At 42.0% G+C, this 221,592-nt stretch overlaps 1 protein-coding gene across 1 annotated transcript; it reads right to left on the bottom strand.

Moving 5' to 3' along the window:
• Positions 1-11,377: 11,377 nt before the first annotated feature.
• On the bottom strand, positions 11,378-188,109 carry EBF2 (EBF transcription factor 2). Its single transcript, XM_032795353.2, has 16 exons — positions 187,538-188,109; positions 184,935-185,091; positions 183,830-183,893; positions 183,416-183,471; positions 183,018-183,091; positions 176,756-176,824; positions 62,724-62,805; positions 47,139-47,256; positions 45,256-45,386; positions 44,504-44,630; positions 36,344-36,432; positions 35,047-35,112; positions 34,760-34,937; positions 32,352-32,537; positions 28,979-29,146; positions 11,378-15,946 (listed from the first exon to the last, which is right to left on the bottom strand). The coding sequence occupies exons 1-16, from the start codon at positions 187,666-187,668 to the stop codon at positions 15,915-15,917; spliced, it is 1,728 nt and encodes a 575-aa protein (XP_032651244.1). The 5' UTR covers positions 187,669-188,109; the 3' UTR covers positions 11,378-15,914.
• Positions 188,110-221,592: the final 33,483 nt, after the last annotated feature.

The following is a 221,592-nucleotide window of genomic DNA, read 5'->3' as shown; positions in this document are numbered from 1 at the left end:
GGTTTTGGGAGACCAGAGAGGGAGTCAGGCCCTGGAAATTCCTGGCTGGTGGCAGCGATATCAGATCTAAGCTGGTAATTAAGCTTAGAGGGTTCATGCTAGCTTCTCAGTTTATGAACGCTAAGGTTCAAATCTGAGTAGGAAGCTACGACAGCTGGTGGGTACTGGGGCCTGTCACTGCCCCCTCTGTTCTGGCTGAGCCTGGGAATGGTGGGTACCAGGGCCTGGGAGGCCTTGTCTGTGCCAGCTGAGCCCAGAGCTGGTGAGTACTGGGGCCTGGCACTGCCCCTTCTGTGCCAGTGGTGCCTGGGGCTGGTGAGTACCAGGGCCTGGCATGTCCCTTCAGTGCCAGCTGAGCCTGGGGCTGGTGGGGACCCCGGGACCTGGCATGCTCGCTTGCTGCTGGCTGAGCCTGGGCAACAGCAGGGCGTTAGTCAAACCACCTCAGAAGGAACCCTGCTATTAGGAGGATGGGGTTCATGGCCCAGGAGCAGTTACTCTGCCAGCTGGGAGGGTGGACGCGTGGCCCTGGGGACTGCACTGAGACCTGCCAGCCTGTGTGCCAGTGACCACTGAATGCCCGCCCATGGCTTCAGGCCCAGATGTCTGGGGGCTGGAGATAAGTGGCTCCGAATGCCAGGCTCCTGGAGCGGTGCCACCAGCTCAGCTGGCATTCCCCAGGGCGGTGGGGACTAGCCTGGTCCTCCTCCCACTCTGCCCCCAGCCCTGTCTGTGCCTTGCAGGTTGGACCAGACGTTCACAGTGAAGGTGGCGGATTTCGGCCTGGCCCGGGATGTCTTTGATAGGGAATATTACAGTATCCGGCATCACCGCCAGGCCAAGCTGCCCGTCAAGTGGATGGCGCTCGAGAGCCTGCAGATCCAGAAATTCACCACCAAGTCGGACGTGGTGAGTGCAGGGTGGGCTGTGTGTGGGGCTAGTGCATTGCCTGTGCCCATGCTACGCCCACCAGGGGGCGCCCAGGAGCTGGGTGGCTATGGCAAGTGACTGCAGAATGGCCCTATGTGGCTCCCAGCTGCTCCAAGTCAAGGAAAGTGCTTTGCTCTTCTCTTCATACCAGCTCCCACCCCGGCTGGACCCTGCCCCCTACCAGGCACCCTGGGCACATGGCTGACGGAGCCAGGGTTAGTGGCTGGTCTGCACACAGTGTTACATGCCCCCCTTGGCACATGGGGCTTTGGAAGTTTAGACCCATTACGTGTGGCTTGCCCTTTCCCAGCAGCCTGCCACCTGCGCTAGCTGTGCTGTGGCAGTGGGCAGAGCCCTGCCAGCCAGCGTGACTGGCACAGAGCAGCACTCGCTGAGCACTTGGCCTCCAGTTGAACTTCCTTGGCTGCACAACGGTGGTCTGGGTATCTCCTACCACTTGGCATTCCCATCGCTGTGCAAGGGAAGGGAGAGCGCAGCCCAGGCAGAGCCCATCTCCAGGGGTCAGAGACCAGCATGGGGAGAGCACGGCCTGGGGTCAGTGTGGCCCAGGGAGAGTGCTGGCCAGGGGTCAGAACGCGGCCCAGGGGTCAGAGCTCAGTGCCAGCAGACACCACTCCTGACGTCGCTGACCCAGGCAGGTCCGTGTCCTTGCTGGCCCATGTTGGGCCTACGTGGGGCCTCAAAATGTGGCTCTCCGGCAGGTGGGCAGGTCAGGTAGCCGGAGGTAAAGAGTTGAGGGAGGAACGGGGATTAAGCTATCCCCTCCCTGGTGGAGACCAGAGACCTGATGGGGCAGATTCTCCCATGCCTGCCGCTGCGGGCACTGCCCAGACCAGGCCTCCAGGCTGGGTCCCCTCAGGCAGTGCCCACATGTGCAGTGGGAGACTCCCGGGGGCTGCACGCATGGTGCTGCTGGAATAACCCCCGTTCTCTCCGGCACAGTGGTCCTTCGGAGTCCTCCTGTGGGAGCTGCTGACACGTGGGGCCCCACCATACCCCGAGGTGGATCCCTACGACATAACGCACTACCTTCTGAGTGGCCGGCGCCTGCCGCAGCCTGAGTACTGCCCGGACTCACTGTGAGTGCTGTGCCCTCTTCATCATGGGGAGCGGGGGTGGCTCAGGGCCCCTTGGGGACTTTCTGCCCCCACAACCCTGCTCCCTCCTGTGTCCCCCACCTCACCCCAGTAGGTTTTTTTGACCATATTCTGTCTTTTGTTCTCACTGGTGCCATTTCATCTGAATATATTGAAGTACCCCTTACAAACTTACAGTGCTCTGTGAACAGAGGTCGGTATCTACATAGAATCATAGAATATCAAGGTTGGAAGGGACCGCAAGAGGTCATCTAGTCCAACCCCCTGCTCAAAGCTCTACACTTCTACTCAGTTTGTTTGATGGGAAGTTTACCTGAACATCATCCAACTATTGGTAAGATAATAAAGCCTTTTGGGTTTGGATCTATCCTAGAACCAAAACCTCAAGAAGCCAGTTGGGCTCTGGGAATTCTCCCTCCCCTGAAATTCAAAGGGGCTTGGATTGAGGTCCCATATATAACTTATCTTTTTAAAATCTCAAGTTCAAAAACTTTTCTGTTAATAAGCAAAACGGGGAAAAATACAACTCTTTCTTTATTGGTATTCCTCAATGGCAAAGCAACTGAATGTTTAAGTGACTGACATCAAAGATTTGGTTTCTCTGAAGCTAAAGAGCCTATTTAATCAAAATTTTAAAGTGTTCTTTAATTACCCTGTAATAAAATGACACACACAGAGGCAGGGAGGAAACCTAGTATACGTTTCAAGGAGTTTGTGTCTGTGTTTCAAAACTCACCGGAAAGTCTCTCAGATCCCCCTGGCCTCTACTGCCTAATTCCATCTCCCTCAGCTATTGATTATCATTTAACTACATTACCAGTGTGTGACGTGATTCTTCAAAAAGGTGTTTTGGGAGAGCAAGCTGGCTCCTAAGCTGGTTTCTGACAGGTTCAAATGCAATGGGAAGACTGCATTGCCAGTGCACTGGGAGAGTACGAAATGGGAGAACTTCTGCAGGAGGATTTACACTTTGAATTCAGCAAGAGACTTAAGGACGTGCTTAAATTTAAGCCAGAGGGACGACTCCGATACATAATGTTACACATGTACCTTGCTGGATCAGGGCCTTATGGGTTATGGAGAAGGTGGTCTCAAAGCTGTCCCAGGAGTGCTCTGCATATATGTAAATAGCCAGTTAATAGATAAAGTGCCAGTAGATGGCAATCAAGAATATCTAGTGAAGTCCCTGGATTATGTAGGAACAATAAAAGGACACTGTGACTTCCTCTGGCAGCCTTCAACAACAGCTGCTTCTCGCCTCCTCTCCTTGGTGCTGTGCTTTGGAAACACTTTTACCGATGGAATGATGCTACGTTTAGCAAGAAGGGAGGAGGCAGGTTGGATCTTTTGATTAAAACCTCACATAGAGAGTGGTAATTGCTGAGGCTGGGAGAGAATTTTTTTAAAAGCAGCATCAGAGAGGCCACTAGTTTTGTTGTATTGAATTTAAAATAACTTTACCGGGGGATAGGGCAGGTGGTGGTTGAAGGTGGGAGAGATGACGTTGCTGGCCCGTGACCAGCCGTTACTTTCGGTATTCAGTTACCCTGGCTGTCCAAGGCCTGAACAGCCCTTCCTATCCTGTGTTGCCATCTCTTTTATGATTTTTATCTTGTCTGATGATTTTTGGTGTATTGCTTCAAGCCCCAACTCTTGGAATCGAGAAATTGCAGGAGAACATCAGCTTCCTTTTATTTCAATAAGTTTCTAGCACTCAGGGTTGTGGAGAAAATCTTGAAAATGTGAAGCAAGTGTACCATAAAGTTTCCTAAATCAGAAGACAAATGAAAAGAACCCAACATTTTTTTTTAACCTTATCATTTTTTAAAGCCAATCTCGTAACATTTTGGGGCCTGGCTTATGATTTCTGAATGCTTGGGATTAGCAGTTGTCATGCCAACTGTAAACTCCAGGTTATCAGTGTGTGAGGCAGATAAGAAGAGGCCTTGAAGGAGCACCATGAACCAATCCTGCTGCTTGAAGGAGCAAATTGACCAATGTTAGTTCTCCTAATGAGTCAGGGTGTGTCTTTGGCTGGGGGGTGCTGTAACTCTGCATTGTGGTTCAGGGTGATCCTGAACCCCGACTCCTGCAATCATGGCCAGGGTACTTTTGGTCTGAATTTGCTGCTAATGCAGAGCAGCAGGGGGAAGAACTCGGCTGAGTAGGTAACATTGTGGGCTGATCTATTTTCAGATTCAGACAGTTGTTAATGAAACAGTTGCTGTTTTGTTGACAGAACATTAATTACTTGATCTTAGGACTTGGTAATTGCACAGGCCCCCTCTGTATACATCACTAATTACATTAGCAATTATATGGTATTTTAAAGACAAAGAAATGACTGCCGCAACTGGAGTGTCATAGGGACCCTGCTGGTAAATTTCAATCAAGTTCCTAATATTTTCATAAAGTGTTGAGATAGGATCCCTCTGCAGCTGAATCATGCAGAACTGCTGGATTGCGATAGGTGGTATGGCTATATTCACTTCCCCTCCCCCTCTTCCCTGGAACGCATTGGGAAATACGAGGTGTAGCTAGAACCTCTAATTAAAGATGAGCTGCTCTCTCCCTTATTAACTTGGTGCAGTCTTTGCCACTTATTGGAAATATTTCTTTATATTGAGTTAGAAAATCATTAGATTTGCTTAAAATCATGAGATCTTTTTTAAAAAAGTATTTGCCTTGTGGGTTTTGAAACTTTAGAATGCACTTGACTAATATTTTCAAGCTTTTCTTTGCAACCAAGTGAGCTAGAAAGCTACTTATTTATGTATTTATTTGTAAATGAAAGCTGAGAATCACATGCCTCCAGGAGCTGGGGCTTTATAAAATCCATCAATCATGGTGAAACTTGCTTTAAGACTGAGAGAGTTGGCTACACTGCAGATGCATACATTACACTGCCCTGGAACATAAAAGATGCTTCATGCTGCCAGAACGTTGTAAAAGAGCCTTAGTTTAAATGAGAAACAGGACCATTGTGTGCAAAACTAGTCAGTATGAAAACATGCTTCTGTTACTGCTGTCTTCCCCTTCCTATCCACTTGTTTGTTAAATCCCTCTGTTATCTTATCAGTAACTGTGACTGTACACTCTTTGGGGCAGGTACCATCTCTAATACTTGTTTGTATATTGCCTAACAGAATGCGTTCTTGATCCTGGTTGAGGTCGCTAGGTGCCATTGTATTCTAAGTACTAATGAGGGTGAGCTCTGTGCTCCTGGGCAATGTGCTGGCTTGAACAGGACATAAAAGAAATAGCTAAAATCACTCTCGCGCTCTCTCTCACACACACACACACACCCACACCATTTCATAGCTGTACTTTTAGCTTGCAGGCCAAAGGGGTAATTATGTGGTCAGATCTTCTGCTGGTGTAAATCAGTGTTGCTCCACTGACTTAGATTGACACCTGCCAAGGATCTGGCCCATGTCTTGTAGAAGTTTTCAGCTTGTAACCAAAACCAGGGATACTATTATTAGCCAGAGGCAATCTCTCTTACTTCCATTTACTCATCCCCATTCCCTTTGTTCCACCACCTCTCAAATACTGTTGGTAGAGATTTTAAGGTAAATAAGGATGTGTAGTAAACTCTGCATACAGCAACAAAGGTTGCTTAGCAGGGATCAGACTTGGACTCTTCACTATGGAAAGCCCCAGCCACTGCCACTTGAGTTAAAGGAAGTAGCACATCTTCAGCTGGGAGTGAATGAGGAAGGATACTTCACTTCACTGTAGAAATGAATGGGTGAAATTCTATGTCCTATGTTGTACAGGTCAAACCAGATGAATACAGTAGTCCCTTTTGGACTTACAAATGTATGAAAGAGCAGGTGCTGGCAGCCACTAGAAAAACACATGACTAGAGCTGGATGAAAAAATTGACAGGTTTTTGAAAAGGAATTTCATAGAAACAGACCTGTTCCATGGGAATGTGTCTATTGTTTTGATTCTAGAAAGTAAAAATATTTTATTTGTTCTGTCTTTTGGATTAATTTAATTATGACTCTATTCTAGTCAAATACAATCTACATAAATGTAACATTAAAAGTCAAAATGGACAGAATCAAAATCATAAAGCTGAAATGAAGTATGTTACCTTATCAAAACAACAACAGTTCACCATGTTCAAAACAAAATGGGTCAACGGATCCAGACTGGAAATGTTTGGAAGTTTCATTCTGTGGGAAATTTTAACATTCCAGCTTTTCATTCTGATTTGAATTAATCTTTTTTAAATGCCGGTCTTTCTCGGAGAACAGAAATTCCACTTCTCAGCTTTCCACATGACTACATGCACTAAGGTTTGATCATATATTCACTGAAGTCAAAGACAAAGTTCCTATTGACTTTAATGGAGCAGGACCAGAGCCAATGCCAGTGTGTTACAGATGCATGTCTGTTAATTTTATTCCTGCCTAATTAGTGTCACCTTTTGCCATTGTGTAGCCCAATTAAGGAAAATTGTTTGGTTTTAAAGTTTGAACTTTGAGGTGATTGGATATTTGATTCTCTCTGAAGTTCCCAACTCCCTACAGCCTTCAGAATGGCACTGACCTCATCCAACTCTATTGTGGGTTTTTGCCTTTTGCCAGCAATCAACTTTTGGAACTCTGCCTACTCCAGCTAATCTGGTTGCTGTACATTTTCCTCCCAGCCACATAATGTACATAGCTGCATGTTTCTGTCCCACAACTGTGGATCATGCACAAGTTATTGGTTAGGTTGGAACAGCTTCCAAAAATAATCCAGCTGTTTGTGTCCAGACGGGGTTGCAGTGATCATCGATGATAATTATAAAAATAAGAGAAGTGATGAGTGCGCCTACTTCCTGTGCTATAAAAAATTAGAACAGATTACTAAGTAAGTGCATTAAATGGAAATAATATGAAGTAGCCAACTCATGTATTGACATCAGGAATGAACAATGGATCATGATTAATACTGGCAATAAGTTAGGTTGATTTCTGTGTTATGCATGTGACTGCATTTTATTGTGAAGGATAGATCGTTTAGCAGAAACACAGAGAAAACCAAGAAACTTGATAAGACAGACACCATCCTTGGATTGCCTCTGTGGGACAGTATTTTGGTGCAGTCTCTTTTGGAGGAGGAAGTGTAGGGTTACCCACTTCCCCTTGTCTACGTTGATGTTTGCTAGACATTGTCTATGTTTCATGGCTGCTCTGTCTGCACCCTCTTGTATGGCCACCAGCTGTCTGTTTAATCCAGTCCTGCAAGCAGAGTTAATGAGACATTCCTACTTATGTAACCTGGTGTGATTAAAGCCTCAGATCTTTGCACCTCAGCAGCTGCGCGTTGTCATTGAGATAAATATTTTAACTGCTCTGTCAATTCCCTAGTTGCCCCACGTAAGTGGCTGGAAGAGAGGCTACTGTTTCACTAAGTATTAAAGCGGAATTCAAATTCTGACAAAACAAATGTCTAAAAACAACCTATAAAGAGGTGCAGAGGGCCGGGGAGGGAGATTGTTGTGGCTGGTCAGTGGTTGATAAAATTTAGTTTTCCGAAGGGCATTTCTTGTGCAAGGTATTCAGAGATTTACAATGAAAAGAGCCGGATCCTGGTTGTCTGGACATGGACCAAGTAGCAGCTGATTGTGTTCTCAACAATATCTCGTGCACAACCTTTGGCATTACAATCACAATCATCAATGAAGCGTCAGTGTGCTTGGTGCCGTACAAAATGCAAAAATGACAGTGTTCTTGAGCTCACGTGTGAAATAGGACCCCAGCTTATTTTTCACAGAGAAAATATTAGTCAGCTGGGAGAGCTGGCTAGTGATTGGAATTCATGAGGACTCCTGGTTGTCTTCCTGCCACTGTCCCTCTTAACTAATGTGGACCAGTCACTTAATCTCTGTGTATGCCTCAGTTTTCCCTAGAGGTAACAACTGAGAACAGAGCCCTGCTGTATTAGATGCTGTACAGGCGTGTACTGAGACACCCTGCCCTGAATAGATAAGACAGACAAAGGGTGGAAGGGCAGAGAGAGACCCAGAGTGGCAAAGTGACTTACCTAAGGTCATACAGCAGGCCAGGAGCAGGACAGGGTATAGAACTCAGGGGCACTGGACTGGGATTCAGGAGGCCTACCCATTAAATCATGCTTCCTTGGAGTGTCTTCCAGATTGATTAATGAGTTTGTAAAGTGCTTTGAGATCCCTTTAATGATGCTCTGTAGAGAACCTCAGGATATTATGTGATTTGAAAAAAATTGCCTAACAGCTACTTTAAGTACCTACTGTGGTGATGGGTTAATATTTTCAAAAATGTTAAGGACTCTGACGTTAACCAGTGAGAGGCAGAAGGGAATTCTGTTTGTTTAGCCAAAGGCTGGTTAATCTTGTCCCCCATTTATGCGAGGGAAAAGGTTACAGACAGGACCAGCCCCTATGCATGGTGCTGCAGTCATTCAAGAAGCCCAGGTCCCCGGTGCAAACAGCTTAATACAAAACTCAGACAAAGGATAGGGGAGAAAGATGTTACTGGGAAAGCAACATGACTGACCAGGCTGCCTGTATGTTCCAAGGCTTTGATTTAACATTGAACATGAGCTAAATTTTAAGGGTTATGAGGCAAAGCATGATAGAATTGGGGAAGAAAGGCTTGAATTCTCAAAAGGGTAAGGGAGTTAGGAGTCTGGGTGTTGAGGCACCTAACTCCGTTAGGCACCTTTGAAAATTCCAGCAAGGATGCGTAATGGAGGAAGTGCATTTAGAGGACAGATTTGGAAGAGCTTGATCAGGTAGCCATTTATAGGCATAGGGAATCATTGCTAAATCTAGCACTGAGTTGGGTGAGAGGGGCAAAGGTAAAGGGCACTGGAAGACAGATTGACTTGGCATAACATAGATTTAGACCTCAATGGGGTGGAGCAAAATCCTTAAGGGATCGTGCACGGCCGCAAAAGTGAGAATGAGTTGTTTGACTTGGTGCACCTTGTGGTGGACTCCAGAAGGTCATGGGATCGGGGAAGATTGTGTAGTGTGTGGCAGGCAGAGGGATCTGTCTGAGCTGGTCCTGTTTTTGAAGGCAGTTTTGCCTTCTGCAGTATGGGTCAAAAAACGCTTGTCAATCCTGTTTCTGAGATAAGGCAAACTTGTTATAACTGTTGTTCTGAACCCACTTAAGAAACAATAAAAACCAAATCAAGATCAGTTAACAGATTATTTTCTAGTGTAGACTGGGCTTTATAACACAGAGCGCACACACATACCTTCCACTGCGTAGCTATGGTAGAATGTGGTTGACCCAACATGCATTTTCTGTGTGTGTGTGTAACGCTGAAGTCAGGAGTTAATCATTTTTCTAAAACCGACTAGCTGTGAGATTTCCATGCATTTCTCCCCCGCCCTGGAGCATTTTATTTGGAATTTGCTCTGACTCAGATGGGTGGTTTCTAAAGGTCAGTCGGATAACATATCACAAGCGCACAGTGTGCTTGTACATCAGAAATTTCTCAAAAGAGATTACACATTGGTAGCACAGCATAGCGAATCTCCTGGCTTCTGCACCATCACAATGAGCTCTCCCCTCCTTTGCATATAAAAACTAGGTCATTGCTGTAGACCAGGAATCCCTTTCAAACTAAATGTGTAATTTATATCCCTAGAAGTCTTTGCTTACTGTCAAATTCCAGCAGCCTATTTAAAAAAAAAAAAAGCATCAAGCCTAATCTTAAATATTCTGGGCCAGATCTTCTGCTGGTGTAAATGGTGTAGCTTGACTCAAGACAAGTTGATGGGTTCTTCGCTTTGACAGTTGGGGATGTGTGGTTTGTTAACAAGGACGCATGGCTATTGTTTCTGCTCCTTGAACCAATGACTGAAAAATGCATTTCCCACTGTCAGTTTTTGGATGACACTTTCATATCTAGATGTCTGAACACCCACCAGTGCCAGATTCTGTCTTGAACTAAGCACTAGAGCTTGTCAACAAACTTCTGCCAAAACTCTGTCTGAGGGGAAATGGCTTTTTCCTCCCCTAAGTGAAAATGTTTGCAAAAAAGAAAACACTCATTCGAAACTTTCTGATTTTGTTTTGACAAAAGCACTGAAAAATGTTCTGTTTTTGTAAGCTGAATTCCCCCCCCCCCCCAAAAAAAAACACATGATGTGCTGTCCTCAGATTTTGGTTTTTTGATTGGGTGGGGGGAGGGGGAATTGAACAGGTGTCAAAACACCCTCCTTTCACATTTCTCTCTCCAAACTTTCTCATAAGAAACTACTAGCTTTTCATTTCTTTCTTTTTTTTTTTACTAGCTACCTACACGGGTTACCCAGACCTTGGATTTAGAGGCATAAGGGTAAGAAAGTGCTGCATGCCTCTCTATTCCCTTCTAGAAGCAGGTGGGTGGGAGTGGTTAGAGCCAAGATTCTTCTTTTCAACCCACTTGCTGGTCATCACAGCTGAGCTGGTGCAGAGAGTCTGGTCATTTATTACTGATCGAGGCCAGCAGCAGCAAATTAATTTGCACATAATGAAGCAAGAGGGAATAGTGACTCAAAGTCTGAGTCACAATGTCTCCTGGGCTACTGCAGCTGAGGGTAGAACCCTTGCTCGGGGTTCTACCTAAAGACACAGGCTAGCCCATGTAACCATGGGTCATATAAAAAAATATGACTCAGGAGTCATATTAAACCAGACTCAGCACTTTTATTTGTAATGGGAAAATGTTCATGGTGTTTTTTTTCCTATTTGATCAGCTCTAGTCAATGACTTGCTGCTTGCCAGCTCAAAAGAACAAGCAGAGAAAACAAACAAAAACCCTCTATGCCTCTAATTGAAATCTGGCCTTTAGTAGATAATCATTAAGACCCGGCCACTTGGAAAACGAGTTTTCATTTGTAGATTTCTAGGGCTAGTCCAATATTTGAATGTTTTGAAGTTTGACCTCTCTCCCAATAAAAGAAAATATAATCTCATTTCTAAGACAGCACTAATAAATGTGAAGGCTAGAAGTGGTCAATACGGTCATGTAGTCTGCCAAAGATTTCTGCATCTAGCTCCAAAACTTGGGGTTGAACCTTTCTTTTAGAAAAACATCTAGTATTGATTTAAAGACTTCACATGATGGCAAATTTCCCACCTCCCTTGGTAACCTGTTGTTGTTATTGTCAATTACATGTGCTGTTTAAAAATTAGCATTTTTCAGCCCCAGAAGTACCTAGATAGAGCCACAAAGATACGAAGAAATACATAATGAAGGCTATTTGACCTTCAGAAACTTTCAGACCATTCTTTTTTTACAGTACAAAAATTTTATTTTTTTTTGTTAGGATAATTTAAAGTTTAAAACTGAAGTAGACATATTCATTTTACAAACAAGATATTCTTCAATAAGTAGGACCATTAAAAACAGTAAACAAAAAAAGCTATCTTTACAAAAAGCTCTGTGCATAGCAACTTCATACCGTATATAATAACTGACAAAGCGAAAAAAAAATACAAAATAAATGAACTATACAATTGGGAGAAATTATTTTACAAAAGGGAGCGAACGGTCTTTTAAAACCATGCATATTGAAAATGTGCAAAGAAATAGGGAGAATAAAGATGCTATAACAAGATAAATAATGAAATAAAACATACTCTTTCAAAGTTATGATAAAATTTGTAACTACCTATCGCAACACTTGTCTTTCTAGTGTCAAAAAGGAAACTTGGTCGAGAATTCTTAAACAGCAATGACTAAAAAAAGGACTGATTAGTTTACTCCTTTTTTCAAAAAAAAAAATCCTTACACACCAATTTACACATTATTTTTTTTATTTTTTGTCACTGCCAAAATCCTTGTTTTGTGATCAAGGATTTCTGGTTGTTTTTATTTACACATGTTTTTCCACATAAAGCTGCCAACAAGTTGAACAAGATGCTTTCCACGCATGAGCAAAATTTATATTCTAAATCATGGCTATGTTAATTTCATTACTTGTGGTCAGCTCAAATCAAGCTAAGACATCTTTTTTGTTCACTTTGTCGGCAGCTACATTCATATTTCTCTTTCTCCAGGTACTTGACAGAGTCTTCTAGGGAGGTTTTCTTTAGGTCTAAATTGTACTCCTGACTTTCTAAGTAGTGCGTGACTAGCAAATAGAGACCATCAAAATAACTTTTTTTTAAAATGCCACAGGAATTTTGAAAATTTTAGAAGCATTTGTTTAAATGGTCTGATTTTCTTTTTCTCTTTTCAAAAATTGGCAGGATTTTTTTCAATCTGTCGAAGACAACCAATCAAAAAAACACATTTTGAACAATTAGCAGGCTAGTATTTTCAAGAAATATTTCCAATGAAAAGTTTTGAGCAACAGATGAAATTATTTAATTAAAAATATGGTCTAGAAATCCATATCCAGGATTTTCTTTGTGCACAGAAGTTTTAAGACTGGCTCCGTCTCCTTTTGATAGCAGAGATGCCAATATTTGAAGGTAACCAATAGGAATTGTTGGAGAGGCGAAAACAGGGACACGCATCTTTATGCACTTTATAGAGCAAATGGACTGCTTCAGTGGCAAAGAATGGAAAAAATGAGACACTTCAGCATTTATGGGAGAGGCCCAGAATGACAGGTGGACAGTGAGGGGTGAAAAATACCCTAGTGAGTTTCGTCCATCTCTTGGCAATGTAAGGCCTGATTCACTGAAGTCAATAGGAGTCTTGACTCCAGTTCTTATAGCCCGTCATGCAAATTTTCTGTATATACAAGGGAGCCTGAAACATCAATCTGTAGCCTTCTAGTTTCATTATGATACTGATACTCTGAGTATATAAACATTATTAGATTATTTGTGTTATATAACAGTCAGCAGGCTAGTCAGACTGAGGGTGAATCTCAGTGAATTTATAAGAGTACAGACTTTCACTCAAGACTCCTTACCACATAAGGTCCTTTCACCTTCTTCTGCAGATCATTTGGTTTCAAGAAGAGCCACATGTTAACTCCCAGATGTTGCTAAGGGCACACAAAGGATCTGCAGAGGCATTAATTCTCACAACCACCATTAATGGTAAGTTATCTTATTTCATCTTTTCTGGAATTCAGACATTTTATCTAGTCTAACTACAAGACTTTGGTTAACTCCATACTCAGGATTTTGCTCCTGGAACATCAAATATCCCCAACCAGTTCTCTCCTGGAGGGTACACTTAATTGCCACTTACGCTGCTCTTTAAATGGGGGCGTTGAATTTAAAAGTAAATAAATCCCTTTTCAAAGTGGATTTCATGCTACATAATTGATCATCTATCAAACAGCCACAGCATGGTCAGCTGTAACACAAGCCTCTCCCTCCCCTGCCTCCCAGTTCTGTCCCACAGGGATCATTTGAGTTTCCTTGGCCTCTCTGCTGAGCTGGGAGTTAATTAAGAGCCAGATCCTGCAAACACTTAAGCACATTCAGTAAAATTTCTCACATAAGCCCTGATCCTGCACTACACCCCATGAAGATGTAGCCTCACGCAGGTTCAACTCTGGTGCACTGCAGTGCAGGATCAGAGCTGTAACTAATCCATCTCATTGTCTCCATTGGGATTATTTACATGAGCAAAGTTATCCAGGTGTCTGCTTTAAGGATATGGTCCTATGATGCTGGTTCTTGAGATGGAAACACCTGTCCACTAGAGACTAGACTAAGATCTATGAAGTCAGGGGATACAAGCAGCTTTCAGTCACAAATAACCTGGTCTAGATTTGAGGCTTTATACCCTATTACTAATCCATTCCCAAAATAGAAATACACATTAGTGTATACACTGCCAAAGTGTCATGAACGTTGACCCACTCCCCTTCTACCATATTAAATGATCACAGAATAAACTAATAATTTACTCACCCATCAAACACAATGATTCTCCTTGGCGAATGGGCAAATCAAATTTTGGGTGTTGCTTTATCTTAAGGGTGCATTTATAAATAGTTAAATTACTTCTTAATAGACGTTATAAGAATGTTACCACCATATGTAGCGTGTGTGTTAGAGACACTCATTATAAGAGCTGGTTGAAAACCTTTCTATGAAAAATGGCTCTTCAACTAAATGGAAATTTTCATGACCATTTTTTCATTTTTCATCAGGAAACCAAAACACACTCATTGGTGTGGCTTTTCCCCCTCCCCTTGTGCTTCCTTTCTTCTTTTTTTCCATTTTGAAATGGAAAATGAAACAAGTAAAATTTTTCTTTTTTGATTCGTTGTTGAAATGCTGAAAATTTTGAACCAAACAAATATGGCGGGGTTTTTTTTCCATTAAAAAACTTAGTATTGTTTGACTACGACTAGTTCTAGCTCTAAGAACATCAGTGGAAGATGGCAAAAATAATGTATTGGATTGCACAACCACTGCATGACCATTTAATGAAATGTATTAATCATTAAATACATTAAAGACTATGAAGCATTTTCCGATTTACTGATGAAAAGTGCTATATCAGAATTAGGTGGTATTATTAATTATTGTTATTACATAACCCTTTATGACTGCACCCTTAATATAAAATGTAATCCTATTTTGTAAGTCTGCCATAACTTCATGAAAAACTATCTTTTAGAGAACCTTTCTGATCCCGCCTCTCGTCCGTGTGAGAATTTGAAAAATAAACTCATCATCACATGAAAACCTGATTTGTTCAAACACAGAGGCCTGGTCTAAACTGGAAGGGGGGTCAATCTAAGTTACACAACTTCAGCTACGTGAATAACACTCCCCTGTCAACTCCACCTATGCATCTCGCTCCGGTGAAGTACCGGAGTCGATGGGAGAGCGCTCGGTGGCCAATTTATCATGTCTTCACTAGACATGATAAATCGACCCCTGCTGGATCGATCGCTCCAGAGGTAAGTGTAGATATGCCCTTAGAAGCCATTCATGTTCCAATAGGGTCTTTGAAACTAACCACCTTATCCTAGTACCTGAAAATCTTAAGTGAAGCACAAGATGGAGAAGGAGGGAAAAGATGTGGATAAAATTCTTACATTAACTACTGGTTTATATATATACTGTAATGTGTATAAAAGTTTGTGATGAGTTAATTGGAAAGAATCCTATACATCCTTGCACATAGTTCAACAGAGGGAGAGAAGGAGCAATGGCAGCAATAACAGTACGTCTCTTAAACTTGTCACTACATTTTTGCATCTTTTTTCTTCATTGTACAACAGGAGGAAAAAAGTCCAAAAAAGGTCTTAATTGCTACCTCTACATACAATAAGTTACAAGTTTATTTAAATAATTGTAAAACATCTTACATTTTTTAAAGAGGTTAAACTATAAGTAAACACACACATACATCAAAAGTTCCATCATTCATGACAATTTGTCCTAGAAATTCTTCCATGCTGGTACCCTGTTTTGTTTGTTTGTTTGTTTTTTTCTGCATAAACTAAATTGGTATCTGAAAGGCTCCATAGAAAATAGAAACTTCAACTTTTTTCCCCTACAAAGTAAAACAAATAGTATCCAAAATATCAAGCTTGAATCATTTGCCAATTTTTTTCCTTTTCATATTTTACAAACGTTAGGAAGGTTTCATGTCCATCAAAAAAGACCTTGTGTTTCTGACCCCATCATGCTAACCACTGTCCATCCTGGCTCTTGGCTGATTCTTTGTTTGCAGTGTTTTAGGAGTTGACATGGCTACATAAGAAACATGGAACACACAAAAGATCCAGACTCCTATCTTGTCCAATTTGTAGCAGTTGTTTTTTTTATTTTTTCCGGGCGTGGCTTTCCCCCCCAAAAGAGCTTGTAGTGCTTTTTTCTTTTTAGTGGTCCATCACAATAAGTAGTTTTGTGCTGTAAAAGAAAAATGAAAAACAAAACAAAAGCAAAATGTCCTCTTCTTTTACATCGGGGGAACGACAAGACCGGTCATGGCTGAAAATAAAGATTGACAAGGTTGAAACTTTGGCACCTCCTTTATGAATGCAAAATAGTGAGCTGCTTCCTCTCCCACCTTTGATCAAATATCCTCATGGCAACTATCTGTGGAAAAGTAATACTAGGCAAGTTTATTAGTCATAGAGTTTAAGGCCAGGAGGGATCACCAGATCATCTCATCTGACCTCCTGTGTATCACAGGCCACCAACCCCACCCAGCATCCACACACTAAACCCAACAACTGAAATTAGACCAAAGTATTACAGCCCACAGGAGACTAAACTAGTATATGTCACAGGCAGAAAACAGGAGAGATTGAGGTGCACCAGTGCCCAAGGCTGGCACTGATCTTTCAGCTTCTTTTAGTGCCAGTTAGCAGCTTAAAAAGAGGAGCTAGCATCATGTGACCCAACCAGCTTGCCGCAAGTGATGAACGAACTGCTCGTTTAGAATAAACTCCTCCAAAATGTCTTGCCTTCTGATGTTGCTTGTTGGCTAAATGGAGTGAGCTGGTGGCCTCAGCACCGTGCCCAGCTTGAGATGCCTTCAAATGGCCTGATTTTCATAGGGTGGGTGCTCAGCACTCCCTGAAAATCAGCCCCCTTTCGGGTGTCTGAAGTTGAGTCCCCGAAATCACTAATCACTTCTCAAAATGTAGGCTCAAGTGTCAAAACATACCACGACCACCAGATCCCTGGGTGAGCAGTCACAGCAGAGTGGCTGAAGATGAACTACATATGAAAACAACTCCACTTCCAGCCAGTGAATAGGGGTCACACTTCATATTAGGGAAACTTGGAGGAAGCTTGCATTACCACTTCCCACCCTGTTTTCCTTCTGTGCATGAGTTACAAGGTTTTATCTCCCGGGCTGTCAATCCCGCTCCTTTCCTCTGCACTACATTAAAGATAACTCCCCATCTCCCACCTAAACCCTAGTGAGGCAAAGAATGAGTTCTCAGGCCTTGACTGTATAAACTGCTTACTTTTTAAAAAAAAACAACCCAGATTTCCTTTTAAGGATGCCTAGTCAGATGATGATGCTTAGGAATGAATATTAGCTTATTGAGAGGGAGGTCATCCATCTATGTTAGTGCTATACTGCTGCCCATCACTGTAGTATCTGCTACTGGTTTTACACAAAAAGTGCTCAATGTCCTTAGTAGAATTCAGTAATATCTGGCACTTCTCCCTTTTGGGGGGTCAAAACTCAGCTTGGGTCCTCCATTCTCCTTCCCCCACTCTCCAGCTTTAAATTTCTCACTTGCACAAATGGTTAGGCTATGACTGGGCAGTGGTAACATGGAATCAAATGGGAGCTGTACATCTGAAGCATTTACAAGATCTGGGCCAAGGGTTACATTTCCCAATTCATCTGGGAGTGACCAGAATTGGATTTTGTTCATTTAGCTTCCGTAGAAATTACACACCAACCTCTCTTTCGCTTGGTTTACCCCCTTTCTCTGAATCGCTGTAATTTACCGGGCATGTTCCCAGAACACTGGACACATGTAAATTATTTACTAGTCACTCTGACGGGCTTTAATTGCAGCTGTATCTTTCCTAACAGACAAGTGGAGGATTTTAAGCTGCCCGAAATGTTCCCAAAGGCTTTGTTGGGTAAGTTTTTTTTGTTTGTTTGTTTTTATTTTATATATATATATATATATATAAAACAAAAGCTAGTAGGTCATGTTTTCAAAGGGGCCTTGTTTCAGTGTAAAGCCCTAATCCTACAAAGATTGATGCCCATTGAATTCAGTCAGATTATTCATGTCCTTAAAGTCCTGTCTTTGCAAAGCCTTGAATTTCACCCTTATGTTTGTGTTAAAGTAAATTGCAGCAACAGAGTAAGATCTTCAGCTGGCATAACTCCATGTTTTTTTTGTTTTTTTTTTAGTGGAGCTACATTGATTTTAAGCAGCTGGAGATCTGGCCCACAATTGGGATCATTTAGCATTATATGTAAATAAATGTTTTTGTGTTCAGAAATGATGATGAGGAATAAAGCTACCCTGCCATTTTAGGGCACAGAGCCAGAAAGAGAGAGTAAAACTGACCAGTCTAGATTAAATGCCGCTGCTGAGTGAAATCTTTCTTTAAAAAAAACAATGCCTAAGACTTCCTTGATTGCAGTGCTGTTGTAGCCATCTTGGTCCCAGGATATTAATGAGACAAGCTGGGTGAGGTAATCTCTTTTTACTGGACCAACTTTTGTTGATGAGAGAGACAAGCTTTCTAGCTACACAGAAGTCTTCTTCAGGTCTGGGAAAGGTACTCTGGGTATGTCTACGCTTAAACCACTACAGCGGTGCTACACCTGCACTGCTGTGGCACTTAAGGGCTTGTCTAGGTAGCACAGCTCCATCACTGCAGCTGTAGCACTTCAGTGTAGACCCTACTTAGGTCAATGGAAGGGGATCTCCTGTCAGTGCAGGTAATCCACCTCACTGACCTAGCGCTGGCTATGCTGGGGGTTAGGTCAGCTTAACTACATCGGTCAGGCATGTGAATTTGTCACATCCTTGATCATGGTAGCTATGCTGCTGTAAGTTTTTGGTGTGTCACAGCTAAATACAAGGTGGAACAGTTTGGTTAGCATAAGCAATTAACAAATGTTCTAAAAGACCATTCAAGGTGAAATGGCCCATTCACTGCAGAGGCATTACAGGACCAAAAAAATTGGGGGATAGTGGGTTATAGATTGTTGTTATAAGCCATAAATGCAGTGTTTTTGCAAGACACTAAAAATCATCTGAATAAAGTTATGAATTTAAGCTCTCCGGCTTTTTTTTTTGGCAGGTATTGTGCAGGTTTCCTTTGAGGATGAGGACTGAGAGGTCACATATGGAGTGATCATTTTGTGAAAAATGTTCACTCATGGGCGATAGGGTGTTTTCATCATTTTTCTGCATGACTTCATTTGAGAGTGTTGTGATTGTCTGGTTTCACCCACATAGCTTTGACTGGGGCATTTAGTGCAATAGTTGTGGTGGTCCACATATTGCGATAGGCATCTGTAAGGCCTATGAATCCACCAGTTGGTCCAATAAAAGACATGATCTCCCCTACCTTGCGTCTCTAAGAATTCCTTAGCATTTTTCATGCAAGGATCTTAAAAGCAATTTACAAAAACGCAAGTCATGTAGGTATGTATTTTTATTCCTACATTACAGTGAGGGAGACCAAGCCACTAAGAGGTGAAGTGACCATTTCTGTTAACGCCCATGATGTGTTAAGGTACTTCCCACCCCAAAAAAGGTGGTGTGATCCTTGTTCTATGGGCTGCCAAAGGATGGTTAGTACCACAGCTTGAAACAGACTCCAGACAGTGTGCTTCCCTGTGCATAAACAAGTCCCTTCTCCTCCTCCCATATAGAAAAGAAACACAGCTGGGGCATGTCTGCGCACACAAGTGGCACTGGCTAAACTAATGTAAGAGGGGCTCTAGACAAAGCTTTGCTGGTTTAGTTAAATCAGTTTATCATCGGACCTTTAGTTAAACTGATGCAACTTTGGGTGGGAACCAGGCCCTGGATTCTTTTTAAGGTGGGAAAGTTGTCCGAATGATGATGTTGGCTAAATTCATGTTTTAATTTTTAAAAGAGACGCCTACAATCCAGTTGATTGGGCTAATATTTTTACAGATTAAAAAAGGCAGCGATACCTGTTAGACTCATTTCTCCTAGTGCTCGGCAGAGCTCTAATCACCCCTGACACTGCCATCTGAATACCACATCTCCAGCTGTTCCTGTGGCAATGAGTAAGTAGACTGAAGAATATTTTCTACACACACCCCAGGTGCACACACTTCTTTCCACAGCTCGGATCTGCTGCTCTTTCCTCTGCTCCACCCTCTTCCCCCCGCCCCACTTCCCTTTGGGGCTGTGCTGTCAAAAGCCTATTTCCCAGCCTGTACCACTTTTTATTGAATGTTTGTGAGGTTTGGATTAAGGTCTTACACTGCTAGCAAAGCTGTAATTATTTTTGCCTGTATTACTATATATTGAATCGATGTAACTTTTCAATAAAGGTAGTTCAACGCAGGACACTCCCTGATGGGTTGGGAATATAGAAAGCACAGTCATTATCCCAGAGGGATTTTATTATTTCTTGGAGGGAAATGGAAAAAGAATTAGAGATGAGCCTTATTGTATTAGCCTTGACAGCTTGCAATTATCAACTGAAACACTTGATTAAAATTGTCACAAGGTTGTAGAATTTTTATATATATCTATATATCAAACACAAATAACACCCAGATGCTATGGTGATAGGCTTCTTCGGTGTGTGTAATTAATAATAATAATAGACACTACACAGCAATGGACCCTTTAAATTTCTTCCTGCTTGGAGGGAAAAGAATTCAGTTTTACTCATGGAATTCACCTAGCTGGCTTGGAAGAATTTTAAAGAGGCAGGGTGTTATAGTAATGTAACCTCACATGCAGCGAACCAGATTTTCAAAAACAACTGGTGATTTTTAGGTGGCCACCTTGAAATCCCTTTAAAGGGGCAGGTGCTCAGCCCTTTCTGAAAAACCCGTAAGGTATATCAAGTTAAGCATCCATAATCTCTAGACATCTGAAAGTGTGTGTGTAGCCATGTGTACAGAGACCCATTTCATGGGCATGGTATTTCAGAAATGCTAAGCACTCAGTTATCTCAATGAGAGTTATCAGTGCTCATCACATATAAAAATCAGAGACTAGGGAGACAAGACCTGAGGGGTGTGGGGGATGCTGCTGGGTAGCAGCAAGTGGGTGGAGGACAGGTTCCCCAGGCAACTTTAATTCTGGCACGTCTTTATTTTTGGGTGCTTGATTTTGCAACTTCAGTGTTCTTCCAACATAGTTTTTGGGATGTAATATATACATTTACTCTTATTTAAATATGAAACACTTCTTTTTACACCCCTGCCCCAGCTTTTTTTTTTCTTCTTTTTTTTACAGTTACCGTGGTAATTTTTTGACAAGGCTGCCTGGCCAATGTAAGAAGATTCACCACAGCCTGACCTAAGCAGTCCAAGGTCTAACAAGTTCTTAGATATCTCCCCTATCCCTTTACTAACTCCCTACACAACCACCTCTTTGTTTGTTTCCCTTTAGCAAAGGCCTTGACTTTCACTTATAATATAAACCTCAAGTTTGGGGATATTTTCTTTTGCATCCTAGTGATGAAACAACAAAAAGCTGTAATTTAAATATGATTAGGGTTGATATTTTTCAGAGATCTCTTGAATTAGCATTAAACAAATGTGGTGACAATGCAATCACCGCTTTGGGATAAGAAGTCAAACATGTTTGTCAAATTAAAATGGGTCTGGCTTAATCATTGAAAAAAATGGAATTGATTTTTTGCAATTACACTTTGCTTTGTCTGGAACAAGTAGACATGCATCATCAGTTGCCTCTTCCATCGTGTTGCTTCATGGAAGTGAGAGGACGGTAGCTTCCATTTCAACAGCGGATGGCTATTCAGAGTGGCAAGCTACAGCACTTCCAACCCCCAAGGAATTCAAGTAAATTGTTGGCTTACATGCTGATAAGAGGGTTTAATCCTAAAACTATTGGGCCTTGTTTGTTTTTGTGGGCAGACGACAATTCAAGCTGATGTCAATGGGAGCTGCAGCATCTCTGAAAATGAGGCCTATTAGCTCTTAATAGACTTAGCTGAAATTTTTAATTCAAAACTTTTGTTAAGGCAATTTTCGGGGTTGTGTGTAAGATTTTTTCCGTTTTTCATCACAACCAAATATTTTGAGGGGTTTTGTTTTTTCCTCCTTTTGTCATAGAATGAAAGCTGTGTAGGGTTTTACATTTTCAAAACACCTGCAACTTTGCCAAAGAAAATGAAATGCTGTTGCTTTGTAACTGGCATTAGGATGCAGTTTCTAATCTTCTGCTGTAACAAAAGGACCAACATGCCTCTCACTTGCATATGGTAAAAGTTGTGTGGGAATTAAGCCCCAACCGGGCAAATTGTTTAAGCACTTGATGGCAGCGCTGGGGGCTGAGTGAAGAATGCGCTATGATCTGAGGGAAGGATGTTGACTAGAATGCGGGTAATGCAAGATGTGGCCCTGTTGGCTTCTGTTTGTCCAGCATGTGTCAGAGATATGTGGCACCGCCTTCTAGCAAAACACAGCATTCACTCCTGCATATGTGAGTGAGCTTATGGTAGTTTCACATGGACAGAAAATTGCTTTCCCCACCAAATCAGAATGTGGGGGTTGGGGAGAGTGGAAATAACATTTCTTTGTATATTGGCAGAGTCCAGACTCTACTCCAGAGGGCCTGCATGGCTGAATGTAGCCCAGAACGCCTGCACTTGATCAGCTGTGGCCTCACTAATGGGTTTCAGAATTAAAAACAGAGAGCTTGCTATGGCTGCCAGGAATACAGATGGGATGATGGATGGTGAATGCTAAGTTTAAGTCTCAGTGTTACAACCATGAAGATGTTTGTATTAAATTGAAATGTGGGTTTATTTGTTTTTGCTTTTTTATAAAAACAATTGTGCCAATTAAATTTTCTCCCTCTTAATTGCTGCAGGCTGCTTTGTGTAACTAATCAAGTGATAAGGCTAGAAGAAGGGGACCACACGGAACACCAATGAGTTATACCAGCTGCCGCTCTGTAATAGGCATTAGACTGCAGAGGTTATGGTAGGAAAGCGTTATGGATTACAGTGTACACAGACTTCCAGCCAGTTGAGGCAGCCTGGGAGATGTAGTTCAGCTGGGGAGTCTGGCCCATAGAAGTGATAGGGGGGCGTAAGGCACTATGATGGCATTTCCAAAGGGAAAATGGCCAAAACCTTTACGTTGTAAGGTGTTTTGGTTTTTCAAAATGAAGCTGAAATTTTCCCTGGAAAGCAGACACTGAGGTTTTGACATTTTTCCAAAACAATTTTCCACGAAAGCAGTTTTGATGGCAAAGTTTTGACCTGCTCTAGCTAGGAGGGTGTGGTCAACCCTGAGGATCTCACCCTGACCAGCTAACACATTTGTGAACAGCTGTCTTTGTCTACGCTAGCTCCTAAGTAGTGTTTTAAATCACCTCAAGTTTTTCCAGATTAGACAAGCCCCTGGAATCCTAAGGGAAGAAGGAGAAATAGGTTAACTTGTCTTGTCTACATAGAAATCTGCACCAGATTAATAAAGGTGTGGGTTTTTTAAAAAAAACAACCAAGTTTGTTAAACTAGTGCAAAAAGCTTTGTGGACACTTACTGCTGTTGAAGAAAAGCTAAACTGCAATAAGCCTAAATCAATTAGGAATGACCTTCTACTAAACCAAAATAAATCACTTTTAAGAGTGTCCACACCAGGATTTGCATGTTTAACTAAACCGCTGCAAAGGTGTGTGTAGATGAGGTCTCTGTTCTTTATCTTTCCTCTTCTGCAGCCATTCAGGCCTCAACCCTAGAGCTTGTCCTCTTGAGACCTATCATTCTCCTGACCAGGTCAGGCATTGAGGGGAGAATTTAAGGTTGGTAAAGACTAGCTTTTGTTCATGAACCCCAAGTAGCCTCCCATCCTTCCTGCAAAGTACACTAAGAAATTGACTGGTCTTTTAGGGTATGTCTACATTGCAAATGGGAGGTGTGACGGTAGCACATATAGGCACACTTCACCTAGCTTTGACAAAAATAGCAGTGAAGCCACAGCAGCATGGTCTAGCCCCCTGAGTATGCAGCCAGGCTTCAGATGGGCTTGTACTTGGGCTATGGCTTCAGTGCTGTTACCACCCCTCCTGACTGTTGTGTAGACATACCTTAACAGCTGAGCATCAAAGAAAAGTTGGACACTGAGCCCTTCCAGCCCTCCCTCTCTTTATGGTGTGTGAATAGGGCCTGAAATATGTTTTCCAATTAAAAATAGATAAAAAAAAGAACCTGTTGGTATTTTACACTAGAAATGGAGGTCTGGCTGATTATCAGGCACCTGGCGAACTAGTGAAATTGACCATCTCAGAGAGTGAAGCTGAGCAACAGTAAAGGGAGGAGGAATCTTTTTATGAAAACTGTTTACAACTTTTAAGTTTTATTTAATCATTTCAATGACTAAACAGCCCTTGGGGAAAAAAGACCCCTTTAAGATCCCCTCTTCTGAAATGTGATTTCCCAATACTTCTCTCTACAACCAAGAAACTGGGGAAAAATACTGACAGCCCTCTATATTTCAAATGTAAATAACATGCAGAAAATAGAATTTTTGACATACAATCTTTTCTTGTGATGTTTAGACAGCCTGAAATGAGAACAAACCCAATTTAAAAAATAATAATCCTTTGCAGGTAACTTGTAACATGCTTAAGGCATTGTCTATGCTCAGGGATAAGTCAGCCAGAGGTGTATTATTGATGTGTGTATTGTGGTGGTGTCTAGAAGCCTTTGCCAAGTCGCCCATGTGTTAGACACTGTGCAAACAATCTCGGTAGCTGCATCACTGCTGAGCCCCCAGGGCAAATCTGGAAAACGATAGGGCACGGGATGGGGAATTAGGGGACTTGAGTTTGTTCCCAGCTCTGCAACCCTGAACAAGTCACTTCATCTTCAAGCTGGGGTCAACACCAATGGGTGCCACCCCCCCAAAGCCTTTCTGTGGCCTTAGGGACTCTCTGCAGCTATGCTGATGACTGAGTTGGAGATATTCCAAAGTGTAGACAAGACTTTGATGCCCTTTGGATTGGCTAGGGTCATGCGGGGTAACTGAACCACTGACCTTCTGAGGGTTGCCTCCTGTTCCTTGCATTATTTTTCTATTGAAATGACCTGAGCTGGTCAATAGTAATCTAGGCAGTCAGCGTTCCAGCAGTTTCCAATTTGCTTGCTTTCCTATCAGCTGCCTTACATCTGCGATGAGATGATTAGGCATAGTGCACTCATCATGCCATCTCATGTCGCGTCATGTTATATCTTCCCTATGCCGTTTTTAAACGGGCTTGATGTATGACATGAAATCAGCATGCAATTGTTTGGCGCGGGCTCGCCTGCTATCAATTTGGAGTGTGTATAGAATTGGATGGTGTTCACGATGGACTGCTGCTTGTTCCACCCCATAGTGTCCTGTTATATAATGGGAATGTGTAGCAGATGGAAAGATGTAAGCAGGAACACATGGCACAGGATGAGGTTATCTGAGGGTATCCCCACATGGCTTGAGTGGGTTGGCTCTCAGCTTTGTGTTGTCCAAGAGGCATGTGGGATTGCTATCTAGCCTCACTCTTTAAGGTCGGGCATGCTTTCTACATCTGCCTTATAAAACAATACTTTGTCCTCTCTAGCAGCTTCCATCTGCGGATCGCAAGGGAATTTTGGCAAAAATTTCCCACTGCTGTAAACTCCACCAATGGCAAGATTCTCAAAGGTATTTAGCTGAAAGGTAGGGTGGATCTGCACTACTGGGTGCATTACAAACACTAAGGCTTTGTCTACACAGAGAAGTTAATTGCGATTAAAGCAGGGTGTGAATTTAAAGCGCAGTAGCTATTCCTGACGTGGACACTCTAACTCTCGGTGTGCATGTTATTCCAGAATTAATCAGGAATAGCTCCTGTCTAGACAAGCCCTAAATTAACACTCACAAAAAACCTTGTGAGGGATGTAAGTATTATGCCTATTTTACAGATGGGGAAACTGAGATGGATACAAGGTCAAATAATTTGCCCCATATCAGAGCTGGGAATAGAAGCTACATCTAACTCTTTGGCCTGTGCTTTCATTGTTAGGCTATATACTTCATTTCCATGAGCCTGATCCAAAATCCCCTGAAGTTGCTCATGGAAAGAATGCCACTGATTACGAAGTGGGTTAGATCAGGGTTTACTAAGAGCACTGCCATGCTCCAATAAAATGTACATTTTTAGAACATGTGTTAACTGGTGGATGTGAACCCACCATCTTAGAGTCCAACTTGCCCTGTCTACACTAGGGTTTTAGAATGCACTAAACATTTTAGCGAATGTGTTTTTAAAAAGATAGCTTTTAGCCTAGGCTAGGCCAGCCCTAAAGTAATGTTGACAAAGGAGCCCTGGCAACTTGTGTTTCGGACAGGATCTGGACCCATGGCCTAATTTCCAAATTAACATTCTCACAGTGTTTACAGCCCCTAAATGGTATTACTGTGCGCAGAAGTAGGGGATTAGAAATCTGAATTGCAGCATAGCCAGTGTCTTCTAAGGGCTGGTCTATAAGCAATTTTTAGTACTAGTTTCATTGTAGTGATGTGAAACCAGTATAGTATCAATTTAAGTAGACTAAAGATATATAGGGGTAGACAGGCACCTTTATAAAACTGATCCACACTAAAAACTGTGTCTAGACCAGGCCTAAGGATCCTAGGTGCGAGCCACTAACATTGCAGGGAGGTAGCTTTTCTACCCTTCTCTGAAAACTAAAATGCTTCTTGAGGTTAGTATTTACAGTATTGCCTAGGGACCCCTTGTGCCAGGCACTGTATATACACAGAGTGAGGGCTTGTCCAAATGTAAAAGTTGTACTGCTTTAACTGTAGCTACACTCCCTTGGTGTGGACCCAGTTGGATTGGTATAAAGATTTGTTTTTTCCCCTTAGAGTTATTACCATATGGAAAGGGAACACGCAATGCCAGGTTAAAGGTGCCTTTTATTGCTATAACTGCATCCACACTGGGACCTGTACAAAAAGCGCATGGAAAGCACTCATGAGAGAGAGCGAGTTCCAACCCAAAGAGCTGCTGGTCGCACATTCCAGTAAGGTTTCACTGATGAAGGGCTGATAGATGGAATAGACACTGAGCAACATGAGTTATGGATGGATATAAGCAACCTGGTGACTGAACAATTGATTTACCCTTTGTAAGCTATTTAAAAATGGACCCTTGATATAAAGTGTAGCTGAGCATCCAATCTAAATAGACAAGACAAACTGGATATGCCTAGACTAGGGAAAAATGTGTTGTAAAAATTGAGTTAGCTACTTTGAGGCAGCCTGGGGTGGACCTCTACTAGCTTAACACAGCTGTAAGATGTCAGAACCTAGTGTAGATGCAGAGTGGTGTTTCCAAGTGAGGTTGGCTATCTTGAGGTGGTTGATTTCTTTTATATACTTTTCTTTCCTTTGGCTAGTGTAGCGTAACTACAAAGAGTGAGTGGGACTATCAGGGGACTTCCTAAAATAAGGCCTTGTCTCTACACCAGTTGGAGCAGTTTACCAAAAGGCTTATGTAGTTCCCTTTCAATTCTACATGGAGCTGCTTGGGTGCAACATGTTAGCACAATCTATAATTCACGCCTCTGTAGTGTGCACTGCACTATGGTGTAGACAAGCCCTAAGGCTTTTTAAAATCAGATTTTGCTAAAACTGGTGCAAACGTGTGTTGTTTCAGTTAAGCACTAGTCTATGGGGAACAGGTTCAAAGTAAACTAAAATAAAAATTTCTACATAAAGGTTTGCACCAATTTAACTAGATCCATTTAAATTCACATCCTAAATTAAGCAGCTTAGGGCTTCTCTACTGGTTTATGTAGATATTGCTAAATCAATTTAAGAGTGACTTACTTAAACCAGTTTGAGTGCCTCGTATCAATTTAAGAGTGTCCACACACTGATTTTAAAGGGGTACAATGTCTATGTAGACAAAGCCTTATTTACCTACAGTTCAAGTATTTTCTTCAAATCCTTTCACTCCCTTTTTAGCAGATTGGGACAGAAGTAACTTAAGACACAGACAACATTCAGGAAATCTCACTGAAACTAACTTGCTTCATATGGACCTGTATTAAAGGCATGAAATCTCTCAGGTAACTGGCAATTTTTTTTTTTGAACAGCTACAGGATACTTCTATAAGTTGGCTTTTAAAAATATAATTATTTTTGTCTGACGCACATATGGGGTGTGATTCTTTAATAAAAGAAGAAAATTTATGTGCAGTCCCTGTGGCCTAGGTAGGGATTAATAATGTACCCAAACAGGTGTGTTTTGTATGGCTCATTTTGGAATTACCACTGACTCTTGGCATGGCTGAAGTCCCAGAGCCGTTTTCTAGGGTATCTCTAATGAACCCTGAAAGAGCCAGATCGCTTCACAGGATATATATATTTATGACAAGTTGGAATGTATGTGTGTGCCTCATGCCTCCCCCACGGCCTGTTGAGAAAGGAATGTAGGACAGCCCTCCATTCTTATCTCAATGTTCACATTTGTTTTGCAGATCACCTTTAAAAAGGCTGTAAATGCACTGTAGGACTCAATTCCCTCTAGGAGCCTAAATCCTGCAGCAAGTTTTAAGAAACTGGTTGCTTCCTATAGAGCTGTGGATTAACACTGTGGGCAGATTTAAATGTCCTTGAAGGTCAGAGAGAAGCCCTTGTTTTCAAAAGAACTGGTTTTTAAATACAATTAGGGCATATCTACACTTGCAATGCATGTGGTGAAGATGTTCTGTGCTGATGGGAGACACTCTCCTGTCGCCATAGCGCTGTGCACACCCTCGAGGGACGTAAATTTTGCCAACATAGGCGAGGTCTAAGCTGCTGCTTAAGTGAGCCAGATCCTCACCTGGTGTGAGTCAAGCACAGCTCCCTTGAAATCAAGGTCATTCTCTTGAAGTCTATGGGGCTATGCTGATTTATAGCATTTGGCCCAATATTTGGATCTAGCTACATGTTCTATTTAGATTTAGAAAAAATGGTAAAAAGGGTGGGGAGAGAAGAGAAATCCCCTCCATAAACTCTAGGTACCCTCCACCTAGTTTAAAAATGCAGCAACTTAAGATACCGCTTACATATCCCCCTTCCCTTCCCATGTAGGGGGGGAAAAGGGTTAGTGAATCATACAACAGAGAAGGCTTTAGGTGCCACATGCTGAGTTTATCTGCAGCACTTTCATTCTGAGATGTTTAGAATCTTTTTTGGACATAAACACACATCAGATCCTGAGTTACTGTAAATCTGCATAACTCAGTGCTCACAAGATCATTCCAGCCTTATCAGTACAGGGGCTGCTACATATGTGCAGGCTGAAAATCAATTGTAAATCTCTTACCTCTAAACCCATTTCCATTGCCACTAGAGCAGGCAGGGGAGGGAGACCCTTGGGGTCTGATGACAGGGGCAAAGGCACTCTTCTGTTTGACAGCAGGAAAGACGGAGGAGGAGAATGGAAGTATGGAAGAAGCGCTGGAAGAGCCAACTGTTGGACTTGAAGACATTACTGCAACATGAAAAAAAGAGATCATCATCTTCAGCAATGGAATTGATAAGAGGCAAGGTAAAATTGCCTGAAATATTGTTTTCCCACCTTGATTCAGTTATGTGTGTATAAAAATACTATTAATAAGAAGCTGTTCCCATCACAGAATAGCTAAACATGGTCAGCTGGTAGGTATGTCTCAAGTGGATGCAGTTTTATTTAATATTTCTTCTTTCATACAAATCATATCCCAAAATGCTTTAAACACAGTTTTCCTATGGTAAAATTAAATATAAGCTTGGGGAATAATAATTTCAGGCTGAGTGCTGAAAAATGGCAGAGTAATAGCCCAGAACTGTTAATATGAAGGCGCTACAGAGGATAATGCTCTTTTGCTCATGGGTTGTATGAAACAAAAGAGGATCTGCTACTAGATAAGTTGAAGGGCGGTGGGGGAGGGGTTAGGGCTGGTTAAATAATGGTAACAATATCCCTTCCCCAAAATGGAAAGTTTTAAAATCTAAATGCAATTTTTAGCAACCAAAAGGAAATGAAACATATTTAGGTTTTTAGTTTTCCCCAGTGGAAGAGGAGGGCAAAAATACATACATCTGAAAAATGTTCATTTAACAAAATAGCTGGTATGTCTAGAAACCCCTCTCCCCCTGCAACATTATGTTAACCTTGGAAGTGTGAAACAGCTGTATGTTTGCCATTAAGAAATAAACAATATGCACAATAAAGCAACCTGTTAATCCGAACTGCATCTCAAAGTGGGAGGCCAGGGATGAACTCAGGCTTGAACAGAGTGCTAGTCTAAACTAATTGCAGTGAAATGGTGTGGGGCCCAATCCTGTTCCACTGAAGTCACTGGCAAAACTTCCCCTTAACTAAACAGGGAGCAGGCCCTGTATCCACTTGAACGTTGTACATATTACTTTTAAACTTAAATCACTGTTCTAACACCAATGACAATTATTTTCAAGTGCCCCAAAACTGAGGGATTCAAAGATTACAGGGCCTGAATGGATCACCTAGTCTGACCTGCATGACACAGGCCATAGAATTTCACCCATTGTGCTATATTTTAACAAAAGAGAAAATAATTTGCACTTATAGCTACTTTCAGCCAGGATGTTTTTTAAAGCACTTTACAGGATCCTGTTGAGCCTCAGTCCATCAGTGTGGTGTAGTACACATTGTCTTCATTTTTACAGATGCGGAAATTGAAGCACAGAGAAAGTCAGTAGTAGAGCCAGAAGTGGGGTCTAACTCCCAGACCTCTCCTCTCTAACCCTTTGTCACTCATTCATAGCTCAAGATTAAAGTGAAACTCTGCAGGAACACTGTCTCAATTTAGGTCTCAGTTACTGCGAATTCTATTCATTTATTGTTTTCATGGGGATTAAGTGACTTTAAATGTATCTTTTACAAGTAATTCAGCATGGATTATGTGATGATATCAGTGGAGCTGCAGCTTGGCAGAGACCAAAATGAAGCAACCACCCTCTTCCCTTCACACAAGGCCATGCTCACGAATTCACAGCTGGAATTTACTCTGCATGTATTCTTCTTAGAGAAGAGAACATTTGCTTAGTTAAGGGGTCTGTCAGCATTTCATTATAAAAGCCTATTGTCAGGGGTTTATAATTCAGCCGTAAAATTCTCTCCCTGAGCTGAAACTTGGCACGGAGCGTGCAGCCAGGAAGTGAAGGCTGTATGTAAAAATTTGAAGAACATCTGTTTGGCCATTTTGAAACTCTCCCAGCACAAAAACAATAGAAAAGGCAAGTTTCAGATTTGGGTGTGTGCATGGGGGAGAGGTTCACTGGTGTAATTCAAAAGTAGTTTTAATTAAACCAAGAACCGTTCCATCTAAAACACAGCCAAATTCCATTTGATATTGCAAACCATTAGCAAGTGCAGACGCGTGCTTTTTTTTTTTTTTTACCGGGTCATACTGTGTACATGAAGTATGTTAACCCTACTTTCATTGCATTCGTGTATTAGCACATGCAATTATTAGTTCCCAGTTGTGCAGCCCCTTACACATAGGAACCCATAGATAGGTGATAAAGCCTTAGCTGAGTGTCTGGAATAGTCTCAGGTTGTGGCCATCATGTGCAATAGATTTATTTTTTTCCCCCCAAAAAATCAAATTTCAGGCTCCAGGTATGTTAAGCCAGACATCATCCTTTTAGAGAGGAATGTTTATTACAGAAACTGTGGCAATGGTAATATAAGCTCCATCTGCCACTCTCCCAATCCCGTTTGGAGGAAACCTCTAGGGGCAGGAGGGGTAGTTTAGCTTTCACAGCCCATTCAACTCTAATGGCGGTGGGGGAGGCTTGGATTGTCAAAGTTCCCTAAGGGAGTTAGGTGCTTAGCTTCAATCTGTGTCTACACTGCAATCATGGAGTGTGAGTCGAGCTCAAGGAAACACATCCAAGCTCACTTGGGTATTGGAGTAGCAAAGCTGCCAAACTGTGCACTTCAGAACTGTACAAGTCCACCTGGGACGCTGGATATTTACTCAGATGGCTGAAGTGCTCAGGGCTTGTGCTATGGGCTGTCGCCCTGGACACCAACTTCTAGGGGGCACCATACTGCTGTGGCATTTGCCTTTCAGGTTTTTAAACTCTGCTGATTGACCAGCATGGGTGGGTGGGGACACACCAAAAATGTGTTCTGCCTTGGAGGGTAAAAAAGCTAGGGCCATTCCTGTTACAGCTAGCTTGGATATGTCCACATGAACTGCAATGACACCCTGCAGTGAAGACATAACCTGAGTGTGATTTGGGTGAAGAACTCCCTATAGACTCCTTTCAGAGTCCCAGGTGAAATACCTAAAGGGTCTAGAAATGACTCCAAAAACCTAACCCATCTAATAAAAATGATAACAGATGTTTTACAACCATCTTGTTATGGAGCAGGGATAAAACCATTGACATGTGATCCTTTTCTATTACAATATATCAGATATATTTATAAGTGAGCATTTGGCCTCTGCTGAGACCACCAGCAAGGGGGGCAGTTCTGATGGTAACTTTGAGATGGGAAGGATATAAAAAAATTATTAAGTCTTGACAGGCCTGACAGATGCCTCTGTCATAAAGGCTTGTAAAAGGTTTTGAGATCCTCAGCTGAAAAACACCCTAAATGCAAAGTTTGATCCACATATGGCTTAAACAAAAAAAAGTCTGCTACCAAAGAGGTGGGCACTTACTTCCATAGGGAGATCCTGTTGGAGAGCCATTAATGAATCCAGGTGAGCTGGGAACTCCCAGGTTAGACATCGGGACATTGCTGTAGCCATTCATGCTATTACTGGAGGTGCTATAATTAGACTGCTGAGGTGTTGAACTGGAAGAGTAACCTCGAGGGGAGATGCTGCTTGTATTACGAATGTAACCTGAAATAAATTAAACATTTCACAGTGAGTCAATGAATATGGCCTGAAACTTTCTTCTCTATTTTCCCAGTCTCAACAAAATCTTTTGAGATTGCTCTTTTAGACCCAGATTCAACACAACACTTCAGCAAGTTTCATTGATTTAATGGGACTGAAGCTTGTCTTTAAATGCTTTGCTGAAACAGAGCTTAAAACACTCACAGAAATTTGCGTTTTTTGAAGTTGTGTCTGTATTTTCCTAATCAGATTTGATTGTTTCAAACTTGAAATTGGAGTCTAAGATTTGAAAAAATAGTAAGCTCATCTTTTAATGGTTTTGCTACAACCTGTGGGCTGAGGTTATACTTTCCAAATAATTAATGGATTACCACTTAAAAATAAAGTACCAAAAGGTATTAGTAATATTCATGCAGTCACTTATAGAATCAACTTTGAATATACCATCCTCTTCTTGTCTCGCTCGGTGTGGGAAAAAATTAGCCCAACTTGACCAGTAGGGACAATGATTGCAAATACTGTAGGAGCAGGATTTGGGCCATTTTTCCCCCCATCAAACATAATTTCAGTTTGATGGGGGGGAAAAAAGAGGAATGAAGTAAAAAAAAAAAAAAAGTTTTTTCATAATTTCCATTTTAGGATCAAAGTTATTTTTCAGTGAAGAAATGTTATTAGAAAAATTTCATCCAGCAATAGTTTAATGTAAGTTAGTTACCATTGAGGAAAACAGTGGATTCTACTAGTTGAGTTAGTCCAGGTAAATTAATAAAGGCAATGCAAATCAACATGAACAATTGTTTTTCTGCATATTACATTCTGGAGATTAATACTTCATGATATCCTGGTTAAGTCAGTGCTGAGACCTTACTGCCAATCTGTGTAAAATTACCTTTCTAATTACGTTTGGCAGGATATACCCTGGACATACGTTCATATGACATGACTTTCACCTCTTGAGAGGACATTGTGTCCAACTAACTGTGCATTCAGACAACCCAGATTGTATATTACAGAAATCTAGTGTTAAACTGAGAAATCAAGCACTCCATTCAGGACATTCCAAAAGTTTAAATTGCTCCCCTGATGTTAGTTCTGCTGAGCTGCATGTATTTTATGGCACACATTACTAACAATGGTACATTAAGGTTCACATTCAACAAGGAAAACAGCATTAGTAAATACATGCAATTTGGCAAAGTTAACATTGTAGAAGAAACAATTCACTTTTAAAAATTCTCAGCCTCACTCCTTAATGGTAGTGGATGCATTTACTGACTTCGTGTTTTCTGAGGGCATAGAAGTTGGAATTCAGCCTTAAGTTTGCCAGAAAAGAGACTCTGGGTAAAAATTTCACATGCACCTAAGTCCTAATGACTTCAATGAAAGTTAGAAGCTGAAGTCCCATTTTCAAAAAGTGACTTAAGCCCTTGAACCTAACTCATGTAGGTGCATTAAAAATGTTCCCTTCTTAGAATCTGCTCCAAAACTCACTGAAGTCAAAGGACTTTGGATCAAGCATTTATTCATTAGATCTGCTCCTTGTATTTGTTCTGAGGAAAGTGGGCCAGAAATTTTGTCAAAACTTTTTCAATGAAAAGTGCCATTTTCATCAATTTAGAAAAGCAGATAATTTTTTCAGAATGAAATTTTATTGAAATCTAAATGATACACCTTTTTTGAAACAACATTGTTTATCTAGAAAAAGCAGTTTTAAAACAAGTCTGAAGAGGTCAAAATCAGAATAAAAATCAGCCAAAATGAATTTTTGAAATTTGCTGTTCAGGAAATTTCACAATTTTGTTTTTGGTCCAGGATGGAATGGAAAAAATTCAGAATTATGGCATTTCCTGAAAAATGGAAAACCAGGTTCCTGCCCAGTGCTAATTTTGAGTCGCCTCTTTCTTTAGTGACAAAAATAAGGAGTTTGTACCATTTACTCCACCCCACAGAGCCACTATTCTGTCTCCTGTGTCACCAAAAAAGTTGTTAGCTAAATTCCAATTGCAGAACTTCATTGTTGAAGACACATGAGCTAGAAAGAAACTAGCTTGTCCAGTTTGCCAGCAACACATTAGCAATAAAAAAGGTCATGTATATACTTTGAAACTGAGTAAATACTGAAGTTGAGAGATCAACATGGAATCTGATGTCCCCTGACACTATTTTTACAATCACATTTTAGGGTAGAGCTTCACACTTTGTGCAAATATTATAACAGACATTACCTTGGTTGTTCCCCTGTGTCGACTCTGAGATGCTGACTCCTAATTGGCTCCCATAGGAGTTGATTCCCATCATGCTGCTATGCGCTGGAGAACTAGACAAAGCAGGGATCTGGCCGGGATTCCTTGGGACACTGTACAAAGCTTCTGCTATGTCCGCAGCTCGCTTCAGAATAATATCCTATAAGACAGCAACAGCCTACAGTCAATTTAACTTCAGGACATTTTTACAAAATCTTGAAAAAGGGTTTTGTTTTTTTTTCCCCTCCCACAAAAGCAGCCACTCTAACCTGGTTATTATGTGGCGTTCCATACAGTGCTTCAACTAGGTCAGCGGCTCTTTTCAACAGCATCTCCTGGAGGAGGAAGAGAGATATGAAAATGGCAAACCTTCAGAGACCTCGCCTCTCCCCTCGCAAAAAAGAAAAAAAAAAGTCAGTTTTCTGCCCTGATTTGTTATCTGAAATAAAAAGCAGGGCCAAGATTTTCTAGTGCGATTGGTGTTTTGGGGGGCTCAACCTGGTACACTTTGAAGGAGTCTCATTTTCAAAAAGTGTTGACCTCCAGCCCCCACCCCCCCCCCTTTCAGGTTGGACACCTAACATCACCAGTCACTTTGGGAAGTTTTTACCTACACATAAGAGCATCAATAAATCACAATTTTATACTTCAACTGATAAGTGTTCCATCCTCCTGTCTAGGAGCTCTCCATAGTCCTGAAATTGCTCTTCAGAACATTGATGAGAAGATTTACAGTGGAGTTTTCAAAAACACCTAGATGAATTAAGAGCATGAGTCCCCATTGACTTTCAAGGGGACTTTTGTTCCGTCCTCAGGCACTTTTCCTGCCCTGAAAATTCCTACCCTTATTCTTTAAATTACACACGTTTTTTTTTCTCAGTAATTGTAACAAACAATTAAGATTCCTCAAAGCCATCTTCAGTGTTTCTGTCACCTGCTGTTCATGATCTCTGGTTATAGGGCTTTTTTAAAAATTACCATTATCTTCTTTCATCATACAAATTATACAAAATTATTATTACTTTTAAATATCATCAGAAATTAGGCTTGGATTCTGCAATGGAAGGCTCAAGCATGGCTATTACTATTATTATTGGTATTACAATAGTGCCTAGGAGCCCCAGTCACGGATCAGAACCCCATGTGCTAGGTGCTGTATAAACTTGGGTCTTTATACATTATAAATGTATCTGTTCCATGTGCTTTCAAAGCAGGTAACCTTAAAACTCACCTCTTTCCTGCTGTGATTCTGCTGACAAACCCCCTAAAACTGGATCTGTGCAGGCAGATCCATGGATCCTTATAGAATTCAATGGGGTGCCATTTGAGTGCAAAGGTCTGCTGCTGCGGATAAGGGCAGTAGACTATAGATATGTCCTGGGAGGGTGTCTGCAATGGTGGGTTCCCAGCTATGGAACAGATTCTCACACTGGCAATAAAAGAAATTCCGCATGCAACACATGGAATGTAACGGTAAGATCCGACTTACTACTCTGTGCTTTATTACATATCAGCGGAAAAAGCTGCAATTTAAAAGGCTTAGTGAAATGCTAGCAAATCTTTTACCTTGGCTAGTCTCTCTGGGTCACCGGGATGCCTCGGGATGACCTTCTGCAGTCTCTGGAAACCATAATCGATGGTGGGTTCATTTAAAGCTGGAAACGAAGAGTAGCCAGACATGAGTGTGAGCCTTAGGCAATTGCTGTTTTTAAAAAGCCCACAAAACAAAACACGAAGCCTTAAGGTGTATTCCGCAGAAGCCTGATACAAAGCCTGCTGATGTCAGAGGAAAAACTCTCGTTGATTGGAACACCAAACCCCGTAGTGTCCTTAACATAATAACCTTAATGAAAAATTGGCCCCAATTAAGGGACAGTCTTAGATCCCAGCTCCAGCCTAAGCCTGAATGTCTACGCTGCTATGTAGACAAAGCCTGAGTGCAAAAACCCGAGTCAATTGACCCAGGCTCAGACTCGGTGTTGCCATTTTTTCTTTGCAGTGTAGACTTACCCTTGGCCTAACCTTGATGATCCAAAATTGACTTTTCTAACTCTCAGAGTACCCAAAGTCTTTGGCTGTCCTCAGACACAAGTTTACTATAAAATCAAGGATCTAGCTTTTGAAAACCCTACTTGTAAGTGGTGATGGGATTTAAATAAGAAATTAACTCAACCAAGTGCTGAGAATCTTGCTAAAAATTCTTTGTACTATTCAATGATTAACATGTGCTTAACTCATTTGGCAGAGTCCCCATTCAATAGCAGCATCTTCCATCTTCTTGTGCCACTTTGTCCCTGTAAAAATGGTCACTTAAAAGAAGTGGTGCCAATAGCTGAGAGTGTCCCATCCTATCCAGCACTTAGTTCCTTTCCTAACAGTACTCAGCACATTTCAGAATCAAAGAGTCAGGCACTAGAAGAATGAAACCATCAAGTGACACAGAATATTACTCTCATCCAGATTTTCTGTTTATCTATGTCTGTCTTTGGTATAACACCATGAAGCTAAAAGGTCAGATTCCCCACTGAGATACATTTTATATTTACTTTTTATTAAATAATTACAGTATGGCATGAAGTTTAAATATTACAGGAGCTAATAAATAGGGAATTGAGTAGAGAAAACCCAGACCACAGAATTTAGACTTGGCTATACTTAGAATGTCTTCGCTCTCCACTGGGAACCATTCAGGTTTGCTTAAGGAGTTTAATAATACACATTTCAACTGCCACAGAATCTAAATCCCATTTGAGAAAGGGAGAATTTTTTATTTTTTTTTGCCAATCATGAGAATTCATGACAATTCTCTGGAGGGCCTATACATCATTATGTGCCATTTCTCTTCTTGCTTAGAGTCTACTCATTTAGGTTATATATCTTGGACTAAGCACAAAAATATGTATATGTTTAAATAAAAATATCAGATGAGGAATATCCAAATCTATTACTCAAGGAAAGGAACTGCCTATTGCCCAACATTATTTTTTCCCCAAGGGATTGGCATGTATATATTTGTATTGTGCTCTGACATCTTAAGAGCAGAAGGTTCTTAGATCATATAAAACTGTTCTGAGAACAATCCAACCATTTTACACACATTATATATATAGCGGCTTTGATCACAAAGGACATGCCCAAAATATCCAAGCTGATCACTTTGTACACCAATGAAATGCAACCCCCTTCAGAGGGAAACATTTCCAATTGAAGCTGAAGGGTGTGGCAGGGATTTATGTTCAGTTCCCAGGTTGAAATGTGGCCATGACATTGTTACCACCCCAACCCATAAAAAAAAAAAGTGCTATGGGATGCTCAGGTTATAGAAGGCATATATGTGCTCATTCCAAAGGCTTATAGGCCAAGATTTTGAAAAACGACTAGTATTTTGGGGTGCATAGCTGGAACCTCCTTAAGGGGGGCTGATTTTCAGAGGATGGATGCTGAGCACTTCTGGTGTCTCAAATTTGGTATCTAAATAGTACGACATCCAGAATCACTAGTCACTTTTGAAAATTTTGGCTAGAAGTCTTTAGAAATCTTCCTGTTTCAGATCACCATAGTTGTGACAAGCCACTTTGGCAGGTCAAGTTTCACACACTAAACATCTGTTGAATTTTCAAGAACAGAAAAAAAATTGTGTATTGACATCAAGTAACGGGGTAGAAAGAGTGTTGACATCAAATAACAGGGTAAAAAGAGTGAACAGCTAGTTAGCAAATCCAATTGTCACCTAAACTATTCACATCACTAACATAACGGGTTTGATAACAGAACATTTACAGTCAATAACAGAGCTAGGTCTAAATGCACTGGAACCCTCCTTAGTTTCTCTTATGCATGGGCATGGATTTAGTTGGTATGCCATACCCAGTACCTCTTTTACGCTGCCTCTTATTCTCCTCAATCTAAGCTTTCATTTATGACACAAATAAGGGCTTGTCTACACTTGGAAATTTATCAGAATAGGCATTCTGCAGCTGCCCCTCATGTGCACACTTGTATTCCAGAATACGAGTGACTTTTCCCTTGTTTCACTTAACCGATTTTGGATTACTCTCATTCTGGAATAAGAGTGTCCACATTTGTAGATAATCAGGAACAACTTCATGTGCAGCCACACCCTAAGTCTCTAGCTGTAACGGTTGTTGAGATCACCTCAAAAGCAGAAACTCACTCCTCAGAGAACTGATGTAGTGCCATTTCCCATTCTTCTCAATGAAAGCTAACGCCGTCTCTAGCTGTAACGGTTGTTGAGATCACCTCAAAAGCAGAAACTCACTCCTCAGAGAACTAACTAATGCTTTAAATGGCAGCATTGTTATTTCTCTGTCCAATCAAATAACATAGACAGGAGACGGAGGATGACATGCACAATCTACTGTGAGTGACAGCTCATTCTGACTCCAGCAGCCAATGGTCTTAGGAGATACCACTTCTTTCCCTCCCCTCCTATCAAGAAGGGACCAATCCAAGGAATTTAGGAGAGCCCAGCAGGGCAGCTGAGAAACTTCCGCAAAGGGCAAGCAAGCACAAGATGCCCACTGGACCAGGTGTGACTGAAGGGAAACCAAGCAGAGCCCAGGAGTGTGTTCTGACCCCACCACAGGAAAGCTGAGTGACTGGAGCCCATGAAGTATATGTTGAGCATCTGCACAATCTACTGTTCATGGTGAATCATGTGCATGGGGCTTATTTTGTGGTGAAGCTTGAAAAAGTACCACCACCTTTCTTTTTTCCCCAGTCTGATCTCTGTCTCCCACACTCAAAGCACCCTTTAATTTATGACAATGTCATTGAGTCCTCTGCTGTATTTGCTGAGCCTTTACAAGCAACTCCCTACAGCTATTTCAATGCCCGTTTCTGGAATGTGCCCTTCATAAGCTCCAGCAGGACAGCAGCTGCCCCCAAGCAAATCACATGCTCTTCTCAAGGTTAGTTTCCAGTGCTAGCTCCATCCTTGTAAGTACTGTTTCCCTTCCAAGAGGAGGATAACAAGGCATTCTCAATTCCAATTTATAAAACTTACAAAAACAGCACCTCCTACAATGTGCAGCGGGCATACATCCCAACCCAAGGCAGTCCCTTGGGAGTGTGGTATATCCCATGGATCAGAGAAATGTAGGGCTGGAAGGGATCTCAAGAAGTCATCAAAGTCCAGCTCCCTGCACTGAGACAGGCCCAAATAAACCCAGACTATTCCTGACAGGTGTTTGTCCAACCTGTTCTTATACTGCGTTGATCAGACTAGTTTAACCCATCAAGCCTTTCTGTACATGGATGAAAAACTATGTTCAAAATCTTCCTGCCACACTATGTTTGAGATGAGTTTCCCTACAACAAACTACGTGCAGAGCTGGGGTCAAGTATAAGATCCAAGAGATTACAATGAGCCAGATCTTGACCTGAGCGACATTAAAATCAATAACTTGGGCTTATATATTATTAGAGGCAGAATATAAGGCAACTGCTACATTAGCTGTGGAGAACAAGTGCCTTCCTGTACCAAGAATCCGGAAATGGGTGTGTCACTTTTATTCACAGCTGTCACCTTTTTATACTGCAAGATATTAGAGGACAATGTTTTGTCCTAAGGATGACATTTTACATTTAGATTTGATTAAAACGAAAAGACACACTTTTTGTTTCTCTCTCTCTCACTGTATATAGAATTATATCTGCACTATCAAATTCAACAAGGCTGTTCAACAAACTCCATAAAGAAGCTAGCAATGTCAGTCCATTTTTCAAGACTTTTCCATAGACCTCTAAATTCTGTACACGTTTTCCATAATGGAATCCTTATGGAAAAAGCCACACATCAAATTCCAGTGATGAGAGGAATGTGATGGCTGACTTGCAGCACCCTGAGTGATAGCACTTAAGAGTGAGGATGCTGACAGAACCTCAACTGCAGCATTGCTAGCACAGCGCACTTTCCTCAGAGCCTATTCTGAATACACATTACAGGGAGCATATGCACTCCTGTAACAGCACCATTGTGGCATTCAAACTTACCCTTGAAATTTCTCTCTGATTCTTATACTTAACAGTTTATGTCACCCTCTTCTTCAACTTGTCAATGCTGCTCTTTTATAAAAAGCTAAAGCTTCATCAGGTTGAACATTCCTATTTGATTGTATATTAAATATTGAAAGCTTTACTCAAATCATGGGGAATCATGTACTTCAAACTACCAAAATCATTTCTGTTCCACCTCCACCTTTTTATAATAGATCTGGATGATCTTGTGGTTCAAACTCTGGGCTGGGAATCAAGACACCTGGGTTCAATTCCCAGACTTGCTACAGACTCCGTGTGTGACCCCGGGCAAATTGCTTAATTTCTGTCTGTCCCAATTCCCCAGCTGTAAAACCAGAGTAATAACACTTCCTTTCATCTGTTTCAATTGCACACTCTTCAGGGTACAGCCTGTCATTTACTTTGTCTATATACAGTGTCTGGTACAATGAAATCCTGAGATTAGTTGGGGTCCTCTAGATTTGCATGTAGTAAGAAAGTATAAATAGTCATAGAAATCATAGAACTGGAAGGGACCTCGAGAAGTCATCTAGTCCAATTCCCTGCACTCATGGCAGGACTAAATATCTAATTATGCCCATGATCTGCCTTTAGCCAACTATTCAGTGCTTCTAACACCACATGACCCTTAATTAGTACCTTTCACTTGAGGATCTCACAGCACTTTATAAACAGTAAGGCCCAGATTTTTAAAAGCATTTAAACACCCAACTCCTACTGAAATCAAGAGATCAGGTACCTACATATCTTTAAAAATCTGGGCCTAAGGACCTAGTACAATGGGATTCTGGATTCTATTTGGGCCTTCTAAGTTCTACCATAATACAAATAATAATACTAATAAGATGAGGTGTCCCTCACTCTTTGATCTTCTGGAGATGGTGTTACAGGCTATGTTTCTCTGAGGAATATTGCCTGATGGAGGTTGAATGTAAAGAGTATTTTTGTAAAGAAAGGGTTCTCCACTTTTTCGTACTGTGGACACAATTTAATAGAAAGGACCAACTTTTCCTCCCATCTGCCACCACACAGACCACCTCCCCCACAACATAAATTGGAGCAACTACAGCCAATGCTTATAAAGAACTCATCAAGGAAGTATTTAAGACACTTGTAGCTGTTTTACTCTCCACGAGAGAGGCTTTTCTGTGCTTTGCTATATTTCCCTTCCCTCACTATTGTTGTATGTGTCCGTTGGTTGCCATCCTCCACTCAAGAAGTGGCTGCATTTTACTGGTGCAGTAGGTAAAGTTTGTAAAGCACTATAGACACAAAAAGAGCTATAGAAATTTTTTTAAAAAACCTTTGTGTTTCTTCACAGCACGGTCAAAACAGACTCATGATATCACAGCCATGGAGAGAGAAAAATAAACACGTTATTTTCATAGCTTGGAAGTTGTTTTTGCTGCTATTATCAGCAGCAATGACCTGGGGGAATTGATTACACTATACTTAATAGCTGTGTTTATCATTTTGCCAAACACGATGGGAGAACTACAAGTCCTTGGATAGATAGATTGAAAAGTTGTCTAATTTTACACCAGCTTATGTACCTCTGCATCTTCTGCTAACGTGCTATTTTGTAACATATGGCAGTAAGCACCCACTTGCTCCTCAGTGAAGCTAAACAGATATCTCCACGCTGATAACAAGAGCAAAATAGGCAGATAATATTATCCTCTCTCTTTCTCTTCTGCTATTTGTCATGTACATCTTCATGTCCTCTTTGGTGGAAATACACTAATTAACATATCAGAGAGCAACACTACATTTTGACTTCAACTCTCTATAGATAGCACAGATAAGCCCTGCACATAAAACACAGACCTACAAAAAGAGGAATAATTTCCCCATAATAGAAATACATTGCTCTGTTTTATGCAGTTCTCCATCATCATTGATCCTGTACAGAAGCATGTGAGCAGTCCAAGTCCATTGCATGCACTTATATCTTTGCAGGATCAGGGCCTAAATAAGTAAGAAGTGCGACAGACAAACTTAAATTTTCAGTCTCTGATTCACGATATACTCAAGAATTAACAGACCCTCCCCTGGTAAATTTCATACCAGACCCAACCCTGGTCCTGCAGCCTGTTAGTAAGTGAAATCAATGAGAAAGCTTATTTGCATAAGCCTGATAGGACTGGGTCCCTTATGGGTTTTTTCAGTCTTGTTTCTGTACAATACAATTACGTTTTCATGCAGATTTGAGATCACAGTCACTTGCGTTTCAGTTAGTTATCTGCTAGTTAAAGAAGCTGTGCTCTATATATTGACGGCCACAAATCAAAGCTGTCTCTTTAAAAGGAATTTGTTTACAAAAAATTATGGCTAAAGTCTTACCTCACAAAACACAGATATAAATCCAGAGCAGCTCCTTGCGCTTTAGTGAGGTTATTCTGGGGCAAGATCAGTTTCAGGCCCTAATCATCTGGGGCCCAGTCCAAAGTCCACTGCCGTCGCTAGAAGTCTTTCCATTGACTTCAATGGGCTTTGGATCAGGGCCCTACAGTATAAACTCACTGGGTCAAGGATTGTTTTGTTATTTGTCTGCACAGCACGTAGCGTAACAGGGTCCTGGTCCTAGGTTGGATTTCCTACCTGCTACTATAATACAAATGAATAAACACATTCTTAAGTAATAATAATCATGAAAGCTTGTAAAAACACATCACAAATTAAAATAAGAATTATTGCTTTTTAAAAAATTATACGTTTCACAAATTTATAAAAATATCAACACTTCATTGAAAATTTTCCCATTTTGGAAACGTTTTCATTGGCTCTCCAGGTAGTCAAAAAACCACAAAATTATGAATGAAAAATTTCTGGGGGTTTTCAGTTTGAAAATTAAATTTTTTTGCTGCAAAATGTGTCTGAAATTTGATGTTCTAGAAATATCAATATTTACCAGAGCTAATAGTAATAATAGTTTTTTTAAAACAAAAATCATTGCTTAAATTCTCAGCCACCTAAATAAAATATGACTACTAAGAAGTTATTAGTCATCATATATATTTAAAATCCTCTAAAACATGCTCCCATTTTCCATCCACATATATTAGCAGATAAAACTTTCTTGTGTATACTGACAACAAATGAAGATTCTTCTTTAGTTGCACTGGTTTCTCTTTCTAGAGCTATAAGTCTCTCTCTCTCTGTGTATATATATAAATATAATTATTCTCCTGCTGCCGGAGGTAAATGTGGGGCATGAAACAAGTTGACAATATCCATTTAAAAATAAAAAAGCAATCAAGATTTGTTTTGCACTCAGCTCATTGGCTTCTTTAGACATAAGACATTCTGCCTGGCCCTGGGGGCCATCCTGAAAATGAGAGGTTAACCCCAGTGAGAGAGAAATGTAAAATAAATACTGTTATAAATAAAACATCTTCTAGTATGCAGAGCAATGCTATCAAGTTACTGTACACTTAATATATCTAGAGAGAGCGCCATACTGTATCAGCATGAACTTTAATCTGGAAAATATATTAACATGTGGCGTAATATTCCCTTAGATTCCTTATTGCATGGAGGTTTTATCTCCTTACACTTCCAAACACCTCAAATAGCAGAACAGTTTTCAAACGGCATGTGGCAAGTATTTAAAAAAGAGTAATCTATATTACTGAGAGGAAGAGACATTTGTGTTCCAGCCCTCCACAGTAAATCACATTCACCTACCGGTGTAAATAAACCTGCCCGGGGCTCCTTTGCAGAACTGTTTGGATTTATACGATAATGTGACTTCGACTACACCAGGAATGTGACGAGGAGGGGTCTGGACTCGAATAGCGTGAGGTGTGATCAGCTGGGAAACAACAACAAGAGAGAAGCATGTCATGTATGGGATGTTTGCGTTTTTTCCCACTGGCCCCGGTTGTGTTTCTCAAGCAAATGAAACTGTTTACTACTTGGATCAGACCAGTGGTCCATCTACTCCAGCATCTTGTATCCAATCATGCAAAGCACCAGCTGCTTCAGAAGAAGGTACAAGAAATCCTGCATAAGGCAACTTACAGGATAAGTTGCCTACAGGGAAAGTTTCTTCCTGTCCCCCATTAATTAATTGTTGATTTATGCCCTGAAACTTGAAGGTTTGTTTCCTTTCCCAAACTCTTGGCTTTTTCTTTTAATCCTCCCTGTAACTCTGGATATTCTTCTTATCCATGTAAACATCCAGTCCTTTTTAGAATCCCACTAAAAGTTCATGGACACAATGATATAATGTGGCAAAGTATTCCACGGAGTAAGCAAGCACTGGTCGAAAAAGCATTTCCTTTCCTCAGTTTTAAAGTAACTGTCTTTCAATGTCATGGACCGTCCCCTTGTTCTTGTATTATGATGAGAATGAGTGAATAGTTGTTCCCCATCGACCTTCTCTATACCAGCAATATCTATCTTCGGCTATGCAATCGCAAGTTACTTTTGCCTACCTCGCTCCATACAAGCATGGTCCCAAATACCACTTGTAGCCCATCGAAGAAATTGTCTCCTATAATGATCACCATTGCGCCCCCTGTAGTCCAGCCTTCACTTGGGCTAATAGCTTTGATGCATGGTGTGGCTAAACAAAAAAGGGATAAAAAAAGAGTGGTAGGTTAGTTTTCTTGCAACTGGTCTTGGAGGCTAGGTTTTCGGATAGGTTGGGGCCAGTTAAACCCTCTGAGTGGATAGGCAATGCTGTTATTTGCACAAATTGCACTGGTGCAAATCATGGCTTATTGCACTTTTGCCAGTCCACTCTAGAGGGTTTACACTGCTGCAGCTATATTGCTGGCTTGTATCCCTAGTGCCACCACAGCCTTTAATTCATTCACCCACCAAGGCTGCTTACCATTCCAAGGAACGAAAAATAAAATAATTTTGTTCTCTGCCTTGCTAGTGTTCATTACTCGCCTATTCATTACTGACACTTAACATTATGTCATTAAAGCCTAATAGGACAACTGTAGTAGTGGGTGTAAAAGTGAAACACTTACGTGTTTGTGCAGAGGCTGTTTTAAAAACACTTATTAGCATACGATCACACAAGAGCAAAAAAAGCAGGCAGTAGGAGGGATGTGTTACAATTTACTGTGTTTATCAATGGGATAGAGAGATATGGAAATATCTTGTGTTTCCTCCAGTTCCTATCAAGAGACAATTTCTAATAATTTTTGTGACTTTATGGAATAGATTTTTTTTTCTGCTCTTTTCCATATGTTCAAGGCCTCTGGACTATACATCCCATCAGGAACCCAATATGGTTTCCAGGCCATAACCAAAGTCAATCCATCACTCCATTCCCAATGTTGACAGGGTCAAAGGTGGAGGGGAACTTTGGCAGGGCTCCAAAAACATGAGACTTCTTTGAACAGCCAGTCAATCACATCCAATCAGTCAAGGAAAAACTGGATGGCTTCCTAGGCTTGGAATCCTGGGATTTTCCTTCTACCATTTCACTGCCCGCTGGGGGGGAATTAACACTGCTCCAAATTCTTTACTGATTCAATCATTTTCTTCCAGTTCATTAATTCTTCTTTAGGTTGATACAGGGCACATTTAAGAAGGGAGGGGGGCAACAAAACAGTGTAATGAAATAATAGCCGTGCTTGTCTCTTCTACTAACATCACAAACTCTTCTCACTTTCACAGGCTTCAGGGAGATTGGAGAAGGGGGGGAAGAGACATAGATATGATTGTTAAGTTACTGTAAGTGGTGCCTGGATTAAAGAAGTGGAGTTTGTGAGAGGGGCAGGGACAGAGAGAGGGGGGTTTACCCAATTTGAAGCTTAACAGATACAGGTATTGGTAATTGCTTTAATATACCCCAAGAATAGTCCCATGGACGATGGCAATTCCTGCTTAGCCAAACAAACTAAAATCAATTAGTGTCAGTTTCCTTCTGCACATTGTTATGCTTTGCACACAGTTTGTTTAAGGGAACCACTGACACTTTTTCATACACATCTTGCACTGTAATATTTCTGTTTAAGTAAGATGTCATGTTGCTTAATTTGCCTGAAATCAAGTCTAGGCCAGCTGAGCAGTAAGTCTGAAATTCTTAGCTAATTGTTGATGCTTTTACCGAGTTTTTCATCTTCACAGCTCTGTACAAGCTAACTAATTAATAGATGGGGGGGAGTCTCTCTCTTAGATGTAGAAGGATCAGATTCTGCATGCCGTGGAGTTTTTTTTTTTTTGGTTCATCTTCCTTCTCTAAAGCCCCTGAGGTTCTGCAGCTCTCTTCACACCCACCAAAACAAACAAAAATTCAAGTGCAGAGTGCATGTATTTGTTTTCATTGGTGTACCGTATTCCAGACAAAGTTCCATACCTTCTGAGGGGTCAAGTCTCCTTGCTCTCCGTCCATGTTTAGAGTTGTTATGAACAAACATGTTGTCAGACACTGCCAATACATGTCCATCAACATTCACTGTTGTTGATAACACAACCTAGGGAAAAAAGCAGGTTAATTACTTGTTTCAATATTCAGCTTTTGATGTATTTATTATTATATTGAATTAAAATCCTATTCTATTTGTAAAATAGAATCGTTTATTTCCCACTGGGGAAGAAGTATTTTCAGTGTCTGTTCTGTGCCTTCATTCCATTTAACATAGCATCCGAAGGCCCATATGCTATCCTCAATGTACATGACTTAATGAACCAGTGACAAGACTATCCTAAGTTTAGTTTTCTGTGATGCATTGTAGCATAGAGGTCTATATGTACAGATAATGAGGGCAGACTGCAGAGGACCAGAATAATGTGCCCTCTGCTATGTATATATAGAAGCACAGCCATCTGCTATCCTACACACACGTGCATCATAGGAAATCAAACTTACAACCATCTGCTCCTAAAACATAGGTTTCTATCCACTGAGATAAACAGAAACTGCCATTAGCTGCAAGGGGTAGAAAGGCCTGGTTTTCAGAAGGTGGGCAGTCAGTATTTTGTGCAAATCAGGTCCCTTTAAGGGTGTCTCAGGTTGGGCACCCAAAAATTGTGGCTCTCAGAATCACGGATTTTGAAAATCTTGCCCTTTTTGTCCAATCTCGCTGGGTTCTAACAGGACAAAAGTAAACTCTTAGAGGAAATAATTGTATTTGTTACTGAGTCTCATTGAGATCTCTCTTTAAAACAAAATGTCCTAAGCTATAAATCCATTAAACCCAGAGATACGTGCATCTTTAAACCACATATGTTAAAAAAAAAAAACCCATCATTTGAACCAGTCTGAATAACATGCATCTCGTTAGAACTTTGAAGCCCAGATCCTCAGCTGGTCCACATTGGTGTAGCTCCATTGGCTTCAACAGAGCTACCCTCATTTGCAGCAAGCTGTTAAGGATCTGACCCTGAGTGTGTGCATGAATTTTCAAAGATGCAATTGTCATGCTTTAAGTAAGAGAATTTCAGGCTTTAATTGTTGATAAACTGTATTCAGCACACAGCAGGGAAACCCTGCCCTCCTGTAGGATTTTGTTGGTTTGAAGAATGCTCTCTCTCTCTCTTTTTTTACGACAAGGTTAATTCATTCCAAAAGGCTCTTGTCATACTGTACATTAATATTTCTCATGCATTCCTGTCACAAAATGTGTTGCTTTTGTGTGTGCCAACTGATTTCATCATTGCACATTTGGGTGGAGTGAGACTCTGTTCCAAAGTGAACATTTCCCGCATGACATAGCTGAACCCAGTCAGATGCACCTCATTATTTTCCCTTAAACAATGGAAATAAATTTTAAGCTTTCACTGGCCAGCACAGACCACGCTATGGCAACGGGGGAATAGACCTGAATCATTCCAGTGTCTGAAATATTTACGACAAGATTTTAAATTGTAACCAAATGTAAATCAAAAATATATATATATACACACATACACACAAAATATACAAATACCCAGCCACACAGAGACAATGTTATATATGCACACACAATACACACACACACAAAATATATAGTAATATACTAATACACACAAATAAAACCGTACACATTACAGGTATGTGACTATATAGGTATCTGCATTATACACAATAGTGAGAGAATATAGATGATCTACATTCCATTCACAATGTTCTACTGGCCCCTGAAACATGAGTGATAACTTCTGGTCAGAAGTCGCATTCTTCCTAAGTGCTGAGCACCCTCAAATCTCATGGTGAGCGAGGATTGCTGAAACCCCCATAAGACCCCTCTCATGTGTGGTTTCATTTTGTCACCTCCCAGGTTCACCACTGGGTGGGCGAAGACACCACCTCATGAGATGAAGCCTGGAGTAAATAAATAAAGCCACCTTCAGATATGGGCCCAACTCTGAACTCACTCAGTGTTTTGGAGGTTGTTGGAGCTTGGGTTTTCGTTTGGGCCCATCTCTTGGCATTACTGCAATTCAGCAAAAGAGAGCTCGTGTTGTCTTGACTATGATTCTTCTGGTTCACTTTTTTATCTATGCTACAGAGTAAGAATGTTTTAGATTATGAAGGTAAAGTTACCGGAGCTCCAGATTTAGCTCCACTCACTTCCCCCTTGCTGGGCAAGGACAATCAAATTGTTTAATATTGAAGATTAAGACTCAACATTTTAAGAATAAAAGGAAGCAGAATGTGCATTCCACCATAGTCTCTAGCTCCCAGGCCCTCCCCTTTCACAAGCCAACAACTGCTTTCCCCCAGTGAGTATTTCCTGGGTCATGGAGGGTGACCCTTTCCATCTGGAATCAATCAGTCAACTCCTGACAACTTCCTGAAACACCTCACTCCATTTCCTGTTCTCTCCCCCTTCTCTCTTTCCCCCTGGTTTGCTTCACTCTTCAAAACTACAGGCCACAGCAGCTTAATGTTAGAGGGTCAGACACAGTTAGACTCCAAAACACTACACAAGGACACCTTTGACCTTCAAAAATCTTTACATCTTAGCTAAACAAATCAAGGTCAACATTTCTTACCAATACCTTGTTAACCATTTATAGGCATTTTTGCCAATGCCCTTCTGAATGCATAACCATCAATACCACTTGTTCTCCCAAGATCGTAAAACATGGCAAGCTTTGTTTTCTTTATGTGCATTAAGTGCTGGTGAAAGGTGCTGGCCTAACTTCCCTGGAGATTTAAGTCCTCAAATTTATCCACAGCACAGGCAAGTTACCTCGGGTACTACTACGCCAATGTGTCTGATTCCTGATCTGATGAGACCACCTTTACAGGTGAGATTTGGCCACTATGCTTATTCAGTTTATGGCTGCTCCACTAAGATCACCAATTGGTGTCAAACATTGTGGTGGCTTTGGTAGACTCTTGCCTATGGGAAATAGTCTGAGAACACCAAATTATTTACATAGGGCATCAAACACCTTTTCGGGTCACAGGTGGCCTGGGGTCAATTTTAACCGATTATGTAGAAGCAAAAGATTCTGCATCCCAGTTACTTGAGTCATCCAGTTCCCAAAATTGTAGTTTTAGAGAAAATGAAGAGTGCAGTGACCTGAACAGTTAGAATAAAAAAGGACAAGGCAACACATTCACAGATCCGAATCTGGATTCCAGCAAGCACAATGGAGAGATGTTTGTGGTCTTGTAAGTGGGGTATCCAGCAGTTCTTAAGATTTGCTTTGCTAGTCTGGATGGTTCCTCTTTACCAGCCTCAGATATTAGTTAATTATTCCCCTTCCATATTAGAAACCTGCATGCTTCTTTGAGTGCTTGTTCATGTTCATTGCAATCCAATCAGGTGTGGGCACACACACATGTACAGTAGCCAGAAGATTTTTCCCCTAGCAGCATCCACGGGGTTGGCCTAGGTGCCCCCTGGAGTGGCACCTTCATGGTGCCCACTAACGGACCCTGCTGACCCACCACCACCTCAGTTCCTTCTTACCACTAGTGACGGTAGCTAGAACTTCCCCTTGCTCTTGCTTCAGCAAGCAGCTTAGCAGTACTTTTAGTTTTCGTTGTAGATAGTTCATTCTAGTGTGCTGGTATAGCATAGTTAGTTCACTTATAAGTTTCAGGTATGCGGGGTTCCTCCCTCCCCTCTCCCCCGTTTTTCTCCTCTCCTTATTTGTTACTAGGACATGCCGCAATCCCTGGGGTTCAAGACTTGCCAGGACTGCATGAAATGCATGCCTAAAAGTGACCCCACACACCTCCTGTTTACGGTGTCTGGCCAAGGGTCACCAAAAAGACCGCTACAAGATCTGTCGGGAGTTTCAACTGAGAACTCTTAAAGAGAGGGAGCAGCAGCTTAAAATCCTCCTCATGGAGGCAGCTCTCCAACCTCAGTTGGACCCAGGCACCAGGAATCCCACTCCCAGTATGTTTTCTTCGGTGCAGAGCACTCCAGTGCTATCTTTGAGAGAGCCGACGTCAAAGAAAGACACTGCCAAGGAGGCTCAGCACCGTGGTGGAGCCTCTGGGGAGCACTCCAGCCTTCGGCACCAGTCCCAATCGCTGGTGCAGAAGACGATGATGAGGAAAAGAAACCGATCCCTCTTGGCAAGATCCAGAGACCAGCCATCAGTGGCACCTCAGTCAGGCCACGGCTCTGAGGCTCGAAGTGGGGCCACGTTGACTCCTGCCCAAGTTAGGCAGTCAAGTCTGGGCCCGTCATGCTCACCAAACCCCTCAGAGCACCTGCCACTCCCATCCACCACGGAGGCTTTTGAGACAGCACAGGACCTGCTGAGACTCATGGCGCCAGTCTTGCTCCCAAGGCAGGAGGATGTGCTGGCACCACAGGCGCCATCCCAGCACCCATTCAGTCAAAGGGAAAGCCGGTGATGATGTCATGCCGATCCCCATCACCTCGGCACCTCCCGATGCCAGCACCTTCATCCAGGGAGTGCAATCAGTCCCCAGGCTCCCGATGCTCTATGTCATATCAGAGTTGGAGTCAGACTTGTACCGCTTGGACTATAGCAGGAGCAGAAGGTCCAGCACAAGGCACCATAGAGGGTCCCACCCGATGCAGTGGCCCTCAATGACAGAACCTGGCTCAGTGGCCCTTTTTGACTCCATGGGCTTTCCATCAGGGCGAGAGTCGGAGCCAAGGATCCCACTCGGGAGCTGCATCAGTGGCGTCCGCAACGTTTGTTCCGCCACAACCAGCAACTGAGCTGGTACCTCTGGCATCAACGCCATTGGCTGCGGTACTGTCACCGACATCAGCACTGAGCACAGTGCTGCCTTCACCACAGGGGGCATTAGCAGCTCAGACTGCTCCTATAGTGCCAGCTGCGCCTTCGGCACTGACAACAGCACCAACATCATCATCAACGCTGACTGCAACGGCGTCGATGAAGACCCCAGTATAGATGCTACACCAAGTGTCTACACCAACACCGACGTGGGACCAGACGTCAGCACCAATACTACCGTCCCCCTGGGGTCTCAAGATCGCTCGGATAGGGATGGTAGAGGGCAACCACCACCTCTGGTGGCCTCCTCCTCCTCTTCACCATATGAGGTGCTCGTGGGCACTTCCATAATCCCAGCTCTGGAAGACTCCAGGGTGTTGCAGCAGTTGCGGCACCAGGTCACCCAGGCTCTGGGCATTAAGGTAGAGGAAGTGGTGGATGATGCAGACTGTATGGTTGACATCCTGGCCCTCTCTGGTGCTTACCATATCGCCTTACCATTTATAAAGACAATTAACGGACATGACTAAGACCCTGTGGCAGACTCTGGCCTCGCTGCTTTGTGCCCTCCAGGGATTATGAACACCTATATTCCCACCCTCCGCCTGACTCTCTGGTGGTGGATGTTGCTAACCACTGGGAGAGGCAAGGCTTTCAAGGCCCTTTCCCCAAGAATAAGGACGCTGAAAAACTAGACCTATTTGGGCAAAAGGTGTACTCAACAGCGGGACAGCTCCTCCAAATATCTAACCAGCAGGCCATCAGCAGCAGGTACTCCTACAATACTTGCTTGGCAATAGCTAAATTCCCCTTGGACTCCCCACAGAAAGTACCTCAGGTCTGTGATGAACAATACCCACTAACAATTTACAGTCCTTCTGTTCAACCTGTCAGCAGCACCTTGAGTCTTCACCAAGAGCATGGCAGTCGTTGTCCAACTGCTCCAGTCATGGTTAGCATCCGTGTATCGACCAGCCTGGGACAGCTTGGACAGGATTGTGACTCTGTCTCGCCCAGTCCTTGACTCTCTCCTGTGGTGGCTCAACCCTCAGGAGGTATGTTCAGGGATCTCCTTCATCAGTCCACAGCCGTCTCTTTCACTAGTGACAGATGCATCAGACTTGGGCTGGGGAGCACACCTAGGAGACTGCAGGACTCAGGGTCTCTGGTCTCAGGTGGACCTAGGTCTCCACATCAACGTCAGAGAGCTGAGAGTGGTGCTCCTAGCATGCCAGACCTTCTGGGCACACTTAACGGAACAATGTGTATCAGTCACGACGGACAACACCACGGCAATATTTATATCAACAAACAGGGCAGCACACTCCTCTCCCCTGTGCCAGGAAGCCCTCATGCTGTGGGACTTCTATGTAGAACATTCAATACACCTGCAAGTGTCGTACCTTCCCAGGGTACAGAACGAGCTGGTGGAGCACCTCAGCAGGTCCTTTCGTGGCCACAAGTCGTCCCTTCACCCAGATGTTGCAATTTTGATCGTCCAGAGGCAGGGCTTTCCCCAGATAAACCTATTCACCACAGGAAGTGCCAGCAGTTCTGCTCGTTCCAGAACCACAGCCTGCACTCCAGAGTGGACGTGTTCCTCCTCCCATGGGAAAGTTGTCTCCTGTACACCTTTCCGCCCATACCGCTCATTCACAAGGTTCTCTTCAAGATCCGGAGGGAATGAGCTCAAGTCATATTGATAGCTCCAGCCTGCACTGGTACACATCTCTCCTAGACATGTCCTTGGAAGCTCCAGTAGGCCTGCTGCTCTTCTCGGACCTTCTGACATAAGATCATGGTCGTCGCCAACATCTGAACTTCGGGTCACTGCACCTCAGAGCGTGGAAACTCCGTGGTTGAACCCAGTGGAGCTTTCCTGTTCAGACCAGGTTAGACAGGTCCTCCTTGGCAGCAGAAAACCCTCTACGAGAGCTACCTACCTTGCCAAGTGAAAGAGATTTTCAATCTGGTCGGTTCAGTGCCATTCGTCCCCAGTGCTAGCCTCAGTGCCGCTTATTCTGGACTACCTCCTCCATCAGAAGCAGCAGGGGCTTTCATCATTGTCAATAAGGGCTCACTTGGCCCCCATCTCAGCCTTCCACCCAGGCGCGGAGGGCTGCTCTGTCGTTGCTAACCCAGTGGTTTCTAAAAGGTCTCAACAGGCTATACCCTAAGGTTCATCAGCCTGTCCCAGTCTCGGACCTCAATCTGGTCCTTTCTAGACTCATGGGACCACCCTTTGAAACCTTGGCATCGTGCTTCCTGCTCTACCTATCTCACAAGGTCACGTTCCTTGTAGCAATAACCTCAGCTAGGAGAGTGTTTAAACTCAGGGCCCTAACCTCAGAGCCCCATTACACTGTGTTCTATAAGGACAAGGTTCAGCTCAGACCTCACCCTCCTTTCTTACTGAAGGTTGTGTTGCAGTTTCACATTAACTAGGACATCTCTCTCCTGGTATTCTACCGTAAGCTGCATTCCAGCTGCAGGGAGCAGAGACTCCACTCTCTAGATGTCCACAGGGCGCTTGCCTTTTATATCAAGAGAACAAACCTGTTCAGAAAATTGGTCCAGTTACTTGTGTCAGTGGTGGACAGAATGAAAGGTCAGCCTGTGTCATCACAAGGCATCTTGTCATGGATAGCATCCTGTATTCATGAGTGCTATAACCTGGCAGATGTCCCTGCACCTTCAATCACTGTGCACTCCACCAGGGCGTAGGCTTCACCAACAGCATTCTTGGCGCAGGTTCCCACTCAGGAAATCTGCAGGGCGGCAATGTGGTCCTCCATCCATACTTTCGCCACACACTTTGCGATTACCCAGCAGGCCAGAGACAATGTGGCCTTTGGGTGAGCAGTGCTCCAATCAGTGGGCAACTCCGACTCCACCACCTGAACTTGGGCTTGTGAGTCACTTGATTGGAATTGACATGAACAAGCACTTGAAGAAAAAACAGTTACCTTCTCATAATTGTTCTTCCAGATGTGCTGGAATGGACATGAACAATACCCACCCTTCTGTCTGAGTAGCCGGCAAGAAGGCACTGAGAGGGTGGTGGGTCGGCAGGCCCTTTATTGGACACTATGAAGGCGTGACTCAAGGGGGTGCCCAGGCCGACTCAACAGACGCTGCTAGGGGAAAAATCTTCCGGCGACTGTGCACTTGTGCGCACACACCCCGATTGGAATGGATGTGAATAACACATCTCAAAGAACAACGGTTATGAGAAGGCAAGTAACAGTTTTTTTACTAGATCCCTGTGCTCTTCTCATTTCCCAGCTGGATTACTGTAATGCACTCTGCTTGAAGTCCAAGCTAAGGCTTCAACTACTGCAGAGAACAGAAGTGCTCTCCATGTTTGATACATTAAACCTGGGCTCTGTAGGCTGCACTGGGCTCCCTTTTGCTTCCAAACACAATTCAAAGTGCTAGTTTTAATTTACAATTCCTTACCTGGCTAACTGAGTGAGAGGCCACCTATCCTCCACACCCCTTCTGACAGCGAAGATCTGTCTAGAAGGCTGTGATTAACAGTCTCAAGATTTAAACCTTGGACACTAGCAGCTGGACATTCGCAATAGAGAATCCTTGCTAATTGAGTCTCCTTGTCAGCAGGGTGCATATTTCAATGTTCGCGGGGCTGGCGAGAAAGGAGGATTCCTTACCTATCCTGAAGATGGGTTAGGAATTGTAAATGCTTCAAGATCCTCTGATGAAAAGGTAAGGCAGAAGCAAAGCAAACTCTCCATCATATACACACTATCTCTGTCTCTACACACACACACACACACACACACATACACATATGCTCCACCCCAAGTTATATATATGCATATAAATACACACACTGTTTTACATGGACAATACATATTGCTTTTGTATCCCTAAATACACACATTTACATATGCATGAATACACATCAGGCATACATACATGCATTTACATACATGCAACACATCTCATCACTGGAAATGATCTCTAAAAAAAACAATCCCTGATACCATTCCAAATGAGGAAAAAATTATTTGTGACACTTAACATCTGGAAACAATATTAAATTCCTGATATACTTTCCCTTTTTATTGTGCAGTCACAGTACCGTGTTATTTTAATTTTTCCAGAAGAATAACCACTATGTGGATTTTTTTATTATTATTATTTTCCACCTGGGTGGAAGCTACACATGTACACCTACGTACACAGACTCATCCTGCTATCTTCACTCAGGTAAGATTTCCACTGATGTCAATGGGAGTTTTGTTTAAATGATGACTTCAGGATTAGATGCTTAGTATACTGTGTTTGCTGTAGAGTTGAACTAGGGATGGGCTTAACAGAAAAATGCCAGCAACTTCTCTCTGCACCAAACATCCATTGATTTCAGTTGGAGTTCCACATCTAGATCCCGATCCTACAATGCAGGCACAGAGGACTATCTGCACTGACCTCATTTCAGGGACCCTAGAGTGCCCATGGATTTTAGTATGTTAGAATTTGTGGATTAATTCTTAGCCAAGGTGAGCTTTTTCTCACATGCTCAGGGATGAACTGAGGTAACCAATCTGGGGTCAGGAAAAAATATCCCCAGGGATATACCTTGGTTTTTTCCCCTTTCTACGTCCCTCTGGAGCACTGAGAAGGGGAAAACCCATAAGGGTATATCCCATGTTTCTTTTCAATGCAGTGAGTAGACAGGTCTGTGGTTAGAGCTAATATTTTCCTCCTCATCCACTTTCTGAACCACAATGGTGCTCTAGGATCTGCTCAATCAGGATGATCCCGGATCAAGGAGAATTCCCAGTTTACAGGAGGCTAATGCTTTAGCGCTGAATCTCAGCTAAGCATCTTAGCTGAAGTGCCTCATCACAGGTCAACAGAAATACCGTCCCCCATTACACAGCGATCATTACCATTAAGTATCATTGGACTTCAATCAAGTTCCCTGGGAGAAGTCCTCATTAAGTGGAATGGAGTGCATCATGTGTTTTTATGCTGTTCTTGGGGGAATTGCCCTCTGAAAATATAGTGATGATGGATATGGTGGTATTACGAAGGCTTAGATTTCCAGTTCAGATGAACTCCAATTGCCAATATTAAAAAAGGGGGCCAGGTCCTCAGCAAGTGTAAACTGGCCTAGCTCCATTGAGGGTCTCACCTCAAACGACAAATATTTTCCTTAATAAATGTACTGATGAGTTGAGCTGGCTAGAACTTGTGGGACCAATATATGGACAGCCACTAGATACCTGGGAAAATATTCGCCAATCCCAAAAGTTGTGTGAGTTTTAGCACCTATGGCAAGTGATTTCAAACATCTGAGGAGGATAACTGGATGTAAGTGAGCATCACAGCGTGCATCATTGTTGTCATAATAAAAATAGTTTGGGTTGTATTTTATGACAATTCACTGAGTTTCAACCTCTGTTGCCACAACCCACTGGTGAGCGTGTGGTTACAGGTCCCCACATCTGTGCCCAGTCCACAGAGGATGTGAATCTGTTCAACCCCACTTACAAAGCCTTGGCTCTTTTGTGTAAAATGGAGCAATTTATCCTTTTAGTTCTCCAAATCCCCAGTCTAATCCCTGGAACGTTAGCCAAGAGGCCTCTCTCTCTCTCTCTCTCTCACACACATACACGCACACACAGAATCTAAGCATTTCCTACAATCAGATTCCTCCCCACTCCAGAAATTCTGGTTTTGTAAATAGTGCATGTCACTTCTAAAGCCTCAGCCAAGTATTTCCAAGCACTTTACTAACATTAATTAAACCTCACAACATCCCCATGAAAGATAATTACTCTCAATTTGCATATGAATAAAAGAGTGTACTAGATGTGCTGACTTGCTCAAGGACAAAACATGAGTCAAGGACAGAGTCAGAAACTGAACCCAGGAGTCCTTGTTTCCATCTCCTGCTTAGCCATTAGGATGCATGTAAGAAAGATGTGCGCATGTTGTAAATAATTTGAAATAAAATAATCGCAAAACATTTCACTTTTGAAATAGATGGTTTCTCCCCACAGTAGAAAATTGACTCCAGGATTGGTCAAAAAGTCCATAAGTTAAGTGATTTTCATTGTGTCTTTGAAGCTCCTGCTCAGTAGCAAAGCACATTTCAAACAGTTGATGAGATCACAAACCATCTGGTGTTGCTTTCAAAACTGAAGAACTACTCTTAAAAAACAAGAAACAAAAAAACAACCCTCCAAAGAAAAAAACGCCCTACACTCTGTAGGCATCTGGAGATGCATTAAATTTACAATTCAGTGTTAGTTTAACCGGTTTGTTTTTCTATTTTTTTAAACAGGTGCGACATCAATGAAATGAACTTTTACTTTTTTTTCAAGTCTCTCCTAGCAGTACAGTATAGCTAAGACTTAGACCTCTCCTATAAATAAGCTGGAGCCGATGCTCTGGATCCCACCACCCTAAAGCTTTGGTTGTGATCCAATTAAAGCCTGAACTCTGTGGTTCACACTCATCTCTAATCATAACTATTACCTTGAGACTATTCCAAGTTATGAGTAACCCAGCCTCTTGGGCTTGAAGAATTCAGTAAAACATATCATACAGTGCAACTTCAATCTACATCATACATGTTGTGTGTTAACAGCAAAGCTTGAGTGTGCTTCATGCTTTTTAATGCACCTAAAATTCATAAGAAGACTGTTTGGGTGAAATCAACTCAATTTCAATTGATGAAACCACGTCAAATCATAACCATGTCAGTGTAGGGCAGGGGACTGTTTGTGTCGTGGTTTTACAGTGTTTCGTAAAATGGGTCTCCAATCCCTGCGTGGGGGCCAGTAGGTGCTACCACAATAGAAATAAATAAATAAGGTCTTCATCCAGCAAATATTCATGCACAGTGTATTACAGGAGTGACACCACTGAAGTCAATCTACTTATGTGAGTAAAAGTTAAGCACCTGTGTAAGTTTTCACAGGACTAGCGCTTTAATAATCCTCAAAAGCTCTACTAAGAATATATTAAGGAAACCCACTGAAATTCTTTAGATCTGGTCCACAAATAAAACCTAATGAATTAAATCAGGAAAATCAATAAAATATCCCTATGTTTCCTATTTTTGCCTAGAAGTCAGACTCTGCTTTACTCAGTTATGATGGGCTTGCATTTCTAGGATTGACAGCTGCCTCTTCTAACCTCATAAAAAAAAATCTGTCACATTCATTACCTTTGTTGATGTAAAGCTTGCTGAGTGGAATTAAAATGAATGTATGTTTGGAGTGAGAGAGCACAACCAATATTTTGGGATGACTTGCATGTTTAAACTTTTGACACCACGTGGGCGTGCCGGCAGCATCCGTCTGACACCAAGGCAGATAAAACAGGTGTTTGCACAAAATAAAACGAGAAAAGAACTAGGTAGAGCTAGAAGATGAGAATTCCCATCCAACTGCTCTTTGCACCCTACCCACTGCACTGCTCTTAAGAAAATCATTGCCCATATTCATTTTCTATCTTTACCTAACCAAAATCTGCACAGAACTTATTCACAATGGGCCTGGGCTATTCACATTTCCCTTGTCCTTGAAGTCCCCTAAATTTCAGGCTCTGTTACAAATTGGGAACTAAGACCTAAGCTCACCTGAAAGCTCGTGAACCTAGATACACCGTTCTGAGCAAACCTGGACTAAGATCCTGCTCTCACTGAAATAAATAAGATTTTGCCATTGCAGTGGAAGCAGCTTTATTATTTTGGATCAGAGTCAGGCTAGCATCATAATTTTGAGACAGAACTAGAGAAACCTAGGGGCAGTGACTGAGTCTCTTGATGAGGTTTTGGGTTTGACCCTCAAGGTCGAAGTGAAACTCCGAGGATATAAACCCACATGGGCTAGAGACCAGAGGGAGTTTAGATAAGCCCTGTGAAACAAAACCAGAGAATTTCATTTGGCTCCAATTTTCAGGCTTGGCGTGCAGGAAGGTAGAAAACCCAGAAGGAGAAAGAGTTTATCCCAGCTCATTTTCTTCTCCAATAAGCTGCTGATTTTGGTATAAAGTTCAAAGCAATGGAGAGGCATGTGAGAGAGGCATGCCAGGCGGATGGGCTCAAGGCATTCCATTGGTAACCACGTGAATGACTAAGGGTGATTTCAGCCTCCTTGTTCCATGTTCAACTGGAAATTTAAATTCATTCAGGCTCCATATCACCACCACCTTAGGATCAGAGTCAAGAGAGCCAAACTGGGAGTAAGACTGATGGCTAAAGATTGACCTCAGCCAGAAAATCTGGATCCAGATCCAAACTCTTCCATAGTTTAGGGCATGGTGTGAACCCAGGGGTTCGGTTTCACCTACTGTAGAGACGGGGCACAGGGTAAAAAACTGAAACTAGATTTAAACTAGATCTAAAGTTCTTGGATCCAGAGTTTGGCTCTGGGGCAGCCTCTAACCAATACTATTATTTATTTATTTGTTTCTATTGCAATTGTGTCTAGCAGCCCTAGTCACTTACCAAGACCATCCCATTGTTCTAAGCACTGTAGAAACACAGAACAAAAAGACAGTCCCTAACAGTTTCGTTTCACTACATTCCAAAATCAGTCTCTCTTGATCAGTCTCCGTATGTGCTGGCTCCCATTTATGAGTCATAAGATGATTTTTCTTCCTGTTTCAGATTTTTTTTTCTCAAATCTTGGCAGGCAACATCTGGGATCAAAATAATAATCTACGCTCCTTTGCTGATAGGGGTTGCCATTAAAAAGTCAAGGTTTATTCGCTGACAGTTAACAATGTTGTATCCAAGATATCACTAGCCATTCCCTAAACTTAGACTAGGAGATAACTATGGAGTATCTGATCTAAAAATTCAACAAACCCCACTAAAAATTCAACAAAAGAGAACAGGTGTTTTGGTCTTGACATTTTTCTATGACATTTTTGAGCTTTGCAAATTGAAAACTTTTGTTGTGTTTGTTTTCAGCAATCAGAATGTTCAGTTTTCAGTGGAACTCTGACAATTTTTGACAACAATTCTTTTGGGGGAACATTTCTATTTTGTCAAACAAAGCCATTTTCTGTCCAAAAAACATTTTGATGAAAAATTTTCGACCAGCCCTAGCAATAACTTTCAGTGCAAGAAGAGCCTTTAATGATGATGGCCGTTGTATATGGAAATATTTAGTGCTCATGTGGCTCTCATTTTGGGCACTTAACTAGCAGTTCCCCCTCTTTTCAACCTGCGCCTTCATCTTTAAAGCACTTTACAAACACTGAGTGTCCAGTCCTACAGCCCTTCCTCACACAAGTAGTCCCCCTCCCCCCCAACATCAGTAGAATTATTCATGTGAGTAAGAACTGCAGGATAGAACCCAGTAACTGATCCTTACAATGTATCTTGTAAGTAGGCATGTTTAATTTATATTTTATAGATGGAGAAACTGAGGCACCAAACTGTTATTGGGACCTGGCCGAGGCCACACAGCAACTCAAATACAGAGTTAGGAGTCTAACGCATGAGTGCAGGTCTTGCCGTGCCATCCTTAATCTTCCAGACATTGTTGCCTTTCCCAACTAGACCATGCTGTCTTTGCAGTAGAGCAGCTTGTCTGAGAATTTTGTTGCTGATACATGAGAAAGAATCCTGCTCATTCTCCCCTAGCTGTACTGGCTTTCTATGCATTTCTCTTATGCCCATCACTGCAATATCTAGATACCAAAGTTAATGAACTAGGCCTCAGAAAACTCCCATGAAATATGATCCCCATTATACAAATGGGGAAACTGAGGCACGGAGCAGTGGCATGATTTTCTCAAAGGGCTTCACAGGAAGTCTGTGGCAGAGTAGAAATTATCCCCATATAACAGGTGGAAAATCTGAGGCACAGAGACGTGGAATGACTTGCTCAGAGTCGCACAGCGTGTCAGTGGCAGAGTCAGGGATAGAACCAAGATCTCCTGACTTGCAATTCAGTAACCTAGACACTAGACCATGTTGTCTCTCTGTACATGGTCCTCTACTACAGTGATCTCTAGAATGTCACTTTTCTAACCCATGGAGAGTGCTCTGCAGTGCTTTCAGGCAGCATTAGAAATGGTTATAATTTGTGCGCGGGATGAATTACAGGTGCAATACTTATTTATTAAATCTAGTTGCTTAAATGATTGGGGTGAGAGAGGAGAGACTGTATCTGCCTTTCTCCTCACCAGTGTTTGGAACTTGACACACTTCACCTCCCTCTGTGTTTTTATTAGCTGGTATTCTCAATACATCAGCGACAGCTATGATGAAACCAGTGGCAGATTTCTCTGCAAAGCTGCTGGGCTGCTGTCCCATGGGTCTTGTTGCTTTGCCGTGCGAGATCTTAAAGTGACCATGACTATTTTGGCTGCTGTTTTTAAAGAGGCTGAAAGGGAGGGTATGCAAGAGTTAAAAAGCAGGGGAGAGTGGGGAATAGAAGGGAGGAGTGTTTGTGTACCATGTACAGAGCTACTTTGAAAAATTCTGAGGCATCTAAGTATCACAAACATGATCCCTGCTGTGAGTGTGAGTGCTTTGCCCGAGGGTATCAAATCAAATATCCACCGCTGGTTGGTACAGTACATTGAATACCCAAGGGGGGGCAAAAAGGGGGGGGTTGAAGAAAAAAAGGTTTAAATGGAGCAAATGAAGAAAATCTTTTAACAATATCTGAAGCGGTTTATCATCTACTGTCACCTTGTTTATTATGAACAATATAGGCGAAAAAAAGGAAGAGAAAGGAAAGCAGACAACTTACTTAATGTCAAGTCTCCTAATACTTACCTGGAAACGTCTCATGTCTCTGGGGTTCCCTGCTGTTTTCAAACAATTCTGATTGCACTTGAGGAAAAATTTCAAGAAGAATCTGCAAAGAGAAAGGACTGGGTCACTTCTATTAACGAGAAACTAACATCTAGTATTATTTATCTGCTTTGCATTGATGCAAGTGTGCATCATAACGATGTACGTGAGGGTATATAAATAGACTGTCTGAAAAACTTAAAAATAAATCACATTTCTCTCTGAAATTTGTTTCTTATAAGTAACATCTAATGTGATTATGAATGAAATAGGAAATTAAATATCCTCTTTGGACAAGGTCCTTAGCTGATATAAGTCAGCCTAGCTCCATACAGCTACACCGGTTCATACCCGCTAAGAATCCGGCATTCTATTTTTTACAGTGTCCTTACTTTGTGTATTTGACTGCCTTTTGTGTTTAGCCAGTTTCTCTTATTTCTTCTGTTGTCTGTGTAGGTCTTTAGTGCAACATCATCAGAGGATAATACTATTGTAAAAACCAGAAAAATTGGCAGGGTAACTCTGGGGCAGGTGAAAGACCTGAAACTACTTTAAGCTCATTAAAAAAAAGCTGACCAGATTTCATGTTGACAGTTAGTTACTACGTTTTTATTAAAGATAAACAGAACTGTTGACAGTCCAAATTACAATCTTACATAATCGTAAGAGAGAGGGTGACAAAAACAGAAGTTAAAGGAATATAGCAGACCCAATGCAGAATATAGGCGATGATTTAGAGTAGGTATACATACTGATGTTGTAAAAAGTTATCAATGATTTTTTTTTCCTATCAAATACACCGATCCTTTATGCTTTACAGTTCTGCATGGTCGTGGTTTGTCATTTATGTAAGTTCCATCTCCAGCACTCTAGGCAGAAACTGCCAAACGTTATGAACCACAGTGCTTGGATTTTGCACAGTCTTGACATGCTATCACTAGAGAGCCGTTCTCAACAGGCCCTTGAGTACAAAATTCTTCCATGTGAATAAGCAAATCCATCTTTCTAATGATGGCTGCACTGATAAGACTCACGAATTTCAGGAGTGTAAGGGGTTAATAGAACCGATTGCAAACATTTGCACTTTTTGGATACAAAATACTCCCCAACCATGCTATCACGATCCCAGTGTAACGGACAAGCAATATTTAAAGTGTCCTCCATTGTGAACGTGAACAACTTCTGTGCTTCTGTTCTAGTAGCATATTTACATTTGGGGAACAAAACACCTTTAACTGGGACAAGCAAATTTGTGTAGGCTCTGAGAGGGAGGGAGGAGGCATTAGTATAGGAGAGAGATTTTAAATAGTTGAAGAACTGGCATGGAATACAGTGAACAATTTATTTATTTATTTCGCTTGCTGAGTGCTTTTCTTAAAAAAAAAAAAAAAAAAAAAAATCAGCTTTCGCAGTAAGTTAAAGTCCCAGGTGAGCTAGGCCTACTTCCCTTTCTGTTACTATGACAACGATTTTTTACCGCAGTCCCAAAGTCCCTTCAGAACTCACACATTCATGCCTTGAATTAGAACTTTAAAGGAGAAAGATGTATATTTTCCAGGGCTTACCAACAAAATAATAATAATAAACCAGAAATCAACTTTGCTTCCTCACCTCAGTTTTTATTTACACCTCTCAAAAGTCCACTCACCCCAGCACATAAAATAAATACTTAGGAATCTGATTCCTTTCTATGTGTCTCAAAAAACAACTGCAATCCTCCCCATAAGCCCCCCCTAAAGAAATTAGAAACATGGGCCCACAAAAGAAATACCCTCCTATGGGGTTCTGCTGCACTAAAGGTTTCCATTATTTTTAAACCAATCTGAACCTTTTCTGACCATTTTTCTCATAAGTTTTCCTTTGTGAAATAATCATTTTATCCCTATCATTTGCTGCTAGCTTTCCCCTGGCTCACAATTATAGAACCTTCTTGGTTCTTTGTGTGATGCAGATAAAGGTAAAAGCACAGTGTCCATACTGCAGTCTCTTTTCACTTTGGGATTCAAGTTCAGCAGCAGAAGATGGATCAATGCTCCATTGTCAGAGGGCAACTTCTATAAAAAAAGCCCTAGTCACTTGGTTATACATAGAACCAAATAATCATACAAAACTTCATGTTTTACGAACAGAGCTAAGTGAATGCAGCAAAACATATTCACTAATATTCTTGCAAATAAGTCCTGTTGATTCCATTTGGTGTGGAATTCGTGGCCCCTTTTATTTGATTTTTTTGGTGAGAAAAATTTTATTTGCAAATATGTTTCCAGAAAGAAAAAACATTGCGCATACTGGCACATGTGAATATTTGCCAGTTCAAGCCAGAAACGCTCTCAGTTGCAAACACTCTTTTTGCTCCATTCCAACAATTACAAATGCTCGCAGATTATCTGCAAAAAGACAACGGGACCTCTCCTGTTCAGGAACCTTAGGTCATCCAAGCAGGGAAAACAAATAATGCCATGTGACCAAAGCAAGCAGCTATCCCGAACCTATATTGGAGACCATTTGCCAAGAAATCTGAGCTAACTATTCATAGAATAATTGCAAACAAAGTCTTAAGAATCATGACCTGTTTGTGGGTAACACACAAACAGAAATAAGGGCTAAATTAATCCGAAAAATTATTTCCAACTTCATTTTTTTTTCTCTCTCTCCACCGAGGTCTAAATAGACAGAAATTCAACCCAAGTAGAGCCTCCTATAACCCAGGAAGGGAACCAAACCCAAAATATTTGGAGCCAGATCCTCAGATGGTGTAAATCAGCAAAACTCCATTGAAGTCTGAGCAACCAACTAAAGATCTAGGCCATAACTTTCTTTTTTTTAATTAAAGAAAACCATTCATTGCTCCTTATGGGCCTGATCACCCCCTATGAGATGCCAAGAGCTCTCATCTCTCATTGACCTAATTGGAATGGAGACCACTCAGCACTCCAGCACACTGAGGCTTCGGGGATCTGCCCAAGATACTCAACAACAAGTAGTGGTTTGCAGAGCTCCACCCAAGACATTTTAAGGGGCCTGACTTTCAGGAAGTGCTGAGCCTCCACCCTCTGAAAATCATAGTGTAAAGTGTCTTAAGCTGGGCCCCCAAAATCATTAGAGTCACTGTTGAAAATCTTGGCCTGGGTATTTAATATTTTAGCATTCTAGTATCATTCTGCCATTGCTTTCATTGTGGCTTATGGCATTTATATTTTCTTTAGAGCCCAGTGGATATACTAATGTGCTCAATATTTTCCCCCTGGTTTTAGACTTAAACAGATGCACAGAGGAATTTTCATCTTTCCTCCAGTTGAATCAGGTCACTCTCTCCCTTCAGATATTTTCCAGTCAATTTTAACTGCAACTGGGCACCTGTATAAAGTATTCGGCCTGTCATTATATATATATCCATATATATTTTAAATGGTTGCATCTGGGAAAGGCATTAATATTTATTGAGGCATTACAATAAAAATGAATTTTTTTGGTGGGGGAAAGCAAAGAGGAGACAAGGCATAACATTGAATGAAGTTGATTTAGGGGTGACCGGAGCATTACAGAGGGGCTTTATTAATTTTTTTAAATTAGAACCTTTAGCAACTTTTTGAACTTAACCTACACATGCATCAAGAAAAGAAAAAATTGACCCTGTTTCTTAGCTGGCCTTTGTTCCTCCATAAGGACCATGCTAGCTATGGGTTTAGCAGACTGTTGAGTTTCCAGCCAAGAAGTGAGAGATATGGCTCATTCATACTGTATATCAGCATTGGAGGCACTGAGGGACTAGTAAGCTAACTTTGAATGACTACCACTAAATATCTGGCAGGGCTATGGAAGACTAATGTATTTTAATGCACGTACATCAAAAATAATTAAGAGAGGTTTGGGGCCATTTTTTTAAAAAAAATTCTTTTTTCTTCCTCCTCCTATTTTGTTCCTCTGTCCACAACCATAGAGGGCCTTGGAGGTGTCATGTAGGAAGACCCTGCGCATACTACCGAAAATCTGTTTTAGTATCCCGCTGTCACCAATGATTGATGAAGTATTGTACGTCTATGAAGCTCCATATGTGGAAACAAAGAATGGTCTAGTGGATAGGACACTGGGCTGGCACTCAGGAGACCTGGATTCAGTTCTCAACTCAGCCACAGACTTCTTGTGTGACTTTGGGCAAGTTGCTTAATGGCCCGTGCAGTATAGGAGAAGGTCAGACTGGGTGATCACAGTGGTCCCTTCTGGCTTTAGACTCTATTAATCTACCCAGACCTCCATTTCCTAGCTGTAAACTGGGGGCAGAGACTGCCTCTTAGTGGGAGTACGTAGACCTCAGCACAGATTTCAGATAGCATATCTAAGCACTAATAAAATACTAACTATTTAAAAAAACCCAGTGAAATCAGCTCTCCTCTACCAAATGCTTATATTCTAAAGACTTTGTCCTTTGAGGTGTTGATATCCCTCAGTTATCATTCACCTCGGAGCTAAGGACAGTCAGCACCTCACAGCACTACAGTTTGATGGCACAAGTACATACAGCAGCGGAAATAATGAAGTGCAACGTATAGACGTTACAGCTTGTGGCACTGAAGACCAGGCAGGATTTTAGCAGCCAGTGGAAGCAGAGGGAGGGCACTTAGCAATGATTAATTGGGAGGCCATTCTGACCCATAAAGGTAGGCATGGAGGAAAGGATGCCGTTGGGAGAGGGAGAAAGAGATGAAGGGCCAGAAGACAGAGCAAGAAGTGTGGGCAGAGAAATGAGCTCAGAGAAGGAGGTTGGGCAGAATTGTGCAGAGATCTGGAGGTGACCAGAAACCAGAGCTGAATGCAGATGCAAGCGCAGAGGGTAATGCTGGTGTTAGGACCTGATCCCAAGCTCATTGTCAAAGACTCACAACGATGTCGACAGGATTCTGGTCAGGCTAAGAGAGGCCACTTTCTTGGTTTCCCTGTCCCACTCCCTTTTAAGTTTCAGGGCCCAAATATCCTGCAGTTACCTTTTATCTGGGACACTGTCCAGCAGACACATCATCATGCAAGGATTGCCTCTGCCACTCCCTGAAAAACCGAACGGCTACAGACAGGGCCTCCTGTCTGGCACTTGCAAGGGTGGGACTCAGTCTAACAGGTCTTTTCCATCACTCACTCTCCTAATCCCATAGGAACATGATCTAACATTTCAGTGGGAATGCTTCCATGCAACATGGCGATGGGGTGTGTGTCTGTGGAAGGCTGTGGCAGTGCCTATCCTTCCTTAATCTCCATTCGCCAGTGATTGAGGAGAGTCTGGTTCAAAGCCCACTGAAGTCAATGGCAGTCTTTCCATGACTCCAGCAAGTTTTGGATTGGGGCACTAAAGAGCAATCCAACAGGCAGCAGAAGGGTGTTAATTTTTTTAATCAATTAAAAGAAAATAACCCACAAGATTTGGGACTTGTCCATCTTCCCATTTGGAGCTACAGAAAGAGGTAATGACACTTCATGTTTTGACAGCCCCATCCTGTGGCTCCTAATGTATTTTATAAACTTCAGTTAATTTAGCTTCATTAAGCCCTTTTGAGGTGCAGCAGATGTGGGTGACTGTCACCTTTTTAGCGGTGAAGAAAGTGGGGGTCAGAAAGGGGGGAGAAATTGCTCCCCACCACCTGGGATTAGAGCTGGGTTTAGAACTCAGCTCCCTCAGTCCTCTGTCTTAACCACCCTTCCTCTCACCATTTGATAGCCTGCTCACATTAGTGCTGCTGTTTTAGAGGTGAAATATCAGGAGAACTCCAGATTCATGATCTCATCCTTGTAAGTGGCTCTCCTGGGCATTAAAAAGAGAAAGCACTTGAAAAGCAAATCCAGAGACAAATTGGGTTTATTTGGCTTGCCATGGAACTCGGACTCACAGCCCTAGTAACCTTCTCGCATGAGAATGTACCTACTTTATGTTTTCCAGCAAATCCTATGATGCTGTCATGTAACTGGAGATAGTGAGATGACAACATCCTGCCTCCAGAAACTGAAGGGTTACCAAAAAGGCAGAGAATGAATTTAAAAGAAAAAAGGTGTGCTGCTATTTTGAATAGCCTTGTTTTAATATAACTATATTAATTTTAAACACCCCAAGAACCACATCAGAAGTATCATAACATGAATGATTTGACATCAACTTCACCAAAGCAAGGAAATTCTGAGCTCAGGGTCTCAGTCGTCTCTTAAGTCACCCATGTGTGTCTTGGAATGGCAGGCTCTGAGATCAGTGTGACACGTAACCTTACCCGATGCTACAACACAAAAGGAACAACAGGACAAACTGGAAGGGTTTATTCTGAATTTCCTGCTTTGGTGTGAACTTGGGTCTTGCACATTTTAAGTAGGTGTTTAAAATTGGTTAATTGCATTTATCTGATATCATCAGCATCATCTTGATGAATATCTCAAGATCTTCTGTATAATCTGCACATTATTCACTGGAGTCATTCTGCTCTATGTCAGCAGAGATTATTAGGGAGTCAATCAGAGGACCACCCACTCTTTCAAGAGTTACAGACATAGGACATTTCACTACAGCAATCTAGGTCATACGTGCACTGTACTGGTGTAAGTATTGACAGATGCTACAATAATACCCCTTTGCATTTGTACAATACTTCACACACAACAGTTAATTTATCTTCACAACACTCCTCTGCACTAGCTGCTAGCTGCTACCCCCTACCCCTGGTTTACAGATGTGGAAACCAACACATGTAGGTCAAGTAACTTGCCCAGGTTTGTAGAGGGAGCCACTGCTGGCCTCGGAAATAGAAGCCAAACCCAGATCTACACTCAGGGTACTAGACCATGCAGAGATTTCAGCTGCACAACAGAGGCTTTTTAAGCATGCACATTGTGGCTCCATTCTAGGGTCCCTCCAACATTGCTTTAGAAAAATCAGGGAACACTTGCTCCAATCCACAGGGATTGAGCTACAGGGGCATCGAACGGCAGCCCCACTTCTCTCCAACCAGTCATTGGTTACAGTCTGAGCAAGTGCCGAGCACAGGGCTCCTGCTGATGTCAGTGGAAGCCAGACCTGCAGGCGGGAGGAGCACAGAGATACAACAGGGGTGTCAGAGAGTCTGATCCAGTGTCCTCATTCAATTCTAATATGTACCGTAACCATCCTCCACATTCTTGAATCCCTGGTTCTGCCTGCCTGTATTTTCCCAGTTTAGACAAAGGATATGTCCACACTATAAGGGTTACAGCACTCGGGCCTAGACACTTGCTACAGTGACGGAAGGGATTTTTCTGTCCATCTCCTCGCAGGGTCTATCCCAGGTCAGCTTTATGACGTTTCACACCCCTGAGCGACATAGCTTGGTTTCAGTTCAGGCCTCAGATTCCTTCTGCCCAGGTCTCAGGCTCTTCCTCTTCCCAAACCTCTACTTTATTTCCCTATGAGTTTCATGAATCCATCCTTACCAATTATGATAGACACAGTCACCTACATCTCTGCCAAGTTACCTCTCTCTCCTCCATGTCCTTCCTTGTCCTTTAGCCTTCCAGTACTGATCTCCGCTGATACCCCCATTTTACAGATAGGTTATGTAATCTCCTCCAAGGGTTCTGTGGAGCACTGGGAACTGAACGCAGTTCTGCTGAGTCCCAGTCCAGTGCCTTACCCACAAAACTATCCCTCTTCACACAACCTCTCTCTCTCTAGAACACGTTCTGGCCAAACTGGAGCTTGTGAGCTGCATGCAGCCCTTTCACTGTTAAAGTGCGGCCTGAGTATGCTCCCATTCTCCGCCTACCAGACGGGGCTGGGAGAGGTCAGGGCTTCTGCCCCGTGGTGGGTGATGGGGCTAGGGGTTTCTGCCCTGCAGGGATGCAGGTCTAAGGGATTTCACCCCACGGAGGGTCATGGGGCAGAAACCCCATGCCTAGCAGGCACTGCCCCATGGGGCAGGCTGTGTGTGTCTTGTAGCTCTCAAACTTCTGAAGATTATTGTATGTGGGTCAGTAAATTTGGCCACTTCTGCTGTAGAATAAAATGCAACATTCCTTGTTGTGCTGTGGCAGGGGGTGTTTTTAAGAGCTTATTTAAGTTCTAAACTAGCAATAATCAAATGTAAAGGTACAGCACATCACCCAAACCCAGCCACGTACATATCAGTAAATGCGATGTTTATAGGCACATATTTTGCACGTTCTTTGCTTTATACACTAATTTCTTCTCTGAAATAGATGATAGTCCGCTGTTAGCGGACAGCAACAGACCTATACATCCAAGGCTTCAATTCTTGCCCATTTGGTAAACAATTCACTTATGAGGTCTTGCAAAATGATCCCGTCTTCAAGGAACTGGGATTGTACGAGCGTGCATTACCTGTGACATACACAGGCACTTCTCAGTGCTGCATGCAGTTATTTGGCATGGCACCACTCACTGGGAAAGAGAATCTCCAAGGAAAACCTCCTTGTTTTCTTGCACTCTGATGAAAATCTGACACCATTAATGAAAATAATAATTGAACTCTATGGGCTCGAACTGAAAATAAAACACAACACTAACAGCATGTTTGTAATTGCAATTGTTCTCCAAAAAAGCCTTTTCAGGGCTTTTTGCAAAATTAGCAGTTCCCCTTTTTCCTTCGGGTTTTCCTTCTGCTCCAAAACTTTCCAGTAACTTACAAGACAATGGCTGGGAGCTTATTTATACAGTAAAATTCAGATTATTCACACCATTTGGCCCATAACCAAATGTGTTAGCATAATCTGAAGTCAGTACACGGGAAGTCAATAAAAACAGGGGATTGGACTGGCTGCTTGTTGGAAAGGAATGTTCAAATATTATTCTTATTTGTACAGTAGTACTTACAGGCACTAGGTGATGGGTAGTCACATCGTAAGAGAATTTATAGTCTAAAGAGACAAAGCAGACAAAGCAGGAAAGAGTCCTATAGCACCTTATAAATTAACAGAAGTTTTGGAGCATGAGCTTTTGTGGCTGAATACCCACTTTGTCGGATGCGAAGTGGGTATTCACCCATGAAAGCTCATGCTCCAAAACTTCTGTTAGCCTATAAGGTGCCACAGGACTCTTTCCTGCTTTTACAGATCCAGACTAACACGGCTACTCCTCTGATACAAAGCAGACAAAGTGAGGGAGGGAGGAGGGATTATCATCCCCATTTTACAGATGGGAATTGAGGCACAGAAAAGTGAAGGTGGCTTGCCCAAGATCATAGAGCAACTCTGCGATCAAGCTGTGAATTAAATGAATGTCTTTCACATCTCAATCTGTGCCTTTACCACTTTTTCAACAGAAAAACAGTGGTGACTTTACTGTCTCTCAAAAACTAACTTTGAGTGGGATTTCAGATGAAATTCTCCTCCATTACATCTACGCTTTGTGCTACACAATCTCAGTTATAGCCCTGCCAACTTTTATAGTGCTCTGTATTTTTGGTTACACCTATACCTTCTTCTGCGGTGCCTTACCCTAGTAGCTACCCAGTACAGATATCTGTAGTGCTATTGTCTCTGAGTTACACTTTGCAAACCCCATTGGCTACAAAGAGATTTGCATGAGGTGCGAGTGAGAACAGAATTTGACCCCCGTTCATTTTCTCCAGTGCAGTGATGATTGTTTGAAAAGTACAACATTAAGTTATTTGACACCTATCTAACCCAGTGAATTTATCTTTGGATTCTTCCCCCACTCCCTTCATAAAAACAATCCATGCTAGGCTGAACTGTGAACACCAATTACAACAATAGTCTTTTTGCTGCTGATTGGTCCACTGGTTTTTACTATTGCTGCCAGATGGTAGAGGCCAGACCATAAAAACTCTCTACCCTGCCATTAATTCAGCACTTGGTAATAACTTTCCCGTGACTCCAGGAGATCGGAACGTTGGTCAGACATAAATGTTCAGAGACAGAATCAAGGTTAGGCACCTATTTTACACCTGCCAGAGTGGATATCACTCAGACGAATGCTCTCACTCATCTATGAAGTCAAGAGCATTGCGTGCCCCTAAACTGTTGTTGTATGGAATAAATATGCATTCATTTGCTGAGAAAGCAGACTGACATCCAAGCACCTTGGATCCATATACATCTTTCCCCTTCCTCCTCCAAGGTCTATTCAGTTTGTAGTTTTACACCTATTGTACTTATGGGTCTACTCACTGATGACCTTGAATCTGAGCACTGATGTAATATTATATTCCTATGACAGATTTATAGATTGGCAGATAAGGGTGCATTCCTTCCCTAAGACAGGACAGCATCCAATGTTTGTTAGCATCATTAAACTAAAACTGACTTTTCACCTGCTCCCATACCATATGCAGCTGCAAATTTTTAAATTAAACTATGAAGCCATGCATAAATTTACATATATTACAGACTAGCCTCTCCATTTAACATGCAAATGTACTCCAATGTTTCAGAACACCTTCTGTCGCTAATTAATTTGCTGAATTATAATTAGACTAATCCTGCATAATTAATAAGCACAGATTTTTTTTTTAATTTCTAAGCAGCTTGATGAGATCATTCACTTCCTTCTATAAACTGCTAAGTAACTGTTAAAAAAAATCTGGAAAGAACATATGTGAAAAGGTATGTTTGATGTCTCATACAAATTCAAACTAGCGGACAAGATACAAGAAAGTCAGGATTAATATAGGTATATGGATGAAACAAATGTTCAGACCATTATTTGCAGGGGCAGAGACTAATGTGCTCTTTGTCTCTGCGTTTTCTTCCTTGGGTTTTTACCTTCTGAGATCATAGACTGAGACGGGAAAGGATTACAGAACTGTATGTAGCATTAGGAGATGATATGATATTAACACGCCCCTGTATATCAAAACACTCTCCCTGTACATGCTGTGTGAGGATAAGCTCCTTTGATGGTATTTGGAATTGTTTTCATTTCAGCTGCCAAAACCAAGGGAAATCATTCTAGTGAAACGATTAAGTGTCATTAGTACTGGATCTATTCAGTAATGATTAAAACAAAGGGTCTCGCTTTAATGCAGAAGAGCTTAGTCTCAAACAAACATGTGCGCCAAAGTGTTCCCCCGCCCCCAAAAAAGTGCCACTGTATAGCACAGCAACATAACTCGGTGTCTATTCCTGACTTGAAAGACTACCCGAATGCATAAAGGAGACCAAGTATTGAGATCTCAACAAGTGATTTAATTGTGCAGAAAAGTGGGAGCCACACACACACACACAAAAAAATGTGCGGACTGAACAGATAGAGTTTTGTGACATATTTAGCAAGCGATCATGCAAACTAGAAATAATACAGGTTCAGCTTGTAAGGTTCTTATTTGGTTTTCACTTAGCCCTTAACTCAATTAGCACCCCCGCTGAGCCAGGAATTCAGGATTTGACCCACACAGAAGAGATCAGGGGAAATGCATTCCCTTTCTGAGAAGTCATTGAACCATTTAGAATTAGCAGAGAGGTAGTTTGGGAAGAGGGATGGATTTCAGTTAGTACCACCCCAAAACACATAAACATACAAATAACTGAGATCAACCAATCTCACACCAACAAATACATTGGTTTGGAAAGGGGCCTGTACCACCAAGATGTTGAAAAACGACTAGTGATTTTGGCTAGCCAACTGGAGACACAGTAAAGGGGCCTGATTTTCAGAGGGCAGGTGCTCAGCATTTTCTGTCAATCAGGCCTCCTCAGCCATTTTAAGTCACCTCGTAGAAGACTGATGTGTACAAACCTTAGATGCTTAAATTATATTTAGCCTCAGACTCAAGGCCAAGTTAGTTAAGGAGAAAAAAAGTTATCCACAATTCTAAACTGCACCTACCACCCACACTGAATCCTAACCATCTGACTGACAGAGTGATGGCATCAAACGAACACATGGCTCCGTGTCACCTTGGAGCTAGACAATACGACTAGAGGAACAGCTCCTGTAACAATTCTCTGGTGTATTAGCTTTAGGTGGCCTGCATATACAGAACTTTTCCATAGCCACGTAATGCACCCATTGGATGCAAACAGAAGTCCAAGACAATGAAAATAAATAGAAAGGTGCTTTTTTATTTCTTTTATATGAGATCTCTCTCTTAATCCATCTTTAACATATCTAGCTCAATAGGTAAGAGAGATGCTGAGTAAGGAATTCAAACCAAAACAAACTAATGGAACATGGACTCAATCCTGGTTTTTTACACTGGGCCGAGTTGGGCCAGAGAGATTAGCCCTTGGTCCCACAGGGAGTCTGAGGCAGAAACATGAACAGAACTCAGATCTCCAGTGTACCAATTCAGTCCAGTGTACACAACCAAGCCGACTGATATTCCGATAGTCTTTTGACTCAATTCTTGCAGCAAAGTAATGAACATTTCCTGGTGCATTTTCCAGTTCTAGCATGTGGCCACCAACAAATTTCAACATCCACCCCTCTTGAGGATTATTGATTTTCAGAGTTTCCTACCATCTCACAATTCCCTGACTGTGGAAATGGTCATTAGTGATGTTAAATAACATGGGGTCCAGGAAAGATTTCAGCATTTCATTTCAGAATTCTGGTGCCCCCTCAAAACCTGCTGCTCTGTGGAAGCAGAAAAAATGACCAGCCTTAACTTCTGTTTGCTTTAAAAAATATTCTGAAGCCATCTTCAGCTATGCTTTAACATTTTGTGCAGAAATCAGTTAATTTTCACTAGCAAAACAGCAGATTTTTGAAGAAATTCATAAAAGTTTCATAGTTGGGGCAATAAATAATTTCTAATACTGTATGTACCGATTTTTTTTAAATCACAAATTTAAAGTGATTCCAACTTTTATTGCAAACATTTCATCCATCTCTTCTTGCTAGCTTGCACATGTAATTAACCTTTTCAGTACCCTTTGATATAGTGTATGCATGCCAGAGGCTTGGAAAGATGCAGCATTTCAGGCGGGAAAATAACCACACATTAGAGCCCTGCATGGGACTATTCTTAATCCTGCTCCCGCTATTATGGCAGTAGGTCATGCAGGATCCTAGTCCTGCTGCAGGGCTCTACTGCACATCAGATGAGAAAATATAAACATGAACTGTATCTATTGGCAACGGGTGAGTGTCAAAAAATGCAGCAGTTTGATTTGGACAAGTTTCCTGAAGTTCAGATGCTTTTCAGTCTGAGTAAAAAAATTCTCTTCTCTTTAATTTTGCATCTTTGTTTGGCTCAGTTAACTTGCTGACAGTGCTCAAGAACATTTTACTTTGCTTGTTTCTGGCCTGTCACTGATTTCAGGGCACATGCCCTGCCCTGAAATGTTATAAAGATACACAGGACATAAGCCAACATGTTCAGAAACAACTAATGATTTTGGAATCATTAGCTTCATGAGAGCTCATTTTCAGAGGGCAGGGGCTCAGCACTGCCTGAAAATCCAGGCCTCTATAAAGTGTCTCCATTTGAGCACCCCAAAATTGAAGCATTCAAAAATCACCAGTCAATGTTGACATCTTGGTCTTAACGTTTGCCATAAAACCATGGCCCCAGTAAGTCTGGTATTCTTCCTCTGGATAAATAGCTGGTGCTACAGACGTCATTGTTCTCCTCACCACACACACAACGTACCTAGCCAATTGTGCTGCGCTGTTAATGAAGAAAGAAAACTGCTTTCTGACCCTTAAAGTGACTGATCTATACCCTAAGGTAGGAGACTAATCTCATTTTAGCAAGTATATGTAATACACTGGCCTAGGGCCTGATCCTACACCACTTGAGTCAACAGAAGCTCTGCCATTGAGTTTAATGGGTACAGGATTGGGTCTGCTGTGCGTGGGATCACATTTTGTTTTAGTGGCTGCCTCCAGTGAAATTAGGAGCCTGCTACTTACAGGCAGCAAGCAGATCTACTTCTTTAACAGAGTAGTGGCGGCTTGTGCCTTTGCTAGGGAAGGCCAGAGGTTTGATCCCTTGTAATATCACAGTGTCCATCCATATGTGACCATGAGTTCATTGCACATAATTTTGTCGTCAGTCGCACAATTACTCAACTTTTGTTTAGACCCAACCGCTGTACTGGAGTCTATGACTGCTTCCACCAGGGAATTCTGCACTGCGGGAGGAAGCATTTTTTTGTGCTGGTCCGAAGTTTACAGCTTATTAATTTCAGCAACTGACTCATCTATTGTGGGAATCAGACGCATCTCGTGAAACACACCAAATCCCAAACCAAGCATCTGATTCCTGGGTCTCCTCGTCTGGAGGATAAGGGCCTGATCCTGGAACATATTGTTTGATGAGAATTCCAGACGACTGAAGAATGCAAACAATCTGGGACCAGATCCTTCTTGGCCAAACTTTCTTTCCATTGGCCACACAAGGCAGCCCTGTGGTTAATGCTCTTTTTATCATGTAAGGAGCATTACACGACTAATAGCCTCCTATGTCCCAGTCAGAACCTAAAGTGGTCGTTCTGGCTTTTTTTTAAAAAAACCTCATTAAGGTAAGGCTTTAGCAGTGCTTCGCTTTATGGTTGGCCTAATGAGACTGTGTGCGGTCTCCAGATGTTTCCAAGCGCAGCAACTGTGGTCTACATTCCTCACTCACCTCAAACTCCCCTAATAGACTTCCCCAATTTGAGATCATAGAGCCAGATACAACTCAATGTATATAAGCCTGTGTTTCAGAAGCCAAGATATTCGACTTTTCAAGGGTTTGGCAAGGTGGGAGTTGGATATATTTCTGGAGCAAAATCTATGCTTTGTTGGCCTTGAAAGGCTTTGTAGCAGCTTAGTCCAATCCACTTTACCTCTTGGAGATGTATGGCATATTGTATGTTATATATATATAAAATGTAGACAGTTGCGTCTGCATGCACAGCTTTTTAAGCTTTCCGTTGGCTTACTGATTAAAAAATATCCATGTTCCAAGGCTTTAAATAATATGTTGTTATGCTCCATGCGCATTATCACAATTTGTTCTCTAGCAAAAAAAGGTCTCTTGGCTGTTCCTGACTTAGATCCTACATGCCTAGTGCATTGAATAGTCAATGCATAAAATGAATTTAGCATGCTTTCCTCTTCAAATTTCTGCCCCAATCATAAATCTAAAGGTAAAGTTTTGGAGCAAAGTTTTGGAGTGCTTGCAACATTTGCAGGATGTTTTCTTCATTTATTGAAGCCAGATGTTTGCATTTTAAATAATTTAGAAGCTGTTACAGTAAATAGACATCAAGGGAAGCTAATGGGAGTAGCATTGTCATTAGGAAGAACTTGTATGATGAGACATTAGACTAAGGAGCCAGTGCCTTCAATGCCATGGTGGGTTAAGGGAATGAATACATGTAGCCTGTTGGAACGCACGACATATCAACTGACAGATTGGGGAACAGGGTTTGAACTGGAATTGGATAGAACTCCTCATGAGAAGAGGTTGCATTGTGTGTGTGTTTTTATCATAAACATTTATGGTTCTTTCATCCAAGTATGAAACAATTAAAAAGAAGAGCGATCTCCAAGTTACAATTTGCTTATTTACTAGTTTTTAAACGCAGTTTATTACGCCGATATAGCTTTGACAGGATTTTCTAAAGCTCCCAAATGAAAGATCAAAGTTGCTGTACAAGCTTATTTTGCGTTGGGTTGTGCTGCAATTTGGGAAGCCAGGACAGCTGGTAGCATGGACGCAGACTCAAGAGACCAGTCTTCTATTTCCAACTCTGCCACTGACCTACTCCATGAGCTGGGGCAAGACACTTCACCTCTTTGGGCTTCCCTTCTCAACCTTTGTCTGTCTTGTCTATTTAGATTGCAAGCTCTTCAGGTAAGGGACCCTATCGTACTGTGGATATGTACAGCGCCTGGCACAATGACGCCCTGATCTTGGTTGGCGCCTACCGTAATACAAACGGCAGCAACAACATGGCTCCACATCATCCCCTTCACTGTGCAGCGTGAATAGGCTGAAAACTGAAGGAAATACATACAACTGGAGTCAAATCCGATGAGAGAACACTTTATATCCTTGCCCTTTCACCTTTGAGCATACACGCCTCTCACTAGCTATGATGATTCAAAAGCAGGAATACTAGTTGTTGCGCTTCTTGGTATGTTTCTGTAAGGAAATTCTTTTCAACACATATTTTAACCTGTCATTTGTATCATATAGCCATACAGCATATCTGATCCCGGAAGATCTCAAAAGCAGGAAATAATTCACCACTAAAATGCAAGCAAGTCAGGGGTAAAGAGCAGCTATCCAGTGGCACCCTCCAGACAAAGTGGGTGGGGTCAGAGGGAGATATTTCAGCTAAGGACATTGGTGCAAACCCATATGGGCTTATGAGAAGAGGGAGATCGTTAGCTGGTGCAAAGTGACAAAATGCTATGAATTTCAAAATCAAACTATCCAATTTGCATGCGGTGCATCAAATCGATCTCTAGGCTAGATTTCAATGGAGCTATGCCAGTTCACAATAGCCAAGGATCTCACCCAGCCCTTTAACATACACAATGAGCAGATAGGCTCTTGATTTTTAAGGTCTTGCTTGAAAGATGCTCTGTGTAGTAAACTGTAATGTGTTCAAGTTATCGACCAAAAAAGATGTTGGGAACCTGCAGTACTAAGCAGTCTATGTTTTTCAAAGCTTGGTCCTGATCCTGCAGTCTCTCTCTCAGGCAAAATTTCCATTGGTTTTAATGAAAGGACTACAGGATCGAAGATGTGATCATTAGGCCTCACCAATACACTAATGCAAATTAGCGTAGTTAAATCAGTTTAGTTCAACAGGTGCAACCTGCTGTGTGGATGCTCTTATTGTAGATTAACAGCATCTTATTTCAATTTAATAAATGTTTTCCCAATCAATTTAAGCTTAAGTCAAGTAAACCTGGTTTAATGGAAATAAAATAGCTTTCACACAGCCATTTGCACCAGTTTAACTAAAATTGATTGTAAAAGCACACCTTAAACTGGCACAATTCTGCATGTAGAATAAGCCCTTAGATCTAGGAACTCTCCAGTATCTTTGAGTATTATTTTTTCTTGAAACAGTTTATACAATTGCAGCCAAATGCTCAGTTGGTGTAAACTGACACTAATGTCAATCAAGCTATAATGATTTATACCAGCTGAGGATCAGGTCCTTGGAAATCAGCTACTGTGTATTTTTTCTCCCTTCCCATAAAGTTTTTTCCCCTCTCAATATGCAAAAATGTCTGATAATCCTAATGGCTCCAGATCATGAATTGATGCAATCCCCTGTAATGGTTCCTTTGGAGCTGTTATGAAGTATTAATTCAAAGCGCTGTGTAACAGCTGCTTCAGAGCCGTTATGGTCCATTGGGTCCAAAATCCACTTTTTAGAAGGAAGGGAGGACAGGATGGGGAAAAAAGGTGCTAAAATATAGATTTCTACAGCAGACCAGAACAACTCCAACAAAACCAGTACAGCCTGTCAAGATAACAATTACAAGAGTTGTTGTTTTTTTTTAATTTCTAAATATCTGTGCTACACATGACAAATGGGAACATGTCTGATCAATTGTTCAGCTGGGTTTTGTTTTTAAACTCTCATTGACTGCGTGAACTTTGAAAGTGGTCTAAATACGAAAACTATCATCATTGTTCCAGTATAGCCATTACAATAGGCCTCCTCCTGCTATGTGCATTCATAGACATCATAGGAGTCTTGCTCTGGCCAGAAAACTAAGCTCAGTGCTGGGACTGAGAGTCAATAGGTTCCGGACACCTAACTTCCTTAGACAGTTTTGAAAAACTCAGTCAAAAATGCGCACACATCCCCTTCCGGTAGCTGGTTCAGTTTGAAGATAATAGCCTACTAGGGCGACCTCCTAGATGAGTTAACTCAATTGGTGGAGGTCATGCTGTGGATCTGAAGCTCTCGGGTTCAAATGCTGAGCGTGAGTCTCTGCAACTTGAAACATGAAGGCAGAAACTCTGTCCTTTGTCCCGTGCACAGGCCATTTTAATGGTCTCTGGAAGACGAGCAGTTTTATCTACGTTTATGTCCTGAAAAAGCTAGATTCAACAGGCTGAGTGTTTCAGTCTTAACTCCATGTTTCTGAGATATTTCAGGGTATTTGAACAGTCTTTTGTGGTTTAATTAAACTATCAGTTTGTGGTACAGCTTAGGAAAACACTTAAATAGAATTCCAGGTATTAATTATTAGGAACCATTTCATTTGGTTTAAATAATTACTTTGGACATATCATCATCCAATAAGAATTTGTGGGAAAGAAGACAACAGACTAGTCTATCATAACACACATCTTCATTCTAAATACACTTACTACTGATCTAGACGTATTTGTGTGTGTGCATGCGCACTTTCTAGCAACTGCTTTTGGCATTTTGTTTAGTCTCCACATAGAAAATTAAAAACACAACTTTCATTTGTTAAGTAATTTTTAAGGATATTTCTCTCTACCATTAAATGGCAAGGAGGATGCCTCACAACCATGAATGTCATCACTATAGCTTCAGGCCTACTGAAGGTTTGGAAAAGCATACTAGGATTGCTAAGATTTGGGGATTTATAGAGCACTTTCCGGCCTATTAGAGAGATCATTTATAATGTGGCATCACCCAAAAACCTTAATCAAGGTCAGGGCCTTGTTATGTTAGGAGCTGTAAAAACACAGAGGAAGACATAGTCTATGTCCCAAAAGTTTAAAAACCTAAAGATGGGTTGAAATGGTTTCTTAACTTTCCCCGATCCCCTAGTCCAAAGATGGGTATCTGTTTTACAAACATCCCCCTTGAAACATTTGGCACCCACACATTGCAGCATTGTTCTGAATCAGAAGCAGAAAGTGAAATTGACTAGAAATTGGTTATTAAAAACAAAAATCACCCACTTCCTGTCTACCAAGTTCTCTCCCGCTTTCCCCTTAAAACTCACTCCTTTCCAATAATCCTTCCATCCTTGATTTCTACACCCAGCCCTCCCTGAACTATCAGCATGTCTGGTCTAAACTTGGGTCCATATACTACAAATGCTAGCAGGCACAGGACTTGACTTAAAAAGTGGTTGATTTAAGATTACATGGTAGTGAGTGTTATACTTGCTTGTAGTAAGTGTTTACAAGAGCATGTCCAACCCCTACAAACACTACTGCACATGTTGAAATGGGACCACACTTTCTCAAACATGAGTCAATGAGATTTCTTACATGGTTAAAGCAAGGCTTAATATTCTATTGTGAGGGTGAATTTTGGCTTCTCTCTATGAGCAGAGTTATCTCAGTAACATAAACCCAAACACCATGGTCCTATAAACAATACTCTGTACACTGGCACTCCTATATAGTCACATGAAAATAACAGACCTGGCTCTGAAAGGGTTGCATGAGAGCTTAGAAAGGGGAATGAAGTGGATATCTGGGATTCCAAATCTTTGTGAAAGGTGTTTAGTTGATAATGCTGGAGACAAACACTGGACAAATTGTGGCAGTGCAAACTTCCCAGACTGTCTCTGGGAGTGATGGGTTACTTTAGTTTAAATGTTCATTTACGGTCATATCAAAAAGCCCAGTGAAGTCAGTGAAATTCTTTCCATTGACTTCAGTGGGCTTTGGATCAGGTCCTCAAGTTTTGACCTACCTGAACTACCAACCGAAGTTACAGCTGACAATCATGATGAATATTTGCAATGTTGTCGCTCTGTTGGTCCCAGGATATGAGAAAGACAAGGTAGTTGAGGTAATATCTTTTATTGGGGCAACTTCTGTGGATGGAAGAGGTATGGAAGAGACAAGTTTTCAAGCTTCACAGAGCTCTTCTTCAAGTCAGGTCAAGACCTGAAGAAGAGCTCTGTGAAGCTCAAAAGCATGTCTCTTCCACCAACAGAAGTTGCCCCAATAAAAGATATTACCTCACCAGTCATGATGTAGGTAGTTTGAGGTATGGATGCTAACCTAAAGAAAAGGCAACTGAAAATCCACCACACAGCAACAACCTCATCCACTGCTGATCTAGGCATCTAGAGAGCAAATGATCTGAGTTTGAGAATATCCTGGGGTTGCTTAGAGTCTGAATGTTTATCCGTGTGGGAAAGTGGTTTACAATTGCTCATTCAAGGGAATGAGATTCCTCTTGTAACTGCTCATCATCTGTGTAAGAGGTTCATAAACTCCCCCTTAATTACAAGCTAATTAGAGTTTCAAATTTTCCACTTCTGAGCTTGCACTGGGAAAACCTGGCTGAAACCAAAGGGAAAGGGCCAGATTTCTAAGCGAGCTCAGCACCCAACACCTCCCACCCACACAACTACTTACATGGCCTGATTTTCAAAAGTGCTCAAGCTCACATTTAGACACCTAAATCCAGGCAAGCTGCATTTCAGATGCACTCAGCACCGACCAACACCTATTGCCCTCAAGGGTGGGTGCTGAGTGCTTTTGAATATCTGACCCACTTTTGGCTAACCCTAACATGTCACCAATCAGTTCCTCACCAATTGCCTATGCTATGAACACGTCAGTCAAGATTTTTTCAGAACAACCTAATGATTTTGGAAGCCCAACTTTAGTGGACCCAATTTTCACAAAGTGCTAAGCAACAGCCTCTGGAAATTCAGGAATCTCAAGCCTGGCATCCAAAATCACAAGCCGCTTTTGAAAATCTTCACCATCAGCTTTTTTTTAAAAAATCCTTTGATCTTACCCACGGTTTGTGAAGCTGCTACCAGAAGAGTGTCTTTTATTACTAAAGGACCCTGAATAAACATGTACTTTAAAAAAAAAAATGCTATAGGGCAGGGGAGACAAGGGGAATAATTCACTCCAAATTGCTACTTTGATGAATGTGGACAAAAGAACAAAATTTGTCACCAGCCTAATATTACCATCAAGGTTTTGTCTAGTTACATTCCTTCCAATTTAAAAACAGTTCAATACCCCTCTTACGTTCAAGTAGCAGCACTTAATAAACAGTGATGGATGTTTTTTATTCCTCCCTGCTCCCTGTGTTTCAGACTTCCCTATGTCTGTTACATGGGGATTGTTTAGCTTGGGGGAGATGTAGATCCTCCATCTTTCTTGCATTGACATGCATCCCTCAAGGAAGGACGACCATATTTAATTCATAACCCCCGTTGGCTACACAAACATACAACTTCCCATCAATTAGGCAACACTGAGATGCTGTTAAAAATCAATGAGTTTATTATTAAATATATTTTCTTTTCATGTAACAATAATAGTTATTGCTGCTCTATTGTTATGGCTGCAATATCAGCTGTTTAAGCAGCTTTTAAAAAGGGACTGATTACTTTTGATCAGACAGTATAATATCAAAGGACATCAGAACAACAATGTCCTTGCTGTGCTGCTTGACGCTATTCGGTATTAGGGAAAGTGGTGGTAAAAAGGGGCCAATGAATGTTTCCTAAAGAAAAACATATTGTACAAGTAGGAAACAAGGAGTTGCTGGATATTTAGCTGTGTGTGTGTGTGTGTGTGCGCGCGTGCGTGTATACACATGCACACATATACACACACACAATCAAACTGAATGTTCATCACACACAATATCAATCAAAGAACTGTCTGTACATATTTGTGTTTTCATTGTGGTGTGTTTATTAGAAATTATTTGGCTATTTTGACACATGCCACTAGCAAGGGAGCTCCCTGCCTACAAACAGAGATGTTAAAACTGTGCCAGCTCAAGCAAAGGTTAAAAAAAAACAAAACAAAAAAACCCCCCAACACTGCACAAGGTTTGGCAAGTATATCATATGCTGTCTGGCCACAGCTGATCTGAAACGAGTCCCCTGTAATTATGGGAGAAGGTGGAACAGGTTTCCTGCTAATTGGAAAATTCTGCAAATGGCACCAGTGAAGTAAATTGACAGTCGTTAGAATATTAGCAAAATGAGAGAACTGATTAGGAAAAAGCTCAGATGTGGACTTTTTTTTTTAAACTACCTGAATCTACCAGCAAATTGATAATAAAAGCTGACCTTAATAACAACAGCTGTTATTTGACCTGGATACAAATGTATATACACACATATGTACATATGTGTATAATACACATTATACACACAGAGAGATATAGAGATAATTATAGACACACTCTACATACATGTTATAGATATAATTATGCACATCCATGCTATATGTATATTAATCTGTTGCTGTTCCCAGACCAAGAATGCATAAAAAAGGTCTGTCTGCCTCTCAGTTTTCGAAAAATTCTTTTCCAGTGCCAAAAGATTCTGTGAAATAAATCAGTATTTAAGGATGATACTGTCAATAAGCACATTCTGACAAAATTATATTCATTTGAAACCCTTTAATACTTGAAACAAATCTTGCTAGATATTTGTTTACCTATTTAAATAATTAAGTTGTTCTTTCCTAGGAGAAAGCTGGATTTCTATGGTAAATTTAGTCTTGATATGCCATTGTTGGGAATTCTAGAAGCAACTTCACTTTGTATTTTAATTTAAAATGTACAGGAAGTAAAGTGGGATTTGGCCAAGATTCTGGCCATCCATCAACACTTAGGTATTTGTACTTGGTATTTTTCAGCTACTAAGGGCAAAGGAAAAAGCAAACGCGAGAGGAAAAAAATAAGACATTTTAATTAGAGTCACTATTCACATACCAGCAAATCTACCTCCCTGTGATCACTTCATTCAGAGTCTCATTTCTTTTTCCTAGGAACCCTGCGAAATAATCTCTAAGGACCTGATCTTATTCCCATTGACTTTCCTGGGAGCTGGATCAAGCCCTAATCTGTAGGATGCTAACAACTGGTTTTCACACAATGATCTCCCTAGCTGCCAAGACCCCTCAACTCCCATCAGCTTCACTGGCACCTCACAGGATAGGACCTGTGATTAGCTATTACTTCACCCCTCCCTCATGGAAAAGTCCTATAGAACATAATGGGAATTAAACCAAGGGATTCTAACAGAAATTATTTTCAAAACCCTATAGGGGAATTTACAGAGAATGAGATCCTTTACTTTTTTGAAAAAGAAAAAAAAACCATCCAGCAGAAATCTAGAGTAGAGATATGACTGCATGTGAAATTCTATAGAGGGTCTGATAAAAACTCAAGTTATTTCAATAAGACTTTTCCCTAACAGCTCCTACAGCAATTTATATTGCATCTAAACAATGCAGACTGTGAATGTTCAGTCTAGAATCAAGATTACTTTAGCCATCCTACATTCAATAAACTTAATAAAACTCTAGCCTGGTGATTATATATTGCTCTTAAACAAAAATTCCCACCTAGCGTTCTCCATATCAACGTATAGACCACGTTTTTGTGGGTAACATTTTAGGATCTAGGAGAGGTTAGTATATTGTAACTCTTCTTCCTCTTACATGTACTTTTGTAACTCCTCCTCCTGGCCCCAAAAATCACATGTAAAAGCCTAGATCTGGTCTCTCTTTTGTTGTACCTTTTTTTTTTTTAAATGGAGAAATCCTACTGAATTTAACACGAATTTTCATTCTCCCTATAAAATTCTATCGGTTGGTTTAAAAAATAAAAGCCACAGCAGGAATTTCGTAGAGAATGAGAGCCGATGGGCCAGAACCTCAGCTAATGTAAGTCAGCATGTGTGTGCTGGAGCTACATTGATGAGGCTCTCTGGTTTGTAGAATAATTTCTGTGGAAGTATGTTGGTTTCACTCTTATTAAATTCAATAGGAATTTTGCATAAGGGAATTTTCTGTTGGAGAGGTTTGAGTTCAAGTCTAGTGTTTGCATTTTATGTATTGGTGTTTATATAATTTCCTCAGGGTTATTTAAGTGGCTCAGGGAGTCAAAATAATGCAAGATCTGGTCTTTGCCTGATAGCTCCTGGGTGGCAGGAATATACAACCATGGATAGCCCTCATGCTATTTTGACCATTTCACTGCCTACAGTCTTGGTCCACAAGCCATTAAAAATCAATGGAAAGATTTCCATTAACTTCAGTGGGTTTTGGATCAAACCCTGAAGATGCCAGATGCTGCTAACTAGTCCACCCAGGAAGATCCGGGCCTATGTGGAGTCCTGCTGGAATTGATCAGGATGTGGAGTAACTTACAGTATCGGGACCAAGTCATTAAAAACAAAAAGCCCACCAATGCAGCGATAGGTCAGTTTACCAGGAGAATGCTGTTTCCTGCTTCCTCACCCCAGTTCCTGTACAATCAGAGTGCACTGTCCTGATTGGTTTCAAAATCCCAACAGGGAGCGCCAGGTGGTTTCATCGATCAAGAGAGCAAGTGGCCATAGGCAGGCCTTAAAAGGGGCAACCAAACTCAATTAACTCTAATCCTGATCCTCTCTTTTTTTCTAATCCTTCCAGCCCCCTTTCGGTGATGGATTTTTTGTTTTGTGTTTGTGTGTAGTCCATTTACCTATCCCTCATTCTTCCTGACAGTTCTGCTTCTCACACACACACACACGAATAGGGCCGGGGGAAGACAACCACCAAACCAACACAGACAGTTTGTGCCAAATACAGTTAAGGGGTATGGGGGAAAGGAAGGGGAGGGGGGAAACCAAGTCACTTTCAATCAAGTGTCACACCTTTAAATAGTGGTTAAATCTTTGCATTATGCAGCTCATCCCTTTTACAACATGGGGTTCCCGTAGAGAATTCCCTGTTTACACTGGGAATTCCTCCAGGAGCGCATCAATAAAGCTGAACAGATGTCAGGGTGGAATGCCAGCGGCAGTGGCTGTTGTCAGGGGTGGTGGGGAGTGAGTCAGGGAACAATAAGAGGCGGCATCTGCTGCATAAAGCCCTTGCGTGTGGGTCAGGTTTTGCCAGTGTGTTGAGATTCCTCCCTTTTCTTTGTCTGGGCACATTGCCTCTCTTGTTCCTGGATGACAGGGGTTGACACATGTCACCCAATCCTATCAGAAAGACTATTTGTTTGGCTCTTGCATATGCACTAGTGTTTTTGACCTCCTCTGCTCGGAATATATTGAACAACACTGAAGGGGGTGGGGGGGACTCCCAGGTCCTCCCCGATATACAATTTCATTATGCACTGTGTGTCCAACGTGAGGATGTAGATGACCTGCTTTTTAATTAAAAGCATGATTGGTGAGACTTTACTGACAGGAGGACCTGGGATTTAAAATACTAACTAAGAGGAACTGGTCCCTGTTGGTTTGTGAAGTTTAGGTTTGTAACAACAATAATAATAATGTATAAAAATTCAATTAGCCACTAAAGAGCATTTGTAAACAAACAGCAGTATTTGAGCTATGTCACTGATGGAGTTTTGTCCTGCTTTAACTGCAAATCTCAACATCAGCCACAGAGCTGCAATCATGTACATTTTTTAAAGTCCATTCCAAAAGGAATAGAAATTTGCTAAGATTGTGCACCAGCTGCATCTTACGGAGACTTTATTCACATTGCCGAAGTCTGCTTAAAATCTAATGTGGAGAAAAAGCTCCAGGGTATGGGTTTAAATAGCAATGTAAAAGGCAAACAAAATGCATAGATTGTGGTAGCTCTTATTGTCTTCAACCAGGGATCAGGACCATATTGTGAAAAGTACTATACACATATAATGAACAGGTCCTTGCCCCAATAACTTGCTCAAGATCATCAGTGTAATTTTCAAGACTACGGATTAAGCAAATCTTCTCATCCTCTGGAACAGAAATAATATGGAGGCTAAACAGCTGATAACCTGGTAAAGTAACCCCTTGGATGAAGAGCTTTTCTTTGTTATTCTCCAATACTTGCTGTTCCCAGTGATTTTAGATCTTAAAAATAGGTTGGGTGTGTTTGGGGTTTTTTTATTTAAAATGTATTTTTTTAAAAAGTAATACTCTGTCCAAAGTGACACTTACTAAGTAGGTCTCATTTTGAGTATATAACTTAAGCTGCAATTTTCTTGTCAATAACAAAACAACTCCCAAATAAAAATGTATTATTCTAAAACGGCCACAAATATCTGCTGAAAAGTGACTCTTCCAAGTATTTATAGTTAGTGTTAGTTTTGTTTTTGAACTGTTAAGTTAGAATCAGCAAACAAAGCCTATATATTGGAAGCTAAAAAACAGCTGCTATTCCATGTATGTTGCACTAAATAAGTGAGTCCAATGTCAATATTAAGTATTCAGGGCCAGATTCCCAGCTGATGTAAATTAAAATGTTATCCACTATGAGTATGACTGTGAACCTAAAGACTGAAGCTGAGTATTACAGTCCATGAAACTAGTTGCAGTAAGTTGAACAACAATAGATAAGTGAAAGATATTCAAGTTTTTCATTTAAAAATTTTAAATATGGTTTGTTCTTAATTTCTTAAACTGATTTTTCCCATTATTATCCTTACTGTGAAAGCGCTAATTTTCTATAAAACACGAATACTCAGTTACAGGAGAGAGGGGAGGAACCTTATCTTTCAGTTAAAAGGACTTAGAAGTACACGCAGGCTTGCACTATACGGTTGTGCAGAAAGTTAAAAACCTTTGAACTTTCTTCATCTATCCAGATTTCACCATCACTTTTCAAGCCCAGAAAAAGAAATGCATGAGTGCATGTTTTAAAATTCCTTTTTGATTAAATGCTTGTAAAACAAAAGCACAAAAACCCTCTGCTTTTCTTACATACATCAGAGGGGTTTTTTTTCCTTTCAGTTTGACAATTAGAAATTATTTTTGGCTGCTATGTAGCTAGCAAAGGTTAATTGGTCTTGCTGCTGCTAAATACTGAATTCTGATCATTTGATTAATGAGGTGTCAGAAGCCACAAGTAACCAACCCTTTTTGGAGAAAAAGCAACAGAAATCAAATGTATTTTTAAAGATTTAATGTTCTTCCCCACACCCTCCACCATCCTAACGGCAGCTGTTTTGAATACAGTATAGTTTTCAACCCGGTCAGGAAAAACCCTGGTAAGAGAGATAACAAAAATTGTTTTGTGACGTGTAACCCCTTCAGTCTCGGAGAAGTTAGAAATTTCTCTGGGCCAGATCCTTAGATGGCAGAGATTAGCATTGCAGAGTAAATCTACACAGATTTACACCATCTGCTGATCTGATCTTTCACATGTAAGTAGATATATTCTAAATTTTTTACCTTTTTGCTCCTCCTCCTCTATATCTATATCATCAATAACTGTAGGATCTGTACATTAAAGAGGCTCCCAGTTTGTCAGTCTTACATTGGGAATTTAAATAGATGCTCTGCAGTTTTAGGGAACATACATGTCCTGTACATTTCTCTTATGCCTACAATGGAAAAAAATGGTAAATATTATTACACTTCCATTTGACTCCACTCACTGAGAGCACTGATCTCCTCCTATTAGTGGTATAAATGCACTTTGTCACAATAAACCACTGTATATTATCTTTATATATGTCCTTCAGGCATGTCACAACAGTTTGGCATTCGGAGTTGCTCTACCACTGTGTACATTAAATAGTCATGTAGTTACATTAAACAGTGGGGAGTTCACACTTCGCAACCACTCAGTGTTTTAAAACAGATGTGGGCTGTCTGTTGTCAGGTTGTAATAGAAAGACTTAGGAGGATCTTGGTGGAATTTAATCTCCAGTTGATTGAGCGCTCCCCAATCTCTCCTTACTACATTCTTTCCCAGAGCACCCCAATATTACAAGGAGAGGGAAGACGGGGGGGACATCCCCACAACAACAACTTTTGTATCACTGAGTGCAGAGATCTGAAAGGAAAAGAAATAAAAGATTCCGAATTCGGAATACTTTGTGGCTCGGAATATTTTTGAGTGAGGTGGGCTGGAAGGGGTGCCCTGGGACTTACTGACAGGAGAATTTTTGACAGTTGATGGACAGATGAATTCCGTCATGGAAGCGTTAGTCAAAAGCGGCAAGGCCAGATGGAAACTCACAGCTTGTCTTTAATATTAATTTTCTTTCCCTTTCCTCCCCCCCCCCCTTCAGGAGAGCAGAATTCCCTAATTCCCTAAAATGTTGCAATGCATCTTGAGGTATTATTTTTCCAATGCCTTTCCCCACCTACTTCTAGTAAGAAGTGCTCCTTTGTGTTAATGCTATTTTTTTTCCTCCCTCTCATTTTGAAATAAAAAGAAATCAGAAAAATAAAATACATTTTAAAAAAAATCAATGAAGCTACACAGCTGTCAAAAATTCTGACTGGCTTAAAATACATATAGATGAGTAATATCTTAACCTTCTACTAGATTTTCTTTAAGATACATATGAATCCATTACAGATAGCAAGTTTTAGCTTACAGAAAGAGCACTTAATAAGCACCTCACTGAAATGAATGGGTATGGAAGGAAAAGCAAGACATCTGCTATTTTTTATAGGGAGAAACGTCCTTATCTTTACAGAAGCATGAAGGTGACAGTAGGCTTGATTCCAAGGAAGAATCTTAGACAGTCACTCAGAGAGTTCCTTTTGAGTTTTTTTTAAAATGGGCATTTGAGAGAGTCAAAAACGAGCCAATATGAAAGTCATGTACCTCTGCTATTTCCCCTATATTTATTGATCTACTTGAACTCCAACACCTCTCTGATGAGAGCATTCCTCCTTTTAGACCTAAATTTACTTCAAACATCCCACACAATGGACTCTCACTTTTTTTTTTAAATCTGTTGTCAACTGGTTCACATGGCTAATGCAGACATGAAACTGATGTAACAGGCAGTGATAGTTATAGCTGAAGAAATTAATACTACAATTCTTTTGTGGAAAAGTCCTATAGAATTTAATAGGGAGTAAGTCAGTCTGGCTCTATATTAATTTAATATGTGAGATGCTATAGAAATTTACTCTTAAAAACTTATAGAATTTAATGGTGAGTGAGATTTTTTTCATAGGCTTTTTTGAACTATCTATTGAATTCTACAGCAGGGAAACAGAATTCAATAGTAAATTATATCTAGGCAGCAGAATGTGTCAAAAGTCCTATAGAAATGATCTTATTCTCCTTTAAATTGTATGTGACTGTCCATCAGGGTCTCATAAGTTTCCTGTGCTAGTAAGATTTCCTTGAGCCCCTCCATTCTAGGTTCTTATTCCACCTTAGCATGTTCAAAGCTATTCTCCAGTAACACAGCATTGCTCTATTCTTGATGCATATTAGCTGGTTTCCAGATTATTATTTCACATTTAAATTAGAACATATGCATATTTTTGGTATTTATTTTTTCTCTATCTTTGTTACGTGTAAATATTTGTAATCAAAGACAACTGATATGCAGTCAGACAATCTTTAGCAATTACAGTAATTAAAATGTTTGGCTAAACTGCTAAAATCAGAAAGACACAATGGATTTGCAGTTTTGTGATAAAACAAAATAGCACTTTCTTGCTACAGGCACACACATCCAGAGTGCTGTTTGAAATGGTCCTAGGCAGAAGTAATTGCTTGCAGAGAACATCAGTTTAAGCAGAGGTTCCCTGTACCAGCATTGCAATTTGCACTTTGCATTAAAACACCGGAGAAAGTTCAAGAATTACGCACAGATGCTGCAAAGAATAATTATCCAAAGTCTGATGTAAGAACCATGCCTAGTTAAGACCATTTGTGCACATTTTACATATGACCATTTCATCATGCATGCCTGATCCTTGTGTTTTTGCTGGAATGAGATTCGTCATAAGTAGAGTTGTGCATATCAGCAGTTTCACTTCATTGTGGTTTGTGCACGCACACCACATGAGCATTTTAATCCACACGCTTTGCACCCTTGCTGAATTTTGCTTTGAATTTTGGGTTCACACAAACCATTCAAGTACAAAAATCACCCCAGACAACTCAGTTTCATCTAATTCTGGTTCCAAACTGGGGATGAGCTCAAACCAAATTTTGGATCTACAAATTTTGGGGCTTGAACTCAATCTGCAGTTTGTGGCTCAGCCTGTCTTTAGTCAACACTGTGACTTTCACATAATTTTACGATGAAACAACAACGCTAGCCTGCACAGGTCATGAGGTCCACTCAACCCTCTTGGTGAACCTGGTCCTAGTTTTGAATCTGCAACGAAACCCCCCAAAACCAAAAGAGTCTCACTCAGTTTGGGGGAAGAAGTCACACAATTTTTGCCCAGTTCAAACTTTCACAGTACAGGACTCTGATTTGGCTCCACTGTTAGCAGGGAGCTACCGTATTCAGCTTCAACTAGAGAGAAGTTCCACTGGGTTACACAAACTAACTGGAGAGAGCACTGTTGGGGGCAATCTCATGTACATACCTGGGCTAGAACAACTCTGGAAATAAAGCACCCACTGTAAAGCAATGATTGGAAAGAAGAAGTTGCATGGAGATAATCACAAGTGTTCAAATTCAGGTGACGAGGGCCATATAAAATACCCAGATAGAAGGATTTACTTCTCACAGGCCAAATTCGGCTATCTAGGCATACAAATGCAGCTCAGCAGGAAACGTGTGCGCCTTTGAAAGCAGAGCTTGGATTTCAGCTGTGGAAACGTTTCTGATCCTGATCAATGCTATAATCTGGTAGTCACTGGTATAGACAGAGCTCAGCATTAATGTATCATCAAAGATCAGGGCACTTTTCTTGTACACAAAAGTCTCCTCATTAGCCATTGATCCCTTTGTGGGGGGAAGACGATTGGAAGGGGGGGGGCATCAGCTGGATGCTTCTAAAAATTGGTAATGCTGCCCTTGAGAAATTAAGGGGACAAATCTGCCCCTACATGCTGCTCCAGTAGCATACAGAGCCTGTAAAGGAGCTATAATAGGACGGGGAGGATTCCTCTGATGCAGGAGTAGCGTAGAGCCAATATAACCAGTCCTTCCTTCTTGTAGGCATACAAAAGGGGTTGGGGGCCAGAGGGGGAGAGCATACCACTGAGTGCTATGGGGGATTCCCAGGAGGCATTGCACAGAATCTGTCCCTAAATAGAATATCTGATCATTTGCCAGGATAGAGATTGGGCCAGTACCACAAATTACTGAGTTTGGTTCAGATTTAAGGTTGAACCAGCTAAAGTTAATTGAGATACAGCTGGATAGCTTCAGGGACTTAGCATCTAACTAGCAATACCTAGGCCCTCCATCGTCGGACCACAGTGTCAACTCTGTGCTCAGTAAAGACAAATCAGAGGAACGCTCTCCACTGTGGGGACTTTTGATGAGACCTTTAAGATTTCCTGTGCTTTGCATGGACATCCTGCTGGCACTTTTTGTTTTAAGGGATGAGGTTTACCTGGGCATGTTTGTGCCAAAATGTCCAGTGTTGTGCAGGATGATGTATGTCCCATGACTTGCTGCATTCCACCCCAGAAGTGACTGCATTTCAGTACTGCTGTAGGTATAGGATTTGGGATTAAAGGCGCTACCTAAGATGCTAATTATGCTTTTTAATATTACATTGCTCTGCACTTTTCATCTACTTCACTTTACAAACTTTGATGAAGTAAATCTCACACCCTCCCATTGGACAGAGAAAGTATTTTTTCCCATGAGGAAAAAATGAAGCAGAGAGTCTGTCACATCATCTAGCTACAGGACTTAATCTTTCACTTCTTCAAGAGTTGGAAGTCCACAGAAAAATCCCTGATCACAGATGGTGGTTATCACATTCCCACCACTCCTCTCTTTCTACAATGTACAAAACTAAGCTTGTCTACTCTCCATTGTTCCAGACGGCAGCCTTAATGCTACCAGATCTCAAAAGGAATCCAGGCAATGCAGTTAAACCCTTCTCTTACCCACGTATTACTGAAAATCTTCCACGTAGCAACACAGATCAGTGGGCAGATTTTAAATCTTGTTCTCGCTTCTATTTTTAAAAGGCTCACACCTTTCTTTATTCCCATTTCTATTTCAGTTTGACCCATTGTCATAAACAGATAAGAAAAGTTAATAGCACAGAAGTACTTTATATCTCTTTGACTATAAAGGGGGTAACAAGTTCAGTAAACCTGGCTGTTACCTGACCAGAGGACCAATCAGGAGACAGGATACTTTCAAATCTTGAGGGAGGGAAGTTTCTGTGTGTGCTGTTAGTTTTTGGTTGTTGTTCACTCTGGGGGCTCAGAGGGACCAGACGTGCAACCAGTTTCTCTCCAATCTCCCTAATACGATATCATATATAGATAATACACATTAGTGAGCTACTAGATAGATAAAGCGGTTAGGCTTATGTTTGTTTTTCTTTATTTTGCAAATGTGCATTTGGTCTGGAGGAGTTTTAATTGTGTATTTTTGCTGAAAAGATTTTAATTTGTACTTGTATACTTAGCTGGAGGGTATCCAGTGCCATAGCTAAAAAAAAAAAAAAAAAAAAAAAAAAAAAAAAAAAAAAAAAAAAAAAAAAAAAAAAAAAAAAAAAAAAAAAAAAATACCCTGTTACCTTCCATCTTAAATTTACAAAGATAATTTTTTTCTCCTCTTAATTAAACGTTTTTCTTGTTTAAGAACCTGATTTTTTTTTATTCTGGTGTGAGACCCAGGGACGGGTCTGGATTCACCAGGGAATTGGTGGGGAGAAAGGAGGGAGGAGGAGAGAGAAAGGCTAATTTCTCTTTGTTGCAGGATTACTCTCTCTCTCAGTGAAGAGTCTGCGGAAGGGGAAAGAGAAGGAGGGAGGAAGGTTGAATTGTCCTCTCTGTTTTGAGATCAGGAGTCTGTATCAAGTGATCTTCCAGGGAACCCAGGGAGGGAAGCCCTGGGAGAGGCATGGTGGGAAAGAGTTTACTTTCCTTTGTGTTAAGATCGCAGAGGATCTGGGTCTTGGGGTTCCCCGTGGGCAAGGTTTTGGGGGGGAACCAAACTGAGCTGTACGCCAGGCAACTGGAACTCGCTACCCGAGGATCTGGTCGCGTACCAGGCGCGTACACGAAGGTTCTCTAATGCCGGGTAATTACAGCTTAGAGGAATTCATGCTGGTAACCCAATTTGTTGGACGCTAAGGTTCAGAGTGGGAATTGTACCATGACACACATATATGGTATTCCTTTGCATAAAGGAGGTTGCGTGTTTTGGCATATGGTAATGCTTCTGGGAGGCTAAGAGATGGGGCCTGTTAAACAAAATAGAAGGATAAACTCTGCTTTGGCGTCTGCTTTTAAAAAAAAAAAAAAAAAAAATGGTGGTGGGCATGAAACCAGATTTAATGGAAAGCAAGGGTCTATATACACTCTCATACAGACACACCAAAATCTATAATCATTTCCTGGACCAGCTTCAGCAGGTTCCAGGAGGATATGAAGCACAACTAACAACTGAGAATCACAGACACACCCCCAAACAACCACCTGAGGACGTTCAATTAAGCCGTCGCCCATATCATTAAGTTTAAAATGTCCCAGTTAAGCTGTCTCATTTAAACTATGGGTCCAGTCCCTAGGACTACAAATTCAAGTCCAGCCATTCATCCTTTAGAGGCAAATAAAGTACATGCCACACAGTTTATTGTGTGGGGCTTTACAAGGAGGATTTTTAAAAACAGATTTCTGTCTGGGCTGCATGGACATCAAATATTCCATGAGTACCTTTTGGGGGTGGGGGGCAGCAAGGGAAAGGGTCTGCTGTTCTTTCTGGACACATTCTTGCCCTCTTCTGAGTGCCATGAGACATCTGTTGTCTGCTCAATAGCTGTCCTCCACCCCAGAGCAGGCTACGTTTCAGCAGGTTTGCATGCATATGACACTTGTAGAGTGCTTGCAGGATGAAATGAGCCCAATACAGTGATCCTAAAATAGTACCGGATGTGGTTGTGTATTACTGGTAACAGGCCTGCACACACACGCAGTACCCATCAAAGCCCTTTAGAAACAATCACAACACCCCTGGGAAGTATGCAAGTATTCTCCCAATCTCACAGATGGGGAAACTGAGACAGAGAGCGATAGGGGACTTGCCATAGGTTCAACAGTAGGTCAGTGGCAGAGCTGAGAGTAGAACCCAGGTCTCCTGACTCCCACTCAATCAATGGCCCGCACTCGCACACTGACTAGTGTATGCGTAATAGTGAATAAGACCTTCATGCTGCAAGCCGCTATGCATCCTAGACTCCTACTGAAGTCAAGGGTATTCCACACTGTGAAGAATGGGTCCCTAATGGCATAGTTCATCAAAGCCATGGCCTTGCAAAGCTCAGGTAAGTGGGTTGCATATTCAGTGTGGTGCAGGCCGGGAGTCTACGGAACACATGTTGAAGCAGGCAGACACATGGTGATTTTCCATGGCCAAACTACCAACCAAAGTGTAATAAAAAACAATTTTTTTTTTCCAGGAGGAGGGCAGGGGAAGAGGAAAGTGACTAACCTTGGGTCATAAAAGTCATCTCAATTGTGCAATAATGTGCTCAGCTTTTTGGCTTCGGGCGCTGTAATACAATCTTGCTAACTTTTGTAGCCCTGAGGCAATATTTTAATGCATCTGCCCCCAAAACCTACATGAAAATGTGTTATTACAATGGTGACGTTTATGCCACTGTAGCTAGCAATATGAGGTCAGTCAGTGTTTCCAGTAGAGGCTTAGCGTTATCCAATGAACCCTGCTTTACAGTGAAATCTGGCATAAATGAACCACCCAGCAGCAACTCCGATTTACCAATTTTTCACTAGCTGTCTGGCATTTAAAAAAAAAAAATTAAACAAGTTCCACAAATTAAAAATCTAGTTTCGTTTCTCCATGGTTTTTAAAAATTATTATTCTCACCAGCGACATCATTTATAGTTAATTTTAAAACTTTTTCAAGTGATTAGACCAGAACCTGACATCACTAAAATAGGCACCCGAAACTGCCAGGATTTGCACATATGCTTAAGTGCATGTATCTGACTAGTTCTCATTGACCAGCGAGAACTCTTCATGGGCTTAAAATTCATCATGTGCATAAGTCTGTACATGACTGAGAGCTTATTTCATTCTATAGAACATCTGCTGAAACACTACAAATAAATCTGTGTATATACACACACAAAATACTATTTCATATATTTACACACACGTACATACAGATGTGTGAATTCAGAACTAAATTGACAGCTCTGGGGACTGAAAGCCTCAGTGAATTAGGATGTTCTTCAAGCACACCTGTAAAGGTCCAATTGTATCTCTCAATTTAGGTGTTTTGACAGAAGCTGAGAATGGGCGATGGAATGGATCACTTGATGATTATCTGCTCTGTTCTGTTCATTCCCTCTGGGGCACCTGGCATGGGCCATTGTCGGAAGACAGGACACTGGGCTAGATGGACCTTTGGTCTGACCCAGTATGGCCGTTCTTTGTGTATTGCTTGGTGTCTTTGGACTTTAATCTTGCAAACACTTAGGCACGTGCCTAACTTGGATTAATCAAATGTGTAAAGTTAAGCAAGTGCGTAAATGTTTGGAGGGTCAGGGCCCATATTTTTATGTAATAATAATAATAATAATAATAATATGCTCTCGGGCTGATCTAAACATTTCCATCAAAACTTTGATGGAAAATTGGGTTTTTGACTAAACAGAAAGTTGAATTTTTTTCATCTAAAAACCTTAAAACTTTTATTTTGCACTAAAAACTGCTGAAAACCAAAATATTTAGGCTGGAAAAGATTTACATGTTGGATTTCCTTCCTCCTCACCCCACCCCACCCCACCCTCCAAATAAATCAACGTTTGCTGACAGTTCTACTTCATACTTACATAAGGCCACAGATCATCCATAGATCTCTAAGTCAGTTTCAAAGGTGGAAGGGGATCATAATTCCCATTTTACAGGTGAGGAACTTGAGGCACAGAATAGTGAAGTGACTATAGCCACAGGTCACATCCATGGCAGAACTGGAACTAGTACCCATGTCTCCTGGTTCCCAGTTCCATGCTCTAACTTCTAGATCATGCTACCTCATACCTAGTATGTAGGAACAGCCCAGAACAGATGTCTTTGATCCAAACACCTCCAAACTTTGGGGGAGTTCAGATAAGGAATTCTGTCCCTTTGCCCTATGTTTCCTGAAGGCTGAAGTAAATAGCCAAATCATGCCGGCGAAAGTGTTGTAAAAATATATACATTGTATGCACAAAAGGCTAAGGGTAGGGAGCTAAAGTTCACAAAGGTTATGCAAAAGGAACATGAGTACTTGTGGCACCTTAGAGACTAACAAATTCATTTGAGCATAAGCTTTCGTGGGCTACAGCCCACTTCATCGGATGCATAGAATGGAACGGAACATATAGTAAGGAGATATATATACATACAGAGAACATGAAAAGGTGAGAGTTGTTCAACCAACTGTAAGAGACTGCTACTCTGAAACCTGTCATTATACAAAGGTTATGGTTAGCCACCTGCACATCCTAAGTGGACTGTTAGACCAGGGGGATCCCCTCTAGCTGAAGCCCACTCTGCTTCATGCCTTGATTGAGCAGCTCTGTTCCAGGACTGTTCTATATCTGTATATATGTAAATAGTTAACAGATAAGGTCCCAGTACATAGCACTGAATAATATGTAGCACAGTTCCTGGGTTTTGTAAGACCTGTAAAAACCTGTGTGCCACAAATGGCTTCCTCTAACGGCACTGTAAATCAGCTGTTAACACCTGTCAGTTTCACTTTGTTGCTCTGTTCCAGGCAGGGAACAGAAAAGTGAAAACAGATCTTGTTAGTTTCATGACGGTGCTCAGCTACCCCCAGGAAAGGCTTGAGGGGAGGGAGAATTGAAGCAAACACGAAGAGCTGGGGAAAGAATGGGGAAGAAAGGAGATGGCAAACCTGAAAATAAAAGGGGTGTTGAAAAAAGCAAGAACAAACAAGGAAAAAAAGAAAGGAAAAGTAGTGAAGATGAATGGGGGAAACAACAAAAAAGAAGAAAAAAAAAGGAGAATACATGCATGTACCTATTTGACTATTTAAAATGGCAGCTAGAAACAGTTTTGCTGGCACGTCAATGACTCCAAAATATTTTCACACCCTATATGCATTAGAGAATAGTTACCATGTCTGCATTCCGTAGTTACTACATGACCCCTCATTTAGACACACTGTGCCAGTATCAGCCCTGGTTCTGCAAAATGCTCAGTATGAGCTTAAGGCCCCTGGATTCAAAGACATACTTAAAGTTGTGCATAACTGTCCGTGTCTTAAGACCTGGAATGTAATGCAGGGTTTAATGATTGAGGCTTACTCTGATTATTCAACTGATTTAGGAGCACCAGCATAAGCCTTGCTTTGGATGAGTGCATGGGTGTGAATTTTTCCAATGTAGACAGACCTCTATTTTGTATTTGTGGTGTGAGACCAAGAGAGCTGAGCCCTGCTTTAGATGGTCCAGGAAGTAAAGGCTGTGGAAGGGGTGAAGAGCCCATAACAATTACAACCTAGCCAGACCTTCAGTGATGACAGTGCTGTCTGTATGCCTCTCTCACCATCCTGCATCTGTTACCCATTTACAGAGGGTTTGCATTAGTAGTTTTACAGCGGTTTAGGCATGTAAGTAGTGTCTATACTTAAAAGACCATGTAAAAGAGGGAAAGATAAAGCAAGAATGGGGGGAGGGGGGGACAAAGGTGGCCAGATGCTATTTTAAAAGCAGGGATTGTGATCCTTTTATTGACCAGTCTCAGTATCTCATCAAACTGCATTTGGTTTTGCTGTTTTATTAGCTTCTTTATTAACACCATCCAGGAGCTTATCTGGTGAGAGGCTGAGAGACCTCAATTTAATGTGTCAGTCTCTAAAAGTGGGATTTTCAAAGGAGCCTAAAATTATTCTATTTTGAACTGTGAGGGGCATAGCTCCTTCTGTTCGGCATTCGTACAGCCCTAGTGCAATGAGTCCTGGGTCCATAACTCGGAGCTCCTAGACACTACCGCAATACAAACGTTAAAATAAATAAATAAATAAATAGGCACTCGGCGCCAACTGAAATTAAGTGGGAGGTAGATACCTAATTCCTGTAGGTCCCTTTAAAAATCCCAGCCTCCAAATTCAGTGCACTCAGCACTTTCCAGGATTGGGCCCTCGGAAATTAAAATGAATTGAAAGCAACAGGGAGTTTAGAGAAGTTAGTCTCTCACAGGATGGGGATGCTGTAGATCAGATCACCACATAGGATAGCGTGCCACAAATACTGGTTGTTTCAGTTCTTATGAATGTACTGGCATGAAGAAACTCATCTTAGATTATCAAGGGTCTGATCATGCAATCTGAGAACAGGCAGAAGTCCCAGAGAAATCAGTGAGAATGGACGACTACAGGGCCAGATCCTGCAAGGTGCTGAGTGCCCTTGAAGTCACACAGACTTCAACACAGCAAAATGCAGCAGATGCTCAGCATCTCTATATTAATTATGTAATATGCTTTCATTCAGAGTCGGATGCATCAATTGCTAATTTTTTTTTTCAGGGAGAGGGGAGAGAAGAGAAGGGGAGTTCCAGGGATACAAACAGGGGCAAATGTTAAAATAGATAATCACACAGGAAATCAATATAGATTTAATTTAAAAGAAACAAACACTGAAACATAAAGAAATGATATGCAACAACTGTTCACAGTTTAGAACAAACATATCAGCTGTGACAAAGCATCACAAGTTCTTAATAGGGTTCAAAGGACGAAAAGGGCTTTCTGTATTTGAGGTGTGTGTTTTAAACACGGGATATCTTGATAGCTGGACGTCACCTAATATTTTGCCTATTTCCTGTCTTAAAAAGACAAAACATATCCCGTGAGTCATACAAAAACAATGTTTCTCTGTATGAGTCATAATAAAAGGTGTGTTTCTTTACAGCTTTATCTTTCATGACAAAACCTCAATGGCCAGATTGTCAAAAGATCTAAGCAATGCTTCTTTACTGCTGATTGAATGCCCAGTTCAGGAAAGCACTTAAGTGCATGCTTAACTTCAACACTGAAGTGAAGTGCTTTTCTGAATCTTTAGGGCCTCAGACGGGTGTGAGTGGAGAATCAGCCCTGAGGAGCTGAACTTCCACAAATACTGAGCACTCACAACTCCAGAGGAACTCCGTGGGAGCTGTCACATGCGCCTCACCTTTCAAAATATGTCTCTAGCTCAAAGTGCTGGATGTTGAGCATTTAAAAAATCTAGCTGCTTAATTTAGGTGCCTAAACGAGATGTGAGCTCTGTTGAAAATCCAGCTGCAGATTCACTGGAATACTCTACTGAGAAACTCCATTAGAAAGTTTAAACATTCCTTGGGGTGATCAGAGATAGATATCTATGTTCAGAAATAACAACAACAAAGCGTTCCTTGTTCTGACTTCAGCGAACCCGTTCCAGACCTCGGATGCTGACAGCATTTATTGTATGTTTTTTATGGGTTCCCAAACTATTCCATCCCCTTGTTATTCAAACAAGAAATGGCATTTGCAATATCTTGCCCCAGCCATTTAAACTGTAATATAAACTAGAAAATTTGGACTGATTTCACCAAGTGCTAGTAAAATACAGTAAAACAATTTTTCCAAACAAGGGGATGCTGTCTAGTGGCTCAAGGATGACACTGGTAATCAAGAAGACAGGAACTGCCAGCCCAGATCCGGCCAGTATCCTGTCTCCAACAATGGCCAGTTCAAAACCTTTGAAAGAAGGTATAAGAAACCCCTTAGTGGACAATTACGGCACATCCTGCCCAGAGGGTAAATTTCGACTTACCCCTAGGCTCTTAGTGGTTGGTTTATGCCCTGAACCATGCAGATTTGTATCTCTTTAAAAAAAAAAGTTATCCTGTGAATAGTCTCATTATGCACATAAATGTTCTGTGTTCTAAGACAGGAATTTCCAAACTGTATCAGACCAGCCCAGTATGATGTCTCTGACAATGACCAGCAACAGATGCTTCAGAGCAAGGTACTAAAACCCATAGTTATGACATAATATGTCCTAACTCCTAAGCAAAATTGGCTTATGCCTTGAAATATGAGGTTTAATATCCCTTCTGAAACTTTTTTTCCCAGAATTTACTTAACAACTCTAGATTACCCTTGGTACCCATATAAGCATTTACTCCATATTTGAATCTTGCTAAGTTATCCTATTTTAGACTCTGCCACTGAGTCACTGTCACCTTGGTCAAGTTACTTCACCTCTCTGTGCCTTGATTTCCCCATCAAATAGGTCTAATGATGATACTTAAATAACTCACAGGGTGGTCTGTGAGGCTTATATCATGCATACAACTTGCCTTGAAATCCTCATGTGACAGATCCTTTTGTAAGAAAACAAATAACATGTGCACACGTGTGTATACACATAAATCCTTAAAATATCAGTGACCATGGCTCTTTGCACTTAGCATTAATTAAGGCCCCAGTGCTGCAATATGATCCTCCTAGGTTGACTTTTGCACCTATGTGGAGTCTTATGAAAGTCAATGAGGCATTGCACAGATCAAAATGCAGGATCGGGGCCCAATGTCAACCAGGGGTATTTAATTGTTGTATGATTACCCTTCGTCTTTGTGAAAAATGGGGATAAACAGTACTTTCCGACCTCACAGGGGATGTTGTAAAGATAAATGCATTAAAGATTGTGAGCTGTGCAGATAAAATGGTGATGGAGGCCATAGATAAATTACTGTACTCTGACTACAGCCACATTAGACTGGGTATAATTAATGCGGTGCAGTTAGTGTGTGTAGACAAGCCCTTAGTATCCAACTCCCTTTATAACAATTTCAAAAGCCCAAATTCGCAAAATAACATCACCTCCACTCCTTAAAGAGATACAGGCAGGTGATAAAATGGCAAATCCCTAAACCTCACCTTGTGCCTGGATGCAGAACACCACACAATTCAAAATACGCAGGGTAGAAACATGCGAGGGGGAAGGCCCAAGGTAAAGGGCAAATACAAGCTCCCTGTAAATTGCAAAAACCTGAAAGAGATCCACATCTGTAATTTTATCCAGACCCACAAAGAGAATCATTTCAAAAAATGCTAAACATAAATGCACCTACACTCAACATTAGTTCCCCTGGATTTTCTCTGGGGTTTTTTTTTCCTTCTTTTTCTTTTTTTTAAATCTCCCTCCCCCCTTTCACTTTCTACATCTGTACTTTATTCAATGAACACATCTGCATTCTTTCGCTCTGTTTTTGGCCAGAAACTCTATCCAACCCTTATCACTGACACCTCTCTGCAGTTTCAAATTCCAACCTTGTGCCAAATCCCCATTTCCTGCTGCTTAATTTCCATTCATTTACTCTTGTTTTTGCTTCTTCTGCCATTCTCAGCATGGACCAGCTCCAACCCAGCTTCTTCTAATTTTTTAAGGAAGGCTCCCTATTGAGTGCTATTGGAACTTGATCCTCTGCTCCAAGCCAATGGCTGGCTATTGTTTATACTACCTAACAACAGTTGCCAATATTACTGCTTTTCCCCTTTTCTTTGTTTCACTCTTTAAGTGTATATCTTAAGACCCAAGAGAACCCTCTCCACATATGGTGACCCATTAGGTCTGGTTTTATTATTACTTCTGCAGAATCTGAAGTAGCCTCTTTATAAAAAAATAAAATAAAGAAAATATAGAGAAGAATGTCTGGGGTGTCTTGTTGACACAGGTCTGTTGATCTGGCTCTGTTCCTACTTTTGGAATAAACTGATAGAAGGATAGAGGCCTTAAAAACATCTTTTTCAATAAAAAGATATGCTTCATAAAGGTAAACCCCCCCACGCCAAGGCGCCTTCAACCTTCAGTCACAGCTGTGAACGCCAGGAGTGAGGAAACCTGCGTTTCTAAGTTCTAAAGCACTTTTTAAAATCTCTCTCTCTCATATCTGTTCTTTCGTTTGCAAATTTCTCTCCAATTTTTTTGCGTTGGAAAAATACTCAGAACTCATCAATAAAATAAATAAAATAAACACGAACCAGACTCTGATGCCCTTACTTCTGTTGAGTCAGTGCCTTAGATCAAACTTAGATATTAACAAGGTAAGTTAATATCTGGGCCTAAGGAAACGGTGGCATGAAAAGATAAAGAACATTTTCTGTAAGTCACAGATTCACGGGATTGCGTCTCTCACCGATATGCATTGGCATTGTTGTTCTGATCAGTGCTCATTAGCTCTTATCTTCTATGTTGACCAACCAGTCACGGTGGATAGAACACATATTACAATCTCTCCCAGCTTAAATTGTAATATGTGTTTTATCCACCTTGACTGGTTGGTCAACATAGAAGATAAGGGCCTACTACTCCTGCCAGCTAAACAAGTCACTTCTTTACCTCAAGTAGTGGAGGTCTGTGTTTGGGTCAAAGATCCAGGATTCCTACCCTGCTGGTGTCCTCTGTGTGGGTTATTACACAAGCTTCTCCTTACTTCAGATGATTCTCTGAGGGCCTAACACTCAAAGTTCACAACTCCCATTAGATTTCTGTGGGAGATGAAGGTGCTTGGCCCTACACAAGATTGGTCCCCAAATCACCATTAGGCTTCTTCTTGATCCATTGTTCAGACCCTGCTATATTCTCTCACTGAAGCTGCATTTTTTTTAAAAAGCCCAAATCCAAGAGGAAATTTCAGTCCCTCAAAGTTTGAGTGGATTTGTAATGTGCTCCAACACATTCTCCTGTTCCTGGCTTGTGTAGCAATGATGTCACATCTCAGAGTGTCAAAGGAAATGTGCCTCCTTGTAAGGTTTTATGACACAAATGTCTTGCTCACGCCGCAGAGCCACATTCTTCTGTTATTTATTTATGCGACTGGAAATAGCAGCAGCAGCAACAAGGTTCGTCACCGTTTTTTGCTCTCTGTTCCCACATTTACTGGCAGCCTGGCTGCATGCCCTGTTGGCTAACATACTGTAGTGCAGATCTCCTTCACACACCAACCCAAAGACAACAAACAATCTGCTACTAAACCTTACGAACAATTCCACCTGCCACACTCAGAGGATGGGTTTAGAGCTGGTGAGGAAAATGAGGCAAATTCTAGATTTTTGAGAAGGCAATGCTGTCTAGTGGATAGGGAATTAGACTGACCTGGGCTCTCTTTGCAGTGCTGCTGCTGCCACTGCCCTGTTGTGTGACCTTGGCAAGTTACTTCCCCCAGCGTGTGTTTTTCCCCTCCTAACATTTGCTGGTCTTGTCTATTTAGATTGTAAAACTCATTGCAACATGTGCTGTCTTGTACTATTGTCTGTACAATGCTGAACACAATGGGACCTCCTAGGCACTGTAACACAACCTAATACTGGAGTCAAAGCTCCCTGAACTCAGAAGAAAGACCATCATTGACTTCAGTGGACGTTGGGTGACATACACAGGACAACACTTACCCAGGCCAAGTAGTACCTTGTAGCGAACAATTACTTAGTGTAAAGGGATGAAAATCTAGCCTTTAGCAATGAGGATTTAGAAACAGGTCTGGAGACCAACATCCTTCACTCTGCTCTTCAGCACTGACCTACTGGAACGCACCATACAGTAGGGGGAAATCCCTCTCTCGCTGTCAAATTACTGCATTCAGGACATTTGCTTTTGTACTGGACGGAAGCCAAGAATCTAAGCATCAATTCCCTTGCTCCATTGACCCCTGCTCAGACTCGGCCAGGGCCGCCCAGAGAATTCAGGGGGGCTGGGGCAAAGCAGGGGAGCTGCAGCGCTTGTACTCACCTGGCAGCGGTCCAGGTCTTCAGCAGCATTTCAGCGACAGGGGGCCCTTCAGTCGCTCTGCATCTTCGGCAGCACTGAAGGGCCCCCCGCCGCCAAAATGCCGCCGAAGACCCGGACTGCTGCAGGCCCAGGGCTCATGGGGCCCGGGGCAAATTGCCCCCCACCAGGGGGCCCTGGATTCAGCGAATTTCAAGAGGTGTTTGACACCCGCTGAGGCAATGATTTGGGATATTAACTATTCTAAATGGGTTGGTATTATTTTCACCCAGGTTTCCTCCCCTCAAGCTATTTCCTTCCTCCATTTCCCCTCTTAATAATGTCCTTGTGGAGGAGTCTGCTATGTTCGGGGAGAGGCATCCTTTTCCACGATGGCAGTGCCTCTCCACAAATGGCCACCAGCCCGTGACAAACTGCAAAACAGAAAATAACTCCAGAGATCTGGGTAATCATTTGCAAGCAATGGGGCAGTGAAGAAACCAGCCTGCAGGAGGAGATGGCTTTAGGTAGGGATCTGAGAACAGAAAGGGAGAGTCAGTAGAACCTAAGAAGCAAGAGGCTCTTACTTTCAGGTGTAGGAAACAAGGGTGAAAGATGACACAAAACGAAGTGTGGGAGAAGGAGACAAAATCTCTGGTCCGGCAGTGGAAAACAACAGAACTGCTTGGAACCACTGCAGTTTGGAAGAATTATGGGCCCGATCCTCCACGGGTGTAAACAGCTGTAGCTCCAATTAAGTCATTGTGCCTGTGAGGATCTAGCTGAGGATCCAACCCTTCTGCTTTTTCTTTGAGTATCATATCAGATTTAAAGATGGGCCCATCCCAAAATCCCAGATCCAAACACCAGGAAGTTCTGAACTGATCCAGGTCCACATTTACCTACTACCTCTCTCTCTATAATTTGCCACACCAAAACCCCTGATCCAAACACACCAAGAATAGAGCAATTCCCACACTGGAACAAACCATTGATCCATCTAATCCAGTATCCTGTCTCTTAAAGGCACTTGTGAGCTAGCATGCCCCTAGGAGAAGTTTAATTTTAACTCCTGTTAGATATTTGTTGGCTTAAACCCTAAAAAACAAGTGTTTGCCAAAGCTTTTTTAGAAAAATATTTACTATAACAACAATTCTGGATATTGTCAGTCATAAAAATGTCTAATCCTTTTGCGAATCCAGGTGAACTCTTCATCTGTATGATATCATGTGGCAAGGAGTTTCACAGGCTAATTTTGCATTATGTTAAATAGAAGTGTTTGAAAATGTATATTTATATGAAGTGTGTGCCTGGATCTATCCCTAGTCATATTGTTCCTGGGAGCGTGCTATGTGCAAAACCAGTTCAGATAAAACAGGATCCAGCATTTGTCCGCACCCAAAACCTAAACTCAAACTCTGAGATGGGAACACGTTAGCATAAATTCCTTCTGTTGCCAATGATGCTGTCTGTTGGGAGCAGCTGCAGTTCCTGATTTTGGCCATGACAGTAAGAACGGAGTGAACTAAAGCTGCTGTACATGAAATCAGGATCTATCAGAATTCCTTTGTCACTAAAACAAACCTATGGACAGACAGTCCAACCTCCACTTCCTGGAATAGATTCTTCCTCCTAATGCATGGGAAGACCTACCCTTTCTTCCACTTCTAAATCCTTGATATTTAGTGGTGATTGAAAATGTTCAAATGAAAGTGCTTGGGGGCTTTTTGTGGAAAATTGGATTCTTTACACAAACAAAAACATCACAAACATTTTTCATAATTTTCAATTTTGCCCCCTTACTGGAAATAAAAACAAAAAAATTATCTTTTTTTACGTTTAGTCCACTCTGTCCCCTCCATTGTTTCCCTCCTTTTCACTGGCAAAACGGAGTAGGTGGAAGGGGCAGGGGAGAGAAAGGATGGGGAAGAAAAGGCTGAGGGGAAAAATGAAAAATTTCAGAATACATTTCTTGAAAGTTAAATCAGCTCTTTGCAAACGTCCAAAAAGAAGCATTTTCAAATGTTTGGAAATTTTTCTTTTTCCATTTTCTGACCAGCTTTACTGCTCTTCCTACATGAGTTGGGTCTAACAGCAAGTAGCTGTGCATTAGTACTTCAATTTGTGCTCTCTGCCATCTGCCACTGTCACCTCAGCGCCTCTCCCTCATGATGTTTCCAACCTTAACCGCACAGCCCAGAGGTCTCAGCCAAACCTTGTGAGAATCACCAATCTCCACCTACTGGTCAACAATTCATGTTGGAATTGATGAGGCTCTGAGGCTGGCATTCTAGGCATCAGCCCTTTGTCCTTGAGAGGTCAATGAACTGAGTGCAGTTTTATTTCTTGGGGTGGGGTGAGATTTTTTTTGGCACAAACAACACTAGGAAAAAAGGTATGTTCTTAACCCCGTGTTAATCAATATGGGATAACAAAAAGAAGGTAAAATCCTAGTGTAAACAAGGTAATTGTAGTATGAACACGCAGCAGGTTGAGATAAATAGAGTTAGATAAAAAATGGAGTTTTTGGTTAGCTGGCAATTGAAAAAAAATCAAAATAAAAGCTTAATTTTGAGTCAAACCAATTTTTGTTTTCATTTCAGTGAATCAGAGTCACCCCCTTGCCCCCAAAAATTATTTCAGGGGGTACAAAGCCTGAAACTAAAATGGTTTCTTTTCAATTTCAAGCATTTTGGCAACATTTTATATTTTTAAAAAAATAATTAAAGGACATTTCTAAGCAAAAATGGTTTCAAATAAAAAACTGAAACTTTTTTTAAAATGGGATTTGAGCGAGGGGGACAAACAATTTGGCTAAAATCAACACAAATTCACAAAACGTTTCAGCATCACCAAATCTGCATTTTTTGCCAGTTAAAAAAAAAAAGTTTCACTCGAAAAAAGTTGCCCAGCTCTACAAGGAAATCCTTGTTTCCCCTTTGTGTTTTTCTCAGGCTGCTAACGTGTGAAAACTACAAGCAGCCTTGTCAGCCTGGGATTTTACCTTGTGTCTGCTGAAAGCCATGGGAAGTAGTGAACCTATCTCCACTTTGGAAACATTCTTCTCTCTGTTGAGATTAAAGGTCCCATTGAACACTCTCCCCTAATGGCAGGGGTATGTCCCTGTATCCAAACTGAAAATCTCCTTTCCTCTCCAGAGTGCAGCTTGCCCTGAATCTGACGGCTAGCACCCCACCCCCAAAGCAGTCGCATTTCAGAGGTGCGGTATGCACACCATCTTTCAAGCACTTTGGTATGAACACAAACTTTTTTTTTTCGCTTTCGCTCTTCATTGTCTGCCAACATTTAAGTGGCCCAGGCAGGCCAACAGGGCTCATGACGGATGTCAAACCAGAACAATAGTTTGGTTATGTGAACAAATATATATCTACGTGACCCAAGTTAAAATGAATTACAGACACTGATCGGGATCATATGTAAACTAGTGTCTTTCTGGAGGCTAGCCAGCATCCTTCAACATAAATCCCTTGCAACAAGTTATATCATTAGCCAGAATCTGTACATTACCAAGACACTTCTCTGTACATGGTCAAATAAGTACTATGATGGAGTCAATACATATTAAGGAGCCCCAATAAGAATTATAGTCCAGTGTAACAGAAAGAAATCAAAATGCAATAACTCTTCATTGATTAATAATAATAAAAATAAATAGAGCACCTTTCATATGAATTGCTCAACACATTTTAAAACTGCTGATTAACTAAAGCCTCATAATACCCCTAAAAGGGATGGAAGCTGTCCCACTCCCGCCCCCTTTTTTTTTTTTACAAGTGGGTAAACTGAGGCACAGAAAAGAGAAGTAGCTTGTCTAAGGCCACACAAAGATTCTGTAGTAGAGCCAAGAATTTACTCAAATCTTCTGACTCCCAGTCTTGTGAGCCTTTGCCACAAGACCAACCCTCAGTCACTTGACTGCTTCATTTATGCCTCAGTTTCCACATCTTTAAAATGGGGATAATAAAGCTAATTCACTCACATGAGGCAGTGTGGTCTAGGGTAGGGTGCTAGAGAGGGTTCAGGAGAGCCTGGCTCTATTCCATCATGGCTGCCAACCTGCTGTTGGACTGTTTGCAAGTCACTTCTCTGTGGCACGTCTTACCCCATCCACCCTTTGTTTGCCTTGCCTATTTAGAATGCAAGCTCTTTTGGGCATGGACCATCTTGTTATGTGTATGTACAGGGCTGAGCATAATGGGGCCCGACTATCAGATGGGGCCTGTAGGTGCTACTGTTGTATAAATAATAAATAATGGAAGTGTGAACTTTGGCTGCATGCTTGCAAGTTGCTAGGGGTCCTCTGATAAAAGGTACACAGAAATATTGGCTATGTCTACACTGCCCCACAGTTTGGACTCTGGGGATGTAAATAGCAGCACGTATCGCAGTGCTGCGCTGTAACACCCCCGTGTGGACAATGCAGGTGTGAACTAAAAGGTTCCTACTTTGTATGAATGTAATCCTGTTTGACGCGGACTATATTAACGTAAACTATATTAACGTGAACCAGGAGCCTTTTCATTTGTGCCTGCAGCGTCCACATGGGGGAATTTCAGCGCAGCCCTGTGGTGCGTGCTGCTATTCACAACCCTATCATCTGAACTGCGGGGCAGTGTAGACAAGCCCAAAGTGTAGGAAAAAGAATCAGATAACAGATGTCAAGTATTTTGCCAATGACCTATTCATCAGTGTGAATTCCATTTTGCAAGAACATCCTAACTTGAATCAGAGGGGTAGCCGTGTTAGTCTGGATCTGTATCCTAACTTGAGACAATCATTTTTAAGTAATGCTGAGTCTTGTCCCTTCCCTGGTCACACAGCAAGTCTGTTTTGAGTGTCTCTTGGTAGCTTTACGCCAGTGGTGACTTGCAAATTTTTGGACTGGTTCCTCAGTTTTTACCTTGAGAAAGACATATGTTCCCTCAGTGCATTTAAGCTCTTCCTAAACCTCAGAGAGGAAACAGCTTTCTGCTCACTACAACACGCAAATGCAACACAGGATATTTTTCCAGCTCACTGATATTTCGTAAATATCATTTGTTGTCATGTGGTTAAATTAAAAACTCGGGATATCAAACATCAAACAGTATGTTAATGTCAAGTATGCTTGAATAAATACTAAAGAGTTCAACTGACTGAAGTATGTGGACTACTAGCTAATTAAGAAAGAAGCAGGTGTGGAAAAAAGCCCTAATTTAAGCAATTTTTTATAATTAATAATGTTTACTTGTAGTTCCCCTTATAATAAGGCTCCAGTTTAACCTCTTGTGGATTGCCAGTTGTAATCCAAATTTTAACAATATTAATTGAACAGAGCATTTTTAATAGGAGATCAGTTTTCAGACCCGGGTAATCTCCTGGTATATATTCAGAGCGAATTTTTATTATGGCACTTGATATCAATTGGATCAATTACCAAATAATTCCAGTATATTAAAAAACAACCTACTTTAGTGGCCATGGTGCTGATACCTACGGGGACTACAGATACAAGAACGAGGAGGAAAATATTCAGTGTGATTGCTTCAAAAATTATCCACACAAAAAAAAAATTAAAAAAAAAATTACGCAGGTTATTTGGATGCTGACTTTGCTGGTGGGTCTTAAACTTCTCAGAGGAATAGTGTTCCTGTAACACTACACTCTAGTTTTACATAGACAAAAAATTTAAAAAACAACAAGATCATTATTTGAACTGTTTTGGCAGCACACATATAGCCAATCAACTAATCCAAGGTTGTATTTAATGTGGACTTTGTTTCCAAGAAGCCAAATGGAAGTAAAGGAGGAGAAAATGGCCACAGATGTAAAAACAGACCTGGAATATTTCATTGATATGACATATCTACTGCATTTAATTAAAAGAAGAATGTATGGGAACAATGCATCCTACTCAATCCGGTTGAGGGAACAAAATAAGACTGGATTAGATAGGACAACTCCAATCCCCAGAGAGATTCCCATATTTAATGCAAGCTCCACATGTTTGATATGTAGGGAAGCAAGTGGGTGTTCCTGGACTTGATCCACTATTCATCATAATACCGCAGCCTTGTTCATTCCCAGTGAGGAGGCTTAAAACCATGAAACCATATGTAGAATATTAAAAATCATTTAAAGTTAAAATGAACATTATGAAACCATGCACTCCGCTCGAGGCTTCAGTCCAAAGCCCTTAGTGGGCTCACTGTTCCTGTTGATAACGGTTGGGAACTAAACGACACACACAACCATTCATGGCTGCACTGCTTCAGTGTATATTATGGGTTCTAACTTATACAAGAGTGGGCTCGGTATCAATAACTGATGTGAATGACACCTACAGCAGCAATGATCTAATTTATAATTAAAGATCAGAAACTCCAGCTTTATTTCTTCACCCTCTTAATATTTGGTGGGTTTTTTGGTTGTTTTTTTTTTTCTTTTTGCTGACATTAAATTGTTTCTCAGATACAGTCAATAACTTTACTATATTTTCCTTGCCGCTGAATTAATCATAGCTCTGCCCTAACCACATGGAATTTAATTTCCCATAAGAGAAATGTTTACTTTGGTTTACTTTGTTGGACCTCAGCATACTTATACAGTCTATAAAGATTTACTGTAACATATTTTGCTAAGCAACATTAAAGCCCTTGCTGACAGATCTTGTCTTACATTACTTCACTTAAATTCATATCCTTTAATGCCTTTGCTATACATTGTTGCACCAACTGGAGCAGCTCTGATATACATGTTGCAATATTACAAGCACTGCAAGAAGGTTACGGCCAGATTCTGTCCCTAGCTTATTCATGTGAAGCAGTCAATGGAGCTACTCACAAAATAAGGTCTGAGTAGAGAGGCAGAATATGATTCTTTATTTAATTCATTTTTATGCGTTAATTTTATCTATGGGTGGAGGTGCTTAAGTAAATTTAAACTAAAGCTAAGGCAACAAAAGACAATGTAATCCAATCGATAGGATGCTGGCCCAGAACTCAGGACACATGGCTTTTATTCCCCTCACTAACATCGATCTGCTGTGACACTTTGGGCAAATCACATTGCCTCTCTGTGTCTCGGTTTCCCCATCCTCCTGTGTCTTGTTTAGTTCAATTCAATGGATTTGTCTCTCACTATGTGTTTTGTGCAGTGCCTAGCACAGTGTGTTCCCAATTTCAGTAGGATCCTGTTGATGCTAACACTACAAACAACAACATACAGTGATTCTGAGGCTGCATATTACAGACAACGTTGTTCCCTACTATGTCACACAGACATGGCCTAAGACAGAAGAAAACCTAGAACCTTGGTGTTTTCCAAAAACACTGGCTCTGCTACTCCAGTTAGAGATGAATTTGGCCTGATGTTCAGAAATAGTAAACACCTGCAGCTGTTAATGAAGCCAGTGGGAATCACAACAGTTCAGCACCTCTGAAAATCAGGTCCTTTGGTGTTCACTCTCGGTAGTAGAAAGGCTATTATGTCCTGTAAATACCCAGGCACTAAAGGACTGTGCTACACACATACAGTAGGCTAGTACCATTACAGAAATTGCATTGAAACTTCATAATCTTGGATGTAAAGCATCAGCAAGGAATTCAATACTCTTTGTATGGCTTTGAGCAACCCTGGCTAGAAAGAATTTTTAGTGGAGACAGGTCTTTGCCATTTTATAAAGTATTCAGCCTAGATTACCTGGTGGAGGTAGAACAGCACCCGGCTTAGATGCTGTGTTCCTGCAATTCCCCAGCGTATGCATTGTCCTTACAGCTCTTTTATGTGCCTATCACATGGGCAACTGTTAACCAAGGTTCAGCAGCAGCCCAATGGCAACTGGTGAGGAAATAATGACAAAGGAGCTAATGAAAAAAAAATCATGACATGCTTAAGCACTGGTGATATCAGACCTACCCTCGACTGTGTATGTGAATGCACCACGCACACACACACACACATCAGGGGTGGGAGCCTGCAGCTGGGTGGAGAACAGCAGAGGAAAAAGTGATTTTTAAATATATTTATTAAATCATTGCTGAGGATGAAGAGGAAAAGAGGAGCCTAGGAATCTGCAGCTGAGACTCGGAGGCGGGAGGGCAAAGGGAGAACACAATGTATTCTTTATGGAAAGGTTGGGTTGATTTTTGTTTGTTTTTTTCCCTCCAGAATCTCACCCTCCCCAAAGAAATAGCAATGTTTGCCTTAAAGGGGAAGTGCAGCAATTAGCTATACAGTATTACTCCAGGGCCTGATCCTAAAAACTCTAACAATCCACATGTGACTAGTCCCATTGATTGTAATGGGACTGCTTGCCAGAGTAAAGCAGGGGCGGCTCCAGGCACCAGCGCTCCAAGCGCGTGCCTGGGGCGGCAAGCCACAGGGGGCGCTTTGCCGGTCGCCGCTCGGGCGGCAGGCAGGGTGCCTTCAGCGGCTTGCCTGTGGAGGGTCCACTGGTCCCGGGCTTCAGTGGACCTCCCGCAGGCGTGCCTGCGGAGGGTCCGCCGGTCCCGGGGCTTCTGTGCTTGAGGCAGCAAAATGTCTAGAGTTGCCCCTGGAGTAAAGCCTTCAGCTGCATAGTGTTTGATAATCTGTGGGCACCATCTTGCACACATTTGCTACCAACACTAAGGGGCTTATGATGGCGAGCAGTCCCATTCAAGTCAATGGGATTAGTCATGCAGGACCAGACTGGTGGCTTATCATCTGCCCTCAGTAAGGCTCATAACTGCACTGCCCAACGAGTGGTGCAGGGACCGAACTGTGCCTAATAATCTAGTCCCTGCTTCCCCCTTGTTCCACAAGAGAGGTGATCTATGCAAGCCCTTTTCCTGGTGCAGCGTATTCCCTCTCAGTGCCAGTCAGCTCACCCAGAAGTGTTCCCTATCCAACCCACCTACCCATGGAAGAAAGAAGGGGAGTAGCAGACCCACAGCAGCTCCTCTCTCCCTGACATTGTGGCCCACAGTAAAAGTGGCTTATGCCCCTTTACCTCCATTGGACAGGTGTAGTAGGCAATTCACAATGGAGCTCACAGTAAAACCCTGGGTGTGGTAATTAGCAGTTTATGTCCAGACCTTTATATGATTGAAGAAATATTTAAATCTAGAAACCCATGATCTTCCTGCTCTGGCACATGTTCATTTGGGATACAGCCAAACAACATACTGGGGTCCGAATCTATACAAGACTTTTCAGTTATTATTGCAGCACAGGTGCAACATGACCTTGTACCACTAGGTGGCTTCATTAACATGCCTGCTCACTCATTGGACATGATTCTCCACTGCTTTGCACCTTGTTCAGTTGTCTTAGGGTGACCAGATGTTATAGGGCCAGTCCCGATTTTTGGGACTTTTTCTTATATAGGTTCCTATTTCCTGCCACCCCCATCCCTATTTTTCACACTTGCTGTCTGGTCACCCTAAGTTGTTCACATGTGTGTAAAGTAGGTGTAAAGATTCTAATCACACCAGATAGGTAGCATTTTACACTCAGCTTGAATCCTTGTAAATGGCAGAAGGTACAAGGCACTGGCGACTCAGATCCTCTGCCTCTTGCACCGGGCTGACACCTAGCACTGGTCAGAAAATTACTGTTGGAATTTTTTTCCATCAGAAAATGTGTTTTGTCTACATTGAAATGTTTTGTAGGAAAGTATTGAGCTGAACAACATTTGTGATGGAAAAAGTCTATGAAATTATTTGTTTTGATGTTCTCATTTCATTTTGTTTTTATTTTTACATAATATTTTTATATATTTTGTATTAAGTACGAAATATTATAATGTTGCAACATTTCTATAAGGTCATTTTGATGTTTCCCAAGCAAAATATTTCTAAATTGCCAAACTGCAAAAATGATTTTTTTAAATAAACCAATTTCCTTGTTTGTCAAAGAAATTGTTTTCTACACCCCAAAGTTTTCCATTTTTCAAATCCAAAAATCAAAATGTATCAGTTTTCATTTTTGTTCCCCATTCTTCCCCTTTCCCACCTCCTTTTTCAGTAGCAAAATAGAAAAATGGAGTAAAAAGGAAAACCAAGAGAAAGAAACCACCCCAAAAATCAAGAAAAAACAAAATCCCAAACATTTTCTATTAAAACTTCCTACAGAATTCAGGAACAAAACAAAAATAATTCCTTTCCCAAACCATGAGAATGAAAAATTACTTAGAAGTGTTCAAATTTTCATCCAACTCTTTTGTAAATTAAGTTGTACTGATTTTTTTTTTAGCCACCTTGCAAAGATTCAAATTCAGAGGAACAAGCTCAAAACACATAGATGTGGATGAAACAAAACAAACAAGCAATGTTACTCTCCCGTCCCATCACCTCCTCCCCCTTCCCTGGCCTCCTGGGACTGGAGCCTCTCAAAACACCAGAGAAGCAGGTGTGGGTGTATTTTAGGCAACAGCAAATCAGTTTAATTAAGCTCTCCACAGACTTGCAAACCTGGGGGGTTGCTTTCCCTTCCCCTAACAAAATAACCCACAATAAGCAGAGCTGCTCTTGGGTGAGTTTGTCCAAGATCTTGCACGTCGGATGGAAGAGACCCAATGCCACAAATATCACAGAGTTCTCAAGTGTATTTATTCTTGGGACAGTCTTACAGTCAGCAGTGAATGTGACTGAAGTGTAGAGAGACAATTATGTATTTGTATTACAATAGCCCCAAGACCCCACAGTGAAGAACTAGCAACCCATTGTGCTAGGTGCTGGACAAACACAGAACAAAGCAGTGGCCCTTGCCCTGAAGAGTGTCACCTTTGCGGGTTGTTGCTACAGAACAGAATTGGGCAGTGGCTGGACACCAGTTGTCCGAATCCCACTGACCATTTCAATCAGGTCCTCTCTCTTTCTCCCTCTCTCTCTCTCTCACACACACACACACACACACACTGCCCTCAAAAGTACATCACAATCCTTTAATGTCTTTACCTTCACAACACCCCTCTGACATAGGGCAGCGCTGCCATTCGCACTGGGCAGATGAGGAACTGAGGCAGAGAGAGAGTAAGGGATAAAATTTCAAAGGTATTTAAGCACCTCACCTTGTAGGTGCTTTTGAAAGTCTCAATAGGCACCTGTCTGCATCTTTGAACCTCAAAGGGGTTAGGTGACTAATATCACAGAGGAAGCTAGTGGCAGAGCAGGAAAGTGAACCCAGATTTCCCAACTCCCAGCCTAACCACTGGACTTCTCTCTGTATTCACAACATTTCTACAGCACAGGAATCAAGGCAAACTTTTCACCCATCACGTGTCCCTCAACCCTGGTCTTCAAGGACAATTTTTGGTGGTGGAAGGGCGGTTTCACTCCCAAGGCCCATTCAGTTCTTGGGATCTGTGTTGAAACTGCCAATTTGCATTTTTAATCGATGCAATCAATAGCATAGAGACTCAAAAAACACACTTCGCCTAAGCCAATGAGCTGCCATCAGAAGGTAACAACATACACTGGAATTGGAAGCAGAGACTTATGGGCCTCATCCAGTTACAGTCTTTGTCAATCTGGAAGAGAACACACACACTAACAGCCGTTTCCAGACACAAACCATCCTGGGGGAAGATACAAGCAATACACTCTGCTTTCTGATTTATGAGCCCTGAATGATATGGTAGGAAGGAGTAGTTTACAACAGAAATTATTGCAAGCAAATGTTGGTTGATATTTTAAATCACTCACTAATATGAATAGGTTAATGTATGTCACACTTGCTTAAGGTTCATGAACAGAAAAAAAAATCCCTACATCTTCTACTTGTTACTGGCTCTTTAAGCCCAGCAATAGATACTCTTCTCTCTAGCGAAGTTTGGTATACTATTTACTCTTCTCTGAGTCATTGACTTTAATCATGCATCTGGATTTTTAAAAGTATATTTGCTAAGTCAAAATCAGGGACCAACCTCTTCTTCCCCCCTCCACTCTCTCTGGGGAGGAAAAAACCCAGCATTTTTTAACTCCATTTTGTTTTAAGAAACTTCAAAACATAACTTTGGGCTTCAAAATTGTTTGAGCCAAATGTTGGCGTGGGTTCGTTTTTCAATTTTTCATAACAGTTCTGCTTCGATCTAAAAGAAAAAAAAATTAAAGAAAGAAAAATACTTTCAAATAAGGTTATGTGTCTGGCTTAAGCTGACCAAAAAGACCCCACGGAAATTCAAAGTTAAGACTGATACTGACAAACTCCGGCTCTCATGAAAATAAAGGCAAAAGCAGAATGGTATGAATTAAGAAAAACATCTGCCAGAACTTTACATTTCTAGGATAAAGTCCATTTACAGGAGGGGGAAAAAGTAAATAAATAAAACATCCCCCTTCCCCTCTTATGTTATTTAAATGTTGTTGTGTGTATACTATTTTTTACAAGTTCATAAAACACATAATTTACTCAAGGGACAAACTCTATATCTAGGGTAATGACATAATTAGGTGGTTTTGTAAAATGTTCATTATTTACCTGCCAGCCCAGAAAACCCCCAATAGTGATGGTTGGTCTCTCAGGTAAATATGAAGTAAGGCAAGTTTTGGTTTTTGTTTGTTTTTATTTGGGGGGGCAGGGCAGAAACCCCAAACATTTGACTCTTCATTTAAGGTTTTTTGTGAAAAAAGTATATATGTACAGTGTGATCATTCCTGTAATTAAACATAATGGGCTTGATTCTTATTTACACTAAGGCTCTTTTGCACTACATTGGTTATTCAAATGCGGGAATAATTCTAATATATACTAGCAAAGTGGGGTAAATGAGAACCAGGCCCGATTTCTTCTTTAAAAAACAAACAAAAAAAATATGCATTCTATGGAAACATGGCTCCTTTGGAGCCATTCTGATATTTACATGTTAGAGATGCAGACACTGTATAATGAAAATTGTGCCTAATTCAAGGAGAAATGACTGTAAATGAACAAAGCCTTTTTTCTCCTACATGTTCTAATTATCTTGGCTATTTTGCAAATTTGTATAGTTACTTTATTTTGATATACCTAAAAGACTGCACCTACTTTATGGAATATCAGCTTTGGATTTTTTAAAAATCATTCATGTTTGAGTTATACAAGTGAAAATTAGGTCCCCAGTAATTATTATTTGCATTACAATAAACAGTAGTATCTAAAGACCCCAGCTGAGATCAGTGCCCTATTGTGCAAGGCACTGTACACACACACACTACTATTTTTCACTCATATGTGACATTCTCAGAATGTTTTACAATTTTTAAATCAACTTTCCATGTCCCTTTGAGCTACATTATCCCCTTTTCACAGATGGGGTGACTGAGGCATAGGGAAAGGAAAAAACTTGCTCGAGGAACTACAGCAAGTCAGCAGAAGAGAATCTTGGATTCTTGACTATTAGTGTGTGTGTGTGTGTGTGTGTGTGTGTGTAAAAAACCAGACACACCAGATAAGCTTTAAATCGAATACATCCTTCTACCCTCAGAGGAAATAAGCTGGCCCACCAAACAAATCTGATAGGAAGCTTAATTCACAATTCTAGCTTTATGTTCACTGTGCATACCTCTGGACACTGGCATGCTGGAATAAACTAAAAATGCTTATAAATCCTTAATTGCAACATCGGTCACAAACAGCCAGCCTGTAATCAGAGTTGTTATTGTATATCTTCCTACTGAGCTCTGCCCACTACAGTAAACAATGTTTGGGAGATCAGACAAGCAAGTGCATGATCCATAGCCTTGTTTGTCTCCATATGGAAAATGTTGCCAAGGAAACACCCTAATATGAAAACTGAAATACAGTTTTTGATCCTTAATTCCAAAAGAAGCTGTAGGGAGTTTACTAAAGTTCAGCAGTGATTTTGGCTAAATGTGAGAAAGGCGTTTATAAAGGAGATCCTAGCATCAGGGTGGAAATTTAAGAGACACAATGCGACTTGCAGGGCAACTGTGTTTTTTAATAGCTTTGATTACCCCTTTTGTACTCTCAGACCAAGTGACAACACCCTAAAAGCAACACAAACAGACATTATCCAAGGGGAAAACAGGAAAACATACATTTGGGGACAAAACAAGAATGAAAACTTGGTAATGTTAGCATAACCCTCCCCCCTTTTTTAAAAAGGTACAATTTTCTAAGAACTGCATTTTTCTGACATCTTGTGCATACTGAGGTCCATGGAGACTTCACATTTTCCACAGTCAGCACTTTGAGAGTCAGAGAGGTCAAAGTACCAGTATTCCCAATGGACCGCTGATAGTTCATCCAGAACAATCAAGCTACCGGCTGCTCCTCCCGCCTTGTTACTAAGCTGACATGGGTAGAGAACAAGCCAATTCCCCTTTAAAACAGAAAACCAGAGGCAAAAGATTAATTAGGTATATTAAGTTGCTCCAATAATTCAGTGTTTTAGCTCTTTTAAACTGGGTCCCTCTCCGCTCATCAAAAGATAAAAGTTTGCATCAATTTCCAATTAAACATAACTGCAGCCTAAGCTGTTCATTAGCTCCAATAAACTAATTATGATTATAGTTTCAAAATTTGCTGCAGTTGGATGTCATGCAAAACTGGCAACCTTGGAAACTCTTTGGGGCAGGGACTGGCTTTTTACACCATGTCTACATAATGTCTAGCAGAATGGGGCTTTTATCTGCCATCAGTATCCCTAACTAAAAACAACAAATACTAATAATATCAATAATTATTATGATATCATGCGTGTTTGGTCATTTATATCTAGCTAAATTGGTCATTAAGCTTGAAAAATATTTGCTACAAAAATCAAGGCCAATTTAGACAAATACACATAAGAATAGTCATATTTTCTGATTATTTTACATCGGTTACTACAGTACCTTAACTAAGAATCCACAGTATAATTGCTGCATCCATATGCCTACATGTGTATTGATGGAGTCATAGCACTCAAACACTTTCAAATTCTACCCTGTTATTTGTAAATACTCTATGCAACTCATCTCTATCAGGTTTTGTTCTTTAAGTTGTATGAATTGTAAACTTTTAATAAAAATAAAATATTTGGCTGAGAACTGGAGTTGAGAGCATGTGGATGTCCTTATGGTTACGTAAATATTAAGCTGAAGCTTTGTGGTTAGGGTAAATGTAGTTCCCACAGAATTTAAGGAAAATGCTTCTCCAGCTTTCTACATAAAAGTTATTCTTCAAAATTAAAAATTGGCATCACACAAAGGGTGATTAGGAAGATATTTTTTAAAAAATCAGAGTACAAGAGAATTCTGTTTAAGCAACTTGGGTTTCTGGTTATATTAGTTCAGAGCTTACACAGCTGCCAATGAAAAGTTAAAAATTACAACCCAGAAGATGAACAGATGTGGTTAGATTTACACTGCTATGTTAATCTTTCTGAGCTTCTTCGATAGGATTCAAACCAACATCCAGTTTTGCCAATGAAATAAATATTTCTATTACGTAGATGTTTTCCCATGTTCATTTTTAATCTAAAAAAAATATTTCTCACATAATAAACTGCATTGCATCACGTATTTTATGAAAATAAACTACAACTTTTTTTTGTTAAATAGGATGTGGTTAAAAATTGTTAAATCATCATTGACTATAGTTTTAAAAAACTACATGCAATTTTTTCCAAGTTCTTCCCCCACTTTAGAATTGAAATCCTTATAATTTAGCCAATTTGGCAGTCTCCACCACAGACAGCTATTAAACACTGCTCAAACTTTCTAACTTCCAGAATCGTTTGTAGGCCCCTATAGAAGCTGAATGGCTATTTGACAGCTTTAGAATCACTCATAATATTCTGGGCAAAAGCCTTAGGAAAATGACAAAGTAGGAGCTAGCTGCCAAAAATACAGTACATTTCAACCAAAGACTGGTAATATTTGGATATGATTTCCTGTATTTCTCTCCTATTTATTTGTTGAACTGATCCATGTCCCAAGGTTTAGAATTTCCATTCCTTGTGTACGGCACAAAAGAGCCCAGAGGTTTACATGAAAATTAACTGACCTCAGCTGGGAAGAGTCCTTGTTAAAAAATTGTGGCTCAATTTTCAGCACCCACAACTCAAATCAAATTCAATGAGAGTCACGATCAGCGGTGGGCGAGGGGCGGATATCAGGCCTTTAAATTATTTGCAGCCGTTGCGAGTAAATATTTTTATGAATGGACATCTCAGGGTGAAGTACAGAGATGTAAATTCCTTAAAATTATTTGCCTGATGGTATAAAATAAAGGGTTTGGACTTTGCCACAACTGGGGTTAATGAGATGAACTTGTCAACATCAGACTGTTGAGACATTAAGAGGATTTCATTGTGTGCCACCTTTAAACTCCAGCGTTAACTCAAATTGCAGCTTCTAGTGAATTTTCCCTGTGCTAAGTGATTCCAGATGAAGCCTAGTGACAGGCTTCAGTCTCAGGATACTTATTCATTTCACATTAAAATCTCGTGTTCCCAGGTCTGGGCCGTTATCTGGCCAAGATCTGATGAGGGAATACAGAAAGAGAAGCATTTCCAAAGTTAGGGTCTAACCGAAATAACCCAGAGCCTGTAACTGACTGATAACCACTTACAGTATTTGTTGAGATTTCAGTTTACTGGGAGTTGAGGCAGTCTGGAAATGGATTAAGATTTTTGTTTTTTTAAAGTCACAAAAAACACTTGAGGACTCATAAAATATCACCTAAGCAGGGAAAGACAAATCTGAGCCTTTTAGCTGTATTATCAGCTTTAAAACGAAGTATTCAAAATGTTGCATAAACTGCAGATCCATCTTTCAGTCAGCTTAGAATTCACTTGCATATATTATTAATAATTTTCTCTTTTTTTTCCCAGTTCATTCAAAAAACCCTCAGTAAAATATTGCAATACAGCTTTTTTACCTACTTATTTATAAACCTTCTCTCCCCACTATAACTATGGAATTGGAGCACTTATGACTGATTAATTTAGCTTCGTGACAATCCCCATTTTACAAATGAGGCAACAGAGTGGCAAAGTGACTAACCCAAGGTCACACAGGAAGTCTGTGGCAGAGCTGAGAATTGAAGCCAGGTCCCCTGAGTCCTAATCCTTTGCTTTAACTACACAACCATCCGTCCATTTCTCTCCCAAACTGGATTAGACCACTGGCCCCTCAAGAATGATATCTTGCTTCCAGCAGTGGCCAATACACAATGCTTCAGAGAAGGCAAGAAATTCAGAATCAAATACAGCCAGCTGTGCAATGCTGTACTTGACCATTTCTTCCTGACCTCTGTTCCAATCATTTTATGTCCTGAAAGATGGGAGTTGATTACCCTCAGCTTAGCTGCCATGTCTACCAGTGTCATCATGAGGGAGCAGAGTCTCATGGACTAAACTTGCCCTTAGAAACATCAGTGAAATTCACCCCAGTGCAGAAAGCTCTGTGTGCCACTAGGCCCCATGCTAATGGCTTAAGCAGTGTAGCTCCCTGCACTGGAGGGATAGTTCCCATTCCCGGGCTTTTTCCCACTCAAGCCAATGGAAATTGTATATGGGTCCCAGAGTTTGACTCCAAGAGGATAGGGTCCCATCCTGTTTGTGTTGAAGTTGATGGGAAGTTGGCTACCATCTTCAGTCAATAGTAGGCCCTTGAGATGGAGTTTTCACAGTTGCCCAAAGAGGATTTGGAAGCTCAGTCCACATCAATTTCTAATGACAATTGGGCATCCAAATCCCTCAGGCAGCTTTCAAACTCCCAGCATTCCACACAATACATCTTGGGGGCCAGAAGGGTGAGGGAGAGAAGGTGACACTCTTAACATCACTCAAAGGAAATAACTAAGAGTTAATCTCACCCCACTCCACACACATTTATCAGTCCCTTTTACTGACACTTCACAAAAATAAAAGTGACCCCCTTGTCACTTTGAAGTGGTAGTAAAGCACCATGAATCCGTCCAGAAGAAAGTCAGTCGTCACAGGCCGGTGGGCAGGTTGGCCTCAGCCCCAGAGCCCATCAGAGGTGTCTGTCACTGAACTCTTGACACATTGTGAAAAGTGGAGCGAATGTTACGCATGCACGGATCTTTCCCCCTCGCTCTGAGAGAGAGAGACCAGTTAGATAAAGAGACAGACCAACAAGCCAGAGAAAACCCCCATTGCCTGAAACTAGAGTCAGGACTCTGGGCCTCTTGCAGGAGCATTAAAATAAGATTTAGAAAACGTTCAGGGAAAAGCAGCCATTGTTTCAAGCAGCAGCAGGCAGCATTTCTTTTTATGACTGCTAGAGTGCTGGCTCTCTCCCTAAGCAATTTACAGTGCAGCCGCACGTCAAGATGGCTGGTGGGAGCTGAGATGCTCTAAGTTACTTAAAATAGATCAGGGACTCGGCTGGCAGATGCCTGTGGTACATGCCTGGCTAATTTGCTTTTATTATGGGGAATAAGGTTTCTATAGAACATCAGCTTTGCTTTCGTTATGGTGGTGCAGCTTATGGAAGCATCTGTAGAGTCTACTGTACTTTTATTTTGGTGGGATGGTCCAACAATGTTTTGTAATAGCCTAGCTGACTTTTATTATGGTGGGGAATTTACATTTTAAATAGACAACTTTACTTTCATTGTGGTGGGTGTACATAATAGCCTACTGGGGAGATTTATACAAGCATTCAATAGTCAACTCCTTTTACTGGGGGGAGATGTATATAAGCATTTGTGTAGTGTGCTTTACTTTTATTACTGCGGGAGTGTTCATAAAAGTATTTAATATTTGCCTGCTTTTATTACAATGGAGAGATTTTTCATTATTATTGTCATAAATGTGTACAGAAACTTTGCACTTTTAAAGCACCTTTCATCTAAGGATCTTGAAGCCCTTTCCAAATGTTTACAAAACATTGTTTATGTAGGGTTGTAAGTGTGCATGGCAATGTGTCACACCAATCAGGTTGCTTGAAGGGTTTACTATCCAAAAGTATGAGCTAGAACACTGGAAAAACAAAATTGACAAACATAATACATACATGAGGGGAAAGATCATTATGGGCCACACATCATGGAACAGGTGAACTTTAAGGTAATTTTGTAAGAGGAGAGAGCGACAGAGCTTTCCTTGCGTTAGCAAAGTGGTGGGGATGGAGGGAACTCATGAAGATAGGAATGGGAAAGGAGACAAAAAGGGAGAGGTCAGAAATGGTTCTGAATGGAGCAAACAGGGATGATGAGATGGAGGAAGAAATATGGTAGCTAGAAGCCAAGCTCTGCAACCTGAAAAAGAATAGTTTAAACGCTGTGAGGAAGACTATAAGAAGTCAGTGACACATCTCTAGGCTGGAGGGGCAGTAGAGGAAAATTATTTTGGAGAAATGTTTTTGGATTCATTGGAACAGGGATGGAGGGGAGGTCAGAGGAAAGGAGGCTGGAGTAATCCAAGTGTGAGATAACTAGGGCACGTAGTAGAGTCTTGGCAGGCAGACCTGAGGGGCTGGGACAAATCTGTAGAGCAATGACAGGGAAAGATTTGGGGATGGTGCAGACAATGGGAAGAGAAAGGGAGAGAGAAAGAGGAATCAAAGAGGACTTCACATTTCTGGGCTTGAGTAACAAGGAAGAGCATGGTGTCCACAGTAATTGGGAGAGGTAGGAACAGTGCTTAAAGTGAGTGTTTTCAAAGTGCTTTACATTAGAGTTTGTAGGGAAATTTTAAGTACTTGCAGCCATTTTTTCTTCTTTTTAAAACTCTGTTTTTTCTTCAGGTTTTGGTTAAAAAGGGACTTTTTGAACATCACAAAAATGTTTAATTTAGGGGAAAAGGCCATTTTTCGCTAAAAAAGAATTCAATGGAAACATTTTGCTTAGCTCTACTTTACATAGGCTGCCACATACATGATTAATCACAATACACATCGCTTAGGTGTTACCGCCACAATTATTGCCAGAGAATACAAGTGCTGATTTAGGCTACGTCTATGCGTAAAACTCTACAGCGGCAGAGCTGCAGCTGCAGACACTCACTTCAGCGACAGGAGGGGTTCTTCCATCGACCTAGTGTGGTCTATACCAGGCGTTGGGGCACCTTAACTATGTCGCTCAAGGGAGTGGATTTTTCATCCCTCTGAGTGACATAGCTGGTTAGACTAGCCCTTAGTTACAAGTCATGTTGGTGCTTTTGAAAATCTCACCCTAAGATAATTAGGCACCTAACTCTCATTGACTTTCCAGGAAGATTTGTTGCCTACTTCCCTGATGCACTTTTGAAAATCCTACCCTTAGTCTAAGTAATAACTATTCCACGCTAGAAAGAAAAAAAGTTTCCTACAGTCTTTGGATTCCAATCGTCCCGCCTATTTGAATGAAATATATAAGAAGAGATTGCTGAAGCACTTTGAATAGTGAAATTTCTGACAATATGCCAAACTAATTTGGAAATGCCATGTACATATCCCCTATTATCAATGCTGCAACATGTTGTTGGTTTGTGTGTTTGTTTGTTGGGGGGGGCATTTTCTCAGTCTCCTGGTTTCTGAGTAGGAGCAATATTGCCTCCCGACATTAGAGGGGAGTGGATCTAATTGTTTGAGCTGGAATTGGGCTGAGACAGAAGTAATTCCTGTAGTCACTCAATACTGAAAGCGTGGCCCAGCTCCTCACGCTGAATGGAGCTTTGTCCTGTTACGGGAGACATCATCTTAGATGCAGCATGGCTTCAACTGAAAAAGCCCCTTTTGCCTCTGGAGTGGGAAGAAGGTGATCAGATTTTTTGTGGCTGGACCCAAATGTAGTCCCCAAAAAGGGACTATAGACCAAGTTTATGGCTCACACTTAAAACTGGCCTCCTGCTGAGACTGGATTTAATTAAAATTAAATTAAAAATTTAAGGAAATTTAAAATAGGCACTAGCAACGTTAAAATAGACACACAGGAATTGCTATCCTGAATCAGACCAGCTAACCATCTAGACCAGTATCCCTGTCTCAGGGACACTCGATGTTTCAGAGGAAAGTGCAAGAAAACCTGTAGTGGACAATTATAGGACAACCTTCCCATAGCAGAAGTTTCTTCGTAACTCTAGAAAGTCAGCAGTTGATTTATACCCTGAAGCATAATAGTTTACATCCCTTATAATATTTTTATCCAGTTTAATGGAATGGTGAATTTTCTTAAAAATCAATAAGCTCTTACCCTCAACACATTTATGTAGCAGTGAGTTCCGCAAGTTAATTATGCCATTCCATTTTTTTTCAAATGGCCAGTTTTAAATGTGTCGTCTTTTAAGTTCAGTGCTTGTCACTTCTCCATACCATTCATTATTTATACTCCTGTATCATTATTGTTATTAGCAGTAGTACAGTATGGGGAAATGTATCAGAATCCAGCCTTATAGACCTGAGCCAAAGCTCACTGAAGTCAAGATGGGTCTTTCCACTGACACCAATGAGCTCTGAGTCAGGTATTCTGTATTATTATTCCTGTTTGTATTGCACTAGTACTGGGAGGACCCAGCCAAGACTGAAAAACTCACTGTGCTAGGCATATAGTGAGAGACTCCTTTCACTGAAAATCTAAACGGATATGTCAGACAAACAATGGGAGAGAACACAGAGGCACCAATTCCCAAACTCCCAATTCCTAGTCCAATTCTCTATCCACCAGACAATAGTGCCTCTTAATAGCCTCCCTAATGCATTTCTCTATATCATGCCCCCTTTTCTTCAAGTGAAAATCTGACAGAAACCTGTTTTCTCAGGCTACATGGGCACTTCCCACTGCATCGCCTACTCTGGCCTTTCTTACAGATGAAAGCTCAAGTACTTTTGTCCTTTGCAATTGCTGGCTGATGTTCTTGGATGCGCAGATTTAACCTGAATGGTTCATCTCACTTTATGACAGGATGGCCCATATGTTATCCAAAATTATAAACAAAAGAAAGAAAAAAGCCAGATTCAAATGGCAGAGCAGAGAAAGGGCACAAAAGAGTTGCCCTTCCACAAGACCCTGCTCAAACCTAACTGAAAATAAAAGATGCTTCAGAAAGGAAGCTGTGGTTAGATCCTCTCATCGTTTGGTGAAAATTTCACCTCTTAAAGGAACAGGCGGTGGAGGGGAGAAATACACAGCACCACACAGGACTCACACATAACTAACTAAAAGCAGGATCCTGGTTTCCTCCTCTGCATTGAGATAAAGCCAGACTCTCCCAGTCCCAGGAGCGCCACCCCCGCAGACCACCAAAATAAGGCAAAACAAAGAGGATTCATTTACCCCTTGCTCAAGGAGAGCATCTTGTTTTATGAGCATTTCAATTTTTGGTAGAAGACAGCAGTATAAAGCTCAGAGAGTTTGTGGGGGGTTTTTTGGCTCTGCACAGGAGAACAGGGGCGGGGGAGGAGAGGGAAGGCTCAGACAACTTTATCCCGGTAAAGGCAATCAGAGAGGCTGCTCACAACATTACTTAAAAGAAAAAAATATTAACGCTTCACCAGTTCCCCATGCGGCCTCCAATGCTCCTCCTCACCCATCAAAAATTCATAAAGGGAATCAGCATTCTTTACCGAATGGGTCCCTGAGGTGCCATACACCTTGTTGGAGAGAAAGGCTATAAATATCGAATTATACACCTCATGGGAAGAAAGGGCTGAAGACTCAGCTTCAAACCCACTGCACAATCCCCCTGGGGACCTCACGTCAGACTCAAGGTCCAACGTGGCAAGGAAATGGGTCAAGTGTGTCATTTCTAGACCGCCGACCTTTGACACCTGTAATGATGCCCAGAGTCCACCTTGGAAACGTTCACGCATCACAAACTTTCCAAAGTCCCATTAAAGTCAAAATAAACAAAGAAAATAACCAAGCCAAACACCATCCTGATGATGCCGTAAATACTGTTTGGGAAACATCTCTGAGCCATGAATGAGAGGTCCTTGGATCATGCCCATGTTCTCAATACCTGTATGTGATCATTACACAACAGTATTTTAAGACTACAGCATTTTCATTATGAGCACCTATATCCAGGATTTAGCTGCTCCCAGCTATTATACGAAGTGCTCTATAATCAAATTAGATATACAGGTTCTCAACCCAGACACAAATATCTGCTGCATTTTTTTTAGTTGTTTCCACTTTAAGTTGCAATAAAAGATGTTAAAAAGCTAATCAAGCTTATTTTTTTTAGTAATAAAATCCAGTCCATAGGCCCAATCCAGCAAACACTTACTTCCAAGCACAGTGATTTTATAGCGGTACAGCTCAGTAGTAAGTGCCTCCAGGATCAGGCCCCTAAAGATTCTTCTCTTGTGATTTGTAGCTTTGCAACTGCTAACCCACATCTCATAGCGCCTGGAATTGGAATGCAAAATAGCCTGATTTACCCCCAACCACAAGCCAAATCTCAGTGCATATGGTACTGAAGATCTTTTTAGTGCAATAGGGACACAGAGACTTATTGTAATTCCCATTGCAATAGCATATTTCATCCTAGAGGACTCCCAGGAAAGACAAGGCACATGGGGAAAACAGTACAAACGACTAGCTCTGAAATGCAGCCACCTCTGGGGAAGAACGCATTTCATCAGCAACCCTAAACAACTGCTTAGTACAGGGCATGAGGGACAGCTGTATCCAACAAACCCATCCAGACTTCTAGGTAGGCAAAATGAAATGACCCAATTTTTAAATTGGGATCTGGCTGGGGCCCCAGTGCTAACAACCCTCTTACAAAAAAGCACCATGGGAACCTTAATGATATTAGATATATTTTGCAGCATTCCCCCTTTACAAAAAAGGTAAAATGAAAAGGATTTAACCAGTGTAGTCTGCTTATGATATACAAAAACAATTCTGTTGGGACATCCCTTCTCTTCACTGATAAAATTTAGCAAGTGACTGGTGCAGACACACTCATCCTGGAAGAGTCCCAGGCATAGCTGTGTCTGGTCCCTGATCTTGGAATGTATTGAGGGAGGGATGCGGAATTCAGCCTCGCTGGCTATGTGCTCACATTGTACTAAAAAATTGTCTTGTGATTCACCTCCAGGATGGCTCTATCACGGGCAGTAAGGAGTGAAGCTGTAGCATACACCAGTCTCCGCGGGCATACATAGAATCACAGAATATCAGGGTTGGAAGGGACCTCAGGAGCGGGAGGTCATCTAGTCCAACCGCCTGCTCAAAGCAGGACCAATTCCCAGACAGATCTTTGCCCCAAACCCTAAATGGCCCCCTCAAGGATTGAACTCGCAACCCTGGGTTTAGCAGGCCAATACATGACATGGTTGTAACAAGCACCTAAGCCTCATCTAAACTACAGCTTCTACTATTGATACCGCTGGTGTTGAATTATAAGAGAAAGAACAGCAAGGTGTGGTGTGGTCAAGACACCATATCAGAGATCTATGTTCAGTTCCCAGCTCTGCAACAGACTCCCAGTGTGACCTTGAGCAAGTCATTTCATCTCTCTGTGCCTCAGAATCCTCATTTCTAAAATGGGATTAATAATCCTTCCTTTGTGTGTCTTGATTTATTTATATGAAAAGCTCTTTGGGGCAAGGGCTTCCTAGGCGAATGTACAGCACCTAGCACAATCTCAGTTAGGGTCTCTTGATGTTACCATAATATAAATTAATAAACAGTAAATTTCATTTTTGCAAGGGCAGTGATTCCTGGGGCTGCCTCCCCTACGCACTCTCAATGATGTCTGCTCCTCCCTCCTGTGTATCTATCTGTCCCTCGGGCCAACAATGTTCTTCATCTCAGCCCCCCAATGGATGTCTTTCTCTGCTGAAAGAGGGGAACTCGCCTCTCTTCTTCTGATGGATCACAGGAGAACAGATGTGGCTTTTGGTGAGCAAACCACATGTCACCATCTTTGAGGTAAAAATCATTTTAAAATCCAAGAAATATGTTAAACTATGGACAATTTCCTCCCTTTCGACAGACTCTCATTATATTTCTCTGAAAACTCTCTGCCATCCAGCAGCAAAGAGTCCTGTGGCACCTTACAAACTAACGGATGTATTGGAGCATGAGCTTTCATGGATGAATACCCACTTTGTTGGATGCAACCCACGAAAGCTCATGCTCCAATATGTCTGTTAGTCTATAAGGTGCCACAGGACTCTTTGCTGCTTTTACAGATCCAGACTAACATGGCTACCCCTCTGATATTCTGGCATTCAGGTGCTCATACAAAGTATAAACCCTGTTTATCCACCATTTCAGAGGAAACCAGGTTCCTTTGGATAAGCGGGTTATGGATAATGGGGGCTGTCATCCCAGCATAGAAGAGGTCAGGTTCTTGTGTCTCAGAGATGGAGACACAATGAAGAGATGACCAAAAGACTTTGCTGACTGGTCAGATCTAGTGGGCATACATATGTGTTTATAAACACACACATACACACACAGCCCTATACGAAACCCCCAAAACTATATTACACCCATTCATCTACTGCTATAATGTATACACACATAATACAACCCCAGAGATATAATCAAATTTAAGTTAATCCTTAACTCCCAACCCTGCTTAAATCAATTTGGTGCTTAAGTAAATCACACAGGTTTATTCATTTACATTTAGAAAGCACATATCCAGTGAGGATACAAGTAGTTCCTTAATACCATCAATAGCATGAGTAAAGTAGACTGAAGTTACAATCTGCTAGATATGTGCATTCACACTTGCCTCTCCAAATTTGTGTGTGTGCGTGTGTGTGTGTACACACACACGCACACACACACTGTGAATGCTACTTAGATCACTGAGAAACTATTTAAATTTTGACTACTATAATATGAATCATTATTATTCTGAATAATTAATAATAATGTTATTATGATTTCTATTTGAATTATTACTATACTATACTAGATGTGCATAAGACCCTGCTAAAGTATTAATAATGGTGCAACATGAAAGTAACAATAAAAGCAAAAAAATTCAGAGCTGTGGCTGATCATATGATAGCTAGTGTGTTCCTTCTCTCTCTCTCTCATATAGTGTGCTAGAGTAAACAAAACTACACAATCTGTAGTCTCCGGAAACAAATTTTCCTAAATAAAGGAAAATGCAGTTGACAGGACACAAGCAGTAGAGAGCCATACACCAAACATACAAGAGATACCAAATCTAGTCAGCTGTATTTGATTAAAAAATTAGCAAATCTTGGTTTACAAAATTGAGCTAACCAGCATCAGGCTCCAGCATAAAACTTTCCCTGAGTTGTTCCTGTAGCTTCTATATGCTAGAAGATCGGGTTGGTGCCAACTCTGTACCTTATAAGCACGCTTCTCTCAGCTTCTCTGTGATCTCTTCCCGTGCATAATGGAAGTTAAAATTAGCACTACACATATGGAAAGCCTGCCAAACGTGCGATAGCAGAAACAGGGTAAATAAAGCTGGACCAAAATTAAATAAATAGAAGAACATGAGCCTGAACCAGACTCCTGGCTCCAAAGCCCTCAAATTCAGAGATGTTATAATCAGATCAGAACTCGATGGCTTGGGCCCATGTTTGCAGTTAAAGTCCTAGATTTTTCAAGCTTGAATAAAAAATGGATACAAGGTGAGGATATTTCATTAGCCATCTGATTAATAGTTGGTACTTACCCTCCACTGTCTGCCTTCAAAGGACTTTACAGACAGTTCATTAAGATTCATAATAACCCCCTGTACAGTAGGTATGATTTGCACCATATATGGGCCCCGTTTTACACAGGGAAAACTGAGGCACAGAAATCTAGACATTAAGTTAGTCAGTGGCAGATTTTGGGTTCTAGAACGGTCAAACCCTAACTCCTAGTCTAATCCAAATCAACAGATCATAGTGTAGACCAGTGACAGAGCTCAAAAGTCCTGATTCCTAGTTCACTGTTCTGATCACTAGATTATACTCCCTCCTGGCCAGTGGTAGAACCCAGAAGCCCTGATGCTCTAGACACTTGACACTACTTCTTCATGCAATTTTAAGTCTTTCATCTTCATAAATTTGGAGGAAGGGGTGGCTAGAGAAAAGGAACAGAAGTTGGGAGGGAGCATATAAGTAATGCCATGAAGGGTACATACTGATGCATGAAATAATGGACCTAATTCAAAAGGTTCGGGTTCTTATCTGACTCCAATTCAGATCATTTACATCTACCAAACTTTTAACAGTAGTTTATTTTATATTATTTTAAGATATATATAATCTGCTCCTGGTCCCAGCATGAAGGAGGAAAGCTCAAAAATTTTGAAACTACGCCACCTTTTCCAAACCTCGGGGCTAAATAGTGCTGGAAAGCATTGCCCAAAGATTTAGGTCATTACTTCTTTTGTATAAACATGTTCTTCTGAAATCCCTAAGACCTGTAGGTGTAACTCGTCCCATGCCAAGACCCAAATGCAAGACATAATAAACGACAAAGGCCCAAAATGAAGGACATAATAAAAAATTAATAATCCTGGAAACTTAAATCGGTGTGGGGTCCCCCTTCCTTCAACATACATAATTCTTTCTATAACTCCTGTGCCAGGATTCTTCATTTCTGAGGCAAATAATTTTCAGTGATAAAAGCAAGGGGATAGCAAATTTGTGTGCAACGTCAGTAAATTTTGGAACCAAAATCCCTTGAAAGGAGGTCCACTTGAGAAAGGCATGGGCACAGGAGGAGACATGAGCAAAATATTCCCAACAAGCAATGCTGCTCAGCATTTCGGTTCACTCATATCGTGTTAACTCACGTGAAAATGCAGGCACATTTTGCTGAAAACATCAGCCAACTTCCATTCATTTTTCCACTCAACTATGAGTCCCTTTGCAAGTGGAAATGAATGCATTACTGGGCACTAATTAAACCTTGCTGTGTTTTGGGGTGGGGAGAAGGCAACGTGATGTCGATGAAAAATATTTTTTTTTCTAAATGGTTTGCCCATTTTTACCAAGCTCTAGCAATGAGGTGCGTAGGCACCAACTCCGTGGGTGCTCTGGGGCTGGCGCATCCATGGGGAGAAATTAGTGGGTGCTCTGCACCCACCAGCAGCCAAGCTCCCTGCCCCACCCCACCTCACCTCTGCCTCCTCCCCTGAGCGTGCCGCGTCCAGGCTTCTCCGCCTCCCTCCCAGCGCTTGCTGCCGCCAAACAGTTGTAGCAAGCTCCAGGAGGGAGGAGCAGGAACGTGGCACACTCAGGGGAGGAGGCAGGGCCAGGGCGGGGATTTTGGGAAGGTGTGGGGCAGGGGTGGAGTCAGGGCAGGGCTAGACACAGAGGGAGATTGAGCACCCACTGGCACCATTAAAAGTCGGCGCCTATGATGAGGAGTCCATTTGGGGCAAAAGAGGGCTTCAGAAACGCGGGACCACATCTTCAGAAAATGTAAGTTGGCAAGACTCCATTGAAATCAATGAAGCTACTTCAATTTATACCAGCTGAGAACTTGCCTGCTAATTCATGCATGGAAATATAACTGTATTATTGGATTTAATCGAAAAACTAAATTTCACTAGGAGAGAGTGCACCTGAAACAAAATGGGGATAATTTTCATGAAAACTTTGTGGTTTCTTTCTCCCACTAATGTTACGTAATTATTATTTATTGTTGGTCTTACTAAAGCACCTAGTGGCCCTAGTTATAGACCAGCACCTTACTGTGCCAGGTGCTGTACAAACACAGAACAAAAAGACAGTTCTGGCCATGATACTTGCCCTCAACTCACAAACTAAGGCTTTCACCCGTTTCCCCTGCTCTTTTACCAGTTATAAATGATTATTGTTTTAAAATGAATCTATAAACTCATCTTTGCAATGGATAATTCATAATTGCCCTGTTTTCTTCTCCGATGCTTACAGCGCTTCCTGCGTTGTGTTTCAGAGCATCATTAAATGTGATTTTATTGCTCCCTCATTGAAAGTGCCCGAGTATTACCAGGGCCTGGAGATTTACAGCCTATTTTAAACTCAGATAATGATGTTTAATTTGTTATTGGCTGCGTAAAGGTTAACAAAGAAATAACTCAAACTATTAGCGCAGGGATAACACATTACAATAGGGCAATTAAGAGCTATACCTGGCACTGCACAAAAGATTGATCTCTTGTTAGGAGAGGAGTCTGGCTGGCTTTGTACTTCACAACACATTAAGCACAAGTGCAGCACTTGAGTCCCTATCTTCCTTTGGACAAACAAAATGCCTTTGGGCTTGTTCTCGTTAGGAAAGCTGCACAAGAATGAGTGAATTAATTTAAAATTGATCTAGTTATACCCAGGACTGCCCAGAGGATTCAGGGGGTCTGGGGCAAAGCAGAGGAGCTGCGGCACTTGTACTAACCTGGTGGCGGTCGGGGTCTTTGGCGGCATTTCAGCGGCAGGGGACCCTTCAGTCGCTCTGCGTCTTCGGCAGTACTGAAGGGCCCCCTGCTGCCGAAATGCTGCTGAAGACCCGGACCACTGCCAGGCGAGGGCTCACAGGGCTCCTGTGGGGCCCAGGGCAAATTGCCCCACTTCCCCCTCCCTTGTTATAGCAGTGCAACCCTGGTGTGGAGGCACTTAAGTTGGTTTAAGCTTCACTTGTGTAAATTTCACTTACATTGGTAAATTACCAGATTTTTTTTTTTTTTTTAACTGATTTTGTTACACTGGTACAATGCGTTTAATGCAGATCAGCCCCTTTCTCATCCTCATCCAGCCTGCTGGGTAATTGAAAGAGGAGTTGGGAGATAAGTCATTAAATACAGGCCCACTGCTGGTGGAAAGCCAGAGAAGATATGCAGAATTCATGGAGGAAAGAGAGCCAGATGCTCCCGGAAAAGACAATTGTGTCCTCCCATCAAGAAATGAGTTCCTGGGGAGGGAAAGAAGTCTACCCAGAAACAATATGCAAGCATGTCCTTCAGACATTCATGGGAAGTACACAACCTCTCTCCATAGGATCTATCGTGGCAATTGTCCCACTAGGACATTATATAAATGAGATGGTAGAGCCAGAATTGCACAGACTTTGGATTGGAGATCCTAGATCAGCTGTGAGAGGCACAGTTTCCCAAAATGCCTGTTCCACGGTCTACCGCTATATCCCATCAGCCCCGGGGGCTGGCAGCAGCACAGCTGCATCCATAAACAGCAGCCCTGCCAAGAGGCAGAAAATTGAAGACCAACAAGAAACTCATAAAAGCCATATGAAAACTGTGGAATTCACTATTTTATTGCCTAGTAAATTTCTAGTGGGTCAACAGCTCCTAAATGACAATCAGCTGAGGGGCTTGGTACATGCCTTGGCATGCTCTCGGATCAATGCCGCAAATGGAGACAGAGAACAGAATAAACCTTGTGAACCATGTCACACTTTAATAACTAAAACAAGGTGTATTCTGTAAGGTTCACAGCTGCAAGTTGCTTTTCTCTTTATTTTTGCTGCTCATATTGCATTTGTTCAACTATCCTGTTGCTAAGGGGATACTTATTCAGCAGCTCTGCAAACTTACAAGGGCCTTGATCATGGGTATTGCCATATCAGATCAGTACTGTGCTAATCCAGTAACCTACATTACAATGGGAAGTTCTAGATGTTTCAGGTGGTGCCAATACAGGAAGCCTTGTATGGACTACTCTGGAATAACCTGCCACTAAGAGAAGTTTCTACCTCACTCCTGCCGCTTCTTGTTATCCATATACATTTTTCATCTTTTTTTAATCCTGCTATCCTCCTGGCTTCAGCAGTATCTTGTGGCAATGAGTTCCATGGGTTAATTATGCATCATGTAGAAAAGTATTTCTTTGTATCAGTTTTTGGCATATTTCAAATTCCTTGAATGTCCTTTGGTTCTTGAATTGTGGGAAATTATTTCCCATTTTTAAACCTTACATTATTATATATACTTCTATCATGCCATCTCCTCTCTCAATCTAACACATTCAGGGTAAAATCCTGGCCCCATGGAAATCAAATGGGAGTTTTGCCATTGACTTCAATAGGCCCAAGATTTCACCCTCAATCTTTTCAGTTGCTTTCTCCTCATGGGAAAATTTCTTCCTGCCTCTAATAATTTTCTCCTCTCGTTTCTGAACCCATTCTACTCTCGCTTTCTGCAGGTAGACAGTTTCTAGTCTAGTGCATGGCTCCCACTGACATAAATGGGAATTACACATCTGCACGGAAAACTGCAGACAAAATGATTTTAGAATCACAGGTGGCACGCAGATACCATGGTGAGGAGCTCGATATGAGAACGCATATAGAATAAAAGAGTCCAGATGGAGCCCAAAAGCAATGTACAGGTTTTGAGTGGGATTTTCAAAGGGCCCAAGTGAGAAGCACAACTCCCCACGAAAGCCAAGGGGACCTGGCTCCTAAGTCACTTAAAGTCCTTCTGAGAATCCCACCCTTCATTACCCGGTAATTGCACGTGTGGAGCAAATCCTTACAAGTGTTCATCTGCAAGTACAATGGCAGTTGCAGCTACTCAGGGTTTAGCCTCTTGGGCGTAAATCACTTCACCCCCCCCCCCATGCGTTTGCATCCACTCCTAGGGTGAAACAGTTTGACAGCAGACAGCAACAGGACACAACATTCAGTTTAAACTGGAAGGTGATTCACACCAGCAGATTGGATGACCCACATCAGAATTTGGTCAAGACTAGACAATCTTCCAATCCACACACAAGACAATGGGGGCTTTAGGGGCAAGCGGTCTGGGTTTATGTCTCAGAGACCTGCACAGCAACTCTACCACCATGCTAGGGCCTAAGGATTTAGAGAGAAGGAGCTACTTATTGAAATACCAGTGACCACTTTCTTTAGCACCAAGCCTGTTGACTGAGAGGTCTCCCATTTGCACACTGAGCTGCCCTGCCTCTGCTTAGCTTCTGAGAGCAGCCAAGATCCCAGCTTGAGGTGACATGGCTGCAGCAGATACCTTATAGGAAGTGACAATTTTTCATATTTCTTGACTAAATGAGGCCGTGGTTACACTGCAAAGCAGGAGCAGCTGCCCAAAGGACTAGATCCACCACCTGTGTTTCTCCCTTTTGCTGCTGAGCCCGCAGCCTTCTCCTCTACCAGCAGAGAAACTGCACATGCAAAATCGTTGCTGCTTCTAGGATATTGGTGTTAAATATATATATATTGATGAACTACTTTGTCATTGTTAACAGCACTGCTGACAAACTCACAGCAGGCCCACTGAGAGAAAGACAGCGGCGTGTCTACTGAATGCCTGTTGTAGCTGAGACATGTGCTCTGAATTAGGCAAGGTGTGTAAATTATGACAGCCACAGCTCTTCATAGAATGCCCAGGTCTAAAGGATTCTGGTTCCACTTTTGTTGCTGCTGCTGCTGCTGCTGCAGCAGCAGCATTTCCCTATAGTTCTCCTCTCAGAAGAAACTCAGTTCCTTGGAGAGAACATTAACAGCCGTCAGCTCTTGAAATGTCATTTGACAGAAATAGAATTGAAATGCTAAAAGAAACTGCAGTTTCCCTTCCTGGTATTGTTTTATTCTCAATAACCTCAGAGACAGCCCAACAAAATGGCACTGGAAAAACATGGGCCCCTCACAGCAGAAAATCAGGCATGAAAACTTACAACCTGATGCGTATATGGCGAGAGCTCACATGCAGCACAAAAACAACAAGGACTCCGGTGGCACCTTAGAGACTAAGGAATTTATTTGGGCATAAGCTTTCATGGGTAAAAAAACCACTTCTTCAGATGCACGGAGTCATGCAACACAGATTGCCGTGGCCGCATCGGAATGCAGGTTCAAAGCATGGCCTGGGTTCGTGGATGCCTCCCTTCCAATAGCAAAGCAATTTCAATTAATAGGAGCGTTATTATTAGTGTTAAATCTTTGTATTGCACTAGCTCCTCAAGGTCTCAAATGGGGATGAGGGCTGCACCGTGCTAGGTGCAGTGTGCTCAAGCCTACAGGGCAGTGAGTTTTTGGAAAGGCAGGCAGCGGGTGTGGAGTTGGAGCTGCAGCAGCAGCAGCTGGGCAGATAGGCAACAGAGTAGCTGGTTGTGTAAGACACCTGCAGTAGGTGTAAGGCAGAGCCTAGAGGAAGAGCTACAGTCGCATGTTGGCAATGTGCAGCAGTAGAGAGGTGGGCCAGCCTGCGCGAGGCCAGGAAAGTGGAGAGGCAAGCTAGGGCTTAGGAAGAAAGGCAGCCAGCTCTGTGAAAGGAAGGGGGACACCACAATTGCACCACTTCATTCTCTAGGCTACTTACTCTATACAGTTCAGGGCACCAGGGCTGGCTTTAGGCCGATTCCCATGACTTACCCAGCGGCGGTCCAGGTCTTCAGTGGCACAGGGTCCTTCACTCGCTCCGGGTCTTCGGCGGCATTTCGGCAGTGGGAGGTCCAGAGCAAGTGAAGGACCCCTCGGTGCCGACGTGCCACTGAAGACCCGGACCACCTCCGGGTATTCGAATTGGGCCCCACAGTTCCTAAAGCTGGCCCTGCAGGGCACGACAAGTTTGGAATAAAGGGTCAAAAATGTGATGTGGTAGAAGCACAAAATTACAGAGCCTATAAGCTGATCTGGCCCAGCCACTGGACTGCCTGCATTTCCTATTACAGTGACAATGTTGGCAGCTTTGAGGAGTATCTACTTGCACCATAGCTATAAGAGACCAGGTCTAATGACCAGTTCACCATCACCAATAAATAGTAGCACGTCCCATATGTGCCTTAGGCTCCCATGGCTCTCTGTCCATTACACTATAGCCCAGTGGAAGTGGAGGGGCCAGTACCTCTCTGTTTGGTGATCCATTAGAAGGGTCCCCCTTAAAAACAACAGACTATTTGGTTGCACTTTTGCTTCTAGTTAACAGTCCTTTCAGGATCTCGTGCACTAGCTCAACATTGCGATGTCAGACAAGGAACCTCTCCAAGGGTATGAGAGATGGTGGGCCTGTTTTGAAAGACATTTGGTTGGAATGAAAAAATAAATAAATTATTGGGGGAGTCGTATTGGGTTAGATTTTTTTTTTTTTTTAAAGTGGGACTAAATCACACCAAGCAGTGCCTCTGTAAAATTCTTGTCCTTTAAAAACAAAAACACTGACACTACATAGAACTAAAATCAATGCCAGTAGCGTCTTTCTTCTTCTTCCATAAAAGAGCTTAGAAGTTCACACTCATCATGAATTTAGACAAAGGTGCAGGGTGATTCATAAACTGCTTTTATATATAAGGGAAGGGATGCCACTTCAGAAACTCATCAGTATTATTAGCACTGGAACATTGTTCCCATAACTGACACGGTCCTGCTGCTGGGGTGCATGTGTTGTCTATTACATGCAAATGTTCTCTCCAGAACTGAACTATTGGGAGTAACATGGCAGTAATAGGCAGGCAGCAGCACTGGAAAATTAAGGCCCTGACTCAGCAAAGCATATAAGCACAAGGGCAAGTCCGTGCCTGTTCAGTAAAGCAGTAAACCAGTGCCTAACACATATATATGCTTAGTATCGATTGACTTCAATGGGATTTAAGCACATGCTTAAGTGTTTTGATGAATAGGGATGGCTCTTCAAGACTGTTTAAGTGCTTTGCACAATGCAGGGCTGAAAGCACCTGGATCCTACAGAACCTGGTGTTCATGATTCAGTGAGTGGCTCCTTCCAAGTCAGTTCCGAGCCTAGCATGGCACGAGGGGGTGCTGTGCCATGTTGCTGGAGCTGCCATCAGAAAAACGCTGTAATCAGGACAACTGGCAGGGTACCAATCAGGAGGCAGGGTCACCCAGATGTGGGAGGACAAAAAGTGCAGTTTGCTCTGAGCCCCCCAGTTGAGAGGGCCCCCCAAACCAAGTCAGGTTGTGACTTGGTGCATGGGGTCGCAGCGCCACTTGATGGAGGGGCCACTGGGCCAAATCTGTGGTGTGGAGACCCCAACACATAAGATCGCAATACCCAGACCAAAAAGCCAGAACCAGGATAGGAATTGCCAGTATTCTTCCAGGGTCGGGCACGGTAAGTGCCCACTGAAAGTTTCATTTATATTTTAATTTTATCACTATCTAAAACAGAGAATACATTTTCCTGATGGTTACCATTAAATTACAAGTTGGGTTATTACAGTTGCCTGTTTTGACACTGTCAGATAAAATGTCCGTGTAAACAGCCTGCTAAATTACAGGGAGAGTGGCTCAGTTGTGCAGACTGAGCGGAAACATTCTGGTCTGGGGGCGTCCCTGGTTGTCACGACCATTTGGAGCACGACGTGAAGAAGAATGCAGTAACCCCTTGAAACTTCAGCTGAAAACTGAATGGAAAAGGGTGGGAAAGATGTGTGAAGGAGGGGAGAAGAAACATCCTAGCAAAAGACACAAAGTGTGAAATTAATTAACCCATTTACATCTTGCACCCAGTGGCCAAAGCCTGAAAAAGTGTCATCAGCATCTTATGAGTGGAGCGTTTTCTCTTCTCAAGGATTGTCCCATAGTTCAGGCACTAGCTAAGAACTTGTAAGACTGGGTTCATGTCCCCTGCTCTTCCATAGACTTCCTGTGTAACCTTGGGAGAGTAATTTTGCTACTCCGGACCTCAGTTCTCCAGCTGGAAAATGGGGATAACAATATTTCCCTATCTCACAAAGGTGTTGTGAGGATAAACCAAACAACAATTGTGAGGGGCTCAGATACTACAGTAATGAGGGTCATAAGTACCTAAAATAGATGTAGGCTGATTTAGGAATAAACATATGAGCCTACAGGAGCTTGGCATGTTATACTGATGGTTAACATCCACAGGGCCTCCACTGTGAAATTTCTCTGGTTAGCAGGCTGAGGGAGTTGGATACTCTTTTGAAAACCATGAAGGACAAAGGCAGGAGGCAACAGAGGGCAAACATCCAGGCAAGGCAATTACAGCATGTTACACAGGCTTGGCCTAATGTCTTATAGTACCACTGGTGCCTCTTCCAATCACTGCCAAATCATTTGAACAACCAGTGCCTAACACAGAGCCTATTGTCAAACTAATACAGCTAGGGTCACTGGATTTGCCATATGGGCTCAGCCAGCTGGACTAGCATCCTAGCATTGGAAGTGGCCAACAACCCATAATAGATGCTAGTTGCATCCCTTGATGTGATGCTGGAAAGTGCTCACATACCATGGTGATGGGCAGAGTGTAAGAACCTAAAGAGCAAAGAAATGTCCACAATTTCAGAGAAACTGTGAGAGCCCACCCATACTGCATTTGTGCCAGACTCTTCATGGAGGAAATAAATCTTTCCTGATATTTAAGGTGATGAGTAGTACATTTCCATTGTGCTAGAGGAGAGACAGGACTTGGGGTAAGGAATATAAAGGGAATTCTTTACTGAGGCTGGTGGACGCTGACACACCTGATGGTTCTCGCTGTCTGTCAAGCTCTCTGAATGGTTGTGCAGCCTAGGGTAATCAAACAGGGTGTCCTCTAAATCCTCGCCTGGACTCAGCAATCATGAAACGAACTGTGGATTATACTACAGTGGTTTAGTCCAATCCTTAACATGCAGTTTAAGGGTCACTAATATTTGTCGTTATCTAAATCCAACTGCAGCATCAATCTATGAGCTCCTGTGAGAATTCCACAGGCTGGCTACATGCCACACTTCCTTAACATTTCACCAAAAACTATGTTTTTAGAGATCAGATTATTTATCCTGTCTCACACACTTAGAACATGAATCACACACGTACTGAAGAGGTTCGTTAATGCCTCAATTTTCAAAAGAATACTTTACACTTTCACTTCATTCCCCTCTTGCATTACCTTCAAGTAACTATGGGATAGTTTAAAGGGAATCGCCCCTCCTTCTCCTCCTTCCAAGGCTCAATAATTCTAACCTTTGCAACCTCATCATATAGGATGAATGCCCAGACCTCAAACCATGACCACTGCTCTTGCAAACCTCAACTATAGCTTTTGGATGCAGTGACCAAATCCATAAAAGCTGCTTGCAAAAAAGAGAAACCACTGCAGTACTGCTAACCAAAAGTTGTGAATGAGGATCTCACTCCCAAAAAAAATAACAAAGCTGGGTAAAAATAAAGAGATTTTTAAAAATAATATAATTTGGGTTCTTTTCATCTGCCTTCCAGTTTATGAGCCTTGATAGTTCCCATTTTCAAAGTTTTCTGAGCAAACATGAGGGCCGGAAATGTACTTATTAAAAAACAGCAACAACATGAACTCTGGGACTCTCAGGTAAACACATGACTCCAGGAGCTGGGACTTTAAGAAAAACACATCAATTATCTCAAGACTGGCAATAAAATCCCAAGATTTGGGCACACTGCCATTAAGCCATCTCAGCTAGAGTGACAAGATGTCCAAATTTTATAGGGACAGTCCTGATTTTGGACTTTTTCTTATATAGGTTCCTATTACCCGCCTCCTCCCACCCACTGTCCCAATTTTTCACACTTGCTGTCTGGTCACCAGAGATGGGCTTAAACCACATCCAAACCTGATCAGAATTGGGATCTTGATTTGCGCGGGGTGGGGTCCTTTAAAAAGAAAGCGGAAGCAGTCGTAATTCTAGGAGAAATACACTAATGAGCTTGCAAAACTCTCAGTTGGGTAAATCTTTATTTGGGTAAGGTCTCTTTTAACACATTGTTTTCTTTGTAGTTTCTCCAGTCTGACAATTCAATACACATTAATGCCATTTTAAATATTCAATATTTACCCAAGAGACCCAGAAGGTGTCTATTATGTAAATACACATTTGGGCAGCTTGTTAAGACAATTATCTATTCAGTAGGCCACAACTCCTCCATCAAGCACAGGGGTTTCTCTAGCACAGGGGTAGGCAACCTATGGCACGCGTGCCGAAGGCAGCACGCAAGCTGATTTTCAGTGGCACTCACGCTGCCCAGGTCCTGGCCACTGGTCCGAGGGGCTCTGCATTTTAATTTAGTTTTAAATGAAGCTTCTTAAACATTTTAAAAACATTATTTACTTTACATACAACAGTTTAGTTATATATTATAGACTTAGAGAAATACACCTTCTAAAAACACTAAAATGTATTACTGGCACGCAAAACCTTAAATTAGCGTGAATAAATGAAGATTCGGCACATCACTTCTGAAAGGCTGCCGTCCCCTGCTCTAGCAGTTAACTATGCATATATAACCCAGATACCTCCTGAGTGTGGTTTTCTGTCCCATGTAGTGGGACAGAACACCATTAAATGCCTTACTGAATTCACATAGAATTAAGCATATGCCTAAAGTTAAGCACATGCTTAAGTGCTGAGCCTACAGAAGGACTTAAGTCAAACAAAAGCTATCATCTATTCTTCCATTCCAAATTTCTAAACATGAGAATTTTTTTTTTAAAAAAAGCTCTTAATTTAGAGCTCAATGCGATTGTGGTCATTTCAATTCCACACTGCCGCAATGCTCAGAAATTTTCTCACTTTAGTATAATTAGGGCTTTATTGCAGGGAAAATAAACCAAATGAAAGTTTATCAGCTGTTTAATTAATATACCGGTTGCCAGTGCTTCCAGCCAGACATCGCCAAGTGGGAATCTCTTGTTTGTCTCTTACTAAAAGGAATGGGATTAAAATACCAACTAACCACCGGTGCCCACAATTAAAGTATCCATTTACCCACACCTCTGCCAATCAGTGATGATTCTCCTCCAGGAAGAGGACTTACAAGGTAAAACATAATATCTGTGAAAAGGATACTAACAGATCCCTCTGTTATTATTTACATTATTGCAGCCTTGTTGTGCTAGGTGCTGCCCTGGAAAGCTTACAATCTAAACAGGCAAGTCAGACAAAGGATAAGAGGGGAAACTGAGGCACCAAATGGTGAAGTGACTTGCCCAAGGTCACACAGTAAGTCAGAGGCAGAGCAGAGATTCAAGAACCAAGATCACCTGACACTCGATCCTGTGCCTATCTACTAGACCACATTATTTCTACTAGCTTTTCTGACTGGCCATTGCTAAGAAGCTACTGTAGGAAGAAGATGTGGAGGGGAAGCATGATAATAATAATATAGCCGTAATACCTCACTCTTATACAGTGCTTTGATCCATAGATCTTAAGCCACTTTACAAAGAAGTCAATCATCATCCCCATTTGATAGATGGGGAAACTGAGGCATAAATAGAATCCCTAGCCTTCGTTTGCCAGAAGCTGGGAATGGGCGACAGACCTCTTGATGATTATCTGTTCTGTTCATTCCCTGTGAAGCACTTGGCATTGGCCACTGTTGGAAGACAAGATATTGAGCTAGATGGACCTTTGGTCTGACCCAGTATCGCTGTTCTTATGTTCTTAAGCAAGGAAGTGACTTGCCCAAGGTCACCCAGCCAGCCAATGGCAGAGCCAGGAACAGATCCCAAGTCTCCTGCATCGTAACCGAATGTTGTCTAGCCACTCAGCCACATTACCTCCAGATCCTCTGAACTCAATGGAATGACTCCCATTCACTTCAGTGGGAGTTGGCTCAGGCATCAGACCCTCTGGAGATGTAGACAGGTCTCAATTAGCCACCTTACCCAGGTCCTGTGAACAAGTTTAACTTTGTATTGGAAAATTTTAAACTCATTTCCAACTATTTTACTCTCATCTGGAGACTAGAAGCTCAAGCACCCTTCCAGAACTAACAGGAATGTTATCCCTTTCTGTTAGAGATAGATCAGATAGTTCACATTTTACATATCTGCAGACAGGCCTTTTACCCTGAATTGGGTGTAACCATAGGTAGTGACTCCATGGGTGCTCTGAGAGTGGAACACCCACAGGGAAAAATTAGTGGGTGCTCTGCACCCATCAGCAGCCCCATGGATCAGCACCTCCCTCTCCCCCCTCCCGCCCACTGTGATCAACCGTTCAGCGACATGCAGGAGGCACTGGGGGAGAGGGAGGGGGCAGAAAGAGGCAGAGCAGGAAGAGGCAGGGTGGGGATTTGGGAGAAGGGGTGGAATGCGGGCAGGGCCTGGGGCAGGAATCAAGCACCCTCCGGGAACTGAGGAAGTCGGCGCCTATGGGTGTAACACTGTTTGATGCAACAGGCTGATGTACCATCTCCAGAGGAAGATCAACGTATGTTATAGTCACACATGGAGTTTTCTATCACTAGTAACAAGTGCCGCATGAGAACGTAAGGCACCCGGAAAGCTGCATGAACTGAGGTATTATACACAGAATTACAAGGGGAGGGGAGGGGAGGGGGTTAAAAAGAAATGTCCTTTTTCACACAGTGTTCCACACAAACACTTTACGGGCCAAATCACGCTCCACATTTAAGTCACTCTCAAGACTCCCATCCCCCCTGAAGTGGATCAAGATTTGGCCATTAGTGGCTTCCCTGCTTTCTATCACTGTGTGTGATCACCCCATGCCCAAGACATTGAGAAGCATCACTGATTTTGCACCATAGGATCCATCTGTTGTAGCTATTTGCCTGGCCCCATCACCATTGTGTCTGAGCACCTCACAGCCATCAATATAGTCATCCTCTCAACACCCCTGGTGAGGTAAGGAAGGGTTCTTATTGCATAGATGGGGAACTGAGATCTAGAGAGACTAAGTGATTTGCCCAAGGTCACCCAGGAAGTTGGTGGTGGAACAGAGACTTGAACCTAGCTCCCAGGCTAGTACATCCTTCCAGTATATGACACTGGGTTTTTTCAGCTTTCTCCCGGGTCCTTTTTAAATGGATCAAGGGTCACAGTCTAGAAACAATGGGTCATTTCTCCTTTCCTGGGTGGGTATAGAAGGTTGAGATCTAAGAGTTCAGAGCAAGTGCAGATGAAGTACATGCACCAGGCTAGCACTGATTCACCTCCCAGCTTCCAGGTTACAACATGGGTCTCGGTGATGATGAAACTTTACAACAGGAGGTCACAATGCATTCAGATCCTTCCCACCTATACGATTTCTTCCCAATTACAAAAAAAGTTGCTCATATTATTGCACCACAGTAAGATGAGGTAGCGCGGTTCCATGGAACATTCTTTGCTGTTCATTCAAACTTTTAGCACCGATATTGCTGAGTGGTCTTCTCTTCCTGACCCTCACTCAAAAGTCAGAGGGGATCACATCCTAACAAATCTCTGTCTCTCTAGGAACTCCCAGCTGGCTACAAGAGCAGGTCAAAATGTTTCAAATCTCAGCTTTCCAGCAAAAATTCAAATTGTGATTTTCAAAACCAAAACCTCCCAAAAGTTTGTGTTGAATATTTGAACTGACTTTTTTTTTTGCCAGCGAGCTGAATTTTTTCAAATTAAAAAAGAAAAATAGTTGAAATTTCAAATTAAAAAGAAGGTAAAAAGGTCAAATAATCTTCATGTAAGCTTGAAAGCTTGTCTCTTCCATCAACAGAAGTTGGTCCAACAGAAGACATTACCTCACTCACCTTGTCTTTCTGCTACCCTGGGACCAACAAGATACAACAACACTGCACACTAAGAATCTGCATGATTTCCCCCCCCTGGTGTTTCAGCCAGCTCTGGGTGTTACTATGCTACACACCACTAGCCACTTGGCATGTTGGAACGGCAGCAGGAGTAGAACTGAAGCCCTCTTTCTCCAGCAAGAACATCCTGTCATTTAAAAGGAGAATCCCTTTCAGTGGCTGGAAGTACAAAGCCTATGACACAATTAACAGTATAGGGCAAAACTTGGGACTAACATCATATTATTATTTTAGATCTGAGCACATCCAATTCACCTTCCCCATTGTATGCGCCTGGATAGGTAGATGGGAAGGCTTGTGTGTTCCCTGACAGCTATGCTAGCAGGACTCAGGAGGCCTGGGTCCAATAGCCAATTCAACCAAAGACCTCGTGGGCAAGTCATTGCACTGTGCCTCAGTTCCCCATCTGTAAAATGGGACAAATACGTCTCTCCTTCACACAGCTATTATGAGGATAAAAACCTATTACGCACAGATATTACAGTGGTAAGGGCCATAAAAGCACATAGACAAAGCTGGTATTCTGATAAAGCCAGGATGTTTTCATACAAGGAGTATGATCATGAGTCGGGAAGATGGCTATATTCTGACCCGAACAAAAAGCATACCTTTAACACAAATGAACCTATGGTGCAAATAGCATTATTACTGCCATTCTGGCAAATTTCTCCTCCCAGATCCTCACAAGTCAAGAAGACTCATTTTCTGTTCTCCCTCCATTGGCAAAACTCTTCACCAGCTTCCAGGGAAAATCCACATGCGCAGCAACAGCAGAACACTGGGAGTCCCCTTCTGCCTGCAAGTGTCAAGGGGGATTTTAGCCTTCTCCACATTTCTTCCCTATTTCTGTCAGTCAGATACGCTGCTCCTAATTCGTAAGTGTTCCTTCTCTAGCCTGTTGAGACAGGCTCTGTCAAAGCACAGAACTGAGAGCCAGGAGAACAGGAGTTCTAACCCCAGCCATATCACCAGTGTCTTCTGCACCCTTGGGCAAGTAACCTCCTTTTCTGAGTCTCACATTCCTGGAGGATGGGGATAATATCTATCCAGTCACAGCACTAAAGTATGTTGAAGATGAAAAACTCAAGGTGCTCTACTTATTTATAAAACCTCTTTTGATTCTACATATGAAGAGAGCTGTAGACAAACCAAGTTTTCTTATGGTACAAACACTATTAAATGAGAGCCTTCACCCTGGGAACTAAGGGTTTTCTCCCACTTTACAGATGGGGAAACTGATACAGAGAAGTTAATTGACTTGGTATTGCTGTCAGTGCTAGGACTAGAACTCTGGAATTCCTGGCTCTCAGTCCACACCACAACAGCTGCCATAATTGCCTTATCCACCCAGAGACACGGGCCAGTACCCCATCTCACAAAATAGATTTTTATCATGATTGGATCTGAGTGACAATGTAACATTTCCCCAGACTGATTTCCATAAACGATATTTATATCCTTGCAACCACGCCAGTGCCAATAGCAGAGGGCAAGAGCTGACACGAGGAAGATTTTTAAGTAGAATAAACTACTTAAAAGTCAAGTAAACTTGTGCAAAAGAGGCCAAACTGCAGCTTTACAGAGGCCAATAAAAAAGCTCAGCTCAGCAGTTCTTATTGGCACCGTTTCATGAATCACAAGAAGGCTGCTGAGAACTAACCCAGTATATTATTGGCATTACACAACTGGGAAATGAGGGGTGGGGAGGGGCAAGGGGTTAGAGAGAATGAGAAATGGAAATGAGAAAGACTTATAACATTCAGCATATCCAGTCTCAAATGCAAAAATCAGCCAGGGCTCCCCTGTTAGAGAGTGATCAAGATGGAAGGTACCAAACCCCTACTCTGCAAAGAGGTACGGAGCCTGGTGATTCTAAACAAACTCACGGTAAGATAGGCAGAGCAGCAGGAAGAAAAGAAAAAAAGAAAGGAATAAAAACTAAACGTGAAAGCTCGCCTCGGTGAAAGAACCGTGCCTGTCCAAGTCACTAGGCCATCATTATTGTCTGGCCATAACTTTATCCATATAGAATCTGACTTTGCAAATACCTTTTTCCTCCCCTTTCTCCCCCCTTCTTTTTTTATTTTAAAAGAAATAAGAAGGTGTCTGCTGTTATTGGTCTAATGAGCTAACTCTGAAATCTGAGCTGAAGACAGCTCCCTAGTGGCTGCTGACTGTTCCACAGACAGAGAGGAAATCTCTTTCAGAGGCCATCAGCACAAACCATTGCTGACAGCTTGGGACTATACAACACAGATTTATTTCACAGACAGCCACAGACAGGAATTTAGCACCCTGCGCTGGCCTCCTGCTTAGCAGAGAAGGTGTTAAAATGCAACCACACAGAGCTCGCTCTCTCTTCTCCCCACATCTTTGAACAAAACACAGTAGCATATTAATCAAGTGGTCACCTGTTCCAAGCAGAACCCCCGTTCACCCCACTAGCCCCCCAAAAACTGTATGCATATACTGCAATGGAGAACCAGTGGGAGAGATTAGACAAGCCCAACAGTTGCTCCTGGTGCCGACTGAGTTCGACTCCAGCGCCTTCAAAATTTCCAAATATTTTGCACAACCTTTCATCTTACAAATTAATTGATTTCCAAACAACAGCGAACGCCGTTTGTATCTTGGAATCACTTAGTTCCTTGGCAATAATTTAAAGGTGGAGAAAACTCGAAGAGCATATTACACAGCCTGCTGATATTACATAGCCTGAGGGTTTGGGGTTGTTTTTTCCCACTCTGGCTTGTTTTTTTCCCACTTTGGGGTTTTTTTTAACCATTTCTCCAAAAATTTGCTTTTAAAGATTAAAGAGGAATTTGCAGAGATTTACACCAGTTGGGTTTAATAATGTGTTGAGAAGCCAACATTTAAAGAAATGGTCAGACTGGTTACATTGGATTAATACCAAAAAAAAGGAGGAACTTTTATTCCTATTAATGCAACTGACAAAGCTCCATTGGGGCTTGGAAACCAGAAACCAAAGAAAATTTAATACAGTTGGCAGCACGGTTATTAGTGATTAGATTTACAAATCTCACTTGCACACACTCTGTGCTCCTATTTTTAGGCATTTAGAAAATAAAAACCCCTTATCGATGGCAATGTGCGTGCATGTATGTAAGAGGAATATTCATTCTCATTCAGCATGCCGGCTTTCACACAAAGTGCTAGAAGAATTACACCAGTCAGCACGCTGTACCTGAAATTTAGCAAGAATCATCAGTATTATTATTTATCTGCCTGATTTGTTTCTTTTGCTTTAACATTCCCATAGACAGCACCACTGAGATTTTAATTCTCCCCTCTGCTTGTCAACCTAACTCCTATTCATGCTGGCCACCTGCCTTGACGGTAACAATAAACTAAGTTACAGCAGGAAAAAATATTAATAAGTACAATAAGAGATTCCTTAGCTGGGTCCAGAAACACACTAGAAGACCTAACAGTGATGGAAAAGATCTCACTTTTCACAAATCTATGATTCCATTGACAGACCAACCTAAAAGCTAAGGGTGGAAAGAAACTGTATTGTAAGCACTATAGTGGGTGCTTACAATATAGTATAGTAACACAGAATTAGAAGCCTAATTCTCTGCTCAGTTACTGGTGTAAAAGGCTTCATATTAACTTAATTCTCTCTCCTACGAAAGAGATCGCTACCATTACATATCATCGGACTACAAGTGTTTTAGGAATCAAGGTCTCAGTACCTAAGTCACTTTTGAAAATGGGAACTAGATTCTTAAGTCACTTAGGCACTTTAGAAAATTTTACCCTGTGATTTTCTGGAGTCATAAATTCATAGACCAGGAAAGATTGTTGTAATAATCTAGTCTGACCTCCCACATAAGGGAGGAATCTCCATCACTGGATATTTTTAAGAGCAGGTTAGACAAGCACCAGTCAGGAATGGAACAGATAATACTTAGTCCTGCCATGAGTGCAGGGGACCGGACTAGAAGACTTCTCAAAGTCCCTTCTAGTCGTATACTTCTATGATTCTATAACACAGGCCACAGGATTTCCCCAACATAAATTTCTTTTGAATGTCCTTTTAAAAAACACATCCAGTCATGATTTTAAAATTGCCAGGGATAGAGAACCCACCGTGACCCTTGGTACTTTGTTCCTATGGTTAACTACTTAAAAGCCTTGGCCAAGACTTTCAACAACAGGCACCAGATCCTCCTCAGCAGGTATAAATCCGCATAGGCCACTGACTTCAATGGAGCTGTGACAATTCACATTGGCTGAAGATCTGCCTCAAAATTAGGCTCCTAAGTCTATATTTAGGCTATAAATGGCCTGATGTTTAGAAGTGCGGAGTATCTTGCAGGCCACTTATCTGTGGGAGTGGGGAGGGAATCTTTGGGTGAGATTTTGAAAGTCACCAGTGGACTTGGAATCTTAATTCCCATTCTTTTTCATCTCGTGGGCAGCTCTGAATACCTCAGTCGAAATAGGGATTTAAAGAGCCTAGGCTCTTATTTTTGAAAATCTCAGCCCTTAAGCCTGGCCATTTTCAGAGAAAGCTTGGATTTCCAGTGAGTGCGGGGATTTGACAACAGCCTGCAAACAGCAACAGTGAGATCTAATCCTTTCAGGAGGTTACAGCTCCTTCTTCCCCCCTCCCGCCCCCAAACAGTTCCCTAAATCAATATCAACAGCCTGAGATGATCCTGTTGCCTTCAATTAGAAGCTGCTGGCCTTTTAACACCCTAAGTCATTCCTGATGTACGTTAAGGAACTCTCTCTCTTCCTTCCCTGGCCCAGCGGAACTGGGCAGTGTATTAACTAGGCTGCTCAATAGCAGCAGAAGTGTGTTTGCATTCCAAAGTGAAATCTATTAAGGGGGAAAGATGAAGTGTGAGATTTCAGGGCAGACAAAATGATCGGATAATGACGTTATCCTACACAATAATGGGTACGGTTACCATTTTAATCTGAGTTATTTGTTTACTCTCCCTTCTACCCACCTATAGAGTATATGAGGCCCTAGATTTTAATACTAGATACAGAGGTGAAAGTCAGGAATAAACCTCACATGGGCTCAGTGTTAGATGCTTATCTGAGCCCATCAAGTCTGAAAAACTGGACTGGAAATCTCGTTGGTACAGACTATCTGCCTCTGCCTTTAAATAGATTTATTTAAAAAGTTCCTATCACATTTGTCTGAGTATTTAAATGAAGCACTTACATTTTAAGAAGTAAACGTCAATAAGCAAGGACAGCCTCAAATCCAAGTTAGTTGCAGAAATTTAAAAAAAAAAAAATTAAAAAATCCCACCCTGAAAACATGCGAGTCCACTAAGGAACTCAATACTCTCCACCTCTCACAAACATATGGGCTGTGCAGGTCACCCCCGCTGGGATCCAGTGTGATGTAATGGGCTGGGGTAGGAATCAGGAGACATCCTGGCTTATACAGTCCCAGCCCTGCCACTGTCCTGCTGTGGGAACTGGGGCAAGTCACTTCCCTTCACTGTGTCTCAGTTTCCCCACTTACTCTGTCCATCTTGTCTGTTTAGAATGTAATATTCAGATCATCTTTATATTGAAAAAAATGAAACATTTTCAGCTGAAAAATAAAACATTTTACAGTTTAAATTAAAGTTTTATGGTGAAGATTTTAGTTCCAAGGAAAGCATTTTCATGTCAAAAACCCAATTCTCTGACCAGCCCTTTAAAACCCTCTGATGGAAATCAAACCAAAGACCAGAATTGACCCAAGAGGAAGATCTATACAAAAGAATACTGAAATCATGAAGGATCGGGACCTATGCTGATTTATACCTCTAGAGCCTATAGCCTTAAGAGCTAACAGTGACAGGAGAATGATGAGAGCGTTGGTTCAGGCCCATCCTGTAAAGGGGAGACTGAATGCTTGCCTGAAGCTTATCAAGCTTGGATGGTAACATTTTCCTTCCCTGATCACCCTTTCTCCTACTCAAACCAGATAATTAGTCCCCTTCCCTTACTCTGGACCTCATAACTCCCATTAGCCACTCAGCCCCCATATTTCTTTTTCATTACATGCTCCCTTCCCAATTCCTGCTTCTCAGCCCACTTCCCAAAGCATCTCCATCCCAGCCATGACCCTTAACTTTCTTTATATTCCATCATGGGGGGGAGGGGGCTTAGCAGATTTGACTTTTATTGGGTCCATGACAGCTGCTGTCTTCAAGTCTCAGATCAGTAGGGCCCCAGAACACACAGTGCGCCTCTGACCCTGAAGAAACCCCAGTGACTGCTTGAGTTTGGAGAGGGCAGCACAAGGCCTCATCAGACATGGCTGAAAATCCACTGTGGATTTTTTCAGGATAATAGACGCATCGAATGAACCTCTGATGGGGCACGGGGAGCGTCCAGGAATACTTTGTCAGAGATTCAGCTGGGTTCCATTAGTTTTCTAAACCTGTTCACCCATCCACACTGCCCGCAGGAGATCAAAAGACACAGAGGAGAGAGGTGAAATCCATTCATGATGCTAGCTAATGCTAAGCAATAGAGCAGAAGTAAATGTATCATATACACCAAACCACTAGAGGGACATGAGAGGAGGGATTGGTTTGGACAAAAATTGAATTAGTCATACTGACTGATCTTAATTCAGACCACACCGATTATATGATATGGATACTTATATTGGCTCTATTAGTGGTTCTCTCCAGCTCTTCCAGTCTGTGGACTGTGTTGCAGGAAAGCATCAAGGAATGTCACAGATGTACTTATTGTAACAACCAGATTCGGATCGGAACACACACTGGGCAGATGAATTTGGTTTTATACACCTCTCTCACCCAGCAAGATGTGCATCATACTGTTTCCTATACCACCATCTTGTCATAAGCAATATCCCTTCCCAATAGCATACCCCTATGGATGCACTTAGAGTATTAAGAAATATGATGGAGGAAGTGGGAGAGGGATATAATTTCAACCTAAGCGTAAGAGTCAACCGCCTGCCCACTCACAGTCACATTTCATACAGAAGACAGAAAAAGGCATTACGCAGAGCAGGAGGGTGTAAGATCACAGTGGATGGGCCCCTCTCTGATCCATACTACAGAAATCTCATCTCTCATTGTCCCACTTCCCCTACATGCACAGAAGTTCCACTGATGTCAGGAAGAGATCGGTGCATAGACGGAAAGCTCAGTGTTACCAGCGAGATGCATTGCTGGGCACTGAGTGTACAGTGCAGTCCCTGACTCAAAAAACTAATAACCTAAATCCATCCAGTCTCCTCAGACAGGAGACATTCGCTCAAAGAAATTTAAATTTAAAGATATTACTAGTCAGATCATTTCGATTGATATAAACAAGTATTGTCCCTCGAGACCCCTGTTCTAATGGTTCCATTTTGGTGCTGTTGTACACAAGGTACCTCCGAGATTTTTGTTTAAAACGGAAGGCACCATTAAAAAAATTTGCCCATCTTAATATAAAGCTCACACACATGGTTCCCCACTAAAGACAGAAGGAGTGGGGCATAGCACAGCCCTTATGTATAATCCTCTGTAAATTCACCAAAAAGTCACGAACTACAGAATATCAGTTCTTATAGTCTGACATATTTCCCTGATCTTTCATGAGCCACATGGGGAAACAGTTTTCGCCTGATCTGAATGAAGAAGAAAAACAGTGATCCTAATCAACCATTTACCCTTAGTGGCTTCCCTAAACAAATCTGGGAAAGAGCTTAAAGGCTTGGGAATATCCTCGACCCTGCTTGATGCACTGTAATAACCCTACCTAATTATACTGATATAAAAACTAATTGGAAAGATAGCAAATGTCAGGGTAAGATGCAAATTGTAGGGTGTTAATTGCTGAACAGGTGCTGCAATAGAATTAAATGAGCATCCTGATTAGGAGAGTGGAAAAAACAAATGTGGACCCCGAAATCAAGTTGGCCACGTGAATTATTTAGCAGGCTCCCTGTACCAGCGAAAGGTCATGTTGATGTGACCTCTGCTTTGTGATGGGTCGGCTGAGAAAACAATAGTGAACTCCAGGAGAAAACACAGCTTTAATGAGAGAGAGAGAGACAGACAGAGAGAGAGAAAGAGAAAACGAACTTCGAAATCTACTGCATTTGCAGCACTGAGATAAGGGGTGATTAATGTAACGCTGGTAGAAGGTTACATATGGACCAGCCTGCTGACCGAAGTTGTCCATTTATCCAATGAACAGTTACAGGAAAGATAGCAGCAGCCTCACCAATGTATCTCCGCCTTGTTCTAGAGGAATCCTGAGAAGGTTGGGAAAAATAGCTGAGTCTCCATAGCTGCCTGTTCAGTTTTTGTCAGCTGGCAAGCAAAGGTGCCCAATTAGTGCCCTTTGTGGTGATCATTTTGTGATGCGGACATCAGTCCAAAACAATAATGGACTAAAATCTGGGGTAGGCACCGTCTCTAGGTTCTGTATTCATACAGCGCCTCGCACAGTGGTTCTGGTCCATGACCAAGTCTCCAAGGCACTAGTGTAAGACAAATCATAATTTAAAGAAAAAAAAAAAATCAGATCTTTCACATAGGCCCTTATGGGTATGTCTACACAGCATCGAGGAGCGAGTCTGGGCTAAGGGGCTCCAGCTGCAATGTCAAAACAGTATCTATTTTTGGCACGCTAGGGCGAGCCCCGCTAGCATAAGCCTGTCAACCTGGGCTGGGAGGCTCGCTCACAGATGCAGCGTAGACACACCCCAAAAAGACGTCATATATTTCAGTTCCCATTGGATTAGAACCAACACCACTGGATTAGAAGTAGTGACTAAAAAGGCACAAGGTTCTGTGTCTCATTAGCAGCAAGTATTATTTGTGATAATGGTACAATCTCCTTAGCTATGTGACTAGATTCATCTTAAGGAACCACTAAAGCTGGTTAAAATTTTCCTAATCTTGAGTTTGAGGTGAATTTTTTTTAACAAAAAAATTCTACTTTTGCTAGAACCTTCTCCCCCCCCCCCCAAAAATAAATTTCAATGAAAGCTCTTGTTGAATTTTTTTTGTTTTTAACAGAAGTTTCAAGAAGTGATAAAGCTGGTCTAATTTTTTTGGACAACTGAAAAATTTCATCAACATTCTGAGAAACTGGTAAAAAAAAAATAATCAAAATTCTCGTGGAATATTTAACTAGTTATTCAGCCAGTTCTAGGAATAGGTTTATATACCACAGCTAAGCTTTGAGGCAAACACAAAGAGAAGAGTAAGGACAAGTTCTTCCATCCAGTTCAGTTAATGAATGTGTAATTCTCTACAGGTGGTGACAATTAATAGTTGCTATTTAAAATTATTATTTGCATCACTGTAGCACATAGAGACTGCAACATAGACCGTGGCCTCATTATGATAAGCACTGCACAGACACACAGTAATGGACAGGCCATGTCTCGACAGCTGACAATCTAAATAGACCAGCTAGACAAAGAATAAGGAGAAAGAACATAAGTAAAGATTAAGGGGCTGATTCTCATTTACACCACTGGAGTGTAAAGGGCTCTTAAAATGACCAATATACTCCTACTTTAAGGCCCTTTTATGCTATGAGAGCAGTACAGCCTTGGTTTAAATGGAAATTGAGTTCTAATTATTTGTGGCACATGAACACTGCAAAGCTATATTTTACACCACTTTGATGGCACTTTCCAGAAGAGGATCTCATAGTACTTTTCAGCCCCCATCAATGAAGCTGTTGAGTATTATTCCCATTAGGATTTGGACTCCCACGTCACTTCAGTACTCTTCAAAATCCCACTCAGAGAGGCTAAGCAATTTGCCCAAGAGGATGTAGCAGATCAGTGCCAGAACCTGAATGTGAAAGGCCCAGCTTCCGTTCCACTGCTCTGTCCATTAGAAGACATTTCCTCTCGAAAAGAAGACTTTTGCTATGGCATGAAAATAAATGCCAAGTCATGAGAAAGACACTCAGTGAGGCCAGCACACCGGAGAACGGGAAGATGCCTTAAGCACATGGCTACAGGTCAGTCTACATGCTCACATGGGGAATTACACTACAAATAACTCAGGAGGGAACAGATTCTATTTCAGGGAAAGATGAAGTATTTTAGATAGTTCTTGGCAAAAAAAGTCGGAGAACTTAGATTTATGACACTGAAAACTGAGGCTCCTTTTGTATCCAGGGGGTCTGGTGCAGCGTTGGTGACGGCAGAATAGAGTGGGAACTGTAATGCAACTATCCCTCTCCTGGGATAAAGACAGCAATTCATTATCTGTACTCCTTCCACCTTGGGGCCTCCTCTACTGGGGGAGGTGACTGCCAGTCATACTCCATTCTGCAAGCTTATATTTAATGTGTGCAATATGGGTTAGCTGCAGCAGGGGCACTGCTTAATTTCTCAAGTTCAGATCTCTGTCTTTCAGAGGGGAAAGGTCAGCGCTTAACCAGCTAGTCTCTCCAATGACTTTCGGTTTAACCTCTCTGTTCAGCCCAAGTGCTAATAGGCGAGGTGCATCTGCAGTGTCTGAAAAAATGGATGTAGCATTAAACTAGGTGAAATATAAATATTCTTTTAAAATGCTACATATATAGTGGATGAATGGAATATATATATTATACACACACACACACACACACACACCCCTGCACATATACTATGCATACACTCTCTCTCACTTTTATATATATATTCTCTCACACACACCCACACTTATCTATATAGATAGTTATACACACACTATGTCTTTGCTTGTCCAACCTGAATTCAGCCCCCTTGTGGATATGCATTATGATACAGTCTTTAACTACACGATCACATTTTTTTTCTTCACAGAACCTCTGGCTCATTCAGTGCCTGTTGCTCTCAGTCTCCATGGCCAGCCAAACCCAGTTCTTTCCCTCCTGTTCTTCATCTGCTCTGCCTCGCTCCCACCCCTTGCCAAGTTAGCACAGATTTTCACAAGGATGGCAAAAGGCACATCCTTCACCTGAGGCCACTTCCGTGCCAAATTTGAAGTCCCTGTTCCAAAGCATAGGGGCTCTGGAGCTTTACAAAGAAAAAGTCTCCAGATTTATTTATTTTTTAAACATGAGCAAAACAACATCTTTTTCCCTAGCCTCATTCTCAGAAATGGTAGAAATGATTTTGGCTGATATTTTCTGAAAAGAATTCAGTTTGAGGCACGTACTCAGCATGGAAATGTTCAAACGGTTAGTCTGGCAAAGTTGAAAGAAACTGAAAATAAAATTCTATAATGGGAAGTATTGGGTGCTTAATAAGAGGTGGTGCTACCAGCTCTGCCTATGATATTTTTGGAACACATTTTTCAGAGTAGGTAGATTTTGAAAAGTAAACAGTAAAAAATTCTGTTAACAAATCAATACCTCACTGTTTTGTACACCCCCAAACGGAACATTGCAGGTGCCTACTTTGTGTTCAAGTCTAAGGGGCAGATCCTCAGCTGGAATAAAATTGTTATCACTCCAATAGAGCTATGACTGTTTAAACCAGCTTAGGATATGCCCCTTAAACATTACCAGGTGCCGCCTCAGAATTGCCTCTTTTGCACCCCTCAGAGCTATTCTCAAGGCAGTTTGTTATTGCTTGGCTTTGTTTTTGTCAAGTGGAGATACCCCTCTGAACTGAAATACCATCGGACGTGAGTATAGAAATGTTGTAGTGTTAAGTGCAATACATTATCTTAATTTATCTGAAGAAGGCTTCAATTTTGGCTTACAAAACCGAAGCGGGTGGATAGAGACTGGACCACAGAGAAACAACATCAAAACCCCCCGCCACTGAAATGGTTAAGGTCACTGCTTCTGAAAAGACAACCATGTTTTAGACAAGTTATCATGCAGGACCACCAGTCTGCTTGTGTTGCTTGGCTAAATGGTAAAAAACTGACAGTGATATTTTTGAAGGCACAGAAGTCAAGATAGAAAATGAGAGAACCAGATGTCTTGAAGGAATGCTGGGAAATGCTTAAGATAAAGGGCTTTTTTTCCCCCTCCCTTTAACAAGAATGTCCCAAAGGATCTTATGAGGCTCACTGTCAATAAGTGACACTGACACATTATATATTTTTCCACCCTTCTTTTTAATTGAAGAATTTTGACTGACCAAACAACATTTTTCAGCAGCTTTCTTAGGCATTACCCTGGTCAGATATTTGGTCAACATCAAACGGAATGTTGTTCTACACTGGAGCAGATACAGCCCTACAATTTGAGAATACAATCCACAAGGTGCTAAACACACACACACACACACACGCGCGCATGCACAGGTTCTATTAAAGGCCATAATTCATGAAACCAGCCCTATTCAAGACACCTTGAGCTTAAGCACCCTTGAGTTCTGTGCTTTCCTGAATCTGAATGGATTTAAAGAACATGTGGAGGGCTTTCCTCAATCAAGGCCTAAGCTGGTTGCAGAAGGCACTCAGGATCCTTGGAGAAGGCACTCAGTGAGCCTGCAGAATCAGGCCCTTTAACCCTAACTCAGGTAGACCCTTGGACTCTCACAGAACATGCTGAAATCAACAGTGTCTGCTTTTATGGAGTACTTTGCAGGGTGGGGCCCGTTGCTAATGTTTTTGTGGGGAAACATTTGTATGAAAAATGATTAAGAGAATTAACCTGATGACATAGTTTAGAAACAAAGCTGTTGGGTTTTCTAATGCACTTGGTAAATTGCAATTAAGGTGCCAACATTTGTACAGTTTGCTTGAAGAGACTATGTAGCATTTCTAGATTTATATTTATGTATACCTTTGTAAGAGCTAAGTGTTATTATTTCACACCCTAAAAATCAAGACAGACACATTCAGCATTGCCAACTCCCATGATGTTTGGTGTTTTTCCTCAAAGCCCCACCTCCTGGTGTCATGTGAATGCATGAGAATTTTAGCTTTCATGTTTTAAAAAAAAAATGTTTCTAGGCCTCTTAGTTATGGAGGCGAGATTGAAAAATATGAACCCTAAAAAAAAGGCAACAAAAAAGGACCCCAGATGTATAAAACCTCATAATTTTGGGGGTCTTGACTCATGATAATTGATCACGTGGGTTTGGCAATACTGCAGGTTCTATATCCTGATATATTTAGGTGGGTTCCCACTGAGGCCTACAACAAGGAACTTTTACCAAACCAAAAATAATTTCTTTCTCCAATGTGCTGGCTGTTTACTTTTTGCACTTCTGTGTGACTAGTGAAAATAAACCTGCCTGTCTATTCATCTGCATCTCTGGTCTTTCATTTTGATGCACATTCTCTGCAGGGGAATGTCTGGTAAACCCAAACAAAATGCCCTGTAGCAACTCAAAAAAAAAAAAATCAAAACATTTCTCTTAAAGTTTATTAGTTTAAAAAAAAAAGTGGCACTTTTTTGTGGGGGGAGGGAAGGGTCTAAAATGTCTCTCTGGGATTTATTTGTATTACACTAGAATCTGGAGGAGGGCCCCAAACTATAATTGGGACCTCAGCATGTTAGGTGTTGTACATGCACTTTGCAAGAGAAAGTTCCTGCCCTGAAGAGTTTACATTCTAAACAGACCAGACAGACAGTGGGAGAAAGGAAGTCTTGTTATCCCTATTTTAGAGATGGTGAAACTAAGGAAGAGAGTGATTAAAGGACCTGCCTGAAATCACACAGAAAGTTTGTGCTAAAGGCAGGAGTTGAGCCCGGGTCTCATAAATCCCAGTCCAACTGCCTTAGCCACGAGACCATCCCTTCCTCTCTAGAACACAGCTTCAGCAAAGCATTTAACCACATGCTTATGTTCCACTGAAGTCAGTGGAAATTAAGCAGGTGCCTAAGTGCTTTGCTGAATCAGGGCCTAGATCAGGGCTTTTATCAATGTAGTATCTGAGTGCACAATTGTGGCACTTTAAAAATAATTAAATCCAGTTTGTATTTGGCACCAACACACACTGCACCAAGTCTAATTTCTTTATACAAGATAGGCTGGTGACATACTCGCACTGCATTGGCTTCCAACTCCTTCAAACTCCATTATAATTACCCTCATTATGCCCCCTCTTTAAAAACACTTTATGAATGTTCCTCCAAGGTTGACCTTTTGAAAAAGTGTGCACACATGTGTGGGTGGGTGGTTAATGCAAATACACTTTGCACAGTTGTGTTTTTGCAATGCAGTTCTTGGGTATGGAACCATAAGAGCAAGACAATTATTCCTTTCCTTTCTTCTACAAGCCTCTTGCACGGAGCACCAAAGACCTAGGCAAGGATCCAGAGGGAAAAAAATGCTGCTGGAAAATTTTCCCCTGGAGAAAGCGAACAGACTAATAGGGAGTAAGCAAACACCCACCACCAGTCTGAAAATAGAGCGCCATGGTTGCAGTCAACAGTAACCGTGGAAAGTGAAAAAGGCAGACAGCGCTCTTGGCGCATCCTGTGTATTAAATGGGCTAGTTCTTTGAGGGGAGGATCAATAACAAAAGGGAAAAAGTTGTCAAAGGAGAAACCTCCCACCAGGGCAGAGCCTGGAATCTGAAAGGATTTATAGTAATTGACAACATTGTTTCATTTTGCTAGGGACCCAGATTTCCAGTGAGATTGAAAAAAAAAATTGTATTTATCGCAGCACAGAGTTCAGTGCCTTCATGCCAAAAACTGAGCTGGGGGGAACAGGGCTCAACCTTCCATAGGCTGCTGAGTTAGAGTCATTTCAGCCACTAAGCTCTTCAGCCTCTATGATGTTCTGATGAACTCCGTGGCTGGACCTGCAGAGCTTCCTTGGGTCACCTGCTCCTGCTTAGCCCATGGGCCTCATTTTCATGAGGAAATTTGATGGCACTCAGGTTTGCACATTAAAGTTCAGGCTAGCCAACAAGATGCTGTCTGAGCAGCGTAAGCAAGCACGAGTCACGTTCAGCAACAGCTCTGAGAGGTGTAGTTAAACACCGAGAGGAGCTGGGTTGCCCCTTCGCTAGCAGACAGGATGCCGAACACAACTTGTCCTTGTCTACTCCAACCAGTCATGGTCAGCATTGTCAATTACCATCATCATTTGTATGACAGCTGTGCCAAGAGGTGCCAACTGAGACCAGGGTCCCACTGTGCTTGGCAGACAGCCCCACCTCAAAGAGTTTCTAGTTTAAATTAACAAGGCAGACAAAGGGTGGGTGGGCATGTAGGGACACAGAGAGGGGAGGTGACTTGCTCTAGGTCACACAGCAGAGCAAAACAGAGCCAAGAATAGAATCCAGGTCTCCTGACTCCCAGTGGTGTATCTATTAGACTACACTGTCGTCCTGGTGGTTAAAAATTGTGGTGAAACATAATTAAATTCTCTTTTGAAGAAAAAGCTAATGGAAGACCAAAAACTATTTGTGATCACAATTGCTTAAACCTGTGGCCTTGGCTTTATATACTCCCTTGCCTCAGATTCCCTATCCTTTCTGTTCACATCTCCCTCCTTGCCCACATAAGAAAAGTGGTTTGTTGGGATGCTGCTGCAAATGTTTATTGATTCCTGCTCCCTATTAGGAGCTTGATCCAAAAGCCCATTAAAGTCTTTTTCATTGTGTCTTTCCACCAACTTCAATAGGCTTTGAATCAGACCCTAGGGTATGCATGGCGTAAGAATATTGGCATCATGCATCTTCAGTCAGCTACAGAAACCTGGAGAGAGAGAACAGGGAGAAACTTAGAAAAACAGTTGAAAAGCAGCAATCGAAGGGAGGGTGCCCTTGATCAGCTGAAAAAAAGTTTCTCACCAGGCACCCCATCACATTCAGCTCTCCCCCCACCCCGCAAAGGAGAAGGATCTCTCTCAAAACAAAAAACTTCACACACCTTGGAGTTCCGCCAACCGACTGCTAGGAAGCTGCACCTTATGTAACCTCTCTCTAGACTGGATTTGCTTTCTTGTGAATAATTTCTTATGCACAGCAGCAATGGAACCACATTGACAGCAGCAGATCTCAGTTTGCATTGTCACCCCTACCTTCCACCACCCTGCTTCTCTGCTGCCCCAACTTTGCATCCCTGTGTGCAATACAAGAGTGGAGGAAGTGTTTATATATGACTTAAGTTACCACTTCCCAGTGTCAAAAGAAAACTTTCTATCAGAAAATCAAAGAAGCTAGAGTGAAATTTGTTCTCTTCATGCTGGCTGCGCCAGGCTGCTACTGGGAAGAAAATTGAGAGAGAGAGATTCACCCCACACACCACCTGAAACACACATTTAAATTAAAAAAAAACACACCTATAGCTCAGAAGATTTTTTTTTGTAATTAATAGTTTGGTTCTTTCTGTAGCTACCATTGGCATTCAGGAACTAGGAAAGGGCATGGATCTTTGGAAAATAACTACAGATCACGATCCAGTGATTTTGGAGAATCAGTTTGAGACACCTTAGCATTTCAGAAAATGCTGCATAGACCTGGTTGAAAAATTATAAATGATCACTGGAAATTTTGAAAAAAGAATGCTTCCCCCAAATTTCCATGAAATAGTTTTTGACCCCCCCCCAATCTCCCCCAAAAATAACCTGAATATATTATGGTTCTTGGCATCTGGTTTTTCAGGTGAAAACCAGAAAATTTTACCCCAAATGAAAGCTTTTCATCCCCCTCCACCCTTCAAAAAAACAAAAAATCCCTCTCACATTTCCAACAAAAGTATCTCAATCAGTTCTAGTCCTAAGTATCTGCTCTCTGAAAATTAGGCCCATTTAAGATGTCTCAAGTGGGTTTCCTAATTTTTGGCTCGCAAAATCCTTCATCACTTTTGAAAAACATTGGCCCAATTTATTTACCACCAACTTCTAGGTGGAAAAATACATAAACATAAGCCTGCTACTGCTCCCACTAAAGTCAATTTCAACAAGGGCAGGATTGAGCTTGTAGGGGAGGAGGCTAACAATGCACAGACAGCTGTGCAGATTTTCGTTGTTCTGAAGGCATAAATATCCAATCCCTCCAGTAAAAGTAGTACCATTGTCTGGTGATAACAGCTTTCTGCCACCTCCCGTCGGGTGCTACAGACTGAAGGAGTTCACGAGAGGGGCAAAACTGTGATTAAAAGCCACAATGTGGCGATAAGTCGCCACATTTATTTAATAGCATTTGTAGGAGAAATACAAATTCATACTGAGAACAGCAGCTCTTTTTTGCCTAATTGGTTCACAGTCCCTGTGACTCAAATAAGCCAACTACTTAAAAACTACTCAGGAGTCACAATAAAGAACGAAAATGATTGCTTCCTGTCATGACCAAATATTAAACACAGCACACACCTAATGACTATCACTCCCCAGGGAAGAAGCTTTATGAACAATAAAATCCCAGCAGACTTACACTGTTTGGACTTAGAAGCCTCATTATAGGCTCACTGATCCAATACAATTTACAAGCTCAATGGACTCCACTTGAAGTAAAAACCACCAAACATGGAGTTATAAATGGAATGCCCACAGAGAAATAAGCACCGGCTTCTTTAACTGGGAGGGAAATTAACAGAGGTTGGCAAAGAAGTGGGGTTTGGAAGAGAGAAACACATTAGAGTTACAAAGGAAACAAGAGAAAGACATAATGGAAATTAGAGAGAGGAGGTAGGGGAGGTATTGTCTTTTATTGGACTGGCTTCTGTTGGTGAAAGAGATAAACTTCCGAGCTTACACTGCTAGAGATTTGAGTAAGCGGGAAACCTTGTCTCTTTCACCTCCAGAGATTGGTCTGGCAAAAAAATATTACCTCCCTCACTTTGTCTCTCTAATATCCGGAGACCAACATGGCTGCAACAGCACTGCAAACATAAATGGAAAAGTTAGTTACATATGAGAGGGGAAGGATGGGCCAGTAGTGAGAGCACTAGCCTGGAACTCATGAGATCGGAGTTTAATTCCATGCTCTGCCACAGATGTCCAGTGTGACCCTGGGCAAGTCACTTGGGCCCAGAGCATGAAACTAAGGGAGTCAGCAGCCTAAGTACTTTTGAGGATCTGGGCCTTAGTCTTTTCTTCCTCAGTTTCCCATCTGTAGATCTGGGAAAATAGCACTTCTCTGCCTCACAGGGATGTAGAGGATAAATACTTTAAAGATTCTGAGGCATTCATATACTGCAGTACTCAGTGCCAAAATAAGTATCACATATGGAATGAGAGATTGAGTCAAAATCTATCAATGAGAGTCTTCTGGAAACCAGTGGACTTTGGATCGGGCACTGAATAAGAGAAAGGGAGGAAACAGACCCCACTTGTCAGAGGGGAGGCCTTCAGGAATGACATACAAAGGGAAGGAAGCAAACAGCCTACAGAGAAAGGAACTGAGGGCATAGAGAGGATGGGGATTATAAGGGAGCCCACCAGGAACAATGGCTATTGAAAGCATGCTATGACCAAGGGAGGGATTATAGAGATACAAAAAGGTGTCAAAGGGAATCAGGAGACTGTCATGAAGAGCAAAATTGTGGGAGAAGAGGGCAGAAGTCCATAAAACAAGGTCTAGACAGACGATAAGGTAGGAGGGTGGAAAGGTACCAAGGAACAGGGAAGCATTTAGGGTCAGGTATTTGCAGAGGAAGCATACACTAGGGTAGCCATGTCAGACCCTGGGCAAGCGTCTAACATGGCTCTCCACACTCCACCACTGTTGACCTCCCACCCCTCCAGTGTGGGTGGGGCCAATGAGTTGGACATTGATTTTGGCAAAGCACAGCCAGAAACCATGTATGTTTGATTACCAGCCCATCTGTTCTCTACACACCCAGAACTGTGTGTCTGAATTATTAAACCCACTAGGCAAAAAACAACAGCCACCCTCCTCTCCTTTACACACAGAATTTTGGCTCATTGGAAACTCCCTTCCAATTTCACTTTCTGTGAGCATGGGGGTAGGAGGGATTCAACCCCTGTGGGTTTCAATGTGAGTCATGAAACCAACAGACCCCAAGAGCATTCTGCACGGTTTCCCTATGAGAACTGTGTCCAGGTGAAATGTGCTCATGTAACAACATGCCCTCAGGGTCAGCTAGCAGAATTTGAACCTGGGACCCGTCAGCACCAAAGCACAGATCTCTATAGTTTGACTCTCCATATGCTGGGAGTCATAGCACACCACTGGCCCTGGGAGGATTCAACCACACTTCTCAAGTGCGTTACACAACCAAATGCGTGCATCCTGGTGGGAAGCCAGCTACGCCACATAACTGTCTTCATCATCTGCTTCTTCCATTCCCTCTCCTCTAAACTCACTGGTTCTAATGGCTACTCAGACTGTTGTCTCCTTTAGCCTTCCCTTTTGTTCCGTTGAAACCCCTTATTCATAGATTCATAGACTCTAAGATTGGAAGGGACCTCGAGAGGTCATCGAGTCCAGTTCCCTGCCCTCATGGCAGGACCAAATACTGTCTAGACCATCCCTGATAGACATTTATCTAACCTAATCTTAAATATCTCCAGAGATGAAGATTCCACAACCTCCCTAGGCAATTTATTCCAGTGTTTAACTACCCTGACAGTTAGGAACTTTTTCCTAATGTCCAACCTAAATCTCCCTTGTTGCAGTTTAAGCCCATTGCTTCTTGTTCTATCATTAGAAGCTAAGGTGAATAAGTTTTCTCTCTCCTCCTGATGACACGCTTTTAGATACCTGAAAACTGCTATCATGTCCCCTCTGTCTTCTCTTTTCCAAACTAAATAAACCCAATTCTTTCAGCCTTTCTTCATAGGTCATTATTATTATTAGCTGCTCCCAGGCCATTCAACCCCTTTACTCGATGTTTACACTGGCCTTAGTGCTTAGACTAGGTGAAATCCTCTCCTGCCCATTTCAGTCACTGACTTCAGTGAGGCCAGTATTTCACTCACTGTGCTTAGGCATGGGCAGAACTCTGAGCTGGCCAATCAGGAACCTAACATGGGGTTAACCAGGCACCAATGTTCTTTATCTGGGTTAGAGCATAGAGAGTCTAACCAGGTTGGACTCCATCCACGCTGGCTGTCCAAATTGTGCTACAGCATCATTGGATCTTATCAGATTGCACAGTTGCTAAAGTCCTTTGGGATTTGTTCTCATTAGACTTATTTTCTTAAGATTTCCCACCAGTGGTAGCAGTTGTCAGCACTGATGGGAAACTTTTAAGAAGAAATAAAGTTTAGCACAGGCATACAGCCTTGGCCAGCCTGGAATTCTGGGGCCATAACCTCCACTGGCCGACCTCAATGGAGTTATGTGAATTTACACCAGTTGAAGCTCTGACCCATTGTATTTTGCTGACATCATCTCCAGAAATAATCCTGGACCTATGTCCCGCCTCCTACTCCTGCTTCCTACCTATTACCCCATCCCCCCAAAAATCATTACTACAGGACAGCATCATGTTGAGAGTGCATCTACCTTCCCTTTCTTCTTCTATCTAGGTAATTATATAGCTCCTCTCAGGGGCACTGGAACAGGGAGTACAGCATTGTCACTTTTAGAAGTGGGAGGGTTATGCCCTTCCACTTTTTACCAGCCTTAGGGGCGAGCAATGGAGGGAGGGGGCGGAGTCTAGGGAGGGGCGGAGTCTCAGGGAGGGGTGGAGCCTTGAGAGACGAAGCATGGCAGGGACAGGACCTCAGGGAAAGGCAGGGGTGAGGGAGGCCAGGGTTCAGGCACCAGTGGCTCCCCCACTTCTAGGGAGTTTTTGGCAGTCCTGGCTCCTATCCCTATAGTGTCCAAGAACCTCAGACTCTTTACTATATTTATCATCATCACAACCACCCCTGTGAGAGAGGGCAGTGCTATTATCCCCATTGTACAGATGGGGAAAGTGAGCTACAGAGAGGCTCACAGGAAATTGGAGCAGGGAATTGAACCTGGGTGTCCCGAATCTCAGACTTGCACCGTAACCACTGGACCATCCTTCCCTTTTTTCTGGCATATGCATTCAAGGAGATTCTTATGCTCTCTTTGACTTAGTTCCCTGACAACTCTGTTGTCGAGTCACATACAAACTGATTAAATGAGAGGCTGAAACCAGAAGCCAGTTTGCTCTGTTCGCCATCTATGTGACTGTTCTGCCAGTATTCACTTGGAAAATCACCGTTTTGGAATCCGGAGTGTTCCAAAAAAATTTCGGCTTGATTTTTTTCCTTTTTTAATTTTTTTTAAAGGGACTAAGAAACCACTTGTCAAATGGCTGGGCTAGTGCATTCTAACTTACTGATTTCTTGCAAACATCCAATCTACTAAAAAATTCATAAAGAGACAGATGGCACAACAGCAGCTCTTTGCAGGAGTGCTGGGTTTAGCAGCAAACAAAGAACTTTGACTGCCTAGGACAAGTGCAGAGATCACTGCAGGCTTCGGAGGAGTGAGGGGGATAGCTGGAGGGGGACTGCGGGGAGCAGCAGAGAGCTGCAGCCCCTTTACTCTCATAACTTCTCTCCATAGCAGCAGCAGCTTCAGAGAGTCATTTACATCTCCCTGGCAGCTTCACAAGGAGTTGGGAAATGAATAGAATTAAAAGCGGCCCAAATAGAACAACTCCAAAGCGACCAAGTATTGAGAATTGCTGCTAGAAGAGATGTATGAAAAAAAAATAATAATTTATATGCCAAGATCCCAAAGCACTTCACAAAGATGGGCCATTACCACCATTTTACTCCGAAGTGAAACTGAGGCACAGACAGTTAAGTGACTTGACTAAGGTTACACAGCAAGTGTGTAGCATAACTGGGAACATTCAGGCCTTTTATCCCCTACTCCTGCGCTCTAACCATTAGAACATAATGTGTCCTCATCCATTTCTGCTTCAGATGGCAGGCAAAACCACCACCATCATTAAAAGCAGAAAAACAGAAATTTGAAGGGACGCCTCCCGATATTTCAAGCCAGTGAGCAATACAAGTGTGCAATCTAAAAAACGCATGTATAAATCACAGCTGTCACTTGGGTTGCAGCAAGACATGGTGCAATACAACCCCTCTCTTATGTTGGCATATCAAACCCAGCCCTTCAACACGCTACACGGACACTGCAGTGGCACATTTATAATAGTTGTATCTGGCAGCGACTGTCTTGCCTGAAGTGACTTTCAGCGGTTGTGAAATGTGCCAGACAGCCCTGGAGACTTCAGCCCTCCGGTTAACCAGACAGCAGCGATGTCATGGGTAGCAGCAGGGCAAACTGCATCCCCACTGTGCCCATCTCTGCTGAGAAGGAATGACCCCCCTAGGGTGAAAGCATGTAATTCAGTTTCTTTGGCTTCTCTGCAGAGATGCTAACAAGTGCTGGTGGTTTGGGGTTTTTTTTACTAGCCCAGCAAATGGCTAAATATCTGACCAATTCTGCGGTGCACCACCTACTGAAATTATAGTGCCAGATACTCAGCTGCTATAAACCAGCATTGCTCCACTGGCCTCAGGTAAGGATCATCTAGCCCTCAGTCTTTTGCAGAAGTTCAGTACATCTCTAAACCAAGATAATATTCCCCACCTCACCCCACAGCTCTCTCAAATTCTGTTCCTCTTTTTTATCCCCAGGATTATCAGTGCTTCCATACTGAGCCCAAATATGCATTCAGCTCTTTCCAGAACAATCCCCACTTCAACAATGGGAACTAAACCCAGGATCTCTCTGCTGCCTGAGCAAGTTCTAGTAACTCAAAGCCAGTAGTGGACTCAAACTGCTCTATGGTTCACAGAGAGCCCCCCTGTGTAAGCACAGGTAACATCTGTACACCTAGAGGACAAAAGTGAGCTCCGGTCCTCATTGTGCGAGGTGCTGTACTAAACAGTACATGTAGTAAGGGATAGTCCCAACAGCTAAATAGACAAGGCAGAGCAGGGCCGGCTTTAGGCCTATTCCACTAATTCCCCAAATCGGGCCCCAAGCCTAAGAGGGCCCCATGCCCAGTGGCAGGGCTGCCGAGGGGGGCAAGTGGCCGTGAATCTCTTCCCTGGCTAGAGGCTCCTTTTTAATTTTTACTCACCTGGCAGCGCTCCAGGTCTCCAGCGGAACTTCAGTGGCGGGTCCTTCACTCGCTCTAAGTCTTCGGCAGCACTTTGGCGGCAGGTCCTTCAGTGCCACTGAAGACCTGGAGCGAGTGAAGGACCCACCACTGAAGACCAGGAGCGCCACCCGGTGAGTACAAGTCCCACGTGTTGTTTTACATTTTTTTTTTAAGTCATCCCTGCCAGGGCCCCGTTGAAACTGTTCAAATCAGGCCCCGCACTTGCTAAAGCCACCACGAGGCAGAGAGAGGATGGGAGAAAGAAAGCATTATCATCTCTATTTCTGTAGATGGGGACCTTAGTGACTTGCCCCAGATCACACAGGGAGTCCTTAGCAGAGCAATGGATTGAACCCAGATCTCCTGAGTCCCAGCCCAGTGCTTCACCTACAAGACCAGTTTTCCTTTTCAGTTATACTTCAGGCTCTGAAAAATAACCAGACTCAATGACATCTAGGATACCGACCACAAAAGCTACCACTGTCACTTGCAAAGTTTCATTGGCAAGAGGAAAGCTTTATAATTTCCCAAAGATCTGCCTCAAGAATTCCTGCACTGTTTTACTGTCATCTTGCATTTCCTTCCGCATATGAGAAAATCTCAGTCTTGGAGGCATCACCCTACATTCCAGAAGCTGCCATACATTGCAACAGCACTAAGTGTCATTTCAGCCACAGGAAAGACTCCAACTTGGCTTTGGCGGAACATGATAATTTTGCAGAATCCATAATGCTACCAAGATCCTAGATGATAACTTAAAAAATAAACCAAGAGGAAGGATCCAATGGAGGCTACACCCACTCGGGAACTATTCTGGACTGGGTTGGGGTATAGAATTAATGCATGAACATGCTGAAATATGAACATACTGAAACCAGTGGCGCTAGGTCTGTTTACACTAGTTGGAGATCTAACCCATTCTGCATACGGAAGGCTGCAATAGCAGGATTTAGGGTAGCAAGATTCCTCATTTCAAGTACAATATATAGTTTACATTAATGATAGCTATGGGTCAGACTGTAATCTCAGTTATGCCGGTGTAAATCTGTTGTGTTTCCATTTAAGTCAAGGAAACATCTTCAAACTGGAACCAGGGTGAGTGAGATCAGAATCTGGCCCACCGCGAGGGGGCGGGGGGACTCAGAGGGGAAATTTACTGATTTTATTCCAAAAACTCCCCCTGTACACAATATTCCAGACACCGGGAAATGGACACTGTGCAGTTGGATCAAATCCTGAATGACACAGTAACAACCAAGAACAAGAAAACTTTTCACCACTGGGAGAGCACAACCCAAGTGAGACTCACCCAACCAACATCCTGCTGACAACATTATCCGTGTGCTGAAGAGCAAACACATAAAGCTACGAGTTAGGGGAAGCACTGGCAGGGAAGAGTCTTCCTGTCAATAACAGCTCTGCACACCTGCCTGCTCCTAAAACCGCAACAACTCTTCAGTGTTTTGCTGAGTAAGTGATTTCCACTGGTAAGGCTCGAATGAGTCTTTAGGGGGATTCTGCATCAGCATTCGCTTGGAGGGGTGTGGACCATATTAGGTAATTTACAGATAGTTACCCAGGGAGATGGCTGGATGGTGAATGCAAGCGAGGCAACATTCATGCTTCAATACATACAGAAAAACATCAGTTTCCAAGATTGAGAAGAAAATAACTAACTACTAGGTCCTTAGGATCTAAATCGAGTCCCTGGAGCAAAGGTTACAGCAGCAATAGGCTTTTTCAGCATGACGATTTTTGGACTTTGTTCAGGGCTGCCTGATGTTATTTTTCCCACTGAACTATTTCCCCCTCTTTAACTATAAACACAAGATGCCCATGATTCAGCCACAAAAGTCACCAAATTGTCACTGCACAGCACCGCACGGGTGGACTTTACAACAGGCCAGGCTACGAGTCAAAAGGCAAAAAATAATTAAAGGGGTGAAAGGTGCATTCTTCAGCTCAAAGAATGGGTTGTAACATCTCTGATAAAACACAAGGGGGCCAGGTCCTCAGCTGGCATAAACTGGCATAATTCCAATGGAGTTGCACTGATTCGTGCCTGCTGAAGATCTGGGCCAAGAACTCAGCCTCTTGGCTGAATCCGAGTGCATGGTCAGATTAATATGTTGTCAGATGGGGAGAGCATAACCTGCATCAGCATGGGAATAGACTGTGGGCTAGTTGCTCCTAGCACTCTTAAGTTAGCATCCTATATGTTTAGTTAAGGTCTTAGTTTTAACTACACTAACTGCCACAATGTCTGGGGAAGCTGCTTGAAACAAAAGTGCACCCCAGCATGCACTTTGAATATAAACAATAAACAGAGGGGACTAAGAAGTGTTTGGTTTCTTCCCAGACCGCGCTGCAGCCTTTCACAGTGATGCAGCATGTTTTGGTCCTTTCTATGCTGCAAGATGGAATCCGGTTTTAGCCATGTAACAATCAGGTCCCCTACCATGGTAGGGATTACAATGGAGATGGGCCTTGCAGCAACAGCAATGCATATGAACTGAATGAGACAGAAAGGGAATGCTAGCGCATCATATTCAATCCAGCCAGCCCCTTGGTGATCTCAGTTTTCCTTCCCTTCTAAATGGAAGACTCTAGTTGTGTCTCACTTCTCGCACAGATTCATTCTGGACATGGGGCAGCTGAACATCAAGCTTTCTTCAATATCCCTTCTTTCTTCCTTCATTTTTTTATTCTCTCTCTAGGCCTGATCCTGCAGTCCTCACTTAAGACAAGACTAACATTAACTGCTATGAAAGGAAAGGAATTTTCCCCTCAGTAAATTCAAGTCTGCAGAATCAAGGTCTATCTATGTGGCATCAGCCACTTGGGTCAGAGGATTCAGTTACAGCAGCTGGGGTTTTCTGAACAACCCAAAGGAGGTTGGCATCCAGCTCCCACTTCACTTCCTCAGGCTCCTTGGAAAACCCCAGACAACAGGATGAGCCCCAGGCATGGTTTGATCTTGCATTGCACACTGAACTAAACTGTGTTTCACCAGCGACCCTGAACTGTGCTAAAATACGAGACTTCAACACATTTCTGGGCCATGGTAAAGCACTCATCGGTCCTACCTGCCCAACAGAAGAGAATGATGTCATTTTGTAAGTGGGTCCCCCCGACTAGTCAGCGGGAGCCCTGCTGACAGCAAAGATCTCAGTCATCATGCCTGCAATGTATTAATTTTTTTTAGTGTAGATGGAACTTTAGCTTCTTTCAATCCAGAGCCACAGTTGCCTTCAAGTATGTGATAGTCACTCACCAAAGAAACGCTACATTCCAACATAGTTGTTAAATTGTAACATCTCAATCTCCATATTTAAATATTGCTTCAACCTACGGCAGAGCTCTCTCTAAGAATAGTTTAAATGTTAATATTTTTAAGTCAGAACAATAAATAAATACAGGAAGCCAATATTAAACTAACAAATCATTATTTAGAACAGGGGTAGGCAACCGGCAGCACATGTGCCAAAGGCGGCACGTGAGCTGATTTTCAGTGGCACTCACACTGCCCGGGTCCTGGCCACTGGTCCAGGGGGCTCTGCATTTTAATTTAATTTTAAATGAAGCTTCTTAAAAGTTTTAAAACCTTATTTACTTTACATACAAACAATAGTTTAGTTATATATTGTAGACTTATAAAAGAGACCTTCTAAAAACACAAAACCTTAAATTAGAGTGAATAAATGAAAACTCGGCACACCACTTCTGAAAGGTTGCCAACCCCTGAATTAGAATAATAATTAAAAAACCCTTTCTTTAAATACACACACACACACACAAATACCCATCAGCATGTATGACTGTGGAGGAATGTGACCTGCCTGTGCGGAGTGGCTAGCTGTAGCAGTTAGTTTTCTACCAACAATGTAAAATCCCCTAAAATAATTAGAATCCAGCTTCTCAGACGATGCCAGAAACACATACTACTCCCTAACATACAAGCATTTGTGGGGAGGTAAGAGGGGATCATTCATTGACTATAGTTTTGTTTGATAAGTTTGAAAATCCTAAAAGGGCTTTCAGTGCTTGTGAAAGGTGCCAGATTGCCAGACTTTGGAAAATTAAATTCTTTGTTTAGCCACAGAATAGGTACATCATTGGTAGTATTATTCTATTTACATTATAGTATCACTCAGGTTAAGCCTGTCCTTGCCCTGGCAAGCTCATAATCCATACGGACAAAACAGACAAAGGGTGGGAGGGAAAACAGATGCCAGAGAGCTAAGCAATTTGCCCAACGTCACACTGCAGGTCAGTGGCAAAGTTGGGAAAAGAACTCAGGTTTCTGGACTCCCAGTCCAGTGCCCTGTTCACTAGACCCCACTGCTCCCCAGTGGCAGGGCATACTCCACTCACACTGCTCCAGCCCTGATCCGGAGGACGGCCTTTAAAGGCAAGTATAATGCACAGACTGTTTCAGCTAAGTAGTGCATCTAATCCCCCTCTACCTGATTTGTAACTATTTGGCAAAAAGACCCCCTCATGGTTGCCAGAAAGAGGAACAAGCTTCATATGAAACAGTCGACAGAGATCTGGAACATACTCCCATGTATCTGGTGGGAATCATCTTTGTTACAGGTACATGTGTTATCATTAACATGTGGCAGAATTCTCACCAAAGAAGGTGACTGGGGTGAAAGGACTGTATGACACTTAATGTCTTCAAAGATCCCTCAGAAATGAAGTATTGCAAAGGTAGGGTTAGGAAGAAGAGCCCTGGGCTGTCTATAAGATAACAGTTTCCCTTCCAAAGCATTTTACATTCACAGATTTCAAATCACTTAAAACAGCATAATTCCTGTTTTACAGATGGGGAAACTGAGGCACAGAGAGGGAAAGTAACTTGCCCAGGATCAAACAGAGTCTGAGGCAGAACCAGGTATAGGACCTAGATCTTCTGACTCCTCAGCCAGTGCACCATGTTGTCTCCTCAGCTGCAATGGGAAAACCTCAAGAAGGTCAGACTTGAGGTCGGATAATTCTCAAATATAGACTCAAACCAGACCTCAAGTCAGCCAAATATGGGCTAGAAATTGTGCAGACAAGCTCAATATGACCTGTCCAGCACTTCTTTTTCTAGCTAGAATACTATGGTTCTTTGGCATTTCCATCTTTAGTCTCAGCCACACTCTGAAAGTGCAAAGATAAAGGCAAAGAAAAAAAACAGCTAAAAAAATTCAGAGCCTCCGTAAAGGATTAGGATCAAATTGTCTAGCAACAATTTGAATAAGTATCTATAATTCCTTTTCCTCAAACTAACTTGACCATTCTTAATTCCAAGTATAAATGTAGATGCTATGTAGATATGCTACTAATGTTATGCACTGAATGTAGGCATAATAGAGGAACAAAGAAATTAGACTCAAAGTCCATCCACTCCAATATTCTATCTCCAGTTGTGGCCAGTACCACAGAAGAAGAAACCTTGCAATAGGTATCTATAGAATAACCTGTCCCAAGGAAAAGTTTCCTCCTGACCCTCGATGACAGAAGCATTTGCCTTGAAGCATGAGGTCTTAAGATCTCTCTACATAAAGCGCTCAGTTGAGTAATTTTTTTTTATATTCATTAAAAGAACACTGCATACTCTTGTTTTCCCCTTTTATATCCTGCTAAGCTCTTGGCCTCAATATCTTGTGTCAATGAATTCCATAGGCTAATTGCAGGCAGTGCAAAAAAAATTTTTTTTTCCTTTTCTATCAGTTTCGAATTTGCCTCCTACATTGCTACTGAATACACACACACACACACACACCCCACTTCACCCCCTCAGAAACTGAAGGCCAAGAAATATGTGAAATTGATGTTCTGCAGAAGACATATGGTAATCCCAAAATCATACATTTAAAACCTAGATCACGTGTTTCCCAAAAAAGCCGCAACTGCAACATCATTATTTTGTTGAGGAATTTTAATGAAACTGCCAGGTTACTTGAAACTGTATCTATTCCAGTGATCCAGCTGGATCCCATCCCAGGTGAATAGACAGTAGTCAGAGACTTACCATGCACAGAATACTTGGTCAAATTTAAATTGGTAATTGTAGGACAGCATTAAAATAAAAAAATTCCACCAAAGGAAGCCCACACCCTTTCTGAAAATAACCAACTCGTAGGGTAGCCCTTTAGGATTGTGCAGCATAGACATCAAAGCACAGGAGAGAGACAGACCCATGGCTGTCTCCAAGCGACCCGAGCAGTTTGGTTTGGTTTGGTGGATAGTGTGGAAGAGAGAGCTTTATTTCCTACCTGTCGATGATCACAGGATCCGAGGGAGTCTCGTTTCTGTTGCCGCAACTTTTCTTTTCACAGCACCGGCTGGAGAGGGAAGGAGACCAAAATGAGAGAATTTCTGTGAGTATTAACGGCAAAACAATGAACTCTGAACTAAAGGCATTGTGGACATTTAAGTGGTATCCAGAAAATTCTAACTGGGATTTTCAAAAGGGTCTCAGGGAGGTGCCTAACTCCCATTTAATGTCAACAGGATTTAGACACTCGGCTCCCCTTAGTCTCCTTTGAAAATCTCAGCCAAAAGGAAAAGCAATATGGTCACACTTTATATTAAGGCTCCATTTATAAATGTTTAACAGATGTTGTAAGCATGTAACAGACATGAACAGCATGTGTTCTAGACGGTTAAAAGCCCACCAGTAGAAGGTGTCATAGCTGATGACAAGCCACGGTTATAAGCAACCTACTAACTTGCAGGACTCTGTAATAATTGATTGCCCATTTATTCCACATCTGTTAACCCTATTTATAAATGGGAATGTAACAAAGTTTATACAGTGTGGTCAGCAATGGGATGGCATAGAAATTGTATGCATCAGCCTCTCTCTGATGAACATCCAATATAATTTGGACCCAGTTTACCAACATACAAGTTCTCTCTCCCATGGGTATGTCTAGGGCTTTACAAGCATATGCAAGATAACAAGGTCCCTGCCCCAAAGGGATACAACGATTGAAGTATGGCATAGGGACTTTATTTAAAAGATGCACTCACATAGTATGCGTGTGTGTGTATGTAAGCTTGTGTACGTACATACATGCATGCACATATATCCTGCGAGAGCACTGCTGCCCAAGTCTGGGAGGTACCGGAGCACTCGACTCTCATTGCCATCAATGTAGACAGGGCACTCAGCACCAGATCAGGACCTTTGTACATGCCCACTCTCTTTGAAAATCAAAGGGCAGGATCCTTATCTGGCAAGCCCATTAGACGTGTTATGAGAATCCTGATGCTGTGGCAAATCAAACAGTTACATTTGACATAACCAGGATGTTAGCAGCGGGAAACAACATTTATCAGCAAAACAGCTTAACATTTAAGCACACTGTATCAAAATTCCCTTCTGCCCCAACCACCAGTGGATCAGCTTCAGTTACACCAGCATAAATCCAAGCAGCTAGTCCCATTGCCTTTTAGTGGAGCTACTTAGATTTACGTTAATGTAACCGAGAGCTGAATTTGGCCCAGAGAGTTCAATTTTATGTGCAGTGGTTTTGAGGGGGCTGAACGCATTTTCAAAATTCCTAGTTAGCCTGAATTCAGCTGCTTTCCACAGGGAATTGCTCTGACCAGAGGAAAAACAGATAAAAATGCATGAATGAGTCCAAGGCAATACAATATGAAGGATTAACTCTTTTAAAGTCAATAATACTCAGATATACAATCCTTAAAATATAAACAGGGACATAAAACTTCCCACCTCACAGCTATTAAGCATTTTAAGTACATGGATTCGATTGGCAAGCTGTAGCATGAACAGGAACTCCCTGGCTTTCCCTTTGTGAGTTTACACAGCCCAGCAAGATGGGATGCAACAAGCAGATCTCTTTCATTAGCAGCTCTAACGTGAATGATTTTGACACGTTTTGTATTCCTTTGCCTCAATCCCACAGTTATCTACTGAGTCCATTCCTTTCAAAATAAAGGATTCACTAGATATATGAAAATCCCTGGGGGAGGTACTTATTTGGTGTAAAATGTCACAGCTCCATTAACTTCAGTGAAGCTATAATAATTTACTACTGCTGAGACTCTCTCCTCCCTTCACTCCCATTTCTAACTTGTTTTTGAGTGCACCTTGTATAAGTTTCACTGCCCGTTGGCCATTTAGACAAAGTTTCATACTTGGGTAATAAAAATTGAAGATTTCAGATTTTCTATTCTAAAGAAAAAACAAACAGAAAACCCTCATTTAGAAGAGTAGAGGGGTTGACTTTTATTTTAAAGCAGTATACATTATGACCAGTTGGAAAGGAAATCAGGAGCAAATCTCTTGTTCATTTTTAATGCAGTATACTCTTTGCCACTATCAAACAAAAAAAACTAGCTCAGTTTTTAAAAGAGTTTTACACAGGTGTGTTTTTTTTTTAATTGCTAACAAACAAAAACTGGTTCCTTTCTTTGCAATAATATTCAAAAGATATCCTATGGTCATATAACTCAGACAGACACATCAGATTATAACGTCACAATAACATGCGAACAGAATAAAGCAATAGTACCTACACCAAACCTCTTTGTCCACACATTTCCAAGAAAGGTTGTCAGCACATTGTAGAGTTGTTTAGATTAAATTACGCAGATTTGGGATGCAACATACCTGCTTCCTGGTATAAACCCATCTCATTGTTAGATTTAGTTTGCATACTTTATTATCACATTTATGAGCTTTGAAGCATTACTAAAAATATGCCTTTGACCTGAAGATGTCCAAGCACTTGGCAAATATTCATTTTTTCATTGTTTGCCTCCACTGTAGCACATTTTTGGTAGATGACTAAACTATTTCCTCTCACTTTAGTACTTTCTGAGCCCCAGAACACATGAAATATTTTATCCTGAAAGCACTACCCCTTTCCAGAAGATGACAAGTTTAGTTGTGGATCAGATTATTTCCAAAATTTCAGGATAGTCCAGTCAGGAGTTTCATCTGAAGTTCATCTCAAATCTTCAGGTCCCCCTATCCAAGGGACTTCAAACAACCTATCACTGTGGCATTTAAATACTGACAATCTTCCAACTGGGTTGTTATATAATAGTTGTTCCTTACTGGGCTAACCCTGCTCTCAGGTAAATCAATGGTAAAAATCTGACTGACTCCAGTACTTGGCCTATAACGTTGGTTTAAGTGGAAATTAAGATCCTGATCCTGTTAATATTTAAGCACCTGAGTAACTTTATATATACATACATACACACACACACACCCCTCATTCCTTTGGTCCCATTGGAATTACTCACTTGCATAAAGTGGTAGGATCAGGGCCTAAGACTTCTTATCGTCACAAAAATAAACCCTTACTACGCTTTGAGCTATGTCATTTTCTCATATAATCAGACCCACACAGGATACAATAAGTCTAGCAATATGAAGCGTACTGGGGAAAAAGCAACAATCAACAAGAACAAGAAAGCCAGCCCTAGAAACTAGATGCTCCATAAGACCCCATATCAAAGAAAGGCTTATGCATCCCCTTCCCCCACCCACCCACCAGCTCAACTAAAATGGTTTTAAAATTCAGCCCTTAACTTTAAAAAAAAAAAAATCTGTCTCTAATTTCAAACTCAGATAAGCTCACAGCATGATGGCCTTTGTTTTGTTTTCTTCTCCCCAACTCCTCCCTGCAATTGCATAACAAAAGTGTCTAAATTCACACCATCTGGACGATAAAGACACAGGCCCCAGTGGCCGCCTGGCCCAGCTGATTAGTGCTCCTGTCTAGTCTGAGCCTTGTGGCGAAAGTCACAGCTGTGGGGCTCGCTTGCACTCAATACAACTCTGTTATTAGCCAGCTGTAGGCCCTGAGACTACTTCTGTTCAAATTATAATACCTTTTAACCCTCTGCACACCGAGGGCATCGCGGGCTGCTGGCAGAAGCATAACAACTAGTTTTCTCTTAGTTGATAATTGGTAGAACAAGATGACGACAAACCGTTATTCCATGAGAAGAGACTGTTTACCTTGATTTCCTACCACTGAAAGAAAAAAAGACACTGGATATTTAAGAGAGACCTCCATCCCAGACGGACAGTTCCCTTTACACTGTAATAGCCCAAACACATAAAGCCTATTGCTAAAACGTTCAGAACTGTAATAAATAAATTAAAAGCTCTAACTGAAGGGACTCATTATACAGGGGGCGGAGGGGAGTTGAGATTTTAAACTTTCAATTGATATGACAGATTGTTGCATCCACATCAATATTTAGACAACTTTCCTGCTCAGGATACATCTGTCACTGTCTGACTAGAAGATGCATGGGGGGGGGGGGGTGTTTGGATGCACTTGTCTGTATACAGCATGAATAACTTGAGTGATTTTCTATGACAAATCAAATCAAAAGATCAAAAGGGTATTTACCTGTAACTAACAAGAAAAAGAAAACAAACCCTGTAATTTAAAAAACAACAGGCATCAGTTTGGACCTCAGAGTGGGCACAGTACATTAATGTTTTATGTACTGTTACTAATGAAAACTAAAGTAGGGGCTTTAAAAATTGATGCTACCACGTAAGTAGCATAGAGCGAGGTGGATTTGATTATTGTGCTTAAAAAAATGTCAAATTTAACTAGAGTTGGATTCATTCATTCCCCCTGGTATTATTCAAAATGATGGTATAATGCCTCTTCAAAATAGGCAGCATCCTGTTTTAAAAGTATCTCTGAACAAGACATTTAAAAATCAAATGTCTTGATTAGGTTACACAGAGCTTTTGATTTGGTTCACTAATCTATGTCTTATGTGGAAAGGACAGCCCTGAATTGTAATTCTTCCTTGGCTAATCTATCAAGCAGGAGTTTAGTACAAACTGAATAATGGTTTACATTTGTAGAGCATTACCTTAAATCAAGCATGGAATATATTTATAGGCATCAATGGAAGCCCAGCATACAAAAGCTTAGCGGAAAGTTTATTTAGTACTTTTAAAATGTTGATTATTGTCAAAGGAAAGATCAGTACGTTTTGCTTTGAAGAAAGGAGTTTGTTTTGGTTTTTTTCACTCTTAATATAGATTCTCTCTCCATCCAGCTGGAGTGAAAAAAATGGATTACACTAGCTGTCATTTTGTTATTACAAATAGAGACCCTAGTGTATAGAAATCCAAAGATTTTGCTTTTCCAATGATCATCTAAGTATGGATAAGTCAAGCCTTTCACAAACAGGGATAGCATATATATTAAAATAAATATGTACGTTTTAGAGAAAGCAAAAAGTAACATGCCCCACTTCACTCTTCTTTAATATATACATATGCACAGAGCAAATTGTATGTTATGTAAAGGCAAAAAGCAAATTGTGTGTGTCACATATGAACACACCCGTCTATGAAAGTAATATTTGTAATGTTCAGAAGTAATGGTATAGAGTTACTCAGTTAATGAGGGTGACATAAAAGGCAAGTTTTGCATGCGTGTGCACACGTGTGTACGTATGAACACACACACATACACACTTTTGCATACTTTGCCCTCATTGCTGTTTTCCGGGTACACCAATTATTCCATTACCTTTTGAAAAATGTGAAAAATGCTTTCCCCTCAGCAACAAATTCTGTCCTATTAAATTGCTTTTACTATATCATCCACTTGGAAGGCAATACTTAAAATTATTAGTGCAATGTGCTTTTTAAAACAAGCAACATTCGATCCAAGAGCTTTTTAAAAAACCTATTACAATAAATCACAAACATGTTTAATAAAGGTCAAGGTTGGGTTTGCCTTTCATTTTATGAAAGAGCATTCTGTGCACAATTTAACACATTTTAATATAAGGACTTTGCATTATTAACTGTATCAAAAATAGTAATTATGTGAGCAGGAAAAATAAGAAGTTACCACGGAAGCAAGATGTACATACATAAGATACATGTACCTAAAGACATACACAAATGTTATTAAAAACGTCCTTAGCAGTATTTTATCCTTTAATTTATCATTTCAACATCCTAAATTTTTTTGTCTATTTTACAAAAAAGCAGAAGTTCCGTAAGCATTGCTTGTAACAAAAAATTATTTCAAAGATGTATTTTGGGGACAGAACTAAAGGACATTAATTATGTTCATTTAATTGATAATGTTAAAATATGTAACCTGGGAAAAAATTAATCAGGAGCGCTTTCTAATTTGCAGGTGGGTTCTGGAAATTGACAGTAATCATTTTAGAAGAGCAAACTGGAAAAGCTTAAAGAAACACGAAGTTGGGAATTCTAGGCCTTTCATTTTGTTGTCCAAACCGAGTGCAAAACAGAACAAAAATAGTGCAGTTCAGATCTTTGGCAGGGTCTCCAAATCTGTAGTACTAAATAAATGGGTATGGAACACAAACCAAATGTTGTATCCAGACAAAAAGAAATTATTCTTTTGGAAGTGTCCCCGGAGCAAAAACAAAACTCCTCCTATCTACAACTTATAGGGAAAACCCCTTTTAGTATCTTTGGAAGCTAAACTTATTAACTGAATCAATCCTATGCCACCAATAAAATTGTCTTACCTGCACATGACTTCATGAGTAAGCAGAACTCTGCACATTTCTGGATTCTTGTTCTGTCCTTCATAAGCGATGGGCTATGAAAATTAGGGAAATTAGTATATGGAAGAGGTTTTCGGTTTGTTTGTTTCTTGTAATATTCAGTTTTTAAAAACTGCAACGCACTATGGCTTGCAATTCCCACCCTCGAAGTCTTTTTTTGCACAAAGGTAGGCAGTATGCATATAATCGAGTATCACTTAAAAATTGTTGTGATCCTAGGATCACTGAGGGAAGGAAGAGGCTAATGCACTGGAAATTAAGGTATGCAATACAGACACTCAGGAGGAGAAAATAAAGCACAGGGTGAGAGGGGAATGAAAGAGTGGGGATTGTACAACACAAAAGCGGCCTCAGCTCACCTGTTTAGTGACTGAATCGATGAGCCTAACAAACAGATCCTGTTCAGTTCTGACACCTAAAGAGACAATGGGAAGAAATAGGAAATCCAACAGTTACAGAGATTGTTTCCCCTACTTGTCTAAGCCATCCTATAACTTTTCTATTTCGTTTTACTTCCAGTCAAGTATCATCTGAAAGTCTAAGGCTGATATTTTACAAAGCATAGGTTTACTAAAGGGTATCATGTTGGCCAAACCTGAAAAGCAACTGTCCACAGTGAGGATTTTTGCTTCCAAAAGAGAGACAAAGGGACTTCAATGTATTTTAAAGCGATCTCCTCAAGGTCTAAAACTTTATTATGGGTTCTTCTCTCCCAACCCCTTCTGTCCTGCCACCCGATTCTCTCCCACGCTGCCTTTTTGCAGGTGACTTACCATTGCTGTAAAGGAGTTGAAGTTTGTAGTGTGTGCCGTTATTGGTCTTTTCATTGCCTTGCTCCTGAAAGAGATTTAAAAATACCGTCCCAGAATTTGTTTGGTGCTGTTGGAGCACAAAAGCCACCCGCTTGCAAATCACTTATGGATGCGACAAGAAAGATCTTTGAGAGGTAGATCCGCTGATTGGGATAAATTAACCTTCCGAGTGACCCAGGACAGACATCCCTTCCTGTGGCATCTTCAGAAACTTTTCCACTTGCTATAAAGCTCCCAGCTTTATAACATAAACGCTCTTCCCTTATCGGGTGAATTTACACATTTTAAGCAAGCTAATATAGAGCAGCTCGACGCTGCCAGGTATTTTTTAAAACAAAACTGTACGTGCAAAATAATGAAATAGTTTTACAATAAGTCATTATCGGTATTTATTTCCTGAAGGTTATGTTACCGGGAAATCTCTCAGGTGAACTGGGACTGTAATTCATCAGAAGACAATTATTCATGTCGTCCTTCATAATTAAAAGTCCTTGCCCGTAACTAAACTAAACCCAAACATAGTTTGGAGGGAAGGAAGAAGGTTTCTAACTGCTTAAAGCCTGGATCTAAAACTCAAGAGCAAACGTTTCTGACACCCAGCCATTGACTTTGGAGTCTGAAAAGAACAGATTTAGCAGGTAATATGACAAATCACAGCCCGCTCTTCCAGTTCGATTAGGATACTAATAAAACCTGGCAGATCCGGCATATGCAAAAAATAATAAATAATAATAATAATAAAATAAAAAATACAACGTGTTGGACCCCTATGTGATTGCATTCTATTTTGTTTTGAGTGGATGTATGAAATTCCCCTTGTATCTCCCGGGCTGGCAGAAATTAAACAAATCTTGTTAATTACAGCGTTGGAGGCGAGCATGTTGAGAACAGGGGACTAAGCCCTAGTCCTGCTATCTAACCCCTGAACACAAAACCAGAGATTGTTATTTTGTTATGGAAAGGGTGGCTGAGAATGACACTACTTTACAAGGGCAGGTACTAGAAGGGGTGTGCGCGGACGGTAAATTTGGGGAGCTAAGAAAGAAAAAAAATTGACAGGCCTTACTTTATCATTTTCTACGAAGTCCACAAAAGCGGTCCTCTCTATTTCCACCGGCTGCCCCTGCCTGTCGTAGAGAGCCAGGACAAAATGAAAGAAATTGGATTTCCTCAAGTTGGAAGGTGGCTGTTTTTCGAAGTGAGCTCTGGACAAAGCTACTCCGCTGTAGAGGAAACAGATGGAATTGGGGAGGGGAGAGAAATAGATGAATTAAAGGTGGCATAGCAATCAAAAAAAATTAGCACAGAAAATGATTCTAGAAAGGGGGTAGGATTCTTCTAGTCTATGTAGCACGCCGGGTTATTAACAGTCAATTGTTACCAATGACTTTGATCTCGGTGCTGTCCTCTCCACCTTTGTGCACTCACATCGCTTTCGATTTAGAACATTAAATTAAATAAAAGTGCTTGAATTTTGGTGGCAGCCAAATGAAGAACTTTTTTGTCCCAAATGTTAGCGTCTGGAAACTTTATTAAATAATTTTCCCTCTTATGCCTTGATTTCCACTCTGTAGAGAAGAATAATTAACAGAACTTGAATATTAAAAGGAAAGATTGCAAGATAAGTTATTCCAAAACCGGATAAATATTTGATCATCTCCTCTGATCCATCTTCTTTTTCCCTTTCATACTTGTTTGTTGGGTACAATGCAAGGGGTGTGTCTATACTACAATAAACGTAGAATATAAATGCTAAAGGATCTGAAAAATGATACAATTCCAACAGAGTTCACTTTTCCTTTAACCCAGGTCAATGCTCTTAAAATCTCTTCCCAACTAGGTGTCTGTACTGAAGTGGGAAGACAACTGGGTTCAGGCAATATGCCTACCTTCCTCGGCAGCGAAATTTCTACCAATTTCATATTGTTTAGTCACTGATCCATTTGAATCAACCTGTGGGTCTTCCCCGCTGCAGTTTTGTGGATTGACTACGTGTAATTTAAACACAGGTTGCCTGATTTCTGTCACATATTCTACAAAATATGCGGTGATTTCTTCCGCGCATTTGCCGAGTTTGAATTATTCGGGATCTTTTCAGGCAATGGAAATCCTAAATCTTAGAGTTAGTTTTTTAGCAGAATGGGTTCCACTCTTTTCTTTATGTCGATTTTTATGGAAGGCACAGAAGACAGATACGGTGGAGAAGATTTCTCACTTACAGCATAGCTATGAAGTTTTCCTACTTTCTCCAGATTTAATTCCTAAAATGAATTCATGTAATATTCTTGCTTCACAGACTTGAGAAAAGTATTTGACTCTTTGGAAAGCTACAGATATCCCCCTTTATTTCTAACTCCAACTGGATAGGTACAATGTGACTGGGCAACGCACAATTTCTCTTCTTTACCCGCCTCCCCCCACTCCCGGCCAGCTTAATAGTTTGATTTTTATTATCTTGAGTATAAGAACTTTGATCACTGTATTTTTACAAGACATCTAGAATAATTAGCGACGTCCCAATGCGAACACCAGTCAATTAGCCCCTGTGAACTGGCGATTTCTTACAGTGCATCTAACATTTGTTTTACTTTCGCTTTCCCCATCAAGGTATTTTTCCTCCCCCTATAAATTAAATTATCAATAGTCATTAAAAAAAAACTTATGATATCTCCTCTCATGCTGCTTGAAAGCTCTTCCATAGAGATTAGATGGGGGAGGTGAGGGCATATAGGGCTGTATTTGTATATTGGTTCCTAGCCCAACGTATATGCAACGCGGTTGTTATGTTCCTCAAGTAAAGGTGTCTCTATCCTCAACTTTCTTCTCGGGCAGATTCAGCCCCTTCGCACACGTGTGCCCGAAGACTGTCTAAAGAGATATCTGAGAAACGTGAGGACATATTTGTTTAGGAAGGGCTTCGTTCCTGTCACTCCCTCATAAAAAGATAAACAGAAGAGAAGAAAATAGGGAGAGGAAGTCTGTAACTAAGAGAACGCGGCACTGGAACGCGTATTTATTGGCAATATTTGGAATAGAAAGATTATCCCCCAGACAGAAGCAAGAATGCATCCTCTTCTGCGGTTGTTAGGTTTTATATTCCAGCCAGCACTGAGATCTAAATTGTGTTGACAAGACTAACGCAAGGAGTTGGTAAGTAGGGTCAAGGACTCCTCCACTCAGATCATTCACATGAGAGCTCTCTGCTGCACCGCTGAGACTGGTAGTTTTGCAAAATCTTGGTAAAGGTATCTCCCCTTTCCTTTGTTACTCAAACCCACGCTGGGCTTGCTTTCTGCTTAACCCTGTGCATCTTGTCTGAGTGGGGAGGATGGTGGCATTAGCTATACAAAGTATGCCCTGGGATCAAGGAAAACAAGGTGATTTTGGATCAAAATAGGCATGGCCATTACGTTTAGCCGGAAGAACATTCCTAGTCAGACGTCCGGGCGTAGAACGATCTAAAGAATTACTGTTCGTTTCCATTGCTATGCCCCCCACCCCTGTCCAATCTCTGCTCTCTGACTTCCTCTGTTGTGTGTTTGTCCCTCGCTTCAGCTTTGCCCTCTTGAATTTTCCCTGACTGGGGCGGGGAAGTAAACTCAGTCGTGACTCTGAACACCACCGGGAGGAAAGGGAGCTTTCAAAGAGGAAATCACGAATCTCGATTACCTTTGTGCAGCTACGTTTGCATCTACCACCCCAACATTTCTGACCCAGGACCTGACGGAATCCATTTCAGAAGCGAGAGATTTCTCTTTCAGAATGGGTCCTCTTCCTAAAGTATCTTGAATCCCAAACATTTAAGAAGTCTATTCCAACCGGCCACCGTTTCTTTTTTAAAAAAAAATGCAGCTGCCTTTGAAATTGACACGCGCACACAGATCCCAAAACCAGTGGAGAAGTCCAGCTTTAAAACCAACTTCTTCTGCTTTTAGACGCTAAGGGATTTGGTGAAAACGCCTTCCCCTCAAAATAGAAAGTTTTTCCTCCTGCAAAGTAAAGTTTTGCTCTCATTCAGGCTCGCCCGGTCCTATCATCCTGCAAACGCCGGCAAGGAAACAGCATCCAAACACTGATCGTTGTTAACCAGGATCACCTGTTTCTCAGAGACACCGGGAAAAGAGAACTGATTGCTGCCTAATCCAAAAAAAAAAAAAAAATCGCGATAAATCGTGAAAGAAAGGAAGAAATGGAGCGCAAGAGTCTGATTACACATCGAACTGCGGAAGCCAGAATGCTTCCCCAAGCTAGTCACCATCAATGGGTTACAGCATAGGGAGAAAACATACTAAGAAGGGGGCGGAGCATATTTCCATATTAGGGAACTCTATTTGCATAGACTCACCCGATTGGAGGATTGAAGACAATTATAAAGCTGATATACACTAATAAGTCCAGCTCCGGGCTACCAACAATTGCCAAAGGGAAAAGCAACAGTAATCAGACTTTTTCCGATTGTTGAATAAGTTCCTTACCAAAATTACTTCGCTTTCAGTGTGTTAACCTCAGGTGGAACCCACTCAGTCTACGGTATTATCTTGTTATTCTAAACAAGAGAAAAAATTCTAGGAGACTTATAATATGTATTCCTGCCATCAGATGATGAGTTTTGTAACCATAAACAATAAAACAAAACATCCTTTTCTGAAAATCTGGAATGTCGTCTTGCTATTCTTTTAGGAGCATCGTTAGAAAGAGTTTCAGCGAAAACTAAATAGGATCTAATCCAAATATTAGGGGGAATTAGAAGGTGCTCTCTATAACGGGTTGGTGACAGATTGTGCGCGTCAGCGAGGGAGAAAAAGAGAGATCCACACATATCCAATCCATAAAATGCACCCAAAATTTCACCCTACACCAGAGCTCTGAATCGTCCCTTAAAACTTTATATTGCGATGCATCTAGGTAAAAAATGTAGCCGCTGAAATGACATAGCTATATTCATCCATAAACCAGAGAGTGGTTCCTACTTTACAAAAAAAAAAAAAAAAAAAAAAAAAAATATGTGGTTGTGTGGAATAGATGCTTAACAATTCTTTTTCCGTTAGAGACAACAGGTTCCCCCACACTGAAATCTATATAACACCAACGCGAAAACAGATTTCAAGACAATGAATGCAAATCTGTGCTCAAAGACCATCTGCCAGATGAAGGAATCAGATGTTCCATAGTTAAAGAGACAGGGCATGGATTTCCTCGCCTCATTATTTAGAGCCCCTCTCTTTAACCTGCTTTATGTTTAGGAGGAGAAATAAAAATTTCTTTTCAGTCTCAAATCTAGTTGATTACATTCAAAAAAGGGAGTACGGTTAGTTGCATTTTAAATGCCTGCCTTTCCACTAAGTGTTAGATGATTATAAAAGTTGATTTAAAAATATATTTAAATCTTTTCATCCGAAAAACGTATATTTCATTCACACTCGATTGGGGGAGGGGGGGCGGCGAAGAGGGGACTCTAAATTATTCTGTCTACATGCATGACATACATGGTATTAGATGAACTATAAATCTCCACGCGATCTCTGTTCAAAGATATTTACCACACTAACCTTTCTTTCCCCCTGAATTGATAAATATGCATCGAGTGATTTGTCAGTTTAGCAAAAGGAAAGGTTGACTTTAAAAAAAAAGAAAAAAAAAGCAAGGATCAGTTCTGTTCATTCTCTCTGAAGCACCTGGTATTGCCCACTGTGGGAGGACAGGATACTCAGCTGTATGGACCTTTGGTCCGGCCCAGTATGGCCATGCTTATGTTCTGTGGTTAACAACAATATATTGTATAAATAAGCATTCATGTGATGTGTAATAATAGTATCTTTTGATACAATTTCTCAACTGTGAAAAGCACTGTTTGTTTCTGAAATGAGTCGAGATCATTTAAACCATCAAAGAAAGAAATCAAGAGTATTCAAACTAGATTTACAGACGATAGTGGGTGATCTATACGTAACAGGAAAGTTACCTTCGCCCACTGAATCTTAAGTGTATTCCCTGCGTTAAGAACGATTTATTTGCATTTTATTTGTATCATTGGCACTGTAATATATAATTTAACTTGCTCCTGAATGTATTCCTACAGCTGGGATGGAAAAAAATCCCACTTGTTCTGACCCTGGATGGTGTATTAACAAGGAGAAAAGGCTTTCAAATAATTGTCGCTCCCTGCTCCAAGTGATAGAGCCGATTGCTGTCCTTCTAATGTGTTAAAAATATACCAGACCAGGCTCCCTTAAGATGCTTATCCAATAAAGTCTAATCGGTTACAAAATCTTGGTGGAAACTCCACTGTCTCGCTGAGTAGGTGAGGGAGAGCGAGCTCTGACCCAGGGGTAAACGTGCCAGGTTTCAGGACAATAGGGAATCGTGTGCCACAGTCCCCGAGGGGAGTCTGGCTTTTAAGAATTCATAGCAGGGTCAGAGGGCACCGACTCAGGTCAGGGGAGGGGCACCCTCTTTGCCCCCAACAGCTGCCACCAAAATTTGGCACTTCGGGAACAAATGAAAGGATCCCCCCCGCCCCGCTCAATATTTCCCCAGAACTGCCCACCCACCCACGTAGTGTCCCCTTCCCCCATCCCTTCCAACGCCAAGTTAACAGGCTGTCTCCCGGTACAACTTGGGGCGGCAGGAGGGACGATCGCAGCCGCCCTGAAATCTTTGTGCTCTCTTCAGAGAGGCATGACAGGTTTGCGGTGGCGCTGTGAGATAATCCAAGCCAACTGGCGTGCATGGACTCAAACCAATTCCACCCCGCTTTAGAAGAGGGACCATTTATTTTAGAGTCTCTCTTCCTCTACAGTTTAGATCATTTACTTACACCGAGGGTTTTTTTTTTCTTCTAAAAGGACAGGATAATGGGTTTTTAATACTTAATGGAAGTGTTCCTTCCAGCTCCCATTCCAACAGCAAGTGCCTGGGTTTAATACCGCTTGAGCCAAAATCAGCTAATTCCCCTGATGTAACTCCAGGACATCGCCGTTCATTTCAGCTGGAGTGACTCCGGATTCAGACCAATGTAAACCGGGTTTAATTTGGATTTGTACCTCTTAATGCATCAATTTGTTTAGGCGAGTCAATTTCACACACTAGTGAAAGGACAATGACATCTAATAACGTGTGAAAACTAAACAGAATGCACCGTTTAAAAACACGACTTGCTAAAGGATGCCTTGAAAGTGGAAGGAAGTCTCTTTTTTGTCTTCCTGCAAGAAAATAAAAGCTCTTTTAAAACTGAACAGTTCGGTAAGGGCCGTTTAGGGTTGGCAATTGGAACGTGAGGCTTCACAGCAGATAACTAGTAGTTTGAAAGAGCAGCCCAAGGGATACAAAGAGAAACAATGAGCTATGTAGTTTAGCAACAAGAAGGATCTGGAGCGACTCTGCCCCAGTTCAGCCTCCCAAAACAGACAGACGTAGAGTCCAAGATTTAGTACGCAGCCAGTTCTGTTACGCTTCCTTAACTTTGTGGTCTAAGCCGCCTTTTCAATAGGTGTCATTCCGAGCTCTTCTTTAAACCGCTCGGATTCTTGATAACGCTTTTCTTCTTTTTTTAAAAAGTGTAACTATTTGTGGTTTTTTCCTTCTGCCTCAAGCGCAATCTCTCCCTTGCCTCCATCCACATTTCGGGATCAAAACAGGTGAGGACATCCTGGCATGGTCAATGTCATGTGCTCTTCTTTATTATAAACGGACACAGTACATTGCTTCTAACAGCTGACTGCTAACAGGTTCCTGACTAAACACTTAAAAGACCGGATACGTTAAAGATTTCCGCTCCAATATATTAAATATTCGACCAGATTTTTTAGATCTCTTTAAAAATACTTATGCCCCCCCCCCACACACACACCTCACAAGCGTTTGGAAAATGAACGAGGACCAACTTGTCTTACGCTACACCTGAAGCAAATGCACACCTACAAGGAATGAGACAATGACCCTCCTACTAACCCTTTGTAAAGGGTTCCTTAGGCAGCAGCAAAGACAATGGAGCAGATGATTCAATGATTACAAACTACAGATTTTTAAATCATCAATGTCAGCGCGGAGCAAAGTCGCAGATTTGTTTTCTGCATGTCATATCCTGTGTTTTTTGGCTAAATCGTGTTTTTAAACGGTGCATTCTCTTTAGTTTTCACGTGTTATTAGATGGCATTGTCCTTTCACTAGTGTGTGAAATTGACTCGCCAAAGCAAACGGATGCATTAAAAGGCACAAATCCAAATTAAACCTTGGTTTACATTGGTCTGAATCCGGAGTCACTCCAGCTGAAATGAACGGAGCGTCCTGGAATTACACCTTGCGTCTCTCCAAATAAATAAATAAATAAAATAAAATAAACCGTTGTTACGACCTGCTCAAAAAGACAGTTTTCAATCACCTGGAAACTAGATGATTACCTTATATATGCGTGCGCGTACCCACCAATCAGAACTGCATTTCCATACATTTGTTTCTCAAGTGTATAATAGAAGAAAGTCTTTCAAGAATCAGAGAAGACGATAAGGGTAAACAAATGGTTTACTTTCACGTTGTAGTTTGTGACAGAAAGATAGCTAGGAAAAGCTCCGACAGGCTACGCGCTCTTAACTTCTCCAATGGAAAACAATCTGAAAGTCCTCAGCACAGATCTGGGTAAGAAATTTTATTCCAGCTGATATGCATCTACTATATTCCTGATTTATAAAGACCCTCGATTTAACTGAAATAAAATCGTAAGGACAAGGGTCGCTGAAGGGGTGGGAGAGAGAACACAAAATATTTCAGAACAGAGGGTTTAATACAGTTCACTGGTATGCAACTGACATACGAAACCGAATACAGCTCTCAGCTGTGATTCAAAGTATAAAGCAAGACACAGTTAAATCAAGCCCTTTCGATTATACTTGTTACAAACCAATATTTGTATCCATTTACCATAAATTATTTTAAAAGGATGCTCGCTCACTCATGTGATTGTGGGAGGGAAACACCACTAAGTATAAAATGATTGACTCCACACACACATCCCATTACGAAATAACCAGAAACGTGGGTCCATAGCTACAAAATCTTAAACTACACCTGGTCTCACTCTCTCCCCCTTCCCTCTTGTATCATAAAGGCACTATTTACTATAGGCAGATCCACACTGATCATTGTTTATGAAACGTGTAAGTTTCAAAGAATCCACTGATCACTGCAACTTACACATTTATAAGCACTGATCAACAGAACGTTTGGAACCATACAAATTATTAAGTCAACATGCAAAAACGTCTGCTCCCCACATCCGTCCCCAAAGAGAGAAAATACTGTATCCCTCAGAAACTCTTTCGAGTTTCCCATATATTTCAATAAGTAGGTGCTTTTTCACTAGAACAGAAACACACATCTGTTAGGTTTTATATTCAACTTTTTTTTTTAAAGATACTTTTACTGCCTTTTGCCTAGCATGGTTTTTGGAACACATTAGCGAATAATATTTTACCATGGGGAGTGTATGTTCTATTTTATTTTATAATGCAAATTTGAAGAGTCTTATTGCTGGAGTTTGTTTTTCTAACTACATGAAATGTTGAAGCAACAAGCACATTCAGGAAAAAATATTTTAGGTGAGTGTATATTTGTGCTCGGATCTTCTTATTTTCCAGTTTACAGAAGGCTGCTGAGAACATTTTTCAATATATCTTTGTATAAAGACATTTTAAAACACCCCAGATCAGGAAATCCAAATTTGTCATAGCCCTTTTAATTTATCCACACTGAATACACACTTGATCCAGTTTTTGCTGGCAGAAGCTAAATTTGCACCAACTGAATTTGTGCAGACAAACCTGAGGGTGGAATTGGACTCATTCTGCATTAACATATACAATTCATAACCCTAATAATAACCCAAAAGACTTCCTATGGCCCCAATCCTGCAAACACATTTATGAACATGCTTAAGGTAAGTAGATCTGCTGAAGTTAGTGGAACAACTCACACGTGTAAGCCTGTGTTTAAGTGTTTGTATGATCAGGGCCTAAATTGACCTTCTCACATGAATTATTTCTATTTCCTGATTGAGATCCTGATTCAGCAATGTAGTTTAAACACTTGCCTACCTTTAAGAGCTTGAGAGTATCATTGAAGAGAAGGGACAACTCACTCACTTAAAGCTCATGCTTAAGTACGTTGCTAAACAGGAACCTTAGTTTTTGTTTTTCAATACACATTTTTCTTTAAGAAAAGAATATTTTTCTCTCTCTCACTTTCTTGGGTTGCTGTGGAATTCTACATAGCATAGTCTAAAAACTTAAGGCGGGAAATTCCACAGGCAAACAGAGCACAACACACACACACACACCTGTGTAAACTAATAAATATTGATGTTTAATATTAATATTGTAAAATAACATTTGTTGTTTCGTACTCCTATAAATCCAAAATTGGTAGTAGTTTCATACTGTGCCTAGGCAAAAATGCAAATTTTGTTGCATTTATCTCAACTATTTTATTTATAATTGATCTGGAGATCAGCTTTCATTGAGGACTAGCCACCTGGAAAAATCTGCAGTCCCATTTCAGGTATGCATGTATTAGAGCCTTTTCAAGGCAGAAAATGTATATGCATTTATTTTCACTCATGTGTCACTTGGATGAGTAGACATGGCTCAAAACTTTCCAATAACTTCCATCCTTAGGTTGAATCCAAAGGAGAGTTACAGATAGTTATGCTGCTTGGTTCAAAGCCCAGGAAGTCACTGGAAAGATTTGGATCACACCCATGTTGAGCTATAGAGGGCTCAATATAAACTTAATGATAGTGTTCTCTTGCTTATTTTTATGTATTTATGTATTGGCTTCTCTGTGGTATTTTGAGTATTTGAGTACTTCAAATATTAAACTTATTCTAACCACACACCTATGAAGTCAGGAAGTATCATCCCAATTTGACAGATGAGGAAACTGAGGCACAGAAAGGTCATACAGCAAGTCTGTGGCTGAGCTAGGAACAGGATTTAGACCTAATATATGTATTAACCATAGAAACCTCTTTCCTCGACTCAGCAGATCGATCTTTCCGCAATACACATCAGTCTTGTGCCAACTTAAAAACCTTCCTGAGTAACACAAACACATTCACTAGCAAAATCCTCAGCTAGCGTATGTTGCATGAAGTCATTGGAGTGACACCAGTTTCCACTAGCTGAGGACCTGGCCTCAGTGTACATAACTGATTTTTCCAACACCTATACAACATCCTAAATATACTGGACATTCATACGGATAAAAAGAATATTTAAGAATTATAACTGTTAATGCTAACATTTTGGAAGAGATATTAAACCTCATGCTTCACGGCTTATGCCCATTTCTAACTATTAGGGATTTAGATAAGCTTTTTTAAGGATCACTGGTTTTTGCTCAGTGTTCATACAGGTCCTAACACAGTGCAGTCCAGACTCCATGACCAGGCTCTTAGGTGCTACCACAATACATACAAATAATACGGTTTAGGAGGATCCGTAATCTGTGAGGGGAAGGCTGGGGGAAATTATCCTATTTCTGCCTATTGTGAGCCTTCTATTGCCTTCCTCTGGTGCTGGCCACTCTCAGAGACAGAATACAGGACTAGACGAACCGCAGATCTGATCCAATCTGGCAGTTCCTACATTACACCTCCCACGCAATCAGTAGGAGGCTGAAAGTCCATATGCAGTAACAAAAGCTTTTCCAGAATGGAAGAGACACTTCTCAGTTCCTCCCTACAGTATGTGAAAGTAATATGAATCAGAAAAGCTGTATAAAACCATTTTTAGTTTTTTATTTATACAGGACTATTAAAATGCCTAATTTAAGGGAAGCTGAGTGGAGTTCTGCTTTATGTAGGCTGGGGTTTTCAAAGGAGCTAGAGAGAACTAGACATCCAGGCCCCGATCCAGCAAAAGCTTATACATGTGCTTAACCTGATGCATTGTGTTATTATTTGCATGACCCTAGCACCTAGAAGCCCTAATCATGGACCAGGACCCCATTGTGCTAGGTGCTGTACAAACAGAATCAAAAGACTGTCCTGCCTCAAGCGCCACTGATTGCGATGGGACTATTCATCCCGTTACGCATGTGTGTAAGTCTTTGCACGCTCAGGATTCCCAGTGAATTGCAATGGCATTTGGATACCTAATTCTTTTACAACTCCCCAGCACAGCCAATATTTTGTTTGTAAGGGGGTATTTTCAATTATTTATTAACTATTTACATTCAGTAGAGTCTAATTTTGCCTACAGATTTGTTGGGGGAGGGGGAAGGGGAGAACCTCACAGATCTTTATATCTCTTGTGATATTCAGTTAGGGTTTAACATTTGCCCAGGTTTTATATTGCTCTGTTTAAGTGTTGATCTTTAATGAAAAAAAACCTCAGACACTTTAAATTTGACACATACTTATATGGTTCTGTTGTTTTTCTGTGTCCTTGACTGTGCCCATTCAATGTTGCAATCACTATTGTGTTATGCAATAGAAAGATTAAAGCAAAAAATGGTTCTGTTTGTCAGCTTTGTGCATTTGGCAACATTTTGTGCACTGAGGGTTACTCTGTTTTACTGATGGTTAGTTGCACTTTTGTCTGTGCATAACATTGGGAATAAGTCCACATGTGCATGCTTTCCGGGAATTCCATGACCAATAGCAGCATCAGCAAAGCTGAAATTCCTGAGGCAGAGGCACCAAGAAAGCTGAGTGTCTGGGAGGGGTGTGGAGGGGGTAGGAGGAAGTGGGCCTAAGAATGTTTGGTGGTGGTGTTCCTGGGCTTATTCCAAAGATATTAGTAGGGGAGCAAAAAATCCCTGTCACTTTTTAAAAAAAGGAATGAATAATAATTATTTAAAAAAAAATCAGGTCACACTATGGAGAAAAGGGGTGCGCTCCAAAAACTGGTAATAGCATCACTTTAAAGCTGAAGAACTACAAAAGCTGAGCTAGAATCTTGGCTGCAGCAAAGGACTGCAGAGAAAAACACAGGTAAGGTGGGGTGCAAAGGTGGCTTTTATTTATCTTTGTGTTCACCCGATCGTATTCTGGCGATGCAATGGGCTGGTTCTCCCAGTGTAAGTCTGAGCAGCCTTAGGGCTGCTCTAAACTACGCTAGCTGCCAACAGCCCCAGTGAGCAATTACAGTAGTCAAGAATCATTTCCCCTGGCCATGTCCCCTGTTCTGGGGTAAGCAGAAGGCTGGCATAGGAGCTACTATATTGGCTGTGTGCCATTATAGGATTCCTCTACTTGGGTGAGCCTTCCATGGCAGACTAGGTGAGCTCCTGACCCACCTGACACCAGTGGAATGGAACAAAGCAACCATGTGACAGAGGAGAATTTGACCCATTCAAAGCATGCCTGAGATGAAAAGGTATTTTTTCTCTCTCTCTCTAAGAAAGAAAAAGAAAGAAATTATTTAGCTACACACAAACAGCAAACCCTCCCTCCCCAGAGTTGCCCCATCCACTTCAATGAGAGCAAGAAAGGGTTAGCAGGATCAGGCACAGGGGGCTTAAAAGGAGGACACTGAGCAAATGAGCAATCCTGTGGTCCATGTGTATCCCTTTGCTTCAAGAAAGTTGGACCCTTACACTGTTTTCAAGAGGCTGTGTTCAAATCAGAGCATCTGAACAGCAGAATACTTGAAAGAACATGGCATCATGTGTAGGATACATTTCCTTCCCTGCCCCTACAGATAATCCACAGGCTGCAGCCCAGCCAGCGTGGTCAATCCCGGAGATATGGCTGGAGAGCATGCTAAGACGATCATATTCACATCTGGTTTCACCTGAATTTATCAGTCTATATCTGCCTTAATAGCAGGCCCAAGTGGAATCTGGACAACTAGGACAGAGTTTAGATGCATTAGAATGCAAGCCCTTCAGCTCAGAGACTGTTTCTTCTGCCATGCTTGGAAACAACTTGCCCGTTTTGGCACTACCACAAACAAATAATTAACATCTAGACACCTCAGTCAGATGACGCCTCCACTGTATTAGATGCTGCACAAACACACAGTACATGACTGCACCTGCCCCACAAACTTATGCTCCAGCAAGCAAGGCCTAGATGGGTGAAACAAGCCAGCAGATGGGAGGATAAGGACACAAAAGAGGTACAATGTTTTAGCTCTCAATCACTGTGTGCTCAATCTTTAGCCCACCAGTGACAATAATCCAACTCATCTCTTTATTAATATTCATTTGTATGACAGCAGCGCCTCGGGGCTCCAACTGAGATCAGAGCCCCATTGCATAAGGTACTGTACTCACCTGACATGACAATAGTGTCCTTGAATTGCTTACAGTTGAAATAGACAAAACAGACAAGCGGTGGGAAAAGAAACTGGACCACGGATAGGTGAAGTGATTTGGCCAAGGTCAAGCTGCAGGTCAGAAAGTAGGTCTACTAACTCCAAGTCCCATGTCCTAGCCACCCAGTGGTTCTCATGCCTTTTTTTTAAACCCAGGAACCCCTAAACTTAAATAGACAAACCTGCAGACCCCAACCAGAGGCAATACATGCAGGTGTGGGAGCACACAGAGTCAGATGTGCTCCCCCTCCCACTAGATTTCTGCTTTCCTTTTGGCCCTGCTCTCTGAAGTGCTGATGTAGCAGGCCAGAGCAGTGGTGCATCTCCTTGGCTAGCTGCTGCCTGCTCATGGAGTCAATGGATGCAAGGCAGCCCCTTCTGATGGCAGGGGGAGATCTCTCTTCTGCAGTGACGCTGCAATTTTTGGTTGTGCTCCCCCAACTCAGAAAGGCTGGGTGGCTCACTGAGGTGAGTGATGGGGGTGGAGGTGGTGGGGCTCAGGCTTGGGCTTCATGCCTGAGCCTCGCCACCCAGGGCTGAAGCCTGGTCCTTGGTGGACCCCCGGAAACCTGCTTGGGACCTACCAGAATCCTGGTTGAGAACCAGTGCGTGAGACCCTGCTATCTAGCTTTTAAAGGCCAGCCCTTGGTAATTCTCTTTTTTAAAACGTTCCCCCATTTATTGTCATCTCCACTGGATGCATGGCACTCTCTGAATACCCAAGATACGGGGGAAGAGGGGGAAGAGCCAGTCATCATCCAACATGCAGAGTGAACTGAGAACTGTTGCACCAGCCAGAGTGACCATAGTCGATGGCATCGCATCAGGCATAGTGTAGCGAAGTCCCCACATCTGAATCAATCCTGCGAATCCACAAATCTCTGGGCCAGCCCCATGGTAGCATCAGGGCTTGCTCCACCCTTCATGTGCCAATGGGAGCAGGGAGTAAGAAATCACTGGAGATGCCGTGACAGCAGTAGGTCTAAATTCTCACAGCAGGCCCCCTTGCACTAAACCCACTGTTGCATCGCCCCTGTCGCCCCCCAGTTGGTGAACTGAAGCCTAGGCTGGCAAGATAAATTTGAAAGAGCACCATGGCCTGCAGTGTTGCAGCCTAGTGGCTGTCAGTCCTAGATATTTCTGAATCCATGACAGGTCAAGACAGCTGGTCAGCCAGGGCTCAGTCCTGCTCCCATTGAAGTCCGGCCATTGATGCCCATGGGAAAGGGATCACCCCTTCAGGGTCCTGCTACCAGGCTCCATTTTCTCCTAGTGGTGTCAAGGCAAATACAGTTTTGGCATCACCAGCTAGCAGGACAAGCCTTGCCTTGATTTGAAGACTTTTTTAAGTGGCCCACATGCAGTCTGCTGTGCTGAGTGGCCTCAGGTCGGCCACATATAAAGGAAGCTGTGCAGGGCCCTGAATAACCACAAGCCAGTGCTGTTTGGCAGCCCAGCCCGAGGAGGGGAGGCATATTTTACAAGATGGTTTATGGCGGCTCATTCTCCCCCTTCTAGAATATGAATAATGTTCACGGTGACAGAGTCTACAGGCAATAAAAGGCCTTTGCAGGCATCAGACAGCTTCAGACTTTGCTTTTGCTCTTGGCCAACTGCAAAAGCCAGCCCAGCAGTTCCTACGGATTGCCAAGACCACTGTCCATTAAGTAATTACATGGCCCAACTGGTTTCCAGTGAGAAGCTGAGAGAAAACTTATTATATCTCAATGAACCACATGAAGACTGGAGAGGAGAAGATCTGTATTTTACACCCACCATTGGGTTTTAATATATAAACCTAAGAGTAACCAGGTAAGAAATTCGTAGCTCCCAGCCACCAAAACACAAGTACCATAAAATAGCAGAACCATGGGGCCTAGGTTGGGACGTCACACATTGGCATTAGCAATATTTGGATACAGCTGTAAATCAAAACGAATATATTTAACCAATACTTTGAGTGAAAAGGTGAAGGTTTTCTTGCTCTAAACGGATTCCATTTGCACCTCCTTTGTTCATATAGTCCAAGACCAGACAGGAACATTGTGATTATCCAGTCTGACCTCTGATATAACACAGGCTATAGAACTGCCTCAGAATAATTCCTACAGCAGATCTTTCAGAATAACATCCAGTCTTGATTTAAAAAATTGTTGGTGATGGAGAATCCACTACAACCCTTGGTAAATTGTTTCAGTGGTTAATGACTCTCACCATTAAAAATTTACACACTATTTCTAGTCTGAATTTGTCTAGCTTTTACTTCCAACCATTGGACTGTGTAGTATCTATTTTTGCTAGATTGAGGAGCACACGATTAAATGTGTGTTCCCCATGTAGGAACTTACAGACTGTAATCAAGGTCACCCCTTAACCTTCTCCTTATTAACTTACAGTAAATAGATTGAGCTCCTTGAATCTAACACTCCAAGGTATGTTTTATAATTCTTCAGTGATTCTCATGGCTCTTCTCTAACCTCTCTCCAATTTATCAACATAATTCTTGAATTGTTGGCACCAGAACTGGACACAGGACTCCAGCAGCGGTCACAGCACTGCCAAAGACAGAGGTAAAATAACCTTTCTATTCCTACTTGATTACAGAATCCTACAGAGATTCCCCCTTTTATGCATCTCATGATCACATTCTCTCTTTTGGCCACAATGTCACACTGAGAACTCATCAAATGTTGATGGTTACATCTTAAACCAGCTATTCTTTTGCAAAAAATATGACCTAGTAGGCACCTCACTGGCACATGTGTCTGTATTTGAGGCTTGGGGTGTGGGTGGAGAATGATATATTTTAGTGGAAAGGCAGCATGGCCTAGTGATCAGAGCACAGGAGTGGGAGCCAGGACTCCTGAGTTCTAATCTTGTACCTGGTCTTTGAATCTTGACCATACTCACAATGTTTTTATCATGTGTACAGTATACATGAACATATGCACATATAATATATAAAATTATGTATGTGTGATTTGCCATGAGAGCTAAAACTTTAAAATAGAGACATGTCATAGAATATTAGGGTTGGAAGGGACCTCAGGAGATCATTAAGTCCAACCCCCTTCTCAGAGCAGGACCAATCTCCAGACAGATTTTTGCCCCAGATCCCTAAATGGCCCCCCTCAAGGATTGAACTCACAACCCCTGGGTTTAGCAGGTCAATGGTCAAACCATTGACCTATCCCTTCCCAAGCTAATTTTACAGTGTTATTTCAAAGTCAAAATTTTCCATTTTTGCACTTTATTATTTGTTGTGTTTCTGTGCCTATACAAACTTTTATTTTCCCTTCAGTTCCTTAGGCCAAGTCTACACTTAAAATTTTCCTGACATAATAATGCTAGTGATGGTGTTTTGGGGTTTATTTTGCTGACAGCAAAAGCCCTAGTGTCAATGCAGTTATACCAACAGCAGAGCCCTTTTGTCTTGTATAGCTTATTTAGGGAACTGGTATAAGCTTCATTGGAAAAAGCACAATTGCCAGGAAGGTTTACTGGTGTAGCTAGACTGTATAGCTAGACTTGCAAACCATATAAGTATAGACAGGGCCTTAGGTTTAGTTGTCCATGTAAGTACAGCTGATAGAGTGCTAGGGTCTTAGAACTGCTATGGAAGTTTTGCCTCTGACTTCAATGACAGCTAAGAACTTAGGGTATCTCTACCCTACTCGCCAGACCAGTGGGCAGCGATCGATCCAGTGGGGGTTGATTTATTGTGTCTAGTCTAGACACGATAAATTGATCCCCGAGTGTTCTCCCGTAAACTCCTGTACTTCAGCTCAGCGAGAGGCACAGGTGGAGTCAATGGGGGAGCGGCAGCCGTTGACTCACATTGGTGAAAATACCACAGTGAGTAGATCTAATAGAATAGATCTATTCATGTAGCTGAAGTTGGGTAACTTCGATCGATCTCCCCCACCAGTGTAGACCAGGCTTTAGGCTTCCACTCCCTAACTTTACAATGCATATCATCATCAAGGCAGATCCGGACATAGCCGTCTTGCAGGTTGAGCACCACCCTGATCAGTCTCTAGCAAAGTCCTTTAGATGGTCTGGCTGGTCATCCTTATAATGAACACTACAATAGTGCCTGTGAACCAGTTAAGAATCAGGGCCCTGTTGTGCTAGGTGCTGGGCAGACAAAGAAATCTCTGAACTTTTTGGATCAGGGACAAACTGTTTGTCAGACTGGATGTGACAGGGAGACGAAGCAGATGAATGGGGTGGGGCCTGGGTTGGAAGAGACATTTTTACAAGTTAACAATTAATTCAGTATGGTTTAGTAGAAAAGCAGAAGTCACTGCTCATCATTTGACTGACCAATGGTAGATGGGAGGGATTTGGAAGCATTATTTGCATAGTCATACATCTTAAGGCCATTACAAAGGCCATACAAGAAGGGACCTTTATGATCATCTAGCCTGACCTCCGGTATAACACAAGCCAGTGGTTCCTTCATGAAGCGCCTCATTTCTGATTGGGCTAGAGCATCTCTTTTAGGCAAAGACACCCCATCTTGATTTAAAGACGTCAAGTGACTTCATAGCAGAGGTGAATTTTAAGGAGGAATTTGAACGGCAGTGTTATGAACGCTGATGGTGTGTGTTACCTCAGATATACAGATGGCCTGGAAGAAAGGGTGTGGGGGCTTGAAGGAGAGGTGGGATTGAGGCTTCCATCACTGGCTGAGAAAGCTAGTCGATCTGACAGACAGGGAAGGGCTAATCATGAAAGGCCTGAAAGGCAAAGACAAGGAGCTTATGTTTGATGTGATGGAGGTGGGGCAGAGCTACAGAGAGATATAAAAAGGGGGGTGATGCGGTGGGAGCGAGGAACCAGGGAGATGATCCTGGCAGCAGTGCTGCAGGTGGGCATGTGGGAGGTCACTGAAGCAGGCAACAAGGCCACAGAAGGAGATCGCAGCAGTCGAGATAAGAGATGAAGGCCTGATTAAGAGCTCAACAGTCTGGATGACAGAAAAAAGCCAAATCTTTGAAACATTATGTAAGCAGAAGCATTAAGAGTTGGAACCAGCCTGGTTAAGGGAGAGGGCCAAGTCAAGTATGACTCCAGTCGTGTTACAGGATCCCTGCTGGTGAATCCCTGTGCTTGCACAGAATTCCAGTGACTTCCCACTGACCTCCTAATCTGTATAGGCCTCATTTTATTTGATCAATAAATCTTTGAAACATTATAGCATCTTCCCGACAAAGATTTCAAAGTAATTACACCAATGCACAAACAGCACAACTGAGACAGGCACCCCATTGTGCCAGGTGGTATACACACAAGCTCACAATCTAAGTAGAAAAGACCAGGGATTGGAGAAGAGAATATAATTATAACCCCATTTTGCATATTGAGATTGTGTCTACAGAGATTAGGCGACTTGCCCAAAGTCACACAGACTCTGTGGCTGAGCCAGGAACTGAACCCACATCTCCTGATTCTCAGCCCTGTGTCCTATCCACAAGTCACCTGTAATGAATTTCAAGAGTCTTGTGAGGCTGTTTTTGTTCAGTAGGGGGGCGACATTTGTAATTAAATAAAGACAGTGGAAACTCAAAATTTTAAGGAGTACTTATGTAAAGGTAGTGATACAATGGGATTGAACACCCTTGGCTAGTTGTGCTATAAACTATTCAACTTTTGATGTCCCATCCCTCCTCTCCCTGCCCCCCACCCCACCCCAGCTGCGGTGGCTAGGATACCTCAATCTGAAATTTACATTTTGTGTAATCCACCACCAAGGCACTGTGTGCACCCTTTGCCTGTGCAATGGTACCACCTTGTGGCCACTATATTCTCAATACCACATAAAATATAATAAATGACTTCTTTAATAATAAAACAGGCTGCTTGCTATTTAGTGATTTCATACAAAAGGAATCGCTTAGCAGGAATTTAATCCATAAGTAAACTGAATAGCTTCCTACTTGCTGGTGTATATTGAAAAGGACAATGATGGAGTTTAAAGACTTGTTACTTTTAATAGTTTTGTGTTATTAACATAACGTTGAGACCCATGCTCAGCTTCAGAGGGTTTGCTCAAAGGACAATCATAGTCAGATAAAAGCCATGACCAAATTTTGATCTCTCCCACTCACTCATCCCTCAAAACATGGACTCCAGCAGTATCATTCCCCGACAAGGAAGGATGCTTGTATATCCTGTGAGCTGTATCATGTTTCCATAGGTTCTCTCCCCTACAGGGTTTTATTTGCTGGACTGGTTCACATTAGGGAAATGTGAGTCAATGCCTGAATGATAAAGTCATCTGAAACCTTTTACGCTCCTAAAGGAATGGAGACACCTTGTGGGAGGAAGGTTTATTTGCTCAGCCTTTTTGCTCACGGTGTGGAACGAACCAAGCACAAGGCTGTTTTGCCTTCAATGTTACTTTGTCAGGCATCCTTGAGATGGATACAGTGCTTGACTTGCCCTTGGCTATCATACCTAGTGTAGTGAATATTATAGAGTGGCTACACTTCTGTGTGAACTCGTTCTCTGTTCAGATGCGTAGGAGAAACTAAACACCATTTAAGGAAATAGAGAAGTGGTTAAGGCACTAGACTGGGATTCAGGGGATTGGGATTCCATTCCCAGCTCTGCTATAGACTCCCTGCAAGACCTTGGGCAAATCACTTGATCTCTGTGTGCCTCCACTCCTCATCAGTAAAACGGGGATAATAACCTTTCCCTTGTCTCTCTCTTCCATTTAGATTGTAAACTCTCAGGGCAAGGACTGTCTCTTACTATGCCACAGCAGAAAGAACAAACAGGGACTGATTTTAGCTAAGCGTTCCTAGGCCCTAGTGTAATATAAATAATTGTTAGCAATATTTAATCTTTAATGAATGAACAACTGTGTTCTGCTTCACAGAACGGGCAGTTACAGGGGAAGCTCTCTGTTTATGACCTATACAGAGTTATTTCCCCTGATCCCCCTATCACTTATTACCTGTACTGTAATAATGAATCTGCAGCAAACTAAAAGCACTACAACTTCCAGCAGGTACTGCAAGCCATCCAGCGTATTAGCGCCACCAACTGTTGGTCAGTCCACAACTGCACACTGAAAGCATTTTGAGCTGCATCCTGACTTTAAAATTAATAGCAAGGCACAGTCATCGCCAAATGTTGACATTCTCAAGCAACAGTTATTGTCTAACATCAGCCTAGCTTTGTTGGCTTTATAACACATCCTTTGTGCGAAGGTTACTGCCACGGTGAATGCTTTAAAGCTAAGATTATTTGCATCAAACAGTTTCTACAAGGTAATGTGCCATTGCATCACATACTGTAAGGTAGTTTTCAAAGGGAAAATGAATGGGTTACAGCATTAATGGGATGGATGGATTGCTCCTATATGGGCACTAAGAAATGCTATCGGTGGTTAGAGTGGGGGACAGAGAATCAGGACACCTGGGTTCTATTCCTGGCTTTGCCACTCAATTGCTGTGTGACCTGGGCCATGTCACAGTCATTCTGGGCCTCAGTTTTCCCCATCTGTGAAATGGGACTAATGCACCCCAGAAATGTGATTTAACATCTCCAGATGAAAGGTGAAATACGAGTCCAAAATAGCAGCAATATTACATTGAGATAACTCCTTGCATTTAGTGATGTTGGAGGACACTGAGTGGCAATTGCTATGCTCAGCATTACTCCAAGTAGAAAAGGATGCAGAGAACAGATGTGAGGGGGAAAAAAAATGGTGCTTGCTATAAGACATCCTGCATGATATAAACCTGGGCTGTCTTCCAGGATATTAGCAAAGGCGAGCTCTGCACAGTAATTTATCCTGCAACTACTGATGCAGAACGCTGTTTGAGTAACATTATGGCTAATAATAAACCTTCCAAGAAGTGGATGTGTGGCCTCACTAGAATACCCTCTTCTCTGTGCACCTCAAAGTAATCACAACTGCACTCTGTTTGCACAGCCACTGACTGTGAAATTGGTGCCAGGGAAGCTACTTTGCCACTTTTACACCTGTTCATCAGTTAGCTTACACCAACACTACTGAATTTGACCCATAGTCTGCTAACAATCTGGGAGCGTGGAGAGATGAATCTCTCAGTGCTTTCCCTCATGCTGCCAGCACAATCTGATCCCAACATTTTGTAAAGCCACTCCCTTGCCCTTCTTCAAGTCCCCCTCCTTAAGACTCTCCTGTGAGGACTACAGACCCCTGCTGGTTGATGATAACTAAGATGAGATGGTGAGTAACTTTGTCCATTCTGCCAGCATTAAGGGCACGTCTACATGAGGAAATTGACCAGGACAGCTATTGCAGAACAAGCTATTCCACAATAGCTATTCTGGAATATCTCCCCACTCCCTGTGCAAACTCTTATTTTGGGATAAGAGTGCCTTTTTCTGAAGCAGATTAAGCTAAATCAGAAAAAAAGGCACTCTTATTCTAGATCAAGTGTCTACCTCAGGAGCTATTCCAGAATAATTTATTCTGCAATAGCTATTCTGGTCAATTGTCCTGTACAGACAATCCCCAAGGCTGAATTATCATAGGATTTGAGCATCCAGCTCTGCTTGACTCCTTTGAAAATCTCAGCCTATTGTCCTGCCCTCCCCCAACATGCATCAATGCGTTTGACCAGATGCAACAAATGAATGAGTCGATTAACCTAGATTGTAAACCCTTAATTTCTTCCAATGTTTGTGCAACACCTAGCCCAAAAGGGTCCTGACCCCAGTAGGCTCAACTGTATTAAAAATAATATGAATATTTTCCCACTTGGAAAAAAATTCACCATTAAAATATATTGATCAAAACTCATTTAGGAATGGTGTAAATGATTGTTAGAAACAGAAGCCTTATGGGATATTATTTTAGCTAATTCAACGCCAGTAGTGCTGTGTGTGTATGTTGAGCTCTCTTGCTAGTTGTATACATATCTAAAGACTAATGTTTCTATAGATCACTTAAAAATCTCCAGAAGACCAGATCCAAGTACATGCCCGTAAAGACACAGGGAGGTGTTGCACATGATACAGACATTGAAATACACACATGTAATAGCTGGGCACTTACTGAATAGGTCTCAAAACTGAAGGTATTGTCCTCACATAAAACTAAGGGGGAGCATAAATATCAGCTTCAGGCCTTATTAGGTACCAGAGCAGTGGACCACGATAAGATTAGAATCCTTATACAAAGCTATTCTGTTCCATAACTTGCTGAAGCCAGACGAACACTGTAGAATCCTGAGGTCAATAATAGGATAGTGACTTACTATTGCACATTTTAGGTATTCACATAGCGTCAGTCATGGTAGTATCTAGGAGCTGAAGATGAGTGAGTTAAGATAGTGAACATTAGGTTATTACCCTCATTAAGGAATCTAATGGCATGTTAAGAATGAAGCCCTGCTTTCCTGAATAGTTACACAAAGCCTCAGCACTTCAGTGAAGCAGGTATTACTCACCCTATTTCATAGATAGATAAAAGGGAGGCACTGGGAGATTAAGTGACTTGCCCATCATCGCACAGTGAGTCAGTGGCAGAGCTATGATTAGAACCCAGGAGTTCCAACTCCCAGTTCCATACTACACTCAGTGCACTAGATTATGACACATTGCCTCTGTAGGGAAAGGCCCTGAATAAACTGGATAGGAACAATGTACCGAGACATTCTCTTATTCAGGAAGAAAACACATAGGTGCCTATTCAGATCTTTTGTACCAGCTTATGTCTGTCTCCTCTGCAGCTCCAAATACCATGCCCTGTACCAGTCTACTTCAAAGCATCCAGAATGCATGGACAGGAGATTGCTTTGTCCACCTCTCAAAGGGCATCCTCAGCAAAGAGCAGCTTTGAGATATCTCATGAAAGAAGCCAGTGAGCAAAAGGTGCAGGTGCATGTCATTTATTTTGAATCTCCCATATTAGGCCTCTGCCTGTCTGCTCAGTTAAACAGAAGAATCAGGACTATGAAGTGCCCCAAATGAAGAAGTTGGACAGACAGAGGCTGTGGGATCCAATGACTAATTCTCTTTTGAATTAGAGGGTTTCACAAAGTCACTGCAGTGAGCTCCTAATGGACTCAGAGAGTTACCCAAGCTACTTGATGAGAGGCTTTACTACCAAGCTCAAGAGGAGAAACCAGGAGCAACTTTCAAGTCCTGCACTAAATGACTCCAGTCAGCCTAGGGTAAGAGCAGAGCCACCTCGGAGAGGAGAAGAACAGAGCGTGGTGCACATATCTGCCCATCATAACAAGCCTGTCTCTTGCCAGCCGGCAATGGTGGGTTGCCCACCTTGCCACACCTGTCTGGTTAAGGATCATCATTTCTTATACCCTTAAATTCCCTTGAAACTACTCCAGAGGCTGTGGCAGTTGCAGAGCGTGTCCCCTTGGGACAGCACAAACAGCCACTTCATCATGACCTATGCTGGTTGCTAACAAGCCAAATATTTTTTTTTAACCATAGCATACTGAGCGATTTATGCCCTAAGCATTTTAAGCAACCATCTTTCCCTGCATCCATCCTAGCGAGTTAAAGTCTTGCTCATCTGCCATGGTTCCACGTGACTTGGGCTAAGGACAGATAAGGGACCAGATGTCCCTATAAAAATCAGGACAGTCCTGATTTCTGGGTCTTTTTCTTATATAGGCTCCTATTACGTTCCACCCCCGTCCCGATTTTTCACATTTGCTGTCTAGTTACCCTAAGGACAGAGCCTATTCAATTCAGGGACCCCTCATCTATGGACCACACTTCCCCCAGGGATGTCTGATGAGCTCCCTCTTCATCTGTCTTCAGTGCCTTTCTAGTTAGGGCAATGCATCTTTGGCTATTTCAGCCTCCTGCATTTTCTGTCATCTCTTCCTTTTTGGATTATCCTTTGACCTGTTCTGCTTCTGAAAATAAGTGTTTTCCCCCTTCATGCAATGGACTCAAATTGATTTCAGTTTCGTTTAAACCCTACACAGCAACAACCCACATACCATATATGGAGACAGGTACCCTAGAAAAAAATGCCCATTTCAGTGAGAAACAGCAGAAATGTAGATTTACATAGGACGGAATTACTTCTAGGCCTAAGAAGAACACTGCACTTCTTTATAAAGTACAGCTGATGATGCCTGTATTCAGTTTGTGTCTCATGTCCCCCAACCAGGGGCTGATACACAGATGTTTAGGAGACAGCTACTGCTTTTGGCTAGAGGATTTATTTCTTTAGCTCATGCAACAGAAGCTCATTCTTTTAGTGCTCAAGGTGCTGCGTTCAAACCCACTGTCAGCCACAGTAGAGTCGGTGACACAAAACTTTCCTTTGGAAAGATGCATCACTTGACTCGGTAAAGAAACAGATGTGTGTGATTCAGAGCCATGAGAGTGCTAATTAGCCTCCAGCCCTTTGTTTCTTTTTATGGGTGCTACAAGACCCATGCACCCCACTGAGTCAGGTCAGATCACCTGATAGAACTGGATGCATCACACCAAAGCTCCCGGCATTCCTAGCAGCAAAGCTGAAGAAACATGTCCCTTACTCAGTAGCCAGGGCTGGCTAGCAAAGGCAGGGAAACCCCTCTGTATGCTGCCTCCCTGTTTAAAGAGCCTCATCTTTTCCACACCCTTAATAAATACCTGACACCTGAACTCATCTCTAAATATGATCCAGCTCAACCATAAATTACAGACCGACGCAGGAATCACCAGGTGAAATCTTGTGCTATGCACGAGGTCAGACCAAGTGATCAAAATGGTCTCTTCTAATCTTAAAATTGATGATTACTACTTGTATTGTGGTAATGCCCAGGAGCCACACACAGGGACCAGATAGGGTGACCAGACAGCAAATGTGAAAAATCGGGACGAGGGTGGAGGGGTAATAGGAGCCTATATAAGACCCAAAAATCGGGGCTGTCCCTATAAAATCAGGACATCTGGTCACCCTAGGACTGGAACCCCACAGTGCTGGACGCTGTACAAACACAGAACAACAACAAAAGTCCCTGCCCAAAAGGAACTAAAGTCATCATAAATTGGCACCACGCCATTGTTGCATCCAGTCTGACACTACATTGAAAGCTTTCTGGGGCATGGCTTGGCTCATTTGTTGCTTGACTCTACAGCACTTAGCCAAATGGGGCCCTGGGACTGGCTCCTTCAAGGGAGGATGTGGCCAGCCACGCCTGCATCATAATTAATTAATGCTCCCAGCCTGAGGGAGTGGGACTTAGGAGGGTCAGGTGACACCTTAGAGGACACCTGGCTCTTGTAAAAGGGCTGAGTGAGATGGGTCTGGAGGGAAACCACAGGGAATGGGCAGGTCTCTGTAGAAATCCCTGAGCCGGTGTCTCCAGGGGAGCAAGCCTAGGGACCCAATGCTCTATCAGAGCAGGGAAGGACATATGGAAAAGAGCCCAGAAAGGGGCTGAAAATGGTACTCCAGGAGAATCAGCCTGGTAGGGGACAAGTGCTCTATCCCACAGCGAGAGAGACTCTCAAAGGTGGCCCAGAAAGTGTGTTAAAGAAAAGCCCTGAAGGGCAGAGGAAACTTTGTGTTTGTTGGGACTTCTTAGCTGGACTTTTGCTACCCCAGAAGGGGTTAAATTTGTCATTTGGTTGAAGGGCTAAGCTCCATCTCCAGCACAAACCACTGTAGGGAGACCCACGTTGGAGAGGGAAACTGAGGCACCAGTTGCACCACACTCCAAAAGCAAGGGGCGCTACAAGGTGACTATGTCCCATGACAGTCCCTGTTTCTTGAGTTGAGCCCTTACATTTTAAAATAAAACGGAGATATAAATCAGTATTCACAACATTTCTGAATAATGCAGTAGCCTTCAGAATACTTGTCTAGATATAAGGAGTTCCTTCAAACATCTTACTATGCATCAGTGAAACATTATGAGGAAACCGCCTTCCCTGAATTAAGTTTGTGATTCAGACATAATAAGCTCATGGTCATGCAGCAGCTTGTACAGTTAAGGACAGCTCAGCCCCAATAGTTATAACTCTGCATTTCCTTTCCAGGGTTTATTCCCAGGGCCAGTGCAACCATTTAGGCAACCTAGGCAGTCGCCTAGGGTGCTAGGATTTGGGGGGCACCATTTTCATGGGCAGCGACCGCGGCGGCCGGATCTTCGGCAACCCCAGTCACCACCAGCATTTAGGCGGAGAGAGCTGGGGCAGGGGAGCGCAAGGAGAGCCGCCTTCAGCAAGTAAGGGTGGGACAGCACGAAGGGGAACTCCCCACCCCAGCTCACCCCTGCCTCCTAAACTGATTGGTGCTGCAAGCGTGAGAGGCGGGAGAAGTGAAGCAGCGATGGAGCTGCCGCGGGGCGGGGGGGGCCTCAGGGTGGAGCTGTCGCGGGGGGAGGGGGCCTCAGGGTGGTGGCTCCGGGACAGGGGAGGGCACAAGGTGGAAGTTTTGCATAGGGCACGCAATGTCCTTGCACCGGCCCTGTTTACTGCACTTTCCTCTGAAGCATCTGGAGCTGGCTACCCTCAGGCTTTGTCTACACTTAAAATGCTGCAGTTGTCCTACTATAGGCCGTCAGGGCAGACAGGCATTACAGGGACGGGAGGGGTTTCTCCCATGGCAGTAATTAATCCACCTCCCCAGGAGCCGATAGCTAGGTCAACGGAAGAATTCTTCTGTCAGCTTATTACTGTCCACACTAGGGGTTAGGTCAGCATAGCTACATCTCTGAGGGGTGCAGATTTTTGACACCGCTGAGAGATGTAGTAGTATTGATGTAAAATCTTCAGTGTAGCCCAGCCCTCAGTGACAGTGTACTGGACAAGATGGACCACCGATCTGAGCCAGGAGGATTGTTCCCACGTAATCACGTACAAGGCAGAGACAGAATTGTAGAAATGTAGGATTGGAAGGGACCTTAAGAGGTCATCTAATCCAGCCCCCAGCACTGAGGCAGGATGAAATATATCTAGACCATCCCGAACAAGTGCTTGTCCAACCTGCTTTTAAAAAACCTCCACAGAGATGGTTTCTACAGCCTTCTTAGCTCACCTATTCCAGTGCTTAACTATCCTTTTAGTTAGAAAGGATCTCTTGATAGCTAACCTAACCGTCCTTTGCTGCAAGGTAAGCCAATTACTTCTTGTCCTACTCTTAGTGAACATGGAAAACAATTGCTCACCATCCTCTTCATAACATTTTACATGTCTGATGACTGTTATGTCCCCTCTCAGCCTTCTCTTCTGTGGACTAAACATACCCAGTTCTACATGTTATCATATATAGAATGTATGCTTCATGGAATACATTGCTTTTGGTAGAGAAAAATAGAGAACTCTGGCTACTTAAAGTGGGGAGGGGCATGTAAATGTTACTTATTCATCTCCTTGTAGTGCTTTGAACTCCAAGATGTATTTACTGTATGACTTGCTGTGTTAAAATAGAAACCCCTAGAGGGAAAACATCCTGGTTTTGAAATAAACATACCCTTAAAAAGTTGTGTGATAAATGGTGAAATATTGATCTGAAAGACAATACCCCTGTTCCCTCTGTGTAATGCACTGTTCAGTGTGTGCTACACAATCTTCCTTTCTAGTGGGTCTTTCATAAGAGTCTACTACAGCAGTCTGCTAAGGAAGCTCAGACTCATTAGTGCTGGAGGGATAGCCCTCAGTACCCAGTGATGATCATTGTCACATTTGAATACATGGATATTTAGTCAAATAAACTGTTTTTAAAATACTGTAGTAATCATACCACTTAGTCTTTATATAGGGCTATTCATTAGTAGATCTCAAAGCATTCCACAAAGAATCATTATCGCCATTTTGGAGAGCGGGAAACTGAGGCACAGAGCAGCAAAGAGACTTGCCCAAGGTCACCCAGCAGGCCAGTGGCAAAGCCAGGTGTCCTGAATCCCAATCCAGCATTCTCTCCACTAGGCCCCTGTCATAAATGGATAGGTAGGTAAGGGTTAAGTTTCTTTTACCTGAAAAGGGTAACCGAACACCTGACCAGAGGACCAATCAGAGAACTGGATTGTTTAAAGTCAGGGGCGGGAATTTGTATACTCGGGGTCTTTGTTGTTTTCTTAGCTATGAGGAAACAAGTCTTCTTCTAATTCTCTCCTAATACTTCTTCTAAACATCTGTAAGTACCCAGGAACCGCAAAGTAATTCAGCTATGATGGTCTTTGGGGTGTATTTACCTGTATGTTAATTTGTTGTGCTGGTTTAATTGGGCTATCTTTTAAATCAGACTGTTTCTTTATATTTTCTTATAAGCAAGAGCCTGTATTGAGTTTCTTAATGCAAGATGATTGTTTTATATTTTCTTTCTTTTTTTCTATAAAGTTTTCTTGTTAAACCTTGTGAAAGTTCTTTTCCTAGGGAGGCAAAGGGAAAAGCCAGGCTGTGGGCTATTTTCCTATTTGGGTCCAGGGAAAGAGCAGACTACGGGGAAAGAGACGAAGAATTCTCTCTGTTCTCTGGTGGTTACAGTTTTTCCCTCATTCCTGGAGCAAGGGGGGTGGCAGAGCCCAGCTGTGGGTATTTTGCATCTCCATTGTCCTGAGGGAAGCAGAAAAGCTGGTTTCTTGGGTCACACAGGTTAGCCGCGAGGCAAGCCTGATAAGGAGGGGGAAGGGGTTATTTTCCCTGCTTTTAGCATCCAAGGGATTGGGAATCTGGGTGTCCCACCAAGGGAGGGTTGGGGACACCAGAGGGAGGAAAGGGGGGATCAGGCCCCATAGATTAATTCCTGATCTGGTGGCAGCGAGAATATCCAAGCTGGTAGTGAGCTTGGGGGAGTTTCAGGTAAGCCCCCAAACTTTGGACGCAAAAGTCCAGGTTTGGGACAGGACCAGACTGGTGGACACTAAAGTCCAGGTCTGGGACTGGACGGCTAGATTACCACAGCCCCCTTGGAAGCTGAACTTCAGATCCTCAATCAGGAATCAGCAGTGCCCAGCATTTATGCCAGATACTGTCTTGTAAAGTCCTCTGGCCTGGTACATGGGAGTCCTCTGCTCTCAATGGAGCAGCAAAATGCAACTGACTAGCTCCACTATGAAATCTGCTTTGGACATTGCTTTGCAGATCAGAATTGCCTTTCAGGAGCTTACTTACCATGACCATAGGGGCTATCGAACATCCTAAAGCACTTCAGATAGTCCTGTCAGTTTCATTTTTCTGTCCACACATGCTAGGACTATCAGCCTAACCACTTTGCTATGCTTGCACTAGGACCATCAGCCTAACTGCATTCCTATGCTTGCACAGGCAGAGAGAGAAAGGGACAGGCATGGTCATTACAAAACAGTCAGCTCCTTTCTTCTCTCCTGGGCTTCAGGCTTGCTGCCAGGCAACCATACAGCAGTGTTCTCCTGCAGAATTGGGTTCCCCTGTGCTCCTCCTCCTGCTTCTCACATTGCACCTGGTGTTGAGAGGTAGCACTCTCCACACTGCTAATGAGCAGAACCAAGCCCTAAATACAAGCAGCTACGGTTTAGAATCCAGTGGGAGCCTATCTGCAGAAACCTGCTAAGTACTCTTCTTTTCAAGCATTCACAGGCTCAAGCTATGGCATGTCCACAGCTCCCGAGCACCTCCCTGGAAGCAGCAAGCACTTTGCCGGACTGAGCCCATAACAAACATCCTCTTGCAGGCGGTTTTGAATATTTCTCCCTGCACATGCACCATAGCTGGAACACTTTGTTTTCTTATCTCTCCCTGTCACTATCACACAAAATTCTACCGTCTTCTATGTGCTTAAGCCTGGTTGTTGCTTGCCAGAACTCCAGAAAGACGTGGGCAGGTTTGTTCTGGTTTTCAGAATGAGAATTGCATTATAAGGATCATTTGGGTACCACGGCTGTCCAGAGCACGTAAACCCCAATCCACATTGGTGAAGGAAACCATACTAGAAATCTGTTAGCAACCACCACACTGAGCATAGGCCAAACTAGCAATATTCTGCCCCAGCATGGGCAAAGATTGAAATGTAAAGTGAAATAGGTATGTGTGGGGATCCAGCAGTTACAAGAGGATTCCTCGGACTACTACAATGAAAATTCATTCGCTTGCCATACTCCAGAAGAGCTGAATTAATAATTTATTTTTCAGTTCCAGGGGTGAGCTGAAAAACCGGGGAGGGGGGGGTGCAGGGAAATTTGATTCTGTTCAAATCTACACTAGAAATTTTTCATTTTCTCTTGGCAAAACAAAAAACATTGATTCAGATCAAACACAACACGGAATTTGACCAAACATGATTGTTTTGTTTTGTTCTTTGTACCATTTTTGGAACATTGCTTTGAAATGAAAAATCAAAATGATTAAACTATTTTAACTATTAAAAAAATTAAGCCAAAACTCCTTGGCTGAATTAGATCCACATTTGCAAATAATTTCAATGCCCTGAAAAACACATTTGCTGAAAATAATTTGCCGAACTGTACTCTTTCATTGTCTAGAAGGGAGAGACTAAAGAGGATACATTGTTTTTATTCTGACTAGCCTCTGTGTCTTAATAAAACCTACACTGAGGTTTTCAGCCATTGATATAATTACATAGAGATAGCTATGCTAACGCATAGGTACGGTGTAAAAAAAGGACCTTCACTAATGTAGCTGTTATCTATGCTAAGATTTTTTTCCAGCAATGCCGCTACACCTATGGCCTAAATCTGGAGTCCCCTTTTACAATTAATCCTGTTTTGTATGGTAGTACCTAGAGACCAACCAAGATTGTCCAGCGCCTAACACAACAGGGTCCCAGCCACAAAGTAATAGACAATCCCTGCCCCAAAGCAGAAGAGACTGTTCAGCTTCCCGGAGCTGAACAAAAACTGCTGTATGAGGAAAATACAGCCAGGGGGCTTGTGAGTTTTCCAGTGAGTTAGTTTTTAAAACTATACAGTGTCCCTCCTATGAAATTGCTTTACAAAAACTCTAACAAAATAAAACAAATAATTCAGCATACCGGGACAAACAGGAAACGTGGCTGGCTGTGGACCCCGATGGCAATGCAAGAGATTAATTCTGCACACACAACTAACTATGCTGCTCTGGTCTGCCTTTCACAAATCCTGCAAGGTTCTGCTCAAACTATTCCCCCCTGCTCTCTCCAGTCTGCAATCAGCACTGAAGTGAAGACAGCTGAGAAAAAGCTGTCCTTTCTTCATCAGGAGCTAAGATCAATGAACCAGCCCCTGCTCCCAGCTTTTAAAGCTACAGAGCTTTTACTGGGGATATCATGTCTATATTACAAGTGCTAGAGTCATAGGTGCTGATTCCATGGGTGCTCCGGGACTGGAGCACCCACAGAAAAAAATAGTGGGGGCTTAGCACCAACCGGCAGCCCTGTGTCCTACAGCTCCTCCCACCCACTGCAATCAGCTGTTCAGTGGCATGCAGGAGGCACTAGGGGGAAGAGGGAGGAACAGGGACAGGAAGAGGGAGGGGAGCAGAGGTGGAAAAAGCAGGGCTGCCGAGAGGGAGGGGCAAGGGGGGGAATTTGCCCTAGGCCCCGGGCCCTGCAGGGGCCCCCACGAGAATATAATATTCTATAGTAACTGCAACTTTTTTTTTTATGGAAGGGGCCCCCGAAATTGCTTTGCCCCAGGCCCCCTGAATCCTCTGGGTGGCCCTGGGGAAAAGGCAGGCGGGGAGGGTGGAGGTGGGAAGAGGTGGAGTAGGGATGAGGGCTTGGGGAAGGAATGCAGTGGGGTGCAGGGCCTGGGGCAGAGCAGTCTCGAGCACCCTCCGGGAACTGGCGAAGTCGGCACCTCTGGCTACAGTGGCACAACTGTGGTGTTGCAGCTATGCTGCTGAAGCAAGTGTCTATGCTACCATGACTGAAGGGGTTTTTCCATTGCTGTCATAAGTCCACCCTTTTGAGAGGCAGTAGCTAGTTTGACAGAAGAATTCTTCTGTTGACCTAGGGGTATCTAAACTGGGGATTAGATTGATTTAACTATATGCCTCGGGAGTGTGAATTTTTCACTCCCTAAGTTGACCTAAGTTGGTGCAGACCACACTTAGAGACCACAGGCAGCAGACCTATTATCACCCCACGATTGCTGTACTTTTAATCAGTCCACCCAGATAAATGCAAGTCCCATAGGACCAGGATGTGACCACCCCCTCCGGCTCTCTCTGGTAAGCAGTTATTCACATGAGTATTAAAGCAAGTAACTGCCCTCCTGTAGTAGTGAGGGGTACACAATCTGCTCCATGCCGCAGTTCCCTGTTAGTAAAATGGTGATCACGACACCTCCTTTCTCCCACCTCTCTGTCTGCCTTCTCTAGTCAGACTGTAAACTCTTCAGGGCAGGGAAAACACGGTAGTACAGCTCCTTGCACACTGTGGCTTGCAAATGCTATTACAATACTACAATATCTTCACTGGTGGTTTTCTGGATTTATAAAAATGATGATGAAAATAAACAAGTTTCAGCCACCTCACCTATAAATTAACACCTGGTCAATCAAATGGTCGGGCCAGGGTATTGCCAAAAACCGTGAAGGTACATCTTCGTGTCAGTAGGACACATTCAAACCCTCTTTTCACAGCTGAAGAGAATTGAGTAGCATCTTATACCACATCTCCCTCTAACTTTCCATAGGTGGCAGCATTAGTGCAGTTTTTAGGTGAAGTGGCTACATGAAAGCAGTACTGTTGCCTGAACAATGGAAACCATTTTTTTTAAAAAAGCATTATAGAAATTAATAGCTTTCTTCCAGGATTTTAAACTATCCTATACAAATATACAAAGCTATACAGTTCTACAGGATTGGACGAAAGAAAAGAAACCCACCCTACCAAAAAGGTTACAATTGAATCTTATAGTTTCTCTACATGGGGAAATAGTGCAGAATAGCATGCATCCAAAAGCTTATACACAAATAAATGTTAGTCTCTAAGGTGCCACAAGTATTCCTTGTTCTTTATTCTGCACTAACTTTCCATGTGGACACTTTAATTCTGCACTGAAAAGTGTCTTTGTCAAGTATAGTGTAGTCCACTTTGGAAGTGGATTAAACTACCCCACAAAAAGGCATTTGGTGTGGAATAAGAGTATCAACACAGAAAGCTAGTGCAAAATAGTTACTGTGCTTACGTCCACATTCCCTCCTATTTTGCAATAACTGCCCCGTGAAAATTAGCCAAATTCAGAGATGAACTGGATATTTATATAGAGAGCAAGAATATTAAGAGTTATAATAGTTAACAAAAGAGTATTGAGAATGAGATACAATCTTATAGTTCTGGGTTTACGACAATCTCTAACTATTAAGGGTTCATGGGGGATAGAATATTCCACATCTGCCTACTTGGGGGTTTCTTGCATCTTCCTCTGAAGCATCTGGTGCTAGCTAATGACAGAGACAGGACATTGGACTACAAGGACTTTGGGTCTGTTCCAGTCTGGCAATATGTGTGTTCCTATTTTGTGATTCTCTATTGAATTCTATAGACTAAGTAATTTTTGCACAAATCTATCAAGAAATAAGAGCCATCAGCAAATGTGCCCATGGGAAACACTGGATTATCAGCTCAGGTGACCAAACTTCTCTGCTTGTATCCACAGCACATTCAACTGCAGGGTAAGCTTCCGTACAATGCACTGCCAATATGCCTCAAACTCTGCCGCAGAGAAACTGTCTCTCAGGAGGAAAGCAAGTTCAGTCTCTGAGGCTAATTCATTCCTTGCCCACTGCCAGTAGGGAGACAATTAGCATCAGCTTGTGTGATGATTTTTAGTGACATGGACACCTGTCCTTTGGGAAGTGGATTAAGGCCTTGTCTACACTATGGGAACTAAATCGGCATAGCTATGGCACAGACAGAAGAGGTTTTTCCATCAAAGTAGGAACACCACTTCCTCAAATGATGCTAGCGAGGGCGATAGAAGCAGTCAACCTTTCTGCATCTAGTCTGGGGGCTAGGTGTGGATTTCTCACACTTTTGCACAACATTGCCATGTGGACCCAAATTTTAAGTGTACTCCAGGCCTGAGACCAAACAAACTCATTACACACAAGGCCACTGAACAGCCATCGAATGGCAACAACCTAGTCACATCCAGTCTGGGCTGGATTTGAACCAGCAACCTAGAGGTGAAAGGTTAGATAGTCCATTACTAATCCCCTCGGTACCACTGATTGTCACTTTTAAGACGAGGCTCTCTGTGGGAGGGAGAGGTATGTCATTTAAGTCATAATATTTTAGCTCTGGAACTAAATCATGCAGTGGATAATATTTCACTGCATTTCAAATGGGAACATATAGATGACATTATCATTTTTATGGGTCGGAAGACCATGAGGGATGTAGGGGAGTAAAGCAGGATATATGCCTTTTCCCAGCTGCAAACCTATACTGAAATGGCATTATACAGCTTCCCACGGATGATTCCCTCCCAAGAGCTAAAGCAGCAGCAATAAAATGACCCCTGAGTCATGAATCTTGCTCATTTTAGTTATTAAAATAGCAATTCTACTACAAAAGCCTGTTAAGAGTAAAAAGATCACCAAACACATTTTCCATGGCCTCTCTATAGCTCACCTTCCCAAGACATTTTGCTGCTGCCTAAAGAAAGCCTGTAGCACAGGCCCATGTAGGAATTTCCCAGACAGGTCAGAACCTCTGACACGGACTTTTTTCACAGCGTCATGGAACAGCCATCACTAGCACAAGTCCCAGTAGAAACAAGAACCATTTTTATTAGTATTTTGCCACAAGTGCAGGGGACTGGACTAGATGACCTCTCAAGGTCCCTTCAAGTTCTACCATTCTATGTCTGGAAAACCGGCTATTAATAGAGCATCCCCTATCCTGGTGACAAACATCATTCACATTTCTGTCATAGACTGGACCTTAACTTTGTTCTGTGACCAAGATAAACCGGATCAGACCAAGACTAAGGGTTTGACCTGATTATGTCTGGCCTATACCATAAATTGGGAATCACAGCTGTCACTGGGTTACTGGACACTATGTTGGAACCAGATTCCTGGTCTGGATGCAGCTGTAAAGTAGATAAGGCCCACATTTCCCCCATCTCACCAATATGGTGTCAGTCATCTTTAAATATGAGGACCAAGAGGGTAAATCAGTCTCCAGGCCCTCTCGCTGAGACTATGAACAATGGAGCCAACATCCGGTAGGAAATGGAGAGATACCACATTTCATAGGCCCCAGTCACTACAAACTGGGCTTGGTACACACTAGGGACCTCAGCATATAAGTTAGATGAAAGCAAATTTGGTTAGACAAGCAACAATCAACAACTTCTTTCTAGTCAACTTCGTTCAGCTTATTACCTCATCCTCCCAGCTAGGTTGACCAGATGAGAGATGTGAAATATCAGGATGGCAGGGGGCGGGGGGTTTACTGGCGGAGCAAAAAAAAAACAACAAAAAACCCAAGAGCCGGTGGCAGAGGAAAAAAACAAACAAAAACAAAAGAAAATTTAAAAAAAAACCCAAGAGCTATCAGAGCATAGGAAAAATTGGTGGGGGCTGAGCACCCACAGGCAGCTTCCCGCCCCGCCTCCCTGCACCAGCTCGCCGTTGCTCTGCCTCTACCTCCCCTGAGCTGGCTGCCGCAGCCTGCTTCTCCCCCCTCCCTCCAGCACTTGTGCTGCCATACAACTGATTAGCGCAAGCCTGGGAGGGAGGGATGAGGAGGAGGAATGAGGTGTGCTTGGGGAAGAGGCGGAGCCAGGGTGGGAATTTGGGGAGGGATCCAATAGGGCAGTGAGGGGGCAGGTCTGGGGTGCGGGGCCAGGGTGGGGATTTGGGAAAGGATCCAATGGGGGAGGGAGGGGTGGTGTCGGGGCAGAGCTGGGGTGGAGTTGGGGCGGGGGGGCACGAGCCCCCTCCGCCTGTGCATCAGAGGACAAAATATCGGGACAATTCGCATACTGACCTATGTTCAGTCAGGAAGCGGGACAAACAAGTAAATACCAGGACAGTCCCAACAAAATCGGGACGTCTGGTCACCCTACTCCCAGCCCATCCTCTCTCTGATCTCGCCATCTTCCATGCCCTAGTGTGCATTTTATTTATATTTCCTGAAAATAAAATACGACTATACAGGGCTCTAGCTGCCCTAACTCTAATGCTGCTGGGATTTTACTGTGCAACAATTTCAAACAAGAACTCAGCCAGTCAGCCACACACTGACAAAAGACTCCTTTCCTCCACTTCATCATCTAGAAAGCATTCTCTCAGGCCATGTCTACACTACGGTGTTTAATGGCATAGATATGGCACCATAGCTACTGTCATAAGTAGATAGGTAAGGGTTAATTTTCTTTTACCTGTAAAGGGTGACAAAAGGGGGAACCAAACACCTGACCAGAGGACCAATCAGAGACCTGGATTTTTTTTAAGAGTCTGGGAGGGAACTGGAAACTCGGGGTCTTTTTGTTTTCCTCG

Source organism: Chelonoidis abingdonii, chromosome 2 (assembly GCF_003597395.2).
Source record: "Chelonoidis abingdonii isolate Lonesome George chromosome 2, CheloAbing_2.0, whole genome shotgun sequence".
Taxonomy (NCBI): Eukaryota; Metazoa; Chordata; order Testudines; family Testudinidae; genus Chelonoidis; species Chelonoidis abingdonii.
This window is presented reverse-complemented; position numbering and strand designations above follow the sequence as displayed.

Bases quoted from the DNA above. Each gene is read 5' to 3' on its own strand.
- EBF2 (XM_032795353.2), bottom strand. From the start codon at position 187,668: ATGTTTGGGATTCAAGATACTTTAGGAAGAGGACCCATTCTGAAAGAG. The intron at 32,538-34,759 runs GTAATGTCTGTT...AATTTATTTCAG, and splicing joins GACACAGGGGAACAACCAAG to GTTACATTCGTAATACAAGC. The intron at 29,147-32,351 runs GTAAGTGCCCAC...TTCATGTTGCAG, and splicing joins AACAGGATCTCCCTATGGAA to TAATGTCTTCAAGTCCAACA.